The following is a 218,264-nucleotide window of genomic DNA, read 5'->3' on the forward strand; positions in this document are numbered from 1 at the left end:
AAAACAGGGGTATCATTCAAGTGCCCAGAAAATAAGTTAAAAGTATGTTAGGTAAAATTAATATTTCATCCCTGCCAAGAATTTAAATCTACCCAACCTAAGCAGCTAATGCTGGGTCTCATTTTATGTAGTTGAAATCAGTAAGACCTTATTAATGATTTTGGTGCAGAAGCTGTTTTTTCTCTAAGCTTTCATCTCTGTGTGCCAAACTGCCATTTGGTAAGGATGTCTTAAATACAAATTAGTGAAGCTTTAAAAGTAGGACTTTGTAAAGGAAATTCAACTGCAGCCTTATTTACAGTTCCCTGATTCTGCAAAGGGTGCTGGGAAAAGGCACTTGTCTAATTTGATTATGTTCAATTATCCTGTGTTTGGAAGATGACAACCCTGGCATCCCAGAATGACCGGGCAACAGGCAGTGCCCAGGCATTTCCTATGGCTGCCGTGGTAACAGTGTAGTTTGGCTTCAAAATTTGAACCACTCTAAGAAGAGAAATCCTCTCCACCTTTAGCCTGAACCAGCATCTTTTAAAATCAGCCTGAAATTCATTATCAGCTTACAAAAACAGGGCAGTTTTCCAGCATGGATGTGGCTTGCCCAACAGCTATGGTGCCAGAGGACTCTCACTGAGTTGTGCTTGCTGTATTGTCCTGGTCAGCACTTGTAGCCACCCATTTACTTAAAACACCCTAAAAATCAAACATGTTCTGCTATTTCTTCTTGCTATTCTACTGTGACCTATTTCTTTACCTTTCTGCAGTTTTATAATGTCGGTTTTTCTGTCAAGCCTTTTGGTCAGCCCTTGGATGTTGTCCTCTGCTACTGCTCCCCAAGTGGGTTTAGCAGCTCTGCTCCTGGTTTTGCATCCTGTAAATCACAGGATCCCAAAACACTTAGTGCCCAGAGGTATCCAGGAGAGAGAAACATGAGCCATGGGAAAATGAGGCTTCATGTTGTTTGAAAGACAAGGTATCTTTCAAGGCCCTGACTTGACAAGGTACCTATGCATAGGCTTCATTTCAGGAGCACCTTCTTTCTTTCACTTGCAGGTCTGCAGTTGCACTCATGATTAAGTATTTTCCTGAATTAGTGGTGCTTTGGCCACTCATCTGAAGGCACTACAACCTTCTGTAGAGGATCCCTGTGTCTGGGGGCATTCTCCTAGGCATGGATGCACTGGTGTTTGGATCCATGTTTGTTTGCATGGCAGTGGTGAAGTGGGCTGTACTGCAGTATGGAAGTCAGGAACAGGATACTGCATTGCCAGGCATCCATGAAGCCCTCTGGAATTAAAAGCCCTGAGTTTTGTGTGAGCGTTAAAATAATGATGTTAATAGTTTTTTCTGAAAAAAAATATTAAGTCTTTTCTGTTAACAGAGGAAAAAAGATTATGTTTTGTGGTGTTTAATTCACTGGGCTCTTTGGCAAGCTAGATGATAAATCACTTAAATTAGGAGTTGTGGGAGCCAATTACTGGCAGATATTCCTGTGTTCTGTGCCTCCAGCAGCATGGCAGCGATACTGGTATAGGCAGGGAGTTCTGCAGAAATTTACTAATAGAAGTAAATAGCAGTAGACAATCCAAAAGAAAAGAAGATGAAAAAAATTACCCTGCACACTATTTCCATCTCCTCTAGTTGCAAGTAGCAAGACCAGACTGGGTTATAGCTGTGACTTGTTTGTGATTCACCATCCGAGGATGTTGAAGACAATTTATCTGCTTAGATACTGGTGACAGGAGACCTCAGTTGGCTGGGACTGGGATTATCAAGGCCATCTTCTTTGTCCTACAGGTCATTTTTCTATTAATCATTCTGAGGTTTTGCATGTTTGCCCCAGATTTTCCAAACCTGGCAATCCTGGACATACATCTTTTATCCTCTGCATATGTGTGAGCATGTATGATGAGTACATCTCATCCAAGAAGCATTGTGTGTTCTGCAGTTTGAAAGGTGAAGTGTAAAAGAAAAATGAAGTGAAAATGAGTAAGAAGAGTGCTTTTATAAAAGTCAGCACATGAATTATTATTTTAAAGTTTTTCTACTTAGTTGTGCCCTCCAACATTCAAGGCCACAAGTGGGGCGGTTTTGGTAGCTTTGATGGAAGTCATTTTGAATTATCCCATAAACTTTAATCAAGTCCTTAATTCTTTTGTTCTTCAGTAGAAAAAGAAATGTGTGAATGGGGATTACTCACAGGAGTGAAAAAAAAAAATAAGTGAAGGACTGATCCTTTGAATTAAGTCTAAAAGTGCAAGGTTAATGTTTCAAGATGAACTTTCTAAACTTGGGATGAGAGCTGGGCTGCACTGCAGTCCAATAGGCTCTGAAGAGTATAAAGATAAATCATCTTCCCTAGTCAGTTTTGCTTTTCTGTGAACCATAGAGTACAGAGAAAAGAGGAGGCCAGAAGGCTGCTGCTTGTTGTGAAATGTGTAACATCCATTAAGTGGCTAATTTGCAATACATTTCCAAAATTTTTTGGAAATTGCTAGTCATGAATGTCCTGCCATCCATGTGCTCCTTCACCCTGTTCATGCAGTGGGTGGTAAACTGAAGCCTGACTAGTGCTGGCTTGCCTTTAGCTGACCACCTGCTCCTGTCCTGATGTCCAGCTGGGTGACTGGCATGGCTGGAGCTGCGGGGTAAGCCAGAGCTTCATCAGCTGTGAATGTGCTTGGATTTACTTCATCACACAGTTAGTGGGTCTGTTCCTATGCGGGCTTCTGAATTAAATTTAAATACACCAGCAAGGAAATGGTGAAGCCACTCACTGGCTTTCTGCACTTATTACCATTTTGCTTCATCAGCTGCCTTTGTGCTTTAGGTAACACCTAAAGGTGATGTTAGCCATGGTGTCATAGCACTGAATCTAAGTGTTAGACATAACTGATTCAAGTGTGCAAAACTGAACATGTATTTTTGTTGTGAAAAACAATTGTTGCTAAATAACTATCTCACAAGGAAAATGTAATTATAAAGATTATTTTCCTGCTCCTGCTCTAATTGAATGAACAGGATTCTTCTGTACTACTTTGCAGGCACAAGCTGTTATTGAATTACTGCATTAACTTGGGGTTGCTGTTTTACCTTTGCCCCACTCAGCAAAAAGAGCTTTCAGACCTTTGAACTAGAAAGTCTCAATTATACATTGAGTATCTCAACAGAGTTTTAAACTAAAAGAGGGTAGACCTAGGCTAAGTGAAAGGAAGAATTTTTTTGTGGTGAGGATGGTGAGATAGTGAAGCAATTTGCCCCAAGAAATGGTGGATGCCTCTTCCCTATAAACATTCAAGCTCAGGTTGGGTGGGGCTCTGATCTATTGAAATGACCCTGCTTATTGCAGGGGATTGGACTAGATGAGCTATCTGACCCAAATTATCCCGTGATTATCTTTGTCCTTCTAACTAGAATGGTGTTCATGAAAGAATTTGAGATTGATGGTATTTTAACTATATTCATTTTACCTTGTCTTGTTAATGCAGTACTTGCCAACCAAAAGTGAACAGGGCTGGAAAAAAAGCCTTCTTTTTAACAAGTAATCATTAATTCTTGCATAGAAAAAGGCATGTAAATTCTGTTTACATGGTAGTGCCATTAGCAGATTCCTCCATTTGCTTCAAAGAGCTCAAGTTTGGGCCAAAAAGGTCAAGCAACAGCTCCTTGAAGAGATAAATTTTCAGGCTATTTTTTTCATTATGTGTTGGTTGGCTTTTGGCACTTTTAATTGTTTAATTGTGGCATCTACCACAAAGAAAAAAAAATTAAGGAATAGTTGGAGAAATGCTTTGCTGGGCTGAGCAAGTTCACGGGGCTCAGAGCCTGGAAAGCACGTTTGTCAAGCCTCCCATGGCAGATCCCTCCTGCTACGTGACACTTTCCCTCCTCAGGATTCCCTCTGCCATAGGCACTGGTGCCATGGAGGTCAGCAAGAAGCTGTGTGACCAGGTGTGCAGCCCTGCCATCCAGCCTGGAGCAGGGAATGTCAGTCTGCTGTGCTGTCACCTGCGTAAGTCAAATCAAGAAGACCATAGCTATTGTCCATTTTATTTCCAATGGACCTCGTTCTTCCCTCATGAAACCATTACCAACCTTGCCAGCAGTGTCAGCTGGTAAGGCCAGCTCCCCAAAATTAGAGGAAACAGAACACAGGACTTGCACTCTGACATGGCCTTGCTCACTATCCTGTCATGAGAGTTCTCCACTAAAATCTAAAGAGGGAATGGAATTACATCATGAAGAAGAGGTCTCTTCAAACGAATGTAAATCCAAACATCTCCTTTGGAGTTTTTGTGAAAGATGGTGTGTTTTCCAGAGGAGAGGGTGTGCCCACAGAGCTTTTTTCTCACACATGGCTGAGAGCCATTTCAGGTCAAACAGGCTCAGAGTGATGGAGATGCTGTGCTGAAAGGAAGGAGAACATTGACAAAACCTCCATTTTAGTCAGGGTTCTCCACTGCAATAAGTGGCCTAAAAAGTCTCTGTTTAAGAATTGACTGCAAAGCTAACTTAATATGTTTTTCCTAATTCTGAACCAGCCCTGGCTTTCTGTATCACTTCTGGCTACCTTTGATATAGAATCATAGAGGGAGGGGAAAGATATTAGTCCTACTGCATCATCTTAGTTCTTTCTAGTATTATTTGATTAATTATTTCCTTATCAAATAAAACTTGTTTTGTAGTAGAAATCTATACCAAATTTTCATTTGCAAAAAGGCTGCAGGAGGATTTCAGCAGGATTTGAAATTATTTACTGGTTCCTTTGACTAACTATTGTGTTGGTCACATATTTTCAGAGGTGAATCTTTTAATACAATCTCGACATTTTAACTTTTGACCAATCTTTTTTCCAGCCTCCATGTAGGCTTCTAACATGGGGACATTTGTCTTGCATGCTTAGGGCTTGTCATGATAAACTTCCCAAGAGCTATTCCTTCTGCTCTGAGATGTAGCATGCCAAGAGAACTAATGGCACTCATTTAATCCATGGTTATCTTGGCCAAAGAAGAAAGAGACCAAATTACTATCTTCACTGTGAAAAGCCAAATACTAAAAAGTAACAGGCAGTAGAATAAAGTAGATAAGATTAAAGTAGAAAATATGTTATCCAAAATATTGCCATACTGGAAAGAGATTTTAGAAAGCATTATGGTTATATTAAGCATGTCTTTTAGGGGTAAAATATATAAGATGTGATTTTTCCCATCTAGCCATCACATTTAGAAAGATTTTGTCAATATGTTTGCAATGCATTGAAAGTAACAGCCAAGGCTGTTTCCAGAATTGTGGAAATACCTCACTTTTCTCTTCAGTGGAATTAATGCCCAGGGAGACCTGTCATCATTTCTGTCAGTGAGATCTGGAAATGGATTCTCAAATGGGAAAAAAGATCAATTCTATAATTAATCCAAAATACTTTCACATTTTTGTTGGAGGAAACTATAAAGAGTGGGCACAGAAAACCATCTCCATCTGGGAGACAGTAATGTTTTTCACAGCAAAGGACGTACCTCTGATTTTCATGGAAACCACTGTCAGACTCCAGGCAGAGAGGAAAATCTCTGCTATTTATTCAGAGGGTACAAATTAATCTGTAAAGCCCTGCATGTTGCAATAAGGGATGGAACCCCCAAACTTTTGTAAAGGCAGCAAGGGCACCTGCTGCTTTTCAGAGAGTGGGAGGTTTGTTTTGTTCACATAGTGCTGTGTAATGTGTTGACCATCTCCACCCCCAGAGCTGATAGAGTTTCATTCATCCCCTCATGGCACATGTATTAATTCTTTCCCTGTTGCACCCCATCAGTGAACTCTGCAATCCTGCAATGTCCAGCACTGTCAGCAATACTGTCATTTTCACTTAAATCCAAAATAATAATGTGTTTGTTGGTTAGTGAAGCTTTTAGGGCATCTCTCACCTTGAGCTGCACTCTGTTCACGAATGCAACATTCATAGCTAGCAGGGATAAGCAGATATTAGGTCACTGCTCATCTCTCTCATTAAGGCAATTAGTGACCTGTAGAAGATGATCAATCAGGGATTTTATCCATCTCGATGCCAGTGTCTGGTTGCCTGTACAGAAGGATTCTGTTTACAGTCCCGTTCTTAATTTCTCCCATTCCTGCTCATCATTATTATTATCCAAAGTGCCTTTTTGCTTCTGTTAGCAAAACCAGAATCCCCCATGCCTCAGTTTTAGCAGCTAATGTCCACAATAGGGGCAACTGATCCAGCACAGGAGTTAAATATAACTGTGTCTAGTGTAAGGAGAAGATTTAATGGGAAATGGTTGGCATTCTTTCTTCCTAAAGGCACGGAGAGGGAGGGGGAAGAGAGAGAGAGAGAGAGAGAGAGAGACGTACACAGACAGACACACACACGCATCCCATAGTGAGGGCAGAGGCAGAGAGCAGGCAAGGCAGAGAGGGAGCGAGGGGAGACAGAGAGCCCCAAAGCAGCCCTCACCTCTGAGCTGGGATCTGCAGGGCAGAGCCAGCATGTTGGTCCTCAGCCCGCTTGTCCGGGGATCTTACCTGCTGCTTTTCTTCTGCTTTGCTTTGTCTCAGACTGCGTACGCTGACAATGTCTTCTCACTTTCAGCAGGTAAATTGCTTTAAGTCATTACTTTTCCTTGCTTGGAGCACTCTGCACTCTGATTCTTGCACTTTCTGGTGATTGGGAACACAGCAGGAATAAAAACAAACTCCAAATAGCAGATCTCGGCAGAGGGATTTTTACATTGCAGACCTGCTCTGCCACACTCCAGGACATTTTGTTGCTTGGTCAGTTTTGCTTTTTGCTTTATAATTTCTGGTTTTAAACCCCTCCCTTCCCTTCCCCATGAGAAATAATGGGCAAGATCCTCAGCTGTTCCAAAACGCTTTTTTTCCATTGGCCTCTGTGGTGCTGTGCTAATGCATGGATTTGGCCCGTTTAGATTATTACTTGCATGTCTGCATGTTTCTTTCTATTTTGGATGAGTTTAGGTATAATACAGCAAGGGAAAGAAAATTAATCTCAATGTATATCTGCTTCTATAAATAAAGCCCTGACCTCAATGAGTGCTGCTGGAGCCCGACTGGATGTTAGCAGAATAAACATCATCTGGCTTTGGCTATGACACTAACAAATACTCGGATGACTTACATAGCAAACAAGAGTCCACTGCATGGAAAATCCCTGCTAGGCAAAGACAAAACAAATTAGTTGTCAGCTGAGCCAGGGCACTGGAAATCCCTCTTAATAGATTTTACAGTTTCAGCAGCAAGACTTTCCTTCAGTCACGTTCTGTGCAAAGGAAGGGGAAGCTGGCGAGAGCTCTGACTCCATCTTCTTTGAGGAACTTTGACCAATTTGTGGCAAATTGCTGTCTCCCACCTTCTGTCTGTTATTCTGTATCAATACAGATGCTTCTAACTAATATCCTTCAGTGTCAAATCTGAAATGGTTCAACTGGGGTTGGTAGGTCAGGGCCTGCTATACCTATAGATCCTCCCCGTGGCTTTCATTGTGATCAAAGGGGTGCATATTTTCAGTCTGTACATAAAATCAACCCTAGATGTGGACTTAAAGGCACACAGCCTTTCTTGCTCTCAAATCCCTCTGCTGCACCCATGGAGCCAGATGGTTTACACTCAAGCTCTCTAAGATGCTAAAAAGCCTTTAAGTTTGTTACCATTTTTTTTTGATCAGGCTGTGATTTTTCCATTATGTTGAGGTTAGGTAACGGTGAGGTTCAGAAATCACCAGGATTTATTTTCCCTGATATACTCCAAATTGTTTTACATTAACGTCAGACCTCAAAATTTGTTTTGAAGAACTTTGTTTCTTTGACATTTGTAGATGCCACACAGGCAAACAAGAATGTGATGTTTCTGTCGCCTTCTCCTGTGGTGCACACTTGTGTGTCTACAGAAGACATTTGAGCTGTCCTGTTAAGAAATAACAGCTCAACAAATAACCTGCCCCTAAGAAGAGGGAAGACTTGTCATCTCTACTGAAACCATAGTAGAAGAGGTAAACATGAAGGAAAATGCCAGAGCCCCCTCTTTGTAGGAGAGCACTTTCCACAGGGCAGTCCTGGGGTCTTGTCTGCAAAGACCCCATTGGGCAGATCCCCACCCCACAGTCTGCTCCATGGCAAAGTCCCACACTGTTCTTCTGGCCAAGACACTGAAAATCACCTTTATACCCATCAAGCTCTTAGTGAGGCTCCTACCATGTATGTATTGTCAATGTTTGCTTGATAATATGTGGAAAAAGTTGGCCAAAAATTCTGTCATAATCCCACAGCCACAGGGCCGGATTAAGAGACATACCTGTGTGTCATTATTATTTGCTAATCAGGGCTATTCAGTATTAAAAAATATGTAATAAGGGATTCCTTTAGTGCTTTGGTTGCATCTGCGCTTTAAGAAACTTCTAAGAAAAAAGCAGTAAGTTCTGATTTTTCTGGTAGAAATCTGACAGTGGGCACAGAAGATGAATAAATTCCATTTACACTGAAGTGAATTAATTCCAGTTAGATTCTCAGTTATTTTAGTGATTTCTCAAATATTCTCTGACTGTCAGCTGGGTCAATTATTTGTGTTTGGCACCAGGATGCAATTTCACATTTAAAGAATGAATTTCAGCACTGCACTTTTGAATTCTGAAACTAATCCCATTTAGCAGAAAGGATGTTCTTAAGCAATCACTTATCTTTCCTGTAGCTGGGAAAAAACATTTGGGTATCTTCCAGGTATGGCTGAAAACTTCTGGCCCAAAATTACTTTTATTTCTGCCCTCGCACATCTTTGCATAGCAACAGGTCACAAATGAAAAGGCTCACAGGTCACAAAGCAGTAACTAGAATGCAAAGGGGAAAGAGCCTGTAGGGTGGAAAAGTGTTCATACAATAATCGGGCAAAGAAGAAGAATCTGGATCTTTGCTTTCTGCCATCACCTCAGAGTCCCATCAGCCTCAAGCAACAGTGCATCCTTGATTCTAGAAGTATTTTGAGTGTCATGTCAGCTCAAAGGGTTGAGTCTCATGGTGCTGAAGCATCAGTTCTGGAGAAAATGTTCCAGGGAATAATATTACAACATATTATGACAGCATGTGGCTGTGGTTCCCCATGGCAGTGAAGACCCCCAGGATGGGTAGCTCAGCCCCTGGAGACAGAAGGTTATTTTCAGAGTAACCTGTCATATCCCACCCTTACACCACTTGTGTTTGTGGTGTCATTTACATCTATTTTTCAGAGCTCTGCCCTCCTGAGGTTCCTGAACTGCTGCACTCACATGATGAAGGCATGAGTTCTGTAGTCATTTTTAGTAGGGCTACATGAACCAGTCTGCACCTTGTAAGAACCAGCCCGAAGGAAGCCACCTTCCAAATTCAGGTAGTAGAAAGACTCTCTTCCTCTCCTTCTCATTCCTTCTCTCCTCCCCTTTACTGCTTATCCAGGCCTGAGGTTTCACAGAGACAAGGGACAATATTTAAATTACCAGAAACATCCAAAGAAAAAGAACTGCATCTCAGTGTTTCTTCTGGCCTTTTATGCATGCCACAAGGGCATCCCTTGATTTAACTGACCCCTAGAGTCAATACGGATTCATAGTCCTTTGGAAATATCAGGGTGGGTCAGTTTAAAAGAACTCAACGGTGTATCAGAGCGCTATTGGCAGTATTCCTCACACTTTCTTTGCCTCTGTCCTATTCTTTTCCTGAAGAAAATGAACATTATATCTCACTGGGCATTAGTTTAATCCTCTTTGAGTCAGGAAGGTGTAATATTTGCAACCAGACTTCATGTGGCAGAGCTGCAGAAAAGAATTGGGTTTTCTTGTGGACTGTCACTGCTGGAGCCATGGTGATGGGCAAGGTGGGCTGGGAAGAGGAGCTGTGTGGGGTGACAGCCGTGGCTGGGCAGCACGGGGAAGGGACCTTGGCAGCCAGTGTGGTGCTGTGCTGTGGGGAGAGGGCATTGTGCACCTTTGAGAGAAACAGCAGGAGGGGAAGGACACACAAACAAGGGTGATTCCTGACATTGAGGGAAGTGGCATCAGGGCTGTCTTTCTGTAAAAGGAATATCTGACCCCATCATCAGGGTCTGGTTCTCTGCAGAACCCTAAGTATTTTCATAATGGACAGCAAAGATGTCAGGTGGATGTATTTTGTTTCTAAAAAGAGTAACTGTAAATATTTATTTATGTAAAATAACACGAGAATGACTTACCAGAGCGTTTGCAGGAGAAGGAGAGTTGCAGTAAGAATTTAAAACAAGATGAAAAGTAAAAGCTTGAAGACTCTTAAAAGGCAGCAGCCAGAGCCTGTGGGGAAAATTGCCCAGAGTGACCAGCAAACAAAAATGTCAGACCAGGGAAGGAAGCCTGGCTCTACTCTGTAAAGCCAGCATGGGCCAAGGAGGTACTGAGCATCCTGGTACCATTGGTTAGTGGGTTTCTCATGGATCAAACATAAGCAGGAAAGCTGTGTTTAGATTAAAATTCCTGATGAATGAGCCACAGGCAAAGGCCACATCTTCATTAGAAGGAAAGTATCATTGGCCATGAGAGGGCAGTCACCTAGCTGTGGAGCTGAGTAGCCAAAGGTCTTGGGGCAGGATGTTGGAGAGGTTTTGTTTGTGATTCATACAAACCTGAAAGGGACCCACAATATTCTTTCAGTAGATTCTCTGTTCAGCTTCAGAGAACAGAGTAATCTTGGGACTGGCTATTCTAAATTGATAGCCCAAATGGCTAGTTGGAAAGATAAGCCAAAAGAAGGAAGGCATAGTGGCTACCCTTCTAAGCTGATAAAGACAGTTTCTGAGCAGCCTATGGGGAAAGGCTTGGACTGGTAACAAATTAACAGCCTAGTATGGTGTGGTTACTGTTTCTTCAAGTAAATGGGTCTCTAAATATGCAGAGTTAAAAAACCAACCTGATTTGACTTTATCTGTGTATCCTCCCCTGGTAGATATGACCTGTGAAAATCCCAGACTGGGCATCCTGCTCAGGTCAATGCAGATGATAGTCAGAAAAGAAATCACTTTAGGACCCACAGACCTCCTCTGGTGGTGTATGCTGCAACACCTGTGCTGGGTAAGGTGAGAGCAGAGCAGCCACTCTGGTGCACAGCCTGTCCGTGACTCCTGCATCCACCTTCTCATCAGCAGAGGGAACACTGATGTCATCCACAGCAGCCAAGATCCCCAGAGATGCTCTGAAATTCACACTAAACAGTGAGCAGGAGCCCACTTGATCCTGTGGGTAAGGGACAAGAAAAGGACACTAGAGGCAATTCAGGAGGCTGGGTAAATGCAGCAGTAAATAAATATCAGAAGAGGACATAGCCTCTCATGAGGAAGCTGGAACCTGTTTGGAGCAAGGCTTCTTAAGTACAGATCTGGTCTTGCATGCAGGAGAGGAAAGAGGCTTCTGATGTGTTTATGGCATTACTGGTTGACAAAGTTCTTGTCTTGTCAAAAAAGGCTCCGTGATAATGCAGTTGAAGGGAAAAGGCTCAGTGAAATGCTGTAGAAGTTGAATATCATGACATTCACTTGTTGGGTGGTGGAGAAGTCCTCCAGCTGCCAGGGACAGAGGTCAGTACAGGAGCTGAGGCAGTGCTGGCTTGGCTTCCCAGCAAAGGAAGCAGTAACTGATCTGGAGGTTTCTCTATAACCCATGAATGCTTCCGACAGGCAGCACTTCCCAAATGGGAACCTCAGCTGAAAGTGATCTGCAGCTGACATGGAGACCCAGCTGGTCCAAGCTTGTCCAAGCTGTGCCACTGCCATGAATGAGGATAACACTGTCTGCAGCATGCTGGTGGATGTTGAATTTTTGTTATGAGCAGACTGAAAGGCGGAGGCTTAAATTCAAGCATAGCAATGCAAGCTGTTTCAAAATCAGGTGTTTTCACTGAAAGGATAGAAGCTCCACCAACAAGTGATCCAAAGTGCTGCAAAATCAGCTTAGTCCCTGTGTAGTTGTGGACAGATGGTGCTTGTAGGCCTCTGCCTTTAGTACAGAAAGCTCATTTGTGGGTCTGTCAATATTACCAAACCCCTGCACTGGAGGGGAACAGTCTGTGACTTCAGATTTCAGCCTCCTTGCATTTGACAATCTGTTTCCTGTCAGACACTGGGGCTTCCCATGGGCAGGCCATTGGCACAGAAGCACCAGCAGTGTGACTGCAGCAAAAGAAACTGCTAATCTTAGTTAAAACCATAGCAAAGTTGTGTTGAGACAGGAGGACGTTTTTGTCACAATAGACCCTGTATCCCTGCAGTCTTTAACTCCTGGTGCTAGGATGGTGTGTGGCTGCAGAATCAGCTGTGGTGCAGCACAGCACTCAGCCAGGACACAGCTGAGAGATCTGTCTTGTGCTGCAGCCTAGAAGGTAGAAAAGAACAGGGCAAGGTCTTCAAATCTAGGGGGAATTGTTTGAGAAAGATCAGAAATAAACAAAGAGGAAAAAATCTCTACAGGAATTAACAGGTGTTCTACACATACAGATGTTCTATTTCTTCTCTTCTCCTCTCCAAGGAATCATCCCTTTAATGGAAAGGAAGTTGTGGGGACTCTTTCTGCAGTCACACAGCTGTGATGGTAAAGGAGCATTGGGAAGACGAGTGTAGAAAAAACACAGAGGGGAACTGAGACGTGGGGAAGAGGTTACCATTTTCCTCAGGAACTAGCAAGAGGGCATGGATAAATGTAGGCTTCTGGGGAATGCACACAAGTAAAGGCAGTGCTACAATTTCAATTTTCTTCTACCCAGGGAAGTGATTACAGGGTATTTTTATCAGCTCCTTGAAATGACAAAGTTAATATTTTTTTTTACAATACAAAGTCAATATATAGTTGGGTTTTTGGTCAAAGCCAAGAGAATACAGTTGGCTGGCCTGCAAATCTGTTGCAGCAAGGGAATAATGAGGAATTAATCTAAAGCTGATGGCAACAAACTTTCAAAGAGGAATTGAGAGGCTTTTCTCTGAAGTCTTTTTGAGCACACAGCAACACCCACAGTGGCATAGGGATTGTCTGGGACTGTCTGAGCATATGGTGGAGCAACATCAAAGTCAAGTACATGTTTGATCTATGCCAGCACTGACAGATTATGATCTTGCAGTTGCAGAAGGGTGGAACTGGTGTCTCAGCTTTGTTGCTACTGACCTTACACAAAGTGGGAGAGGACTGTGTGGCAGTGAATGACATGCAGAAGTCTTTCAGAGCTGACACAGCAGCCATCCTGCTTTAATCTTTAGGGCTTCAGGCTCTTCTACAGATTAGGGTAAATTCTTGGGCTTTAATACTCTGAGTATTTATACCATTGCTCTGGTGTGGTGAGCAGTTGAGTTTTATTATATGGTTCATAAAATGATTGAGATGAGATACTGTGATTCAGCAGATTGGAAATCTGTTTCTAGTACTGTAAATGAGTTCTCCCTGGACTTGCTTAACTTCTCTGTGCCTCAGTTTCTCATGCACTGATGGGAAGTGCATAGAATTGTCCACATTGTTTAGCTGTGTCTAGAGCTCTGCAGCTGTATAAGTGAATGGCAATAGAAGGAAAATTACATGGAATAGCCCTGTCATGGTTCTTGGGATTTATAAGACATGGGTTTATTTTACAAACCCTTTTTATAAGCCACTGAAGTGTTACACCCATTAGATTTTACTGGGATTTTTCATTGTTTTGTGAAACAGAATGCAGAGCCAACACAAGCAAATCCTCCTCTCTCTCTCTGCCTGCACAGATCTCAGAATTTTCCTTCCACAATCAGTCAGAGAGAACAGTGTATAACCTTCTGGCATACCTGTTGTCCTCATGCATGCACATGCATACAGATAAAATATCTGAAATGTTTACATACAGGGAGTAAAAGGCTTTTCCTTTGCTTAAAAATCCCACGGGCCCCTTTGCTTTGCCGTGTCTGCATCTTGCCGTGTCTGCAGTGTTTTCTGGGGCTGAGCTCAGAGATGCAGCCACCCCTCACTCCCCAGCCAGGCTGCCACAGCTGCTGAGAGACGTGGGCTAAATGTTAGGCAGGGAGGGAGGACAGAGTGTCCTTGCTCCTGTGGCCAGGTGAATATCCAGACCCGCCGTCCAGGCAGAGTGCCAGGGATCACGCTATTGTCAAGCTTTGGGAACACTGGCTGATTTTTAAATACAGTTATTTAATTTTTAAATTTATTTATGACGTTTTCTGAGTGTGCATCAGCTGGTAAAGTACTGCTGCCACAGCCTGTGGTTCTTCAGAGATTAAAAATGGAGCACTTTCAGATTTTTATGATATTTTCTTGACTGTGCTAGGTTAACCTGTAGAACTTACTGGTCTTTTCCAGCCTAAAGGATGCTATGATTCTATTAAAAGAACTTGCAGGGCTTCATCTGGATTTTTTAATTTTCTAAAATTAATTGAAATAATTTCTGATCTGCTTTGTTCTGGTTCTTAAAGAGTCTGAAGTCCATCTTAAGCAAAAGAAAACTAGTAGGGGGGACAGGGAGAGCTGCAGCTCTGTGTCTCATCTTGTAACTCCCACAGGGATTTCGTGGGTCACCACCTCCTCTACACAGACACCATTACCTAAGCTTGATATATTTCTTTGGCATATTTAATGTGGCTTATAGGAAAGGATATATTTAGGCCATCAACTATAAGGTCCAAGTTCAAAAATGTACTGAGAGATGCAGACAATTTGCTGACTTGACTGTTCAACCCAGCTCCAAACACAAGCTGTATTCTCATCTCTGCTTATATGTCCTTAAAGCACACTTTGGGTCAAAAAGTTTCATAAAACACACTTTGAAGAAGCATATATTGGTAATGCTGGCAGTTATCTTTGCTGTTTTGAAGGCAAGCTTAATACCTGCACCTGCTCTGTGAATAAAGGCACCTTTAAGAAGCTCCGTAACTTCCCTAATTTAAGAGGAAAATGTGCCCTGGTGCTTGCAGGAGATGTACAGACTGGAGCTGGGTGGCTGCAGCCTGCGGCGCCCTGCTGTCCTTGCAGGGAGGCTGAGAGGAGCCTGAATGAATGACAACAAAGCAGATGAAAGGCTCAGTTTCAGCTGGACAAGCCCACATTCATTAAGAAGCTGGTCTGCCCAGCTCGTTTATTATTAATTCTGAGTGCTATCCCAGTGGGGGAAGCATCTGTGAGGGGTGTCAGCCGTCAGAGGCTCCATCCAGCAGAGCCCTGCCTGTCACAAGCTGGGCAAGCCACCAGCCCTGCTGCCAGGGTGAGAGGACTCTGGATAACAGCTCAGCTTCCCGTCAGGGCCTGCTGGATCAGTGTGGTCACAAATAGGAAGGGAAACACATGTTAAGTATCCTTCTCCTTTCTTGTCCTTTCCTCCTGGCGTTCAGCCTACAGCTTTGTGATTTGAGGATGAAAGTCACTTTCATGGTTTATTTATGATTTTTTCGATGAAATCCTGACTTGAATCCAGGGCAGAATATCTCTGGTATTTCTGTTGCAACTGTGGGGCTGAAGATTCCTCTAGGATCTGCCTTAGGAGGCCTCATAGACCACATATGAGCCCCATTCCAGGGGACTCAGTCTGGGTGAAGGCTTCTCTCTGGCTCTGCCTGGTACCATCTTGAATTAGAGTTCCCAAATTCCAGCCATGGTCACAAGAAGTCTGAGGGAACAAAAAGAAACATCACACTTTATCTAAAGTATGTTGTGTTCTGAAGCTACCATTGGCAGTATACCCACAGATTCATAAAGTCACTTTCTTGAACTGCATTAACTTGTAGCCTTGACTGTAAAAATAACCTGAGAATGTAAATAAGTTCTGTTCCAAAGGTGACTATTTTAATTTTTTTGTTCTTTGAAAACAACTTCTTCTTGGACAAGTCCTAAAAGGATTTTTTCATTTTGTCTTTTTTTTTTTATTGAATATGTTCTTTGGAATTGAAGTTGTTGAAAGAGCAGCTTCTGTATGAGACATGTAAATGCATGCTCTGTGTAGGCAGGGTCTTCATATTTCACAGAAAACCGTGACAGTCCTATTCTTGGGCTGAGATTTTTTCCACTGATGGGGACTGGAGTATTCTGAAGCTGTGTTTAGCAAACAAAGCTAACCTGGAGCCTAAAAATATGCACTGCATTTGCAGGGAGCCTGTAAGGCTGCCAAGGTAACCCTTTTGTGGTATAAATCAAGGCAATACTGTAATGGTTGTACATCTTGGACCTATTGCAGTTGCTGACAAAATCCATACCAAAGAAATGTGATGCTTACTGGAAGATCAGATTATAGCAGTCATACCTGCAGCCCCTTTGTGAATCATCCATTTTTTTTGCTCCTGCTGTCATATCACCTGTCATACCTGAGTGGGGAAGGTTCTTGGATCTAGAATCAGTCTTTACTTAAATACTTGCTTGACAAATGCACCTTCCAGAGCACAGCCAAAGTTATTGATGGAGCCCCTGAAATATTAACTACCCAAGTCATTAATTGATAATGATTAATTGATAATTGATACCTGTCCTATATAGCAGTATCTTTACTATTAATGGTATATAATTACTTGGTATATAATAATAGTGTCTATTAGAATTCAGTATCTATCTATAGTAATAGCATCTATTAGTAATAGTATCTAATAATACCCATAGTAATAATATCTATTACTGTTACTGGTGGTTCAATTTTGCTTGTCTCCACATTGAGATCAGTACATGCTCTCACTGTTCATGCCAGCAAAGCCAGAGTGGGCTTCAACAGTGTTACAGTAGCATAAGGTGATAAACACTGAAATCAGGGGCTGTTTTTTTACCATCTTGGTCAGGTATAGTTTTTCTCAATGAAGACGTTCCACGGATTTTCAGGATTTTCTTCTAAAAAAGAGAATCCAAATTTTTTATAACCCAGGTTGGGAATTTACTCATGAGGACGTGATAAGTATCATATTAGAACTATAACTGTACATCTATATTTAATCGTATATTTGCAAAATATTTAAAGAACAACACTTTTTTTTTGAAGCAGTAGTACAACTGCAGCAATGTCAACCTTTTTCTGTAGAAAAGGGGTTGCTGGTAGTGAACTCTTAGCAACTAAGCCATGTCAGGCTAGTTTTGATATCCTTATTCTTGTTGAATGATGATAATCTTACTGAAATTTTACCTAGACTGTGAAACAAGGTGATACTAAGAAAGATTATATTGGAATGTGGCCTAAAGTAATAATCACACTTTAAAAGCTGTTAAATTATAAGCTGTCCATTACCTTAATACTGGGCTATTTTGTCCCAATGCAGTATGTTCAAATGCAGTCCTGAAACTCAGACAGCCATAGATGTTGCGTGTTAAAAATTGACAAACTTGTTTACAGCTACATAAGAATGACTGAGTTCAGGTTAAGCCAATATAAAACTTAACTCTTCATATCTTTGTATTTTAGTACTTGTAAGTGCTGGAGACAGGTGACTCATACTTCTGTTACTTTTTAAAGGACATTGGCATTTTCAGTACATATTTAAAGCTTTAAATTAAACAATATACCTTTTTTTAGTAAATCTTCTGCCTTTCTCATAAGTTTTTGACTGAGTTTCAGACTTGTGAAGAAAATCACCATTATGCTAAGAAAATATCTCCATTATGGACCCTTCCAGAATTCAATTGATTCAGGTCTCAAAGGTATCATCAAAAATAGTATTTTAACAGAGAAAAAAAATCTGGATGACATGATTACCTCTGAATGCTGCTGAATCCCACTCCTCTGGGCAGCTCTTTTCTGTGCATCAGGACTGAGGAAATGCTGTCCCCATTAAGATGGGATGGTGGAACTGAGGTAATATATTTTCTGAGACATTTGAAAAACTCGAAGTAATTTTGTTCTTCTCTTACCTTGAGATGTGACTAATATCCAGCTGCAATTGATTTGCACACAAATCTAGCAATTTCATCGGGTTTGTCTTCCCAGAAACTTAATTTAGAGATTTTCTATTAATACCAGATACTTCACCATAGGCTTTTCTTCTTGGCTCCCTGCCACCCTTCAGTTCACACACACCCCTTCCAGCTGCCACTAGCTAGAGGAAGAAACCAACAGACATAAATAAATATTTGCTATCCTAAGCAAAACCTTTGAAGAAGGCTCTCACTCTGATCAGAGATGTATTTTCCAAGAAGTAAATAAGATTCAGTGAAAAAAAATACAGTGTATAAATGCTCCACATTAATATCTTCCTTTGTGAATTTTGGTCACAATTTCTTATATTTTGATGGAAGTTTACAACTTAGAAAACATTAAATACACTGCCAAACACAAGTGAGGTCCTGTCTTACTAGTGTGTTAGTGACAAAGCTATCAGCTAAGTTTGGGTTGTGGGGTATTTATTCTTAGGGATGATGCACAAATCAGAAATACAACAACCTGGTTGCAGTTCCAGAGGAAATACAAGTAAATGTGTTGTGGAACAGCTTTGCACTTCCCACTTACCACAGAAGTTCCCAAAGTGATTCAGTTCACAGGGAGGGTGATGGCCAATAGCACTGAGTTCTTTCCTGGTGGCAAGTGGGCTGCTGCAGGGACCAGAAGATGCTATCTGCAACAGACTCTTGGAACAGAGGGTAGAGAAAACAATTAATGTTTGATTCCTTTTCTAATGTCACCTATCTGGAATTTCTAAGGTTCTGCCTGTGTCAGAGCCACATTTAGAGCTTAAAACTCTGCACAGCCTTCAGCACTACAAGGAACTTGGAGACTTAAGGGTCCACCAGGTTTCTTAAATCCCTGCTTGGATTACAGCATTGTAATCAATGCATACAGGATGTAGGACAATATTGTCAAATGGCAACTTCTCTTACTCTGTAAGAAGTGATTGTGCTGTTCAAGACAACAGATGAGTGTTTGTGTTGAACAGATCTCCCTTGTTTGGAAGAGAAGAAGCAGCTCAACTGCAGAGCGTGCTGCCTCCTTGGCCCTCCTCCACCACCCCTCTTCCCACCACCGTACTTCAGGCACAGCTGGAGCACTGTAAGTGTGGCTTTTACTTCTTTTACATGAATTTTAATGACAAAGAATGACATCCTCTCAAGCACTGCTCCATGGTGTCACTCAGCAAACCTGCCTGGTTGTGCTGATGTGGCTCTGTGAGGAAAACCACTCAGCATCCCAGACTGGGGCTTGAGGTAAATAGCAAATAGATCAAAGAATGAAACGAGGCTGGATTTTTTCCTGCAGTTAATTCAATTAACTTAAAGTGTTTTCCTTACTCTACTTTGAAACCTTCTTAGACTAAGGCAATCCTGGACCAGAGGAAATGGCAGTGCTCTAAAGCAGTAAGGACAGAAAGGCAAATTTCCATCCTGCACAGTGATTTCTGGGTATATGTATATGTCCTGTTCTGCATCACATTTGCCTTACCTAGTAGGTGAGATGAAGGTTCTGAAATGCTCCTGTAGAATCTCTTCCCCACCATTTCATTCTGCAGAAGCACATACGTGTTTGAGATGCTGGCATGCAGCTTTCACTCACCCACCTATGCTCAAACCTGCCAGGTGTGACATGTGTCCATGCACACACACTGACATCTGCATGTGCAGGACACAGTGGGAATATGACACAGCAATTTGCCCAAGTACTCTTACTACAGGTTCTGCTACCTACGACATATTCTCCATCCCAGCATAAAGAATTTTCCTACCTACTCAGTAACTCCTATTCCTTAATTTTAATATTCATTTACCGTATACAAACATTGCAATTATTGCTAGTGTTCTGTAAATAATGATTAGTAAGATGTCAGGCAAGAGGTAACCCAAGAAAAAGTAGTGTATAATCCTGCATTGCCTTCTGATTGATCAGGATTGAACTCAGGGTGCTGTTCCCTCAGGACCAAAATATACTTGCCTTTGCCTTCCTTGTCACCTCCCCTGCCTTGATTTTCACAGAAAGGAGATCCAAAGGCAGGATCTCTTTAGGAATGTTGGGTACTCCTTCGGCAAGAATGAGACTGGGACCAGGGTCCCCAAGATTCCTGCAAGCATCTTAGAGAGTAATCTGAGCCTAAAATCACCCTTCACACCATCTCTCCATAAAAACATGGTACGAAAATAAGCAGTTACAAGCAGAGTGGGAGCCATGTGAATTAAACTATGAGGGGTTTGTTCTTTGGAGCTTTAATGGAAAATGGCCTTTCTCTTGGAAGCTGAAGATCAGTTGTTTTAATGCAGTGTTTCTGGCTCAGTGTTCATCTGTGTTTCCAGGGGATGTCAGTTTTGCCACAGGACATAAATAAGGCATTTCACTCATGAAAGCTTAATATTGAAGTCAAAAGATCAGATATTCACTGACCATTGAAGGCACTGGCTCTGATCTGCAGTGAATGAATGCCCCAGGGTTAGTATCTTCTGGAGCGAAGTTCATGCTGCCTGTGCCCTCCCTGAGTGAAGTCTCTATTATTAGAGTCAGGATGCTAATCCTGGAGAGGAGCTGCTGCTGGCAAAGGGGGACAGAGAGGGCAGGGTCAGGTCCAAGAATAGGCCAGGGTCCCACGCTGGCTCAGAGGGGCAGCCTGGCTGCGTGCCTCTGTGAGAGGAGGAGGAGGAGGAAGAGGAGGAGGGGAAGGAAGCATAGGGCAGGAGGGGCTATGCTGAAGTGCTAATGTTCAAGCATCCATGAAGATAACCTGTGACAAGACCCAGATGTCTCCCAAAGGGAGCAAATAAACTCTTTTGAGGCTGTAGTGTATGGTGGCTGGGTTTTTATGCATTTCTCCAACAGGCTATGTGTTGCTGCATGTTCACTCGTATGTTTGATGTTTCACAGAAGCTGGATATGGAAGAGTTGTGTCATGAGCTCAAGATAATACAGGCATCCTCTCTGCCCGAATCACACTGTTCTGCAGGGCCTCCTGGCCCCCAGGTGAGTGATGCATGTGTGATGAAACTACATCGGTCTCTCACTTGCTCCAAAGTCCTTACAAAGCTGTGAAATGTGAAAAAGCTTTTTACCACTCAATAAGCATGCCAAGCTCTGGCTTAATTTCATTTGACATGACTTTGCATAAATCATGTAGGCTTTTTACCCTATGTTCTCATCCCTGCCTTACACGCTTCATTCTGTTTCAAGTTCACCCTTCATTTTTGTGGGGTTTTACAGTGGGTAGCACACATTGAAAATCACAGATGTGTCACTTCCTTCCTTCCTTGTCAGTTTTTTCTTTGCTTTAGGCTCTGTTCATAATCACAATCATAAATGCATATTCATATCCCTATCTATAGGTTACCCAATCAGCTAAAGACACAATTCTAAAGTATCCCTTCTACACCAATCTAAACCTGATTCTGAAAGTGCGTAAAACTACAAAAAACTATGAAGGATAGTATCAAACCTTACACAAAACCTACACATATAGCATATCTATTAACATAAAAGGTTCTGTCTCATTCACATAAAGATTGTACCTGTTCTATCTCGTACTGTGAGCAATGTTCAACTTTGTTTTTGTTATATCTAAAGCTAAATTACCAGGCCTTAGGTCTCTGGGCCTTGTGCTGGCTGACAGGTCCTTAAGGCACTTAGAATATTTTTACTTTAAACCCTAAACTTTGACTTCATGTTTACATGACTTGGTGTATTTTCTGTAAAGGCTTTAATTTAAGTTCTGCATCTTCTCTCTCTCCCTGGGGAACCTAGGGAGGGATGCATCCCAACAGACAAGGACCTGTGGAGTGGATGCACAAGAAATAAAATGGGCTGGGATGTTAGTGGAGTACATCCCTGAGAAGACAAACATCTACAGTAAAATCAGGGACAAGGAGGGGCTTAGCAGGGCAGTGGGTGGGACTCAGGAGGTGCAGGGTCTCCTAGCTTGACCCACAACATCTCTGCCTCTGACTTGCTGGATAACCTCAGAGCAGTCTTTTTGACCTCACACTTCATTTTCTACAATTTATTCTTTCAGAAATCTTCAGAGAAAGGTCAGAAATCTTAGAATAACATAATAGTTTGAGTTGGAAGGGACCTTTAAAGGTCAACAAGTACAACCTCCCTACAATGAACAGAGACAATACAACTAGACCAGTCTAGAGGGAAGCTTTTTATGAACACCTCTGTATTGTCTAGAGGATCATCCATTTGCCTTTCCATTCCAGTCCCCTCCAAAGACAATGGAGAGTTTTTGTGGAGAGGCACTTCCAGCTCCTGCTGGGGCACAAGCAGTCCCAATCCATGTGCTGTGCCTGGTGCCTTGGGACAATGATCTTGCTCAAGCCCCTCAGTTTATTGCCATACAGCCAGTGGCAGAGATGGCTCAGGGCCTGCACTCAGCAGAGCTGTGACTGAGGCTTTGGCAGCCTGAGAAGGTAACAAGCACCCAGACACTATTTAAAAAGTATGGACAACACATCAAAGTAAAGGTTCAGTTATGTGGCAAAAAGCTTAGCTTTAATAATTTATACGTCAGTACTTCAGGAGATAATTGGAGAGTCTGGAAGTTTCAAGGTGAAAGCCACAAAGTCTTCTTTTTATAGAATCATAGGATGGTTTGGGTTGGAAGAGACCTTAGAAGTAATCTAGCTCCAACTCCCCAGGAACTTTGTCTTTAATGTTTTGCCATTTTGTCTTTGCTGAGATGCAGGATGAGGAAGATTCATTTAGTTCATGAGAGTGGAAAAGTGAGGTCAGAAGCGGTGCCTAGTGTTTGCCTCATTCTGTCTTCAGGAAAGTCTTCTCTGCATTATGAAACAGCCTTGCAGAATGTTTGGCCATGATCCAGAGTTGCTGTTCATATGAAAAAAACCCACTTGTTATTTCAGAATTTGCTAGACTGTCATTAAAAAGAAATCCTCTTCATAGTCTCTCTGACTTAAATTGCAAGAAAGTAATTTTAATTTTATTGTTCTACAAAGTCCATTGCTATAAATAATATTAATCTTGCAACCAAATGACCTATGATCCCTCCAAGAACATTTTTAAATAGAGCAGGCTGGCAGGTTTTGTCATAACAGCAGACAGTAGGATGGGTATAACATGGCTTTGGAATTTTTAATTACAAATTACAGGACTGTGCCTTGTACAGGGACAATGTTAGAACTAACAACCATTTGGGAAATACTTTTGTGACAATGGCCACCTGCAAAAAATACTACCATTACAAAGAGACATCTAGTAATTACTTCTGAATTCTTCTGTAGCTTGCATGGTTTTCAGAGGAGTTGCAAAATCTCATACTGTTGACTCATAGCTGAATTTTAATAAATTTTCATAAGAAGGAGAAGTAGATCTGTAATGGTATAACTTTGAGTGTAATTCCTCCCATGTGTATCCTAAGGTACAAAGAAATAAATAAGATAAAATTTGGTTCTGACTCTAATCGGGTGCATTGATTTTCACTACTGAAAACCTAAAATAACTCTACTGACTAAAATAGTTGGAGTAATTTGTGTCTGAGGGTTGATTTTGCTCCTATTCATATACAATTTGATCACCTTTTGGACAGTGTAAGGTGGGCAGGATCCAAACCTGGAGTGTGTGATTTTTACAGTGGATCAGATGCTTCTCTGATGCAGGCTCATGGGATTCTTTTCCTTAGTAATTTAGAGGTAAAAGGTGATCTGTGAACTAAGACCTTCTGAGACAGAACTGTTTTCTGGCAGCTTTTTTCTGAGAAAGATGTTCAAGGTCTCCCTGGATTAAGAAGTCTTCTGAAAGGAGAATCGGCCTTGTTTGATAGAGAGAAATATTTCCAGAATTCAGAAATGGCAGCAACCTTCCATGCCCATCCCATCCTGCAGAGCCCATCCCACATGTTTTATGCCACTTCCTTTACCACCCCTTGGGCTGACCTCTTTTGCCAGCTGATGTGGTGTCTCCATGTCCTGGTTGCTAATTCTTCAGGACTCTGGTAACTCCTCATCCTTCATTTGGCCCAGGCTTGTTTTTCTTGCAGGCTCTCCTCATTTATGAGATTCCCCTGCCCTTCCCATGTCAGTCCAACTCTCCATCCTGCTGCTCAGCAGTGGCACAGAGCTGGTGTTTGGAGGCCACGTTCAAACACAACCCCAACACCTCAGGTCCCAGGAGACACATACGGGGTCAAGGGCTAATGGAAGACAAACACCTCACTAAAGCAGATTAATAATACTAGTTTTCATGTTCCTCCCTAGGGTCCACAAGGAATTCCTGGTATAATGGGACCAAAAGGGGACAAAGTAAGTGTCGGTTGTTATGGAGTTTGATATGTTTTTGAGGAGCAAAGAAGCCGGGGAGGGTGTTCACTTTTTTCTTTGTCTGTTTAGTGAATGGTGGGCCTTGTGAAGGGAGGCTTTAATTTTGAATTTGTAAAGCTATGAGTTGGCATGAAGCTACAATTTGAAATTTAGTCTTTCTGTATTCATTTTCGGTCTTGAAATATATTTTATGTCTTCTTGTGGCTGTGACCTCTGCTTAAGGTATGCTTTGAGAAAGCATCTTGGGTGCAAAAGTCAGCAATCTTACTGACCCAAAGGCCTCTGAGCTCCCTATCCCTCTGGGAGGATGTGAGGAGCAGAGCTCTCCCATGCAGTGTGAATTTTATGGGGCAACTCAGGTATTAAAGCTGGCCTATATGTGAAATTATGTTTTCAAAGGTACAAAGATTTGTTCCATAGTGGTGCCTAAAGAGCCTTATAGTTGGAGATGAGCACCTAATTGTGTGGTTTTTTATGCAAAGTGTTGACTATAGATTTAGGGCTGAGAAGAGAGGAAAAGCCAAGGAGTTCTGATACAGTAATTCTTCTCATTTTACCTCTATAAACACAGTCTTGAGCCCAAAGATATTCATAGTGTTTTGTTTGGTGGTATTTATTTGTCTGTTTGTGGAGGGGTTGTGGGTTTGCTTGTTTGTTTGTTTTTAATAGAAATGCATTGATGCATAGACTTAAGAGCCACTGTGCCTCATGTGGTGCCCACAAGACTGACATATTCCTTTCTCTGGCAGGGGGAGATTGGCAGGCCTGGAAGAAAGGTATGAACAAAGGTGTCTCTGAAATTTATCTAATATTTAATAGCCCCTGCCAGACAGGGATGCAGACAGGAGTTCAAGAAAAATGAGCTAATGTTGAAGTTTAGCCAGTTTGTGCTTCTGTCACTGGCACCCAGAGTGGATGGTCGGGATCTCCGGGTGCAGGGCTGGAGAGCTGCCCCAGCTGGCTTGAATTTGACAAATTCCCTGACTAAAAGCACAGAGAGAAGCCAAAGAGTGGGACATTGACTGAAGTGTCTGTGTGGACAGGGGAAGCAGATTATGGGAGCCATTATAAATGGTGTACCAAAAAATCCCCAAAGCAAAACCAAACTTTTTACTCCTCCAAAGTCTAAACAAGGCTCAGCCAGATACCCCTGGAGGCAAAACCATTAATGATTACCCTTGCAGAGCTCTGGCACCAATGCAATATGCTGACTACAATCCTATGCTTGGTGACATATGAGCCTTGATATGTCGTCAAAAATATGTGCCCCTACATGTGATGAAACAGAATATGTTATCTCAGTCACTAAGTACATCTATTTAATGCAATTAACTTTAAAGAAGACAGAAATGCAGGGTGAAATAAGAGATATGCAGGGGGTGGTCACTAACTAGGAAAAGAAATACCCTTCTAATAATATACCAAGGATTTTGACACCAGCTACCAATCAGTAATTCAAATAAATATAAAACACATAAACAGAAGAGGTAATTTTCTTTAATCTATTTTCAAATGCCCTACAGTAAACAAAAATATTATTAATACAAATTCAAAGGTTCAAAATAGCAATGTCTTCAAGAGAGTAACACACTAACCTACAAAAAAGTGCTAAACTTTAAACACAGTACATCAACACTTACTCTTCTGACAAAAAAAAAAGTATATTCTGAAAGAGAAGTTGCTCAGGTTGAATATAAAACTGTACAACTCTTGTTAAAAAGCTGTCTGGCCCATGAGAGTTCACTCTTGGTCCTGAATGTCATGATGACATTTCTGAGATCGTATTGTCAAGCAGTGTAATGCAGTGGAATAGCATTTATCTGCAGCATTTTAGGTGATATTCAAAGAGTGATTTACAGGCAGCAATTAAAACAGAAATAACTGTATGTACATGTGTAGTAATTGCTGGTCATATAGTAGTTAATAAAAAGCAATTATATCTAGCAATGTAGGAATGTTCAGAATAAGGACCATAGTAACAGGAATAGTTAGTTAAAGATTTGGTTCTGCTCTCAACACAAATTGGATTTGTATGGATATAAGTACACCAGGGTTTTTTATCCCCTGTCTGCAGCAGTGACCTGTGTAGGAATGGTGTTTTTTGAACCATTGTAATCAATGTTTTCTGTTCAAGGGCAGACCAGGTCCCCCGGGCGTCCCTGGGATGCCAGGACCGGTAGGATGGCCTGGACCTGTGGGACCGAAGGTAAGAGTAAAATTCACATGGAACAAACTGTCCAACATCACAATCTGAACAGAAGAGCTGTCTTGGGAGATCTCTAAACAGCTGCTTGCAGGAGGCTGGGAAGCTGAAGCACTGCAAGTACGCTGTGCTTGACCCCTTTCTCGCACTGCTCTGCAAAGTCTAGGGTTAGGTTACTCCACCTTCAGTCCAGACCCTGTAGCACTTCTTACGTGGATTAAACATGTCCAAGGGAAATTGAAAATTAATATAATGAAGACTCACTGATGTCTCACAATCACACAAATCAGTGTTTCTAAACAAATTGCCATTGTTATGATTATTCTTTATGAGGATCTCTTTGCCTGAAGATGTACTGAGCTCACATGATCAGAGAGAAAATACCAGGCCAATATCAAGGGAAAGAGATGACAAACCATGAGAATGGCTGATCACATCTTTGAAGTTCATTCCCATACAAACAAACATCAATTCCTGTTATTTTTATTAATCAACAGCAGAAGAAATGACAGGACACGCTTTGCTACTGCGAAGTGGTTGCTTCACCTGCATTTGTCATTAAAAAAGCTCCAGGATAGTTCTTTAGCAAGTACTGGCTTATGAAAAGGTGTAACAGCTATTCATAGGAGCTGTGGTTTATGGAACTTCTACTGGGAGTTTTGAGACAACTTGCTTTTCTTCAACCAGGATGCATTAGGCTAAACGACTGCACACAAGGCCTAACTTTTTTTACTAGAAACTGCTTTTTCTGATAAACCTTTGACTCTTCATTTGTTCTGTGAAGCTTGATGCCCCCACCTCAGAGGATGTGAAACATTAGCTCTTGATACTGCAAGAATAGTAGAAGGTGACTTGTGAATTCAAGCCACATCTGGGAAGCAGATTTTCGAGATCTTCACAGCCATGTTAGATGAAGAACATCATATTATAGTATGTGGGAAGGTAGGCAAGCAGCAAGAGAGCATGCACTTAAAAGAAGTCAACCTTCACTTTGAACTGTGAGATGGGAAATGGTTCCCCCCACAAGCATATTGTGTGCTATGATTTCCCACAGCAGGAGCAGTGAGGGCAGAGAAAAGGTTCAATTAAATCCTTCTTTCATAGTCTTAGTGAAGGAAGAGAGAAAGCAGACAGAAAACTCCTACACTCAGTCTTCTCTTTGTATAGGTGTTCATTTTATTTATGTAGTCTTCCTAATTTTGATTAATCTCCTGTGTCTCATTAGTCAAGTCTATAGTCTATTACTATGCTTTTTCATCACACTCCTAGAAGCATCCCTCATATTTAGTGGTAATACTTTTTTCTATACTTTAACTGCAAGTCCTGCTTGCTGTTTGATTATGACTCTTCTGCTTTTATTGTCTCTTCTGATATTGGTCTCCTCTGTTCTTTAGGTAGGTTCACAGTTTCTTTTTTTCTGGTCTTTATAAATTTCATTTTCCTGCCTGTCAGTGAAGGTTCCCATTGAATACAGTGCAGAAGATCTCGGTGATCACTTCAGTTGGTTGTGTCTCCCTTTCTCCCCGTCTCTGATCTTCACCAGCTGCCAATATTCTTCTTCACCACAGCTATTTGCTGCATCCCTATCTAGCTGTATATTTCCATTAAGCTACTGTTTCAGGTTTTTTAACTCATATCCATCTCTGTGGATATTTGCCATTTCTTCAGCTGGGTCTTCTTGTCTTCCCTTACTTTTTCAGTCTCTATTTGTCCAACTTCATTCCTTCAAATCTTGTCTGAACTTCTGCAGGGGTAGCAGCCAACAGAAAAATCCTCTCTGTTTCTCAGACAGTGAAAGCCAAAGGAGAGTAAGAGCCAAATATATTCAGCTGATAGCACTGCTGCATGTCTGGGGGTCTACTCTGTATTTCATGCTAGATATAATTAGCTGATGGCAGCCAGAGAAGTGGTTGTAAAGCTTTTTTATGATTTACTGCCTCCAAATGACTGTTCAGCACATGGTGCCTGAGAACTACAACAAGAGCAGCCACTATGCCTCCACAAGCTGTGAGGCATGCAGCAAAATGCCTTCCTTTTCTGCAGCTCAGTGGAGGGGATGCTGGGTAGAGACAATTACCTTCATGCAGAGAAGGATGCACTGCTGATGGTGGTTTGCTTCCATGTCCTCTAATAACATCTGGGAAAACTGAAGCAAGAGTTATCCACACAAGAAAATGCAAATAGAAGAGTAAGATAACATGTGAGGGCTCAGACAGAAAAAAACCCTTCAATGTAGACCCCTGTCCACAATGCTACACCAGGGTCAGGCTTAACTATTCGACGTAAAACCTGAACCACTGAACTGTCAGACATTGAAGCATGACCTCATCAGAGACCCACACTCAATAATTCTCTTTATTGACCCCTTTAGGGTGAAAAGGGAGAGTTGGGTGTGATGGGATTGCCAGGTACAAGAGGACCAATGGGCTCCAAGGTTTGTTAACCAAACACTGCATTTTCAGACATTGGTTTCTAATGCTCTGCTGACAGCTGCTTCTCTTATGAATTTTCTGGAAAGCATTTATCAAGATATATGTTTCTAATACAGATAAAAAATATGTACTACATCAAGCAAGGTTATGTTGTCTGTTTGGTCTTGGTTATGTTTTTGGCTTTTCATAAAAATGCTTTGGTATAAATTCTTTTGTAATCTATTTTAAAAGCAAGCTCAGATATAACTGTATCCCACTAGAAAAATGGAGTTCTTAAGCATATCTGCAGCATTAAATCATGTCTGCAAAGTTTTCCACCCCCCTCATAAAACTGTGGAGATTATTTTGGTCCCTTACTAGAACTAGGCATATGTACTGACAGTTGAAATACATTATGTAATCCGTTTATTCAAATAAAGGATTGGAAAGAAGAACTGAACACTTTTGTTAATTTTATGTTTCTTTAAGAGAAACTCAGTTTTATATTAATGATCACACTAGATTACCTAAGTATAATTTAAGTATGTTCTGTGGGGGGAAAAACAACAAATATACAAATAAAACAGAAGAGAAAGATTATTGTTTAAATTGTTTTAGTTTATTAATTGTGGCATCCAATGCTTTATTTACTTCTGGTTACATTTTGTTTCACTTGTTTCAATTTCAAAGCATAATCAAAGCTGCTGGCTTTACCTGGCTTTTTAATAATGGCTTCTTGGCTGAGTTGTCTTGCCTTTAATTCATATTTCACCATTCTGTTCCAGTGCAATTTTAGGAGCTGTAAATATTCATTTGCCTTTACATGTTGATGCAATTAATTATTTGTGCTTCGTTCTTTTTCTTCACTTCAAAGTTTGAAAGTCCGGCTTCTTGGGTGATCTTGAAAGCGAGAAGCATTAAAATATCTATCATTCCCTTTAGGGTTTTCCTGGAACTAGAGGAGAAAAGGTCAGTGTGACAACAAAATAATGTATAATTTAACATTTGGAAACATTAAAAAAAAAGTAACTGTAGAAACGAGGTTGAATTTTGGTGAAGTCTAAAAGTCCCACTGAGAAGTGAAAACACGCATTGAGAAGGAGCACAGTCTTGTGGCTTGGGCTGGGGTGCTGAAGAAATGAGTTTTACACCCTGTATCCTCATGAACAAGCTGCTACAGTGAAATTCCTTACAGGTTTCCCATCTGCAGCATGGGTAAAATAATCCTTCAGTTGGTCTGGTTTAGTTAGGTGACACACGCTTTGGCACTGAGACACTATGTACTCTAAGACCTTACAGTGGGACATGAACTGGGGAAAGAAGCCAACTTGGGAAAAAAATCAAATCTGAAAGTATTATGTCCAGGAAAGCATGTATTTAAAGTAATTATCTGGGGAGAATGAGTCTCTTTTCCTACAGTCCTTAGCATCAATTCTGTTATGATATCAGTGATGAAGCATATCCCTCACTCTGAAGATATTACTGTATTCTGTTGACTACACTATCGCATTGTATAGGAAAAATATTTTTTGCTTCTTCATGAAATGGGAGTAAGGAGGCTGTTGTTCCCCTGTTATCTCTCTTCAGGGATCCAGAGGTGAGAGAGGCGACAAAGGAGTCAAAGGAGACCCGGTAATTTTCTCTTCCAGAAGGCCAGGAATGTGCATCTGAGGATCACTGTACTTCTGACAGGGAAAAACGGGAGGGGCATGGAAGAAAGGAACCTGAAAGCATCTTCCAGGGAGGGCAGGAGTGGTGAGGGAAAGCAGTGGTCCCATCTGCTGGGAGGGCAGTGGGGCAGCTCCATGTGCCTCTGCCCCCAGCCCAGCGCTCAGGGGGATCGATGAGTCACAGGAGGGTTTCCCTGGAGGTCACCCCAGCCCCTCCTGGTGTGCAGCCCAGAACCACGGCAGCTTCCCAAAATGCTGTCAGCCAGTGACATGATAACACTGGGAGGGGAAAAAGGAGAGAGATTCATGGCTTGGGGTTTCTTTCAACTGAGAAAGGAGAGGTAAACTGCTTTTGGTGCAAATGGAGAAATGCCATTCCCAGAGGCAGCTTTGGGGGTTGTCCAGCTGCCTGTAGACAAGAGAACAATTAGGATGATTTTGCCAGAGAAATAGAAACTGGCAGCAGAGGATCAGACAGAAGAGTAATGGTACCATACAAGGAGCTTTATAGTAAAATTTTGCTTAGAAATCTTTACCTACTGCAGTGCTGAGTCAGTGCAGGGGTTTTTGACCAACAGCTACACATGGCACTTGTTTTTTCCTTCCAAGGAAGGTGCTGCTTTGTCACTATACATTTTCTGATTATTTTTCTCCTTTGACTTTGTAGGGAGAAATAGGCTTCCCTGGAATGCTGGGACAAAAAGTAAGTGGGCATGATATACTGGGCAATTGTGTTAAATGCTGGGACGGGATCAATGAGTGGATTCAGGGACTTCCCAGAGGGTGTAAGACCTTGAAGGTCTTGCTTGACTCAGTGACCAGCACTGCCTGGACATTATTAAATTTGGCTTTTTGGCTTAAGAGGAAACTCAGATTTAGCTCTTTGGTGTTGTTTGTATTTTTTCCCCAGACTGTTTGTTTAGTGATAACCTTCCTCTTGTTTAACTGCCCTAATTACCAGGGTTTTACTAACTTGAAAATAATAAATATTTCATTTTTGATACTCTGAAACAAAATGACATTACTGTAAATAGCAGTGATAACCCTGACGAGTTTTTACGTCATTATTATTCTGTACTTGAAAAACAATCAAAATTCAGGTTCTGGCTTATGGAAAACCTAAAGGTGGATAATTTTATGAAGTAATCAAATCATGTCTCTGAAATTAGAAAAGGAATTAATAGTTGCTTTTAGAGAGATTAGAAGATGAGTGAATTCACCTTCCTTTCCCTGAGCATTTTCATCACACGTGCATCTTAACAGCAAGGCAAGAGATTGCAACGAGGTCAGAGAGCTTTCCCAGCCCTGACCTCTCCAAGCCTCTAAGTGTGTTCCTGACCTCATTTGGCCTCCTTAGGAAATGATTTTTCAGGGGTATGTGGGTAAATTGTATGAGCTTTTTTTTCCTCCACTTTACATTTGTTTTAAAATATTTTATAATAATTTTGGATTTCTAAGAAGGAAATTAATTATCTAGCGGAATCATGTGGATGAAAACAATGTGCATCTGCTGTCTTGTACGAGGCAGGTATAACCATGTACTTACCTCCTGCTTCCTTCCTTCTGCAACCACCAAGGGAGAGATGGGCCCCAAGGGACAGTCTGGAGTACCAGGACACAGAGGACCTATAGGAAGACCTGGAAAACGAGGCAAACAAGTAGGACCATGGTGTTTCCTCTTCCCGTGACTCGTGGCATCTGTGTGATTGTGTGGTCTAAGCTCCCGTGGCATGCGCTGTGTCACACGGGGCGTAGACAGAAACCATGGAGCCTCACAGGCTTGCACAGGCTACTCAGGAGTTAAAGCCTCAGCTTTAGGGCTGGAGTTTTGTCTGCAGCATTCAGCTCCCTGCCCACGCAGCATGGGAAAAGTTGTTTTTATCCTGGATTGGCAATGAACTCCTTTAATACAATTTGGGCAGATCTTGAAGGCTTCCTTTGAATCCTAAGCAACACAGAGCTATGGTCCCAGCTCCACATGACAGCTAGAGAGCTCAAAATTATGCTAGCAGAGCTGTATTTTCCAAGTTTCAGGTGAATTGTAAAGGCTAGAAATTGTGTGTAAATTGGATATTGACTCCACCAATACAGCATTTCAGTAGTAGTGGTTTAGCTGGAAGTAGTTTATTTGCAGTCTTGTTGTGCCCAGCATGGCAAGGAGAGGCACATCCCTGCTTCACTGTTGCTCTGATGAGAGCAGGTAATATCTGAAGTGATAAAGTAGCCAATGAAAAAAAGAAGAGTTGTGTTTTAGGAAGGAAAACTTACTTCCCAAGTAAGGAGGTTATGAGCAATGTAAGTCTCCTAGATGACCCACAAGAAATATTTTTTGTCCTAGATTAATACAAGTTTAAAAGCTGGTGTGTGCTCTTCGCTGGTTTTGAGACATTTGATTTATTTGTTTGTTTGTTTGTTTGTTTGTTTGTTTTAACCTCTGTTCATCTGTCCTACCTATGTGCTGTGGAATATCTTTCCATCGCACATGGCAAGAGAAGATGCAGTGCCTGCAGATCAACTTGAACACCGGGCACTCCTTATTTGACCTTAGACATTTTGTCACCTTACTCAGTGGATTGATAAAAACGTGGTGACATAAGTATGTCATAATTTAAAGCAACAATCAGTGTGACTAAAAGAACTATAGTCTGGCTGGTGTTTCCAGTCCCAAGGCTCAGTACACAAACGCCTTTCTGGTGCCCTGAAGACAACCTCAGCATTGATTCAGCATGAAAAAGGCTTTCTCTCTGTAACTTGTGAACTTGTTCTTTCTTCTTCTCTCAGCCTTTGAAAAAAACGAGGAGTGGCATTTTAAGGCTCTGTGGGTCTGCTGCCAGCTTTAAGTGCTGTGGTTGTCAGGCTGTTTGTTCAGCTGAGAGGATAGTTTCCACCAGCATGGGGCCGTTTCCTGTCTCTTGATCCAGCTGACATGCCTAGATAAAAGCAGCTAAATTAAGCAGGTGTCACTTCCACTTCCATTTCGAGATATGTCTTGATTAGCTCACCGACTTCTTCAACTCTCCCTGCCTCTGGGATAGGCTCTTCCTGAAGGTGGCCAGGAGCTGGGAATCCCAAGTCCCAGCCTTAGGGCTGCTGACCAAGAGGTAACACCCAAAGCTTTGTAACTTGGGAACTGACCCCAAGCAAACCCAAGTTTAGGGTTGCAGTCTTGACAAGGAGGAATGAGGTAATGACAAGGAGGTAATGCTGCTTTGAAAGAAAGGACATGAATACAGATATTGTCAATGGAAAAAGCTTCTTCAAATGCCACGGGCACACGTGAAAGATAAGGCAAAAGCATTGAACATCAACCCTTGCCATTATTATTTAATCCATCAGTGCTAAGAAGGAGAGCATTAAGCAATCATCCCTCCAAAGCAGGGGACACAGAAAACAGCTTGTTTTCAGTCAGTACAGATCTGAGAGGTACTGCCTTGCCTCTGTCAAATTGATGTTGTGTAGGGGAAAGAGAATTCCCACAGTCTTATTTGGGGCTACAAAATCCTGGTCTGCTAGTTCTGTGTTGCATAATGTAAGAAGTAATTAGAGATCAGCATCACTGACATTCACATAAATCCTGAAATATTTTTATGGCTCAGAGCTTACCTAATAGGATTAAACAAAGCAAATATTCAATTAGTTCTTTATAGGCCATGGCAAAATCTCTGCTGAAATGATGCAAGCGACATTCAAATGTATCCTTGGGATGTAACATATTATATAACAATAGTTATTTCAGTATATATTACTATATATGCTTTGCTACTCCTAAATTAGACATGCAACCATTCATTGTATGATTCTGAAAGCACATTAACCTGGAATTACACCATCTTCAAGGAAATAATCTCCTTTGTCATTAAAAGAAAGCTTACATAGTAAACATCATTTTTATTATGCTAAATAACATTTGCTATTACATAAAAATCAAGCCAAATATTTAAACTTTAAACTATGTAATACACTTTTGAAATATAAAGCTTGGAGAAATCCAAGCCTTGGAGAGTATATGAGCAGGAAGGTAAATATAGTTATTTTTAATAAGCGGCACCGCATTAAATTCAGGAGCAAAAAATGAGAAGGTGCCAAACAGTTCTAGGCTGAAACTTCCAAATGCCTAAGGGTATGGTTGCACAAACATGCTCCCATGAGGCAAATTAGGGCTGATTTTAGAGAGTATTGATTATTGTGTGTTAACTGTGTGCAAGCCCCTCTCCCACAGGTAATTTTGCACCATTTCCTGCTTGTCTGGCTGCCAGAGGGACACCATTTCTCAGCATGGTATTGCTAAACATTAACCTGCATTTGTAAGGCCTTGCTTGGCTTGTGATGATCTGTAATCAGAGCTATACCCATGCTGAAAGTCAAGGAAATACAGGACTCCAGGCACTCAAACATTCTGAAAATAGTGTGAGCATCAAAGTCATTAGTGAGTTTCTGAAAAGCTGTACCCTAAGACTGGGAAATGTCACTGTGGAAGCCCTTCACAACTCCTTGGTGATTTTACCCTTTCTTTCTCAGCAGCACTCACTCCAAGAGAGTTACAGGGGTCAGAAAGGCATCCTTAAAGAAAGGCTATCAAATGACTGAAGTCAGGTGATTCCTGCCTCCTCACAGGGCAGATCCCTATGACCATTCCCATTTGGGATCAGAAGTCCTGCCTGGGCATGCCTTTCTGTCTCCACATAGGAGAGGAGAGTCCCCGTTCCCTGGGCTGGTGGCCATGAAGCTCATTCCTCTTCTGGCAAATGTCTTGGCGTTTTTAAAGGGGAAGCCAGTGCTGTCTGGAGAAGGTTGTTTGTCCCTGATGGCTTAGCCCAGAAATGGCTGTCACCTCTCTTCCAGGGCCTCAAGGGGGACATTGGACCGGCGGGTGTCATGGGCCCGCCCGGCAGGCCCGGTCCTGTTGGCCAGCCGGGCCCCCCTGGACCGTCAGGATTAGGTAAGCACAAAATGAGGACACGTCCCCCAGGGTGTCCCTGCTCCCCAGCCTCCCCGACTCCTCAGGCACACACTGGCCCCTCTGCACAAAGTGCTGCAGGGCTTTGTCTGCTTCCCCATCCATGGCAAGGAGAGGATTTCTCCTGAAGGCAGGTCATGCCATCCTCCTCCATTATGAAGACTCGATATCTTACTTTAAAGCCTACTTTAAGGCTTCTGATGTTTCAAATAAAACCAAAACTAAAGCCTATGTGGTCCCTGAGGGATTTTTGTAGATGAGGACAATAAAAAGCCACCTGGCAGCCTTGGGGAGACTAGGTAATCTCCATCATCAAAGGCCTGCTTCTCCAGATAAGAGCCACTGCCTGGCTTACAGTGAAAAACTGTGATTTCTAATCTGCCAGGACATATTCACCCTGTGCAGCTCTGCAAGAGAAAATGAGATGAGATTCAAGTTACAGTGTCTTTAAGGGAAGAATGGAAGAGAATGGAAAGGGATAGGAGTTGAGGGAAAAAAACAGCAGTGGAGAAAAACGCTGTATAATTACACTCACTGCAATTGTGTGTGTTGGAGAAATCATGGGGAAAGCCTTGTTATAACATAATTGTGCATCTTGAGAGCTGTGCATGCACATGAACCCTGGTCAGCTTGTGGGTCCAAACATGGACATGAAGGGCAATACATGACCCACAATACAGAATGTCCCCTTCTGTTTTGCTTTCCCTTTTCCTTCCCTTGCTTGCATTAGCAGACAGGAGGTATCTTCTTGTGGTGGTGTGGAAATGGAACATCTGGGCACAGCTTCAAAATCTTCATATATCTCATGTCTCCCATTAAGAAACCGCTTTGCTTGAGTAAATTAGCTGGAAGCTTTCGGAAGGCAGAATTTTCACCATGCTGATGGGAAGGCAGCCAGGATTACTTTCTCAAGGCTTTATTCCATCCACAAAAAGTTTATGTGTCAGGGTTATTAATGTTTTTCCTCTAGAATATAAATTCTGATCCTAAGAGACATTTCTGTAATGATGCCACTGCTTGCAGTATGACTATATTGGCTCATAAATTAAATCTGCAGAGCAGTGCATCCTTGCCAAAGTTGGAAAGTCAAAAAGTAGCATTTTTTTAAATGTTTAATTAAAACATTTCAAAGCTTCTGTATTTTTAGTTGGGTTTTTGCTGTATAGAAACCTGTGAAACAGCATTGCTCAGGTGGTTGTTCAAAGGCAGAAGTCCAGTGTGTTGTGGATGTATGCAGAGATTGACTCTACAAAACTTGGTGCATAGGCACTGTAGAGTGATCTGTGTGTTCATCCTGTCCTGAATTTCTGTAGCTTCAAGCACGCTGACATTTATTCTAAGCAAATGGTCTCTCTCTTCCTCTGTAAAACTGGTAGAAAAAAATCAAAAGGCAATCTGAAATAATATGACTATGGTAAAAAACTGGCACCTTTCTCCCGAAGTACTGGAATTAGTGCCTCCCTTCAGTTCCCAGCTGATTTCGTGGGAGATGTACCTATCTGAAAACCTGGATAAATACATATATCCACCTGGCCTGTACTTTTCCCACTAAGGATGTGTTTGTGTGTTGTGTCGTAACTTCATAACAAGGCAAGCTGGTACTCTGCTTCTAGGGCAATTTGCAATAGGACCAAAGGGAGAAAGAGGACTTCCAGGGCCTCCAGGGAGATGTCTCTGCAGAACACCACACCATACGAGTAACCCATCATATGAGGAATCTGTGTTTGGACACAGCTACCCAAAAGTTCCCGCGGTAAGCAGGTTTTCTGGGAGGAGATGTGAGCAGTTCTTAAGTGTTTTTATGATGAGAGGTGTTGTACTCACTAATATTTTTTATTTAATAGGAAGATATATAGGCAATGTGTGATTTCTAGTACCCAAAACCTCAGAGATCCAGCTGGTGCAAAACAGTTCAGTCTCATAACTTGTGTGATTGATGTGCTGAAGTGCAGCTGTTCCAAAACATCAGTATGATAGCACATGTTTGGAAATGTTTTTCTAGCCTGAGAATGCTCTCTTTCATCTACTACTGTACACATATAAGCTGTCCTTTTTATTTTATGAAATCAAAATACATTTCAGATTGGTCAGTAAAATAAACATCTCTTTCTCGTTTGTTCAAGGCATTTTTAAGACAGTGATTTCAGAATTGGGTATTGGGATCAAGAATTTCACATATTCAATAGAGCTTTCTCCCAAAGCACTCCCTCAACATCAGGAGTTTCCACAAACCGTGAGAATCAGACTGGGCTCCAGTCTGCAGACATACACGTTATGTAGCTAATTTCCATCTCCAGGCTTGAAAGCATTTTTATGAGAAAATTGGACAAAATACTTCAAAGGACAAGGCACTGGTGAAATATGACCTTGCAATTTTTCATCACTGATTTCCTTGGGCTTTGTAGCTACTGTTTATGTACTTTTCCTTCTGCTGGGCCCTGCCTTATTATTCTGTGCAGTGTAGCACTTAGTCAGCAATGAAGATGCTCCCTTGCTGCTGTGAACCAGCCTAGCTCAGTCCCTCCACCCATGCAAGTGGAAATGGTGTGGTGTCTGGTTGTCTCTGGATGTCAATGGGCAGCAATTAGCTTTGTTAAAGCCCTGCCTGTGCCCTTGTCAGAAAGCTGGCACAGTGTGTGGAGGGGACACACTCACACCACCATTAAACCGGGCCATTGAGCCCGGCCTTTCTGCACGAGTGTGTTTCATGTCTTGTCAGCTGTGTCAGCTGCTCGCTCATCCCTGGCTGCGCTGCGTTAGAAAGAGCCCTCCTGTTGTTTTGAAAACATAATGGTGAGAGATGAATGTGCTGCAATCAAGGTGCATATCACACTGGACTGCATGCAAAAAACAATCACATACTTCGCATCCTCAAAGAACTCATAGGAAAAGCTTTAAGGCTCCCAATATAACATGTAGATCTTATTACCTTCCTTCTCCATCAGGCAGAGTTTCATATCAGATCTTAAAAGATAGTAATGAGTGTAAATATCTAAAATACCATACACTATCGCTATGAGCCCCCAGCTGCCATTATGTTGCCAGGAATGTGATGGCAAAAAGACAAGGCCTAGCTCTGGAAATGAGGCACTTCCAGAGCAGCATTCCCTGTTTTCCTGCCTGCCTCATTTGTTTTACTCCCTTGAGTGTAAGGAGCACCTTAACTTAAACATCACTGTTGTTTATTCTGTTCAGATCCCCACATAGCAGCTTTGAAACCTGTCTTGGGCCACTTGAAAGCTCTTGTCAGGGTTCTTTAGCTGCACAAGGAAAAGATCCAGAGAGGGTGCTCTGTGCCCTGGTCCTGTGGTTTGCCAAAGCAGCACATCCTCAGTGCCATCACCCATGCACCCAGCAGCTCCTCCAGAGGAGGGCAGGGAAACAAAGTGCTGCTTTTCTGTCACTGGCTTAGATTCATTCCGTTTTTTAAATCTTGTGCAGTTTAAAAGGCTGATATCTGTAATGGTTTGAGACAACATAGTTTTTCTATTGATTTCAAGAGAAACCGGAGCTCTGGGGCCGGGCCCTGAGCTCCTCAACACAATTACAATCCTGTGCTGGCTTCCTTCTTTGCTTTCTTTCATTCAAGATAAAGACATTTTTATTCAATGCTTCTTTAATGAAATTGGCCTTTGTCCAGGGTTATGGGAATATTCTGCTATGTAAAAATTTCAAGGTAACTTGTTTTTAAAAGAGCCAATTCTGTTTATGCTGGTGAGAATCAGACTCAGACCTAAATCTATTTTGCTCAGAATCATTCCATTTGCTTTTTCTTAATTTAAAAATGGCTTGAATCTTACAACAATTAAATTGATTAAGCTGCTGAAGGAAGAGATTATTTCCTAATGCCTCTTACATCAAATTTCAGTGACTGAGACATTAAAGAAATGGGTAAGAGAGCAGCTTGTCCTAATTTTTCCATTTTAAACTTTTTTTTTTTTTTTCAGTGTAATTGAAGATTTGGCTTTAGACCATAGTATATGCATTTAAAGAAACATGCATTTTAGTGCCAATTAAATCTAAAGAAAGCATGAAGAGGTAAAAGTTAAGTGAAGGTTGTATTGAGCCATACATTATTTGTTTTGTAGCCATAGACATGCCTAGAAAGTTATAGTCAATCTACAAAAAGCACTTGTGGCCATTTGGATTTTGCAATTGTTTCAGCATCAAACCATTTGATCATCAAGAAGTTCTTCTCAGCAGTGATAGTGCACCAGTATTTGTATGACTTTTACCTGAGGATGTACACTTCTAAATAGGGGCCCAGGAAACACCGTTCTTTCTATGGATATAGGTTCTCACCTCCTCTCTTTCTGAAAACAACTGAAGCATTTTTCTGTATATTATTTACCTATTTGAAGGTACATATGCCAAGCTAGATTCTGTGACAACCCAAAAAACTTCTTGAAAAGGTTACCAATCACCCCTTTTTCTGTGCCTCAGATTTATGTGGTGAATAATCAAGAGGAATTGGACCGATTAAACACCGAAAATGCGTTAGCTTTTAGAAGAGATCAGAGGTCTTTGTATTTCAAGGATACCTTTGGATGGCTCCCAGTCCAGGTGAAAATATGACTGTGGTCTCAGAAAAGCCGTGAGTGTATGTTTCATTTTGAAATACAGAACATACTTCTGTACTTAAGGTGTCATACAGAATCAATTAAGCGAATGGGGGGAAAGCTCATTTTTTGAACACTGCTGCAACTGCACATAGTTCTGTGAATTTTGTTCACAGGAGTCTTAATTACTGAGGAATTAAACCAGCAGTATTATGGGTTTTGCTTAGTTCCCTGTGAACCAGGTTCCACTGGTGAACAAACTGAAGCAAAGCTCAGGGAATTACGGTAGTAAAGAGAGTTTTTATTTAATACAAAATAAGACAAAACTCACCAGGGTACAAAGTTGCAGAACTAAAACCCTGCAAACCAAACTCATGTATTTCCTTACTGCTTCGTGGAGCTGAGTCCTGCTGAAATTAAGCAGAGTCCTTCTTGTGTCTACTGGACTTTGGAACAGACCCTGTATAAACCCTCTGACCAACAAATAACAAGACATAAAGACCTGGTTGTGCCCCTCAGAGCCCTTCTCCCCGCTTGCTGTGCAGGCTGCTGCTCTGGTTCAGTAACCTCTGTGTTTGCCTGGTCAGCTCATCCCTTTCTACCCTGTGGATTACCGCTTCGAGGATGGGGGCACCTGTGGGGATGGCATCGTGCAGGATGGGGAGGAGTGCGACGACGGCAACGCGGTGGTGACTGACGACTGTATAAGTGAGTTACAGCGCAGCAGGAGCGGCTGCTTCCTACGGGGAAGGTGCACTAGTGGGCCACAGGGCACACAGCTGCCTAAATCCCACAAGGAGAGCTTGTGTGGTTTGTGGAGCAAGTACAGGCACTGGGAAAGGGAGGCACAATGGCCACAGGGTGAAAACTGAGGCTCCTTGTTCATGTGGGTGGCACACACCAGCACAGGGCAGAGGTGACAATAGGACTTCTCATGCATCCTTGCTGAGTCAGAGCCACTGCATTTTGGGGGCCACATCCAGCAGCTGGTTTACACATACACCTCTCCTGGGGGCTGCCAGCTCTCTGTCAAAAAGCTGTAGCACACCTTTGTAGTGCAGCACAGCCTTTGGGATAGGGCTGAAGCTGGCTGTTTCTTATGGTAAAATAGATCCCGAGTCCAGAAACCCCACTTTGGATTTTGTTAGTCACTTGCATAGGGAAGGTGTCGACCCACTACCTTCACTATCAGGTTTATATAACATTTAATTCATGTCTACTCCATCTTCCTTCCATTTTGCTGATTGTGCATAGCAAAGAGCATATAAGCATTGAAGCAGCTGTGGCAACCTTCACTTCTCCCTCTCAGTTACTCTTACATCTTGAATCCTTCCCCGGAGCCCAGCACCACACCACCTCCACAAAATAGGTTTGGTGCTCTGTTGTTCCCAACAAAGGGATGCTTCCTCACATTTCAAAACAGTGTCACTCAACACTGAAAGATGCCATTTTTGGTCTATATAGCCCTCCATTCTTCAGCCTGACTTTGAATATGGGGGGTATGCAGCCATGCCCTATTCAAGTTTCTCCATCCACACTTCCCCTTATAACTTAGGAATCCCAGCCAACTTCTCAATGACAACAGGAAAGAGATTTCAAAGGCAGTTCAGCCTCAACAGTCTAGGGAGACATATAAATAAAAGCCCCGCTAAGCTTGCCTAACTGCAGAGTGCTCCAGAGAGACAGCAGAATCTCTGACCTCTTTCCAGACATGAGAAAACAATTAAATTAGAATTTGCAATCAACTGTGGGGAACAATCATGTGGGAAGATACTGTTCATTAGTTCTAGGGCCTGCAAAATTGTGCATTCTGTGTCTGAGGGCACACTGTGTTCTCTGTGCTATGCATTGGGCAAAGCCTCAATGCAAGCCTTGCAATACACAGATTTCTGACACTGATGTGACCCATGACTGAGTTATCCAGAAATGAGCACATTGTCACCATTCTTCTCCTGTAACTGAACCAAAAGGAAAAGGCTAACCAAATGATAAAAAGGTTTTATTATAAAAAAAGGCTTGTCAGTCTTAGAAGCATCAATTTCTGACAAACACATCCTTGGTGCAATTGATTAATCATTTCTATTTGTAAATAACCCACTTTAGCCTCTTATAAAACTCCCTGTTCCTGAGTGTCTATTCAATCCTTTGCTTAGCACCAATGGATTCTCTCAGAAGATGTCAAAACAATTTTAATGAAATGAATTTGTTCACGTTAAGAAGTAATTATCAATATGCTGAAGATACGAAAGTCCAATTGCTACAATGGCAAACAAACCCACAAATTACTGGAGCCTACATGTCAGTCACCATGAAAAAATGTGACAAGTCCCACTCATGCTCACGTCAGTAGGAGTCAGCAGTGAGAAAAAACATGGCTTTGGCAACCTTTATACACCTTATTTTTTTACAGACAGGCTGCATAATTCTGTTCATATGTGGAAACTCACAGCAGACAAACTTAAATATTGCACAGAATTGCATAAAGGTCTAGGTTGTGAATTTCAAACCAGTTAACAACGTAGGATTGTTTTCTTGAGATTGTGACTTCCCTGAATCATTTACGGTAATTGTATTTTATATTTCCCTTAACTTATTTTGGTGGTAATTATCTATGGCAATAATAAGTTTAAAATAAGTGCTGCTGTAATTAGTGATTCTGTAGCAAATTTTTTTAGCGTTTATCCATTCTTTCCCCTGGTCATTGAAAAATTAGGCTAATTTGTAACACCTTCTTTTTAGTGAAGGGTACTGCTCCTCCTAAGACACTCCTTACAGAATGCCTCCCCCAAAATATCTTGCTTTATACTTACCCCCTAAAAGTCTAGTTCCACTTAGTTTACCTGGAAAGTAAGTGGAATTTACCTGTACCTCTTTTACATATCAAATGCTTGGAAGGTATTTCTTTATTTTTCACTAGGATGCCGCCGTGCTTACTGCGGAGATGGCTACAAGCATGAGGGGGTTGAAGACTGTGATGGGATGGATTTTGGATATTTGACATGCAGGACATACCTTCCTGGGTATGTAAGAGGAGGTCTTCACTTTGGCTTGGTGGGTTTTTGGTTAGTTTATTTATAGGGGAGAGTTTTGTATGTGTTTTTCCTTTCTTTTTTCCCTTTCCCAGCTTTAAAACAGAGGAGTCTCACCCACTTAAACCTTGTTCTGCTGGAACCACTGCAAATAACAGGGAAAAAAGGGTCTATCAAATTATTTGTTTATCATTGACTTTAAGGGCTAAATCTCATTTCACACTAAGAAGCACATGCCTCTTGCCTCACAAAATGAATGAAGGTCACATAGACCCATGTTTGCCCATTGCTTTCCGAGATTTCCTCATCTGGTCACATTAATTTCCAGCCATAATATAAAAAGGGTAGGAAAGACCATGAAAAGATGATCACACTGCAGGAAAAGCCACAACATTTGAAGCACAGGCCTGTACCGACCTCCTGCTGCCGTTCCCATTAATGGGTACTCTAGGGGTATATCTGCTTCTGAATCAAGCAGTCATCTGTCATCTTTTCCAAGGCTCAGGGAATTCATTCACCAGCAGATGCAGAGCCATGCATCTGCGTCGTCCTTCACTTAAAACATCTGCTTATTATTGACTTGCCTTCTCTGCCTTTGTTTAGGCAGCTTCCTCTGGTCAGCATTTTGCCTCCAACAGCAGCACCTCTATTTAGCTGTCAGGTATCGTTACTGGCTAACAGGAAACATTTAATTTGCAAATTGAATTATGTGCAGAGCCCTCATCATTCAGGGAACAATAATGTGCTAATTGACAGGAATAAGAAACCACAGGATGTCTTTGTAAATCTAGCGCTGTGCTAATCCTTCCACTGTAATTGTTGGAGCACTTCTGGTATAAGAGATTACTAAAATCCAGACCAGTCAACCTGACAAAACTGAAACATTTTACAGAGACCTCATCTTCAGACAGTGCGGAGGTGTTTTCTACTGTGAAAACTATTCCCTTCTAAGAGTCTGAAATTTGGTGCCCAAGATAGCACCACAAAAGGAAAATTTTATAAATTTCACTTTGCGTGCATATTCAAGTTGTGAAGAGCAACTGAGATCTTTTATTTTTGTGTGTAGTCTGCAAATGATCTGCCAAACTAAAGAAAAGGCTGTGAATCATGAGAAAGTGGGCGGAGTATGTGAGCATGACACCCCCATGGGAGTTTTACCCCGAAGTAACCTTTCCTACAAGAACTCTGCTGCAACTGATTTTCCCACTTTTTACTCTTTCCAGCCCACAGATCCCTCCTCCTGTTTCACACACCTTCTCTTCAGATTTTATGTTAGTCTGAGAATGTGGGTTATCCTAGGACGTAGTTTTAAAGCTGCTTAGTACACAGCTTGATGTTATGGATGGGTTGTTCATTTAGACATTCCAGCAATAAAAACTAATTTAAATTCTTATTAACATTTCTGGTCAGGTTTTCAGAAGGCTGAGTCACTGCTCAGTTTAAGTCAGTAGAGAGACCAAATCCCTGGTTTTCCTTATTTTGCAAGGACTCTTCAATTCACTTTTTAAAAAACTATTTCAAATGTGGGAATGTGTCACTCTCACTATTTCAAGTACATGAAAAAGAAGTTAAAGGACAGGCACAGTCATGCCTGCTGAAGCTATTGGGAGATACTGGAAAAACACTTAACTCAGAGCCTCAGATATTTTCTTCCACAGCTCTCGTGGGTGAGCACCAGGGCCTTTTGCATCCACCCCCAGGAAATGCTCTAGTCTTGATGCCAATAGGGATTTTATTTTTTTTAATTGACATTACTGGGAGTTAAGTCTTCACTCATAGTTTCTCCTGGACTCCTGTTCTGCTGACAGAGGAGAACACAGTTGAGCACTGATGAAAATTGCCCTCCTATTTTGTTTCCCATATGTTGCTGCATATGCATATTCTGAGGTTCTCCACTCCTATGGAGAGTTACATCCAGGAGCCATGTAAGTGAACTATACCATGCTTTGAAACTGAGACATTCTCTTTTATTCTAGGTCTTATGGAAAATTGCGATGCACTCCTTACTGCTACATTGACTCCACACAGTGTCGATACTTCACATGAGGGGAGCCGATGTGGTAGCATCCCACGTGTAGCGGGTGCTAGGTGCTACACTATCACCTATCCAAGAAGGACTGGGACAAAAAAACACCCCACCCAGCTCTGGGAAAACAAACAAAGACACATCATGCTGCTGATGGCCATTTTGAGATTTTTTTTTTAATATAAATGTGTTAGATAGGGAAAAATAGGACCACTGCATCCTGTCTTAATAGAGAAATAAATGTCGAACAGTGTGTGCCCGTGGAACTTCTATGCAGCTATGGATGGCTCTCCATCACAAAAGCAACATTAAACTACTGGAAGCTGCATTTCATCAGCCAGGAATGTTGTGGAACCATTACCTGACTTAGCACTGTTAAACCCAAATATAATCTCTTCAGGGGTTTTGTCTTTAACCCTTCTCTGCATAAACACAAAGCATATCTTGGATGCGGTGTTTAGTGGGATTTTCTCTTTTATTACAATGTGAACTTAGCAAGTGTTGTATCCACAAGAGATTACTTCAGCAACTGTAAGGTTACCAGTTCTCTTTCATTGGTCAAAGGAGTTAAAGTTCTTTCAGAATCAGGCAATCAGCCAAATAAGCTGGTCAACGTCACCTTCAGATGAAGGCATTGTCTGTGTGTGTCTGTGCACTACAGTCGCAAGAGCCCTGCAAAACACACCACAAAGGACAAACTGGACAAATAAACTGTGAAATAGCCAAGAAGTTCTCTCCCAGGAGGAGATCAAACAAGGAGGGAAGATAAAGAAGAAGCATATTTCTATATTTTTCTCCTCAGTGATGAGCTGGCTGGACTCTGCCAGCTCACCCCAAGGGGCTGGGACAGCATTGGTTCCATGCCTGAAACCATGGCCATGTACACATTGTCTTCTCTCTGGTGTCCACACTGGAAGGTCTTTGCATTTGCAACCCCTTGTCCACCTGACCATCATCATTCAGTTCCCAGTTATCCCTGTGCTCTGTGCCACTGGCTGTTTCTGCCACCATGTACCCCAATGTGTGTGCTCTCTTCTGTGTCACCGTAAATTGGACCGCGGAGTAGCGCGTTTGTGGATGCTCGGTCGTGCTGTGCAATGTACACGTGGGTTCTGTTTATTGGGAAGGTCTCTCAACTCTATCAGCTCTGATTGGAGTCAGGGTAATTATATATGCTTATTTATTAGCAAGTAGTAAAGAGCAAATTTCACATGGAAAGCATACTAAATGTTATGTGACAAAGAGTCTGTAACAGAAAATGAAATCAAGAATGTCCAGAATTCACGACTGAAAGCCTTAAAACTAGGCATTATTTTCATATAAGCCACTCTTTCCTGCTTTGTGGTAAATATTGTACAGGACTGTGTGAAATGTGTGAGCTATCTGTACCAGAGTCAGCACTGCAGCAGCTGCACTGACACTGGCACTGCTGTAGAAGTTAAATAAAGGTGGGTGTTTTGTTATAATGATAATGCATTACAGCAATCAAGAAACACATGCAACTTTTACAACCTGCCTGGAAGACTTTACCTATGCATGTATAAAGTGATATTAGAAATCAACAATTAGCAACAAAAAAAGAGAAAGTTTATGTACTCTTCCTGACTATCACTTACCTGGGCTATTTATGTTGCTATGAAGCCAAGCCACCAGCATTTGTAGCCCAGTTCAACAGTTTGTTGGTTTTGTTTTGTTTTATTTTTCTTAACTGAGGTCTTAAAAAAAGGTCCAGGAACCACTGGGACAAGAAAATTGCCACAAACTCTGGAAATCTGGGCACTAGCACAGCTGCCTTTTTTATCTCCTGTGCTTGTGCAAGCAGTGGGTTCCAGCAGCATCACACCACGAGAAGCAGGTTTCAGGCTGTTGGGAGGCTCTCGAGGACAAACACACTCCCAGCAGAACGTCCTGCTGGCCATCCCTCCAGCTGAACCTCTGGTGGCTTCTGCTGGTGTTACCATCCTGGGCTTGGAGACGCTTCATCTGAACTACTGACCACCTCCAAGGAGTTAATCTCAACTCCCCAAAAGGCTGGAGTCTCTGAGAAGCTTGGTAATTCCAGTGGCCCTTCACCTTCAGTTTTCAGTGGGATTGTTTTTAATTAAAAGCTCCTACCTCCAAAGGACATTGAAATAACAAAGCTGCGTACGCGGGTCATAGAATACGTAAACAGGAGATGTGACCACCCAGGTAAAACTGCTGTGCTGCCATGTTCAGAAAGGGGCCTATCAGTCTGGTCAGCCTGGGAATGCTTGCCAAGCATGGATTTTAAATGGACAAATATAAAAAACCAAAAAAACGTTTCATACTACCGTTACTGTCTTGTTCCCCTCAGAAGATAAAGTATGAGAAGGTGTAAAGTATATATGATTTAAAATGCTGCAAAAGAAATCTTTTGCCCTGATTTCTGACATACCTGATTTATCATTAATTGGGTATTCTGCAGCTGAGTGATGCCTGGTCTGCTGCAAATTTTTTTCCTTCCTTCTCTGAGTTTGGGAACTTAACATATTGTAACAAAACTGGTTCAAAAGTAAATTGGAATATTTCAGTTCATTGGACTTTTGTAGCAGTAAACGCTTGTTGGAGAGTTTTCTAATGATCTAGTATGCAACTCTATGCAAGTACAAAGCATTATGCCATGCACTGTATTAATGTACACAAAAAATCCAGCTTGCACTTAATATATGGTGAAATATATGTGAATACCTTCTGCATATATTAGCAGCTCCTGTCAATAAATCATGCTACCTTAGCTCCCCTACGTCCTCACTTTCACTTATTTAATTTTAACAGCATGGTTTTTAAATATAATTACCTAGTTTAAGATGCTGGGGAGGAAAAACCATCTCTTTTCCCATGCCTGCTGCTTCTCTCTGCCTGCTGTGGATCCTGTTCTGTGTGGGCACAGTGAGGAGCACACAGCCTGGGAGTGTGACTGTGCATTCCTGCTCCTGGGCTTGCCCCTGCCTCATCCCCAAACTGACCCTGCAACACGCCATGGGCAGAACAGCTCCACTTCCACTGATTTCTGGTTGGAATCTGCAATGTACTTGTTTTGAATAAGGCTTTGGGCTGTGGTTTGGGGGATTATCTCCTCCTGCTACCTGATAATGTGTTTACAGGCTGCCTTGTAACTCTGGAGCAGAGGCTGAGCTGATGGCTGTGAAACAGAAAGCAACAGCCTCGGGTGCTGATGGACAATGGGAATGGTGATTTTGGCACCTGGGATTTGGACACTCCTGGAAACTGGCACCCAGGCTTTGAAAAGAGGGTCCTACCTTGCAGTAGGAACCTGTCTTTTATTTAAGAGTTAAATTAAACAGACTTAAGTTTAAGCCTGTTGTCCCAGAGCTTTTGTGTGTAACTGGGAGTTCCAGAGAAGGGCAGTTGTGCCTGTCCCCAGGGAAAAAAGAAGTGTATTGACAGACAGGGAATAAGTGAGTCTATTTTCTGCCTGTCCTCTCTAAAAGCTCAGTTTCTGTGGCACTCACCTCTCTGGCACCCAAATGACTACATCGTTTCTCCCTTCCCTTCAAATTGTTCAAAATCACTGCCGTCAAGGCTGTCCTTGCCCGTAAATCTGGCCGTGCACCTCATCTCCTTTCTTTCTTCTGATTTCTTCTAAACACACCAAAGTTTATATCCTTTCCAGCCTCCTGAAAACTCTGCAAAGCCCTTGCTTCTCTGCTGGGTTTCATCAGCTTCTCTTTCAGTAACTCACACCATCCCTTTTCTAAATTCTTCTGCTTGTGACAGCCCTGACATATGTCACAGCAAAGCCCCTTGGTCATGGTCCTTACCTTCTAAAAATTGTAGGATGCATTTCCCACTCATTTGTACAAGGAGAGAGGGGATTATCCTTAAACTTGAGTCCCCAAGAACTGTCCTTGAGCACCAGTTGTTTATGAGGAATAACAGTAATAAGTCCCCTGTTAGCTGCATTTGGGGACAATTCAATACACTCGGCTGCCACACACAGTCAGGAGATGTATTTTAAAAAGATGACCAGAATAAACCCAAGAGGAGGAAATCAGTGCTGTGCTGTGGTTCTTTGATGATATTTAAGTCTATCATGCACAATGCTAAAAGATGTTTAAAGAGCTGTTGGAAAAATTACATTTTAATTCACAAAGGATGAGGCAATGAGAGCACTTTCTAAAAGACTTTCAAGTCCTTTCTCTGATAGTTTTGCCTAAGGAGATGGATATGGCAAAGCAAGGGTCCCTTCCCTGGAAAGCATTCCCTTGCAAGGAAAGCACAGAATAATGGGTTATTGAATTTTGCTACGGGCAGCACAAGGTACTGGCAAAAGCACAGATAACTGGTGAATGCAAAATTTGGATCAGGAATTTGGATCAGAGTAGCTGATGCTTATTAATCTGCTAAGAGACTAAACAACTTGTAAACCATTAGAGCATTTCCAGACCTTAACCAAAGAGAAAAAAAAGGAACAAAGCCTAAGCAAATGAGCCATTTGTGTCTTTAATGAACACAGTCAGTGAAAAACCCCCTCAATATTAGTATGTCCAGTTCCATGTCCAGCAATGTGCTCTGTGCAGAAGGCTGGTGTCACTCCAGGGCTGAAAAGGCCAGAGCAAAGTCTGGGCACAGGTTTTCATTGCATCAGTAATTACTGGGGCATTTAGGAGGATGGCCCTGAACCAGCTCAGCCAGGGAAGGCTGCATTTGAAAGGATGGCCAGGCCAAATTATATTAGAGGAGTGTACTCCTGATGTATATTACATTAGTGGCTACTTCCCTCCCTCCATCCCTGACAAAATCTTGGCAGTTAAAAGGCACTGAGTTACAGCCCTGGCCTTTTACAGCTTTGAATTCACTCTGACAGTTTCCCTGAGCATCTGAGGGAGGCTCCAGTTTGGACGCATAATCTTCTCCAGTGACAGAGAAGAGGGTTTAAAAAGACAAATTTTGCTGCAGCCTTCCCACACACAACTGAGAAAGTAGCCCTCCTGCATGGAGTGCTGCTCAGGACTTTCTTTGGAAAGGAGTGGGAAGGAGAATGATGGAGCTGAACCCCTCAAAGCCCCTGACTGAAATATCCCCCCTGCAGCCCCCCATAATTCCTAGGCTAGCTCAGATCCTAGAGGGCTTTGGAGGAATATTTCAGGGACAAGGCAAAAGATTCCAAAAGAGGCTCTAACCCCCACATGTAGTCCAAGATGTTTATTTCAGATGGTTTCCAGGGGGAAAAGAGGACAAATGAGGAAGAACAGGGCCTTATCTAGTCTCTTAAGGAGAGATAGTTGGAATTCAGCCAATAAGGTCAGAAAGGTGAGGAAGGGTTAAACTACATGGTTACAGACTCCAGGAGTCTCTGGGGAAGGACAAACCATTCCCCAGAGAAATACAACACCAGACAGCCAAGCCAAGGGGTGTTGTTGGGGGTTAGATTTGGTTTTTTTTTTCCTCTCACAGAATTTTTTCCCATAAGTTTCCAAGAGGCCTTGATGACTACTTAGTCAGAACAAAAGGAGTACTTGAGGGATATGGCAGCACAAGGCTACACCTATTGTTTATGAGTCCCTGGGAGTGTCCCTCAGAGGGGAGAGATGATTAGCTTTGGGGAAAGGCAAAAAGACAGATCTGGGGGAGGGGGAGGCACTCTTGCTCTCAGCGCCGAGGAGGACGGTCAGGCTGCCCTCTGCCTCTGCCTCGTCCTGGGAAATCTATCGTCATCTGCTGTGTACCCGGGAATCCTGAGCTCGCTTTCTCCAGCCTCTCCCACCACCGCCGCTGCTTCTTCGGAGCTTTGAGGCTCTCCTGCTACTCTGTGTCCCTGCACTGCCCAGCCCTGCCGGGACACCCCTGCTGCTCCAGCTGCCAGCGCAGAGCTCCTCATCTCATCCACCAGCCCGGGACTTTTCCTTCCTTCCAGCTCGGCCTCTCGGAGCCCTGCAGGGGCGCCGAGATCAAAATGCTCTGGGCTTTTGTAAAGGGAAGCCCTCAAGGTTCTTGGTTCTGTTTATTATTGATGCTGTAGTTGTTGTTTGTTTGTCATTTTTTCATATATACTAGTAAAGAACTGTTATTCCTACCCCCATACCTCTGTCTGAAAGCTCCTTTAACTTTTTAAATTGGAATAATTTGGAGGGAGGGGATTGGAATTCTCCATCTCTAGGGAGGTCCTGCCCCTTCCTAGCAGATATCTGTCTTTCAAACCAAGACAGATGTAAGAGGACATCGCATGGAGCAGGAGCCATTCTGGTCAATGTGGCTGTGGTGGGAGGGGGCCTCATGATGCCACACGTGCACCAGGGCATCTCATGTTCTTTGGGAAAAGCTGTCTGCAGTGCTGTCCCCAGGGCTAATGGTGCTGGTGGCGTCTCCTGCAGGACACAGGGAAGGACAGAGCACTCCCTGAGCTGTTTTGCAGGTGCAGCTGGGAGCCTGCCTCTGATAACACAAACACAGAGGTTCGACAGAGCAGGAATCTGAGTTAATGGCACAATAAATCAGCCAGGAGGAAGAGGAAGTAACATTAACCTACTCACACAGCAGCATGTTTAGTATATTTAGAAACCTGGCAACTGACAACCCTCTCTTAGCCTGTCTAAAGTTTCACCATTCAATGAGTGAATAAAGTGACATCAGCATTCAATTCAAGCCCATGGCAAGGTGTCTTTGACCCTTGTGCCAGGTGTGGAGGAAGCTTTCAGAATTCATCTTTAAGAGCAGCCAGAGCCCTGCCAGGGCCCGTAGCATCCTCTGTAGGGTAAACAGGGGAGTGGGTGTTGATGGTTCTTCACTGTCACCCTCCTGGGGGGGAGAGACACCTTTGGAATTTCCCACTGAACCCCTACAGAGTGCTGACTTACACCGTGGAAATGCAGGCATGTAACACTTTCCTTTGCCCTCCTAACCAGAACATCCCCATTTTGGTGCAGGAAAGAACCACTCAAGAACCCCATCTGTTCCCTGAACCCTTTGTGGGATCCCAGAAACTCTTTATTGACTTATTTTGTTTGGAAGAGCTACCGCTGCTGCCTGCCTTGGTCATTTCAATTAGCCACATAACCCTGTGAAACTCATCATGCATGAGTGGGGAGAGGCTGTGCTGAGCCAGTCAGACATTTGGGGCAGGTTATGTTTGGTGCTTCCTATGCCTTCCTCTTGGAGGTTATTTGATGGACAAATGGCGAAATAAAGGAGCCTGACAACCCTGATGCTTCATAGCAATGTAAATTTTTTATACTCATTTCCGCTGGGTTTGACATTTTGGCCGCCTGGCACTACTGCTCTGAGGACAGGATGTACCAAGAAAGAGTACATTGAGGACTGCTCAGGTTTTCAGTTGTTAGCAGATTTAAAGGGGAGGATGACTGATGAGAGGTGAGAAACAGAATAGTTCAGGCAACTGAACTGTACAGAACTGGCTGGTTGAAATGTGTATATCATGGGCCAAGGTCCACAGGGGGACTGGTTGTGAAATACAATGAAATGCTGGGTTTACACTGTGATGCCCCAGTACAATCAGACCAACCATCATAGAGCAGGTGGTGGCTGTAGTGACAAGTTACTGTTTTGCTGTCATTTGAGCAGAGGTGGGTTATCAAACCCAGTAGCAGAAGCATGGGATCAGAGGGAAAAGCTGGCAATCTCGCTGGTCTCGGTGGGCGCAGTGAAGGGCAGAGAGGCTTGCTCTGTGCCAGGACTTTTTGAGCAAGACAATATCTGGTGTGAAAGGCTGCAGGATTACAGCTTCTAAATAAAGCTCCCAGAGCTGTACCTGTTGCTGCCTGGGGTCAGCAAGCTCTGTCTTATGCTGTCTGAGACTGAGCTCTTATGCTGACCTAAAGATGTCAAATACTTGTCCTCTGCTCCACACTGTCACATTATTTGATGAGCAATTATGTCCCGTAGGTTTGTCAGGGAGTCACCATGTGGCAGGGAGGATTAAACTGCCCCGATGAGCCTATGGAATAAATAGCTTGACATAAGAGAGATTGTGCTGGGTATTGGCAAGGAAGCAGCAAGCCCTAAGGACATGCAAATAATGTGTTTATTCCTCCTGTGTTCAGCAGTCAAGTAGCTGTCAGGCCATTTACAAGGGGAATCCCCTGCTCTCTCTATCAGTACTGCTCCTGCATTTTGCAGCCCTGAGGATGGCTGGCTCCAGCTTAACCTCTCTACGGCAAGACTCCTTCAGTATTTTTTGTCTCTTTCTGTTTTAATAAAAAAGTGAGAATAAATAGCTATTTTTGAAAAGTTCTATTGGTGTAGGAATACCCTGTTTCTATGTGTTCTTAGGCATCTCCATCAATAGAGCAGAAAGCAGGGCTCCATTTGAGATGGTCGATAGACAAAAAAAAAAATAAAATTAATGCGGACAGATAAATCCTCTTCCTGGATGGATAACAGCTACATACTCACAGGCTGGGAACATTGCCTGATGATACAGGGTTAAGAAAATGTAAATTAATATTTAATTACTTTATCCAAAGCAGAAGAGCTTGGACAGGAGGGAGTCCTATTTCAGAAGGAGAGTGGTCTGGATATATGAACTCTCCACACAAGACTTATATAAGTAAACAAAGTGCTATATGAAGAAACCTCTTGGCTAGCTGACAAGAAGCATGTCCAAGTGCTTTGAAATAGTCCAGGGTTTTCCCCAGATTCTGCCCAGGGGCTGGTTTGAGCCCCAGGAGCCATCAGCCTGCTCAAGGTGACTGATGAAGTGTGAGGTGGGGATAAGTAACAGCAACTATTTATACACTGAGAGTGCACTGTAGGTGGAAGGTGAGAGAATATAGATCCTTAAAAGATTCGTGGGGAAGGAAAGAGAATTTAGTAAGCTGGACTGGAGAAAATAACTAGTGAAATGTCCTGGCACAGTCCTCGGAGTGACGGGGACGTTCAGTACATCCCGACCAGGAGAGGAGCACGTGCAAGAAGGTTCCTGCTGAGGCAGAACTGCCTGAACTCACACACGGGTAGGGGCACAGAACACAGCTGTGTGGGAGAGCAGGCCTCTTGCTCTTGGTGGGGGGGTTTTGGCAAGAAAGCCTCTCCCAGCTGCCCCAGGGCTCGGAGGGGCACAGGTTTCACAGACAGGCACAGCACTGTGCTGCACCCAGCCCTGTCCTGCTTGTGGGGCAGAGGTGTTCGTTGGTTTGGGAAAGCTGCTGCTGCTCCCTTGTGTGCTGCATGGAGTGCTGGGCTCAGCCAGTGTCGAGTCTGAGGCCACAGATCAGCTGTCACCTGTGGGAGAGGGAGGTGGGCGGGGGGGGGACAGCAGAGCAGAGGCTGCACTGCCCAGCTCCTCCCGCTTGCGGGAAGAGGTTGGGTACCAGCTGCTAAGCAAGAAAGCAAGTGGAAAACCATGACCCATAGGAAACTATGTGAGGCACATCTGGTCTCTCAAGACTACAGATGGGCTGCTGATACCAACACTGGAAACAGATGCTAAACTGATTGGAAATGATTTTGGCAGAAAGCCATAGCTGGAGCAGGAGCACTGGTACAAACGAATTGATGAAAAATGCATTCCGAAATCTCAGATCTGTTTGATTTTGGGAAAGCAGTGAGCTGTTTTCTCTTTGGCATTGCTGTAGGGCTTTGCACAGGCCACACACCAGTGTATCTTGCTGAAAGCAGTGAGCTACAGGCAGAGAAAGCAGCCAAATGCTGCTGGTTGGCACCAGCACACACTGGGGAAGCAGCATCTTAGTGAAGCTCCTTGGCTGACAGCTCTGGAAGGATGGGAGTATCACCAATCTCAGCTCCTCCTGCTGCAGGCAGAACTCCTGCACTCATGGTGACACCTCCCTAGGGTCGTGGGTAAACAATCAAAGACCCTGGAGAAATTCTACCAGGCCTCACAAGCTGGGACACCGGCAAAGAAATACAGGTTGGTAAAAGGGGAAGGCTAGGGGAACGCCAGAACACAACAAAAGCTGGAAAAGCCTTTTTCCCTAATCCCTAAAGCTGGGGGTTGAGCCTGTTGTGCCATCAGTGCAGCTTCTCTAAGAACCATCCACTCATAGGGACAGGGCAGGGAAACTGGAAGCTTTCTAAGGCTGATTTTGGTGGGTCTTTTTTTTTTTTTTTTTTTTTTTTTTTTTTTTTTTTTTTTTGGCAGCATACAAGAAACAAATCTAAAACCTGTGTTAGACACAGGAGGAGTGGAATAAATATCTGTTTAATAAGAAATGCATTTGGGTCAATGTATTGAAATATTAGGAAAAAACACATGGTGACATCTTGGACAAAACATCCCAATGGACAGACACCTGGTTACACCAATGTCTGGAAATATCTGCTGTACTGCAGCATCTCCTGCAATTCCTTGTACTTGTGCTTGGTTCTTATTCTACCAGTTCTCAAATGATAAAACTTCTCCTTGTGGCTAAAATTCAGGGAACAACTTTGCATAAACATATTAAACTGATGTTTAAAACCTGTACTCCAGGTTTTGCTGTAGTGCTGAATTATGGTCCCATATTGTGCATTTCAATAGGTTTTTATTTCCTAGAGGTCAGCAAAACTGCTTGCCAGCCTCATGCTGCCCACAGAGCAGGCAGGGTTTCCAGCTGGGCTGAAAGGAAACCAGCCCACTGGAGGTTTCACTCTGACTCATTGCATTGGTCATAACTTTGTTGCTGTGAGCTTGCACTGTCTCTCCCTCTTAAAATCAGAAAATACAGTTTTTATCCATACATATGAACCCTAAGGAAAAAGAAGATTTAAGGATATTTTGGTTATTACAGATTCTAATGTGTCCTCTTTGACCTTCCCATTTTAACAACAGCACCTGTGTGTTCCTACAAACCCTACATGCTCAGCACACCAATTCCTTATTTTGCACCATGGATCTAGATTCCTGCAGGGACAGGAATTTAGCAGCCAGTATCACAGCCCCTGACCTTTACGAACAAATACAGCAAACTGTCAAAGCTGGAGCTCTTTCTGCAGTTCATCTGGGATCCTGTCATGGCAACAGATTCATTTTTGTAATAGGCAGAAGTTGCAGTGAGGTGCCACTTGCCTGGGAGGTATCATTTGTGCATGGGATTTCTACCAGAACAGGTCTGTACAGTGCTGCTGTTCAGGAGATGAGGTGGTTTGCAGAGGGGACCGACGACTCGTGCTCAGTCCTCGCTGAAACAAACTCCTGGCCCTGGCAAGGATGATGCTCTGGGGCCAACTGCAATTAGAAGGATTCAGAATCTCCTGTCTCCCACGGGAGGCAGCAGCTCTGGCTGAGCAGTGCTGCTGCAAAGGGATATGTGCACCCCATCCCACCCCGGCACAGGGCTGGTACGGCACAGGCAAAGGCTCCTCTGCAGCTGAGAAAATGCCCCTGCCACAGCTCTCTGCCTGGTTGTTGCCATTTAACAGAGGGACTTACCTTGCTAAAGACGCACGACTGGGTATCACAGATCTGCTGTCAGGTCCATGCTGTCTTCAGATGGAAAAAGAAAAGGGAGAGGAAAGGGAAATGTTCCACCCACATTAAGGAGCACCAGTCCTTGTCCACATCTTGAGATGACCACACAGGAGTTTCTGAAGTCTTTGAAATCTCTGTGGAAGAGGTTCAAGTCCAAGATCAAATAATACATGTAACTTGAAAACGAATTCCTCTCACACTGCCCGGCTGGGGTTTGTAACTGCAATCTTCACACATTTACACTGGCCAAGGACCCACAAGCACGTGCCAGACACAGCTTTTATTCTCACAGTCCAAACAGGCTTCACGTGTGCTGACATTCTTCATACAAAGATAAATACAGGCAGTTTCTGTCAACCAGAAACATTTGCTTTGACTGCTCACACAGTACCCATAACAAATGCAGTCCTGAGGAGCACTTTAGGCCCTATACTGCAATAAAAGAAACAGAATCCATGCAAGGAGAAAACGAGATTTAAAAGCATGCTTATTTAAAATAAGTTTATTATAATGAAATAATATAAAAGTCTGTCAAAGTCTTAACAATGCTCCAAAGGAAGAGACAGATGCTGTATGATTTGAGATGATGCAGACTGGAAACTTCAGAGTATTTCAGACCGAACTACTTATGACAGCACAATTTGTGCAAAGCTTACACTGAGAGAGGTGATTTGGAGGGCGTGAACAAGCCCTTAGAATTCAGTAAATTTAAAGTGTGAGGTGATATACCTTCTCTTTGTCTTTAAATGTATTCAGTATGTACATATTTTAGTATGTAAAGTAAGGCTTACATTAAGCTTAGCTTGACATTGATAAAAATGTATGCCCAGAAGTGGCTTGAAAAAAGGAGAATAGGAAACCATAAAAGCAAGCTGCCTTCGTTTTCAGTTTAATTATTGTATTCTGGAATGCAATTTACTCATTTAGTTTCAAGTAGACATAAATCTCAAACTTTCAACATGGCTTTAAATAAAGGAATCAATAATTTTTGGACCCCTTGAATGCTGAAATGCAAAAGAAAGTTGGCACACTTAGTGTTAAGCAGGAATAAGGAAATGAAAACTAGGAACTTTCATATTTTAAAAATCCAGCTTTAGCACATCTGAAGTATGTGGGGGAGAAATCTTACACCACAAAAGGGATATTAAAAATGATGGTCTAAGACTGCATTTTGAAGACCTGCATGCCAGTGGGATGGTGCACGTGTAAGCGAAACATATGCCTATGTCATAACTTCAAAGCAAGTGCTTAAATCCTTGTGTCAACTGTGAGCTATGGCCTGGGTTTGCTCAGAGCCAGTAAGTGCACTATGACACTCCTCCTGCACGAGGGAGATTTTATATTGCTTAGAGCAAGCAGAAGTTTGGAAGGTTTGTTCAGCAGGGGGCTACAGAAGGCATGAATTCAGTTATTTCCACACCACTTTCTTTTTTTTTGTTTGTTTTGTTATCTGCGCTAGGCAGGCAAGACAACAGAAATAAGTAAACTAAAACAACAAATCCAAAAACACTTGTGCTTTCATTTCTGTGAGGCAGAACACCCAAGTCTGAAATGTCCTAATTTACATTGCCTGCCAAAGAATTCATTTCTGAATATCCAAGTTTGTATTTGAATGCCTTACAACACATCCTGCTTTGCTCTGACAGCAACAGCTTTGATAGCAAAGCAGATGCCAGTGGGTAGAAAGGAAGGACTGGGTAGGGAAAAAGGTCAAGACAGCCAGGAACATGCTAATGATCTTTCCTGGTGTCTGAAAGGCAGTTTAAGCTTCCCTAAAGGTTTTCACAAAAGCTGAAGTGACAATGGTTAAAAAGTGCAGCATATGGAGATGTGTAGCACTTTTTTCTGTAATGGCCCACACCCTCCCTTTGCCAAAGCAGGCTACAAATACCTGGGGTAGATTTTTAGGCATACTTTTATATGTCCAACCAACCAAACAACACTTTTCAAACTAGGAAAGATTTTAAAAGCAAACAGCTGAAATTTAAATCCTGGTGATACTTCACAAAAAGCTTGTAAGTGAAGGTACATGGCCCTTAACTTTAAATGCATCTGTTAAAGGGAGATCCACAGCACAACAGAGTCGAGACAGGATGTTTCAATGGCTCGTTATGTTTACACTAAAGCACTTGAGTATGCAGTTCTACAATTGTAATGTCACAGAACTCCAACATGGAACAGAGTATGGTGTCTTTAAATAGCAGAGGGGACTCCAGAACACAGCTTGATTAAAAAAATACAAAACACAAAATAAATAAAATAAATAAAAGTGTCCCATTGCTCAGCAGAACTCGACTGAAATTGAGAGCTCTGCTCTATGCCAATGACATTATATAACAAAGATGTGATCATGGTCTCTATTCAAATATGCTGACTGCAATTATTCAGTACTAGACAGCACTTCCATCAGATTGCTTTGGGATTTCCCATGTCCCAGCAAGGATGCACACTGCATGGACACTGCCTGTCTCACATGCTGTATCAGAGTTCTAGGCTCAGCTATACTACCTTCACAAAAAGCAGCCTTACTCCCTGCTAGGGTAAGGCAGTGATTACTCTTATTTCACCTTGGGTAAGTAAAATCCCTGAGAATATGCAACTGTTAGACGTTGAAGGAAACAGCCAAAAGCATTTCTAAAGGGAAGGGATGCAAAACTTCAGACTAGCACGACTTAACAAACCAAAGAATGTGAAGTACACAGAGCCAGGGTGCAGTGAGAGTCATGTGGATCTCTATCAGTGTGCAGGTCAGTTGATCATAAATGTCAGCCATTAGAAAAAAACACAACAAAGAAAATAACCCTAACTAACTAACAAACCAAACAAATGAAACAGAAAACACTGACCTTCTCTCCAGTTCTAAATATGAAGGCCAAAAGTTAGTTGCTTGTTCTCTACAGTTATTCTACTGAAATGCCATTCTCTCTGCTTGCCAAACTGACACCACAGAAAAAGACAGTGAGTTGTCTATCAGTGCATTTGGTTCCACTTGGTGGTCTGGTCTACGACATCCTGAGAGGTGTAACTTGGAGTTCAGCTCTGAATGTGCCACATGGGTTTCTGTCTCAGTGGTGGTTTGACTGGAAAGAGGGCATTCAGAAGTCTTAGAAGTGCTCAACGCCCTGCAAAAGCAGTGCATGGTGAAGTGCAAGTTTTGAAGGAAAGGAGACCTCGCTCAGTTCCTTCTCTGCAAGGCCCCTGTTTAACAACAAGCACAGAGGGGTCTTCTGAAGCCATGGTCTCCTAAGAACCCTCTCAAGCACCAATTCCAGAGTTCAGAAAAAACAACTTTACACAGAACAGCAAGATGAGAAAGTCTGCTCTGAGGCAGGATGCTATGCTGATTAGAGAACATGTAATACAGAACACTCTCCCTGCTTGTTGGATGACAGAAGAATGGTTCAAGTTAGTAACTGGAGCTGGTAGCCCAATGAAGCTCTTCTTTACCTACAAAATAAAGTCTCCTGACTTTTTGAAACAAATTTTGCATCTGACGCACACCCAACAAACTAGTGGTTCTCCTTCTAGTTAAAAAACAAAAATGAAACAGAAACCCCAAAAATACCTCCAAATACTCTGAGCTGAATATGCTTTCCTACTACAGGAAAAACTTGGGGCAAAAAGGAATTGCAATTTTTTGTGATCTGACACTAAATCTCTAGAGAAGAGGGATCTCTTCCTGGTCTTCCTATGACCTAGCTGATATTTTGTGGAAATGTCACTTCATTATCTTCATTATCTTTCCAGGTCATTCAGCTAAAAACTGTTACAGTGAAGTTTCCCACCAAACAGCTGAAAACTGTGAGGAAACCACAAAGGGTGGAAAGTTGGTTGTTCTCCTACAGGGGTGGTTTCTTTGGATTTATGCTCAGAAGCAGCAGACAACAATCCCAAAGGCTCTCAGCTTCATTTTTAGCACTGTGAGTAGTGAAATAATTGAATAGAGCTTTGGTCAAAAGTTTTGACTTTGTACTCACACATATACTACTTAATTTAAGAAAATCCACAAAACTAAAACCTGATTCTTTCTGATTGCTCTTGAGTACCTAGGAACTACAGATAGGTAAGACTCGGAATATGACAGAGCAAGAAGTCATACTATTTAAACTGTCTTTTGGGAATCTGTAGAGGTCCCAGCTGACTGGAAGCTGGCAAGCATTGCCCTGATTTTCAAGAAGAGGAAGAAGGACCCTGGAAATTACAGGCCTGTCAGTCTCACTTCAGTGCCAGGTAAAATCATGGAAAGGATTATTCTGAGAGGTATTGAAAAACACCCGCAAGACAATGCTGTTATTCACTGCCAGCACAGCTTCATGGGAGGGAAGTCCTACTTGTTGAAACTGATTTCCTTTTATGACAGGGTAACCCACTTTGCTGATCTAGGAAAGCCAGCTGCTGCAATCTCTTTGGATGCCAGCAAAGCTTTCAGCACTGTCTCTCACAGTATCCTTCTGGACAAGATGTCCAGCACACAGCTCAATAACCATGTTACATGATCAGTGAGCACCTGGCTCATGGGCTGGGCACAAAGGATTGTAGTGACTCCTCAGGCTGGTGCCCTGTCACTAGTGGAGCTCCACATGGCTCCATCCTTGACCCTGTGCTTTTCAACATCTTCAGAAATGACTCGGACACAGGACTGGAAGGGATGCTAAGTAAGTTTGCAACAACACCAAATTGTGAGGAGCTAAACGGGGATTCCCTTGAGGGCAGGGAGGCCCTGCAGAGAGACCTTGACAAATTAGAAATGGGCAATCACCAACTGCATGAAGTTTAGCAAAGACAAGTGCCAGATTCTGCACCTGGGACAGGACAGTCCTGGTTGTGTGCACAGACAGGAATGAGATGCTGGAGAGCAGCACTGAGGAGAGTTCAGGGGGTCCTGGTTGATGGCAAGCTGAATCTGAGTCAGCAGTGCCCTGGCATCCAAGAGGGACAACTGTGTCCTGGGGTGAAGGCACAGCGTCACCACCCAGGCAAGAGAGGGGATTGTCCTGCTCTGCTCTGAGCTGGGGTGGCCTTACCTCGAGCGCTGGGAGCAGTTTCGGGCACTACAACACAAAAAAGACATTAAACTATTAGAGAATGTCCAAAGCAGGGCCACGAGGATGGTGAAGGGTCTGGAGGGGAAGCCTTATGAGGAGATCACTTGGTCTGTTCAGCCTGGAGAAGAGGAGACTGAGGGGAGACCTCACTGTGGTCCTCAGCATCCTCACAAGGGGAAGCAGAGGAACAGACTCTGATCTCTTCACTCTTGTCACCAGTGACAGGAGTCAAGGAAATTCCATGAAGCTGAGTCAAGGGAGGTTTAGGTTGGATACCAGGTAAAAGTTTTTCACCCAGAGGGTGACTGGACACTGGAACAGGCTCCCCAGGGAAATGGTCACAGCACCAAGCCTGTCTGAGTTCAAGTAGCTTTTGGACAATGCTCTCAGGCACATGGTGGGATTCTTGGAGTGTCCTGAGCAGGGCCAGGAGCTGGACTTGATGATCCTGATCCCTTGGGTCTCTTCCAACACAGCAAACACAGCACATTCTATGACTCTATGAATGTCTAATTAGAGTCCTGGTATCTTTCTTTATACAGTAAGTTTGATGTTGGCCTTTTCTTCAAGTATCTCATGCTTTTTCTTAAAGCTCACAATGGTAGGCTCTTCAGAAAGGATCAAGTATTCAGTGTGCAGAGGCTCCTGTCACACAGCAATGCAGGGCAGCAGTACATTCATTTTACTAACAACACTGGGTTTAGCCTAGCAAAAGCCAGCACTACTTCTCTGAGTATGGCAACACTTGTGTATTGATGAAAACTTAGTAACTTTAAGTACCTCACTAGAACAGCCTTCTCCCCTCCTGCACATGAGTTAAACTCAGCTCTTTGTACAAAGCCATTTGAAGCCCTAGGTCAACACAGAGAGACCTGCTTATGCCTGGAACTGGAGTCAGTAATCCACAGACAGCCTTCTGGTGGGTCATCAACACAACTAGAAATTTTGTCCCTAACCATATCACTAGCTAAAAGGACTTCTTCATTATTTTTAATAGCAGCAATGCTAAGGAACACATTTTTATCTGTATCAGCAAAATGGGAAAAAGAGGAACTCTTTCTTAATTTTAGTCACTTCTAAATAATTTCAAAATTCAAGATTTGAAATGAGTCCCATGTCTAATAGCTCCATCACAAATTTTAGCTTCCCCTATATTTCACTCATTTCATGTCCACTTCCATGAAGTTTCTGCCCATAATGACAATCCAGGAAGGATTTTCATGATATCTGCTTTTCAAGCTGCTTGCTGTACACAACTTAAAAATAAGGATTACAGTTTTGCATGAATTTGATTCACGAAACCCCTAAAACAGAAAACCCTCCTAAACCTTACTAAGTCGGGATGATGGACATGATCTTCAAACGTGTAAAACACTGTTGAAATTGGCTGGGCTGAGTCTGTGCCAGCAGATTTGTGGTCCACTAGCAGGAGCTGGCAGGGAAGCCATGGCACATGTTGGGAGCCGGTCAGGGAACACAACATCCTGTTTCAAAGGCTAGACCTTGGGACCACTCAGACCACCAGCCACATGCACCTGTGGTGAAGATCGCTATAATATTTGGATTAAAATGTTGATTTAATTTAATAAATATTTATGTCATGCAAATATATTATTTGCATTAAAGAGGTTCAACCCAAATTGAGGGACAAACCCACTGCACTATAAGCTGGTGTTTAGCTGTCCTTCTCTTCTGCTACCAGGGTAACAATAACTCTCACTGTCTTCCTACACCATGGTAGGGAGTGGGAGAGCCAGAGCCAGAGGCAGCAGCACCTGCTCAGGTGCCATGCTGGTAACCCAATAGCTCTGCTGTACAAGCAGGTCTCTCCTCAGGTACAGCAGCAAAGGCCAAATTCTGCTCTGTTACTTTTATGAGGTGAAGAGAAGAGGAGGTGCACAGGTAGAAGAGAAACAGTCAAAAACATTCACCACAGACAGTTATGATCCAAAGAGAGACAGTACCTCTGCATTTAAATGCAACACAAGCGTAATGAAAAGATAAAAATCACACATACCCTTCCCCCAAAACACTCAACACCCTTCCCACCTGAAAAGACACAATGAACAGAAATGATGTCCCAAAACCAAAACGGAAGAAATCTTTGTTAACAGACACAGTCCCTGAATTTTTAAGATGTGGTCTTGCTGTAGTCATACCACCTCATCTGACTCCAAACCATGTACTTCATAGAGAGTGTCCAAGATATTTAGCTGCTTTTCCATGGCTGGTAGGTAAATGTTGAGGTCCCTCTGCATTCCTTTGTAAAACGTTTCTTCCTGAGGATCGCACTCATCTACAGACAGAGCTGCCACAAAGTCTTCATATGTTGGAGCTGCCCTTAAAGCTAACTGGGAGAGGAAACAAAGCTTTTAGATTTGCAACACAGAATGGGAAAGGAAATACAACTGAAGCCAGGAAAAACTTCCAAGACTTCCCTCTTTGCACTTAGACTGCACAGCTTCAATCTAATTACATGTACATGCACATATTGAGAATTTTAACTAGAAGGGAGGCAAACTTCTAAAAATATTTTTATTATTTTTGTGTAGATCCCCAGTTTAAGATATCTTCAGAGATACCTGACTCTTAGAAAGTGTCTGTGCATCATATTTTGTATAAATAAATTGAGCACAACAGAAATTAATTAAATACAAACCCCAAATAATGTATCGTTTATTAGGAGAGCTCCCAACCCAGTGTTACACACCATCACCAAATTCTCCACATGCTTTTTAGAAAGCTCTCTGCAACAATTCTGCTTCTCTCAGTCAAAGTCATGATGGCCTGGATGAGGTTTTCCCTCTTCCTTTTGTAATTTCAGTGATAATTTTCCAGTGACAGACACAAGGGGGAGCTGCCAGACCGGACAAAAGGTTTCCTCTAGCCAATATAATCTACTTCAACTCTCCCAACACACTGCCTGAAAGCTCATCATAGTCAAAGAGAGATCAATCTTCAAAATGCAACCTCAGACCCTCTTTTCTTCATATAATAGGCCGGCAAGACTGTGCTCAAAAGCACATAATTAAAAGATGGTGCATGCAAGTGCAATCTGTCTGTTTCATCCATAGAAAGCAGGCTCCACCCTGAAAGTCCAGTACTGAACACAGCGAAAACCACAACCCTCACTTTGAAAATGAGGTCTGGCAAAGGACTGTATTAATTTTAATACTTAAAATTTTAACGCAGTTTATTAATTACACACGGTGTAAGATGACATGAGCAAGACCCCCAGCTCTATCAGCAGCCAAGATAAACACTTACCGCAAAGACCCCGCGCACAACCCAACCGTGGTGCTGCCGTAACGTCTTTCCATAAGCATTGTCTTAAAGGAAAAAAAATAAAATCAAGAGACAGATGTATGGCAGTTTTAAGTTTGCATCACAAAGAGAACTCAGAGCTCAGAAATGACTATTCAAGGGTATATTCTTGCCACTCAATGTAAATTATGGCTGTTTCTGAGTACCCAAGTTATGACTGAAAGGAGATGACAGATTTGGGATTTCTGCACTGGGGTCTCAGCTCTGCTGTCAAATCTTCTTCAACTCATCCACAGCAAGTAAGTGATCCCACAGACAGGAAAGCTAATGTAAAGTCTAAGAAAATACTGTATGGAGTGAAACTGCAGCAGTAAACCAAAGCTGCAGTGGTAGTACAGATATAGAAGAGCTTTTCAGGAGAAGAAAGAAAATGAAAAAGTAGAAAAAAACAGCAGCATGACTGCTGCAGACACAGAGCAATTCAAGGAGTAGTTCAGGCTGAAGCCTTCAGACTCAGAAGGTCAAATAAATGCCTGAACACTTTACATGGTGTTTAACCCCCATATCTGGTAGCAATGTATTTACAGCCTCACTTCCAAGAGCCACTACATACACTTCAGTGTAGTAGTTCTTCTTACTAATCCTCTAAGGCAACTGCTTTGCTGTGTAAAAGAAGATAAAATAAAAAGCTTTAAAAAAAGCTGGTTTGAAGTTGGTTTAAAGGATTATTACAACATTACACTGCATGCATATAGAGAGAGTCTTGCCCAGAGTAACCAGGTCTAAGGGGGGTTTGTATTTTGTTTTGTACTTGCTATGGCCAGCAGCCTGACAAAGAAAGTGTCAGAAATTGTGTACTTGGAAAAAATCCTTCTTCTTTGTTACAACCTCCCTTCTAATCGATGCAGACAATTCACAGCCATATTGGCAAAGAGGTGATTTCAAAGAATGATGGCAAATCACACAAGGAATTAGAAAACTAACAAAACAGCAATTATACATTTGGGAGCGCTCCCAGTGCAATCCAATAGAAGAAATTTGAATGAGTCAAAGCACTTGTTTCTCTAAGATATAACTAACTGTCTCCTCTGCCAAAAGTATGCCAATTAAAGGAATCTTTATTTGCTAATGAATCAACATTTACCAGCTACCTAGTAACCCATCTCGAGGCAGACATTTTAAAAAACTGCAGTTTTCAAAAATGTTATGTCTTAGAGATTACTTGCTTCATCAGTCACCGAAGAAAAGACAACACAGGTTCTAAACAAGGAGAAAAGCAGCCAAGTATGCAAATTTAGAAGCACATGAAGAACGAAGCAGTTGGCACTTACTCAGAGCTGTTTGGATATTCTTTTCCCCATTCTTCACTTCTGTCAAAAATCCTTTCAAGAACTTTAAACCTCTGTCAGGGTGAACCCACGAAATAAAAAGAAACAATGTTTATAAGAAAGTAACCCAAAGTATAACAAAGCCCCCAAAGTTGCAATGCAACTCCATAGTGCACTAAAATTTAGAATTAAGGAGCCAATTTCAATCTGAACAAAATTACAGCCACCTCCTCCAGCCTCTCTCCCAGACCAAGGGAAACACTTTGCTAAACATTGCTGCTGCAGCTTAAAATCATCTGCTTGATGCCTCAGCCAAGTAGGATCAGTCAGTCGTTTACTGTAACTTCACTTTTATGGGAAAAAAAAAGTTTGCCTGCAATGTTTTTTTCAGGCCTTTTGACAAAGCTGCAGTGATACAAGCACAGACAGCACATTAATCTTGAAGCTGGCCAGTTCGGATTGATGGAACCTGTGGGAAGTAACCAGCCAGATCCATGAACATAAGCCTGCACTGGTGAAAGCCCCCTCATTGCACCTCATTGCTCACAGTGAAGGCAGACAGAAGGCCATTACCTTTTCAGCCACAGGAGAGCCTCTGTAGCAGAGTTTCTAACTTGTGCCACACCTGTGTTCACTTCATGGAGCACAATCTTCTGAAGGGTATCAAACTCTTCTTTGTTGGTTATAAATTTCTGGTTTATTTTCTGGAAAGAATATAATAGGCAAATCTTTAGGCCTTTTAAGACCCAATAGGGTCTTAAATATAATAATATAAATACCACCCTTTTACCAGGACTCTTCCCTGCTAAGAGATACTACAGATTCCCAAGGATGTCTCACATTCCCCGTGGCATGGCTGCTCTGCCACGCTGTGCATGCCATCCCAGGGCACACCCCAGACACACCTGGCTTACACAACCAAAATAAAGCATCTCAGTCTAAAATTTACATGGGACCTACCATTTCCGTCCAACAAAATGTTTGAGGTTCCCATGACGTCCTCCCCACTGGAGGAAAGGAGTTAATTCAAACTGCTTTTCAAGGGAAGTCCCATTTGCCCAGAGCTTCAACTACAAGGAAAATTTACCTTCTGACCACTGCAAACTCTCAATATTACACTCAGCAGTGCTCAGCATGCCTATGGCTTCAATTCATTCCCAAGTCTCTATACACAACTCCTCACACAAACAAAAGAGACAATATATAAGGGACAGACAGAGATTTTTCTTCCACATTAAAGAAGTAGCTGTTTATCACTTGACAATAAATATTCTATGTTTTAGGTTTTTAAATAGCATTCTTTTCTCTTGCTATTTTCAGTTTTCCAATGGCTTCCATCTATAAGATAAGGTAAATCAGATAAATCTGATTGTATACCATATTCCTTAGCATACACTCAGAAGACACGTTTTTCTTTTATTCTTCTTTTTTTTCTGGAAAGAAAATGCTGTGAGAAGTCTCACTATAAGCACATTTTGTCTCATAACCAGTATTTCAAAGGTTCTTGAAGGTTCCTCAGAAAGTACTTGAAGCTGGAAGAACTTAGAGAACAAGAACCAAGTCTGCATGGTCTGTCCCAGTCTGCTGAGAAAACGCTTCTTAAAGCATTAACTTCCTCCTACTTTACTGAGCAAAGGGTTTTTTCCCCACCCCCTCGTTTTACAGGTTAAAGTCAACATTCCTAATATCACGTCATGACTTATAACCTATACAGCTCAGAATCAAAGTCATATTCATTAGGTGTAACAGATGTTTTACTTGGCAGTCAATCAAGTATTTTAAAAGTCTGCACACAACTGGATTTATTAAACACAGCATGTACTGTCAGAACAGAATTAGGGGCACTTCAGTGCATTAATCTGACAGATGGTAACATTATCAAATATTGAACAACTTTTCAGTATTGACTCCTACCACAAAGATTCTTGAGCACTAGTGTCTAAAGTAGATATTTTGTTTAAAAAACTAAAGTCAGTGCTAGAAATAAGTTGTTACCTTGATGTTGCCTACAAAATCCATTTTAACTGGAGCAAAAACAGTTGGTCCCAGCTTGTCTAGGGAAAAAAAAAAGCCATATTTTAAAACTGTGTCTTTTTCCAGTTCTCATGTTTTAATAAGAAATTATTTCATTTACTCATTCAACAATCCTTCTAAATGGCAGGAAAATATTAAATGAACAACAAACTGGTATTTTTCTCTGGTGTAGAACCAATCCATCCCAGTTGCTAAAAGTATTAAAATACTCTGACCTACATTCAAAGTCTTCAAAAGGCTGCATGCTCACAGGGCCACCACATCCACTAGAGATGCAGGGGTCAAGCCAGTGGTGGGCTGTGCTAGGTGAAGATCAAAGTCTTTGGAAAAATCAAATAGAGAGTACACCTGATGGTGTGCTGTCAGCTGTACTAGACTGTAAGGCATCTGTGCTCCTTTTTTGAGGGAGAGAAATTGCTGTTCCATACAGACACCTGGATTGCCAAACAGCTTATATGTGGGTTTCATCTAAGTAAGAGTGGATCCTCTTTAAAGCAAAGGGGTAAGAAACATGTTCTGGTACCTGTCAAACTGATTCTGCTGACACTGGTTCTACTATATCACTTTAGTGAAGAAAAAACTTCTCCAGCCCAACTGCTCCACCTTTGCTTGCTGCTAGCAGCAGTCAGGAGGAGTCAGAAGAAAAGAAGCTGCTTACCCAGAACAGGCACAATTGCATAACAAGACTCCAGGAACTCCTCTGTTGGTATGCCCTCCTCCTCCCGAAGCTCAATATCACTGAACCTGATGTCAAGGACAAGCAGAAAATATTGTTACACTAACAATTCTTTTTATGTAACTTCCACAAGCAAAATTAGATTTCCTGTCCACGTCATTTGCATAGAGGTAAAATTTACAGGCACGAAACCACTAACATGGCTCTTGTTTCACTATGTTAAAGTAACTGACTGCAGAAAACACACACTGCACACACACTGCAAGCACGGCCTGCAATGACAAACAAGGAAAAACCTCCCACTTCACTTTGTATAGCTAATTTTACAAAAGATACCTTCTTCCAATTACTGTGCTGTAAGCAGTCTTGTTAAATAATCTCAGTAAATACAGCTTTACAGACAGAAAAGTCTTAAAAATAAGTCAATTAAACGCTTAACATTAAGTTGCAATAATCCTTTTAATTGAAATCTGTACTACCTATTGCTCATGACACTGAAGAAGGTAGGAGAATCATTTTCATTTCTTTCTTCCTCACACAGAGTCAATCCACTTAAAGAATTTGTTTCCATCTGCAGCAACTTGTGGGCACCACAGCTTTCTACAGCTTGCAGCTTGTCCTCTCCATCGTCTTTAATGCCTAACATTTACAGGAAACAAGAAAAACAACAAAAAGAGAACAGTTACATACACATATTGTTATTTCTTTTCATCGATATGCCTTTCTATTTGAAGGAAGGCACTTGGGTATCTGGACAATGCAAGTTTAAAAGTATCCCTGCCAGCACCACTACTCTCATTGCAGGTTTGGTAGATGCTCAGATCACACTTCAATCAGTCATCCCCCATTTCTTTTAATCAGACAGACCAAGCACCAGGCTGCAGTACAGGTGAGCCCACAGCAAGGACAAGTCTTGTGAGAAAGAAGAGCACTGAAGAAGCAATTTGGTGCAGCAGCGAGCTGACTCATCTCCTTGAAAGGAAGATTACTCCTCACATAGTTGTAACTTTCCTAGTATTGTTGAAGTGCCACAGTGCATTTTCAAAAGCAAAAGAATAATAGCAACATGTTTACTCCTTCTGATAGGTAAGCAAACTGGCTGCTCAGATGGACACTAGTATGGTATCAAAGGTTGTTGTTCTCCATGTTCTCCATGATTTCTATAAATATCTTTAAAGTTTTCCAGAAAAAGATTCAGGTATATCCTTCCCACTGTGGTCTATTTTGTTTCTTGTTTGGGGCCAAGTGTATCTGTTTCATATACGGCACAAGGAAGACAAAGGAAAGACAAAATCTTTCATATACATCCCAGACACAGTAAGACCTTCTGACCTCATGGAAAACTTGAGAGAACCTTCTGACACTGCAGCCCCACATACTGGCAGGGAATAATGTGTCTGCCCACAGCGCAGAGAGAGCCCAAGCTCCACCAGGCTGTTTTGCTACACATGTCAATCTGCACTTGGAGGGCCTCAACTTGTCCAAAATCAAATTTTTGATTTCTTTCTCCATTCAGTCCCAAGTTCGCCATTAACAAAGGCAGCAGGAGCTGTGCTGAGAAAACTTGCAAGGGGCAGTATCAGACTAAAAGACTGATATTCCCTCTCCTGGGGGTCAGGAATCAGCAGTCTCACAAGGAGCCTACACCTTCCTTAATTTACACCTATAGAATAATCATCCTGGACAAAAGACTGCATATACTTACCCGCCAAATCCTTTGCCACATGATCTTCAACATAAACATCACCAGTCCCCTCATTCATTTCCAAGTTTAAACTTTCCATACTTTTAATAACTGCTTGCTCTTGATGGTTAATTTCTGCTTTTACACAGCCATTTTCACAGGGGTTCAATTCCACCTGCCTGAAGAAAGGGAAAGAATAATATTTAGTGCAGAAAGCATTGCTTGGTGAGCTTCTTCCTGTGAACATACAAATAACAAGAGAAAAATAGTTGACAGAAGTTACAGGCTGTCACAGGTTGCTCTGAGCAAAGAACTCATCTAAAATAACAAGAATGAGGCAGCTTTTTGCAGCAAAGAGGATTAAAGACTCAACTTGGCTTGCAGAGTTCAAGTATATTCACAATGATCTTTATTAAAAAGGTATTTAATCAAAAAAATACGATTACAGAAAAGAAAATTGCAGGCAGGTATTGTAACTTCTAGAATATCCCCTCATTAGTACTTTAAAATATACATCCTTGCCACCTATACCAGGAATCAGTCTGCTCACCATCAATGATTTTTATGAGCTTATGGTGTGGAATCTAAAATGCAGGAAGGAGCACTGAAGTGAGAGAGAGTTGGCTGGTGATTGAGCAGTGGACACCAAGTGGACTGCAGAGAAAAATGAAAGGGAAAGGGCTGATACAGAGAGACATGAAGTGGGATGAGCCAGATCCCTTTTGTTCCACCTGCTCCCGAGTAGGCAGCTCAGAGTGATACAATTCTGCCTGCATCCAGTAAGAGTAGAGTAGCAGTAAGGAAAGAACAGCCAAACTCAGATTAGAAAGAGACTGACAGTAAAGATTTCTGTTATACCTTTCTGTTGAGGTGTGACTGGACAAGACAGAGTGCTTTACCTGAAAGATATGGAGGGGGAGAATATTGTTTAAAGCAAGAAGACTGTATCATGCTTCTCAAACCGCACATTTTATTAAACACAAGTTGGAGTCAGCAAAAAAATCCCTCCCTAATTCTCTGACCTGGAGGCAGTATACAAATGTAAAAATGGTGCTACATTTTTACACCATTACAATATTGTAAAGAAAAAAAGAAAAAGGAAAAGAAAGAAAACCAGAAGATTTATTTCAGAAGATAGTTAGCAAGTGTCAAGTGAGACACCACACAGCATATGGAAAAGAAACAAAGCAGTGAGTTTCCTTTGCAAAGTTTTCTTTACTTAATAAAAAAGGTTTAAAAAAACCAGAAGAAATATAAGGCTAGGTATCAGGTATGGTGAAGCAATCTCACTTCTCAGATGCAGTCATGCATCTACCTTCATACATAGATTTTAACTTCCTGTTTGCCAGAGATGCTTCAGTTTTCCATATGTAGTTATGGATCTGGGATTCAAAAAAGTGATCTTCTCATTAGAAAGCTAAACTCATCAGTTCCCACTGGCATATTAATACATATCCAATACTGCTGTAGTTAAACAGAGTGATAACTGCTGTGAGCTTCCATGTGGACAAACTTGCTGTAGAGCCAAGGTATTTTGAAACACCACTGTACGACTTTCTGTGAAATATCACTGCATAACTTTCAGGCCCTGAAAGTTAATGTTTAATAATTATTCACCTGTCATTAAAGGTTAAGAGATTGGTCAATGCTTATTAAAAAAGAAATGGCCCTATCTCACTTGCAAACCAGAAGAAATAGCAGAGTCCAGTGTAGGATCAGTAGCTATGATATGGGTAAAAAGGCATTCCCTACTTCCACAAACACTACTTTTGACAAAGGGATCCATTAGCATCCCTGCCGAGGCTGAAAGAAGATACTGGCCATTACCTTGCTTGTTCTGAGAACTGCTAAATTTGGGGATCCAGGTGGGGTCTGATGCAGTAACTCAGAAGTGAAGGCAGTATTTGCAATCTGCATACATTCTTCAAGAGTCTTCAGGAAAGTGTCACAGGTTGATTTCAACAGAGCTCCCATGTCAATCTCACTCTGTGGGAAGAAATCAGTTGGAAGAAATGGACTCACCACAGAGATCAATTTGGAGCAACTAATGTCTAAAAAGCCCACAGCTGCTACAGTTGTGATTTCTGGTTAACATGAATTAAAATTCAATGTGTCAGCTGCTCAGAGAACTGGCATCACATATTACTGTGGCTATGTCCTCTTGCAGTATTACCACTCTTGTCAGCCTCTCAGTACAAGAAGCTTAGTGTGCTTGTGTTTTGAAATCAATGCCTCTTAGTTACTTATCTTATTGTGTTAGAAGTGCATGAAATACTAAGCCTGAATGTATTCAACAATGGCATTCCAAAAAACACCACTGACAGGAGCTAGTAAATGAAACAGATGCAGAATGATCTGCAGATAATCATTTCAAAAACCCTATGAACAAAAAATTGTTGCAAATGATAAAAATGCAGAATGAGGTATCACGTTGTCTCTTCATCTCTGCAGAGTGAGTTATGGCTGCTGAAATGCTTTTAGCAATAAATTTTTGCAGTTAAACACCAGTAAGATCAGGGAAAGAGAGTCTCCCCCAGATGCATGAAATATGAGCAGGATAAACAGCACATTGCAGGTCAACACATGTGAGCTGCAAGTTCTAACAGTGCCTTTTAGTCATTTGTACACCACATCACGCTTCTGCACTGTCTTTTAATCCACCTTAAACAGTTTGTCAGGTATCTTTACAAAGATGGTTCACACATATGAATGATCAACCTTCAGGTGTTTTGCCTGCGTGTTCTGCACCTGAGGACCCATCTCTCCAGAGAGAGGCATCCTGGAACTCCTCACCAGCGTCTCTAGCAAGGGAAGTGCATCCTTCTTCACACATTTCTCTCTCAAAGCAAGGGGCAGATCATTGTCTTTAGGAAATCTCTCTTAAATGAGGCTTCTTGGTCAGAAAGATTTGCAAGGCTTGAAAGTTTAACTTAAGTGAGGCTAACCAAGCAGCTCTTTATATCACTTTTGCTCTTTTTTTTTGTGGTCTGCAACATCTCTTGACCTTTTACTGGTTTTGGATGCGTTTTGCTGAGCAGGATATTAACAACTCCAGCAGAAAAATGTGTGCTTAGTGCAAATTATCTTTTTATAAAACTTCTTTTGCTTTTTTTTGTTCCACTGTAAACACATGATCATGCACAGAGGTGTTACTGTCTAGATCACAGGTATCAGGTCTCATCTCACTACTTGCTAGCCCAACAAATGGCAAGTCACTTGCAACAATATAGTAATACTCCATTTATACAAGAACTGTTGTGTGAGTACTTTATTTCCCTCAGGTTCTCTGCAGAAGGAGGTTGCAACATTAAATAACTATGAGTGAATACTACATTGGCTACTCAGAAAAGCTCATGTGCCAAAGACTTTACAGATGTGGTCCATAGCAAAAATAGAGCTGTACCTCTGGCTCTGACACAGAAATGCTGGCTTCCTTTGTTTTATGCACTTGCTGAACAAGAAGGTTACAGTACAGTCTAAGTTCAGACATTTTAGTCTTCAAGGCTTCTGTGTTTTCAGTGAACTCTGAAAGTTAAACAAAAGAAAAGTTAAATTTACCATATCCAGCGAAAGGCAAGTACATAACCTTTAGTCTTAGCAGGTCTTTTAAACAGGACAAAAGCCCTACATGTAATATTCTTTGTTTTCACAAAGTAGTTTAGGGTGTGCAAGCAATAGCATTGTTTAGATAGGCTTGTAGGTAAAAAACACGGGACATAAAAGATGCATTCTGTCCAACAGAAAGGGATTTATTTAATATAGATATCCTTGAATTATGGGATGGATGAGGTTGGAAGACACCTTTGGAGATAAGCTAGTCCTACTTCCCTGTTCAACGAGAGTCAGAGCAAATTGCTCAGGTCTAGTCAGGTTTTGAACAATGCCAAGGATGGAGACTACACAACCTCCTCTGTGCAGCCTTTCAGTGCTCCCTCATCTTCATAACAAATATTTTTGCTTATGTTTCAATTTAATGGCTTGTATCAAAATTCATGCATATTTTCTCTTGTTCATTCACTAAGAAGACTCTGGCTTTATCTTTTTTATGCTCTCTCACTAGATACCTCCTTTAATCATCTTAGCGGCCCTTTGCTGGACTCACTCCAGTGTGCCCATATGTTTCTTGTACTGAGGGACAGAGAGTGCAGAACTGAGAAGACTAATCCAGATAAGATTAAGAATCATGCTGAGATTTCTCAGAAGTAATGTTTTTAATATTAGAGTCCCTGAATTATAAAATAAATCGTCTGCTAGCAAGACTAACGTGGTTTAGGTCCGCAAATACGTCACTAGCTTTCCACCCTGTGCTACAGTATATCACTGGACAGATACCAAACTTTGTTCTGCTTCTAGACACTGCACATCAGATCCCTGGTGAAGGACTCTACGGCAGCATCTTCTGCTCAGCTCTGACTCAGTTTGAACCAGTAGGTGCAAAGCCTCATGATAACACAAATAAGGCTAAGAGGAGGAGCAAATCTTCACCTCAGGGAAAGGAAGTGCTTGCAACCCCCTGCATTGCTCAGGACATTAATAATTTGCTGTTTTCCCATCTTCTGTATAGTCATTGAAACAAGTTTAAAGCATGAGGCCTCACAATGTTCTGTGACTAATGCCACACTTGTAAGCAAGAGGAGTTTTCAGTGGGGGGGGGGGGGGTGGGGGAAGTGAGATTGCTGGTGAAAACAAAGTGGTAAGTGAATTAATTTCCACAGCCTGACCATGATCAGATTTAAGTTTCTGAATACTAATAGAATTGGAACCCAGTGCAAACCTTTTCTTAACTGCTGAGGCATTCTCAAAGTATAGAAGGCAGCCCAATTAAAACATGGAAGGAAAGGGTGTGAGAGGCATATTCATCATATTCAGACAGCTGTACAGTGTCTTACATTCTTGTACAGTCTGCATCACAGTGACCCCTAGCCAGGGCCTATTTACTCATTGTACTTTGAGAACTCATCAGCCCATAGTTTTCAGATTATTTTTATACAGTGTATTTTAAGAAAAAACCCAAAGTTTTCAAATCCCTGCTCTGAGAATTAATACCTGAGATTTCTAGTTAATATTCCCACATGTATTCACTTTTAGCAGCACCAAAGACCTGAAGCACAGGCTGGACACTGAATCTACTGTATCTACACGCACTAGGGAAAGCATGGGGAAATAGAAAGCAAACATTATGTGCCAGCAAAAGGGAGCAAGAGGGTGTTCTTGCCTTTTTCCTTCTGTGTCCTGCTGTCAGTCAGACAGGCTTTGGCAGTTCCTAGTGCAACCAGCCACTTTTGCCTTTCAACTGCATTTCTTGCCTTCAGATAGAAGTACTGCTCCCCTGGGATAATCAGGTCCATTCGTGTGTTATCTGCAGGATGAACTGAAAGCAACACAGACTTCAGACCAGCGCTCTGGCCCTTCCCAGCACAAGCAAACATGCCAACAGATGTATTAGATGGCAGGACAAACAGCAATGAAAGAGGAGGAATCTATGGTCCTAACTTCCCCCACTGCCATTTTATGACTTCTCTTCTGAGTTAGGGGATGAACAGGACACATGTGCACAGCTATGAAAGACAGTTTTGTGATCAGTATAATCTGAGAGTCATTACAGAAAGGGCATCCTCTTCTGGCAAGCCTCTCTTTCCAGTCCTTAACTGAACCTCAAAAATGTGGCAATATGACTGAGCAGATCTAGTACTGAAGTTTATTATTCAGGTTCCTAGCTTCAGCTCTGTGCTTACGAGGAGTCATTTGAAGCTGTTTGACAATCCACCACAGCTCGAAAAACAGTGACCCACCTGCACATAGAATACCCATGATATTAGAGGCTTGCAGTTCTCTCAACATTTTCAAAATGCTATGGTATAAAAACTCACACATACATCAAGTTACTTCAAATACATACCAGAGAAATCAAGCTGCCAAATAGCTTGTCACCTGAAATCTCATCTTGAATGCAACATTATGGAAAACTTCATGCAGCTGAGTGTTACTGTATCTTAGTTACCTTGAATTTCACAAACAGCCATTTGGATGCTTCCCTTACAACCCTTCCAGGCATCTTCCTGAGAGTCATAATAGGACAGGATGCCACCACAGAGAAGGAACCACCGAGGCTGCCAGCCTGAAAAACAAAACTGCATTTCTCAGTTACGCCTCTCCCTGCAATTCCACCATCTCTCTCACTTGAGACTTGCTGCAAATGTGGCCCCAAATTCTCAGTCCCTCTGGAAAATGAAACCCTTTGAAGTATTAAGATTTGTGGACAGACTTGGATGTTGTACGCCACAACCCCTGCTCGCTGGTACTTACATGTCCACTCTGCACACAGTTGGACCACAGCAGCGTGTGTCTTGAGATGCCATATGTCATTTTCAGTAGTTTTGCTAACACAGCGTCACTGACTCTTTCTCTTTTCCAGAACCACCTTCTCTGTTCACCACTTCTCAATTCCTTCCACCACTCCTCAACCCACCTCCTCACTCTTCTCACCCCTGCTGTCTTGCCTTACAAGACTTCCTCTCTTGAAGGAAGGGCTAGCCAGGTTATCTTGAAAAACAATATGTAAGAATCTCTTAAAAATCAACAGAGGAACAGAGGCAGATCTGTCAATTTCTGAACATTCTGAACACCATCTTTCAGTGAAGTGATTTTCAATAGCTCTTGAAACTCCTTGTGCTGCCCACATAAAACATAGTCTTGAATTACTGACCTACATGTCTGGATACCCTCCCAGAGAAGAACCAAAACACAAGGCTAGACCCACATCAGCGGTTCTGATGGTACACTTTGCCCACCCTGCTACCCAACTTTAGAAGTAAATTATCCTTTTTTTCTACTTTTGGAACCACTACAGCAGTATGAAAAGATAAAACCAAACATGACCTGACAGCCGCCATTTATGCCTAATTAAAAACTACAAGCTCATTAACTTAAGAAGAAATGAGGCAGCGACGTCACTGGAGGAAAGCAGCTTTCATTACTGAGCTGCCAAAAGCTTCCGTGGCCAGGTCCAACGGATTGAGATTCTGACACTCCCACACTGTGCCAGCAAAGCATCTCTGCAAGGAACACTTGGACAGGACTGTGTGGGCCACATGGCTCTTCGATATTTTGGCAGAAGGGTCCTCTCTTCTGCTGTCCCCCGCTCCGGGGCTCTGCCAACCAGCACCGTGCTGGAGGAGCCCAGGCTGGCCTTGGGCTGATACCACACTGGAGGAATGACAGCTCCTTTCCAGCTAGAAACTGATTCCTTAGACTACTGCTGAAACCAAACACAACACAGTTTAAGATTAGAGAGGCCTAAAGCCTCAGGCTAACAGCAGGAGTATAGTCAGGCTTGTCTCCCCCCGTTTTTTTTTTAATCAATACCACTGCACTCAGTCCAACCCAGTTTATAGATTGCTGAACCCTGGTGGCTAGAAAACAAATTAAACATAAATATTATTTCATTCCCTTCCATATTTCTTCCATTATTTCCTAGAAGAATATAAAAATATCAAAAATCTGAAGTATTCTCAACACTTCTTTATGTGAAGGGGGGAAAAATCACAAAAACGAGAATTAAAAAAAAAAAAATCAGCAAGACTGGTTTCTATTTGTCTTGCCTCCAAAATAAAGAAACTATCCTAAAAGTCACTACTGATATGTGGGAACTCACAAAAAAAGGAAGTGATTGTTCAGCAGAGAGAAGCAGTTAATTGCTTCAGACACTCAATGGCACAGAACCAATTCTTTAAATAATGCACAGCGCCACAGTCAATACAAGCCTCTAATTCAGTCTGGAGCTCCTGCTGCTGTGCATGAATCATTTCAGCCATGGTCCTACAGCTTACAATTGCAGCTGATGCTCAACCAAATTGCATCCCATCAATCAAGGGCTGTGCAATCAATTAGCCAACCTACAAATCACTCTGCCTCCATCGCTTTGGAGGCTGGTTAAAAATATGTTATGAACTAATATATTTTTGAGACTTTTATTTGGTTGGTTTTCTTGGTTCTGGGTCTTGAGGTTTTTTTGTGGGGAACAGAGCAACTATCTGTATTCCTTTGCAGAAGCCAACTCTTCTTTAATTATTAGATACGTATTTAAAAAGACTGTGATGGACAATTTTTACCTAGGACAATAAATATTTTCACAACAGAATTTTTACACTAATAAAACCACATTTTTGTAAAAGGAAAACAATTTTAAAAAAACCCCACTCACAGCAAGGTTCTGCCTGGCGATGCACTAACCACCTGGTACTCACTGACACTGAGTCAGCAGCCATGGGAAGGTTATCCCAAACAACCAGCTAAAAATAGCATGTGGCTGACAAATCATGGGCACTGCACAGGGATACAGTCTTTAATTACAGAAGCTTCACTTTTGCAGACAAGTGAAGAATGGAGAAAAGAAAAAGCAAAACAAAAACCAAAGCAGCAAAAAGATACTCAGGCACTTCCAAGAACACAAGTCTTGGGTTTATTCAGTGTTACTTTCCTTTCATAAATTGCCATAGAAATATTGCAATTTTTGGAACTGAGCATTCATATTTTACCTGATATGGAAAGGTAAAGCTGAACTTTTTAAGGTCTTACTGGTGCCAGTATTAACACAACTTTGAAGAAGAATTTAAGTCCACTATACTGGTAGTGTACAGGCAGGAAAAAATACAGCCTGTAGTTCTAACATCTCATTTTAGAGGCACAGTACTATTACTAGTAAAAATTGACCTTGGTGGGAAAGATATGTACAAAAAAAACCTCAATAAAGCACAAAGCACAATAAAAAGTGATTAGCAGCTTAATGTCTCAGCCATAGAAGAGAGTGGAGATATTCCAGATGACTTCACAGGCACTGGTTAAAGTGCATATCGTACTCCTGTGTGAAACTTACAGTTAGTGCCTGCAGTACCTGGAAGATCTGATACTGTCCACTACAAAAGCAGATATTTAAGCAGTCTGTGCCTGCTAAGCACTCATTACTTCTCGAGAAGTTTCCACAGAAAGAAAGATCTGCCTACTTCCACCGTTACACTCCAGGAAATCTGGATGTAGCTATCACTGAGCAAACTCGACATTTCTTGATAACAGAGTTGAAATTTGGATGTCATTCAAACTTTAATGTTATACAACTCAGACTCCAGACAGCATTCCTTCCAAAGTGCCAGGCCTGAAGAAAAACAAACAAACAAACAAACCCAAACCATTTGAAGACATGTAGACCAGACATCAACAAAGCCAAGCCATCTGGGAGAGTTACATACTCAAGAAGTCAAATTGATGACCTGGAAAACAAGCTGCAATTAAGAGACGCCAGTTCCAGCTGCATTTCTAAAATGCATAAAGGCCAGACATCCAGGTTTTTATTATTGCTTGCTTTCCATGAGAATTATGCAACCCTTTAGGCTTATTAATTTCTTGAGCTTCAGAATAAGTTTTTGCAAAACTTTTGCAATAGATAGTTCCTTGGACTTCTTTGACCCTAATCCAGACTTTAAATGCAGATAGGAGATAATTATGAACTTCCCATGTTACAACATCTGTCTAATAGAGGAGTTAAAGCCATCATCACTTCCCTACTGCTTATAACAAGAGCAAGATCCAAGACTTAGTGGCAACAGCAGGACAAATCCCTGTTTTTCTGTGCAGGATCACAAAAAAGTCCCAGAGTTGGTGCCCTGATATTCAGAGCCATCTCGCAGTGAGAATGAGCAATATCCATTGTTTCATCCCGCCCTGAGCAAATGTAAACTGTGCCATGTGCTCACTGTCCCACCATCTCCAGCTTTGTCTCTCAAGGGCAAAAGCACCACATCGTCTGCCCAGGGCTGTCAGTGACTGACAGCTGGACTGGAACTGCTGAAAACTCAGCTCTAGCAGGGCAAAGACACTGCGAGTCAACCAGGCCTCTGGTCAGAAAAAGCAACTAGCAAGAATGTATCTTACACAGATCAAACTTGAAACTTTCCCCCTTTTTTTCCTCATTCAAAAACAGAACTAAAAGATTATCTTGATATAAGCATTTTGCACTCAAAACTGCTGCCTACTTTTTCTATACATCTCCTAAGGCTATCCAGTATTTTGGGAAGGTAAATTCCAGGTGCTGGAACACATTTTGCAGCCTTAATTCTATAGCAAAACAATTTGACTGGATAAAAATCCAGTGTGCACCCATGAAGGACAGGAGAAAGGCAGAGAAGAGTGTGTGACAATCTATACCTCTTTTCTGAGCTATTATCCTGTCACCTAGTGAGCAGCTCCTGGAAATGCCCATATGCAATTTTACTTTGATTATGTGCATATTAACAGCAGGAATCAATACAAAAAAAAAAACCCTAAAGGTAATGAAGTTCAAAGACTTAGCACTTTCACAATGGTTTTACTTTTTAAAGCACTCGTTTGAGGGACACTAGAGGTTCAAGTGAAGGAGGCAACAGCTGGAACAGGCTTTAACACAATGACCTTCTCCCAAATGATTTTTCTCACTGGAGTTCCACACAGTCCACTTCTGTTTCAATCACAACTGTTAGGGCAATGTTAGCAGCATTTAAAAAGCATCCTGTCATCACAGGGCAATTTGGTTTGTTTACAAACGATTTTATGGCAGTGACCAGCCAAGGCACAGAGTGCACAATGTACCACCCGTCAGGCATTTTTGAAGGGGTCAGGCATTTTTGAAGGGGACACAGTGAAAGGATGAAGGGCAGAGGGGGATTGTGGTGGAGGCAGAAGTTCAATAAGACAGGCCCACTGCTCAGACACTAATTCAACTCATACAAAGCTCCTGTGAGTTTTCCTCCTCTGTTTATTCTTCCTAGTCCCAGCAAACAAACTGCTCCCCTCTCTGACCCCTGGTTACTAGGCCAGACTAAGTCAACACAGTGAATTTATGAAAGCACAGAGAGATACCACAGGATGGTATCTCCTCACCATCAGTCTACCACACCTTTGGTTTCTGTCCTACCCAGGCATTTCCTGTGATCACTTACTCACTTCAATGCAGAGGAACTGAATGCAGAGGCACTGGTACTGCAGCATACCTGGCAGGGAATGCCGCATCATGGAGGCTCTGCAGCACTGCCCTAACATTTACAGAGGAGAGAGGGGACACCAATTTCCATTCCTGCAGCCTCATCAAACCTTCCTACTGTGAGCACATTGCACAACTCCAAAAAAGCTGGACAAAAGCAAGATTGCGGCATGAAGAAATACTGAGGGAAGGGGAAGAAAATCATGAGAAAGAAGGTCAAATCACACAAAGACAATGAATCAAAATCCAAAGAGAATTAACTAATCAGTCCTCGAAGAATCCTGCATGAAAAGTCTTATCCAGCCAGAACTGGCTGAGAATCAGGCATTCATCTAAACCAACACCTGGATCCTGAGAGCAGCTACAGCCACTAATAGAAGGCAGACCATTGCCCTGAAGGCAACAGAAACCTCAGCTGTCTAGGTCCACCTCCACAAAAGCCAGACTTCTAATTTTATACAATCAGAACCTGGACTGTACCCAGAGGCTAAAATGAAGGGGAAAATTATAAAAGGCTTTTTAGAACCAAATCTTTATCTGAGTGTGAAGTTTTCCATTAATTCCTCCATGTCTGGAAACAGAGGAGGTTATTTCCAGAGCTTTGTATCAGCTGGTAGGATAAGTGTCTCTCATCATAAAAAGTCAGATTTCTTAAACTCCCAAAACAAAGACTTGCTTTAAGCAACATCATGTGCATCTAGATCCAAGATCCAAGAACTAATGCTTTTTCACATCTTCTTGAGCCCCACCCCCAAGTTTATGAAGGAATTCTGAATCATTAGACACAAGAGTAATTAAAAGTTTTATGTGAGAGTTGAAATGTACTGCTTGGTGCTGGCTCTTGGTATCTTGGGATAAACTGAAAAGAATCCAAAGTACAACAATAAACTGAGAGGGCATGATTACATACAGGTAGATTGGGAGAGCTAACTGAAGTATGTGGCATGATGCAGCGACACTGGTGATGGCATGAAGGTGAGTCTATCACACCTTGAGGAAGATGAATTACTTAGGGTTAAAATTATTTATCACAAATAAGGAATGAATATTTAATTATTGGGAAAAGCTTAGCTTTGTAAAGGAAGGTGATCAAAGCCATTTAATGGAGAATGTAACAAATACCAGGCAAGCCAGTGGAAGCAGTCATAATTTTTCATCTAATGATGAAGCTGCCTTTGAACCCCACAGCCAAGAGCTGATCCATACCATCTCTTCCATTGTTAGCAGCAATCCTGCCTGTGGCCAGCAATCCCAGGCAGGGTGTGTGCCTACACTGAAGACCTGAACTGAATTTTAGCAGAAAGAACAAAATCAACTGGAAAGTGCCAAGCTCTCACACACAGCACTGAAGGGAGGTCTTCCCCAACTCCATGCTGTTTCCCAGCAATAGCTTACTCATTCTGTAAACCCGATGAGAAAAAAAAAAATCATAGATGCCTTTTACAAGGCAAACCCCAAAGACTAAACCAATTTATTTTATTAATCAGAAGTTATGCTCAACAAAGAGCATGCATTGCAGATGAAGTTCAGTCAGAGAGTCCCACGGGAGGCAGTTTCCAAGCAGAAAAGAGCAGCCTTCACATGCAGCTCAGCTCTGCTCTCTCCCTTCTCTCCTGCAAGCAGCATTTCCCAGCTGGAGATCAGGCTATGACACTGCAGCCAGAATCTGCCTTTGACGGTGGCCACACCACAATGGCTTGTGCTCAGCCAGGACTGCGGGCAATGCAGCACAACAGACTGAGCAGCAGCAGGGAAGGCAGCGGTGACACTTCTACCATTCACACCGCTTACTATAGTAAGTGGTACTGCAACGATAGCTACACACCCATCCCCAACCCCCATCCAACAAAGCTAACATCAGATAGAGACTTCTGGCAAAGGATGAAATCTAGGAATTTTTAAAGATCGTGTTACATGCTTTGACTATAACCTCAGCGAGGCCAACTTACATGCCTGCATGATTTAAGTCACCCTGCTCTGGATTTTGAGGATTAATAATTTGAAATTTGCAGATGCATTATATATTTGCCCAAGAGAAAAAGTGCTGTCTCATTTTATATGATGATAATCCTACTTGCAAAATTCTCCCTGCTCTCTTCAGGTTTTAACCAATTTAGTGAGGGAAGCATAGACAAGAGCAACCAAAGGACACATGCTGCAAACACAAGATCCCAATGGATTTTTCATAGGCTATAACTTTGTGAATTTATATCTGATCCAAAGTTGGCACACTTCGCTTAACTTAAACAAAAGTAACACACTGAGAAATCACTATCTGGTGGCCATTGCATTAGGACACATTAAAACTCTAAAAATCTCAGTTTTCTAAATTCAAGAGATTTCCAGGGTTGCACTGGAAATCCTGCATATAGAAACCACAACGTGAGTGCAGGATCAACACCAGAGGAAAAACCCTACCTACAAGCAGAAACCAGGTAATACTGATTTGATTTATTCTAATCTATATAAAGCAAACAAGTGCATTTATTACAAACAAGATAACTTGTTTAAGCAGTAACGCAAACTGATTTGTCTTTGAATTGGTGGCAATCATGGTGTGCTTTCTTTGCCCTTTGCCCACAGAAAACCAAACTTGTTTCCTATTTCTGAAACATTCTTGCTGTCAGTAACTATATAATTTGCAACACAGATCTAGCTCCCTGCCCAAGAGCTGGGAGGAAATGGGTTGATGTGGACTTGACCTCTCATGATGGCAATGACTTAAAAAATTACAAAATCAAAATTCCCAGAAAAGACTCGATTACCAACAAAATCCCATCAGCTCCTCTCTCACAGCAAGAAGGAAAATCAAATATTTTCTACAGTTTTATGCTTGTTCTTTTCTGAATGTCCTATCTCTTCTCTGACTGTGAGGGGTCCTCCTCATTGTGAGGTACATCAGCACCGTGTCATTAGCACAGGCATACACCAACACAGAGAGATGACAACTTCCCTACTTTTTGCGTGCATCATTTACACTATACAGCACCTGATTCACCAACCTTGAGCAGCACAAAAAGCATCCTGGGGGCAGCATACTGGCAGAAATTCTGTTCTGGATGACCTGTTGAACCTTCTTACTTCCCTTAATCCCTGAAATGAGGCTTTCCTGTCTCTCACTCTCCAGCTCTTTGTTATTGCTACAATGAACACCACTGGAATTCATTCCAGAATGTGTTTCAGGTTTTTTTTGTTTTTTTCTTTTTTTGCTTTTCTGCATAAATTTTTAACTTAGTGGCTTCAGGGCAGGAAGTCTTCATTTTACAGCAAAAGAAAGCACTAGTATGTACAGACAGCTTGCAGAACAGCAAATTTACTGTTCTCAAACACACCATGGGCATTCTACAACCTAACAAAAGGCATAAAGTGACCTTGATCACCACACTTACTACAAGAGTCAAGTCTCAACCAAGAAATCAGAAGGATGTTTCAACCTTCCATCACAGATTTTCTCTCTGTCGACAGCAAAACCTCTTCTAGTTTTCAGCCAGTACAAATTTCACATATGCAATGAAAAGCTTCCTTCAGTCTGCATTCCCTTAGACTGAGGTTTGCAAAGCATCATCCTTCTTCCTGTAGGGTCATTTGATTGGAAGGGCTTATCAATGTGGCTAGCAAAAGAAAACTTAATTTTGATGAAAACAGAATATTTCTTAGTCTTCATCTTACCATCAAAGCAGAAGACCAGCTGATCCTACCACAGGCACACTCAGGGACTAAATGTCAAATGCCAGTCAGTTATCTACAACATGCATTGTTTCCCACACACACATTCCCAGGTCTCATGGCACAAAACCAAGCACAAGGGTTCCAGACATACCCCAGCATCTCAGCAATGCAAAGAAAAACATGTAAAAACTTTCGGTCAGCTGAACCAGAGGTGTCTTTAGTATGAGGAAAGGACTAATATCACCACCACAGTTCTGCAATTCAAGGAAAAAGGCAAGCATGGCTACTCCTACTTTCACTTCACAATTCAAGAGCATTCACAAATAATTAACAACAACAAAAAAATCCATGTCTCTTCACTGAGACCTGACAAATTTTGATTCTCATCTCAGAACACCTATTGCCTAAAGGGGAAAAGTCACAACAATCTTCTAGCACAGCAATAAATCCAGCCTGATCCACTCCTACCCCCCCATCCCTACCACATGAATTCAACACTCGCTTGTGCTGCAGCTTTTTCTTTGTTTAATTTCGATTTCCTACAGTTTCCCAGCTAACCAGAGAGGTGCAGCTGTTCCAGCCTCTCCAGAAAAAAAATTCAAGCAAGGCAGCAGCCCTTGTACACACACTCATGAGCAACACTGGCACCTGGCAATGTCAAGGTGGTCGTGGTTACTTCCTGACCTTCAAGTTTCCAAACTGCTCCAACAAACCACAGAGAGGTTTGCACCTGGCGAGACCCCATCCACAACCCCGAATCACAACGCCGCTGCCTCACCTGACTCGAAGGCAGTGGGCATCCCACGGGAGCACAGGGGGCTTCTGACCCCACCACCTTTAACCTCTGCTGAGCAAACTCCGGCCACACACGGCTGCTTCCAACGTGCCATGAAAATCAAGCCTTCTCTGGCACGGGAAGGTTTTTAGGGAACACCCGAAAAATGTAAAATCTGGGCCTCGAGCTAGCAGGACAACCCCTTTCCAACCTTTTTCTTGGGGTTTTTTTTTTTGTTTTGTTTTGTTTTGTTTTTTTTTCTTTTTTTTTTTTTTTTTTTTTTTTTCTTTTTTTTCTTTTTTTTGGCACGCCTTCTCATCCGATTCCCCCAAGTGGGACTGAACGGCAACACCTTTTCCTCCCAGCTCTGGGAGTGCCCCGAATCCCCGACTCGCCTCAATAAAAGTTGCACGGGGCCGTGTGGAGAACGGGCAAGTTCGCTGTTCGAGCTGTGACCCAGAGCATCCAAACCGTCCCAAACCCCAACCCACGACCCCGGGGAGGGCGAGGAGCGCCCCGGACGGGCACCGGCACCGGGATAAACGCCGGGCACTGACAACAAGGCAGCGCCGGGGCTGGTCCCCTGCACGGTGGGGTCAAGGGGCAGCGCCGACCTGCACCCAGCAAACACAGTGGATATATACATGTATGTTCTTGTATAAATACATGTATGAGAAGATGACGGCGCCCATCCCGCAAAGGCTGAGCACTGGCAGGAACTCACCGCTCAGGTAGTTGGTCCACTTGTACAGGACCCCCTCCATGCCGGCCGGCCCCCGGCCCCATGCAGCGCGGCCGCCCCCCGGCGGGGTCACGCCGCCCGCCGCCGCCCGCGCTCCGCCGCGCCGCCGCCACACAGCGCCATCGCGGGGGGGCGCGCGCCCCGCCCGGCCCGCTCCGCGCCCGCCCCCCGCCGCCGCCGCCACGCTCTCAGCGCAGGGAGCGCCGCAGCCGCGCGGCCCCGGCACGGCCCCGCCGCGCTCCGTCAGCGCAACCCGCGCTGTGAATCGCGGCCCGCGTGACCGGCGGCGGCCAGGGGCGGGCGCGCGGAGGCGGGCGCGGAATGCCCGGAGCAGGTGGCCTCTCGCGGCCAATCGGAACGCGGCCTCGCTGCCGCCGCCGCCCAATCAGCGGCCGGCAGCGGCCGGCTCTATTGTGCGCGCGCTCCGCGGGGCTGGCCCGCTCCCCGGCGCTGTGACTTCCCGGAGCGCCCGGCCCGCCCACGCCGTTCGGGCCTGCCGATTGGATGGGCTGAAGGACGGACAGGGGCGTGCCCCAATGGGCGACAGCTCCTCCTGAGCTCGCCCCGCAGGGAGCCAATCGGCGCGCGCGCCGCCGGTGCCGGGCCGTCGGGAGCCGGGGCTGCCAGCGGTGCGCGCCGCTGCCACGTCGGACCGACCGGCCGGGCTCGCGGCGCGGGATGGCGGCGCGGTGAGGGGAGCGAGGCGGCGGCGATGGCGGCGGCGATGGCGGCGGCGCTGCTGCTGCTGCGCTCCGCCCTGCTCTGCGCGGCGCTGGGCCGCGCGGGCGCGGCGCTGATCCCCCCCGCGCCCGATGTGAAGGTGGAGGTGCTGCACAAGCCTTTCCTCTGCCACAGGAAGACCAAGTGGGGGGACATGATGCTGGTTCACTACGAGGGCTACTTGGAGAGGGACGGCTCCATGTTTCACTCGACGTAAGTGAGCGGGGCGTCTTCTCCGACCGAGCTGCTGGCTGAGCTTGCGTGGGGAAATATATATATATAGATATACATATATATATTAGAATCATGGAATGGCTTGAGTTGGAAATGACCTTAAAGATTCCTTGACCCTTCCACTAGGTCAGGTTGCTCAGAGCAACTTGACGCACCTTTGAACGCTGCCCAGGTTGCTCAGAGCCCTATCCAGCCTGGCCTTGAACGCCTCCAGGAATGTCAGCAACTTCCCTGGTTAAAGAATTTCTTAATAATATCTAATCTGAGCCTACTCTCAGTTTAAAGACATCACCCCTTGTCCTGTCACTACACGCCCTTTTAAACTGTCTCTTTCCATCTTTCTCGTAGGCTCCCTTGAGGTAATGGAAAGGTGCAGTTAAGTCACCCTGAAGCTTTCTCTTTACCAGGCTGGACAGTCCCAGTTCTCTCAGCCTTTCTTGTAGGAGAGATGCTGCTCCCTCCCTCTAACAATCTTGGTGCACCGTCTCTGGACTCGCTCCTTTATGTATACATAAATATATATATTTATTTTTATATAGATGGTCTCTTCTGGTCATGCTTTCCTAAGTCTAGGCCTCTCACAGAGGTCCACAATCCATGTGCGAATAGCTTTGGGAGGAGCATTTTGTCAGGGGCAAGTGATTTTTTAGTCTTTTTACTCCTCCCTCCTCAAACGCCCAAAACTTGCGTTTACTTGTGAGCAAGCAAACAAAAGCAATGCATGAATGCCATATTTTGGGGGGAATAAAAGAGCTTAAATAACATTCCTAAACTTGTCATTGGAGCCCGTCCACTGCCACCTGTTCTCAGAAAGTTTGGTGTGAAGCAGTGTCTCACAATGCTGTTCAAGATGAACACCAACAGTAAGGCTAATCTCCTTATAAAATAGATCTTACTTAGCATTTGCTTTCTGGTCAGTCCGTAGGAAGCAGAGCCCTGTGTCGTTTCTTAAAAGGTGGGGGATGTTATGCATGGAGCACCTCTGCTGTGTGGAAAGGCTGAGAGAACTGGCATTGTTCAGCCTGGAAAACGGAAGGCTTTGCCGTGACCTAATTGTGTCTTTCCACTGTCTGAAGAAAGAGAGAGACTTTTTGCGAGGACATATAGTGACAGAAAAGGGGGGAATGGCTTCAGACTTAGAGAGAGCAGGTTAGATTAGGTTATTAGAAAGAAATTTTTTTCTCTGAGGATGGTGAGACACTGGAACACGTTGCACAGGGAAATTGTTGGCAGCCCATCCCTGAAGGTGTTCAAGGCCAGCTTGGATGGGGCTCTGAGAACCTGGTGTAGCTGAAGGTCTCCCGGCCCATGGCACAGAGGGGTTGGAACTGGATGGTCTTTAAGGTCTCTTCCAACGAAAATTCTGTGCTTCTCTCATTTAGGTGCAGGTTTTGGTATATAATCTCAGCGGTTTAATAGGTCTTGTGCTATGCATGAATTTCTGTTTGGTTTCTAAAGCAAACTAATAGTTAAAAAAGAAATATGTGCCCTCCCACTAGCGGCAGCACAATCACAGCTTTTCATTATTCTTTACCTGCCCCCGACCAGACAAGTCAACATACCAGAACCACAGAAATGCAAATAGGAGGAAGAGCCAGAAATTCGAGGGAGTTCTGCTAAGAGCCTGCAACGACTTGCTAATGCTGGATGTCCTGTGAAACATCAACGAAGTGTTAATAGTGGGAGACAGCAAAATACTCCTCTCTGCTGGCTGCGTGAAGGCTACTTTTGTATATTAAACAAAAAAAACCCAGAGGACAGTTTTGCATGTTTATGCTCTTGCAGAGGATTCAACTAAAATCTCACTAATTTTCTCTTGTAGTTAACAAGCCTCTTTAGAAGGACCTCTAGTGACACACTAAAGTTTTTGTTGCTGACTAACTTCTGTAAGTGTTCTGTTTTCTTCTTAAACACCTTTCCTGCATGACTAGTAAATAGAGCTTTCAAATTCCTTGTCTGTTTGTAGAGTGAAAGTAGCCCGGATTGTACCACCTGGTTAAAGCAGAAAAGGATCTTGTCTCCCTAATCTAAAGTTGAATGTTTTACATGCATTTATTGTCGTTATTTTTCTAGACTGTTATGTAGTTGGGGTTTTGTTTTGTTTTGGTTTTTTGGTTTGGTTTTGGGGGGGATTTTTGTTTGTTTTGTTTTGTTTTTCCCAGTGGCTTTTTTTTTAAAGAGATGAGGCTGATTCTTCTGAGCACGTTAAAATGTGTATTGCTATCATGACCATGCTGGTCTGTGATTCGCAGTTTACGATGGCCTTGGCTGTAGATTTTTAAGGAAAATGCCTTTCTAGTCTGATCAGTTTCCAAGTGGAAGTAGGTGATCAGGGCAGTGAAAGTGGAGATCTGGGTTGGTTGTTGTTGTCATAAACACACCGGGTAAATGTTGTTTTATTTCTTTCCACTTCCCAAGGAACCTTGTCATGCAAAGCATAAGTTTTACTTTACACTTTGAAAATATACTTCAATTAAGAGATGTCAAGGTGCTGAGCAGTGCAGTGTTTTTAACTGTATATCTATATTATAAGCATATTCCATCTGCCTTTTGTGAACTTGATGTTTAAATAGAAAGTATTGTATTCCTTTCTTTTCCAGTCACAAGCATAACAATGGTCAACCTATGTGGTTTACACTTGGCATAAGGGAAGCTCTCAAAGGCTGGGACAGAGGGTTGAAGGACATGTGTGTGGGAGAGAAAAGGAAGCTAACTATTCCACCAGCCCTTGCTTATGGAAAAGAAGGGAAAGGTAAAAAATGTGGAGCACTCCTCTTGCTCTAATTGTTTCTAATCTCTGTATTTTACGTTATTCTTGGCTTAAGAGGTTAGCAAGCTTTCAAGCTTTCCAGGTTGATTCCGTTAAAGAAGAAAAACTGGGGGAGTCAAGTGCTCTTTGTCATAAATTTGTTTCCTGCAGTAATATCCATTAAGTGGCTATGTGGTGAATGCAGGGGAAAAAAAAGTCCACAAAGTGGTGGTAGCTGCTGTGCTGTATGTTCTAAGTGTCTTTTTTGTTAGTGCTGTGCTCCACAGTGCCCTGCTTTTTCTTTTTATTTTTTAGTTTGTTTTCTTTTTGCCCTTCTTTTACAGTCAAGTGGAGGTGGTTGCTTAGGTAACAGTTGGCTTTTTTGCTGTTGGATCTGTTTTGGTGGTAATACTTCATGAATGTGCATGTGCAAGCCTCATTCTGGCTTTCAGCTTTCTTTTAGAACACTAAGAAACTCCCTGTACTGCTGCCCAACCAGTTCTTAGATGATACAGTAAAAAGTCACTGTTTATTTCTCCATATAGGGACATTAATTCTTTTCCTCTTACTGCTGTTTTCAGTTTGGGCAGTGGTCTCTGTTATCCACAGTAAGATGTGCATGGGCAGTCATGTTGTCACCTACTGAAAATGCACTGACTGCTGTGCAGACAAATATAAACATTGTCTGTAGGGTTTTCTCAACTTTGCTGCTGCTGAGGGTGTTTGGGGCTTTTCCTTTCAAATATTTCCAGATTCCTTTAACGGGACGCCCAGATTTGGAATATGCAGTTAAGCAACTGACAGTTTGAATGGTTCTATTTCTGCTTTCTGGGATTTGTTTTAATTAACTTCTTTTTGAGCAATTATTATGAATATTTTTGTCATGACAAGGGTTGCAACAAATGAGCTACGGTAGTACAAGGTTCCGAAGCAGAAAGGATAAATGCCTAGGAACACACAGTCCATCCTGCTGATGTTCTCTCCCATTGCTATGAGACTGTTTTGGGAATGAGGACTGCATGTCTGTATCTTCTGGCAAGTAGGGCTGCACATAGGCTTAGGACTCCATATTACCTCATGCCAGGTGGTATTCATCCCTACAGCATACTCCACACCCTCCTTTATTAAATGTACCCGTTTTATACATATTTTTATAGAAGCTCTGGTTTGGGGCTCAAGATACAGTATTAGAAGTAATCATGCTTCTAGTAGAGAACGGGGAACCTTGTGGTTGTCATTTAGTTGTCTTTATGCAGGGCTCAGCTGCAAATTTTTCCACAAAAAGATATGAAATGCTGCAGTGCTTATGTAGTCATCACAGGCCTAATTGTTTGATTAATATGTAAAGCACTATAGTTGTTCTTCAAAGACTTGCAAGCCTCACCTCTGTGTTTAGTGCAAGAAGGTTAAACAGGTAAACACTGCTAATTGCTGAAAGAAATTACTTGCTTTAGGATGACTTTGAAGTATTTGAGCATAATTATGTTGCTGTTTTCAAGTGATGCCCTTGAAGACAGAATTATTTCATTTTCTCCATGCTTTCCTCCAAATGCACATAATTTCACTAGCCTCCCACCTTGGTTGGTCTGACTCATCATTTGAGTCAGATGCCTTTTTCTGTAACACTCAAAAGAATTACCTGTGTTCCAGACCCTAGACAGGGCACAGTGCCCTGTATTTCTAGAATTTTCTGCACATTTATTCATCCCAGAAATCTACAAGCCTGTTTTGTTGCTGCAGCTCAGGGTGTATTTAACACCATAGCTCCAAAGTGGTAGATGTGGGTTGTTTTTCCCTGTCTTCTCAAGGCACAGAAATATTTTGTGGGGTGCTGCCATCCAATATAGAGATATATTTGGCCGTATTCAACCTCTCTCTGTATAACGAAGCAACGTAATGAGCTAAAAGATCTTTGACAGGAGTTTCAGCCATCAGCATGAGGGCATGTCACATCTCGGTAAAAGTCAGTGCCTGATAAACTGAACTCCTTGAGGTGTGGCGTGGGGGAGTGCTCTGTGGGACTGTTAGGAAGTTACGGGTCTGTTCACCTGCATCACAAATGATGTTGTGATAACACATGCCTTGTGATCAGGTTTGGGTACTTAGTTTCTGCTGAGTGTTTGGAAACAGCTCGGTGCTTTGTGCCCTGAGTCAGGAGACTGCTGTGGGAGACCAACATCTTCCCTGCCCTTCTGTCTTTGCAAAAGAGTTTTTCCCGGTGGCAGAACAGCAGATACAAGGTATCAGCTCGCAGTAGAGAGGAATTTGGGGACTGATGGGGTATCCTAAAGACTAAATTCTCCCTTCCTGCTGTCCTGTAGATTATTATTGGCCGTAGCCTGTCTGACTGTACAGTCTCCTTTACTGTTTTTCAGTTTATCTGGCTCTGGCCATGAAAGAAAAAAGATTCAAGAGCATTGTTTGATAAACTGGTGATGGTAATTGCTGAATAAGACCTTGCATCAACACCTACTAGTCTCCAACAAAACTAGTTGCATCTAAAGTTGCATTTGTGCTGTCAGGGCTGCTCAGAGTCCAGGCTACAGGCTGAAATGGTTGTGGTCATCACTGTTACAGGTACTCGTCCTTACTAGTTCAAACTGCAGGATGCTTTGAAATGACTGGGCTTGCTGGGACATTGCTCTGACGCATATGGCTTTTGTGTGGCATTGAATATATATATAGTTGGTTTAAACTTTTCTCCATTTTGGGCAGGAAAAATTCCACCTGAGAGCACATTGATTTTCAACATTGACCTTCTAGAAATTAGAAATGGACCAAGGTCTCATGAGTCATTCCAAGAGATGGATCTTAATGATGACTGGAAACTATCCAAGCAAGAGGTGAGTGGGTTATCCTTCTCTTGTGAGCAAATCTAACGGGATGGGAGAGTGGAAAAGAATGCACATCTATGCTGCACTGCTCTGAGCCTTGCATCCTAGTGAAAATTCTGGACTGAAGGTTCAAAAGAAGCCTTGGTAAGCTGAGGATAGGCATGTGACTCGTATGCTGCATGCTTAGGGAAGATGTGGATAAAGTAAAGTATCTTAGAAATTAAACCAGACTTCAGGGCTTTTTGGATTTAATTGCTTATTTATTAATAAACTGAGATTCGTTCTGCTGTAGAGTAATCCTTTTTCATAGCATTCACTCTGTGAAGGACATGTATTCAGCATTATTCATCATCTGTTTGCCTCTCATTTTGAAACTTTTGCTTTTTTAGCAAAAGTGATCCATGAGAAGCTAGTATAAACCACTGAGTTCTTTTTGATTTGGGTATGGTACAGTTTACTAGGCTCAGAAGGCTAATTAATCATTTGTACTATGCATCAGACAGTGTCAGCATGTGTCATGTCTGCATATTAGGAGTGTAAGCAATAACCCTAACAAATCCCAGAGACTGAAGTGACCAAAGCAGACCTGAAACATGGCCCGTGGTTCTTACACAAGTAATATCTGTTTAATAGATGAGTATGTTGGTATTGTTATTTTTGTAGAAGGCTCTGTGATTCAGAACACTTTGGATCTCCATAGTTAAAACCTATTAAAAAACCAGTCTGATGTTGTTGAAAACACTGCTTACCATTAGTATCTAGCTTAATGTAAGTAAGTGTTCCAGTGGTCTGTTTAAAACCTGCCTTGGGTCTTTGTCCTTAAAATTTTTGAGACATCTAGAAATCTTTTAATGTGTTTCCCATTGGAGCAGCAAACACTGAGGTTGTGGACAGATTTCTGTATGTATCTGGGGTGGCTGTTTACATGTACTGGGTTGTCAGGGTGCTAGAATGTGGAAAAGCTGTCTCTGATCAATTGGTAGCTGTTAACTTCTGCCCAGCTATTTGTACTTTACTGTATAGACATCAGAAGACAGGCTGCCCTGACTCATTTTTTGAGTCAGGTACCATAAAGGTATGGCAACAACTTGCTAGTCTTACTGTCACTTCTGCCACTAAAGACCCTTCACTCAAAGGGACTGCAGAATCAGTTAGACAAGTATTATTCTGGCAGTGGCACAGGAGGGGAGGTATCTATTATCTAATACCATCATCCTGAGCAGAGCATCCCTCTGTTATGCTGCAGTAATCAATTCTTTCATAAGTCTAAAAATGTTCACTGTCACCTTTTGTCTAACAGGTGAAAATTTACTTGAAGAAAGAATTTGAAAAGCATGGAGCAGTGGTAAATGACACCCAGCATGATGCTCTGGTTGAAGACATATTTGATAAAGAGGATGAAGACAGTGATGGGTTTATATCTGCAAGGGAATTCACGTACAAGCATGATGAGCTGTAGAAAGAAAAGGGTGGCATAATTTTTTTTGACACAAATAGCGGTGACTTTAGACTGTCTGGTTCTCATGTCATCTTAATTCTGTTTTGAAATTGACAGTTGCTGTTGGCAAAGAAACATTTTGTTTATATAAAAGAGAATTTCTATTCATTATGTACAAATGTTTTAAACTGTTTTAAAGTGTGAAAATGTGCCTCCTCTTATACAGTGAAGACTTGCACATCAGTGTTTTTAAAATTTTGTATTAAATTATTTTTCAGAAATGAAACAAACTTTCCAGTTATCATTCATTATGAAAATCAAAATCTAGTTCAGTGACTTTCTGTGATATGTTTGTGTGCCAAGATCACTTTCAGCAGCCACCTTACTTACTACTTGTAGTCTGTGGCTTAATTACTTGACCTTCCTTCTTGAGTGTCACTGCTTAAAAAGCAGTGTGCTGACCTTGGGTTTTTTCCCTGCAGATTTTTAAAAGATGTAGTAGAAGGCATCGGCATCTCTCTGTACGGCTGAGAAACTCATACAAAGCTGAATGAGAAGAATGATTATTGTGTGCTGATTTTGCCCTTCTAAAGGGAAGTGCTACCACCCATGCCAATAATTGTCTGTATTTTTCATTAAATTTTGTGAACAAAGCGGGAGCTACTGTCAGATTTTCACATCTACTGCCAGCAACATTCTAGGAAACATCTGTAATTTGGAAAGCAGCAGATTGTGCTGCAGTGCAGAGGTGGCGTCCTTTAAATGTACACACACATTTCTGCATTCCTCAGAAAAGCTCACACCTTTCTCTCACAGTTTGAGGGGGATCTTGAGCAGAATGTTACCAGACTGAAGTTTTTGCTCTTTGCAGAAGGGAGAGGAGAGAGTTTACTGACAGAAGGATCAGTATGGTCTGAAGAACAATTTCCACGGGCTTGTATTCTTTGCAGCTGTGTGAGTTGCAGAACTTGTTCCATTGCCCCTTTGCAGCAGTTTTTCACAAGTAGCACACAAGTGATACAAATTTTAAATAAAAAAGTTAATTTTTAGAAAAATAGAGGTATGAGGTAAGTGTTGTGGTGCTGTGTCTTTACAGGGGTGGATATCATTAGGATTTCATATACAAAATTGGAGTTCAAAGAACAGTTTTTTGAGAGGTAGAAACATTTTGCATTGTCCCTGGTTTCTTAAATGAGAGGGCAAGGTATCTCAGGGACAGAATTTATTCTGACATCACTAACTTAGGAGTCTATGAACACAGCCTTGTACTTGAAAATTGTTGCCCAAAGCTGTGTAAGGACACAAAGCAAATCCAGTTGTACGAAAGTGAGAATGCTGCATTGCACTAACCCTCGACTACCGCGAACTGAGACTCTGCATTCAGGGTTCTCAGTGCTGTGGGTGTGTTAGATGTTTCCCTGCCACCTAGTGTTGCAACTGAGGATCAGAGGACTGCTCCATTGAACTGAGTTCTGCTGCAGAGGGGCGTTTAGAGATGCCTGTCAGCAGTGATGATGGGGTGGAAAAGGAAAGTTGTAAGCCAAGTATGCAGCACTGGGCTATTCTGTTTTGGTTTTCTTCCAGCATCTGACATTTTATGGGTGACGTTCTAAGAACCAGGAAATTAATTGCAACCATGTATTTTGTTTTCAGTAACCTTAGGTCTTTTTCCTCAGTGATGCCATCTGCTTTTCTTGAACCAATAAAACTTTTGCTTCTACAGCTGTGAGTTTCAGGAAAATAGTGTAGGAAAATGCTTCCATTCTGTTTTAGGCTCATTGCCTGCCCTTATTCTTTTATTGTGAAGAAATAATGAATAGTCATTACCTATTTAGCTATTCTTACTGGTCATAGTTTTGCACATTGGTAGCTTTTTCTCATAACTTACAAAAAATCAAGCTTGCCTGACTTCAGCTTGCCAAGGCAGGTTGCATGTTCCGTGCTGGCTGTCTTGACTCTCCTACAGTCACCAGAGCCCTGGGCACGTGGAGGCAGCTCATTGCACGTGTTCTCTTGTATTGAGATACTTGCCTTACCAAGTACTCTGTTGACTGTGTGGGGAACCTTCACAATCATTGCAGCCTAGGCCAAGGGAGGATAATAGGATATGAAGTTGATCTTCAAGCCAGTCTTGCCTAGATGTGGCTAGGTACCCAACCAGCTGAAGGGGAAATACTGCGTGTGTGTGTGTGTGTGTGTGTGTGTGTGTGCTGCTGGGAAGAGCAGAACTGAAACTTTCATTGGGTCTGGGAGGGTTTTAAAGCACTGTTTGCAGTGTTTAGCATGTCCTCAAAACATCTGGCTGGGGAATGAAAGCATAAAAGCATGGAATAAAATTTGTCCACAATGCTGACCTAATACATAAAAAGTTAAGATTAAATAATGGGGTGCCAATATGTGACTCCAGTAAGGGACAGTTGTTTCTTTTGTATTAAATAGGAGTTTATAGTCAGTGACTGCTGTGACATGTACATAATCTTCTGCTTGGATTTTTAAAGCATTTCATAAAAATAACTTTCAGTGAACATAGAGTTACTTGTTAATGCCAGCAGAGTGTTAAAGCTGCAAGACCAAGGTGGCCTTATTTGGTGTTGTGTATAGGTTGATGCCAAATGAGAGTATGGTTTTTCTTAGTAATTTTCTTGAGAGCTGTGATAAATTCTGAAATTGAACTGAAAATGATTTTTAAAAGTGCAGAATCAGCAGCAGATTTGAGAAGTCACTTCAACTTGATTATCATTTGCTACTGTTAAAAGTTCTCCTGTGAAGATGAAAGCTTTCTTAGGTAGAAATTGCACTGCCTGTTTTAACCTCAATTGCATTTGCAGTTGTTAATCCACAGGGCAAACTGCTGCAGTGCTAGCAGGAGCCAGCCAACAACATGCAGGACACCAGAGGCAGGCAGCTGCCTGTCCCCCAAAGTGGGAGGAATACTGGAACTTCAGTGGCACTCAGGAATATTTTGGCTGGCTTTGTGTGATGTGTGAGGGGTATTTCCCCTGAAGAAACAAATCCTCACTGCATAGCTGTAAAACATGGCACTTGAAAAAATTGAGTTCAAAATTGAGTACTTTCCTTCTGCATCTTACAGCCTTCTTCAAGCATTTCTTGTTGGTTTGTAGTTATTTGGGAAAATATTTAGTGATGTTTTTTAGAACTGCAGCCTGTCATTCACAGCCAGTACCTAACAATTCCAGTGGGAGTTGCTGCCTTCTGTAGGTACAGAAGCAGCCTTCAGAGCACATTTTATTTAAAAATTCTTGATATGCAATGCAATGACACAAGAAAGCTTTTGGCAACACTTCAGGAATGGTGCTTTGAAAGTTTTCTTTCTTCAGATAAACTGACAAGGAAAACAGAACTAATCACGTTATTTGGTCTTGAATCTTTTCAGTAACTTACGTCATAGAATTATAGAATCATTTATGTTGGAAAAGACCCTTAAAATCATCCAATCCAACCGTTAACCCAGCACTGCCAAGTCCACCACTCAATCATGTCCGAGTGCCACATCTACGTGTCATCTGAATGCCCGCAGGTGTTTCAGTGGTTCCTCCAACCACATTCCTGAGTGACATTTTCCAATGCTTGACCACCTTTACATGAAGAAATCTTTCCTAACATCCAAACTAAACCTCTCCTGGTACAACTTGAGGATGTTTCCTTTTGTCCCGTGCCTTGTTACTTGGGAGAGAAGCCCTACCCTCATCTCGCTACAACCTCTTGTCAGGCAGCTGTAGAGAGTGAAAAGGTTTTCCCCCTCAGCCTCCCTTTCTCTGGCCTCAACACTCCCAGCTCCCTCAGCCACTCCTTGTCAGACTTGTGCTCCAGACCTTTCCAGAGCAGCTTCATTCCCTTTTCTGGATGCACTCCAGCACTTCAGTGTCTTCTAGTGAGAGGCCCCAAACTGAACACAGGATTTGAGCTGCAGCCTCACCAGTGCCAAGTACAGAGGGACAATCACTGCCCTGGTGCTGCTGGCACTACCCACACTACTGCTGGCACAAGCTAGGCTGCCATTGGCCCATCTGGCCACCTGGCCTCACTCCTGGCTCATGTTCAGCAGCTGTTGACCAGCACCCCCGGGTCCTTTTCTGCTGGGCAGCTTTCCAGGCACTCTGCCCCAGCCTGCAGCAGATGTGACCCAGCACTTGGGGGTTAAACCTTGTTCAGTTGGACTCAGCCCATTGATCCAGCCTGTCCAGATCCCTCTGTAGAGCATGTCCTTGTGCTCCCAGGAACATCCCAAGTACAGAGTGTGTTTTGCTATTTTGGTAAGTATGGTATGTTATAGTCATAAAATTGCAGTACATATTGAACAAATTGCTGCCATAATTTCATGGTGTCTTGAATGAAAGTGATACACAGTTGGTTTCCTGAGTACTTTAATGTAAAAAATAGGTTGTACAGGTCAGCCCTTAAATTACCTTTGTTGTACATGTTTCCCACATCCCATTGTTTATGCTGTTAGATACAAGATGTTCTGTCCCTTGATCCAGAAATCGTAGTTCAGATGCAGGTGAGTATCAGCAGGACTGGGAAAGCTCACTGCTTTGGGGCATTCTGGGAAAAGACACAAAACTAGGCAAAATGTCAGATAAGGGTGAAATTACGTGGAGTGATGTGAGAAATACAAAAGATTTTATTTCCTAGATCCTTTGGCATCTACTTACTTGGAAGAAAGAGCACTGGCAGCCCCTGATGTAGGGACTGCAAGTAATAAGGCTAGTTCCTGATTTGACTTTGATTAGAAACCACTGCTTTAGACAGTTCCTATATGGAGTTTAAGGCAAAATTTAAATTCACACTTCCGAGGTTTGTTAAAGAGTTTTCAGAATAGGTATGTTGAGTTTACTTCTTGAAAATACATTGGCCTCATCATAGAGTTTTTGCAAAAAACCCCAAAATGCAGCACCAAGTACACTACCCCAGACCCCTTAACTTGTCTTCAATGCTGAATTGTTTTTGGTAACAGGAAATAAATCAAAACTGCTTATATTTGTATAATCCTGGATAATTTTAGCTTCTCGTGAAAGTTAATCGTAATGCTTACATTCTGTGTCCTAGTTTTCTCCTGGCTCATAGGAAAAACAACTCTCTGACAAAATAAGGATCTTTCTTTAGCTATCCTGCTTCTGTTTTCATGCCTGTGCTTGATTATGTCAACAGTTTCACACAAGAAATATAATTGACAATCTCAGTGGGAGGCTGTATATGTACAAGAACTTGGTTATCATCTCTTCCAGCCTGGAGGGGATTCAAATGGAGGCTCCTATGGCATCACATTTCTTCCTCCTGGGAATTTTTGTTCCAAAAAAAGTTTGGTTTAGCTAGGGATTGTACCTGGTCAGAGACCATGTGGTATTCTGTTGAATGTTGTTAAAAAAATAGGAGCTTGGTCTTTCCGAGAAAGTTGCCATGACAGAGGATAGTTTGAAACATGGCAGATAAATAACTTGTTGCAAATTTTCTGAAGGTCATATTCCTTGTAGGCTTGAGTTTGTCCAAAGGAGTAATTTTTTCCTCTTTTTTACTTTTTTTTTTTTCTTTTCTTTTCTTATAACTGCTTTGCATCTCCATCAGGTAAACAAGGATGAACCCACTTTTAAAATAATAGGGTGTGACTGCAGAAATCCAGTGGAGTCAACTCTTCAGAGCTCCCCAAATCCTAGCTATATTTTCCTCTAAAAAATCTGAGGCTGATGTTAACTACCATTAAGAGCTGCTCTTCATTTTGGACACGATGCTTCTAATTTCTAATTTTTGTGTCATGACCTGCATAAGGAGATTAAATGATGCAGGATAATTGATTCCTCATCTGGGAGTCAGACTGCAAGCATTAAATCAATCCTGTCCTCTTTCATGTTATTGCCATCAAAATATCTTTAAAGCAGCTATGTTTCCTCTTCTGTCACTTTCCCTGAGTAGTGAACTAGATAATGTCTATTTCTTTTGTGCGCTTGGCCTGCTCTCTCTCTGGGAGTAAATAGCAGAGTTTCACTCTAGTCTCTCTAATCTGCTGGGATATATCTTTAGAGAATAGGTTTTCATTCCACAAATGCAATGCAAAATGGTTTTGGAGAACCTGTGTCCATCTCTGGGTAAGGGCTAATTGTAGCTGAAAGAAAATCACAACCTGCTGGATTTTACTCTTAGCAGCACTGACCACAATGCTTAAGAGAGACAAGACTGGTGGTGTTCCTTCATTTTTACAGAAGGTGAGAATTTACCTTTGCATCCAGTATCTCAGCCCTCATGTGCCATCACGTCTGTACTGCTGTTGTCACCAGCAGCAGCTGGGTTAAAACCTGGGCTTCACATGTTCACGTGGACATTGTGATGTGCAGCGCACTCTGCCGAAATCCACTGCTCCACCTCTGCAAAACAGGCTGAAGCAAAGCTCCCAGACACGTGGTGCTCATCCTGCAGCTGACAAACGAGCACCAACTGCAGTGGGAGCATGGATGGAGCAGAAGCAGCCAGTGCTGCCGTGTTTTTGGTACCAGATCCTGTACCTGCCAACCTGAGCCGGGCCCAGCTCACCGTGGCACCTTTGGAAACACAACCTGCACCCACGCAGTGCTGGGGCTGTGTGGGGTGGGCTCTGGGGCACAGTTGTGCTCTGCCAGACCTCTGCTGGCTTTGGACCTTCACACCTTGTTTCCTGAGCAGGCAGCTGTCAGTGGGATGTGTCAGAGCCTCGGGACAGACTGAAGTGGCACCAGCCAGGCTCGTGCTGTCACACCACTCCTTCACACCAGCAAAGCTACAGGCAGGCTTGCAGAAAACACCAGGGTCCTTGGGTTGCCAGGGAATAGTGGGGAAATATCTCTCAGTACCATCCCGTTTTTCTTGGCTGATATCCACAGCAAATATAGGGAAGTTTAAAAGCTCCTAGGAAATTTATTATTTACATTTCTTTCTTGAAATATGTACATAAGGAATAACATGCAATCAGCATGAAATTCACAACAAAGTGTGAGCTTTGTAATTTTGCCCCTCTATTAACTATCTTTCAGTTGTACATTGTGGATAAGGCCATTTATGTAAACACGGACTCTTTTATGACAGAGATACTCACTTGTGAACATTTTAGAAAACACATTCTTCCTATCCTTTTGGAAGTACAGGAGCCAAAAGCACTTCTTTTATTTCAGTTAGAAATATTTCTGTTATCAGTGATCCCTTCCCACCTTGTAGCTATCTATCCCTTTCATGAATAAGGAACATGGCTTAATCATGGAGAGAGTTTTTTGGAGTCAGAACTCTTTGAAGGCATATTACAAAAAACCAAAACAAAACTCTCAAAGTTTTAAGTCTCCTGAAAAATGGAATACTGGAAAATGCTGCAGCAAAACCATCTGTAGCCCAAGAAGGACATGCCACTGCTCACAGTCCCCAGTGAATGATGTGCATGGGAGGAGAGAAAAAGTTGCTGACACACGCATAACTTTTAGGAGTACTCAGCAGACCTGTTGCTGTGGTTACTAACCAGAACCTCCCCTGAAGGAGTGCTATTTGCACTGCACCAGATGGCTGATAGATCACATAGGGGAATTTGCTGTCCCTTGTGGTACTGTCCGATCTTTTCTCCAAGTGCTGTGATTTAATTTGCAGCAATTCACACACAGATCATTTAGTCATGACACACTAATACAGGACATGAAACTGCTGCAGGTGTGCACTCACTTTAATGAACTCCTGTATCACCTGCATAACACCAAAAATGGATTTTGTCTTACGTATTGATGTTCATGTTGTTGCAATTTGATGAATAATGCTAGGATGAGGAGAAAACCTATGCCTGAATTTTGGTATAATTTTAATAACATAGTTACTGTAGCACATTTATTGCAGAGGGAAGCGAGATGCCTTCTTTAGTTCATCAGCCTGACATAAACATTTCTGTACAGGCAGCATCAAAAACAATGAAGCATGGATGAAGATTAAACAGGTTCATGGCACAGGAAAGTAATGCTGTTGCCTCTGTATTTTCTGCTGCTTTGCTGTCATTACTGCCTTACCCCCTCAGGATGACAGTCCACCTGCCTGGACTATTTATTATTATGAGTCTTTAGATATTGTTAAGTGCTTTAGCCTCATTGTTACAAGTGGTGTTCTAACACATTAAAAAAGCCAATAAAAATAAAAAATGTGTCCTGTGATGCTTTTTAGAGTTACAACATAAATATCCTATCCTATATCCCCGATTCTGTGAATTAAAATAAGGTAAATGAGAAAATTTATGAAAACAAAGCAAGAGACTGGTGATTTTTTGATACAACATTACTCCAGAAGTAGGCAACCTTCTTGACTGGGCAATGCAGCAGCCTGGTTGCGTGGTTCAGAGCTGTTGTGCCTAACAGCCTAACAGGTTTCTGGACACCGAGAATAACTGCAGCATGCCCGGAGTCCCTGCAGCACTCTGTCCCTGTCACACTGAGGAGTCGTGTTCTGTCATGTCACTTGTGTAACGGGGCTATGAATCACCTTCTGTGCTGCATGAGTAAGAGCTCAGCCTCTCAGCCTGCCGTTGTGCCTACAGTCACATTTTATGTACAGCTGCAGCCATTTCCATAGACTAATCTTCAATGGTATAATTGGATAAAGAGGCTGCAGCCAGGATTTCTCCTCTCTTTTTCATTTTGAACATTCACAGGGCTCAGCAAATGATATCTTTATTTTACATCATAATCCAGCACCTGCCATCCTTTTTCTTTGTTATAGATGGAAGCCACATTTAGCATGGGAGAATTACTCTCAATTCTCTGATCCAGTCTTCTGACTATATAAAAATACCCCAAAACACCCAAGGGCCATTGATACTTCTTGATCTTTATGTTCATCCTATGACATCACTTGAATTTACTGGCCTAAGATGTATCATCAAGGGTCTCATAGGCGTTTTCAATGTTACTTACTCTTCTGTATATAAGGAGCCCTTTTCTTCCTGTAACTCACTGTAAGAGGAACCATTTAAGTTTAGTGGGATGCCTTCATGGTATAGGCTTAGATTGCCTTAGCAATCAAGTACATTTCTTCTGAACAACCTGAGTTCATCTGATTTTTACGGACTCCAGTGTTCCACCAGAAAGAACATGACTAAGATGGTGCCCTGAAATGACAAAAATGAGTACCAACTAAAAGGTTTTCTTGGCTGTAGTACCTTTCCACCAAAATCTATCATTTTAAGCCTCTTAATATAATTTCAACAATTAGATGGTATTTTCTACTATCTACATTGAGTCAACTTCTCTCCTAAACACAGTTTATTGAGGGAACTCGTCCCATCCATTGTATGCCTGCATGGCTGCTGTCTTGAACTTGCAGAGGAAAGTATTTTGGAAATGATGAAACAAAGACTAGTGCTGCACTGTCTTGATGATTTTGGGGTACTAGTTCTGCTGAACTAGCTTTGATCTCCAACTCCTCCAAGCACGGGGTTAAAGAAACAAAAAATCCACTGTAACTTAAGCTGTATATTGCTGTGTCTGCCTTTCTTTCTCTTCCTTTCACATATAAAACATGGAACAAAGATTCTTTGAAATTCTCTTTTCTAAAGAGGTGTCCTTCCTGCTCTTCTTTAATTTTGCATCCCATTGGAAAACAATCTTTTACAGGAGAAAAAAAAATTTATAAAATCCATACATTATGCTGTTATGTTTTTAAATAGGAAATAATCAATAGATAAACATTGTGGCTTTGTCTTAATTGTTATAATTTTGTATTTTCTGCTTACACAGCAACCTCCAGTCAAAGGTTTTAAAAATGCAGCTCTGAGTAAATGCTCTCCCCATTTCTTGTGTGAGGTAATTTAATTACTGTGAGGCTACAAGATTTATCCAAAGCCACGCAGTAAGCTTATGGCAGAACAACATACACCCCAGGCTCCCTCAGTTCCCAGTACTGTGCTCTAACCACTCATCCTTGCTGCTTTACACAGCTCATGACAGCTTACACAGAAAGGAGGCACCAAGGGTTTCTGTGCTGACAGTATGTAATCATTCTGTAGACAGCCTAATAATTCTTAGGTAGATTATACTCAGCCATAATCATCTCCAGTGTAATTAGAGAAGAGACTTAGTCATCTAAGTGAGCATAATATAGGTAGTATAAGTGGTGTGTTATAGGATATAATCTAAACCCATTTCCAAATTGCACCTGCTCTTTTCATCAGCTATCTTTCTGATCCTAAGAAGCAAGCTGCCTGTGACGCAGCTCATCCTTGATGTAACTCCACAGCAAGGAATTTGGGTTGTTATGTTCAACTAAACTTGTTACAATTAAATTGCTATAAAGTCCTCAGCTTTTCAGCGATTCAGATCACCTCTCAATTACATACCTTAAGCAGGAGATACACAGTCTTTTCCTGTTGTAAAACACATTGAAATGTAATTCTGATGACAGCAAAACTGATAGCAGAGGAAAATAAAGGTCTTGCTTAACATACATAATGGAAACCCTCAGAGTATGAAGGGCTCCACTTTGCTAATGATCAGCCCTGTTTTTTAACCAAAAGCCTAAGTAGTCCCTATTCAGGCTACTGACATACCCCAGAAAGGTGCAATGCCACAGTGTTTCACATTCACTGAGACTGGGAACAGCAAACTATTTTCTCTCTTACTTACATAATGAACCTGCAACTTTTGGTCTGCATTTGACAGCAACAATGTCCAAAGCTTATCCATAATTTCTGAACAGACACAGACCCATGGTGTTGTTTGTGGTGATGAGAGGAAATTCTTCTTGGTGCATACAGTTTCAGAATTTTTCTGTCTATATTTTCTTTAAATGTAGGGTCCCATATGCAGATTCTGTCCGGCTTTGTGTTTTCTCTTTAGCCAGGTTACTAAACTAATCCTCTGATCTAACAGGCAGTGCAGTATTTAAGTGGTACTGCTGCACCAGCCTAACATACTTGCTTCTTTCTGCTCTCATGGTGAAATCCTCTAGTTTGTAATGCTCTTTAATATCTCTACAGGCTCGTCCTTGTCTCTCTGACCTTTTCCCCTGCTTCCTTTTAACCTTCCTACCTTCCCGTCAAACACACTTGACAGTCTCTTCTGCACATTAAATGTCTGGCTTAAGGCAGGAATTGGTGGAATGTGCAGCAAGGTTCTTCTCCTTGGAGACAGAGATAGAAATGTAAAGGTGCTGCCTCATACCAGCACCATGTATCCACAGAAATGTGTTAAGACCATATGCAGCAGTTTAATAATTTATGCAGGGGCCTGCATGATCATACTGAGCAGTTGAACTATTTTCACCCCTGTATGGAGGCACAGGTTGTGAGCTGAGGATGGAGCACAGAGGACAGCCCCATTTGGGCAGGTTTGGCAAGGAGAGCAGGCCATCTGCTCCACATGCCATGGCTGAGGGATGCTGTGCTGTGAACAGGGACTCAGAGGGACGCTGGGCACTGCTTTGCTTTGGGCCTGGTGGTGCTGCTGCATCCAAAGAGCTGAGAGGTCCCTGGAGGTCCAGCTGCTGCAGGAGCAGCACCCACTGTGACACTTCACATGCAGCAGCCATGAACCACAGAATCACAGGATTAATTAGGTTGGAAAAAATCTTCAAGATCATCGAGCCTAACATTTGACTGATCACCTTGTCAACTAGACCACGGCACTAAATGCCAGCCCAGCTGTTTCTTGAATACCTCCAGGGGTGGTGAGTCCACCACCTCCCTGGGCAGCCCATTCCAATCCTTAACAAACCTTTCCCTGAGGAAACAACCCTTCTCTTGATGAGGTTGTCTCCTCACCTTTGCAAAGTCTGGAGAACTCTTACAGTGGTTTGACTGGTGTACGAGGTAGAAGCCATATTTTAAAACACCTGCTTCACTTCCTATACTCACCCTCTGTGTGAGACAGAGGAACACAAGTTAGCCGTAGGGCCAAAACTGAATAAAAAAGCCCCTTCTCGTCCAACACGCTCCTGGTCCTCGAGGCGGGCTGAGGGATAACATGCCGAAAGCTGACGGCTCTCCGCAGCATCACTGAACGGCTCAGGTGGAAGGGACCCCAGCGGGGCCATCTGCTGCGGGCTCGTCCCCAGGCATGTCGCACGGCCTCCCTCGGCACGGCCTCCCTCGGCACGGCCTCCCTCGGCACGGCCTCCCTCGGCACGGCCTCCCTCGGCACGGCCTCCCTCGGCACGGCCTCCCTCGGCACGGCCTCCCTCGGCACGGCCTCCCTCGGCACGGCCTCCCTCGGCACGGCCCGGGCCGCGCCCCCCGCCCTCCGCCGGGCCTCGCGCGGGGCGGGCGGCGGCTGCGCGCGCAGGGGGCGGGGCCGGGGCGCCGCGGGGCCGAGCGGAGCGGGAGCGGCGGCAGCGGCGCTCAGGTACGGCAGCGGTGCCGGCAGCGCCGCGGGGCAGGGCGGCACCTCTCTATCGCCTCCCCGCCACCTCCCCATCACCTCTCCGCCACCTCCCTATCGCCTCCCCGCCACCTCCCCGCCAGCTCCCCATCACCTCCCCATCACTTCCCCGTCCCCTCCCCGTCCCCTCCCTCCTCGGAGCGGCGCAGCCGGGCCGGTGTGTTACTTCTCGGCGCGGGGAAAGTGTCGGGGTCTGCGGGCAGTGACCTTCCCGGCGGGGCTCGCCCCGCCAGCGCCGGGCGGCGGCGGCGGACAGGGAGAGAAGCAAGGAGGGATGTAGGGAGGCAAAGAAGGAGGGAGCCGCGGGGGGTGGCGCGGGAGGGGACCGGCGGGGATGTCGCGGGAGGATGGCGCAGAGCCGCTCTCCCGGAGCCGTGCGGGCCGTGTCCCCGGCGGCTCCGCGCACCTGCTCCCGGCTCTGCCGGCCTCCCGGAGCGGGGCTGCGCCGTCCCCGGCCCCGCGGTGCGGGCGGGGGAGGACTCAGAGCCGGGAGCTGCCATCAGCAGATGCTGTCCCCGGCTGTCCTTTGCCTTCCCGTGTGAGGCAAGGCTCTCCGGCCTCTCGTCTTTGGCTGCACCCTCCAGTCGCTGCTGCTTTCCCTTCTGCTCTTTAAGGACCCGGCGAGGGTTGTTCCCCCCCGTCTTTTTCTTGAAGGTGCCTTTTCATATGGTCACCTTGAAAGCTGGATGCCTTCGTGTGCCTTTCTGAGCATACTGTAACGCTCAGGTAGGTATGTGCTGGTTTCAGTCTCTGATGAGCAGATACACCTTCCTGCAGGAGCCTGCAGAACTGACATCTCTAATTGTGCTGCTATAATAGTGCTACAGGCTATGATTAATTGCCTTAAAAATTCTCCAGTACTGATAGTTAAAGGGGAAAGTAATCATATTAAACCAGGTTCTCAAACAGAGGACAGCTTAGGGCCTTGATCCTATGAAAGCACATGCTTGTAAATCTATCCCTGTGACAAAGCGTCACACAACTGAGAAAAGTCATCCATACCTGTAAGATATGAACTTTAATAAATCCAGAGAAATGATTGTGCTATAGTAAACTTGGTAAGTTTTGTGATACAAACTGTGTGTCTGTGCTGACTAGCTTAAAAGATAATAAATGCATGAACTTACAAGAAATGGAGTGACTGGCTCATTGGATTATAGGCTACTACAGTTTTGGCTATTGCTCTAAAAGCCGTTTTAGTGATTTAAGGTGCCTCCAGACATGCTGTTTTGTTCATAATACGTGCTCTAAATCTTCAGGCAAAATAAAACCTTGAAAACCCTCCAATCATATTCTACTTAGGAAGTAGACCTCTGTGAACACAGAACTTTTAGCTTTTTGAGGTGAACCAACACTGAAATTAACTTAAATAATTTCTAATGCTGTGGGCTTTTCCAATTAGCTTATGTCCCAGAGCTTACATAAACAGTCTAAAAAAGCAGGTGATATATTGAGGCAAATGTGGTGGATGGAAATCCTTTTTTGGTATCACTCAGTTTTGTCCTCCATAGAAAAGTATTTTTGACGCTTAGAGCTTAAGATTTTTAAGCTTCCAGTTTTGAAAGACATTTGTAACTTTTTATTGATTTTTTTTTTTCTGGTAAAGTACGGCATGATTTAAGCCATGATTTTACTTGTGCCAAGGTTGGTATCTTTGGTAAAGGCTGCTGAATTTGGCTCTCCTACCTCTCCTTCAGAAGTCGTCACGTGGATGCTTTACACAACTTTCATGTTGGGAAGCTTGCTAGACGTTCGAAGCTTCTAGTAAGAATTTCTTCATTATGAACTTGAAGAGTTGTGAAGATGGACATTGACCCCATAGTGTATTTTTCTCTTTGCTGTAAATTCAGCAGATTGAGTGACAGAATTGCTACCCAGACCTGCCTCTCTGTGAAGTCCCCAAATGCCTGGCTTCTGACAATGTGCTGTGTTAAACTCTGACATTTGCAGTCTCTTATGGGCAGTGTTGTGATGCTTTCTGGTTTTCAGGGTACATGTAAAACTAAAGGGAGACTTCTGGCAAACTGCTGTGATGCTTTTTACTTTGTGCCTGGTTAAGATAACAATGTTGCTGATCTGAAGTGATGAGCAGTCGGTGTGCATTAGGCAGCCCTGTGAGGAGGGACAGGACAGTGCCCCTGGAGCAGGGACCGGACCCGACTGAACCGCAGAACCTGGCTGTGCTGCCTCTACAAAAAGCAAAAGCTGTGCGGGCAGGAGCTGGGCAGCAGTCAGCAGCTTCTCATTATGAACCTGGGTGTTGAACAAAGATGCTCTAGATGCCAGCAGCCCCTAACAAGGGTCTCTGCCCCAGTGCCAGAAGCAAGAAAACAGGGGCTTCTCTACAGAATGGAGAATGTTACAAATATGACCTTAAACCGCAGGCTGGGATAAGAGCTGCAAAAGGGATGGAGTTCTTCTGTGACTGCTTGGAGACTTAATTAAGAGCACTGACACCCTCTCTGTGAAAAGTCTGTATAAATAATGAATTTTCCCTGTATGTGCAGCCTGTGATGGAAATGAGTCTGAAATCTGTTGTCTTCTGGATGACTGACCCTGATTTGTTTTTAAATAGAAGTATGTTTTCATTAACATAATCCAGTTTACATGGGGCAAAAAATAAGATCCTGTCTTATTTTGAAAGATGCTTGCTTTGAAAGCAAGGACATACTTTGGACAAGGATGTGTTACAGAATTAAAATAGAACTGGTTCATCAAGGGATTGTAACCTTTTATAACAGCTGAAATCTCACCATTTGTTAGGACTTAAAGTGCTGAAGAGTTTTAGAGTGTTCATTTGATGGCCACTACCTGATATTTTTTTTTTAGACAGTCTAAAGCAATCTGGCAGTTGTTGTCAGGAATATTCCAAACTTTCCCACATATAGCAGGAGAAATATTTTCAATTCCTTCCAGGCTTATTATACATTTGTTCAGTTAAATGACTGAAGGGAGCATACAGCTTAGTAAAGCTTTGAAGTACAACTTGATTTTATGCCTGTATAGGGAATTGCTATTTCTTATAATTCAAAAATTTGCTGGAGAAAAAGGCCATCCCAAATCCCTGACTCAAAGTCTGAGATGTTGCCCATTTTGAATAAATTCTTGAGAATTTTTCAGTGTGTAGTTAAGGTAAAAGAAAAGAAAATAAAAGAAAAGAAAAGAAAAGAAAAGAAAAGAAAAGAAAAAAAGTGTTGAGCACGACTTGCTAAGTTTCAGCTGCTGATTAAACTCCTCTTGGATGTCTTGTCAGGCACAGCTTGGAGGGACAGAAACAATCACAGCTGGATGTCAGACCTGCAAGTGGTGAATTGGTGTTGTCATCCATTGATAGTTAGGAAAGAGTCAAACAATTTGACTTAGGTCTGATAATGAAATGTCCAAACTACAGGGACACAGGATCTGGCATGGTTTTGTGCTTTATATTCAGGAACAGTCTCTGCTTTCTAAATTCTAATTTCTAATACATGCAACCTTCCTCTCTCCTGATAAGTCGTGCATTGAAACTGTCCAAATTTTCAATTAAAAAAAATAACCTTTCAGTGTTTCCTTAGATGGGAACAATATTATTATTGTGCCTTTCAGTTTGCTGTCTTTGTTCTGTGCCTGCAGCTGAATGAATTTTGCTTTTCATTTCTGTTTTTGGAAGCACTGCTTTTCTGCAGGGTGCAGAGATCACATGTCTCTGTGTGCAAAAGATGCTGGGCTTGATTTGTAAATGGAAATACAAGCAGGCACAAGGAACATCTTAGTTTGGAAGTTAAAATAGAGTTTCAAAACCAACAACTAATCCCTGAACAAAATTTTCACAAATGTAACTGACCTTTCTTTTGCCACCCCATTAAAAATATGGAAAAGTTGAGAATAAATGATGCATGGTCCATTCCATATGTTCTTCCTTCCCTAATGAGACAGCCTTGATGCAAATCTGGGGACCCTTGCTCATATACTGCCTCTCTGTTTTTTATTGTAAATGTTTCTTGCAGATTAGATCACTCTTTCTGGCTGCAATGAAAACAGGTTTATTGAAATCTTTAAATGTTACTGAAATAGTTCAGCAGTATTAGCACAGCTGGGTTTCTGTTTTATAAAAGCACAAGAGATAGTGAGGAACAGTCATCCTTTAATACAAAAAACCACATTATATGTCTTCATAAAAGGTTTAATGTGCTCTCTGGACATTAAAAGCAGCTCAAATCTCTTTAGTAAGATAAATATTAAAGAAAATGTTGTCACCACTAGAATGTAATCCAAACTTAGCAGCAAGGAGTTTAGCACCCTCTATATTTCTGCTACCTAAAGCACCTGTTAAAGACCAGCTTTAATTTGAAGAAAACAAGTGAGGGTGGAAAGATCAGGCTATATCATCAATAAAACTGATATTCTGGTCAAACTGCTGTGGAGGTCTGAGATGAAACCCTAATGTTAACACTACCACACTTGTTTTTGTGGACACCTGTGCTGTCTTGAAAGCATTATGTTGATTATTACCAGCATTAATAATGGGTTGTCCAGGATAATCATGGGTATGCTTGAAATACTGGGAATTAGCAGAGGTTTAGTCTTCATCCTGTACAACACTTTGATCATGTCTGAGCTTCGGAGAGCCTGACAGTTACACCAAGAAAGCTCTTGGAGACAAACCAGAAAATGTTTGGAAGATGACTCTGTGTGATGTATTCATACAGCCTCACTAAGGTGAATGAAAGCCAGGTGTGTTGTTCCTTGCTCCATCCATGCTTGCTAGCACAGCTCTGCTGACTGATGAACACAGCAATTATGCTGCAAGGTGAGGGTTGGGCTTGATCAAGCTGAAGTTTTGCCAACTTCTGAGTCAAATCAATATAAGGCAAATTTTACAGCTGGATGCTACTCATCACAGCACGAGGTGAATGCTCTTCTGGTGTCAGTGCTGTCTGCTTCATCTCACTGAAGCTTAATATCCTTAATATCTGCTTGAGCATTGCTTCAGTTTCTTGTGAAGAGGATCTGTACTGGTGGCAGCTACTTCTCATGTAGCACCTTTTACTTTATACATGATAATGAGTAGATTTTATTAAATTTTTGAGCAAGAGACTGTATTATGTAGTGTTAGAGGCAGAACTGTTTCTAGATTTAAAATGTCTTAAATGGTGTGATGGACTTGCTCTACACAGGAATAGCTCCTTCAGAATTTTGTCATCTGGTATAAATCTTAATTGAGATTAACAATTATTAATTAATTAATAATAATTAATAATTATTAATAATTAACTAATTAATATTTCAGAAACTTATATTAAACACAAAGGGTTTTTATATGTGGTGTTAGCAGCATCTCTAGATTTCCTGAGAAAAAGTTGCAGGGTATTAAGTGAGCAGCAATTAAAAGAAGTGTGAAGAGCAAATATTGGTTTAATTCAATAAACATGAGTTAAATTTCAAGACAGACCTCTACTTTCACCCTTTTTTCTCACACCAGTCCTTTTTATCACCCACTGCTTCCTAGTGAGTGCTGGACATTCATTATACACCTATTGTTTTGTTCTTCAATTGACAGAAAAGACAGAGAAAAGAGCAAATCCAGTTGTATTGTTATAAGTTTTGGACTTACTTGAACAATAACTTGTTATAAGAGCTTCAGGATAATAGTTCATAAAACTATTTATTTTATTTAATAAATGTTTATTTTTGGTGACTTTTTTTTCCTAATAAGACAGCACTGAAAGCTGCTGGTGGTGAGCCAGTTTTCACATAATTTGTAGCTTTGTAAAACTGGTAATTACTTTGTGCTTAACGTCTTCAGGTTATTTTGGCAAACAAAGAAAATTAGTTGACTTTAAAAACCAGCATCTATTTGATGTGAGATGATAAAGCTGTTTTTCAGAGAAGTAATTTTATTGTAGCAGCCAGATTCTTGAGCTTTATGAAACATTATTGCAGTACCATATTACAGCTTTTAGAGAAAGCACAGAGAAAAGCAGCGCTATTCTGGAAAAATAACAGAATAAAACTCCAAAGAATCTAGAGTGGGTTACTGTGAAAGTCTTCCTTTCTTTAGTTTGGACTCTGTCATGCTAAGCTGACAGTCCTTTGTTGTGGATGCACAGCTATTTCAGTTTTCTTGGGCTGGGGGGAAGGAAGGCTCCAAAGCACACTGAATTATTTATGCCTGTCTCTATTTTCTTAAGAGCGTGGCTTCAGCCTCTGACACTCATGTTCATGAAGTGGAGGATGGGATACTGCAATCTCTATTCCATGTGTTAATCCCTCTCCCATCATTATTTGTCTGTTCCTTTTTTTTGAAAGTGAAAAATGACATCTAGATAAAGCTTCCATTAGATTGTCACAACCTGTATGTACAGATTTAATAGCAATTTTATTCTGTGTTGAGCACTTTAAATTTCTGATTGTGGGTAGACATTTAATAGTATAAGTTGTTCTAATTGGAACTTGTCAGCTTTTTAGTATATGTCAGCATTTGTAAGATCCTCATGCTGTGAAATAGAAAGTACTCCAGAGTAAAATGTTTCAGGTTTTGCTATTTTCACCCCGGTCATTGGTGTTTTATGTTTATCAAGATTTATGGGTTAGTTTTCTTGAGGTGGTGCTAGGCAGTAACGCACCCATGTTCACCCTATTTCAGGAGCATTGTGATGTTCAGACATGTTTATAAAGCCCTGATAATTGTGGTACCTGTTGTTTCCCATTGTGATATTTGGAGCCAGACATTTGTCCAGAGAAGAGCAGTGAAGCTGTGAGGAGTGAGTCCTGTGAGGAGCCGCTGAGGGAGCTGGGGGTGTTCAGCCTGGAGAGGAGGAAGCTCAGGGGAGACCTTATTGCTCTCTACAACTGCTGGAAGGAGGCTGCAGCTGGGTAGGGATCAGCCTGTTCTCCAGTAAACCAGTGACAAGAGGACATGGCCTCAAGCAGTGCCAGGGGAGGTTCGGGTTGGACCTCAGGAAGAATTTCTGCACAGAAAGTTCTGTTTAGCATTGGAATGGACTGCCAGGGGGACAGTGGAGTCACCATCCCTGGAGGTGTTTGAAAAACCCCTGGATATGGCACTTAGTTGATGTGGTGGTGTTTGCTCAAAGGTTGGACTCGATGATGGAGGTATCATCCAACCATTTTAATTCTTGTGATTGCCCAATTGTTGTTACTCCTTTCTTTCCACATTAAAATACTCAGTACTGTCTGTTTTACCACTGACAGTAACGGTGATATATTCATACAATTAATTTGGCTTGTCAGGTGTTAAATGGGACTTATCATAATGAGAAAAGATCTTAATAAAGGAACTTGTTAAGTAAGTCTTTGTAGTGTCAGAACACAGGAGACTGGAAAAAAAATATGACCATGTGGAATATCGCATCCCTGCTGTAGCATGTTTTTGTCAAATAAAAAGATAGCAAGTAGAGTATATTAGCTTGTGGCTGCTGCTCAGAACTCTTTTTTTCAACCTTTGTGTCTGCAGTGATTCGAGGTCAACCAAGCATGATGCCTGTTAACACTCTGCAACTGCAGCAGTTATTATACAGTGGCACAGCACAGCTCTATTTCCAGGGCTTCCATATGCAGAGTGATGTTGGATATAGCCTATAATGGTCTGTACAGTCCCTGTTTCTTGAGCTGGCAGTGGCCCATCTATGAGTGTAGTGGTTTGCAATAGAGACATATGGTACAGGTTTACCTCTGCCTACACCAGAATGTGGGTCTGAGGAAAGGTCTGCTGAGAAAATCAGGCCAGTATGCTTAACATGCTCTGTGGTAAAGAACTATGTGAATGGGCAGCAAGCTGTTCTTTGAAATCTATTTGCAGTCATTCCCTGTGTTCTCTAAGGTTTTCAGGATTACCTTTCACTGGAGGAGCAAACTGTGTGTGAAAAAAGTGTAGGAATTGTAACAGTAGGTGGTTTTATAAGTCAGGCTGATTTATCAGAGGTACTATGAAGGAAGGAGTGTTCTTTTTCTCCTGTGGGTGAAAGATGTTTGGTACTGAACCGTGTAAGAGGGCAAAGAGGTGGCAAATACATAAAAATGAACATGAGGACAACCTGAATCTACCTAAAGAAAAGAAGAACATGAAGTAGGCAAGTAGATTGGTAGCTGCTAACAGACTGTTTTAGCTACGTGATGGAGGAAGATAAAGTACAGTGGAGTTCTGAACAAATAGAGGTTGTGGGTATATCTGAGAAATGGCCATGTCACATTTAAAATGAACCTGGTGAGGTTGTCACATTCAAAATGAACCCAGTGAGACTGTCATATTTAAAATGAGCCAAATGAGCTTGTCATATTTAAAATGAACCAAATGAGGTTCAGGGAAAAAGTGCTACCTAGCAAGCTGAGTAGATTTAAACTGCAGTAGACTGCTAGATGGCTTCCTTCTCTAAAATGCAATCCAAAATCCTAGTGTAAACTCCTCCTCTGACAGTCGTGTTTTCAGGATAAGATTAAAACATTTGACATAGTGTTTGACTGTTTTATAATCGTGGTATGAAGTACACTGTGTTGAAATGACCTCTAGTTGCTGGGTAGCTTGCTCATACTTATGAAATATACTGTGTTTGAAGAGAATTCTAGTTATAGAGGAGCTTACTCATACTTTTGTGCTTAAAAAGCATTACCAAAATGGCAATTTGTTTTTGGTTCGGTAACTGTTGGTTATATTTAAGAAAAAAAAAATCTCACACATACAGTTGAGACTATTTATTTCAGGGAGGTTTCAGAATTCTGAAGGGCATTGGATACCTACAAGCTTTTAATTCTTTTCCCTATCGACTCAGACTGTAACTATGTAAATGTCTGCCTTGCATAGCTTCATATATGTTCAGTAACAGAGTGCTAAAACATTTTCCATCTTTTTAAGCCTATCTGCCAATAAGTTTAGGTATTAATCTAATAAAAATTAGTATTGTGTGTAATTTTAACCTTTCTTGCTAGGCTCTTTGATGTCTAATGGTTTTCAGCTGTGCCATGTATTTCAAATAAATCTGCTTAGTGTTTAGAATAAAGGAAATATTTTTTTCAATAGTGAGATCCTCAGTAAGTCTACAAGTTACTCAGGATTTTGGCTCATCTGGCAATGTATCAGAAGACAAATTTGGCACACTAAAAGATGAGTTAGCTGAAGGCAGATGGGAGCTCTCAGAGTGCTGGAAAGCAGTTCCATTGACATCACCAACACAGTAATACATGGGCTTAATGTAGGAATAATTCATAGCCAAGTCCTGAATGGTTTCATTAGTCATGAAGGTTGGGCAATCCTCTACATACACACCGAGTTCCAGTTAAACCCCGGAGCCTCTGGTGACCCGCAGGTGATCAGTGGGGCTTTTTATTGTGTCCATATGCAAGACACTCATGTAGAGCCATCCCAGATTTAGAGGCACAACAGGCAGGTCTGCAGCCCAGTGTCCTCTGACAGATGTGTTTTATCAGCTGAAGTAATTCCAGCTCAGAGTAGCTTGTCCTTTCCCACTGGTCAAAACCCTGCTTATGAAAAGGGATTTGTTTGTTTCCTAATGCATTTTCAGCTCAAGTGGATGAATATAATTTTACCTAAATGGAAAGATTGTGTGAGTTCCCTGGACAATTCATTGCCTCACATTGTGTTGATAGAGGGCACTTCTAACATGGATCTACTTGACCTTTTTTTGCAAGGTTGAACGTCTGTGTGACCTGTTCATAGTCCACAGGCAAACAATTACCATTTTATGGATTACAGTCATTATACAAAAGGAATTCTTCCTCTGTTTTATTATCTGCTATTCTGTGAGAAGTATATACTTAAATGGCACTGCTTAAAGAGAAAAAAGAAAAGCCAAATTTGAATGGTTTGAAGCAAGTGCAGGCTAATGGTAAATAAGCAGCCGTGCACATTCCCCCATGGCCAGGATTGTCTTGCAGATGAATCTGGGGGGGAACTCATGCACTGGTTGTTTCTAAGGAGAGCAAATGTGTGCAAGTATTTTTACTTCTTCAGGATGTTGTGGAAGACGAAGAGGAACATGTTTGTTTATTTGGGGGCAGAGTTTCTATTGCTGTGATAAGAACTATGAAGAAATCTCAGACATCTGCGTTGAGTGCTTTTTTAACAAATGCTAAACATCCCACATTCTCCTTTGTAGGCATAAGTGCCAGAAGTTTTCCTGAATGGTGGAAAAAATGTCAGATATAGCAAAGTACACAAGACCAGCTACAGTAGTGCAATAGTCCTGAGACAGTTTATATTTTTTCTTAATGTATTGTCATTGCAAACACTTAAAATTATCCTATAAACACTTCACATTAGCCTACATAAACAAATAAAAAGCAATCAATTAACTTTAGGTAAGAGCAGCAATGCAGACAAACCACAGAGAAAATAAAGTGCAATTAGTGCTTCAGTCTCTCTCCCATCTGAGCAGATAAATTGACTGACAGGTTTTGATGTAATTGTTCTGTATCTTTGTTCTGTTTCCAGTTATACTATTGTCCTCTCTCAGGATTCCCTCAAACATGTTTTATCTTTCCTTTTTAAAAATATTAAAGTGCATGCGAGCAGAGGGAGTAAATTATTTAAAGTTATTCTGTGTCTCTGCACTTGTCTGAGTCAGCAGAATACATCTAGGTCATACTTTCCCAAGCAGCTCCAGTGCAGAGTATCTTCTTTCAGTGGGGACTAAGCAGACTCATTAGGGCACAATTCTCTTGCCTTTTTTCCTATTTATGCCTTCACAAAGCTTGGGTGAAAAAGATGAAAAATGATGAAAATTACTATATTTTTATAATTAAATTCAGATAAGCTTCCTTTGAGCTGACCTGTTCTTCCCTTATCATTGGCCGATCAACTGACAGAGGGAATGCATTCCCTCTTAGCTACAGTTAGTACCAGTAGACTGAATGCTTCTCTAATATACGCAGTTATGAATAAAAAACCCCACTAGTTTTGTTTGTTTATGCTTTCTTTCCTTTCTAGGATGGCTGCAGCTCCTCCGAGTTACTGTTTTGTAGCCTTCCCCCCATGTTCCAAAGATGGGCTGGTGGTATTTGGAAAGAATTCTGCACGGCCTCGGGATGAGGTACAGGAGGTGGTCTACTTTGCTGCTGCAGAGCATGAGCCAGGAAGCAAAGTTGAGGTAAGGCTGAATTGTTGCATTCAAACTGTGACAAATCACTGTTACTGGAAGAGATGAATTCTGTCTTGTTTTCTCATCAGATATTTTGCTCACTTCACTCAAACCTCTTGAATAGAAAAAGACAAGATTTTTTAAAAAGTCTGAAAATGAAACTCACTTTGTAACTTTTTTAATTGGGGAAAAAAAATCTATGATCTCTACTTTTTCTAGCAGACAGGCAAATCTGCTCACATCTCAGATTCCTGCAGCATGTAGTCAATTGATTTCCTTTTAAGGAAAAAATATCCTGGCTAACTGGAATTAGAAGCCAATTTTCAGAGTTTGTCACGTGCCAAATGAATTATTCTCATTCATGGTTGTTGTTTGGCAGTAGTGGGGCCTGACTATGCTACACAGGTTGAAAAACATGTAGCCAGAAATCTGGGACTTGAGGAACTTGTGCTCTGATAAGGGATTGTGAGAGGAGGAGAATGAGAGTGCTCAAGCTTTGTAAGCCAGACTTAACTCTTGTACATGCCATTGGCTCTGTTGGCGTGTTCTGCAGCTGGGCACCTGCATCATGGTCAGTTTTTAGTGCTGCGGCTTTTCTCTGAATCCAGGCTGGAGTCCTGAAGCTGGACACTGATGCCGTGGATGCAGGCTGAAGGGACCCTGCTGGAGGTTACTGTAATTGTAGTCTGCAATTGTTTTAATGATAGGAGAAATGCAGCCTTGTTTTAATGACAGAAGAAATGGAGGGATAAGCAGATGTGGAAGAGTGAAGCAAAAGGACAAATGAGCAAGAAGACAGGAAGAGGGGAAAGTGTAAAGTGAAGGTGGAATGGAAAGACTGAGGCACCAGAAGGGAAGACAAGGATCTGTGCAGGCAGTCATTTCATCAGAGGAGACAGAGCCTGATGATGCACTGCCAGGAGCTTTTAGAGTCCACGGGTTCTTGCTCTGACTGGCAGCTGGGAAAGCAGAAGCTGTGAGGTTCCCTGCATTCAGCTTCCTCCTGCTCCTGTGGCTGTGCAGAAGGCTGAGGACAGGAGGTGTTCTGCACCAGGCTGATGTCTCTCATCCAAACAGATTCTTTATGGATCTAGTTGTCACCTACACAGAAAATATCGGAAGACCAGTGCCAGTTTTAATTCTGTGTTTCAAATGGGGTGACATCCAGATTTCAGAGGGTTTGGTGCACTTCTTTCTAACAGTTAATGTTCTCTTAATTCTTTTTGCTGCCAACATCTAGTACAACTTGTGCATTATTAAATGGTTTCATTTTGGATATAAAGAAATCCCCTCCCCCAGGAGCACTATGTGCTGTTAAGTGCTGTAGCACCTTATAGACGTGTGCTGGCATATGTAACACAAGTGTGACCATGAGACAAGAGGAAAACTTCAGAGCAGTTTGTTTTAAAACACCTCTATAAAACTGGAAATAAAAAAAGTTCTGTTATTGGGGAAGAAGAACTTTGGAAAGCTTCTCTGTTTTGTACCCTTAATGGAGAACAATTTGTAAGAACTTACTGTAAGAGTTCTTGATTCTTTTGGTTTCTTTTCCCCATATCCTACTCTTTGATGAGATTGTCATAGTTTGCTGAAGCATATAGATAAGCCATATATAATCTATTATGATTCCTCTTTCACACCATGATTCGCTGGTTTAATGCCTTTTTTAAGTGTTCAGTTGTAAACTCACTCTTTTGCCAGACCTTTTAGAAGCAGCAAGTGTAATTGCTTTTCTTAGCACAACACAGTTTGTCGATTTAGTCTGCAAGGATCTGCAAGCATTCTGCCTAAATGCTGTTCTTTTTTTTTTTTTTAATCAAGGTAAAGTTTGTTGCTGTGTGGTGAAGATGCACTTTTTTAGATGACAAACTGGAGTGGGTCTTTAGAAAAAAAAAAGTAGGGGCTTAAGTTCTAATTGATGGATACTTTGGCTTCTGCTGGTCTATGCTACTGCATAATTTCTTCATTAGCTAGCCTGAGGTTTTCCAAGTAAAGTTGTGTACAGCAGCATACAGGCTCCAGGTGTTTGCCAAATTCTTCCTGTTTCTTCCTAGCTCAGGATAAAAACATCATTTTCCCAGAGTAGTGCAAGTGATTGCTTATCACTGCATCTTAATTGCACTCAGCACTAAGTATCATTAATGTATTTTGCTTTTTTTCTACTCATGCATATTTTGGGTAGAGTAAGCTGGTTTTAATTGTTTTGTTAGGTCTGAGGGCTGTCTGGTAGTGTATTGGTAGTGAGTGGTACCTCAAAGTCAAGAAAAGCTTTAAGGAAAGGCTTGAATTCAGCTGCTTCGCCTTGTTAATTGCCAGGCATGCAACACTATCTACCTTTTAAGCAAACTTGTCAGTGGTAATTAACTGATGTGGGAGTGGAGAGGAGTGTCAGAGCTTCTATATGGAGCTTTGACATGCTCAGGGTTAATACTTTGTTCTTTAAAACCCGTGGAAGCTGCCAACACTTCAGTTATTGTTGGTGTAGATTTTCTTTTTTACTACAGCATTCCTTCCCTTGCACTTTGTAAAACTAACTAAACAGCTCTGAGAAACTAAATGTACGATATTTACAAATGGAAAAATGTGGCCGATCAATTGCACACTATAGTTTTTCTAAGTCTGTAATCCTTTGTGCGTCTGACTAGATTTTTTTTTTCTTCTCATCCATCCTGGTGTTTTGGGTTTCTTTTTTCCAAATGAGCAGCTTTTCTCTCTATTCCATATTGTGTATTTGCTTTGGTTTCTTTACCTTCACTGGACAGGGATAGTGGACTTGGTTTTCATTATGTTCTATTTTTTTGCACATAATGTGGTTCAGTGTGTATCAAATTGTGATTACCTGTTTATGCTGTCACCCATGTTCTGAATTCCTGTTAAGAGGTGGTAATGACATGGGTTGTTTTACAGAACTCTGTCAGGGAGTTTGTATTCTATTTATTTCCTGTTTCTGTTCTGTGCTGCTCCTGTTTGCAACTGTGATAATGCACGGTGTAACCAAAAGTGGCCCAGTAATTCGGTGAGATTGTTGCCAGGAAGGAATGGGGCTGTGCTGTACAGCTCTCAGTTAGTTTGTGGCAGGGCCTCAGGGGAGCTCAGTGAATACCACAAGTCATTTTCAGCCTGATCTTTGCAGCTCAGTCTACCAGACAAGCAACCCTGCAGCTGGCTCATCAACATAATTCCTTCCCTCCATGTCAGCAGGTTCCCAAGACCCTGAACAAAGGGGCTTTTCATTAAAGGTCCCTTCTGTGTATGTGTGTGACAACTTTCTCAAAAGTTTGTTCTTCCCTTGCATTGCAATTTTGCAGGGGCAGATGCTGATCAGCTCTCCCTTGTTGGAGTGATCAGCCTAGTGAATTTGTGTGTGCAGGTGAGGTGTTGCTCCCCTAAGCATAAATAAGGTCCTTTTTTGAATGCCTCTACTAAAAGTGTGTTCTTTTTTTTCCCAAATGTGGATTTTCAGAATTTGTCACATGTTCATGAGAATTCTTGCCATATGCTTTTTAAAATCAAGCCCCTTTGTCTTATTTTAAGGCAGATTTTACTCACTAGACTTCTTTTATTCTCTATTAACTACTGCCTGCTGTGGTTTTCCTTCTCCTGAAGAAGTCTTGGCTGAATGACTTTTTTGTGGATGAATTTCCCATTTTGTGGATTTTTTTTTCTTTTAGATTCACCTTCCTTTCCTCTGACTTCACCTTATATTCATGATTTCAAAATAGTCATGGTTTCTTGGTTCACTATAGAGCTCTTTTATCTTAACAGCATGCAACTTCTTATGGAGTAATGGAAAGGGGAAAGTAGAAAAGGTAGACTAGCAAAGAAGTCTATAAAACTGTGGACTATGCAAATTTTTTCTAGTGTGTTGGTATTAAGCACAGATCTGGGCTGAAAGCCAGCCCTCTGTGGGGTAGGAGGAATTTTTTTTTCTCTAAAACATCATGTTATAGTTATGCCTCAGTTATTCTTTTGTTTTTGCTGTTACTTTTTTATTTTTAATGGATATCATGCTACCTCCCCTTGCTCTGAGTTTTCAGAGGAGCAGTAAGATTTTTTCTGTAGATGGGTCTGAGGACTGCAGACTCACCTAAAGGAAACTGATGGGTCCCTGCCTGGTGTTGCAAGACAGTAAAAGCTTGGAAAGCAGACTTTGTGTTCAAGCTGGCTTTGTATCACCTGGTGATCTTAATCCTGGTGTTTGTAACATAATCACCAGACATCACAGCAGTGCTGCAGTTCAGTTCTGGGGTACCGTGGTTCCCTTTTTTGCCAGCTCTTTGGGTTATCTGCGCTGTGTCACAGGCAAGGTAGCAGGATCTGGTAACAGAAGTCAGTCAGCAGCAGGGTGTACTGAGAATCTGCTCTTTGGGAAGGCTCCAGGCCAGGCTGGCTGTGCTGTCTCACAGTCACATTGCTGCAGGTGTGGATGTGAACCTGAGCACTCTCCATGGGAGAGTGGTGCCTGGCAGGGAGCCTTGGTGAAGCACAGCAGTGTTTGTGCCTGCGATGGAGCATTTTGCTTACCCTCTGTAGATCAGTGAGGTTGCATTTTGAAGGCTAGCAGTTCAGAGGTGCTTTAGGAAGCTGCATTCTTGCCTCTCTGGGTGCTGGCTGGAGGCAGCAGAGCTCCTGCACACGCAGACAGATTGCTTTGCCCAAGCCACCTTGCTGCAGCTCAGCCTGAGCCTTCAGAGAAGAAGGAGAGGCACTGTGCAGGAGACAGCAGCTAAGAAAAGAAACTGGCTGCTGCCTTCAGCTTGGCTGATGTGAGTGTTTTCTCTCTTCTGCTCCATTGCAGGCCACTGGCCTTTAAACTAATGTGTTTGACTTTGCTTTGTAGCACAGCGCACGACGCAGCAGCAGCAGTTCCGAGGTAGAAGCCATAATCTCTTGGATGTTTCTGCCCTCTCAGTGCCTGTTTTTACTGTGGGAGTGCTGCTTATTTGTTCTCTTCTGCTACCAGAGCAAACCTGGTTAGCTTGAACTGTTCTTTTTTGTTCTTAGTTTTTTAAATTTTCCTTTTTTATTGTAGCAGACAGGAAGAAGAAGGGAGAGTATTAGAATTGTGTGGGGCAAAAAAGTGCCAACTCTTCCATCCTGACCCGAACCATTTAATTATGTCAAAACATATGAGTGAGCAAGTATTTTAAACACTTAGGATATCCAAGAGTTCCAAGGATATCTATGTGATGGGCTTTGTGGCTTCTTTGAAAGCTGTTTCTTGCTGTTCTAAGACATTAAATTAATAAGCTTCATCCACATTTCAGTTTTAATTTTGCTTATTACCCAGGAGAGTGCTAAATTTGTATCTTGAAAAACAAGAGATGAATTCTTGACTGCTAAATCTACTCTGACATATAGTGTCTCCAGAGAGTGTTCTCAGCCTTGAGTGCCTTGCTGCACTCTGGTATTTGATTTGATTTGTTTAAAGATATTTAAATTTCATTTTGAGGACCACTTTTCCATACAGTGGCTCACATGCCTGAGGCTTGACAGAGCAGGTTAGAGTCAGTCAGAGGGTGCAGAGAGTTTTGTTTTTTGTCAGGGGAACTGTTTGGCTTTTTCTAGCTTCTCTATTTTTTCCCCCCTAGAATAAAATTGATCATCCTGACACACTGCTAGAGATAAGATTCAGATTTTATAGTTACTGATTGCAATGAATACAAACAGCTGGGAACAATATGCAATTACACAGCATATGTAAAGTGCACTAGGGCCTTCCTAAAAAGAGAAAAAAGCTGTTCTTAATATGACGGAGACACTACTATGGCAGAAAATGGTGCTTTTTTCTCTTTGTACAGTTAGTAAATACTTTCATGTTTGTCTACAACGTGAGGATACAAGTAGCAGAGTGTTTCTGAGAGCTGGCTACCTGAGGGTTCATCCTGCTGCTGGAGAGACTTCTGCTCACTGCTCTGGTTTGACCATGTCACCACTAGAATTGGGGCTGACTACTTGAGAGGCACCCAGGCTGGATTTATCCCAGTGTGGCTGTCCCCTTCACTGTGGCACAAGTTTTGCTGCTGTAGGAGATGTCGTGGCCACGTTTAGTGGGTGTGGTAAAGACATCCAGATGTCTTCCACTCTGTACTTAGTTCTGCTTACTGTGTAAGCAAGCACTGGTAGTAGCATTGGCTAACCACCTCTTTTGTATTGTGTACTACTGCTGGCATGTTTCTCTTTCCAAGGAGAGGTTATTCCCACTTCTTTGAGCTCTACTAAATTTGTTTCTGTAAATAAGCAGCAGCAGAATTGCCTGTAAAGCTCACTGCTAGGCACATCTGCTTTAGATAGTCTGAGGGGCTTCCTTGAACAACTCTGTTCTAGTTTTCCAGGTTTCCAGTTCCCCACAGTGGGAGAGCCCAGGCAGCCCATGTCACCTGTGGGGTCACCTGTCCGTAGGTTTCCAGCCAGGCTGTCAGTCTCACTGTCCCATGGCCAGGCAGGCAGCAGGCTGTGAGACTGCCTCAGAACATTTTTTGCATCCCACTTTTGAAAGGGGTTAAAAAAGCAACCATGGTGCAACTTACTGAGTTGCTACCATCATACAGATATTTTACCTATTTTCAGATATGTGCTGTGGTATGGTAGTGCTTGAAGTAGTGAAGCAAAGAGTTAATGCCAAGTTTGAGCCTGGATCTGATGGCAGGGAAGGGGGCTGGGGTGGGATCTCTTTTGTAATCTGGAATCTTAATGCCTCCTTTCAAAGATCATCTCTTTCTAAAGCATTCCCTGACTATTGCCTTTGTTATCCAGGGCTGAAGCCTATGTGATTTCATTGATATTTCATAATGACCTGACTGACAGTGCTAGGAATTGGGCTTCTGCTGCCTTAGTACAGTAGGAACTGCACAATAGTTTCTTTTCATTAATGGAAGAAGAAATCTCTTGTGCTTATGACTGTTGTGTCTGGTTTTGGAATACCTCCACCTTATCTGCATGCCCTAGCTAGGCTGGTAGATACATTTGTGCCTTGTGCTATTCTTAGAACTCCCTTGATAAGATTCTCTTCTTGATACTGTAAGTGAAATAAAAGAAGTATCATTAATTCCCAGCCTGCTCAATTCTCTTTAAAGTTGTTGGCTTCATCTTTTGTGTGTGAGGTCTCTCTTCTTTAGTTTTATACTTTCTAATGGGAATTTACTGTCACAGGGCAAGATGCCAGTTCCGCCACTTTCAGGACTTGAATTCTAGAAAATCAATGGAGCCTGACACCACTCACTCTCAGCCTTTGCCACCAAATTTGTCAGTATTCTTCTGTTTTCAGCATTCATACTCAAAGAAAAATGTTGGTCCAGCTGAGGCTCGTCATTTCAGGAATTTTGAAGACAGGGTTAGTGGCAAGCAGAATCACAGCAGTACCTGATGTCTGTTTTATTTGCCATTTCCTAGTTTGGCACAGGGCTCTGTGGAACAGGCTGCTCTGCTGTTGTGCTGGAGGGACCCCACAGGTCTGTGGGGTGCAGGAGAGGAGACAGGGATGTTGGAATTTTTCCTGCTTTTGAATTTTCTCCTGTCACCATCTGAGCTCCTGTTCCTAGAGATTTAGTGGACAGTGAGGTTTTTTTGGTGGATAGTGTTGTCTTTCCCCCCTATTCCTTTTGAGCTTTAGCTGTTGCAGGGATATGTCCTGGTTTCTGTGGAGCAAGCAGCAGTGGTTTGCTGTGGTGCAAATCCAGTGTCTGGCTCTAGTTGACCTGCCTTTACAACTGATGTGTCTTGGCTACAAGTGGACAGCCCAGTTCCTCTTGGTTCTTGGGAAAGAGTTTTCTGACGTTATTTTGAGAGGGGGATGGTGAAGTTGTGAAGTGAGATCTTTATGTTTAAAATTAATAATCTACTGTCTCCTCTGGACCCTAGCTTTTTGAAAAGCTCATACCTACTATTATAAATGTGAACCAAGCTCCTGCCTTAATCCATCAATCCCATTGAGTGCCTATTTTTATGCCTACTGGAGTAAATAATTATCATGGGAAGGTAAAACATCATCAAGACTTATCCAGCAGTGTCAATAACCCTGACAAATGAATAAGAATCAAGTCAATAGTAGTTTTACAAGACCTGTCAATGACTGTCAGACTGAAATGGTTTTTCTGTTATTTAGGTCTTCTGAGACAATTTATGTAAATAAGGCAAGGCTTGACTATTGTCTGTGTACCTGAGTTATTGTATGGAAACTGCATATAGCATGAAAATATGCTCCATGTTCATTTGTTTTTGGGTTGGGAGACATAGAGAAGCAATATGGAAGGTGTATTTTGAGGTGTGTGGTGTTGCCTATGGATGTTTTCTGGTCTCTGATTACATCTTTACTAAACAAAACCACATTTTTTTCAGAATGCTCTGGATTCATCAAGCAGGAACAAACAATTTCCTCTTTTCCTTTTCTCAACTGCTACCACTGACAATAAGATCTTTGCAATGAATAGCAGCTTTGGTAGCGTTTGCTTTTTGGAATGAGGCGCCAAGTAATAAATGATTGGTGGCAAGGATAGCCTTGCAAATATGTTTTGCAGAGGAAAGCCATTCAGCATTTTTTTTAGCTTAACTATCACTTTTCAGAGTGTTATCATTTTTCCTTCTAAAAAATGAGTCAGTGTAAGCAAGCCTGTATAAAAGGGCTATTCAGCCAGAAAATGCTATGCAAGTGTGGGTGTATGGAGCACTGAAGTCTCCTCCCCACTGTGTCTAGGTTTTTGTTCTCTGCTGTAGGATTGAGAAGGTTCGTGGATGGCTCTGCAGGATGGCTGCAGGCAGCTGAGCACCTATGACAGGCAGGGGGCTGAGGCTGCAGACCTGGGGCCTGACAGCTGCTCTGGTGCTGTCTTCACACACACTCTTCCTTTGCTGCGCCAGCTGCCCTTCCGCACACCCAGCAAATATTCTCTGCTCACACACGTGTCAGTCTTGTCCAAACAGCCCTGACCTGAAGCTCTGGAATGAAATTGTGCAGAATGTCAGAAATGAGATTTGTTTGCTGACAGCTCAAAAGGAGAATGGGGACTTTGGATTAGAAATGTCAATTACGGCATGGCTTGGTTGCACAATGAAGTAAAGGGTGAACTGTATAAAGAGTTTTTATTAGTCAGATCTTAGCTCCTGGCCAGTGCCAAATGTTGTTGCACCTTGATAGGTGAGGAATTTGCCTCTATAAAATCACAGTGCTATCTTAGCAATTTAGTCTAACAGCCTGGTCAAATATTAGGGATGTTCTCCTACAAATACAGCAGATATTTGTCCTGACAGGATCTTCCTGCCAAAGCCTGTCCTTAGACTGAAAAAGTTCACTGCCCCTCTGCTTTGTGGTGTTTTGTTTTTTGTTTTGTTTAGTTTTGACCTATTTGCACACATTACCTAATGAAGGTGGCAAGCTCATTTCTTGTATCCCTCATGTGTGGTCAAAGTGAAGGACTCTGAAAATGCCATTTCTGACCAAAGATAATCTATTGCACGTTTTAATTGCATAGTAGAGGAACTGTTACTGTAAAATCATTGCTCAGGACTGGAGGCTGAAGATGATCATGGAGTATAATCCTTAAAGGCAGAAAGAAAGTCTAGGAAAAAAACCCCAAAGCTTCTTCATGCTCTGATAATTTTAGACTGATTTCTTTGGCTTTAGATTTAATATAGACACAGCCAGGCAAACAAGGCAAATAACTTTTAGTCCACAAGTCCGTTCTGATGATCCTGTTTACTTTGATATCCCTGATCAGATATTCCTTCAAAATACTGTTGCAGCTTACTTCCTATAGGGAAGATGTTACAAGAGGAGTGCTGGACCCTAAGAGATGCCTCATAAATACAATGAGGTTTCTCAAAAGCAAATTCTGCAGAGTTTGATCCATGAAAAACTTGATGTGAACTCAACAGTAAAATGTAAAGTCCATTTCTTTGGTTTGCACAAACCAATGATGGATTGAGCTCTCATCCATGCTGTCTGGGAAAACAGTGCTTGTTTTGAAGGCAGGGGCTTGTCTTGAAGGCAAGTAAATGTATTTGAAAGGTAACATAATTGCTTTCTTCCTTGCAGTTACAATGACTTCTCTGTAGCCTTCCTTTGTATTTTTGACTTGTCCAGTACATTTGCAGACATCTAATTAAAGTAGACTATTTAAAATAAAATTTTAAAGTTTAAGGAACAGCAATGCTCATGTTTTATTTCTGTGACTGGTTATCAAAGTGGTTTATTATTTCACTGAATCCTTTCAAGGCTTATTTTTTTTTCCTCTTTCTACCAGTTGTATCTGTGTTGGGGGCAGCTGCAGGGGAGGCAGCAAGGGAGAGGAGGAAGCCTTCTAATGTATTTTGTCCCAGTTACCATTGTTACACTGTGTATGTATAAAGTACTGGAGAGGGTGCTTCGGGGAGGTTTGATGTTGTTACTATGTACAGGTATGATCTGTGATTTATTAATGTAACAGTACAGCCTGTCTCCTGCTGCTTTCCACTGATGTTAGCATTTGGGTCCTGCTTATCTCGTGGAAGCCTGCAAGCATCAGCACATGTATTTTCCCAGGCTGATGCACTATGAGGATGTCAAGGTTCAAACATGACACTTAAATGTTGTTTAAAGAAGTTCCTTGTTCATTCACAAAACATGGACCTTTTAAATAACGTGTGTCCTTTGTGTACACTGAAGTCTTGTGTTACTTGAGTCCCAGCAGTAGATGAAGTGGTTGTTTAACTTCCTCTCTCCCTGCCGTCTCTGCAGTGCACGTACATCGAGATTGAGCAGGTGCCCAAGACTCACGCCGTGGTGCTGAGCAGGCCCTCCTGGCTTTGGGGGGCAGAAATGGGAGCTAATGAGCACGGAGTGTGTGTAGCTAACGAAGCTGTCCTGACCAGAGAACCAGCTTCTGAGTCTGAAGCCTTGCTTGGCATGGATCTTGTCAGGTGGGTGTCCTGCTGAGCTGTGACCAGCCTTTCATCGTCAGCCTTAGATGGTGCTGGTGCCAGGTAACAGCTTTGTGGTGTTGGCACAAGGAGATTTTAAAACACTGTAAAGAGGCCAGGTAGGGCTCCAGATACAGCTGAGTGAAAACTTGAAACACTTGCAATCTGAATTTAGCTCCCAAGAATGTACCAATCTGTGGTTGGTTACTCAAACTACCTTGTCTGCCTACCCTACAGTTGAGCAGTGGCTATTGTGACAGGATAAGAGATGTGATAACATTGTTAGTAAGGAACTGCTAACTAATTTGTAATATCAGATTGCTGGTGTGCCCTTCATCCTCCCCCACTTTACAACAGCCTACTCGGACCTAAAAAGCTTATTCTGGGCTTATAGCCAACTGTAGGCATAAACAAACTACTATGCCTTACTTCAGCCCATGCATTCCAATGCAAACCATTGCCCTTGTTCCAGTGCTGGCACACAAACTCCCGGGAGTCTGTTCATTGACAGCTGTCTGCCCAAAAGGCCTGTGCTGCACTGTAAATCTCAGCCTGCATGCTGGTCTTGTAGTGAAGAGAATTTAAAGGAGGCTTGGCTGGGGGATGAAAGCTGAAAATGAAAGGAGAGAGAACGTGTGAACTTATCACAAAGAGAAATGAAGCAAGCGGACTCAATTCAAAGACTGGACAGGACAACAGCTGCATATTTAATTTAATCAGCCTTAGACAAAATAGTCCTACTGGACTTTGCCCTAGGATACTTAATGAGCTGACTGAAGCAGTTACAGGTGAAGTCTCTTTTTTTCTTGAGGACTGTTGAAAAATGGGAGAGGGCTTCGTTGACTGGAGAAAGTTAAATGCTGTGGCTATTCTCAATATAGTTAAAAAGAGTTGTTGTAAACCAGCTTAACCTCAGTTAAGCTGGTTTAAGCTCAGTTAAGCTGAAGGGAAAAAACCTCAAATATCAAGGAGTTGATAAATGCACAGTAATAACTGGTAGTCAAGAAAAATCCTGTCAAACCATTCTACTTTACTTAACAATGAGTTAACATATGTTATAGATAAAAGGATAGGAAACGGATTCCTTAACTTTTAGGAGGATGTTAAAACCTTCGACGTTATTCTTATGAGCAAGCTGGGAAGCATGAGTTAGAAGAAATTGTTGTTAGGTGCATAGCTGCCTGAAACTGTACCTGTAACTGTTCTCTAACATGTCTCTGCAGAAACAGTGTCTGCTTCCCGCTACCATAAATCAAGAGGCATATGGGCCAGTTGGAGAGAATGCAGTGGAAACTGGAAATGAGATCAGAGAGCTATAGAGTCTGACCAATGAGGAAATCATGAGGGAATTTGGGTTATATTTCTCTTTGGTATTTCTCTAAGCCCTGTATATACTGAAGGAATCTGTGGAGAAGCTCTGCCTTAGAGAACTAGTAAATTTAATTGCATCAAGGGAGGCTGAGTAGATGTGAGGGGTTGTTTATGAAAGTAGAGGACAACCTTTTGCGAAGAAAAGAACTTGGATGACTTTTGAAGCTCCACTTTTGTTTTTTTCATTCTACTACAGTCCTTTTGAAACTTTAACAAACCATTGGTTTAAATGTCGAGTTCTACTTATTTCTTACTCAGTTATTGCAGTCTCAAAGGACTGTTCAACATTCAAATATATATGTTATCCAACAGCTCTAGATTCACCCACACTAGCAAATCAGGACACACCAAAATAAGGAGGCACTGGCCATAAACTGGCCATAAGTCATCACCTGTAGATGCTGCTCTCCTTCTCTTCCTTCTTACCTGCAGAAGAAATTGTAGCTCAGCTGCAGAGAGAGGGTGCTTCAGGCAAGGAGACCCAGAGATGTGTTGTTACCATCTGCTGCTTGTTCCAGCCTAAGCGATTCTTTCTCTTACTGTGAAGACTTGGCCAGTTGAATGAAGTGTGTGTGTTTCATGTCACCTCATGGAACAGAGAGCCATCAAGTACAAAATCGATCCCATAGGCTGCAGTGAAGCAGCTGGCACCAGCTCTGCCTCTTTGGTGGAGTATCACAGTATGTCAGAACTCGAATGATTCTTAAGAAACTAATAAAGTTTGTGTGATGGACTTCAGGGTTAGAAGTTGATCCTATTCCATGCAGGCTGGTCCCCATCCCAGTTAATCTAAATAGAGAACGTGGATCTAATCACAACATACAGAAAAACTGAGAGAAAATATGTTACAGCAACAATTCCTATGGAACCTTTTTTTTTCTTCCTCATGGGATTTATTTGAAAGCTGATTTTTGAAAGCCATACCAGTATTGCTGCATTTATTAGCTTATCAGGATTTTCTTAGGTATTCTTTCTAGCTGCCTACAGTCATGGGTTTTTTGATGTACAGTTACAACTATAAAGCACCTGTTCACTTAGGGAAGCATATTCTTCTGAAGGGTTCATGTACTGTTTTGCTGATAAGTTAGGACAGCATTATGATACAAAAAAGAAATATGGAGAAACCTGTAAATTACACCCTTATTTTTGCATTTTTGTCTTAATTTTAATCCCTATGAGTTTGTATTATTTATTTGTTCTTTTCATCCCAGGTGCAATAATTTTTTCAGAGCCACACAGAGATGCCAATCTTGGCAGGGAGTCAAGAAAGCTCTTTAAAATGGTATTAATTTGTTTACCAATTTCTTTCCTTAGAGACTTCAAAACTGAATCAAGTAGAATGTCATCAAGTATGTTAGTTAATTTGGAAAGCCTGCATTATGTAATTGATAGGTGAAGTTGAAAAGCTTAAGTTAATATTGTTTTGACAATATGACAGCACATTGGAGGTACTTAGGCAGTGGATTGTACTAAATTACTGAAATCTCATTAATAACTAATTCAAGCTCTCATCTGGGGTTGAAATGGCTTCTAACTATTCTTCCAGCTCACCTTGAAGGGTACTCTGAAGTGTGTTAGTGGGAGGGTTATGCTGTGGTTGTCCAGGACACTGATGCTAGATAACTGACAAGATTTAATTTTGTGGAAATGAGTTGTGTGGTTGCTGTGTAGGATGGTTGTGGTTGTGGGGTTTTTTTGGTTTTTTTTTTTTTTCTTCCTCTGTCCCTTGTGACTGACAGATAGGAGCAGCCAAGCAAAAGCAGAGCCTAGACCTTTACTTACTGGAAATAAATGTAACATTGGGGCCATTTATAAAAAAATAATACCTAAAGGATGCTTCTTCAGCCTGAAACCACAAACCGCAGCTGCAATCCCTGCTGCGGTTTTGGCAGTGAAAGCTGTACTGTAACCATCTCAAATGGAAAATTTCAGGGAGACATTATGAGAGTTTTAGTGGTATGTTATGTCTCTTGGCAGGTTTTGATCTAATTATAACCTAATGGTTTTGATCATTAACTGGGGAGAAAGGAGCAGATTATCACTGAATCTAGGGACTGGATGGTCAGCAAGGTAGTTGTCAGTCCATTCACCTGTGGCAGGGACTGCTCTTAGGGAGTAAATAAGGCAGTCTTTGGACTGGCTTTTAAATTATGTCTGTGGTATGTGCAAAGACTGGCATAGTTGTATTGGTCTGAAAAAGCAATTGCACCAGTGATGAAAAGAATGAAGGAAAAACATAAATGCACAGGGACTAAAAATGGAGTCACCAGTGCAAAACAAGTTTCAGCTAACAAGAAAAGAAAAGAGGGAAAGATCCTATAAATGCAAAGTAAGAAGATGATGGGGGAGGAATTGTCACTTTAAGTTAAGACTTAAAATTCTAGTTGGCTCTTGGCTCTTCTTTGTCAGTAAGGGATAAATAGATGCTGCTGAGAGAGATGAAAACACTGCTTTCAATAATTCAGCCTAAAACAAGGTAGCCAAGTATTTAACATAGCAGAGCCAGTACAGATATCAGGTCGAGAAGTACTGACATCAACAAGTCTGTATTCAAATTATCAGGACCTGATTTGTCTACTGTAGTTTTTAGGAAGGAAACAGAATGGCATTTTCTTGTCATGTGATCTCAAGAGAAATGGAAAGATCTAGCATAGATAGTATGTATATCTAAAAAAGTGATTTTCTTGGAACTATCCATCAGTCAAAATTATTTTGTCCATAGAACGGTTAGAGAAAGACAAACACAGAGGAAAATATTAAGGTGACAAAACAACAGAGAGAAATTTTGGACTGATCCAGGTAACTCCCAAAGGATGGAGGCATGGATATGCTGTTGTTTGAAACACTGCATTTCCTTATTACCAGGAATTAGATTTTGGGACCACTGAAATCGTTTGCAGGTCTGATTTCAACTTCTGGTTACTGCTTTTGTTGTTGATTCAATTAGGGCTGTAAATTATATCAAGGGATTATTTAATGCCACTTACTCAAGGCAGGATACAGTCATTCCCTTCAGCTTTGTAAAATTTATTACCACACCTCAGTTTACTTTTCCATAAATGATCCTTCCTTTGCTTGAACTTCCTTTTAAAATGCTGTTTTTTCAGACATGTGGTTGCTCTTACTTCTGACAAAAGCCATGTCTGGTATTCAAATAGCTTTTTGGGGAAGCCTCTCTGCAGGAACTCTGAAGTATGACTGCACAAATGCTTGTCTTTTCAGCATGTAATTTGCATATAAAGATAATACCTAGTTTTCATGGCCAACCAGAGCATTAGGAAAGAGAAGTTGTAGAGAAGTTGTGATATTGAATACTCCTTCCCTTTTTTTGGTAGCTGGTAATATTAATTTACAATTTCCCACCCTTGTATAGAAAAGTAAACAGTGCAGCTGTTACTTAAAACAAAATACTTGCAGGTTGTCCTTCAAATGTATTCTGCCTGAGGAGGAGATAAATAGAGCATTGCATGTTTACAGTGCAGCTGAGATCATTGGTTGGTAATTGGACTCTTTTTTGAAAAATTAAAACCCATCTATGACAGGCTTGAGAGTAAAGAACCAGTGTAGAAAATCAAGACTAGAAACAAATAACTCAGTATCTCATCCTTTTATTCTAGTAACTGATTAAAGCAAGAACTCTTACCCTAGGCACACCAGACACTTCAGTATTTAAGCATTTATTTAAGATAAATGCTGATGTTTAAAAGTGATAACTGAAGGAGATCTCACTGTTTCATTCCTCTCTGAATCTCTGTTTTACCCTTTTCTTATAGACTTGGCCTAGAAAGAGGGGCAACAGCTAAAGAAGCACTGGATATAATAGTAGCTCTGTTGGAAGAGCATGGACAAGGTGGAAATTACTATGAGGATGGGAGTTCATGCCATACTTTCCAAAGTGCGTTTTTGATTGTGGACAGAAATGAAGCCTGGATATTGGAGACTTCTGGAAAGTATTGGGCAGCTGAAAAAATCACAGGTTAGTTCTGAACTCACAGCAAGTCCTATTAAAAATAGCTGTGAAGAGTTGTCTTGGGAGAATTTGTTTTAAATTCAGTAAGTAAATAAGTGACTAATGAATGCAAGTGTTTGATTAAATCACCAATTTTAGTTTTCTATATTCGTACCACTCTTTTTTTTACATGTTGATTTGCATTGGCTGATGTGACCTAGCATTTTCTGTGGAGATGGAGATTGTTGCCTTTATGCATAAACTGTGTAATAATTATATTTTTTATATTTGATAGGTGTATTTTCCCAGATTTATTTTCTGTTTGGAACGTGTCAGATGGGTTTTTTTGATGGCGTTTATGCCCAAATTATTGTTTACAAATCTAAAATATTGTGAGGAAAGGATAAGCATTGATGGTTTTGACAAAAGGGCTTTTTTTCAGGTGATAAAATGAATGGGTTGCTGGTGGTGGTTCCTTTACTGAAATAGATACACTCCCTTTATTTCCCTGTTTTTTAAATTATAGTGCAAACCAATAATTTTCTACTCTTTAAATTTGTAAATGTTTTCTATTTCTGTATGTGTGAAGCCAGAGCTGCCAAACTAATAGAATTCACTGGCTTAGTGGATGAATTTATTTAAAACTTTTCCAGCATATAAGGGCTGCCTTAATGTAATATGGTTGTTTAAGACTTGTATTTAATTTATTCTCATCTTGTTTTTGAAGGGATTTTTATTTTCATAAAAGTAGAGCTTTTTAAAATGTACTCATCTTTGAATGAAGTGAAAATTCAGAGTATTCAAGAGGACTTTTGTCATCCATGTCTTGAGCTATGACAGATCCATTAAGTTCTCTCCTCATTTCCCCCTAAATGAAAGGTAGGAGATAAATATGGGAAGAAGCAAAGAAAAAACACCAGGCTGTGCAGTGTTGTGTGATGGCCTGCTGTCAGTCCCTGCCATCAAATGGGAATCAGTTACCTTCACAGAGGTGGTGTTTCCCAAGTAAAGCCTGTATTTTAAGGACACCCACAGGTTATCTGGCACAAACAGATACCAAACTTAGAGGAGGGAAGACTGAAAATGCTGTCCTGATAAAACCCCAGCTCTAGAAAGCAGCTGACTCCTGAGGTTCCTGGGATTATGCAGTGACAGCCTGCCTTCTTCTCCTGACCTGCCTGACTGATATTTGAAGAACAGTGGGTTTTATTTAGCAGTTTTAGCTGCATCAGCAATACATAACCTCCACGTCCTTCTTCCCAGCAAGTAAGCTGTTGCCTTCATCTGCTGCTTGCAGCTTTTTGGAATGGTTCTGCAGCTCTGTTCTGGTTTTTACCAGCACACTGCTCTTCAGGAGATCCCTGTGAGCTGCAGATAAGCAGTTTCCATCTCCTGCAGCCCACCAGGAGGAAAGGCTGCTGGCTATGTAAGAACTCTATATTTCATACTTTGTTCAGGAGGTTCTTTTTTGCAACCATAAGTGTGCCTCTTAAGCTTTCAAATGAATGCACAAATGCTGTTCAAATGGGGAAAATGTGTCATTCTCCGGTGTGAAGGCATATTTTTTTCCTGACTATCCTCATAGTTTTAAGATTGCTGCTGCAGGACTGTAAAACTTATAGTGAGAGTTTATCAAGCAACTCTCTGACAATAATTTAAGAATAAACATTTCAAAACCATTTCTATTAATGTTCCCAAGTCTCAGTGGAAAAATGTATTTGATTGATAATTTTTTTTTGTTGTGGTGAATGAAATATTATTTTGCATGGGTTAATAAATGTAATATTTAAAGAGCTCTTAAAGAGTGGCTTGCCCAACTGGACACAAATACAAATATCCTCATCACTCAAGTCAAGAAAATTCCCTGAAAAGTATGCTGTTTGAAAGTGTGAATCAGAGTAAGCTGTCAGTGACCGTAGTGTAAGTCAGAATTGGATGACATGGACTTTTTTGCAGAATGATGCCTAGAATTTCCTTAAGTTGTTACCCTTTATTTAAATTGCATGCATGAGTCATTACAAAAGCAAGCTTACTTTTTGGGAAGGCAGTATTAAAAACTTCCACAGCTACTGGCTTTGCTTCTGTCTAAGAAATGATTTGTGCTAAATTCCAGATTCTGTTTATTTTAGTTTATAGTTTTACTTTATCAGCTCTTTCTCTGGCTTCCAATGCATTTGCTTTATTCTCTCTGAGGAGTATCTGCAGCAACCACTGCCATGCTGTGGATATATGGCTGTAAGCACTGCAGTATTTTTGATAAAAGAACTTTAAAAATGTTTAGTATTCTTCGGAGGCTACTTGCACATTCTTTTTATTTCATGCCATTTTAAAACGGAAGGTGAAAAAATTTAATTTAAACCTATCTTGCAGCTTACAGTGAAACTGCTTCTCAACTGGGAAGTTTAATTAAGATTTTAAAAACATTTTCCAACTTCTTAATTTTGAAGGGCAAGGCAGGCTCATGAAATGCAGCTGGGCTGAAATATATTTTGAAATCAAGTCAGATCTCAAGCCTTCCTGTCCATGGCACTGGACAAAAGATTAGGCAGGTGTCTTTGGCATTTGGATACCACTATTGCTTTGAGGTCAGAATAACTGAGGGGTGGACTGGCATTCTGTCTAAATCTCACTATTAATCACAAGTGTCAATGTCTCAGTAGGGGCACAGAGGACTGAGCTCTGCAGCCTGCAGTGACTGGTAATTCTCTGTACATGTAATTATACAGTTACACGATCGTGCCAAATGTACATACTGACCAATGGTTTGTTTCCTAACTGATAAGACATTTTCCTTCCAGCTTCTCCAAGAAAAACTGTATTAATGCTCTCTTTTAATATGTGGCTCTTTCTAGAGGGAGTGAAATGCATTTGCAATCAGCTTTCATTAACTACAAAAATTGATGCTGAGCATCCTGAACTAAGGAATTATGTGAAAAGTCAAGGCTGGTGGAATGGAGACTCAGACTTCAATTTTTCTGAAGTGTTTTCTCTTGCTGATGACCATTTAGCCTGTTGTTCTGGCAGGGAGAGCCTAGAAAAGCAAGGTGGTAAGTGTTGAACAATCTTTCTGTGGCCACACTGGGTTTTTAGTCACTGCTGCCCCCTTTGCATATTCTGTCCAGAACTACGTGTGACTGAGAACACCTCTGCATGCAGACTGTGTAGGAAGGAAGATCAGAACTAAAGACTGTCCCCAAACTTGCCACAATTTAGGATGAAGCCCTTAATGTCACCCTCAAGCTTTCAAAACAGGATTGCAATTACAGAGTAACTTTCTTCATGTGCATGATGTGCCACTGCATTTGTGCTTTCCTGTAATTTCAGTGACGCTACCTAAGAGTAAAATTATACCATCAAAAAAAACCAAGAATGTTTGTTTGTCACATATCAAAGACTGAGCTCACTGGAATCTGTATTTTGGGAAAAATGTAGATTTAACCTTTTGGGGAAAGGTTCAAGAGCATAGTTTAAGGAAGAGCAGTTGTAAACTGAAGTCCCTTTTTCTTTGTTGAGCAGAACAAAGCTACTGGAACAGACATTGTGCTTATTCTCTGCAATCAAAGGAAAGGTTTACTTCCAGACCCAAATTTATTACTGACTTCAGCTTGCTGCAGCTGGCCAAAATACCTCTGAAATGGCCAGCCTGCAGTAGTGCATGGCTGACATATATCTGCTCTTCCACGCATGAAAAATAGCACAAATTATCATTTTCAAAAAAGCCCCTTACTACAGATGTGAATTTACTAGACTGTTGGCATTTTCACATGTTGGTGAATGTTCTGAAGAGTGTAGAGGGGAGATATTTGTTGCACTGCAGGATTCTTGCTAAGGCTGTAGAATTGCAGGCAGTGTGGTTTGTGTCTGAGGCAAATACAATAACTCTGAAGGACTATAGGTAAAAGATCTTAATAAATCTGGATTATAGCACTGAAAACCCTGCGGGCTGCTACAGACAGATGGCTGTGGCTGAAAACCTTGCAGGCTGCTGAGTCATTCCTTGTCTCCTGGTGTACTGAGGCACCTGTGCATGGAGGTTTGAGTCACTGTAGAGTCTGAGAAGGAACGGGGAAGAAGCCTGACCTGCCACAGGAGCAGTGTGAGAAAACGTGGAGGGGCCATGGGGGGAAAGCTGTGGGGGACACAGGCAGGAAACACAGTGAGAACAGGGGATTCTTGTGGATTGGGGTTTGGAGAAAAATCTTGGTGTCTAGGTCTGGGTCTGCTGCTGTAACATTTTGTGACTGCAAGATGATGTTTCAAAATTTTGACTGGGAGATAATGGAAATTGAGAAGTGGAAGATCAGGGTGCTGTCATTCTGCCCTGCTTGGGCAGAGTAAAATGGATGTCTTATGTAAGTAGTCTGTTCATAGTGACTGCTAAAACAGTATTACAACCTTCTTCCTGAAAAAGCACTTTTAAATAGCATTTCTCCCTACCTGGCAATTGCCATGCCTAATTAATGCTTCCTACTGTTCTCATTTACTAGCTAAGCACGTTCTTTCTGAATGTTCATTGTTTAAGTAGAAACTATTAACTGGGATTTGTGACATCCCCGTGTCAAGTGTCAGTGGCCATTTTAGGCCAGGGCTTGTTCAGGCTAAAATGCTTACCTGGGCTTCAAGCCATTGAACACTCAGGAATCTTTTCCCCCCCTCCATATAGGTGACGTTTCTGCACAAGCTATGATTGATGTCCTGCGTGACAAGGACAGTGGTGTCTGTGTGGACTCTGAATCTTTCCTTACTACAGCTAGCATAGTGTCTGTTCTGCCTCAGGACCCTAGTTTTCCCTGTATTCATTACTTCACTGGCACGCCAGACCCTTCAAGGTAAGCCACAGCACTGGGGTCCCTGGGGTGCAGAGCAGGTGATGGGTTGAAAGGTAATAAACAAACCCTGCCACCCAAACTGGAACATACTTCAAGAGCATGTTCTAACCAGAAATGCACTCAGTGCTCTGTGATGTGCAATCTGACAGGAGCCAGGAATTCCAGTGTAGTTGCTTTCCAATTGGAAAGTTGTTGAGATGATGAAGTTGGGGACTTCCCAAGTCACTTCTCTTGAAGGTGGGTGCAAAACTCGAACAAATAAAGTGTTTTAACTATCAAAGAGGGGTTGTGTACTCTAGGTAGCTTCATATGACATCAAAACATTAACACAGCAAAATATCTGTGAGTTGCTGGGCTCCCAAGCATGTTCTTTATTGGAGGGACAATTTCGAGTTGGTTTACATGGTGTTCTCTCTAGTTGGAAATAGCTGAGGAGATTGGGGAACTCATGGGCCAGATCATCAAAAAGCTAATGAATTATCTTGTGTTTTAAACAGAATCCACCTGGGATTCACAGCAATTAAACTAAGCCACTTGCAGTTATTCAGGAGATCTACCTCTTGCTTTGAAGTAAAGAGGTTATGGGGAGAAGAAAATGGTGCCCTTGAATAGCTGACGGTCATTCATGTAGGAGGACTGGTAGTAATCCTTAGGTTTTACTGAGGGCTGTGGAAGTCATCCATGCTAAAGGGACTTTCCACCTACCCTTCATTATGCAACTCAGACTTTCAGGGTCAAGTGTCAGTTTTAAACTTGCTTACCCAAACTTTTCTTTGACTCGATGCAAATCCTTTGCAATAAAAAGGAGCAAGGCTTCAAATTATTTTGCTGGGATTTCTGTCCTTTTGAAGGTGGAAAACCTGGGTTAAAAGCCTTGCTTGGAGACCTTTCTTGCTTTATGCTACACTGTAATGCATTAAGAAAGAACTATTTTAAATGCAGCTAGTGAGTCATGTAAATTCTTAGTCAGCAAGGCTTCGTGACAGTGATGGAAAGGGTGGCAGGACTGAACCTGCTGACTGTACACAGGCAGTGGTTATTAATTGTGTGTTGCAGAAGTCTTGCACCTTTGGCATGTTCTTCACTGCAGAATGCAGGGTGCTTTGTTGTTCCGTATCTAAAGAGAAGGAAGGCAGTTTTTCCATGCACTTGCCAAAACCTACTTTCAGCTTCTCAGGAACGAAGATCCTGTATTGATGGGGTTTTTTTGTTTGTCTCTCTCTAGAGTTTAGATCCAAACTCAGTGTTCAAGTTGTTTGAAAAATGTCACAATATTGGTAGCCATGTCTTTAGCTCTTGAAGTAAAATTCTAAAGTGCCGCTGTTTATACGCAAAATCCTCTGATATTGAGCAAGATACGTAATCTTCCCTGCTCCACACAAGTGGTTTTTTTCTGATTTTAATAAAAATTAAATCTGGAAGGAGGAGGAGAGATGACAGTGGGAACAGAGGAGAAAAACTGATGTGAGGCTGAATGTTGAGATTTGTTACAAAAAACTTGGAGGGGAAAATCAGTGCTACTCTTCTAAAGAAGTGGCAGAACTGGCATGAGGACATCAGAGAATCTTAAAGGTAAAAGGGGCAATAAGGTTTTACAACAATTGCCAAATCCCAGTTCTTTTAAAGCACATAGTTTTGTTTGTGACCAGTTTCAAATCTCTAACCTTACCCATGCCTAGTGTAGATGAATTACCTATGCTATTCTCTATGTGTTGTTTTAAAATAGCCTGGTGAACATTTCAATAACATATACGACATCTCTCTTATTACTGCAAGCAGTAATTCTCATTTCTTTCAGGTCCATATTTAAACCCTTTATTTTTGTCGATGATGTAAAATTAGTACCAAAAGTGCAGTCTCCTTCTTTTGGCAATGATGATCCTGCTAAGAAGATACCTCGATTCCAGGAGAAACCTGACCGTAGGCATGAATTGTACAAGGCACATGAATGGGCCCGATCTCTCCTGGAGAACGATCAGGTAAGAGCTGTGGGACCTGCAGTTACAGAATTGAAGTCAATGTAGATTCCTAACTCCAGAACCTAGTTCACAGTCACTCACTGGAAAACATTCTCTGAATAGTCTCAGAATCCTTGCAAGTTTAGCCTGAATAATGATGCCCTCTGAAGGACAAACTATTCTGCATAGTTTTCGTTATCCTGAGAGTGTTCTATTACTTTTACAAAATGAAAAGTCAAACTGTTAAGCTGATTATCTTGTTCAATCCCCACTGTGCATAAGGCTTTTTAGTGATTAGAACACTGGATTCTAGTGCAACATAGTATCAGAATTATGTGCTAGGATAAGGACAGGAGTGTTGTAATTTAAATTATATGATGGATTAAGAACTACATAGTTTGGAAAGGTATTTTTCTTGAAGGAATAATTTGCACATGACAGTTTGGCAAGTCTTGCTTTTTGCAATTCAGTGTGTTTCCGTTAATTTTTAAGATTTAACTGAAAATGCCATGTGAGAATAAAAGACACTTTGCAGTGCCATGCAGTACATACCCAAGGGCTGAAAACCTTCCATTGTAAAAAAACAGTGTTGAAGATCTCTTATGCAAATAATTTTGGAATAAGTGAACTCAGGAAGGGGATTAGTCTGTATACCTTTTCCAAGTAGTTGAGATACAACCACTTGGAAAAGTGGATACACTTGGATACAACAACTTTTGGTGTCATCAGGCAGGTAGTTCAGTAACTTCTCAACATTTGCAATTACAACTACAGCAGTAAAGTGGATAAGTGGTTTTAAGGAGATGAAACAGAGGGAAGGATCACCAACACCTGTCAGGCTTTTGTTGATATTCAAGCAATTTGTGGAAGACCCTCACATAGTTGTGTTGAACTTCCACAGAGGACTTGTTTCTCTACAGTTTTCCTCTGTGTGTATTTGCATGGGTCAGAGTCATGCTATGATCATAACAACATTCAGTGAGACCCATTATTGATTAAGGAAGCTATGATAACCTTTGGTAGTAGTACAAGCATTATTTAAATGCAGTTTGGACTAGATTTTTAAGTTCTTGGAATGGTGTAATTTAAAATCTGTGGTCTCTGGTAACATTGTTGTAATGTGAGGGTGGCTATCTCATGTCATTATGCAAGATGTTGATTTAGGGAAGACCTAGAAGAGGGATCTTAGCATCCTGTGGACTCTAGCCTGTTAAAGTCCCCAGAATGTGATACCAATAGTTGTGGTAGAAAAGAAAATGCAGTTTCTACTCAGGCTTCATGCTATAAAAGCTGCCCATCCAAGCGCCGCAACCTTAGATGAGATGCTCTATTCTTTCTGGACAAAATGCTGAGAAAAATCCTGAAAAACTCAGAATCACCACTCATTCCAAATGACTTTTTTCCCCCTTTTTGAAAGCTGCAAGCAAAAAAAGCAGCACTTCTCAAAAAAAAAAAAAAAAAAAAAAAAAAAAAAAAAAAAAAAAAAGAGTTTAAATAACATTTGGATCAAATGAAATTACAAATTACACCTTTTCCAGGAGTAAATTTTCCAGAAACACAAAGAGCAGTAAGTCAGAATAGCACACAAAATCTCCCTGGGATTTGGAGCCTTAATACTGTTACATGACACATCATTTCAGATCTAGTCATCATCTTGCAGGTGTTGATTTGAGGGATGCACATGCAAATACCGCAACCTGTAGAATTCTTAGGGCTTCTAGTCTTCTCATCTAGTTCTGGTGGTGAGATTATAAGCTTAAGAACTTGCTTTACCTCTATTATATGTACACGCCTTATATAATTTTCCTCTATCCATCTTTCACCCTCTTCTTTCTTTGCTTTAAACTTAGCAATTCCTTTTTGGTTATTTTTGTTAATGCACAAAGTATCCAGGATTGTTCCTTTTAGACTTTGACCATCCAAAATACTAATAACAGAAATACTTAGTACTTTAAAAGGCTTCTTTGTTTTTAAAAATATTGGAATGTATCTCTGTAGCAAAGAGAAACAGTAAAATGCTTTAATGAGCCTGTTTGCTGGTTAACTGAGTTTGGTTGTTTCATGCCTTTAGGATAAAGGCCAGAAATTGATGAGGATTATGTTAGACCTTGAAAAACAAGGTTTAGAAGCAATGGAAGATATCCTTTCTCGTACAGAGATTCTGGATCCAGCTGAAGTAGTGGATCTTTTCTATGACTGTGTTGACACAGAACTAAAGTTCTTCAAATAAAGTAAGCAAACAATTCCTTAGGTACTACTCTACCAGTGAATGTGAAATGTTGGATCCGATTCTGAACCTCCTCCTCTTTTCACCAAGCTGAGGATGTTAAGAATTGGGTTCAAACCCTCCTTTCTACCTGCTCAGCTTGTCTCCAAAGTCCCTTTTCCCTATGCTGCATTGCAGGCGATTTTTTTTCAATTTCACTCTTGCTTGGAATGGATTTTCAACAAATTTTATCTCATTTCAGCTACAGTGGCTATTGTTAGCCTTTTCACTGGAAGACTGCAATGTTCTTCAAGCCTTGCAAGAAAGTCTTCACACTTTGCAGGAAAAAACATTTGTAGAGGAAAAAAATGTTACTTGCTAGCTGTATCCGGTTAACAAATTGCTTTCCTTTGTCCAATCTTGTGGTGTTCCTGTTTGTGTATGTATATAGTGAAAGGAGAAAGTCACTGACTGGTCCAATTACTGTGTGCATGCTGGCTAATTTAGAACAGAATGTTAAAACATGTATGCTGGGCAACCAATTAAAGTAAAGATTTAACTTCATCAGGCTAATTGCCATATTGTCATCGAAAGCAATCTGGTTTTCCCTCTGATGCTCAGGACTAGGCTTGCAGCAAAGCTGACTTGCGTTTTTCTCTTCTTGCTAGTTCATAGAGAGTAGAAATGGTAGAGTTGAGATCACAGTTTGAGATGGGCAGGAAGGTAAGTCCTGGTTCTGGACCTTGTTGTGCTGGCCTCGTGTCGCTGTAACTGGTTGCAGTGACTCAGCACCTGACATTATGCCTGTACAAATTATCAGAATGAAGTCCCCAGGTTAAAGTTCTGCCTTTGCCCTCAGCCAGGCTGTGTTTGTAGTGCACCTGGCTGCTGCTCCAGAACTGAGTACTAAAGTGCAGAGCCAGCCTGGATGCTGTAGAGATCTACACATACTGGCTCTTAGGATGCATTTAATAAGGTGTTAGATCTATATACAAGCTACAGATTGGGAATTTTTTAAAGGAATAGATGTTGGACATTGATAAATACCTGGCTATTCTCCATCTTTCTGCCTTTGTACCGCTGAAAAATTCCTAGTAATCTGTTTGTGAGTACCTGGCTGATGAATCCATTAAGTACCAGCGAGTTGCTGGTGGCTGTGGCAATCCAGCTGCTCAGGCTTAGAAATGGCTGAATGTCCTATGCTTCCTTACCTGAAGTGCAGTGCTGCAGCATGCTTCCCTTCCTCCACAGCCCTACAGGCAGACCTGCTTTTCACTGCATTCTCTTCTTGGGGAAGTGAGACAGGGCAAACACTGAGAACTAAACCAGTAAACACTGTGTCCAGTGAAGATGCTTGGTGGGGTTTTATCATACAGGAGGTTGAAAGATGTCCATGTCTTTGATAGATGAAAGTTAAGCTATGGAGTTAAAATTCGTCACTGTTTGGGAAAGTGGATGGTGAAGAACTACAGGCTTCTGTATTGAGGAAGTAAAAGCAGAAACACCTCAAGTTGAAACCATAAGAATTGTGCATCAGGGAAATAGTCATTGCTATATTGGCACACTGCATTCTCAAGATTTTTAAAATGAAATTGTTCTATTCAGACTCATTACTTTGGCATTGCCTTATATAACAAATGGCCATTGGACAAGAAAACATGGGGCCTTTTCACTCACAGGAAACAAGGAAGAATATATTTTCTCTTATGGCCTACCTAATAATCTCCCATTCACAATAAAATCCTCCCATGCTGTCTATCATAGGACAAACTCCTGTGTCTAAGTATTTTAAAGTGTAGGCAATAGGAGAAGAAAATATTCAAGCAGACCCTGAAATTTAGCTGCTCTGTATGGTAACCAGAGGAGGGGCTGACTGCAAGAACCACACTTGATTTCAGAAAACATTGTGGGGGATGAAGCCCGCTGAAAAAGAAGTGTGCTTTTTTCAGCTGCCCATAACTGAAGTAAATGGATTTCCCATGAAATCACATCTCCTGATGGGAGTAGCAGGGTTTTTCTGAATAACCAGGGAACAGGGATAAAATTATTGCCCCAGCCAGAAGACAGAAAGTAGGATATGCCACTCCTCACAGCTATTCTGCACAACTTGAATTTCTAATCTTTTAGACTTGGGAGAGAGGCAAGATGAAAGAAGTGGGTGTTCCTGCTAAAAACATCAGGTATCTTATTTGCCTGTTTCTTCAGAAAGAAGAAAGCAACACTTGCAATTATCTCCTGGACGTTTATGTCCTTATTTAGAACTAGTTATATGACAGAATGAATAAATTGTTTTGTGCACAATGATCCAGGTAGTAATTTTCTAATAGTATGTTGATTTTTGTTGTGTAGTGTATTTAAAAACAAAAAAAAGCTGTGGTACAGCAACATGACTGGGTGCAGTCAGTAGAAACCAGAGCAGCTGCATGGTCTTAATATTTGCAGTGGTCTTGAACAGAGGTGTGTCTCAGTGGAAGGGCACAGTGGGACTTCTGGGATCAGCTGCCTCAGGGTGTCTGACAGCCAGTGTGATTTTCTGTATCTCCAGAAGCTTCAATGGATCTTGAGTGACAAATATATGGAAACATTTCAGAAATGCTAGCAAATAGGCACAGGATTTCTAATTTCATTCCTGAAAGATGTTGTTTATTTCTAAAATACCCAAACCATAATAAAAAATGGAGTAAAATTTTCCTCTCCTTTATATATCTGGTAGCCTAGCATTAGGTAGTTTTAAAATCCTTTGGAAGGTACTTCATACAGAGTAGGAATACAGTACAGTACACAAATTTCAGAATAAATGAGAGCCAACAATATGCCACTTTTAATAGTACTATATCAAAATAGTTTTTAAAACAGTATTCAACTTTTCCAGTTGTTTGAGAAGCAATGTAGATGTAGACCCCTGTTTGTTACTATATTCATGCATATTTATCAAGTAACTACATTAAGTGATAGTATTGGTCAAAGCATCACCACTTCTTTTTTTTTTTCACATGATGTACAGCAAGTTATCATAATAGGCTAGAAAAAGACTAATACTGCTTTCTTGGGGTCCTGTGGGTGAAGAGCTTCTTGCCCCTATGCCGTCTCACACCATGAATGTGCATATGTGTGGGAATAGTTACAGCATAACTGAGCTGCTGTAAGAGGAAAGCAGGGATGTAAAGATGAAGTTACCCGTCTTTTCCAAATAGTTTTTTTCAAAGGCAACACCATGGAGAAAGATCATCAGTGATCTATAACACCTCTAACTGAGGGGAATTGATGGCAATTATATAAATTAATGCCATAACTGTAATAGCCTGGCAGCACCAGACTCATGTTAGAATAGTATTCTTTTGCAGGCTGGTGGATCATGGAATAATTTATAGTGGAAAACAACTCTTGAGATCATCTAATCCAACCATTAACCCAGCCCTGCCAAGTCCACCACTAAGCCATGTCCCTGAGTGCCACATCTGCAAGTCTTTTAAATACCTGTAGGTATTAAATTGACTTCACCACTTCCCTGAGGAGCCTGTTCCAACGCCTGTTCACCCTTTTGGTGAAGATGTTTTTCTTAATATCAAATCAAAACCTCCCCTGGCACACTTGAAGGCATTGCCTCTTGTCCTGTGCCTTGTTACTTGAGAGAAGTGACTGACCCCCACATTGGTACAGTATCCTTTTGGGATACTGTAAATGTTTTTATGAAAACTTACAGAGAGCTGTAAGGTCCCCTCTGAACCTCCTCAGGCCAGGATGTTGTTGGCCTTCATGACCACCTGAGCACACACACTGACCCCTGTTCAGCATGTTTAGCCACTGTCAGCCAGCACACCTGAGTCCTTTAGTGGCAGGCAGATTTCCAGCCACCGTGTCCCCAGCAGTGCCTTGGGTTGGGTTGGCCAAGCAGGGTAACCTAGTGCCAGCTGCCAAGGACAAAGTCCAGATGGCTTTGGAATATCTTTAAGAAGTGAAACTCTACAAAGTCCCTGGGCAACCTGTTCCAAGGCTCAGTCACCTCCACAATCCCAGCTCTCTCAGCCTTTCCTCATAGGAGAGATGCTCCAGTCCCTTCATCACCTTTGTAGGACTCTCTTCAGCATGGACTATCTTCCTTGCACTGGGGAGCCTAGAATTTGGACACAGCACATGTAGCCACACACCAGGTGCGGCCTCACTAGTGCTGTGCAGAGGGGAAGAATCACCGCCCTGACCTGGCACCACTCCTCCCAATGCAGTGATTGCACAAGAATAAGGGTAGTTCTTGCTAGAAATAGACATCTTGGGACCAGGTCTGAACATCTGTGATCCAAAGACCCTACCTGAGGTCTGAATATCAAAAGCAGTAGTTGAAGTCTTCTCTGCTGCTAGGTTGTTACTTTTCCCAACCAACTCTATTTGAGACAACAACCACTTTGGGGGCTGAGGGTTCCACATGGTGTGTTTTGGACAATGAACTGTCACTGCTGGCAAGTAGTAGTAGCTCTAGTTGCCTGTTTAATATGTAAGTTTTGGACCCCTCATCCAAAGGCCTTGTAATTGCTGGGTAAAGGCAATCTATCACAGAAATGGTAAATATCCACTTTGCCAGCAGGAAAAGACAGGACATGTGTCCTTACATACACTCATCACAGCACGTGTATTCACATACACCATTCCTTTTTCTTGCTTACAATAGAGCAATTGCCTTTTCCTCTGCTTTGGAAAGGTTCTGTCATCTTTGTCAAGTCCATGACCACCCTACCCAGCTGGGCTTCTTCAGACACTATCCTATAAGGATATGTAGTCTTTAGGAGGTAGGCACATTAGCAGCCACAGCTCCTTGGCATCTCCTCTTCATGCTTCATGAGAAAAGGATTGTGGGCCCATCTCTTCGTCAAAGTGACATCCTGCTGCAATCTGAGGCCAGGCAGAATGGAAGAAGTGAAGAAGCATAAAAACAGACTAAAGATAGCATATTAATTTGACAGTTCATTGAAAAAATGAGTAATAACTGGAGAGTTTCCAAAAATTATGATGGAAGGGGAAAAAAGAACTACAGGCACGTAGCACAAAACATTCTGAGGTAACACTGTCAGCACGATAAGAATGAGAATTGTTTCAATACTACAAAGAATTTCAATTTTATGCTGCTTTGCTTAAAAAATATTCACTTATATACAGTAATTTAAAAGCCTGTACTAACATTCCTGTAGTATGTAGGCCAGTTCAAAAGGTATCATTTATATTGTTTTACAGTTTATAGAAATGTTAATATTGCAGTACTTGTGACTCAAGTACAGTCTACCACTGGAACAGGGACCCCTTCTGTTTTATATATTATCTTGATCTTCTTTTTTAATACTAGTCCAGAGAGCATCAGAAGACCCTTCTCATCTCACGTGTGTTCTTAATGGAGGATTTTTAGAGGGATCTGTAAATAGACAGGACAGATTTTAAATAGCTATTTTGGATGCAGTTATATAGCAGGAATGCTGCATTTATCTGCTACCCCTGATATATACATACATATACAGACATACATACACACACATATTGCTTGTGCTCTGCAGCCCTTCAGTAAAAAGTCAGAATATACAGCAGACAATGTAGCCTGACTGAGGCTGCTGTGAAAAGGCATGAAAAGTACCTTAGCCTGGAAACAAAACAAAAATTAATTAAAAGTTGGAGATCTAATAATACAGAAAACTGGGATTTACAGAAAGCAGAATATGGGCATGAGATCTTTTGACACTTTCAACTACCCATTTTCAAAACTGGATAAGTGAACTGCTCTTAAAACAGTGATCTGATTGTAAGTTAAGAAGGGAGAAAAAAAATAAAGCAAGGTTCAGCCATTTATCACTTTTCTGACAAAGTTCAGGTACTAAGTCTCTTTGTTATTCAGGTGTGTAAAACACCATGCATAGGATTTAAATCAAAATACATAATGGAAGACATGGATCAAGTCATCTTTCCCTGTGATTTCACAAGTTAGTGAACAAAAATATCAAACTCAGTAGCTGCCCAAGTCTGTTTTACAACATGACTGTTTTTAACATCACATGCTTTGCAAATTTAGCAATCTAAAAGCACATGTATGTCCAGCCACATAATTTGTTTTTAGCTAAGATTCTGAAGTAACTTAAGTACTTTTCATTGTATCTTTGGCCCCTGTTGCCACTGTGACAAATCTCATTCCTCTCTGTGCTTATGCTAGCAATCCAGTTACGCAAATGCTGGTTCACTTCTTTATTTTTTGTCCCCATTTTTAAACCTCTCGATAATGATCAGATCTTTTCATGTTTACACACTTACCTCTGGGTATCTTGCTGGGATATGTTTTCTGAAATGGTTTGAATTCATCAGGTGGAGGGAAATCTTCCACAGAATGGAAAGTAAATTTTGATTCAAAGTCATCTGGGAAGTTTCAGGGAATTAAACATTAGTTGCTGCTAGAGAGAGACTTCAACAAAAACAAACAAACAAACCAACCCAAAAACCAAACCAAGCCAAACAATGTTGCCAAAAGTAATTTCAATTAAGAATGCTGGTTTATTTTCCCCTGGAATTGATAGTGGCTCATTCCATATAAACTATCTTGATGAGTACTTCTGTGAGCCATCCAAGCTTTTTGCCTTAATTGCAATCACTGCCTGCTATTAAAACTGAAGTTAAGTTTCTGGCTGCCGTTCCAGTTTTCTGCATTGATGGTATTGTGCTAATACAGGTAATTCCTGGGTAGTTTTCAAGACATGTAGCTGTAAACAAGAATGAATGGCCAATTCATCACACCACAAAAATAATTCTTAGTAGTCTTTGCCCAATAGGAGTGAAACCTCTAAATGTCCACGATCTGGTTTTAAGAATGGTAATATGAGCACACTATGGGAACTTTTCATATTTTTAAGTAACTTTGCAGGTAGTGCATGCTTTCCTTTTCTACTGAATGAATTAAAATCCTTTGTGAAAAACCCCTAATTTTCTATCATTCTGTAAGGTTGTACAGAAATGTTTCTATTATACTACCCTGTTGTTGCTAGGACAAAATCTTGAGTGAGCTTTTGAGGTCTGAGACGCACACAGGTCTTTGTACTAAAATCATTAACTAAGTCCAAGAGATGTAATTTTATGATATTACCAATGATGTGCATATTTCCATTTTTAAGTGGTGTGTAGGGGTCATGAGCTGTAGCCCAGGCCGAGACTCCAGACTTGCTTGTAAGTTCAGTTGTTGGGGATCTTGCTGGTGGCTGTGGAGGTGTGACCAGCTTCCCAGCACCAGTTCCTTTAAAAAAAACCCCAGGAGACCAACATATAAACATCATCATGACTTAAACCCTACAGTAAACAACACACAGAAGTGGAGGAGGTGTAGAAAGAATGTAGTATTTGGGGCTAACATACCCATAGCCAAGCCTGACCATAAATGTGTAGCATTAAGTATTAAATTCAGGTCACTATTGGAATTGTATACCTTTTCCAAGTAGTTGAGATACAACTAACCCTAACCCTAACCTAAGCTGGGGCTTTCCATTTCCAGTTCTAAGGAAAGTGTGACATTGTGATCTGGAAGGGAAGATTATCCTTCCATTTTCACAAGAACAAGCAGTCTCTTTAAGCAAAAGAAATCAACAAAACAGCTGCACTAGGTGGTATGTCTGAAAGAAAAATTCCTGACACTTTGGCAGCTATGCAATGGAATTACCATTAGTCTTGTGCATTTCACTGTGGAGTTGCAAGGGCCTCAAAGTTTACATCTGGAAGAGCTACCACAGGAGCTGTGTGAGGGGGCGGGAGCCCAAGGTGTCCAAGTTAGCAGCCTCTCAAAACTGCTTATCCTCCTACATAAGATGGGACAGGCAGGGTAATTTTATGGAAAACGTACAAATTGAACTGCCATGAGAAATGGGCATCTCGACATAGTAACAGCTCACCAGAGTTCTGACATGTGGCTGCTAAAATACAGGGTACAGAACGTTCTCTCTGATGTTCCCTGTTAAGTAGCTGTCTCCATTTCTCAAACCCACACAGATCTACACTTTTTTTTATTATTATTTTCATTACATTAAAGGAGTCTAATAAATTTCCTTCTATCATCTACTCAAGGAAATACTGGATTATACCCCTCTTCCCAAGTAGCTGGAGAAACCTTTGGCCCAATCAGCTTGATCACAGGAGGCACTGGCTGCTTCTCTTTGTTGAACAGCAGAGGGCTGCAGCCAGATTTGCTTTTGCTCACCCATGGCTGGTAGCTGCCCCGTCTCTGTGTCATTATCTCCTGTAGTGTTTCCCAATATTGCTCCTGCATGGGTACAGCTGTGGAGGGATGTCCTGGGCGGGCTGGCACATGAGCAGCTGCTGAGCTGGCAGACAGCACGGTGTGTACTCTGCTCCCCCACCCGAGCCTGCCACGGTACCACCCACTGCACTGCTGGAGACAGCAATGCCAACATAAGAGCAAGAAGCAGCCCAGTGGTCCTAAGACTTTGCCTCCACTCATCAGCATGTCACTTCCAAGAGTGGCAGCTGAAACGATAAGGCATGTGTGCCCAGTGCTAAGAACTGCCTGACGTCTGAAAAAGCTGGCTGTTTGGAGCGTTCATCACGGGCCGTAAAACCTACAGGCATTCCTCCCATGCGTGCTTTTCATCTCTGCCCCTCCACGCTCTCCAGTCACCGGTGCAACAGAATGGTTTGGGTTGGAAGGGGACCTTGAAGAACTAGCTCATCTTCAAAGGTCCCGTTCCGACCTTTCTATGATTTTCCCCGCTAGCAGAAGGGAGGGAAAAGCTTCGGCTAACCTCTGAGAGTCCTTCAGAGGTGCTGCTCTCACCTGCGCCTCGGCCAGGTCGCTTCTTCCTGGTCTCCACCACGGCTGCGGGCTGAGGCGGGCCGGGGGTGGGCGGGAGCGGCAGCGACTGGATGTTGCTTGGCTTATGGAACTGGGACAGCACGTGGGGAGACTTGGGGGGCAGCGGAGGGGGCACGTCGGCTCCGCTGCAGGCCGGGGTGGGCGGAAAGGAGAGCCTGTTCGGGGGCTGGCCGTGCGGCGGCGGAGGAGGCGGGGGCGGTGGCGCGGGAGGAGGACAGTCCCTGCCTTCGGCCGGGGCGGCGGCGGCCGCAGGGGCCTCGGCGGCCCTGCCCGGCAGCCCGCAGGGGGGCAGCGGCGGCGGCGGCGGAGGAGGAGGAGGGGGCGGCGCGGGCGGGTGCGAAGCGCCTGCTTGAGGCTTGGCGGGTTTGTCAGCCTGAGGGGGAGGGAGCGGGGGAGCGGCGCCGGGGGTGACCCCCTTGGCAGGGCGATCGGCCGGAGGCGGCAGAGGGGGCGGAGGAGGGAAGGTGAGGGAAGGCTTGCTGGAAGCGGGAGGCGGCGGAGGCGGGGCGGGCAGGCTGGGCCGCCCCGGGCCCGCTCCCGCTGCGGCTCGGGAGGTGCCGGGAGGCTCCGGCGGGACTGCGGCCCTTGCGCCCTCGGCGGGGGCTGAGGGGTTGGTGCTGTTCGCCTTGGCAGCGCCGCTGCTCGGCGGTGCGGAGGGTCGGGGGGACGGCGCTCGGACTCCGGAGAGCTGCCCAGGCCTCCCTGCTGGAAACCAGATAGCACATGTTACACACCGGGATTGCGTTCCCGCTCCTGAGACCGAACAGCGGCAAGGGCGAGTTCGTCATCTTCCCCTCCCCAGTGGGTACTCGGAGGGATTAAACTCATTCACCCCGAACAACTCATGTCCAGCAGGTTGCCCACGCTGTAATGGGGCTTAAGGGGGTGATGTATTCCCGTGGGCACCAGGGATCCTGCTTAGTTATATGAGGACCTGCTGAGAGACCCTGCTCCCCTCCCTGTCCCTCAGCTTCTGCAGAATTAAACAGTTTAAGGAGAGGGAAGTTTTCTGCACTCTGGGGCCCTGCACAGCAGCCTCATCTTGCGTGATACAGCCTGCTGGGCATCCAGAGTCCCGGTGAAAAGTACACGAGCAGTGTGACACACATCAAACTGGCATTCTTGAAGTTAAGTACTTGCTTAGGATCAAAAAATTCACACAAATGTTACAGAAACCTCAACACCATGGATAAAAGCCAAGTTTTTAAAAGCAATGCCTCAAAGACTTTCCGGAAGGCACAGGTATTTGTAGCTCCTTTTTAACAGCAAATGCCTGAAGACTCTTGAACTTACAAACTGTCTTTTCCTGAGTAAATGTCAAGGATTTATCACAAAGCAAGATGTCAAAAAAGGCATCTCATTCAACACTCATATAGGCATGGCCATGGTTTTAAGAACAACTCAAAGTAGTTACTGCCACTGAAGCTATGACAAAAGCCCCATCACACACAGTGCTCTGCACCTTTGGCGTGCCTTTTGGGAGCAAAAAACCTTCAAGTAGAGCCAAGTTCTGTCTTTCCCTGCAAAAACCTATTTTCCTCTCTGCTGCCTGAGCAAGCACCAGCTACCAACAGTGCCAGAGGTCATTACTGTGACTATAAAAGTGATCCCTCCTTGATGCTGGCATTTCTTGAGGTGAAAGCAGCAGTGGGGCTCCCACATGTCCCTTCCTCCTGTCATTGTGAAGCAACAATAGCCTTCTTTTTCAGAGCAGTAAACTACCTTGCTGGATCAAAGCTATACTCTATGAAATCCAGAGGGCAAAAATCTTAAATATGAATCTTTAATACGCAAGACTGTAATACCATAGAAATATACACTAGTGGAGTGGAAGAAGTATGACTTTGTCATTTGTGCTGAAACTAATAAGCTCAGATTTCAATACTGTATTCAAGACAAAAAAGTTTTCATTAAAATAATGTAAAAAGCTCAGTTAAAGAGATCTATTTAATCTCTTTCTCACCAAGTGTGGAAATAGCTTTTTATCTACATTTTAAGGAATAAGGTACCTGAGATCTAGAAGGGTGGCTTCAATCACATTATTAATTGAGCCCTCCATGGTCACATAATAAACTCAGAAAAAAAAACTCCAATAAAAATCAATCAGTAAAGCTAATCCCAAAGTACTTTCATCCTGATTTTCTGCCTGCTCAGCTATGTTTTCATACAAATGAAGCCCTTACCTGTCATGTCCCTCTGGCCTGCTGGTCTGAGAACAGGAAATCCACCAGCAAATAAACCTCCCAGAGGCTGCTGAGAGCCACCTTTATTAACAGCTGGGTTACCTCCATCTCTGTTAGCTCCTTTGGGTTCTGTTAAAAGAATGAAAAATCCAGGATATATCAGAAAATTATTTCATTGTTGCACTGAGACTGCTATGGCTTGGTGCCGACAAAGAGCCAAGGCCACACTTTTGCCTGTACTGTTACTACAGGAACTGCCATCCCTCTCTGACCTGTACCTTGGAGCACAGCACCCTCTGGTGCTCTTCAACCTCACACAAATCAGGACACCACAAAGTAGTTGTGTTAGGCCTAAAATTGAATTTATGTTTCCAGAATTTTTCAGCGTTTTTTCTTCTTTTAATCTAATAAAGAACAATTCTTCTGCTACAGCCAACAATTCCCACTTAATTATTTTATTGAAATGCTCCCGAGGATTTAATCATTCATTATTTATTTTGGAACACGGAGTGCCTATTAAGGTGATAACCAGTTGGAGACTTACCATGAAGTGTTAACAGTCGTTGATTTCAGAACAGGATGCATGTTTAGAAAGTGTCCCCTCTCTGCATCCTAAAGCCACACGATGATGCAGACCTTGGCTGACCTTCAAACCTGCCCTTCAGTTTGGAACTGTCCATCTGACCCCCAGCCACACCCGAGGCTTCAGTGAAGCTCCCCCTTACCAAGGAGCACACACTCACTTTCAATCTGAGGTGCACTGCGGTCGTTGATTTGAGTCACTTTCCTGAGGCGAGTTCCCTGCTGGATATCAGCCAAGAGTGCGTTTCGTGCTTTTTGGTCTTCCTTTCGCAGTTTTGGTATCTCTGAGCTTGCCTGTTGACAATAAGTGCTTTAGATGGGAGGTACAGACAAAAACGCATGTTTAAAAAGGATACACAGGCAAACATGGGATAGAAGATTTGAAATAAGCCCTCCTTGGCAGCTGTCGCTCCCAAGACTTTGAGGCGAATCAACAGGAACAGCATTTGGTTATGCAGGAGGCAGGAAAGCTGAAAGTTTAAATACAACACAAATCTCATACTAACTGGGCTAATACTGTTGAAAGCAAATTAGGAGGCATGCTTAAATGAAATGTGACCTCATTTGGCTATTTATGGCCTCTGTTTCACAACTTCAGCTCCAACTGCTTCTGTCAGCTCTTAGCATGCTATTTACAATGCTTTACATTAAAATGTTTATATGTTAAATTATAATAAATATCTGTTTATCCACCTTTCTTAGGAAAAGAGATAGATAAATGCATGCTGCACTTATATTTGAATGTGATCATTAACTTATTTACACTGTTTCTCTGTACTGGAGATTAACACCAGTTTAAGTAGAATGCCTTTAGAATAACACAATTATATTTTTGTAGCATTTCTATCCTAACCAAGCTTGGTAAAGGCAAAGTCACATTTCAGTTTAAAGTTTTGTAATAAAACAAGCAAACAAAATTTATTCTTTATTCTTACATCTTCAAGTTTCTTGTTATAAATATTAGAAAACTATGTATTTTTTTAAATTGGATGCTTCACTTTTTAAAAGCAGATAATAAACAGTAAAGCTGTTATTCCTAAACATATTGTGATTAACAGAGCAGTCTAATAGAGGGGAATCTTCACATCAAAGGAGCAATGTTCTGCTTGCTTCCAAAACTCCCAGAGGTGAGAACGAGCACCACAAATGTTTCCATAGCCCTAACTTTTAACATCATAGTTGTAATAAAGCAGAACAATACTGTCACACTTGAAAACCCTCCCCAAAACCAACCCAGCTTGGTAACGGCATTCTGAAAGCAAAACAGAAACTCGAAGACACTTAACCAGCTGCTGAATTAATATCACGTCTAACTCGCTAATCCCAAGTGAAGAATTATGTCGGTACGATATTATTCGTGGTTATTTTTGTACTTGCTAAAAGAATCCAAACCCAGCCAGCGGGATTTGCCGCGCCCCGCTAGATGGAGCTCCAGACCGCCGCTAACGCCGCCGCATTCCCCAGCCCTGATGTAAAACCTCGGAATTACAACCTGGCTGAGATGTAACCGCGTGTTATTTTAAAATGCTAGGAAAACCCCCACTCTGTTACATTTTCCTCGTTCGAAACGGAGCTGCCTGCCCTCGTATTTGCAGAGCAGGGAGTCCCACTGGCCATTACGAGCCCCCAGAAGAGCTGCCCGTGTCAGCGGTGTTAGACCATGTACCAGCCATAATCCATTCCCACTCGCCTTCTCTGGAAGCTGACAGTACTTACTGTGAAAAATGGAAACACCATAACTGGAACAAGGGTGATTCCCTTCCTCACAAAAGCTCTTTACCAATATCTTCAACTTCTTGTCTCTCTACTCCCACTAATGACTTTGCTGTAGCAGGACAAGCAGGATCTAGAGCGATCTGGTCAAGCGCTATGTTTAAAATTAGATCCAGCAGCTGTCTTTCATTTCCGGGTTCAAGTGTCTATATATAATGGCAGTTGTCCACTCCACCTCCCAGATCTACTTCTCTGGGCAGACAGGCTATTAGAATATAAAGTTTTGATGTCCAGACAGCTGTTAGGCTAAAATAACCCACTTGTGGCAACTTGTGGCAAGTGACCCATGACTTGATATCACTGTAACACAAGCAAGACAAAAATCTGTCACGTAAAAAAGCAGGAATATTGTTCTGTCATTCCATAATGCAGCAGAACAAGCTGCCTCTCTCTTACACCGGATTCTTACTTACTCCAAGCCTAACTCCATCCCATGCCCCAGCTGTTTCTTCTTCCTCCTCCTGCACGAAAGAGAGAGATACAATCTTCCGTGCCCAGCCTGGTGGACTCGGATGATTGATCAGCTGCCGAGTAGCTTGATATGGATTCTCTTTTTCCATTACAAAGTCAAGATGGTCTGGGGTGTAGTGTTGCCTGGTTGCACAGCGGTCAGAGCTCCTTCGTATTTCTTGTTTGCTGCCTCACTCCCAAGGCCAGTGCTAATCCTTGCCAAGAATCGTGTCACCAAGTAAGTATCTCATCCACTCATCTACTGGTCTCCAGCATTTGCAAATTCCTGGATTTACCATACTGTTTTTTGAGAGAACCTTCCTTTCTTTCATGAAGAGATAAATCTTGGATTCATGCTCATGCTGTGCTTGCAATCCATAGTACAAGCACAGATAATAAATATGTAAGTAAGTTCTGCATCAAGAGAAAAACCGAAAGAGGAACTCTTATAGCTGTCAAATCTTCAGCCCTGATCACATGCAATAGAAGTGTTTCAGCAGGAAGACAAATACATTTTAAGTCACAGAGGGAAAACAGCTGCAAGACAAAAGATGTAATTCTTAGGCTACTTTCTACCCCACCATCTGCAGGCCAACCTCATTTATTTACAAAAAGAGAAACATCTCAGTATTTCAATGACAATCAGAAGGGAAGTGGAGAAGAATGTGAAGATCATTTGTTTTATCAGATGCCAGAGCTGCCTCAGGTAACACAGAGTGAAATGAAATTCCATACTTTATTTACAGGAATTGGTAAGGGAACGGTGGGTCCTCATTACCTTAGCAACCACTAGGTTATTCTGCTGCTATTTCAGACACAAAGAACGTCATGTTCAGTATATACTTAGAAAGAGAATGGAACAAACCACGCATGTAAATACCCTGAACACAAGAATTACTTCCTTTTCATCACGCCCAACTCAACTACGTTTTGTCTTCAGTGTCCTGCATTACACACTCAGCTATGATATGCAGTAAAGTATAGGACTAATGTTTAGGGTATGTGTCAAGTCTTCAAAATACCTGTAAACAGGAAAATACCATAAAATCGTATTTTTTTAGAGTGATGTTTCAGTCTGTAAATCATCAATGTTGGAAATAAACATTTCAGAATTTGAACCTGGTAACATAGAGTAGTGGAGATATGAATGAGGACAGCATGAATATAGAGAGAGATCTAAATCACTGCAGCTTGAGGCCATTTGAAAAGAACAACAAACCAAAACATGTTTCCTCACTGTTGAGGTGGAGGGGGGGAAGGAGAAAAAAAATGCACAATATAAAAATGTCAAATGTAAAACTGAAAGTGACTGGACTACAGATAATGGTCATATCTCTGAAACTAAAGCCTGCATTCCAAGTCCCACAAGCCTGGACCTGGAAGGGGGCTCCAGCAGCAAGGCTGAATTAGCAAGTATGGCAAGGAGGGATCGTACACTCCTCCAATATATCTCATCCTTTCAGAAAAAACAGTGTCAGCAAAAATGGAATCACAAGTTCAGTTCTGGTCTTCAGATTTTTAAAATTACATTGTGGAAACCTGGAGATGGAAAAGAGCCAAAGCAGTGTTCAAAACACTGGAGGAACAGCTCACATTCCAGCAGCTCCATTTAGTCCCTGAAGTCTACCTAGGGGTGGTCTGACTGCACATGACAACCTGTACTGGGAATGGTGGTGAGGACTCAGGCAGCAGAGACAGGCATTTGGTGAATTAACGTGAGATGCAAACAGACAAGCTGCAGACAGCAGCAGATGATCAATCTCTTGATAATACTTCATATCAAGGCTGGATCCTCTCTGGCAGAAGTGGTTTTTGTGAAGCACAAGTCACCAGGTCCTGTGCAGAGCTACTTGGTGATGTGCAGTATCCTGTGGTGGAGGGACACACCCAGTAGTTTATAACACCTTCTTCCTGTTAGGAGTTCTGCAAAAGTGGATTGTTTAGGTTAGAAGAACAGCTCTCTATTTTTACACTTTCTATACGTGGACCACTCCAGGTTTTACCTCGAATAATCACAATCTTAACACCCTAGATTGAGTTGTATCAGACAAATTAAGAACTGAGAGACTTTTTCTAGGGAAAACTGACTGAAATGCATGGCAATGAGCTCAATTTCTGGGTACATTCTGCTGTGATATTTGCCTCACCTTCAGAATGTCACTACATCCTGCAAGACAGATGGGAGCATCGACCTACCCTCTGGGTTCCTAAGATACTTAAAATATTTAAGAGATATACGTGCTCAGATACTGAAGTGATGTAAATGGAGAAGGCACCAGCCATTTGAAAGAGTTTATATTAATACTAATTATAATCTTCAGATTTTAAAGAATACCCCTGCACACAGAAAACGGGAAATCCTCTGAACTCTGGACAGGCAGTTCAGTCACAGTTCATACATACTGTCCCATGAATGCCTTGTATTTACTCTGATTTTAAATATGCTCTTTAATGAATTTGTAAAGTATTTCAGGGTAAATACAGATCTACATAAACAGGACAGCTGCAGGAAAAATGCACCTCTAGCCTTCTGTACAACCCAATAGCCAGGCAGTCCTGGGCCTTTCTTTCAGAGTAAACCCATCAGGTAATATGAAAAGATGATCCAGTACTAGAACTCTAAATTAGATAGAAGCCGTAAGTAAGATAAAATAAAGCATTATTCTATCCAAAGGCACTATATACTTTTACTCAGAGAACTTAATAGTACTGAGTATCTACACTCCTAATGTGCAATGAATTGTATCATCACAGTAGATTCCCTCTCCTGGTTACATTTTATAGGAAACACTGGAAGGACACCTGTGTAAAAAATTATTTATCTGAACTAGATTAAAAACTGAAACAAAAGAAGTCAAAATATAATTAGCTTTTCCCTAATTATTTTGTGAGACATATAATGATAAATATAAGACCAATACATTTGACAGCAAAATTTTATTATGGGCAGAAGGAGAGCTCTCTCTTTTGCTGACAATATAAATTATTTCTATAAATCTAGTGGTAATTAACCTTTCTCTCTCCCATTAGCAATTTTCCCCCCGCAGACGAAATCCCCCAGATTCAATGCAGAGATCAAGTACAGGTACTGCAGAAGGCATAAGCAGCATATATTTTAGTGAAAAAGGAGTTTGAGGACACATCTTGCTTTCTTATTTTTCTCTGCGATGCTCAGCCAAACCTGCACAGATCCAGGCTGAGGCCAGTAATTTTCACCACTGCAGCATAAAACACCTCAGGTTTGGCTTTTAAGGAAGGGAAAGATAGTGTAGTAAGATAAGAACTGAGCAGAAAGCTCTAGGATAGAGGATATTTGATCACAAAAAGGCAAGTATTTATGGGGGAAAAACAACCAACCAACCAACCAACCAAACCAACTAACCAAACCAAACATCCCCAAACAGTTCTTGAGCCAGTCCTGGCCTTCTCTGGCATCCAATCTGTCATGATTCAGAGACCAAACTTAAACTAAAAAATGCAAGAGAAAAAGCCCACAAACATGGTAATGGACAATTAAAACCAGCATCTTAAACAGCAGGTAGGGCAAAACAAGCAAGCGCTGTGGAGACAGTGCAGTTAGTAATGTGATAGTGCCAGGTCTGGTCAAAGAAAATAATGTTTGTCAATAATGAGAGACAACTAAAACATCTAAACCTGAAGTAAAAGATTTTTAAAGCATCAAGGCAGAGTAGAAATCACTGAAAACATAACAAAATTCTTCAAATATTATTTCTCTATTAACAATAACTGAAATTCTGGTGTAAAAAAATACTGGTTTTTCAGGAAAGAGGACAAAAAAGGTGAAGCTAGTTGCCTAATGCAGTATGTGCGTCATGTCAGAGACAGCTGAGAATATGAGAGAAAAACACGGCTTGTTTTGTGTTTGGTAAACCATCTGAGAAAGGATAATGAGTGTTCTTACCACCCATATGGCACCACAAGACTTTCCAAGTAGGAGAGCATGAAGGGAGAGATGACTGGCTCCCCATCCAGCCATAAATCTCCTACTCCTTTGAAGGAAAGCCAGACATTGGGTTGGTGCTCACAACAGTCTGGAAGGGCACAGACCTTGAGTAAGGGGCCTCAAAGGTCATGAGTCTGTTAAAATACCCTTCTGGGACCACTGATGATAAAAAAGAGTGGACCAAGAACAGGGGAGAGCTGCTTGCCTGCAAATTACTCTGTAGCTTCCTTCCACTTAACCACAAGCTGCTGCCCACAAGTATTCCATAAGGGGATTCCTGTAACCATCAGGACTAAGGTATTTAAATGAATTCAGCTCCTCAAAGACTGCATCCATTTCAAAAGCAGAACTGACAGAAAAAAAATATTGCCAGTTGTTGGAATCCAGGGCATCCCTCTGGTCGCCCTGGAGAGTCAGGGACCCTGTCACAGGGGTCTGGGACCTGAGCAGGAGGTTTGGAACCTGTACAGGGGGTTTGAAGTCTGTACAGGGGGGTTGGAAACCTTGGCACAGAGTCCAAGAGGAATTACAAGTCTCAAGAGTGTGAAATGAGTAGTAGTTAGATTATCACAGGGTGGAAAAGTAGAATTTGGGTTTTTTTAGAATGGAGGCTGAAGAGCTAAGATGGAAGAATCAGGGCGTGGACCTGTTCCTCTTCCTTCTTGTTCTTGCCCTCCATCTTCTGCAGTGCTGGGTCACAAGGGATTGGTTTAGAGATGACATGGTTAGCATAGGTGATAGGTATTGGCAATTAGTTGTAAATAGAGAATATGTTACAGACCATGGTTGGGCTGGAAGAATGGTACAAAAGGTTGAGACTGCCCGACCAGGGGGAGTCACCATGAGTTCTCTGCCGCAGCAGGAACCTTGGCAGTGCACAGAAAGAACTGTGAGATAAGAAAGAATAAACAACCTTGGAAAACCTGAACTGGTGACTCCTGACTCTTCTGCTTCTGGTGCGAGGTGTTTCTGAGGGCAAAGGACACTTTACCACCAAATCTAAGGGATAAGAACCTGAGAGCCAGTAAGGTGTCAGAACAGTCTAACAAACTACAATGTCATCATTTTTTTATTAAAAGAATTAGGTTGTTTTGAAACAAAGTAAAACATGGAAGGTGACCAGAAATCTCACAGTAGGCTGACCAGCATGTCTTCCTTGACATAGCACAGGATTATGAAAGTCATCTATCCATTTAGTAGCTCAGCATGAAATCTGAAACTCTAGAGGAATTTGGAACTTGATTCCAAGATCAATCCACTATTACTAGTTTAGAATTATGCCAGGAATTAATGATTTTACATTTGCAGCAGGAACAGTTTGCCCACCAGGCAAGAGCATTGCTTTTACAAAGAATTCTCAAACCAGCAGCTGAAGTCTCCACCAGCAATGTGCCAAGAAAAGCAGTAGCAACAAAAAAGAGCTTATTAAAATATTAAAATAATAAACCCAGTTTCCCGCATATCACAAACAGGAGTACCACAGAGAAAAGCCTTGTCATCCTTCTTGTATTTACATATGCATCAGGTGTGGTTTCACTCATACACTGTCAAATACAAAACAAAATAATCAAAATAATCAAAATAATCCCCCCTTCCAGTTTAAGGAAAAATCCAGCAAGTCTCAACAACAAAGTAGATGTCTTCTTTTATTTTAAATATTTTAAACTGTTTTTGTCTAAAGAAGCTTGGCTGATCTGGTACCTGACAGTTTTGGTTCTCTCTGGTTCTGTCAGGGAGCTCTGACCTCTGATTTAAAGCTTTTTAATTATGGAAGACCTCACCTCACCACAGTGCAAGACTCCACCTGCACAGTCATTTGCAAGATCAGAGCCACTTCTTGTGTTTCTGCTGTGTAGCATAGGGCAAAACTAATTAATTCTTGGCACCTGGTCTGCCTGGGCAAACATGGCACTCTCTCAGCCTTCTAGCAAGCTGAGCTTCAAATGCTTCCTGTGAGAGGGGTCACTCTGCAGCCAGCTTTTCTGAGGGAACCCACACAAGGGGACGTGCCAAATGGCTTCTTGGCAGCTGATGAAATCATTGTTTCAAGAGAATGACAGGACCAGCACTTGACAACTCCACCTACACCCAGCTCAGTACTGATTAACCATGATCTCAGTCTCCATCGCACAGAGTTCTGCAGCCTGAACCTGCCAGGTTGAAAAGGTCGGCGAGCAATGTGTGCACTTAGATAGGCTGTGTCTACACCAGCCTTGTTTCTCAGCTCCCAGCTAGGGAAGTAGTGCAAAAGTTGTTACTTTTGGATCTCTTCCTGGCACTACAGCCACCGCCCAGTCCTGGCTTTAGTCCCAAATAGTGAGGCCTCTCAGTGGTAGCAGAGCCTGGTGTGCCTGCTCTGCACCTGCTTGAAGCTACCACCACACAATGCCAGGGAACAGAACACAAAAACCAGCAGAGCAGGAGCAACTGTCTTCTAAATCTGTGTTCCCAGTGCTCATTTCAAACACCACCCGAAATCAATGCCACTGCACCCAATAAACCCTCTGCACCTTCTGCTAGCACCATTGTATCAGATAATATAAAATCTTGTGTGCCAAAGGGTTCAATTGCTCCTGCCTCAAATGGAGCAGTGGGCTCATTCACTAGGGCATACTTAAGGTTTTCCAGCATGGGTTGCTATATTTCTGTAACTGAATACAAAAAAACCAACAGAATCAGTAGGATCATTTATACCTACTGAGCTTTTCTGTGGGTATTTAACTTTCTGACACCCACATCTTAAATGTAAATTCTGACTGTTCTTTCTCTCAAAGAAAACATGCAGTAACAGAACCCACCAAAATGGAGGCAGTATAAAATTTAAACTACTATAAAATTGTTTCCCAGCAGTCCAGAAAAATCACAAGTCAAATACCAAAAATAGCCTGAGATTGGATTAAAAAATAATTTTGAACTTCATCTTTTAATTTCCAAATCTTTTCATGGGATTCAAAGTCCCACGATTGTCTCTGCATCAATGAAAAGAAAGGGAAAACTCTTACACAAACAAGAAAATCTGAGGGCCTGGCATTGCAATGAAAATGTCAAACAGTACAATGCTGAGAATATCGCCATGGGAGCTGGTGACACTAGCAATTTTTATTCGATCTACCATAGCAGAGTCCCCAGAATGACAAGAGATACCATGAATAGTGGCAACAGAAATTCCAGCATGTAACCACCTACCCACATCACAATTCAATCTCTCTCTAAGAACACTAGGCCATTTCTCATACTCATTTACTTGTGGAGAAGCTACTGATCATTCTGAAATGCCTTTTAGCATCCACACAAAATTATGGTTAACCCAAGAGAGAATAACGAGAAACTAGCATTTCTTGCACTGTCACCTTCCACCCATTCAGAGAAGTCCTACTCAAGTGTTGCTACTTTCTGAGTTCTCTTTTAATTAAAAGCTAAAAGTATAATATTGATTGACAGATGGAATTTAAAAGGTAGCCACTGCATACACTAGAGATGGGGTACTGACTTTAGGGCATTATTACTGTGTGATTAGAATGATAAATTAACCTATAAGTTCTCTGCAGCTAGGCTGAGCTTGATCATTTACAGCTGGTAACTCCACTCTGCGGTTTCCATACTTGTATATCATACAGGTGAAAAACAAAGAGAAAGAATGCTCTTCAAATGCATTCAATTCCATTCAGACACGTAGGACACATGACATTGTGAAGAAACCTGCAAAACAGAACTCATCACCTAAATGCATTTGAAACTGTGACATAAGAGTTCTCAAGTGAAGAATTCAAGATTAGCATCTAGGAACTATATGCAGTCCATGCCCCTGTGCCTGTCCAAATGAAACACAGCAATGCCAGCCAGGATTTATGTTTTCTTTTCATCTTCCCCACCTTTCATGGCTCCCACTTACCCTTTCTGTACTTGTTAACTGCAAAAGTAGAAGGCTACAGGAGCAACACTTCGAGATGCCACAGCTATGCAACCCTAATTTTCCAACAACTGAAAATTAAGTTAAATAAAGCACACAAAGACATCTTTTTTTTTCCTACATAATTGCCTCTCACTTTTTTATGAAAGTACACTGGTGTGAGATATGATACATTATTAAAACACTATCAATCAGTACCCTTTATTTTGTCTGGAACAAAGCACTCAAAAATTTCAGCTGTGTTTTGTCCAGCCTTTAGCACAGTTTGTATGATCAGTCAGTCACCAAGATTACCAAGCCTGCACTTTCTCTCACTCTGGTGTGCTTTACCTATCAGCAATAAATATTGTGCTTTAGTGTCTCCTGGCCTGGAGACTCCATGACTGAAGTACTAAATATGATCTTACTGCTCAGATAAAATTGTAATAAACATATTCCTACATATTTTGCTATTGGCACCATGCACAATTCTGTTCCTTCAATACTACACTTGCATGTCTAGGGATCTGAATAAAAACTTGAGGGATTACTTTAATTTTTACCATAAATAATTAGCAAGCATGACCAAAAATGTATGCATATGAGTGCTCATATGTGCACATTCACTCATACTATATTCAGTAAGACCAAATCAAAATACTATAAATCATCATTATCTTCAGCCAAGATGTTTTACATACGTTGTTTGTTCTCTTTCCAAAGAACAGTAGTGCTAAATGTCACAGGAGCAAAACCAACTCCCACACAACTTCAGATGAACGCTGCAGCTCTCTGAATTTCTTGGGAAGGCTGAAGGAAACAGCTCGGCAAGGTTTTCAATCTAACAACTGCCTGAAGGAGGGAAAAAAAATCCCCTCAAGGAAAACTATCAGGTGATGTTTTTCTGAACCTTGGAAATCCTTCTGTGTAAATTATGCTTTTATCACAGCATTATATCATGAGGAATTGCTTTTCTGAGTTTTCTATTACAAGAGTAGAAAATAAGAAGAGAATTACAAACTTGGTAAACACTGACAGGTTTATCTACAACAATGATTTTGTTCTTAATTTTTTCTTTTTTTTTAACTAAATAACATTGAGGTAATCATTAAGATTAATTTATATGCTAATCTAGCATTCATCATTGTTTTAAGTTTCACATTACTATCACCAAAGTAAGCATATTACTTTCTCCTCCTGCTATCCTAGCTTCTAGTTTGCCACAAGGCAGCAAATAAACACCTGGTGCTACTTTATGAGCTTTAATCATCTGAATCATTGTGATTTTGGGGGTTAATTTCTATGCTAAGACTTTAATCATAACAATTCTAAAGAGAACAGAAGTATTTTCTTAAACTCTACAAACATATGAATCATTAAACAAACATCTATGAGTAAGGCACAACCCAGCAGGGCTGCTAGCATCCACACTTCCACCAATATTAACATTTTAATAGGTGATGACTGAGCTTAACATTACAAATTCATATATACAGAGGCTACAAGCAGCCTTCACTGCATGTAATAAGTGAACAGGGTTTATCAAAGCAAAATTCTCTCTTAATCCTTTTCTAGGGAAATTAAGTAGATAAAAGTTTTAATCAGTTTCAGTGGTAACAGAAAATACGACAAATGAAAACTAACCTGGTTGCCTCATATGCCAAACTTAAAGGCAAGAGTGGTAAAAAAAAAAAAAAAAGAGAGGGGGAATAAAATGAAGTTTTTCATGAGCAGAAAGCTTTGAAAAACCCCAAACCCACCACACTCTTCCCCAAGACCACCAGCAAAAACTCTGTTTAAAACCTTCACCTTACAGGATGTGGCCATAAATTAAAAGAGCTTCAGAACCCTATGCCTCCTATCTAAGTGTGCTTTTTTAAGGTGGAGAGGCAAAGGGAACAAGAAGAGAATTGAATTCTGTAAGCCAGTGCCAGAAGACATATCAGGGCACAGTTTTATCCTGCCTACTCACCCCATTCATCTGTATGACCTCCAGAAGGCAGGCATTTGAAGCCATGCACAATTAATTTAATTAACTATATTTACATTTTGACTCAGCCACCTACATCTGCTACAGTAGACACCCCACCATTCCCTCCTGAGAGATCCAGAAATTTGTTTCCTTTTAAGTTTGCTCTAACAGCCAGAAGCTTTTTTACTGTTGGGCACAGGTGGCTCCTAGCATGTCTTAAATACCATCTTCAAATCACTTCGTATTGTCTTGTAACAACTTTTGTGAACAAAATTCAGTACGAGTACTTACAGAATATCATCAAGTCCAAAAGTCTTAGAAAACAGTAGGAACAAGGCCAAAAAATACTAGGAAAGAACTTTCTTCTGCCTTAAGGAGGAGTTAACAGGGCAAAAAACCATGTGCCAGCAGTGATTAAAATTTCCATGAAGGACTGCAAAATTATTTGGGATCAAGGCTCACAATATTCGCAAAGAAAATGCGCAGAGAAAAAAATAATGTGGTGACTACTTATGCCAAAAATCTCTTGATAGTGAAAGCAAGAGGAAAGTACAGTTCTCATCCATAACTAGAAAAGCAAGACAAGTCTATGGTACCCCTGCAATAACATCATGAAAAACAACAGGATTCTAAAACTCCCACCTACACACAGACATTTTTTTTTTAACATAAATCACATAAATTAAACTCATGGCTTACCCGCATATCAATAGCAAAATTAAAATCTAACTTTTAATTGCAACATTCAAATCTTACTCTGATTTAATCACACCAGTATAATAAAAATCACTGTGCTGTTTACTTTGGAACTTTTCCAGCTGTTGGCCAAATAATGACTTATTTGCTTTGAAGGTTTTCCTTAAAGCTATATGCCTGTTAAAATTTTTCCTTCTTCCGTCCCCCAACCGTAGATCTAGCAGCTGTAACAACAGCTGGGCAGTTTAGCAACCATAAAAGACAAATGCCAATTTCTAGAAAAAGGCTTTCTAGTAAAAGAAAACAGGGTCTGTAGCAAGTTTCTGCAGATTCCCCAACTATAAGGTTTTACTCTGTAACTTGGCACCAGCTGGAGAGCTGCCTCCTTACTCTGTGCTTCTCCTGAACTCACCAGGCAGATTCCTGATCCTGTCTCTCATTCAGTTTTGACAGCGAAAAGTCATTTTGCTCTTGCAGAAAAACAATGTCCTGCCATGCTATTTTATTAATTATTTGTATTGATTCACATACTCTTTTTAATATCAAGACTTATTAAAAGCAAGGCTTCAATATCAGACATTAACTAGAAATACATCCACAGGTCACCAAGACTGAGTTGACTAAATTCTGCATATCTTGTACAGAGATCACCCCATTTGAAACAGAATGATCCAGCTACAACAGGAAAATAAGCCTTCTTGTATCAAAACCCTATGATGGTAGTGGGTTTAGTCATCAGAAAAGGGAAGGGGAAACAAAAAATCCTAAACTTGTATATAATGATCTTAGGAGGCCTTTTAGCTTTCTCAAGTCATATACAATTGGCATATGTTAGAGGAGTCTAAAAATGTCTCTAGATACTTTACTGATCTAAATTTATTAGGATAAGAACATTTGTAGCTCCTGTTGACTTAAATTGCAGTTGTGAGCATTAAGCTGCTCACAATATGCAGCCCACTTATTTCAGGATCTAAGTATAGGTTGTGTACCAGCCCAGAAGAATTGCTAATTGGAAACACTGCTCATGGAGCCAAAGTTGAAACTGAATGCTGAAAAGAATCAAACACTGCTTATTTCATTTGCTGTCTTTATCCTCCTCCTCTTCATCTCCACAACTCATGGGGAGTTTTACAAAATGGTTCAGCCTGTAAAGTAGCAGAGAGAAACTTGCAAGGAAACCTCCTTCTGGAAAAAAAGATAAAATAAAAGTATTATGAACAATACCAAACAAAATCAACCAACCTTCCTGGGAACAAAACAGGCAGAGATGCCAGGGAATGCAAGGGAGAAATGTAGTTCTCAAAAAAAAAAAAAAAAACAAAAAACCAAAAAACTTCAAGTACATTTGAAGTACCATGCACTGTTTTGCTACAGAGACTAACATACTTTGCAAATAAATATTGCAGTGACAAAACAATATATGAAAAAAAGTCAGGAGAAATTTTATGACTTGAACACAACCGTGCCAGGTTCCACTCTTTCAGAAAAAGTTTAAGAATTTCAATGCAGAAACAGGTTATGACCAACTGATCACAGAATTCGAGGAATGACTTACACAGGTTTTACCATAGGTACAATAATTGATTGTGAGGGTATGAAAATGTAATACACTGAAAGTTCACCCAGAGCATCCTCCTCTTATTGCAAACATGCTGGCAAGGCACATGTTCTACTTCATGACACACATAGTAATGATCTGTTACAAGCTGTAACTGTTCCTGCACATGTACAAAAGAATATTGTGCTGTATCCCCAGGAAGACACCATGTACCAGAAAGGGCAAAATGTACAGCTGAACACTGTGAGTCTTAATAGGAGTTGTAAGAAAAAGGATGAAGGAATTAATTCTTACCATCTGTACATTACCAATACAAAAATGAATTCCCCTTGGCTGGAAAAGTATTCACAAATGCTAAATTCTCACCATATGCACTCTAATCATCTCAGAACTTTTTGATCATGCACTCCTAGGAGTAACAAAATTTTTGAGCATGCACCCCACTATACACAGGTTTATTTCTTTATAAACTATACACATGTATGACTGAAGTTCCAGTATTTTCATCTCACACACCAATGAAACATCTCACACACTCCACTTTGGAGACCACTGCCATAATGAACATAAGAACCAGTGCCAGCAAAACAAACATCTGCCTCAGACACTTGCTATGAATATCCATGCCAAAATCCTGTGGGCTCTGAGCTGGCTAAGCTAAGCTTTTGCTCATAGAAATGAAAAGTCAGTCTTACCAGTGGTGGTGGTGGTGAGGGCCCTCCAGAAGGTGGTGGAGGTGGTGGAGGCCCTCCAGAAGGCGGTGGTGGAGGTGGTGGAGGAGGAGGTGGCGGCGGTGGTGGTGGCACAGGCATCTGCTGGGATTTCTAGCTTCACGCAGTTGTGAAAAATATAGCCAAAGTCTATGTCCTTGAGACAGGAGAAGAAGGAAGGGAGGAGAAGGAAAAGTGGAAGAATGAAAAGAAAAAAAACCAGAGGAATGTGTTTATACACTGCAAGCTGAAGATCAGCCAACTATCTAGCTCTCAGCAGACTGAAGACTTTTATACTGCACTGCTTCCAAAGGTACAGTACGAACAGCCTCATTACAGTTATGATGACAACATACATCTAAAGAGCAAGCTCACGCATCTGGACCAGTGCCATGAGCACCAAATGCATAGACACTAGCCTGTCCAACTATTACATCTTGCAGTAACCTAGCCCATAGCCCTGAAATGTAATTCTGCAGAGAACAAATCATAGTCGACCACATGCAGACACTCCTGCTGGGACAAAAACTCTGCTGACTTTAAGCCAGAGTTCTGCTGCTCTAAGGAGAGAGCAAGGGACTTTTTAAGGTTCAGTGGACTTATTCAATGTTTAAAGAAAAAAAAAGAGGAAAAAAAACTCCTTATGATTTAATAATAAATAAAGACATAATGATACAGATTAATGCTTCTATTACCAAATGATATATCAAGGATCAGACATCTCAAGTGTTAAAGTCAAGTGTTTTTCCTGCCATTTTAAGATGTTAATTTTCACTTTTCTTTAGTAATACACTGACAAAAAAGGCACATACCTTCCAACAAAAGCTATATGCTTTTTTAAAAAAAAAAATCTTTTGCAGAATGACAGTGCATCACTCACTGATTTTCATACCTAACCCAGCCCTGAGCATGACTCGGTCATCCTTAAAGTTAACAAGAAACCTCTGTATTTCATTAGTTGCAAATAGAAGTATTAGGCAGTGCCAAAGAGAGCCCTCTGCAAGCCATACTTGAAATCTTCTTTTGATAGTGACATTTGGATAAATGCTCTGAACACATCTAGTTTTACTTCTTGTTCTACATCCATCATGTCACAATTATTTTCTGAGATTCTTCACAATGTCATATGAAACAAGTGTCAAAAGCCCTACAATAAAACAAAACATGTCATATGCTTTGTCTCCTCTTTCTACAAGGCTTTATCTTAACAAGAAATTATATTGGTTTCTCACATTTACTCTTTATATATCTCTCTAGGTCATAATTTGTTTCCCTGACTCCTGAAAGGTCTTAAAAACATTTTTCACATTTTAATGTTTTACTAAAAATTGATGTTCAGTTGAAAAGACCACAATTCCCAGACCTTATTCCCCTTCCTTCTCCCTTCATTTTTAAAAGCAGGCACTCCACGCTTTTCCAGAATCATCTGTGTAGAGAGGAGGCATGATAGTTACATCTGGAAAAGTTCAGGACAGAACACAACATAGAAATGAGGCAAGTCACAGTCTTGAGTGGAATGTCTGTCTGTTTTGCTAGAGGGTTAGATTGGAAGAGGCCGTGAAATTAAAATGTGCATGCAAACTTGTTCACTTCCTACCTAGTGTACATGAACAATATCCCAATAACATCTGAGAATTTTCCTCCGTTTCTATCTTGTAAAATAAGTAATGAGAGATCAGTCAAAAATTAAACATGCAAAGCCTGTGAAACACTTTCTCCCTTGAGAGATTGCTGAGCAAAGGTCTGGCATATCAAAGCACCCTGATCTGTAACAGAATAGGTTACAATCACTTTAATAATCTCTTAATGAAGCTTTCCAAGAAAGCTGGCATCACAGCATCTCCACCATTCCACCCTCATTGTTGCCCTGTTCAAAAACCCATTATCAGAAGATATCTCTTTTCCTCAATTAAGCCATTCAAAAACATGGACATAAGGAGAATGAGTCTTCCCAGCTAATAATATGTTTCGGGTTAGTATCCTCCTACCCTGCAATACAGGCTTTTTGTCTTCATTAAGGATTTAGAATGGGAAATATGCTCTTAGTCAAATTAGGAAAAAAAACTACAACCCACGCTCCTGTGGCAGACCACATGAATGGCAGCAGGAGGTAGAGCACATTGGAGGCAAGCAGCAGTGGGAGAAAGGAAATGGGAATCAGCTCCTGCTATTTAAAAGTCACAGTCTAAAATGCCATCAGATGACTTTTCTAGCTGCCTCTCCACCGGTCTGTGTCCTAGCACCCGTTCCTCCAAATGATGCAGCCTAAATTCAAGGACTAGAAACTGTGTGACCATCCAAAATTCAGTGGAGAGGAAGGGTTCACCATGGATCCCACTCCCATATCCTCCTGTCCAGCGGCATCAGGAAAAAATGCATTCTGTGGGCTATAACACACAGCCCTTGAATGAAATACTGGAGACACCATATAGGTTTCCTCCCATGCTGTTTCAAACCTCTACAAACGAACCACCTTTCAGAAAATCCTGCTGACATGTCTTTTGTCTCTTACCACAAATTGAGAAGCTCCATGTCCTGACCTTGGCATGCTTTTGTGTAAACATTAAAATTCATGGGTTTTATACCACCACTATTACAGGGTAATGCCTACACAATGAAGAACCATTTTCCACATAGGGACTCTCTTTATTCAAGTGGGTTTTGAAAGGAGTGCTGCCATCTCACAAGTAGACAATGTATGCTGACAAAAACAGGAATCTTGAAGCTAACTAAACATTAAAAAACATTTGGCTCTTAACATTTAGTCATAACTGCACAATCTACACTTCTTAATATGTAAGACTGGCTATGATGACCTCTTGTATTACTGCAGCAATATCATGTGGACTGTATTGAAAGAAAATTATGGAGAAGGCTGCATCTCTTTCAGTATCAACACACATTATTACTTGGAGGCCTCTGTTCATTGGTTAAAGGCTGTATTTCATTTGCCTCTCCCCTCATATGTTATATATATATATACACACATATATATATTACATATGTATATATGAACTATGGTCAGTAATTTCACACAATAGCTTCCGACCATGCCAATTTTATGGATTTTCACATAATAATCTACATAAATGCTGAATTAAAAACAAAAAGAAAAGGAGTATCATATTGATCAGTTCTAGTGTCTGGTAAGAGCCAGGCAAGAAGGAAATGCTACAAAGGATGCTTAAGGCACAGGTGCCCTTTCTCCACTCCTCTAAATATACATACCTATAATTGGAAGAGAGGGGTCTGAACTATCCCTGAGGGACAGAAATAAAAAGATACAGTTCAAAAGGCTGGCAATAGGTGGAGGAGAGAAGCCTATATGATTAACCTCAGTTTCCTAAGGCAAGAAGCAATGTAAATCTTACCTTGACTTAAATACCACAGAACAAAATCAAGCCCACCCATTGTAGAATTTATTGCAAAAGAAAGATAAGAAAATCCCAAACCCTGCCTTTTCTAGTCCACCTCCCTACCAAAGCAAGGTTGTACATTTTTTTAGTGCTTTCTGAAGTCTAATTTTAGGTGTCCCAAATAATGTGGCTTTTATTATTTCCCTGGGGAAGCTCTTTCCCAGTCAAATAACTCTTTTAGTTCAGATTTCCTGATATGCAGCCTAATTTCTCCTTCTCTTAGTTTGAACCCATTTGCACTCCACTGCAGATGACTCTACCTTGTTCCAAGCAAAATAGTTTTTCCTACTGCTCAGCATCAGCTTTGTGGAATAGAAGCACTGTAATTCAAAAGTACATTTGCAAGGACTTGTTATACTTTTTGACTTGTTTTGCTCCTCACAAGGCAGTGAACTTCTCATCAGTCAGAGAAGATTATTACTCTTCTCTGATCTCAAAAAAAATTGGTCTTCTTTTGTTCTGTTGGTAAGGATAATTCTGAACCTGGTAATTTCAGGTGTCACAGATTGTTCTTTGCGTGTTCCCACTGCGTGTGCTTGAAGAGCAGCTCAGTTTAAGAACAAGACTGCGGTCCTCAGTGTAAGAACTCAAGCTCCAGATTTCTGAAGGCCAAAATAAAGTCTTCACCCAGAATTGACTCTGAAGTGTCAGACAGGACAGAAGAGGCAGATCTTTCTTCTTCGTGGACTGCTCTCTCAATCTTGTGCAAGATTTGCCTGTGGGAAACCCAAAACATCTGCCTAAGATTTTCTGTAGCTTTGGTCTCACTTTATCCAGCTACCAGACACGCACAAACTCTGATCCAAGTGCTTCAGGTCTCCTCCTGAAGTGTCACAGCCACAGCCTCAGTGCAGGGTTCACACTAAAACAAAATCCTGCTGGGAGCATGGAGATGCACGAAGAAACAGCAGATTTTGGACAGCAGCACACGTCTCCTGCCACACTGACATTCAGCAGAACCACCACAGGCATGCCTGCAAAAACTATTCTAAAATACCTTCACCCACCAAGGAAAGGGAAGGCATGAAACAGCTGTACCTTCAATTTAGTACGATGTCTAGAAGGGGAAAAGACAGAGGGAAAAAATCACAATTATTTAAATGTGCATAATATGCATTTATGCACTAGAACAACTCTAAATAGGGCTATTTTTTCAATGGCTGGTGTCCTTAGGTCTTTAGGTGTTATAGTCATTACCATGCAACAACACGTGGAATTGAAAATCTGACCCTTATAACCAAATTGGAGAAAGGACTGCAAAATAGCAGATTCATTACTACTGGATTTGCAGTCGCTGCAGCTGCACATTCTGAAGTAGCTAATTAGCTTTGGGGAAATGTACAGGTTTTCTTTCTTCAAAGGAAAGGCTGGGGTAGATATTTCAAAGGTGTGCAGGAGAGCTTATCTATAATATTGGTCTTACTTTCTTCATTAAAAACTGAAGGAAAAAGGTAGACCACAAACTGGTTTTGTCTTTTAATCAACTTTTACATAATCAAATATGATTTCCTGATTAATTGTACTATTCTAAGTTATAGCTTTCAAGTCCTTATATTTCAACAGAAAAGTGAAATAATTTCACAATTACCTGTGAAAAAACAGCATCAATAAGCATCTACTCAACTTCCACGACCTCAAAAGTAGACAATTAGCATAACTGTGTGCCCATTTGCTCCTGCAAAACATCACTGAAGAACAGCTGAAATCATTGGTATGAGATCTCCACAGATCTTTTAAAGACAGTACAACAGATGCAGATACAAGGAAGATTAAAAACAGAACAGTAGCTGTGTGTTACACAGATCAACTTTCCTGCTGTCACTATCACACAACTGGAAAAGACTTAGAAAAAACTTCTGTTTGGAATGAGCTGGTCTAGAGTCTATTTAAAAGGATCAAAGCATTTAATATTTAAGCATTGGATGCTACATTTTTTCTTCTTTTTAGAGAGTGAATGACTTTTTGTGTTTAGAGAATTCAACAAGAAAGAATCAAGGTAGACCCTCTGAATACCCTGTCTCTTTTTAACCCTGCAATGATAATCCCATTCACAAAATAACCAATAGTCTCTGCTACATTTGAGACATTTAAGAACTGTGCAGAAGTGTCAAACTGTTAGAACCTGCATTTACAGAAGGAAGGCAAATACTCATACACATACCTATCTTACTATATATATTAAGATTTTCACATGTATATTCCCACAGCTGACTAACAAAACTCCAGCTTTTCGCCATCTCCTAGCAGTTGTACACCTGAATCGTGTATAACTTGACAGAAATTTCTGCTCTCAGTCACCATTTACATCACCGCAACTTCAGACAGAACCTGACTTTTTCCATTCCATTGGAATGTACAAACCTTAATGGAGGGCTCTTTCTCCATTAAATACCTGATGAAACACCTCTAAGCAGCATTTGTCTTCTACAGGGTCTGTAGGATTGTCGCACAGCACGTAACAGTATCCTGAATTTAAGCCAAGGACTGTAAGTTCCCCTCAGCTTGGACTATTTCCACCAGGCTTAATGGAGCTAAGGGCTGCCTCCCCTTTCTGCCTGAAAAAACCCCAGCATGACTCTTATTCTGTCAGAAGCCTGATAAAATTGCCAGACTGTCTAGGGCTGACCCAGCAGAGACTACAGGAATTTGAAGACGCCTTGCTTCCATGTGTGCTGTGGGCAGATCTCTGCTGGGTTCCCAATGGTGCTGAGGCCAGAAATTACAGTGCTATGCCTCGACAAACCTCCCTTGAGAGGCAAAGCTGCACAGATGACTTCACATCCCTACATATGACTATTTCAGGGTGTAGCTTCCTCTGCTCCATGGGGATCTGTCACAGGAGACTGATTGTAAGCGAGCAGAGTAAGAGAATTCATCATCCTCTTTTAAATAAAGAGAAAACAACATACACCGAGAAGAAATATGTTGTGCTTATAGTAGTGTTAACCTGAAGTTAGAGTCAAAAGACAAATGAGGTAAATCAGAAGTAATTAGGACTTGCACAAAGACAACTTTTCAAAGGAAACAATTTATACAAAGGGTTTCCTTGAAATTAATACCTCATCATCCACACAAAGACAGACATGGCTTGTTTCACTGCCAAATATACAAACAATGGTGAATTTGATATACAGCCATTAGCAAAGTTAATCATTGGCCTAAGCTAAAGAAAGTGCAGCTCAGAAGACGTTTAAGGTCATGGCCACATTCTGAAGACAAGTGTTTACTCCTATACTCCTCAAGAGTATCAGTGTGAGCAGTGCTTGATCTCTCTCTAGAGAGATAACTTGATGTTTCAGGTTAACATTTGCAAGTTTTGCAGCCTCTACTAAGAAGTTAATTGTATATTTTCACATAATTATTAATGATATATTCCTTTACAGTTATTTATTTATTGACTACCATTTTTATAACACAGAGTTATTTGAAAAGTATATTTGTACACAGAATGGTTTCCATGAAAAAATTCCAAACATTGTTTAACCAATTCCCTTAACAGAAGAAAGTTATGCTTTCCAATTAAGCAGCTAGCATCAAAATGAAAATGTAAACAAGGCAGTATTCAGTGTCTTACTCTTCTATATTTGCTATAGACAGCTCAAATCTGGTTTTAAAATGCCAGTCTAGTGAAAAGAATTTGCAAACGTGGGTATTGGAAGACTTGAGGACTTTAAAAATCCAGTTCTTAAATAATTCTGAAATTTCCACATGACATTTTATCAGAGGTCCTATTTTCACAGTTTTACATCTTGAAAAGATAAATTTATAGAAACCTGTAAGCATGCCAGTCAGGCTGACAGCTAAGAGCTTAAGAAACAGTCTAATACTGTCAATGCAAGAAAAATTAATTTTGCAATTCAACATGCACCATGCTGTCCTACAATATAGTTTGAGGCCCCAGCATGGGCTGTGGTCACTGTATGTGCTAAGGAGAATTGTCTTTCACAAGGAATGTAAAACACAATGATCTGGTCACCCCCAGGAATAAGTTGTCAAGGAAATCCTCACTTCAAAAGAAAGAATGGGAAGCTTTGATTCTGGTTTCAGTGAAATTGTGATTACTTAATTTACATTCCAGTGGTAAAAATGTTAGCCCTGATGGCCTAACAAATTAAACTATAATTCCTGAACATTAATTCTCACTTTCATGCTCTTTTCTGTCAATCCTGTTGAAGCTGCTGTCCCATTTCAGTGACATAATTGATAGCTTCATCTCAGATGTTCTTTACTCCAGGCTAAGGATTCCAAACCTACAAGTACATAACTATAAAGCCCTATGTTGTTAAGAAAGCCTTGCTATGCTACCACAACATTGCATTTTTGCTATTGTAACTAACTTATTGTTCTGAAAAAATAATATGCAATGTTTTTATTCTTTCTTAAGTGTCAAAGCTGGTATCAAGTTTCCTATGTGCATAAAGGTGTAAATATGCTTTCTTGTACAGAAAATTGTTAGCTGTTTTTAAAGGCAGTCCACAGTATCGAGCTCTAATCTTACATCCATTTACTCAGGACAATGATTTTACTTTGTACAATGAACAACAACGTGCAGTCATTTGCAATTGCAACAAAAATAATTCATGATAAAATCTGTTTTGATTTGTAGACCTAGTTCTGAATTGCTAATAAAACAAAGTGCTGAGAAAAAACAATATGAGTTTATTGAACTGAAGTTTCAGCCCTCTGACTTATTAAAGGTCTTCATTTGTAATTCCTTGGGAAAGGCATTGTATTTAGTGAGGAAATTGTGATTGACACCTACCTCTACACATGGCATAAGCAGTGACCATCAGGGATTCAAAAACACAAAAACTAACTTTGCTGCCTGATGAAGAAGGAAAATGATTCTAGGGATTAAATGGCAAAAGAATTTTTTCTGAATTTGTATCTATCATAGGCACAAAGGAGAAAAGTAGTTTTCTTTGAACAGCTCCCAAGTAAACTTTCACAGCAATCAGCTGCTACCATCAGATCAAGCAGGTTAAAGATGAGGACTCACTTGTTTCCATGAATTCTGGTGTCACGTTTTATACTGGCTTTGGACTTCAGCTTTCACATTAACCAGCCTGGATCTGGCCCACCCTCTTTCTTTATTTCAACTTTGTGAATATTTCTCCCCTTTCCTAGTGCTTTACACTCTCTCCATTTCCACCCTCCACTTTCTTTGCCCTGATCACCATTCACTGCACCTGCTGGCTGCTGTTGGTGCAAGGCAAGGCAAGAAGAGGCACTTCATTTAAAGGGTAGAGTTGTCTGCCCTGGGGAAAGAACCACTGCACATGGAACAAAAGTAAGTAACTCTGCATGATGATACTAAAGGTTCAGCACGGGCTACTAGTACTTAGAAAAACAGAAGAAATGCAGAGCTAGGCTGATCCAGCTCTGGAAAAACCCAGAAAATGTGATTCTATGAGATATCAGGAAGTATATCCTGACTAAAACTGGTAAGTATTAGTGCAAATGTACAAGGTTCCAACTGATGGATTGGATAAAAGATTGAAGTATTGGGGAAAAACAAGCAGGTCTGGGCAGAGGAAAGGAGCAAAGTAACCACAGAATACTCATTTTGCAACTACTCCAGGTCTTTGCAGCTCTTGGTACAGTCTGTTCAGAGCAAGCCCAAGTACCCCCACATGGGACTGCATCATTTATCCTACTGTTAAGTCAATGTAAACTCATGATCACTTGATCCAAGAATATTTTGTACAATCCGCTTTTGCATAATTTCCTTGCTACTTAGTCATTTCACGGCTAAAAAAGGCTTTCATTCTGCATTAAATGCCCTGTTAGGCCCCGCATCTATCACTCACACAGTACATTACAGAGGTAGTCTCCACCCCTCCTGCCAATTTACTAATCTAGGGGCTAATCCATCTCTTTTATTCTTTTATGCCAAATGTTCCTTTGTTTTCAGTACAAGTGAGATCAGTTCTTTAGGGTTTAACTCTGAAAATACTCCAGGAAATATGATCTGCAACAACAGAAGTGGCATCACTAACATGTTAAGCTGTTCACACTCACACAACTGACCAATAAAAGCAACTTTCTGTCCAAATCCCAGGCAGATTTACATATCCCCAAGAGAAGCAAACATTCCCTCTGCAAATGAGTTGCTAAAACCCCAGTCTGTTTTCCTGGTATGTAAGCTTGGCTTGCCTTTTATGTGCCTCATGATTTTATTTACGTGTCTACTCACCTAGCACAGCAGATCTATAGATTTTGAACGGACATAGCATTATTTATTTTCTTCTTTAGCATATAAAAAATGTGTAACTGACTTGGACAAAAGCCAAAAACCTGTCAGGACTATTTTCTACACATCAGTAGTGTTGCTGCATACATATTTTTCTCTCACACAAAACGATGCCAGTTAGGAAAGCAGTAACATAACAGCTTTAAAACAATAGGGTACAAAAGAGGAACAAAAGATCCCAAGACCTCCTTTGTGATGCAGTACCATATTCTGTTCTCCTCTTTCGTCTTTTTTCTTTTTTTGGTTTTTTTTTTTTGTTTCTTATACTGAAAAGAGGAAAACATGATATAGTAACTAGAAAAAGTTAAATGGTACAGCAGTTATTTAGAGACCTGTGTATGGCTTGTGAAAGGGACCAAGACAAAGGGGTTACTATCTCTAAACGTATTCATTCACTTCATTCATTTTACCCCTCTCTTATGAATGAAGCAGAGGCACTGTAATTTCTAGCCAACACTTCCATTTATCAAGGCAGGCATGGCAGTTGCCACCAGTGTAAATGGAGGATGTAGAATATCCATTACCCAGTAGCTGCAGAGTAGACACTGTTTAGTTTTCTTAGATACTGGTAAGAGCAGGGTCATGACTGAGCAAGCGATTTCATGATGAATTTTCTGTTCTTATGCTTAGGGAACTTAATCACATGGGGACTTTTGGGCCAGTTTTCCCCACTTTTCACTTTAGCACCTACACTGCAGCTATAGCATAGCTGCTATGTTGCTCTGCTCTGCTGGGCTGGCTGCAGAGTGACACCATCCACACCACAGAGCCTTATGTACCTATTTCTAACAATGGTGAAAGATGACACAGGGTCAATGCAAAGAAGAATTAGGCTCTCCATGCATGATCTTATTGAGAGAGAGATATTTCTGGTAGTGAAATCTGTTTCTGCTGTTGTTTCAATTACCACGGCATGAAAACAAGTTTTTCGCATCTTGTGAAAATCCTTTAGCTGTTTCACGTTCTTTCAATGCAGTCAAAAGGCAGCTGTACAGCTGTCACGTATGTAATACTGAATGAGTCCACTTCACAATACTCAGAAATCAAATTAAGGTGGGTGTATTAAAAAAAAAAAAATTTGTCTAAAAGTACAGATTCTTTCTTTTCCAATCTGGAAGTCCCAAGGACTTTTTTTGTTGTTTGCAAATATAGCACTCCTTATATCTCGGTTCATACTGGCTACAAAGACACCAGACAACCCTGATGCAGAATGACCACAGATAAAAAAGCAACTGTGAAGTACCATTAAGGTTTTGCTACTATAGCCTGTTTTAAGAAAGCTTCAGTCTTTCAAAGACAGTAAGTACTTTGTGTAAGAACACAGACTAATTGAGGAAGATCTATAAGATCAGTGTTAAAGGCAGTGCAGAAAGCTGCATCTCAAAACTGCCTAGCAGCCACTGGTAACTCAGTGTAACGTGAGTACTAAACACTTCTAGACAAAAGACTTTACTAGATATCTCACTTGATTATTATGTTTATTTAGATACTAATTTCATATGCACTCTGAAGAAGATAGGAATCTTTATCTGGGTACAGCAGAGCCTAGTATCATTTCCCCAGAGCTTCAACTTTTCATCTGTGATCTCATTTATTAGAACTTAAATGAACTGCATAAAATACCCACATAATAATTCAGCAGATGCTCACACACGTGCAGGCTCAGTAACTTACAGGGCAAGACAGCTGAGCTGAGTCTGTCCAGTCTCACATACTTTGCATGACTGAACAGAACTTGTCCCAGTCATACAGCACAGAGAAGAAAAGCTTCTACAAAAGCAAATGCTTCTGAAAAAAATAATGTAATTATTTTAGATGAGTTATGACTTATAAACAAAGAGATTTGATATCAGTCTTTTTACTGCTTTATTTCTCTTTGGAGCCAAAATACTTCAAAATATTAATATTAAACTTTTTTAATACTTAAAATAAGTGGGGTTTTTTTAGATGTAAAACAGTAAATTGTGTTATTCTACTTTTGAGTTCTCAACATCTCTCTTAAAATGTGCAAATACTTTTCTATTTGTTATGACTAAGAAACTGTTTTCTGTTCAAGGTCATCTTTTCAGAAGATGATGAGCTTCCCAAAATACTGACCTCATCAAGCAATAAAATTACTAAGTATAAAGATCATCTATTAGCATCTGGCTATATCTTGTTAGGACAGTCAACAAACAGTGCTGACTTTCATGGTGTGACTGCTGAGATGTGACAGTGCTATGTTTTGATTTACTGTTAAAAACAACTATCTAAATATTTTCTGCAAGTTCAGATTTAGTACTCATTATGTACAGACTCCAAACATTGACTGTACATTCCTCTACTGCAGTAACAGAAATTGAGATGTTACAGGATCTTTATATTTCCTCTTGTAGGTGTGGAAGGAGTGAGAGAAAAAATGAGAAAGTTGCTTTGTATTATATGACATGATTTGATAAATACAGTCATATGTTGCCCTTTCCAGTGAAGTACAATCACAGAATTTGAATTTCAAGTGCATCTCAATCATTTTCAGGCATAGATCCAAACCAGCGATAACTCGAGCACTGCAGCTAATGAATTAAACATTGCATCTGCCCCTAAGCAACCAAAGTCTATATGCAAAGCTGGTCAAACTATTTATATACCCCTATCTTTAGAGACTATCTATCACTTATTTAAAAAGACAAATAAAAAAAGTTTCATACTTAAATTGCAAGCCCCATTTCCTAACCTGCATCTTCTACAGGAAACACATCAACTCCCACAGCATTCTTTCTGGTTATGAGTCTAACCCAGATTTTGTCATCATCATCTACAGCAAAACAGCCGAAGCAGTCTATCAATTAAAAAACCCCACACTTACACAATGTGCGTTAAGAGTCCCACACTGAGCTCCTCATATGCTACCTCGCACATGAAGACAGCAAAGCAGGCTCAACCTTTCCACCGCACGCAGGGCACTGTCCCGTGCGAGCCGCGGGCGGCAGCAGCGGCGGCGCCGCCTGCGCATTCCAGCCGGGACACTGCCTCGGGTCACAGGTTCACGCGTGACGGGAGCCGGCCCCACGCACACCAGTGCCGGACAAGTGTCCCAGCTGCCACTGCCAGCACGGAGTAAAGCTGCAGTCATTTCCTCGCCCATCTGCCCTACGGCTTGTCCTGCGGTGCAGGCACGCGAACCGAAGATGTTAACGCCGCTTATACAAACACACGTTGTGAAATAAACAGGAACTCGTACTGCATGTACAGATGGAGAAACTGAGAACACTGATCGTATCGGGAAGCAGTCAAGGACTTGATTCATGCAGCGTGCATAGTAACAGGTATCACTGCTATCGCAATTTCAGCAATATGTCACTGTCTGAATCAGCAGGAGCGCTTGCAGACTTTAGCCCATAAATCCAGGCTGCCCCAAGACCCTTCTGTGTGGAAATCATCACACTTTATCTTACATCAGCGTTTTCTCTCCTAAATCACACTTATTTTGCCATCTTTCAGAAATGTTGCTTGGTAATATTCCACTTTCAGGACCTAAGGCACGCTGGTGTCCTGTATCCTCCCTATTCTCAAACTCCTGAATCTCTTGAGCGACACAAGCCCAGCCCCCTCCACAGCCCCAGAGATGCAGGCTGTCACATAACCCATCACCTCTGCGCCTTTGCAAACTCCGAGTATATCCAAAGAGAAATAAAAAAATCCGCATGCTACCCTCTACCAACGCATTCCCTGTCGCTCTGTATTAGCGCCAACAGGCTGATGCGAAAGTCACTAGATTTTAGTCTCAATTTTATCCATGTTAATTATTATTAAACCTTTAAGAACTTCTTTCCAACATTTCTCCATCACTCCCCCTCCATAAGTAACATGTACACTGTACTTTTCACAAGCGCTCAGCCCCGTTTTCCCCGGCTGACCTATCCCAGCACATCTACTTCAAGGACGAGAACTACGGAAAAAAAACTTCTTGTCATGCACCGCCGCCGGAAAACAACCCGCGTTCCTGTGCTTGACAAAACAGAGGGACAGCCCCGCGCACAGCCCGTGCCTGACCTCAGCCACGCTTCCTTCGCCGCCGCCGGGAGCACCCACACCCCCGGGGCCCGGCCCTCGCTGCCCCGCCGGCCGGACGCTGCCCGGGGCCGGAGCCGGGGCCGAGCCGCGGCACCAACTTTGCCCGCCGAGCCGTCCCTGCCCCGGCGGCACCGCGGGAACCCCGGCCCCGGCGGCCACTGCGCCCCCGCCCGGCATTCCGGGCCGGCCGAGGCCGTGAGGGGCGCCGGGGACCCCGGGGTCCCGGCCCCCCCGCCGCGCCCCCGCCGCGCCCCCGCCGCGCCCACCTGCTCGGCGCCGGTGCCGTCGGGGCCGGACCCGCTCCTCCCGGGCAGAGGGCGCCAGGTACGGCGGCCGCCCGTCTCCCCGGGCGGGGGGCGGGGAAAGGAGCGCAGGGATCTCAGGATCCTGAGGGGGAAAAGCCCGCCCCGGTCTTCACGAGGAAATAAAAATAAATACATGTTTTTAAAAGTAGTAATTTAACACACATGCACGCACACACACCCCGCCCACCCGCGGGCCCCGCTTTCCACCCCCCCCCTCCCCCCCCCTTGGTGCGAGGGTGAAGTCCAGCTGCAGCCTGGCGCTCCCTCCCACATGCTGGTGCCTCGGCTGAGCCGAAGCTATTTTTAAAAGCCCAGGTGGATGCCACAATGCTGCCCCATGGCACGGAAAAAAGATGGCACTGCCCTGTCCCCCTGCCCAAACACGTTCACCTGCCAAACCACTTCTGCCCTGCAGTGCCCTGAGGGCCTTGCACTTGGAACTGGCTGGTCACCCTTGGCTTTTGTAACCCTGATTGTGCACTAGAAGCATCTAGGAAAAAAAAATCATCTGTTCTTCTGAATTCATTCCAAGGTTGCTTGTAGATGGGAACAGTAAGGTCATACCCTAATAAGCCTTCCATGTTTCTGTCAGGGCAAGAGAGTTGCAGTGGAGCAGCCTCCCAGACAGAGGAGGAATGGGGCACCCCCAGTCTGTCATGTGCGAGTGTCTCAGGAATGAGGATGCTGAAAAACTTAAAAATTACAGTGTGGGCTCTGGTCTGCCCAGCAGCCATTGGATGTGTTTTCAGGTGGCTGAGAGGCAGGTCCACTTTCACTGGATTTCTCTGGAAAACCTGTTTAGCTGTACAAATGTAAAATGGCGTGTTTCATTGCCTTACTGACTTTTAAAGCAGTTCAAATAAATCAGTGGCACTTGGACCTGAATGATGGCAATGTCAGCCTGAGATTGGTGGGAAGTCAACCTTGGGCTGTTGTGGCACTTCTGCTCATCAGGGCAGGGGCACAAAAATCATTGCTCTAGATATCCAAGTCCTGTCTGTCTAGAGGTGTGAGTCTGATTTATTATTCTGAAAATATCCTCCTGATTGCTTACCAAACTAAATAATTTCCAGTCCTAAGTATCTGCCCCAGTTGCTTCTACAGCAGTCAGGGAGCTCTAAACCCATTTCCAGTTGGCCACCAGTTTGAACTTCAAAGCACAAAACAAAGCCTAAAGGGTCATAGGTAGTGGTCCAGAAAAATCAAAATGTCAGCATTTACTTAAAAAAATATATATGTAACACCACGCTTGAAAACTGCTTTCATTATTCATGCAATAATGAAAGTATATAAAATAAAGTATAATAAAGTAGTCTCAGCTGAGATTTGATTTTAGATTGCTAATGCTGAAATGAACTTTGTCCACCTTTTCGATTAGATCGAAAAAGAACTTCAGAGGAATAGGCTGCAAGAGCTGCAGGAAGAAACTGGTTTTGTCTTGTTTCTGTGACTTTTCTTTAATGTAATTTGTTTCACTTCCCAACAGGGGCCACATAATAACTGGAGAATTTGTCCAGCAACCATTTTTATCTATGGGGCTGGACTGGCCCAGTACAAAGGTTGCACACTGGTCTGGTCTGAAACAATCAGCTGTTCCTGTGGTACACAGTTTGCCCACATTCAAAACACTGTGGGAGGTACTACTGCTTCTTGGCTAGTTACAGAAACCTGTCACGCGTTATATTTCATTCAGAGAATCCTACTGGATTGCATGCCTAGGAGTTATGAAAGTCTCCTCTTTCTGTTTTGTCTTTGGGAGATGCAAATGAAAAGGAAAATGGAATGAGGTGCTCCCTTTCCAGTGCTGAATTGGAAGGAAGTCACTTCTGGAGTGCATGATGGCAGCAGAAGAGGCCAAAGACTTCTGCACAAACTTCAAGGAGTTCTGTGAAGGCCAGTGCACTGAAACACTCATTCCTTCTGGTTCTCAACATGTAGTCCTCCTCCTTCTCCTTCTGCTTGTTTTCCACTGTATCCAAGACCACAGAAAGGGTAATGCAGCAGGGACAAAACTGACCCTACATTATCATATAGGATGTGCTTTTCCTGGGTTTTATTATCTACCAATTTGGGATTATTTGAAGTGTTTTAAATACTGAAAAATTGCCTCAAACATATTTGTAACATTGATATGTTTTACAATGCATAGCCATAAATGCAGTTTTATTTTCCATACATTCTGCCTGCATAACTATTAAAAATGCTATTGTTATATTTTTACTCTTGACAAATACTTTTTAACATGGATCAAATAATACATCAATTTCTTTAGAGAAGGAGAATCTCTCTATGGGTCTTAGACTTGGGTTACTGCTTCTCTGTAGTTCCTTGGTACCATTTTACAAGCAGCTGTAAGGGTTATTTTGGGTTTTGTTACAGGTTGGGAACATGTCTCTGAGTTCAATCTGGAGAAGATTTTCTTAGTGGCTGTGGTGAGCAACATAACAGCCCTGGCCTGTCATCTTTTGCATTCCAAAACAGATAGCTGATACTTTTCTCTTACATTTCTTTCCTTTGCTTTGTCCTGCAGAGCTGAACCCCAAGTGAAGTTATCTTCAGCCTTGTCAGACGTAATGAGAAATTTTGCACCCTTTCCATTTCTGGTCCTGGCCCTTCTGCCAAAAGCCAAATTCATTATGAGCCTACAGTTTTTAAAGCATAACAAAAATAGTCTAACAAGAGTACAAATGAATGTTGGGATAAATCTAACCTAAAACACGAGGAAGCAGAATCTCTGTCGTCTATACAAAGAAATCATGGCCATTAAAGACAGGAGAGATGTGAATAACCTGTGGTGAGCTGCTACAGTATCTGATGGAGACTGAGATAAATTTTGATTCATCATTTTTTACTACAAGCAAATGAAAATTAGAACAAAACCTCATGTATAATTTCATAGCAGTTTCCCCTCCTTCATAACTTTTTCAGTACTAGAGGATGGTCACTCTTAGCAAATATATCATTGACCATTTCTTAGTTAAAAATACCATTCTACATTAAAAGTGTGCTTACGAAACTGTCAATCTTAAAGACTTGTCAAAATCCCACACAAGAAAAGGAAAAATACCGAAAATAAATGAAACCAGTGAAAAGGAGATAGCGTGTCCCAAACAGAGAAAGAACCAGAACTATTTGGCATGGTTACTGATTTTGAGAACAACAACCTGTGAGGCTTAGCTGGCATTTGTGTCAACATAAATACTTGCCAAAGAAGTGCTTATACTTATCTTAAGTACTTACACTTCTTTTCCCCTCCAGACAATATAAGAAAAAGCTGAAAATCTTCTTACAGCATTTGTGCCTTGGTGTTTTGAATAAGAAGCACATGTAGAGCTTTTTTGTCACCACTGAACACAAACAAAAAATACATAACTTTAACAAATAAATTAAAAAAAAACAAACCAACCTTTGATCAAGGGTAAATACATCTCAAAACCACAAATTGGTTAGTATTTGCTTTTGTTTATGCATGCATTTGTAAAATATAACAAAAATACCCAAAGGTCAAAGTGAATAATGCAAGAAATAGCTTTTGCATAAAAATGCATGAAACTTACAAGCTTAAGAGCAAAAATAAAAAGAAGTTTCTTCCTTTCAGGATGCCATTTGATTACACTTCTTGCTAGCTTTCAACATTTGGAAATTGTTACAATAATAGTCTCAGCCATTGTGTTTGATGACTTTGTTAGCTTTAGAGCTAACACAATTAACAGAGGCATTCCTATCTATGAACAGAGATATTCCCATATATTTGTCTCCAAATATTTATCTTTCCCTTATTATTGGTACAAATGAAGTGCTTTCCATAGAGAATCAATAATAGCTCAAAACTTTAATTTTCTGTAATACATTTTGGCAAGAAATTCTAAAAAGTGCATGAATTGCTTGCAACAGAACAATGTACCCATGTTTACAAATGCAGTTTAGACAGCAATATTGAGGAAAGCTGTAGACAAATAATTAGTAGAGATGATTTCCCTAGAGGGGGACATTAGTTTACTTTCTTTCTGTGTTTTTAATCCAAATCCTAAACCCTTACTCCTGATCTTGTTGAGCAAGCTGTTTGCTGAGTTCATTGGAAATGATGTCTGAGTACATTCAGGCTCCTAGTAAATAATTAGTGCCCAGTGTCAATTCTTTCTCTAATTGTATTTCTTCCGCTTATTTCTGTTTGTGCTGTGGGATGTCTGAAAAATATCTCTTAGGAAAAAAACTTTGGATTTTCTTCGGTGCTTGGTTCTGCCATTCATTTTCTACATGACCTCTGTGAAAGTACTTAATCACTTTTAATAGTGTGAGTAGAACAAGAATGCATTCATTAATATTTGTGAGGCTGCCAGATACTATGCTGTTGCATGCATTTACAGTACCTTAAAAAAACTATAATTGCACTATCCAGCTGGTTAATGTTTATCCAGTTACTGAACAGCTAAACAAAAAGCAGAGAGGCAGACCTACTGTTTGCTCTCATCAGTATTGAATTTGAAAGGAATTTTTCCATATTAAAGCTGTAGAATTAGGCAGTAGATGAAATACCATTAGCAGCCCTCTGTAGAGAATAATGAGCTGAAAGCATGCCCGGTGCTAGTGTGCAATTAGGGTGAAAAGTGAAATAGGGCAAGAATCAGAATACCATTTCGGGCTCTCACTTTTCAGAGCGTGCCCTTTTCATCCCCACCAGGGGGAGCCTACTTGAAGTTAATAATTAGGAGGCACAAATAGCGTGCGTGAAGAGGATGCTTTCCTTTGCCACTTTGTTGAAATAGAAAAATACTTTGTGATCTTTGCAAGACTTTGCCCCCCGCTGGCTACCCCTTCCCTCTTTCCCACCCCACCCCCCAAAATTCATTTTGTTTCAGCTATCAACGTGTAGCAGAGAAGCAGCATGAGTGTTTTTCCACATCCGGGGCCCATTATTCTGAACATTTCTGGTTTTAAACATTGATGTCAAGTACAAGATTTAGCTCAGAGTTTACCTAGAACACCAAATGGAAGTCTCCTACATCATGGCATGCACAGCTATTAATGCTGCGTGTGCAACTCAGCGTAGTCAAAGTGAGGTGAGAATCCACATGTGAGTACAAGTGACCAGATTGCCCTTCCAGCTCCTGACTGTAACTCAGGCATAACTGACTGTTCTCAGCAAATTATTGTACTTCCTTGTACTCTGCCTCTAGGGTGCCACTCTTCCCTGTCTAGTTAACCTCCAGTCAAACCTGAAAAACTGTGCAACTTCACAATCCTTAAAACCATGCTCATGTAGAGGGGCCAGTCTGTGTTGTTGGATAGTACGAGGCATGCAGGCAGCAGGCATCATGATTTGTTTGCATAAGCAATTTTTCAGTTTTAAAGTGTAGATACATTATTGAAAATCCTTCAGATTTTCTTTAAAGTAATAATTTAACCCTTTATGTCTAAAGAAAAATACAGCCTTGTTTGAAACTAAGATTTCTCTTTTGAAACCAAGAAATTCTTTACTGTGAGGATGGTGAGGCAATTCAGCAGGTTGCCCAGAGACGCTGTAGATACCCTATTCCTGGAAGTGTTCAATGCCACATTGGGTGTGGCTCTGAGGAACCTGCTGTAATGAAAGGTGTCCTTACTCATGACAGGGGGTTGGTACACGATGATCTTTAAGATGCCTTTCATCCCCAGCCATTCTATGATGTAAATAAAATGTTAGTAAATGTCTGTTCAGCATTTCAGCACTTAACAACAAAATCTGAAATTTTATGTTCTGCTGCAGATTAAAAACATTCATGTAATACCTGTAGGAGCAAGTGGGCTCACACATATTCTTTACAAGTGGTGGAATCAACCATTTGATAGATGCTTAAAAGCATTTTTCTCTTTGAAATGTAGTTGCTATCTCTCCCAGCCCACTTACAGTACTTTAGACTCACGGTGGGGATCTGAAGAAGGGAGTGCCCTCTGCTGCACTGTATACAGATAGAAGTTTCAATCAAGTTGTTAAGGGGGAAAGATTGCACTTGAAGGACTATCATTAAGTTCACTGTCAGTATTCTCAGCAGCAGTTACTATCACTGTCTCATTTTGCTCAAAGTGATATTATTATTTCAGTCATTCAATGAGGTAAAATTCAGTAATAATTTATTATCGTGGACTACCTCTAAGTGGAGGATTTCTTCTCATATAAAGCAAATAATACAGGTTATGGTATGGCATTCAGGAAATGTTACTAACAGCAACAGGCCAAGACTCGAAAAGATTATAATGGATAATTGCAGGAGGAATGGCTGGAGAGGGAGAAATTAATGAGGATCATTGAGAATAGAACAGGCATGTTGCAACTGGGGAAAAATAGTAGTCCCAAACCATAAACAAGAGAGTTTCACAGCTGGGAATACAGTGCCAGGAATCTGTTCCTCCTGGCCTGGGCTACTCTTTGGAGAGGCACTACCTCCACAGGAGGGAGCCTGTATCAGTGGTGAGGAGAGCCAGAGAAACAAGCTCACTGAGAGTCAGAGGGCAGAAATGCTGCTGGACTGGAGTCCCAAAGGGACAGGACTGCTTTGGGTACTCCTGGGAGGAACTTGAGTGGTTTCCCTTTGTTTATGTGGTTACAGAAGGCATCGAGATGGAGGTAGCTATTGGAAAGAAGATTGCTGGGAAAGAGGTCAATCAGATAAGCATATGGAGGGAAATAATAATTTCTATTTGTGTGTTCATTGCTTACTTTTCTTTCTCTGTAGTTGTATCCCTTTCAGACCAGACCTTCTAATTACAGAGCTAGCAGAAAAATGGAAATGAGGAAACAGAGCAAGTATCTATGATCAAAAGTATTTCTCTCTCCTACACCAACCTTGAGCTCACTCATGCTGTAGAAAATACAGGAAGCAGAGAGATCAGTACAGAACAATGCACTGCATGTTTTTCTTTCCACAAAACACTTTAGAAAGTCTTCAGAAAAGGTTCTCAAGGCCTCAAATGGGTGGCAGGAGCAGTGCAACTGATGTTTTTATCTCATGACGTTTTTTTAGAATAGAACTTGACAATGTGTTGGCAATAACTATCAAAAGGAGAGGACTTAACTCTCTTCATTCTCTTTCATCTGTAATCTTTTTTTTCCCTTTCCTTTCTCCTTTTTGTCCTTTTTTCCCCCTTTTTATTTTTTTTTCTATTTATGGCAAACTGACACGATAATTTCTGGGAGTTGGTGGTGTTCCCATAGAAACAGCCTTGATTTGATGATATCACTGCAGGTTGCTGCTGTTATTCTGCTATGTTCTAATTACAATAAATTCTTTGTAGATACATTGTATTTAAATCTTCAGACTTTTTTTTCTATGCATTTGGACTGCTATAATCTCCATATTTCTTATGACCATGTTTGAACAGGGGCCCAAAAATTATGATGATCAAGACACTGTTCTCTTTGAAGCAATCTTTTTGTCTCAGTTCTCCAGCATTCATAAAACCCAAGTGGGCTTTTATGCCTAATAATAGTAGTTATAAGTGGCTTTAAGTGATTTGTGGGATAAAAGCTGTAACTGTTACATGCCACTGAGGAGCTGCTTCTTTTCCTCAATGTTTAATACTTTGTAATAGCAACTGTTTTTGTTTCAGGATCTCAATGCACTTTCCATTATTATGAACTTAAAGTGCTAATGAATTCTGCATTAAAAGCCAGTTGTAAAAGTATATGAGAAAAAAACTCTCCAGAGAAATAGTTCGATTGCCTGCAGTAACTGTCCTGCAAGTTACAAAACACATGATGTGCCAAAACCACTCTTTTGCATCTTCTTGTTTGCATCCACTTCTCTCATAGGGCGTAGAAAAGGCTTAATTGCCAACTCATCTGTTCAAGGTACTGAGATGAAAATAAAATTGTGGGGTTTGTGTAGTTTGTGAAGTGAATGATGTTAAAGGATGGAAGGGCAAAGCAGGATTCCCTCAAGTTTGTGTGAATTTGAGGGTGACCCACTACAGTTCTTCTTAATGCTGACAAAGACACCTCACCTTCTTTGACATGTGAAAACCACTGTTGCAAGGTTTGCTACCATCTGGTTTGAGGTGACAAAACACCAAGAATACAACCCAGCTCTCATTCTCTGATTTCTCCACCTGTGGTGACCGAGCCCAAATAAACACAAGCATTGATGCTCCTCAGCAGAAGGCAAGACAAGTAACACTACAAATTTCTTCTCTCCCTAGGAAAAACAAGATTAATAGTCTTTTGCAGAGGAGATGGTAATTTATATAAATGCAGAAGTCCCACAACTGGAAAACACATGAACAGAATTTGGGGCAAGATCTTTTTCTGCTTTCTCTATCAGAAACTTGTCATCAAACTTGCTTTTATTCAGTGCTATTACTGTGATATGTAATTTCATTTTAATCATATATTTGTCAAGTCACTACGTTCATCCTCAGATAAACTCTCATAAGTAAAGAAAATTTACCTGAACATGAGGTAAAATGGGTCAAAGCTGAACACGTTCTTAGAAAATATCAGGAGATGAAATGTACCAAGGCAGAGATCACGTTTTTCTTCTGAGGCTGGAGTGTGATGTTTGTGGTAGGATCAGAGAAAACTGTCTGAGGATCTTTGGTAGTACAACTGTAAAAGAATACAGGAATATTTGTTCCCTTAGAAAGTGTTGCAGTATCCAGAACTGCCCAAACAACTCATCTCATAATCATCACATGTACTTCAGCTCAAAAGCTAAATGAATAAACAGAACCAGCCCAGATGAATTAATTTCTAATTGAATTTCCAAGGTTAGCAAAGACAGTGTGCAGAGGAGCAGCTCACACTAATCAGGCTGATTATTCCACTGTTCAGCACGAGAGGGCTGTGGAATGGGAAAACCTTCCCCTAAAGCTGCTCAGGTAGCCCATGGTTCCCTTCCCCTCTAGAAAACTCTGCAGCAGAGCAAGTGCTAAACACCACAGATGCTCTGGAGCAGGAAACATGGCACAGAACATTTCACCAGCCGAATTAGTCTCGACACAAAGGGCAGAATGACCCCGCAGAAAACGAGCCACCGGCACGTTGCTCGCTATCAGCCAACACCTCTGGCTTGTACTGCACTGCCAAGTCTGTCCCAGCAAACTGGAAAGTCACTAACAAAGCCCATTTTAGATGTTTCCAGGCAACAAGGTCACCACGACTTCCTCAGTTATGCCATTTTCTTTTTGCCCAGCAGGCAACTACTTTGTCTTAAGAGCTAATTTCTGCCTTTTCTTTGCCTTCTAGGACTCTCCAGTGTACTGCATACCACCCTTTTCTCCAGCTGGGGGGCAGTTTTTGGAGAGCTCAATAAAAAGGGAGGGATTTTGATGCAGAATTTGCTGAAATCAGAGTTTTCACAACAAGTGGCTTCTACCTCAGCTACTGTGTTTAATCTACTTAGTGACCTCTCTTTCATGGATATTTTTTCTCTACTTATCTTTGAGATCCTCTATGTCTCTTTCATTCTGATTTATAACAGATCAATCCTTTATTTCACATATAAGATTTTTCCAGGTTTTAGTTTGTATTTTGAAGAAAAGACAGAAAAATTCTTTTGACTGGACTGGACTACATGACTTTTTATTTTATAGTTTTTAAATATCCTGAGAATTAAGAAAAATGTTTTTTTTTTTTTTTTTTTTTTTTTTTTTTTTTTTTTTTTTTTTTCAGATTTCTTTGTGAGCTTTTGTATATATAGTTTGGAATAAAATTATGTTTATTAGGCAAAATTGTTGTGCTTACACCAGATTCAGCTTCAGGCATCTCAACAGCATCAGAAAAAATGAATTTTCCTGCCAGCAGTTAAAGCCTAGTTTCATTCTACCATAGGAAGGGGGGAAGGGAGGGAGGAGAAGGATGGGACTGTGGAGAAAGGGGGGAGGACAGTTCAGGAGTGCCAGACTTGCTACTGCCAGAGGAAGGGGTGGGAATGACAGCTGCTTATTCTGAAATGGCTCATTCCCTGCCCCAACCAACAGCCCTTATTAGGTTTTCAGGCTCCAGGTTTGGCAAAATAAGAAGCAGGACCATGGATGTCTACTGCCTGTAGCTCTTGTTGTCTCTGCTGCTTGTAGTTGACCTAAATCCACACACAGCTCTCACTTAGGTTACAGGAAGATGATGTTCAGATCCCTTTCTTGTCTGATTTGAAGAAAGAAATTAAATTTAGGTCTGATGTTGTATGAGAGTGCCTTGGTCATTGATTTAAGGAATGTTTGAACTTCTGCTTTGAAACTATCCATTTTTTAATTCTGGTCATTGGAGCTGGTCCTGGAAGACGCACATGAGAGTCTTGAGCTGCACCATTTTTTGCTCTCTGACCTAGAGGACATTTGACCTCTATGTACAAGCCCTGTGGTACAGACTGAGAAAAAGTGTTGTTTCCATGACTCTGTCACTAAACCTGGATGTTGTTCTTGGTTCCCAAAGCATAGATTTATTTTTTATTCTCACCAAAACATCCATTTCCTCATCCTGCTTTTCACCCAGTTAGTTCAGCACACAACTGAAATTTATGTTTAGTTTTACATTACGTTAACAACAACATCACTGACTTTCACTCTTCTTGTAGTGGTTCCTTTCTTTTATGTCACACTAGTGCAGGGTTAAGGTCTTGCAGGAATTTGAAGTGAGTCTACCAAAAAAAAGAAAAAAAGAAAAAAAGAAAAAAAAAAAAGAAAAAAAAAAAGAAGGAAAAAAAAAGTCCTGAAGGAAATGGTTTTGTCTCTCTTCCTGAATCAATTTCTGTTTTCTTTTCCTGCATTTCTAAGTTCTGTGTGTTTTTATGGAACTCTGTCAATCTGATCTAGTGTGTGTTTCTGCAATCTCAGGGCTCACACATGTGACTGAGGTATGAGAGCTTAAGAAGTTACTGCACATCAGCTAAGCCATGGCAACTGTCCTGTTTTCAGGCTTAGCCCACAGCAAATGTGATATAATGTGAGTTATCTTAAGCCTCTTTCATGACAGACTTATCTCTCCTCTGTATTTTCCTGGGAGGCTACTGGTGTCATTATTCCAGCTGCACTGATTTGGCTATTTGGGCTCTCAATCCCCCTACCCCGTGGGTAATTAAATCACCTTGTGCTATATAGTCAACCTTGAAAATCTTTCATTTTTTTACTTCACTTTAATTGGCTGTTGCTGCAAATACCTTATCATACTTTGCTCTTACATGGAAGCCTGCACTAAACATTACAGGCCGGTTAGAGAAAGGTTTTCAGTACAGAGGAGAGCAAGAACAAGAGTGGATGCAAACAAGCCTGTACACAAAGGCAGAGAACCCCTTCCTAAACAATGGCTGCTGTATAACAGAGCACTCACCTGACTGCTGATGCCCGAGACTGCAAAGGCCTGAGCCAAAGTGATGGATGAGGAGAGAAGTGTAATGGGTGCACCCAAGGGAATGACAGATGCAGGACTGGGGTCTGCAGCTGCTGCTTGGGGCTGACCTTGGTGCAGGCTTACTTTGGTTGTGGGGCACCTCTGGCAGGCAGTGCCAGGGCTGCAGGCCCCTGGCCAGGTGCATCTGTGTTGCAAATGCTGGAGCTGCAGCCTGCAGCCAGGCAGAGGTTAATGCAATGCAGCAGGGGCCCGGGAAGCTGCAAGTCTAATTATTACAATTGAGCAACTGAAGTAAAGAGTGTGACTGCTAAAGGCTCAAATGCCAGACAAATGAGCAGAATGTCTGTAGTCCATCCAGGGACCAGGACAAGCCCTTCTATAGCCTTCAAAGGAACAGTCTGACCTGAGTACCTGTCATTGCTGAGGCTTGGAGTTTGTGTGCCTCTTTAGGGCTTGGGAAAACTGTGTGAAAACTATTGCCCCTTTAGAAGGGCAGTGGTGAAAGAGAATACCCAACAATATGCTGCAAGATACAAGAAGCTAAATAAATGTATACCAAAGACATTTGCAGCTTGAGGGTTATGGGATTCCAGGAGCTGGACAACTGACCACTGCTCGACTGACAGTAAACCATTTCTGTTTGTTATCCTGCCTTAATAAAGTAAGGCTAGCCATAAATCTTGTGTCAGCTTGAGCTGTGTGGCTGAGCAAGGCTGGAAATAAATTTGGTTCCTGGGATAAATAGGATTTGAAATCAATTTAAGAGCAAGCAATTGTGGCTTAGTAGCTGCACCCTGGGGAGGTAGGAGCTGGAGTGAGGCCTGCTTTGGGGAGAAGCCAGGGCAGGGTGGGCTATGGGAAGAACTCATTTGAGAGTGCTCAGTTCTCATCTTATGAAACATAACAGATCTGAAACAACTTAAAAGAACTGCTTTTGAACAAACCTTTCTTATCCACATTTTCACCAAATGCGGATCAAATGTTTGCATCTCAGCGTCTTCCCTGCAGCTAATAATTCCAGAAATATTTTTCCTTTACCAATTATGTAATGAAATGCAGCAGATATTCAGTAGCCTCCTTCAAAATGAGGAACAAGACCACCTGTCAAAGACTGGTGCAACTGGGTGCAGCAGAATCCTTCTGCCAAGTCACCAGGAGGCTGCCACATGTTCAAAAGAGATTAGGGCAATCATGGGACACCTACAAAATCTGTCCTGAATGTGTGCAGTCAGGTTATTACTTTCTGTAAGAATTTTTTATGTCTTTAACAGATTGCTCATTGCAGTATTGGGTCTGTGAAAAGAAGACAGTTGGCCCATTTCACTATCTCATTACTTTAACATTAATGAAATTGTATAAACACATTATAATCAAGGGAGTCACACAGCAAACAACCAAACATTGCCTTAGACCCATGAGCAGGTCCCTGTACTCTGAGACAGTTGCCAAAATGGTGACTATTTTCATCGCAACAGAGAAATAAAGTCTACAAAAGTATGTTAAATTTTCATTAATGTATATGAATATGCACAAAGCAAAAGGGTTTAGTATGACATAAATAGAATTGTCCCTGCTGTAGTGGAGTATACATACACCCAAACACAGGAGGGTGCTGCTAAAGAAAGCTGATCCAGGTTTTCTGCTTCAGTCTCTCAACGTGGCTTAAGCTGACAAAAGGATTAATAACCTTGTCACATCACAGAGGTTGCAAGTCACAAACTGACACTGCTCCTATTGCCATTCACATTGTAGGAATGTGAATAAAGGCAAAGAGACTAAGAGACCATTTTGATAGTGGTATTCATAGCTATTTATTCATTAAACCAGTAGGAGTTTAAACAGAGCAGTTCATTGTTCAGCCCCACAGCCAAATTTCATCTGCTTGAGGTAGCCAGGCTCAACTGAACTGAAGTGCAAACCCCTTGTGGTATCTGATACAGATCCCATCTGTGCTGATGCACAGAGGCGTTTTACAGCTCACAGCTACGATGTCAGTGATCTTCAGCTCAAAGTGTAGCACATAGATCCCTGAGGTTTATTTCCCCCAAGGTCTGAGGTTCATTTCTCAATGTATCAGTCAAGGCAGCAGCCTGCACACAGGCTTCCATTGCAAAAAAGGAATTGCATGTGAGACCTTGATATGACTGAGAAGATGGCCTAGTAAATATGATTAGACACCACCACACCCCAGGCAGCAGAGATCAGCACCTTTCATATAAAAGGTGTCCACACGGTAGACTGGGACATTAACTTTGAATGTACCTTCACCAAGTAAAGCTTTACAATAATCAAGGGACTGCAATTGTGTGATCAATTTGAAGATATAATTATTACAAGATGCATAAATCAGGTATTTTAATCCAGCAACAGCTACGTGAGTAGAGGACAGATAACACACTGATACTGAAGTGCTTTGCATCTTTATTCCCAACTGTTGCCCAGTTAACCTCTAATATTTGCATTGTTTAGGCTGTATCAGCTTAAAACCAAATATAATTAACATGCTAACCATCATCCTGCAAGTACCTGGTCCCTTGAATTTAGAATTTATTCCCAACCAGTATTCATGTCCTTACCGAAGCTGTTGTCATAATCCAATACAATTCTCACTGATTTGTAGGCACAAAGGGAGGATGGGGCTCCTGTGAGTGATGGAGCCTTCATTTCCCACACTCTTTAGGACTCCATGTTGCTCACTGCACAACAAATTTCAACTGCACCCTGTTCCTTTAATCAACAGGAAGCAGGAAAATATAGGTCTGGCATTCCTCCCAGGTTTTAAACAAACACATACCTAGCTACATGGTCTTATGAACATATTCCAGCCCTGATTAATGTTTGCATAACTACATGCATGATAAAGCACTGGGTATTTGAGTTTTGCCACAGTATTTTCAGGACATGAATTGTACATGTTGTAACAGTGGGACTGTGGCATGGTGGCCACATCCTGAGCACAGTCTCTGATGTCCACGAGGTGACTGGAGCTGCACCTCTTTTCAGGTTTGACTTTCAACGCCACTGCCGTAAGTTTGACTTAAGCATGCAGTTGGCCTTGAAAGATAAAGTTATTTTAAAAAGCAGCAATCTTTAAGTCAAATTTCTTTTGGGTCTGCTCCTGAGAGGCACTAGGTCCTTGCAGCTCAACAGGGAGCCTGTTAGCAGTATCAGTGGTTTGATGAAACACAGGCCAAGGTTCCCAAGACAAGGTTGTCTGTATTGGATCACTGGCCCAAAACAGAGTATAATATAGTTGGCAGGAGGCTCTTTATTCCAGAGAATGAGTGAAAAGTTGTCTTGTGTATGTGTGTATATTTTTGTCTTTGGAGCTGGTTGCATTTGGTGATGTGTTTGGTCACAGTGCAATGAATCACCAACACGAACATTTCATGATGGTTCATGGATCACTGGAGACACAGAAGACTTGCTTTGTTTAAGAGCCCAGAAAGAAGTCAGTGTTTTGCAATTTTTTTTTAAATTTAATAAATCAAGTGGAACGAGAGCCTTGTCCCTCACATTGTAAGTGCCATTAAAAAACCTGGGCTATGCAGAAGAGTATTAATGATTATGTAAGCGCTGAATTTCTCAAAGGACAGGATCCTAAATCCCCTTGCTTTTGTTAGGTGGCAGAACACTGCAGAAGTTCCAGATGAAATGGTTTCTCATTAATTCCAGGAACATGGGAGGGGAACTCCAAGGACCAGGAACTGTGGTTGTGATTGTAGATTCTGTAGCTGCACCTAAATACGAATTTCCTGAAGACTATGGTTTTTTTCTGCATAGCTGGCTGGCTTTTATAAATGGCAAATAATGTTGGACCACAGAAGGCACTATTATTGCAGAGCCCTCCAACAGGACTGTGGAACACAGAATGAAGGTTGTCTGAAAATACTATTTAAAGATTTAAATTTAAAAAAATTGCTAGTTGTGATCCCAGGAATAAAGGCGTCTTGAAGGAATGTAAAAATGCTTTGATTTTGCAGAAGAATCAATGATGTTAATTATTTTGTGTGTTTTTCTGGCTTCTTTTATAGACTACAGAAAATACTTTTGAAATCGCAAGCAAATAAGAATAGATAAAGTAACTGCAAAGTTACATTTAGTGGACTAAACATATTGACCTCTACGTAGATGTAGCACATGAAGTTCTTTTTCTTCCTTCTTTCAGTGCTTTCATGTAGACCATTTCCTTCTGAGACTCAAGAAATTCACTTTTAAGCAATAGGTTTTGGTAAACTTGTGGTAAATGGAAGCAGAGCTAGCTCTGCTTACCTAGTGCCCAGGTAACATTTGAATGCCAAGAATGGTGACTCCACAACCTCTCTGAGCAAGCAGCCTGTGCCAGTGCAGGTCATCCTCACAGTGATGGCTGCACTAGGTGATATTTAGAGCTCCCTTCCAACCCAAACCATCCTATGATATGAAAAGTGTTCCCTGAAAAGTGTCTGAACAGACAGAGCCTCCATCTGTATAAACTGTGTCTCAGTTTATACTCACTTGACAACACTGAAGAGAGATCCATCTTCCATGTACCCTTTGTTCAGATATTTGTACACATTGATGAGAAACCCCTGCTGAGAATTCTCTTGTCCAGGCTCAACAGTCCCAGCTCTCTCAGCCTTTCCTCACACTCTGCAGCCTGGGATACTGTTGGGCTCCTGCTACAAGGGCACACTGCTAGCTCATGTCCAGCTTATTGTCCAGGACCCCTTGTGAGTAATCCTGTTCTCTCTGCAATCATAGGAGTTTACAAGCAACATTTATTAGGGCAGAAAATTTGTGACTAAATAATAGCAAGCTAATTTTTAAAAGACTTAGCTTCTTGAAACCCAGCCAGCTAAAAAGGTAGATGTGTTAATGCAATCATTTCTATTGACTTTTCTGAATGGTGGTAAGTCGCAGTTGTGCAGTTCAGGTGGTTTTTGTCTTCGTAATAACCAATGTCAGTGGTTCAAATAAAAAGTTACCTACTTAGGGCTGTTTCTTTCAGAGCAGGGCATGGTAGTGAAAGCTATGTCATCTGCATTTAAATGATTTACCTCCTTGATTAATTCACTCTAAAATAAGAACTACCTTTGATTGCATGATCCTTAATATTTAGTTTGCATGTGTTATTATGGCGATATTTTCATCCATACTGTCATTTCTGAGCAGTGCCATACACCTGCTGCCTACGGAAGCTGGGAAATGGTTTTAATTCCCTTTTACCACTTGGTGGCGATCTCTTAAAAATTATGGAAGCTAAAAGTATTGCTTGTTCTTATAATTTCCATATAAGTAAAGGAAAATTCAGAGATAAGACTTTAATACATCAGAACAGCAGTTATAAAATCTGTCTAGAAGAAAATAATATTCTAGAGTCTGCTTTTTAGGCATAAGACGTCCCAGCAGATCTGACCATGCTGTAAACAATATCATTTTGTACTGTCACCTGTGCCAAAGTATTCAAGTACTACAGAGTTTATTATGACTTCTCACAAGAAACAAAGCTCTTTCTACAGATGTAGAAAGAGATGTAACTCATAACTTTGAGGAAATGTTTTAGGTGTAAATCCTCTCTGACTGCCACATATTTCAAAGTGAATTGCAGCTGCTTTTCTGTCACTGGTGAGGCTTTTGTTGTCCCTGACACATATACACATAAGCAAAATTTTTCTGCTTGCTCTCTGAAGTGACTCTGTCATTTCAGCAAGTCCCAAATATGTACCTATTTATTGGAAGAATAAATAAAGATTTAGACTCACCCAGGTCTCTAGGAATGCGATGTTAAATTAGCTAATCTACCTTTGAATTTGTCTTTTCTTTTATAGAGTTTAGCAAATACTATACTACTGAGAGTGAATGCTGCAAAACACTGCTGCTTCCTAAATTCAAAGCTTTTCTGATTTTGACCATACTTCCAATATATTCAGTGCTGCTGTGCATGTTCTTTATTATCCTTCTCTGCATTTAACACTGAGTGGAGTGCCTGCCCAAAATACATTTCGTCTCATTCTCTGATTATTGTCCAGATTAGGAAGTCACCAGGAAGGCCTTACCCTTAATGAAGACCTATCAACTGTGGTTCTACACCAATTCCTTTATCATGCCCTCAGATATGAAAATGGAGGAGGCAATGTGATCAACAGAACAAAGAAAAACAGAGAAATGTTTTGGATAAACCTAGCAATTAGCCTTTTCAATATACTGAGGGTATGTATTGTCAGTGACAGTGTTTCTAAATGGGTTTATCTCATAGCCTTAAAATACCGCAGTCTGTATAGAAGCATGGCTGTATACTCCAATTGCTTTTAATTAGTTGAAGCTTAGTTGAGCTTTTCAAAGGAGCTGTAGGTTAGATAAAAAATTAGCAGCTGGCCATGCAACCCCTGACAAATCTCCCAGGTTTGGGAAAGTTAATGAAAGTGATATCTCATAGAGGGGTGCTTTATTTTACTGCATCTATTTGAAAAAGTATTTGTAGTTTAAGGATTATTCTGATTGATGCTGATATATGACCGAAGAAGTCTTTTCTTTATGGCTATACTTCTGTTGAAGTTTTTAACAAATGTTTTAAAACTCCAGTTATAATTATCTGCATAGCATTGCAGTCCTGCAGAAAAAAAAAATTAGATTTAATATAAGGGGACTACTACCTTTTCCTAACTCAATCAGAAGCCACAAGACATGCCCATTTCCTTTTGACAACAATTAAATATAGAGATACAGATTTCAGGGAATAAGATAAATAAGTTGAGCCTGGACTCTGCCAACTGCAAACAAAAGCACAAGAGCAAAGGTTGGCACCACACCCGACTGCCTTTAGCTCGCTTGTTTTCATTTAGTCAGCTTAGTTACAGCTGAGCTGCTTGAGATACACCTTCAGTCACAGGACATGCTGGGGAGATCAACAGGACCAAATGGACAAGGGTCTTTGGATCTTGACAGCCTTTCTTGCTTATCCTAATGAGATAACAAAAGAAGTGTCATAATTTTTCAAGTATTCAAAATATGAAACAATAAAAAAGCAGTATCACAGAAGGCAAGGAAAAGCCCTTAGCATAGCTGTGAGATGGGAGGAGTGTGGCTCTTTTGCCAAAGAACTGTTTCCAAAATGTTTGTCCCTATGTAACATTATTACAGTAGTCATTCCTGCCATGCATATCACAGAATTATGTCTTCATTGCTGGCTTTTGGATTTCCTTGGGAAATTTAACCGTCTAGGTGCTGTGGAAATGCAGAATCACCGCTCTGAGCAATCACTTGGCTTTTGGCCAAGACGTTCTTGCTGTCATTGAGCAAAATGGAAAGGAATTATGACCACAATAAAGCATTCAGCTTACTAATTGCTATTTAATTGCTGCTCAGAATTTCCATTGCATTAGTTAGTAATGACAGTGTTGCATAAACACCTGAACGCACCAGCTGACTCTTCAGGACGAAGGGAAAGGCAGTGTTTGGCTGCGTGAGCTCATGAGCATGTTTGGAAGCACTGCATGGGCAAAGGCTTCTCTTCCCCATTCTGCATGACACATAGCCAAGAAGCATGGGGCTATCTCCACCAAAGGAATAGCTACTGAGTCTGGGTGCTTCTTTCCTACAAACTTAAAGTCCCCAGAGGATGTACATGTCTTCCAATACAAGAGTTCTCTGACAATGGGCTTCCATCTTTCAAATGGAACTCCTGGATTTTCTGTTTCCACCCCCACTCAAAAACACTCCTCTCAACATGCTGAGCTTCATTAGAAATGCAGTCTGAAAATGCAGGATGAAAAAAAGAAAACAAAAACAAAAGCAGAGAAGAATTATGTACTTCCCTTCTTTAAAAGGGGGGAAGAACAGCACACAGGGAGAGCTGGAGGAGACAGTAGGACCATAGGCAGCTTGCAGTGCAATCCAAAGCCAGGACACAATCCATCAGAGGCAATGGCTTCCCACAAGCAGAGTGTGGTTGTGGTTATAGAGGGCTGAGATGTAGCTGCTGGGCTACATTTCAAATGCTTTCAGAGCAGCACAAATCTTGAAGTGTCCTCAGCTCTGAGCACGTCAGGGGGGCAGACCTGCACTTCCCATGCACTGCACTCTGTATCTCTGTTTCTGGCACTGACAGGTTAATAGCTAATTCACATTATGTGAGCCTGACTTCATTGTCCTCTGCAGGCTCTAATAAAAGAAGGAAAATTGATCCAGAAATCCCATCAGTATTGTCCCATCAGCAGGAGTTGAGATACCTTCCCTGTGAACTATGTGAACATTCCCTCTGCACTCCTCCATCACCGTTCTGTGGCACAAAGGGTGAGCCACCAGCACATAGGCACTGCAGAGACTTTAGGAAGGGCACTCACTCTGTAAGCACATAACACTGGCACATGTCCCAGTGAGGTGTGGATGACATTTTGCTTAAGGTAGCACTAAGGACTATATAGATTCAAATCTATTTTCCGTCACAAGCTTCCTGTCTGATTTTGGTCAAATTACTTAATCTGCAAAATAGGGCATAAAACAGTTTCTTTTAGAACCTGCTTGGGGCAGAGACTTTCTCTTTGAAACATAGGTGCATAGTATTGACTGAGAAGAAATGTGGATTTTATTGAGAGTCTCTTGACATGCTTTAATGTATAATGAAATAATAAAATAGTAGTCATGGGAAATTTTCTTAGTAACCCATAGATTATCTGGGTTGAGGGATTACTTTGGTTGATGAATCTGACTTCACATACACCATGAATCAGGAGGTTTTGACAAACATTTTCTTGCTTGAATTAAAGCCTTTTATCTAGAAATAATTTTATTACTACCTTAAAATTGCAACGATTTTATTAAAAAATTACATCTTGTTCATAATCTGGGTTTGCTGCCATCCTGTCCCAGATCTTGTTATATCTTTGTCTGGAAGATGAAGGAGGCTGAGATCAAAGTTTTGTCATGCTGTGGCTCCTTTGTTAAGCTAAATAGATTGAACCCTTCTTGTCTCACACCGAGGTCTATTTTCCACTGCTTTAATCATTCTTGTATGATCTTATATGATCAGCTTTCTCTCTAATCATTCCCAGACAAACAAAGTAGATGTTTCTTTAGAAGTGGCTACACCAGCGCAATGATGGAGGCAGTATGCCTTCCCCACTCATTCTCACCATTCTCCTGCTCACACATCAAGGGTTATAGTACATACTTTGGCCACTGGAAGCTTGCAAAGAGGGCTTGCCTTTCACGGTCTGAACGCCCTATGGTTTCTGTAGGAATTGAGGTTTTATTCCTACATCTTGTTTGATGTGACCAGAAGACCCAGACTGGTCTTTGTGCATGATACCTCTTTATTTTTTTACCCACCATCTCCAGTCTTTCTGTAAGCTCAAGACTTCAATAATTTTTAAGACGGGGAATTATTTTTTTTCCATGTCACTGATGAGAAATGTTAAATTACACAGGAATAAGAGACAATACATGTCAGATTTTACTGGCAACACAACCATGTTAATTTCCTACTAGCAATGAGATTTTGGACATGTCAAGTATTAACTGTTATTTTGTTGTTGTTGTTGGTATTCTTTTGACTATTAATAAAATAGCTAGTGTTTTCCATGAATATTTCTGCACATAACAGTTTCTGTACCTTACCAGCCCTACTTTATAATCAAGGTATTTAGGGATCAGTTTATTCTCCTTGCAGTTTCTCCATCCAGGCTTTAAAACTGAAATCTAAGCACCTTTGAAAGGGAAAGGCTAGTCCCATCTCCGTCGTCCCATCTCCGTTATCCTGTCAAGGGGCAGGGAGGATGGAGGCACAAGTATACCTCAGAATCAGAGAATCACAGAATCAGTTAGGCTGGAAAAGACCTTTGAGATAATTGAGTTCAGCCCATTAAGCAACACCACCTTGTCAACTAAACCATGGCACTGAGTGCCACATCCAGTCTTTCCTTTAACACCTCCAGGTGGTGACTCCACCACCTCCCTGGGCAGCCCATTCCAATGTCTAATCACCCTTTCTGGAAAAATATTTTCCTAATATCCAACCTAAACCTCCCCTGGCACAGCTTAAGACTGTGTCCTCTTATCCTATCACTGGTTGCCTGGGTGAAGAAACTGACTCCTACCTGGCTACCAGCTCCTGTCCGGGAGCTCTGGAGGGTGATAAGGTCTGTGAGCACCAGGACATGACCAAATCCTTCTGTCTAGAAGGAAGCTGGACAAACTCCTGATCAGCAACCCTCCTGTGAGGGCAGCAGGGTGCAAGCTCTTCTTGCAGAGGTTGTGCTCCCTAAGGAGCACCCATCAGCACTTACATCTTCCTGCTTCAGGGACCTGCCCCCTCCTGCTTGACAGTTTTGGCACAGGTCTACCCAGACCTGTGCTCCATCTACCACAAGAATCAGAAGTCTGTGACATCTGTTTACAAGGAAGCAGTGAAAGCTTTTCTTCCTCCTGCTGTCAGGAGACCCAGCCACATTAGATGAACAGATGAACCTCCTGTGGAACGAAATGGGTGGCCAGCAAATGCCAGTTCTTGCTCCATGCTCTGAAACTCCTCAGCCAAAGACTTTTGCTGCTATTTAATAATTGGATTTTTATTGCTAATCGCTAACCTAAGTTGGCAGATTTACTGCTCAGAGGCTGTTCTTGCTGCTGACAGATGGGTACGTGAATATTTGCTGTCTCCTCAGATTTGTGCAGCTCCAGGGTGGGCACTGTGTTTCCTGCTGTTTAAATGAAACATCCAGGGACTGCTGCAAGGAGCTGAGCTGAAACATTCCCTCGTGGTGATTCATGCCTGTTTTAGGGTTCTCTAGATGCAGACCAAACTATCTAAACAACATTTTTACTTGGTTAGGAAATGAGTTGCTCCAGCTCAGGCAAGAAATGGTAAATGTTTGTGGGCACAGTGTGAGACGTACTGAGAGAGTAAAACACGTGAAACTCACAATCTTCCCACACTGTTTTGCTCTGGACCTTGGAAACACCTGCGCTCACTGGTTCTTGCTGAGATTTTATCTCCTGCTTCTTCATCAGAGCCAGTTGTTCTTCTTAACTTGCACTTTGCATTTATGGCTTCAGCTGCTCCAAGGCCAGATGGCTGCATCTTCAGAGTCATTGTGGAAAGGGCCCAGTTTTGGCATTTACAACCCCTTACAAATCTTACTGCTGAGAAAGACCCAAGATCATTCCCAACAAGAGGCTTTCGTTTGTATTACTCTACCTTCCCATAGTACATGCCAGGTATCATGAAGGTGTTAAGGCCTCTCTTGGTGCCAAAAATATCCTAGGTCCATACAGAGATTGCAGTTATTCAGCATGTTTCCCAGGACCAAACAAATGTTTTATGCATGATCAGCTTCATATAAATTTCTTTCCTTGGTGGGAATGCTCCTCCTGTGTCCATAAAACAGCCATCAGAGACAGACAGCCACTATTTCTCCCTTTACAACCAACTGCTTGGAAAGCTGGAAGCAATCTGAAGAGATCCCTGTCTCCAGCCTGCTGCCCCAAGGCAGTGTTAGCTATATTTCTAAGAGGCCCTTATCTTAAAGCTGGGTACAGCAAAGGCAAGCCTTCCAACCTTTGCTTTTTTAAATGTCAAGCCTAAGCTTCTACTTTGAAGTTGAGACCTATTACTCCTTGCATTAGCTACCAAGGACACAGGAAGCAGATTATTCTTTCTTACAGCAATTTTATAGGTGTTTCAAGACCATTATGTTTCCTGTTCTTTCTTTTCCTTTCTAGATTAAACCCCTCTAATTTCTCTTGTCTGTCCTCATATATCATGCTTTCTAGGCTTCTGCTCATGCATATTAAGTACCTCTCATAAACTCTTTTTACTTACCCTCCCTGTTTCTTAATGCCTGAAGGATTCAAACTTGGCTGAATACTTCAATTGCAATCTCATCAGTGCAGAACAAACTTGAAGCATTGTTTCCTTGGCCACACTACCCTTGATTCAACACCTTCTCTGCAACAGTTTAATAGCATTGTTGGTGGGTAAAAACCAAGTCATGGTGTTTAAGGCGCTTCAAGTATCAGCATGGCATTCTTGGTCACAGGGGTCAGAATGCACCTTCAGGAAGAAAAGGACTCAGAAGCCTGGACACATGAAACAATCATTACTTTTTTACAGGTTTTTTTTTTGTTGTTGTTGTTGACATTGTTTTACTTTCGAAGAGACTTCCTGCCATTTCTGCAACAAACTGGAGAACAGTACATCAATGCCTTGTCAGTAAAATTACAGGGATCTTATGCCCATTAAGGGTATAGACTCTTTGGTAAATTACTGTCATTCTTCATTTCATTGAGCTACTTCTGTGATGCAGCTCATCCAGACTGCAGCAATTCTCGCTGCCCTGGTTGTTCTGCTACCACAGCCTGTCATCTGCATGCAGTCTTTGCACTACCTCCCTGGTAAATGCCATACTAGGGCAAATCTTCCTAACAGCCATATTCCCATGGTGCCTAATGAAGATTTCCCTCCAAACTGATGACTAACCTCCTCCCTGTCCTCCTTCAGTTCCTTAAAACCAGCAGGCTGCTTCATTTGAGGTCAGCTGAAACCTAGAAGAGACATTTCAAGAACAGCTAGGGGAATTTCATGTTTTTTTTCCCCACTGACGACAGCAGAAGTTGGATGTCTAAAGCATAATAGCATTTAGAAAAATTAAGTAAGAATTTTTTAAAGCTCAGTTGTGAAATATCACTTGGCCTCTGGATTATGTGAAAGGTTTTAAGTCCATTGTTTTTAATAAAGGATTTTTAATTTTAAAGGGTGCTGTTTGTAACTCCCTGAAAATACTGGGACTCATTTCTAAATATTTTGTCTACTTGCATGAGTAATTCCATGTTTCTTTTTACAGACAGCATACAGCAGTCACACCATGAAAGGAAAAGGACTTTATAGAGGACGAGTTCCACACTTTGTTCTGTCTCTCTCTGAGAGAGCCTTCTTTCTGTTGCTTTTCTTCATTGAAATGTTCTTAATTTAAAATAGAAGACATTGAAACATATCTTGGTAGTGTGTGGAGAATATTCTGCAGGAAACACTAAGGTATTTAGACAGATATGTGATCACTAACTAGTGGAAGAAGCAGTGACTCATGGTTTGGGTACTCAACTCAAAAAGTAATTTAAAGTACTTTCAAGGAGGAGCTCAGCTTTTCCTGAGAAAAAGAACTACCAGCAGAGGCAGAATTTAGCATTTTAGCCAGGGCCACTAGCTCAGATTTTGGCAGTTCCAGGATAGTTTTCACCTGCCTTTTAATTTCTCTGGGAAATATCCCATCCATTTACTAGGAGACCATGTTTCCCACCTACTTTTGGGAACCTGGCAGATGACAAGTGAAGTTATGTGGTTCATCAGGACCAGCTTTACCTCCATGCCCTCCTCCAGCTTTCCCTTCTTGCCCTTCTTTTGCATTCACTGTTTACATTCACAGGCCATTTCACAGGGGCACTTCCAATGAAACTTTGGTCATGGGGTTATTTTGTTTGGGTTATTTTTTTTGTTGTTTTGGTGGGCTTTTTTGTTTAATTTGAAGTAATTAGTTGTCTTCAATTTGCTAAAACATGTCCAGTTAATGATCCTCCAGCTGAACCAAACCATCCATTTCCATAGCAAAGGGCAATGGCAGACACCAGCTTTGTTCCACCTGAATTGCCAGCTTCCAGCTTCCCCAAAATGCTGTACTCTCTCTCCCCTTTCAAAGAGGGAATGTATGCTGATCAGTGAATAATGCCTTTGCTATTGAAAGTATGTGAACTTAACCTGCAGGGAATATGCCAGAGAAATGAGTGATTTCTAAGTTAGCACTTAGGATTTCAGAGGGTGGCATTGTTGTGAGTAATGAGCTCATGGGAAATGCAGTTGCAGAAGTGAAGTTTGCCAACAGGAACAGGATTATAGAAAATGAAGTTCAGTTGAACTCAACCACAGCCACAGGAAGGTGTTGGATTTTTTTTTTTTTAATAACTACTGGATTCTCAGCTATTCCCTCAGTAAATATTTCATCTGTCCTTAGTTCAAAGTGCAACATGTAAAAATAGTGTAAAAATACAGCACACCAGACACATGGAAAGCTGTCCTCACAAAAATAACTTTTTTGGTGCCTTTTGCCAGGGGAAATTTTTAAAACCATCTACATTTTCTTCAGGGAAGTCTTCTCATTCTAAAAAATGAGGCTACTCCAGTGTCTGTCTGCTTCATAGCCATTAGCCTACTCATGTTTGTAAAGTAGTTTGAATTCCTCATATAATGAATGTTACTAGACAAATGGGAAAATGTGGTTGATCTCTGTTAAAGATAAATCATTCTTTAGTCTGGATCTCTCTTTAACCAGGAAAAAAATCCTTTTCTCAGCCCTCTCTAACACAAGGGTTAGGGTTGAATTCATTGAGGTTGGAACTAATCCGTAAACTCTTAGTTTTTTGAAGTCTGATTTATTTTCAGAGATTAATCTAAAACTGTGAACTCTAATGCACCTCAGACCTGCAGTTTAGGCATATCCTAATTTTTAAGATACTATACAAGAATTTGTTAAACCAGACCAATTGGTAGCAAGACTCTGATCTCAAAGCAACTATTTGGCTATAACAGAGAAGTAACCTTTTAAACCACCCTAAGTCATGGCGCCAAGACTCTGACATGACCTGTCTTATGAAAATAACATAATCTGTGGCAATATAACAGTACTGAGTTAGTACCAATAGTCTGACAGAGCATAGATAATGAGCACATTGTGCTGTTTTAAAATAGCTCCCTGCCATATATTTACAAGGGAATGATAGATGGCTTGTATACTTTTTATGGGACTCACCAGATAGCATGTATCTTCCAGCACTGATGTACAAACTTAATTTCAGTATTTGCCTCTCAAACAGACAGATTTATGGCACCCAAGTGCAGCCACACTGGATCTGAGCAAAGTCTGTCCAGGCTGGTAGCTGGGCTCTGCAGCAGCCAGTAGCAAATGTTTAGGTAAGAGTTTAAGAATAAAGCAAGTGCACAATTCTGCTTCCTCTGGTATTTCCTCACGGATCCTACCAGACTAGCTAGGGCCTACTCGAGAGAGGGATTTAATACATATCTTTGTATTTAATAGTTCTGATGGCTTTTTTTTTTTAATCTGCAAATTTATTCATAACAGTTTCCTCAACTTATACTTTTTGTCTCCTCAACACCCTATGGCAAGGAGTTACACATCTTAATCCACTGGCTGTGAAAAATAATTCCCAACTACTTTAAACCAGTTTTTTCAAGCTTTTGCATAGAGAGAAAATAATGGTGTTCTCCTCACCTTTCTTTGCTGTGTTTGATTTTGTATAGGTGTGTTATGTCTATTATGTTACTATTTCTGGCGAAATGTTGTCTAACCTCATCTTGAACAAAACCCTTTCCAAACCTAGGACAGCCTCTTTACCTTTCTATACACCTGTTCTAGTTCTACAATCTTTTCACTGAAATGGGGACCAGAGCTGCCTTTGACAGTCACACTGTGGTCACATCATGAACTTGCAGTTTCATGTTTGCTCTCTGTTCCTTTACTGATAAATCTTAACATTTGTTTTATTATTCTGGACTGTCACAGGGCACTGAACTGAAAAAGCCAACACAACAGTTTCAAGCTCTCTTTACTGTATAGTAATAATTTCTGGAGGGTTTCCCATTGCAAGGGTTATTTTCCTAGGACCCATTACTGTACTGACTTTGGCTTTCATCTGTCATTCTGTTTATCAACTCTTGAGATTGTAGTTTAAACTCTGACTTTTCTGAATAATCAACAGTCTTGTTACCTTGCCCTCCACTGCCTTTTCACAAGAGCTGCTTCCAGCACGTGACCATTTATTACCCTTTAAAAGTTTTGTCTTTTAAAATATTATTGATTCGTGAGAGGACTTTTCCTTTTTCAATTAAATAATTTACTGCCCAAGTAACAAGGGAATCATTCCACTCAGTTTTGATTGCTGTGGAGGACAACTTTTCAAATCCATGCCCTTTTTATACTTACAGCTTCAGTCTTCACACACAAGAATTAAAAGAAATGTCTTTCTTTATACATAACAGCTCTGGATGCTGCAGTCAAATATGTATAATTTTAAAATACATATGGTGATTGCTGCACACTGAAGTTAAAACATTGCTTTAGCCATATAGTCCTGTGGTCCAGTAAAGCTCTCCATGTACCTACCAGTAATTATTTGTTTTCCAAAGCAGCAGGAAATCAAGATGTCTCTGCATATAAATCTTGGGCAATAAAAGCAGAAAGAACTCATAATAGTTCCCTTGTCTCTGAGGCTAGCAGGGACTGTTGGGATACTGCACTGAGTATCAGATATCAACAGTATAATAGGAAAGCTTTTCTGTCCTTAGCAGCTTTTCTCAATTGGGAAATTAAATGTCCTTTCATCCACCAGCCATGGAACAGGATTAGCTTTTGTACATTACTACTTAAAATGCCAATAAAGGATTTGTTAATAGGCATTGTGTCGTGCTCATAATGCAAATAACAACAAAAGACAGAATGAGTGTCAACCCTGCTACCAGTTTGTTAGTGGGCTCTTTTTCTTACCATACCAAAGCAGACTGTTTGTCCATCACAAAACATGCATAAATATTTACATCCAAACCTGTTTCATAATGGATGTCACTTCTAAAGACAGTATACTGTCACACCTTGTTCCTTTCTGGCAGGTTACCCTGCTGTGTCTGTGACCAACACAGAGCACATGATGTCCTGCTCCTCAGCTGCTGCTCTTCCTGCTCCTTCACCCTTCCGGCTCTGGCCCAATTTACAAACCAACAGCATTTGTAGCACTCATGGCAGAATCACAAAGAATTACCTGTATTCCCCATGCTCTGGCTGGTGGAGAGACACATTTTGCCCTGCAGACTTCTGGCTCCCCCGTCCAGGTGCTTTCTTGGACATTTTCAGGAGCATATTGTCAATGGGTTATGGGTCTTGTGCCACCCCTTCTGTGGAGCTGGCAGCGTGCATGAACGCAGGGTGGGAAACATCCCTTGATCAGCTTTTCTAAGCCAGAAAAAGCAGAGCTACTCAGCACACACAGATGGAAAATTAAAAAGCCCTACATAGAGAATACAGAGTCAAGGCCCTCTCACCTAAGCCATAGCAGCTACACACAGCTGAGCAGAGGACAGCAACAACCCCACCTTGCGAATGCAGCTACCAGGGAAGGTGGCAGAGACAGTTTAAAATCTGTTTTGGTTCCCACTGAGATTGCTCCAGGCCCAAGACAAGCCCATGTCAATACAATGAACGGGTGAGATGCCTATGTGCTATTTTTTAAAGCTCTCCACCACTTCTGGCAAGAGTGAACCATTCATCCTTTGTAATGCCTTAAGAACCCAGACATTCTTTTACACAAGTATTAAGAACATCAGATTAAGTCTTCCTCCCCAAGGAATCTAATAAAATTATAGGCCTGAGTTACTTCTGATTTAGTTATAGACAGTACTCTTAAATTTAGGCCAAATTGAGCTAATCCTCCAGTGTGTTATTTGGTGTGAATAGCAGAGAGCTGTAGAAAATCTGTGTAAGTTGTGTCCTTAGCTGGATCATCACTGTCAAGAGGAAGGCCTGGAAACATGAAAATTAACATTTATACCATCATTGCTAATGAATAAAGCTTTAGGATATTTATGTTTAACATAATTAAAAACCTTGGGATCTCCTGGTTGTGTTTTCCCTTGATGTACCAGTCTGCAATTCTAGCATGCCTCTTGACCTCAGAGGGCAGAATGAGTGTGAAGACTGATGCATCAAAGAGCAAAAGGTTTAATTGTTATGGAAAGCTTAAATCCTCCAAACAGGATCACTCCTGACAAAATCAGAATCAATAGCAGCAGCTATTGTCAGTGCCAAACAAATAAAACTTGTAAACTACGTGTTTTCAAACTCATAGGAGGGTAAGAAAAAAAAAATTGTGAGCAGCAGATTCCATCTGGGATTCACAATTCCTACGGGTTAAAATCTCAGTAGTTACTGAAATCAGTTGTCTGATTTCCGTGCCTCAACTTGGTGATGCAATTTACAATAGCCTCTACTCCAGAGGAACTTGGAGTTCCTTCAAAAAAACCTTTGGATTTTTTTTTTGTTTTGTTTTCTAAACAGATTGTGAAGTACCTATGACAATACAAAAGAAGTATTTTAGTGATTTTTTTTCCATGGGCCTACTACAGCAGTGTAAAAAGACAGCCAGCCTCTGTGAAACTGAGACTGTTGCTGAGGAATCCCACACAATCAGAATGTTCTCAGTTGGAAAGGATCCACAAGGATCAAGTCCAGCTCTTAAGTGCATGGCCCATAGGGGTTTGAATTCATGACTGGCATTATTGTCACCATGCCCTAACAACTAAGACATAGAAACATAAACTATGAATATAAAGTAAAAGAAACTGCTGTGTGCTAGCTCAGGAAATGATCGATGTTAAGCAATTTTATGTACACATGAAAGGGTCAACTTCACATGGCTGGAATTGTGCAGGTAAAATTCTCACTCTTCTTGCAGATTAAACTTTTACCAGGGTGTACTCTAGATCATCTTAAGGTTACCACATGATTATTTAAAAACTATTTCCCTTGGTATGTAAGTTTAAAATCTGGGGTCATCAGAAAGAGTATGTGAGTGTAAAAGCTACCTTCTACTGCAAAGGGAATGCTGGAGATGGCAGATCTGGGTGTCCCCATTGGGAAGGAGATGAAACCTCCCAAAGGATGTGGGTGAAAAGCCTTTCACATCAGCCCCTCCCTGCAGCAGAAAGGACATTGTCTATTGCTGTGTAATTCTGAATACTTTATTGTTTGAACATTGGACAGCTTAATTGCCATAAACACCTGCATGCCATTTCACCCCGGAGCTGTCTTTTGTGTTTATTGCTGGTTTGTTTTGGGTTTTTTTAAATGCTGAACATGACAAAGCATTTCAAATATACTTCATGTTCTAGTGCAGGCACAGGAGCTCCTGCCAAGTACTCGTTCACCCCTAGGAGCAGAAAGCCATCCCTTCTGTCCATGCAACTCCCATGCAGAGGAATTCAAACACATTTAGGAAATACTATCTGCCTGTGAACAAGTACATGATGTGAAAAGGTACAGCCACAATTAGGTGAAATATGGCAAAGTTATAGCTCATTGTAGCAAGTTGCAAAAGGTACCTGTTAGGTTTGAACCAGAAGAAACCAGCACTGACAAATGCACCTTTACTGTAGTCTTTCATAAAGGGTCATTGCTCTGGTGCAAATTGCCTCTGGTGTGATAGCACAGCCATGTTCCCTAAGGAATTTCAGTTTTGGACTCCACTCCAAACTCAAAGCTGAGGTGCTGGGTTCAGGTGAAAGTTCAAAGGACAGTCATGAGTACTTTGTGTCCTACCTTTCTGCTGGATCATGCTTTCACCAGGGACACCTCCAGAGCTGAGGATTGCCTCTTGAATCCACATCCCAGCACCATTTCTTCCACAAAGATATAGAGCTTATTTTGACTTTTTCTTCAACAAGATACAGGTTTTACCAGGTCAGACCGAACATCCATCTAATCCAGCACCCTCTGACAGTAATTGATGGCAAATATTCCCTTCTCATCTCCTGAATAGGATGAACATGGGATAACTCTTCTGCTATGCCCTCCCACTTCTCAAACACTGACTGTTTGAGAAATTCCCATTGGGGGGTTACAGCCCTCTCTTTGTACTGGAATATGCCTAATAGTTTTTGAGCCCATCAACAGCACTGAGATACCTAACCTGACATTTAAAGCACTTACAAGGAAGGTGGCTCCCTCAATTATGTTTCTTTCATGTCTGAGGGGACTCAGACCTACCTCTGTCACGAGAGATACCTGGGGCCATAAATCTTACCATTCAATTGGATGGGCAGGTTTCTCTAACTACCTGATACCACAAGGCATCTTCATCTTCAGGCATATTTTTAATAGCCTGTGGGCAGGTTCAGGGTGAAGATTAACAGCACAGGCTAACAGACCAGCAGTAAGGAAGACTGATTAAAATGGCACACGGGTGATACATTGCCATAAGCATAAAAAGAGGACTGCCAACGTGCCTGTCTTAAAAACCAATTACATGAGTGAAAAGTCTGCATGTTCTCTACCTGTTGGGATCTCATCCATTGGAAAGGATGAGGAGCCTCAGGTTTAAAGTCGTTCAGAGTGCACACCACTTACTACTGGAGTGTAAGGGCACCTAGATCCATCCCCCAAAGTCAGCTGCATCTTCAGATAAGATCCTGCCATGCATATTCCCAAGAAGTTAATGGCTGTGTTCATCAACAGATACAGGCCTTAGACAAGGGAATCCCTCCCCAAAAATTTAGCTCTGTTTAATCACCTAAAAATTACTTTTCTCCAAGTTCTCTCCTCAGTCAAGCCTTCAGTGAACCACACCCATTCTCAAATCTGTCAAACGTTTCAAAAGGATATTGCCATGCTACTTAAAGGCAGATGAAAATAGGTGGTAAAGCTGTCACAGCAATAGGCAGCAGAAGCACAGCTCCCATGAGTAGCTTTGCTTTGGTAGAGAAGATGAAGAGGATCCCTGTGGCATTAACACTGCTGGTAGTAGCTTTTACTTCCCATTTTGTGGGTTGAGCCAGTTCTCTTTCCTCTCGAGGGACTGCCAAGGTGCTCCAGGAGACATGCAGTAGACTCAGCCTCCTCAGGCCCAGTGCCACTGACGAGTCACACGGGGTGTGCAGGGATCCCCCAATTCCCAAGCAGGAATGACAATGTTTTCAAAATGTTTCCTGCATGCTGAATCACACAGGTCCATGTCTAAAAGCAAATCCTTCACACACTCTGGCAGCTGGCATCTCACGTGCAGATACCAAAGGCTGGGTGCATAGCCTGAGAATATCCCACTTGCTGGTGCCTACTGGGGATTTGCATGCAGAATTTGCCAATCTCATGAAGCCAGATTTGTGCTGCCATTTTGCCTCTTCCCTAATAGCAGGCAGGCACTTTCAGGTATCACTTGCAGAGACTTTTACAGAGCACACAAATGCCATAAAGGACAGCAAAGCCGTGGCAACTGACCTTTCCCCAGCCTTGGGAACAAGCCCTGAAAACCTACATAGTGATGGTTCAGACCCAAAAAACAAGTTAAAATTATGCTGCTGGTTTCTACTCTGGATTAAAAGGTTTCAAAAGGTGACTGCTGCTTGACAGGGGCATTTGTTGAAGCAAATACTTTAAAAAAAGAGCTTGAATAGCTCTTAATTAAACGGGTTTGTATTGTGCTGTGTGAGGGTGTGCCCCATCCTGGCTGGCAAAGCAAAACAGGTAAAGGCCAAAGCAGTAACTAACACTGAGGCACAGGGAGGGATGGAGGGGCTCCACACACCTGAGGACTGAAAACCCTCTTCAACCTTTGGTCTTGTTCTCAATGCAAACAAAAGCATGAGAGAAGGTTTCATTGGGCTTTATAAAGAAGCTGTTTAGCAGTAAAAGCTGATCTACAGGCAATGGACAAAAGAACAATAACCCTGCCGAAATGCTACACGGGGCTGAGGTTCTGTAAGGAATAATTTCAAGCCAACTGGAAAAGATCAAATAGCAGTTGCAAAGCAAGAATATACCAGGGAGGAGGGGAGAAAGCAGCTACACTGCTTCAGCACAAACAGCTGAAAATACAGAATAAAAAATACATGTGTTATTAGGCACTAGCTCATTTGCACTGTTAATTCCATTTGCATTGGTAAATAAACCAGAATTTTTCCTTTTTTACCTTCTCATCTTAGTACAATTTTGACAGTTTTGTGTAACCACACTCCCTTTTTTATGAGGTTTTACTGAAGCTTAAAGCCACAAGGGTTCTGAGACACCACTGAAGTAAATGGAATCAGACACCTCAATGCTTTTGTCAGTGTGACCCTTTGACCACACTGGAGACCTGCAGCTGCACGAGGGGAGACACATTCCCACACAATCACACTAGTTTACACACACATCTGAGGATATCACTAAATGGTTTTTCCTACTTGTGCAAGTGGGACGCCAATGCCCCACATGCAATTCCACTTCTGCCTGTCTCTGGTTCTAGCTGAAGTCTCAGCCTGGAAGTTGCTGTGCAGTGATGTGTTAAGAAGTTTAAATAATGTTAAAACTACCACAATATCCAAAGGTTCCTCTCAGAGATCTAAAACTTCAGAAGCCCATTTGAGACTCTTGCTTCTACTTTTTACACCTTAGTTTCCTTAGGTACTTTTGGCATAGTCTGATTTCTGTTCTCAGACTAGATGCATAATTTTGTTCACGTACTTAGAAGCTTTACTTTAGCCCTATTTCCTGCATTTCCTTTCTTGGAAGTAGGGATGATGCAGGCCTTTATTCAGGAAGATGAAAGGATCAGTCTTCAGGTGAGCTCACTTCTCCAGAGCGCTCCACAACTGCAAGGTTACGAAATTGAGTTTAGGTTTATGCATAAGTCATAGCTTTATCTTCTAATTTTGTGGAAACCTTTTGAAGGTGACAAGCTCAGCCAAATTCTTGTTTCAGCAGAAAAAAAGTGAAAAAGCAATCAATAAAACTAGGGAGGTAATACATAGTGTGTAAGGATACTCATTAAAAAGTTATCTGTATGGTAAACTATTACAGCACTAAAATAAAAATGTATGGATTAAGAAAAAATAGCTGTCATCAATAAAAACAGATAATATTTTAAGTGCTTCAAGAGATCTTTTAAACTGGGGCCTCAGCTGTCTAAAGCTTATGTGGTTTCAGTCATGCTCAGCAATGTCTGCTGTTCTAATGTGATTCTTCACTTTCTCACTCTTTGCCATTTCAGAGGCAATTCAGCAGATGTTAATTAACACCTGTGATAGCTAATATATTACCTAGAGGCATTTTCCTATCTACTGTTAGTCAGTGGAGAATTGGGCCAGGAACAAACCATAACTTGCCAGCCTTGCAGGAAGAATTAAACTACCTCTAAATGCCCAGTGCAGTATCTAGCCCTGGGCTTGCCTCTTCCTTAAATGTACG

At 41.7% G+C, this 218,264-nt stretch overlaps 5 protein-coding genes across 16 annotated transcripts; 3 read left to right on the top strand and 2 right to left on the bottom strand.

Moving 5' to 3' along the window:
* The first annotated feature begins 6,407 nt into the window (after positions 1–6,407).
* On the top strand, positions 6,408–48,186 carry COLQ (collagen like tail subunit of asymmetric acetylcholinesterase). Its single transcript, XM_063420683.1, has 17 exons — positions 6,408–6,601; positions 18,871–18,983; positions 20,778–20,873; positions 24,119–24,163; positions 24,931–24,957; positions 26,316–26,387; positions 28,756–28,818; positions 29,738–29,764; positions 30,383–30,427; positions 31,133–31,168; positions 32,043–32,123; positions 35,308–35,404; positions 37,036–37,175; positions 39,866–39,985; positions 40,569–40,689; positions 42,899–43,001; positions 44,987–48,186. Exons 1-17 carry the CDS (start codon positions 6,496–6,498, stop codon positions 45,054–45,056), a joined length of 1,362 nt encoding a protein of 453 aa, XP_063276753.1. The 5' UTR covers positions 6,408–6,495; the 3' UTR covers positions 45,057–48,186.
* An 8,521-nt stretch (positions 48,187–56,707) lies between these two features.
* On the bottom strand, positions 56,708–86,997 carry PLEKHA8 (pleckstrin homology domain containing A8). Its single transcript, XM_063409590.1, has 14 exons — positions 86,657–86,997; positions 76,479–76,595; positions 75,693–75,848; positions 73,881–74,002; positions 72,305–72,463; positions 71,336–71,376; positions 70,499–70,656; positions 69,273–69,432; positions 68,776–68,861; positions 68,079–68,137; positions 66,657–66,787; positions 66,087–66,157; positions 64,759–64,820; positions 56,708–63,842 (listed from the first exon to the last, which is right to left on the bottom strand). Exons 1-14 carry the CDS (start codon positions 86,694–86,696, stop codon positions 63,645–63,647), a joined length of 1,560 nt encoding a protein of 519 aa, XP_063265660.1. The 5' UTR covers positions 86,697–86,997; the 3' UTR covers positions 56,708–63,644.
* A 252-nt stretch (positions 86,998–87,249) lies between these two features.
* FKBP14 (FKBP prolyl isomerase 14) lies at positions 87,250–94,939 on the top strand. The gene is made up of 4 exons (XM_063409605.1): positions 87,250–87,607; positions 90,229–90,380; positions 93,093–93,220; positions 94,512–94,939. Exons 1-4 carry the CDS (start codon positions 87,387–87,389, stop codon positions 94,668–94,670), a joined length of 660 nt encoding a protein of 219 aa, XP_063265675.1. The 5' UTR covers positions 87,250–87,386; the 3' UTR covers positions 94,671–94,939.
* Positions 94,940–106,876: 11,937 nt separating this feature from the next.
* SCRN1 (secernin 1) lies at positions 106,877–147,459 on the top strand. Of its 2 annotated transcripts, none has more exons than XM_063409718.1 (9): positions 106,877–106,993; positions 117,972–118,131; positions 128,834–129,015; positions 134,160–134,362; positions 137,188–137,382; positions 138,999–139,164; positions 140,963–141,143; positions 143,194–143,353; positions 143,591–147,459. In XM_063409718.1, exons 2-8 carry the CDS (start codon positions 117,973–117,975, stop codon positions 143,350–143,352), a joined length of 1,245 nt encoding a protein of 414 aa, XP_063265788.1. In that variant the 5' UTR covers positions 106,877–106,993; position 117,972; the 3' UTR covers position 143,353; positions 143,591–147,459. The 2 variants fall into 2 exon arrangements, with proteins under 2 accessions (XP_063265788.1, XP_063265779.1); XM_063409709.1 differs by lacking the exon at positions 106,877–106,993 and adding an exon at positions 107,303–107,755.
* WIPF3 (WAS/WASL interacting protein family member 3) lies at positions 146,115–184,121 on the bottom strand. Of its 11 annotated transcripts, none has more exons than XM_063409689.1 (8): positions 183,933–184,043; positions 173,621–174,076; positions 169,930–170,101; positions 155,094–155,226; positions 154,351–154,479; positions 152,129–152,872; positions 150,434–150,580; positions 146,115–149,712 (listed from the first exon to the last, which is right to left on the bottom strand). In XM_063409689.1, the coding sequence occupies exons 3-8, from the start codon at positions 170,044–170,046 to the stop codon at positions 149,564–149,566; spliced, it is 1,419 nt and encodes a 472-aa protein (XP_063265759.1). In that variant the 5' UTR covers positions 170,047–170,101; positions 173,621–174,076; positions 183,933–184,043; the 3' UTR covers positions 146,115–149,563. The 11 variants fall into 11 exon arrangements, with proteins under 11 accessions (XP_063265759.1, XP_063265751.1, XP_063265737.1 ...); XM_063409681.1 differs by lacking the exon at positions 183,933–184,043 and adding an exon at positions 182,459–182,912; XM_063409667.1 differs by lacking the exons at positions 173,621–174,076; positions 183,933–184,043 and adding exons at positions 181,288–181,401; positions 182,459–182,912.
* Between the last annotated feature and the right edge of the window lie 34,143 nt (positions 184,122–218,264).

Source organism: Prinia subflava, chromosome 1 (assembly GCF_021018805.1).
Source record: "Prinia subflava isolate CZ2003 ecotype Zambia chromosome 1, Cam_Psub_1.2, whole genome shotgun sequence".
In the NCBI taxonomy this organism is placed as follows: Eukaryota; Metazoa; Chordata; class Aves; order Passeriformes; family Cisticolidae; genus Prinia; species Prinia subflava.

Bases quoted from the DNA above. Each gene is read 5' to 3' on its own strand.
- COLQ (XM_063420683.1), top strand. From the start codon at position 6,496: ATGTTGGTCCTCAGCCCGCTTGTCCGGGGATCTTACCTGCTGCTTTTC. The intron at 6,602-18,870 runs GTAAATTGCTTT...TGTGTTGAACAG, and splicing joins TGTCTTCTCACTTTCAGCAG to ATCTCCCTTGTTTGGAAGAG. The intron at 43,002-44,986 runs GTATGTAAGAGG...CTTTTATTCTAG, and splicing joins TGCAGGACATACCTTCCTGG to GTCTTATGGAAAATTGCGAT.
- PLEKHA8 (XM_063409590.1), bottom strand. From the start codon at position 86,696: ATGGAGGGGGTCCTGTACAAGTGGACCAACTACCTGAGCG. The intron at 74,003-75,692 runs GCAAGAACACCC...TTTAACTTTCAG, and splicing joins CAGGACACAGAAGGAAAAAG to AGTTCACTGAAAACACAGAA. The intron at 70,657-71,335 runs GTATAACAGAAA...CCCTTTCTTCAG, and splicing joins AGTCACACCTCAACAGAAAG to GCAGGTGGAATTGAACCCCT.
- FKBP14 (XM_063409605.1), top strand. From the start codon at position 87,387: ATGGCGGCGGCGATGGCGGCGGCGCTGCTGCTGCTGCGCTCCGCCCTG. The intron at 90,381-93,092 runs GTAAAAAATGTG...CATTTTGGGCAG, and splicing joins TTATGGAAAAGAAGGGAAAG to GAAAAATTCCACCTGAGAGC. The intron at 93,221-94,511 runs GTGAGTGGGTTA...TTTGTCTAACAG, and splicing joins GGAAACTATCCAAGCAAGAG to GTGAAAATTTACTTGAAGAA.
- SCRN1 (XM_063409718.1), top strand. From the start codon at position 117,973: ATGGCTGCAGCTCCTCCGAGTTACTGTTTTGTAGCCTTCCCCCCATGT. The intron at 129,016-134,159 runs GTGGGTGTCCTG...CTTTTCTTATAG, and splicing joins CTTGGCATGGATCTTGTCAG to ACTTGGCCTAGAAAGAGGGG. The intron at 137,383-138,998 runs GTAAGTGTTGAA...CCCTCCATATAG, and splicing joins GAGCCTAGAAAAGCAAGGTG to GTGACGTTTCTGCACAAGCT.
- WIPF3 (XM_063409616.1), bottom strand. From the start codon at position 183,843: ATGCCGGGCGGGGGCGCAGTGGCCGCCGGGGCCGGGGTTCCCGCGGTG. The intron at 150,581-152,128 runs GTGAGAGCAGCA...TTTTTTTTAAAG, and splicing joins GCGACCTGGCCGAGGCGCAG to GAACTGGTGCTGGGAAGCTG. The intron at 149,713-150,433 runs GTAATATCATAA...GAAACTTCCCAG, and splicing joins TGGAAATATGCACATCATTG to ATGACTTTGAATCAAAATTT.